Source organism: Xiphophorus maculatus, chromosome 21 (genome assembly GCF_002775205.1).
Source record: "Xiphophorus maculatus strain JP 163 A chromosome 21, X_maculatus-5.0-male, whole genome shotgun sequence".
Classification (NCBI taxonomy): Eukaryota; Metazoa; Chordata; class Actinopteri; order Cyprinodontiformes; family Poeciliidae; genus Xiphophorus; species Xiphophorus maculatus.
The window spans coordinates 3,418,553-3,706,910 of record NC_036463.1 but is presented as its reverse complement, the minus strand read 5'-3'; the positions used below and the strand labels follow the sequence as shown (position 1 = coordinate 3,706,910).

The following is a 288,358-nucleotide window of genomic DNA, read 5'->3' as shown; positions in this document are numbered from 1 at the left end:
TCTCACAGCCAAATGGTTTGTAACCCAGAGAACAGCTTGTACTTCTCTGTTCCAGCAGGTTTTTACGTCCTGCTGGGTGTTTCCTTCAGGTGCTTGTGCTTTCTCACATTCTCCAAAGATTCAAAATTGGCTACAACAACGCACGCTTTAAGGTGTGTGAGTCTCGCTGATGATTTTTCCTGCGTGCGACCTGCCTTTCACCCCACATCAGAGGAACGTAGCGATCATTAAAAACAATTAAGCCTGCAGCAAAGAGATAAGATCAACATTTAATTTTCCTCTAATTATTTCATCCAATAATTACTGGATTTTTATTCAAATTTAGTTTGTGAATGCTGTGAAATAAATTATTTTAGTGATCCAAGTCCCTTGTGGTAATTATATTTCCATTCACATGAGGCTGGATCCCCATTACTATGGCACAGGATTTCATTTTGCAAAAATACTGAACTTTTTCATGATATTCACATTTTTTGAGACGCAGCTGTATACACCTGCTTTACATTTTTGCCACCATTGTTAATTCGATGGCTGGATAAACACAAATTAATTAGCTCCATGTTGTGTACATGTTGTGATTTTGCTTGGATTATAAACCACTCACTGAGCTCGTAGTGGTACTGTCAATAAAGAAATTATATTCAAAATTTAGCTATAAAAAAACCCCCAAGAAAAATCTCGCTAATTGGTATTATTTACAGCTTTCATGAAGCTTTGGGGACTGGAGAGAGCCCTTTATAGCTGGAGCTTTATTATGACTTGATGGTGGCCTGTCACATGATATGTAAATTATACTTTTTCTGGTGACAGAGAACTGTGGGTGCTCCTGTGTGGGAGGAGTAGTAACAATGGCAAAGACAAGAGATCTGTCATCTTTTTAGCAGGATATTTAAAAAAGTCAAATTTTCTTTTGTTCAGAGGTGGAAAAACAAAACAAAACAAAAAAGGAACTTGAATTTCCAATTATTGTCTTTCTTTTTCAATATGCTGGCTAAGTTTAGTCCCGAATCCTAAAAAGACATGCTTTGTCAGTTTTTAGAGCACATCTCCAAACAGGAACATCCTTTTGACTCATAGCACCTTTGGTTTGAGCTTTGTAAATCATCCACTGCTAGACAATTTGTGTAGGTGGACAGCTTTGTCTGTGTATTTGTCTGGACTTCTAAGCGGAGGCATACTCACTCGCAAGAAATAAAAGAAGAGAATGCAGTTTAGGGGAACCTGGGTAATCACACTGATAGAAAGCTGTACTTCATAGCAATTAAAAACTTTTTGTTGTTGAAAAGTGACTGCTTTCTCTATGCATGCATGGGGGAATTTTTCTACCATAATTTAAGGGAATCTGCTGAATCTTCAAGGGAATTTCTTCTGCAGAAAAATTCCCCCATATGCATGTTCTTCTCTGACTGTATGTAATACCATGGGGTTCTGCATGCTATAACAGACCTACACCTATTTGTGGTTCAGTATTTGCAACAAGCAACAAGCTAGGGCATAATGCTAATGCTTATGCCAGTGCAGTCTGCTCTTACTGTAGCCCATCTATTTGGCTGGAATAAGTGGGTATTTGAGCTACTGTGACTTTTCTTTCTACTTTGGTATCATCTCAAACCAGCCAGCCCATTTCCCTCTGACAATAGAAAGGTACTTTTATCTGCACAGCAACTGCTCACTGTATATTTTATGCATGAAATTATCAGTGGATCTGCCGTTTTTGTAATATTCAGACCAACCCGTCTGGTACCAACAACCATACCTGGTGCAAAATCACTTAAATCGCCAAGCTAGATTCACCCAATGCTGGAATGTGACTTGCCATTTGTGTTAAACAATTTAACAGGTTTACATAATCAGTGGCTTTATGATTTGACTGGATCGTATTTGAGTGATTTGATTGGAATTTGAATCTGAACTGGATGTTTGTCTTGGAAAATGGCTTAAAACTGAAATTGACTTAAATTTATTTTAAGCAAAAAAAAAATTAAGAATGGAGAGTTTGCTATGGAGGAGTTAGATATGATGATTGTTGCATACTGGTGGGTCATAGCTTGATCAGGAGAGGGATTTATGGGTCCAACACCAACAGACATTAAAGTTGGACACAGATGGTCATGGCAGTGTCATAGAGGAAATGCAGCACAGGGCTGCTGTTAGTTTGAAAGCACTCACACTGGAAGATGCCAATTCAGTCTCAATAAAAATGTTCTGAAAACCCTTCTCCACAGACCTGCGCTGATTCAAAGGCTTATGGATGCAAGATTTCGATTCTAACAAAGCAATAAAACTGTGATCCCACGTGCTCTGCAAGCCTAACAAGCAGAACTAAACTCAAAGGGAAAGCAAAATGTCACCAAGCTGCAGTCAAAGCCGCGTGGATAAAAGTCTGGGAGGTAAAGGCGAGCTCAGCTGTATGGGTGGGATTTGGGTGCATGCTTATTATTAGCCTGCTTAGCTTCATAATAAGGATGCACAAGACCATTTTCATTGGGGCCCTTTTGCTCTTTGTTGATTAAAACAGCAAATTCTTCCTATCGTCACAACCCACGCTGACATTCGAGAGTGCTTTGAAATCTGCCCGGATATCTTTCCAGTGGGAGACAAGGCATCGGGATCATTATCATATTTCAGAAATATTAAATTATGCATTGCCGCTGTGGTTCTCTGTCACCGAGACAACATTGTGGAGGCCTGCCTTGGGAAATGAATGACCTTTTGTGCTTCCATCTTTTTCTAAATAAAATATTACTGACATTGCACTAGATCGATGTGGCAACAGATTGAAAAAAAACAAAAAACAACTTGATATGGAGGCTGGGGCACATCACAATAACATATCAGTGTCAAATCGCTACATGTTCTTTTCATTATTATAGCTAAAGTCTAGAAGAAATGAGTATAATGTAGTTACTTATTTTGTAATTACTTATATAATTAAGAACAGTGGAGGCAACATCAATACCACTCAAGGAGGTGGGGCAGACGAGAATAAAAGAGTGAATTCAGTAAAGGCATGCAAAAAACTTCTCTCCTTTTTCATTCAACCCTGCAAAGACCTGACTCTTTAGGGAGGTCTCGCTCTCTATTTTAATCCTGAAATGCATTCCTCCCGCCCCATTTTTTGTCTCTTGCAGAGTAATGACAACTAATCAAGCATGAAATTGACAATCGCAAGAGTGTTGCCGGTGAGATGAATTCAAAGAAGCAGGGACTTGCCTATTCTTTCAGATTACTGACTGGAAAGGAGCTTGTGTGCAAGCGTAGCGCAGGGTGTGGAGCTGACAGCCAAAACGACTCATGAAGAAGAAAAAAAGAACCCTCTTGCTCAAACTTTCTTCTCGTTCTGCTGTTATTTCACACCTGAGAGGTAAGGCAGAGTGACAGTGTTTGATTGAGCTCCCACTACGACTAACAAGTTGTACTTTCCTCTTCATTTGGCTCCGGTGGTGATTCAGTGAGAGTCCTTGTTTCCGTGGCATGAAAAGCACATTTGATTGCCATTGTGGCTAGCAGATGCCTTTTGTCCTTGATCTTGAGTGATGGGAACAGAAATGTTTTAGTGCAGTGAAGATTTCGTTTTGATGCAAGAACTCTAAAGTTTCCACTCTGTCTCTAATAAGGTGAAGATACAATCAAGTTGCTTCAACAGAGTTGGACCACCATCCAAGTGTTTATTTTTTCAACATGTTTATAAGCCACAACAGCACTACTAACTGTTACAAGAAATTTAAACATTGAAAATTCAATGAGTTGTTACTTCTTAGGTAAAGCATTGACTCGAGATTTAGTACAAAACATACATATGTAATACAAGGACTCCCCAATTCTTGCCTCTGTAGCATTGCTAGCTGCTACAAGAAGTTTAAAATATTGCAGTTTTAAACTTCTATGAACGATTGCTTCAAAAGCTAAGGGATTTCTTTACCATATTATTAGTTAGAGGACAAGGAAAACAAATATAAAAAAGTAAAACCAAATCTGTACTTCTTCCTGTTAGCTAGTGTCAGCACAAGCAACAATAGCTAGTGCTGACACTAGCTAGTGTTAGCTTCCTGTTGGCTACTGTCAGCACTAGCTAACAGGAAGATTAGCTAACATTTGGATATGCATTGTTATTTTGTAATGATGCGATTCATTTCTACTTTTTTATTCTTATTTTTCCAGAACTTGCATATATAACTTCATATTTTGGGTTTCATATTACATAATTTTCACAAATTAAATCAGATTAAACTTAAGTAGCCTTTTTTAGCCTGAGCATTTTTTTTTTGGTGCAGTTCTTTTCTGAGTTCAGTTTTTATCTATTCTACTCATCTCTGCTTGTTAGTTTAGAAATGAAGCAACAACTCCATGAGATTGTTGATAATTAAGAGGACTATCAGGAGAATAACACAAATAAAGCCAAATCCAAGTGTTACTTCCAAGTACTTTAGAAGTATCACCTCTTCATTTTCAAGTGCAAGCTAGTATTAGCGTATGCCTAGATAGTTGTACAAAGTTAGAAAAGAAAAAGTTCAAAATTCCCATGAGTGATCATTTTAAACATAAATTTCTGTTCATTCACAATATATTGTTAAATAGATTTAATAGCAGCTGTGGTAGAGGCTTTTTATTCTTGAACATGACTGAAGGGAACAGATGGTTTTTAAAGCAGAGAAGGTTTATCTTTGATGCTACAGTCAAACAGCCAAAAACTCTCAAGTTTTCATTTCTTCTCTAAGAGAATGAAGCTGTTGCTGATCTGCCTCACTGGACCTGAGCCACCGACAGAAAGTTGATCTTTTTCCTCTATTTTGAACATTCTTCATGTCAAAATACACAAAGGCTTCATCGTGCTTGGAGAAAAAGACACAGGAGCTGGTGTCATACATCACTGTTGAGCATTGAGGTAGCCAAAGGAAACAGAAAGCAGAGGAGGAAGCAGAGAGGGAGGGGCTGGAAATGGAGAAGGCTACAGGGCTCGCCTTATTGAGCAACATCTTGTTAAGGTGAAAGAGAGGCTCCTCTGACTGTGTTTGTGCCTTGGTACATCTCTACCTGACAAAGCCATAATTGCAACAAATGAAGACAATGCCAGGGGGTTGGATCAGGCTAATGTAATCACAAGGATAATGCACTTTTGATTAATGAACTCCTCCACCCTACAATCTAAAGGCTGTCTCAGATGTGACTCACCTGGCAACAGTTCCTGAGCAACAAAGTTAACACATGCCTCATCCAAATTGCTAAAGTGGCCTGTTGCTAATGCAGGTTAAAGGTAAAGCGATCAAACTGTCTATAGTCAGATACATGATGTCTTTGGCTGTTGTGAACAATACACTTAAAAGTTCAGGATAGGTTATTTCTCAGGGTGCTCACTAGGGGGCAGACAGAGATAACCATTTACTTACTCTGTTGCAGAGAGATGTAGATGTTTAAGGCTGAGTGTAGTTTCAGCAATACTACACCAGAATACAGAGGAGGTTACCAGGGTATCTGGACTGAGCTAATGAAGGGAGGTGTGCAGTGCATACAAAATGCACATGTGAATGCATGCAGCTGCACACAGCAGCACACAAATGCTCTTTTACATTTACAAGCAGATGAGATGTTCTGATTACATGCGAGGAAATGATCTCTCCTACATGCAGAGAAGGGGACTGAGCGATAAGGTGTGAAAAGCCCTTGAAGCCACTGTCGTTCTTCTTCTGCGCTGGCTGTCCTCTGTCACGTCCTGCCCACCGACCTCCTCCACCCTGCCATCAATCCCCAACTCCCCTCCGACTCCCTCCCACTGTCGAGTAAACAGATCAGTGTGACTGCAATACACGGCTTCAGACAAGAGGGGGAACGCACCCGTGGAGCTGAATGCTTAAAGGTGTGTGCATGTATTCTTTATACATGCCACAAAAACAAAGGTCTGGTTCATTGAAATGTGTCGTCAGTCACTTGCAGCCTCACCTTCAGCTTACGGCTAAAAACCAGAGGAGTGCATCTTCATTTTCCATAGTCAAGTTTATTTGCATGGGACATTTCAGCAACAAGGTATCTCAAAGTGCTTTTTGTCATGAACACATCATACAATAAGCAATTATGAAACAAGCAATAAACACTGTGTTTTACAAAAAAAAATTGATTTAAAGGAACTCTCTGTGTTTCAGCAATTTTGCAGTTTTCTGGATGTTTGTTCCAGATTTGTGGTGCATAGAAGCTGAATGCTGCTTCTCCATGTTTAGTTCTGGTTCTGGGGATGCAGAGCAAAACCAGAAGACCTGAGAGGTCTTGAAGGTTGATACAACCACAGTGGATCTTTAAGCCGTTCAGGGATTTATAAAGTAGCAGTATTTTAAAATCTTTTCCCTGAGCTACAGGGAGCCAGTGGAAGGACTTTAGTGCTCTATCTTTCTGGTTTTAGTCAAAACACCAACAACAGCACCTGGAGGATTTTTAAACAAATCTGTGAAGACACTGTTGCAGTAATCAATGTAACTAAAGATAAAGCATGGATGAGTTTCTCTAAATCTTTAAGCCTGGAAATGTTTGCAGGTGAGAGAAGACCAACTTTGTAATTGTCTTTATGTGACTCTCAAGGTTTGGGTCTGAGTAAATCACTATCATAAACACTACATGGATTTATTTCCACATTGTAGATATGAGGTAAAATCTGTAAGCAAGGTTCACCCAGGACAGGTCACTGAGAGACAAATTAAAGACCATGCACGGGGATTCACACCCTGGAGCTTATTACTGTAAGGCAACAGTAGTACTAGTTGCACCACTGTGTAGCAACAAATCATGAATTTATATATTCAATGAAAAACTACCACATCAAGAAACAACCCAAGATAATTTGGGGCGATGGGGCTAACGGTGGTAGGAGTTTGTTCTGCAATTGGTGGGTTGTTGGTTCTAGCCGTGCTCCATGTGTTTCTGTCTTTGTGTCCTTGGGCAAGACACGCCACCCACCTTGCCTGCTCGTCAAGGTTAAAGGCCCCATTGGCACCATGCGCCATTGGCAGGCTACCCCAGGACAGTGGTGGGTACGATGTAGTAGCTTGCCACCATCAGTGTGTGAATGTGCGAATGACTGATTGTAATGTGAACAGCTTTTAAGCACTACACATGTACAAGTTATTTACAATTTTTGTCACAATTCCATGTAATCATTTTGATATGAATTACAATTTACTTCTTGAACTTCTGATTAATCCATGGCGTCAAGTATCCCTGTAAGGCGTGGTAGCTGGCAAATGATAAGGCGACTCCGCACTTATGTTTGCTTTGGAGAGGCTGGTGACCCTAAGCTGAGTCTACTTCCAGTAATGTAAACTAGATAACAGATAGGTTGGTGTTAGCACTCGACAGGCTAATGTTTGCTTAGGGTAGGCTAACAACTAGCATGTATTTTTTCTTTAAAAAAAAAACTTTGTCAAGAAAAATGGCTAGCAGACCATATCTGTGAGCGACATAAATTAGATGCATTGATATGTGGTATTTTGACAGATTAGGTACATTTGGCCATTAGCCATTTGCTAATGCAACTAAAACAATGTGTAACAATGTTTACATACTTTATGCACTGCTTTTAAAAGTTTTCTCAGTTGTTAAATGAGGCTTGAGTCTTGGTGTTTCACTCTGTTCCTTCCCAACATTTATGTTTTGCTTCTCTACTTGGCATCATTATCAGCTGCACATCAGCTGCATGATTCAGTTATGTCTACATATCATTTGATGAAATTATGCATAATTACTTTAATTTCATAAGAAAAGAGCTGAGTTGCACCAGATTGAGCCACAGGCCAATTTCCACCCTTGGTCCCAGAGCAGGTATGCACAGAATTGCAATTAACACATACATCAAACAGCTGGTCTCCAAAAGCAACAGAAAATATGCACAAACAAACACTACTTCCATATTCAAATAACATACACAGAGCATAAAATTAACCATGTAGTCATACTTCCTCATTCTGTCTAAGAACATCGCTGCAGTGAATAAAACATTAAAAACCATCTGGCATTAGCCATAGCCTCCTCATTAATGTTGGTTCCTTAAACTCAAATTTTTTACCTCAAAAGAAAAATAAAACTTGAAAGCCTTTACAAGTCTTCAACCCTTCAGTAAGTCTACTCTATTCCATCCCTTAATGGCCATAAATGAGAAAGCAGATTGTTAAAAAAGCAGACTTTCGACCCTGAAAATCCTTTCATCTTTTCCACATCTAATTTTTTCAGTTTTGGAAGAACCACAATATGAACTTGGAGAAGTTTAATTATACACCTTGAAATGAGCAACTCAACATGTTGAGGCAGGAAAGATTTGCAGTTTATCTTCTATGTCGTATGTTAATGTGTTTTATTGAATTTCCCCATTTAATTTAAATTATTTGCCATCTCTTGCTTTCTTTGCTGCTTGTGTTTCCTCTGTCCTTATGTTGATCAGTCTCTTGAATAAGCACCTCATGCTTAGACATGTGAAATATATAGCTAATGTCTCTTTCAGAATTACCTTGGTGGTGGAAAGATGCTGTTATGTTTGCCACATTTCACATTTGCAGCTAAAGTAATGGACACAAATATGCTTCTCAGTGGGTGACGGTCAGAAACAAGGTCACCAAGGTTGCACTCAAAATTTTTCATTTACTATGTTTTCTGCTATGTGTCAGAAAACATATTTGTTCCTTTAGTGTAGATTTATTTTTACAATATATACCTAAAAACAATTTGTATTATCATTATGCAATATTGTTATAGGAAAGATCTGTTTGTTTCTCTGATGTTATTTTTCAAGGTACATGCATTTATTTTTCTGTATATCAGTCATCTCCAGAGGTAACAGCTTCAAGAGGGAAATCTGGGCAGCCCCTCTCCGGGCTATTTTGATTTTAAAAGCCTGCCTGAACAACAATGAGAGCCAGCAATATTGTCACAAGATCATAACAAGTCAGAAGCTAAGAAAACAGGAAGCACGAGTATCATCAATGGCCTTTTGTGGAGGGATTACGATGTGACACGCTTTGCTGACAAACTTTTTTTTTTCTGAATTAGGAGTTTCAGGTTGTGTTGATGTCGGGATTTATTCCACCCAGCTTCTTTTGGTGCAGAATTATGATATATGTTTCATGTCAATTATGTAAAAGTTGGATAAATAGGACGCTGGGTGGATCAGTTGGTAAAGCATATGTACCATCTGCAGAAGCTGTAGTCCTCAACGTAGTTGTCCTGAGTTAGATTTGTGATCTCAGACCATTAGTTGCATGTCTCTCCACCCTCTTTTCTATTTAATAAAGGCCACTAGTGCCTAAAATAACTAAAATCTGACCATTTATACAGCAGGATCCAATTAAAAATGTTTAACAACTTTAATCCACCTTAAGAGCTAGGAAAATATCTATAATTGAAGCTGGGATGGTAAGTTCATTAAATTTGAGAATGACTTTGCATAAGGATTATTCAGATGTTTGAGGTTAACCACAGGCCTTTAATCTTAACTATAAAGTCAGACCTGCAAAGATGAGAAATAATTACCTGCTTGAACTTAAGATTCAGAATAAAATCAATCTGAATTAATATTTCTTTCTTGTTTTATTATTTTTAATGTTTTTTTAGTCAAAATGCTCCCTCAAACTATTTTCAAGAATGACTCATATTAATTTCAATATTCTAATGAGAAGGTAAAAAAAAGTTAGAAGCAAACAAAAATATTACAGGTAGAGAAGCAGCAGTAGCAGTCAGTCTTGTAACAGATCTGATCAGGCCTCTAACTGAAGATTGGTGCTGTGTGACAGTCACGTGGGCGGCACAGATGATATGTTAGCTTTAGCTGCTTCCAGTTGCGAAAGCAATACCGTGTTGCCACGGTAACGTATCATTACAACTTTCCGAAAGCAAAAATCCTCCCAGCAGCACAGCATCCGAAGCCAGAGGGAGTAATCGTTAAAACATGCAACGCCTCAACCAAAAAGATTATGGAAAAAAAAGTCTACAAAAAGAAGAAATCTGAAATAACATAACAGAGCTACTACAACAATGAGAGGCACAAATAATTAAGACATTTGTTATGCTTATGTTCAACATCCTGTGAAGGGGCCATTGTGAACAGCAAAAACTTTGAGATGATGTGTCTGTGATTTTGACTTTGACCCCAATAAAAAGGATGAAAGATTAAAAAAGATCCTTGACATCCCATAAGAAGTTTTTAAGTTTTACAAAATGAATAAGGCTTAGGAAAAGATGATTTTTATATAGTCAGACACCACTTCAACCAAAATAAAAAAAAGTGTATTCTTAGATGTCTGTGATCGTGCAATAAAGTGGTTTCAACTCCAAAAAATATAATTCAGCTGTCAAAGCAGCTGAGTACAGACTATTTAAACAACAAGCAGAAATCCATTAGTAGATTCCAACAGAGAACAAGAGGAAAATACGCCAGCTTCAATAGAGCTTCACTGAGGCAAATACACGGTGAGTGTTCTGCTGGAAAGAAATATTGTAAGATTATTTATTACATCGAAGAGAGCTGTGGGGATGCCTGCTGGAGACTCTGTGTGACCAATGGAGCCGCTCAAAGGCATGTCATCTGGAGATGCCAAGTAATTAGAGCAAACTGGGAGGAATTTCACAAACACATTGAAAATATTTTGGTGTCAAGATTCCCTGTGCCACTATGTATCTGCGTGATATTTCAGAAATATGGAATACATATGGTTGCAAAGTTTTTGTTTTGTGGAAAAATGGTTAGAAAAAGGAGCCACTGCAGAGAAATGACGATCCAGGTGTAGCTTTAATTAACTTATTTTTTGTTGTTAGTGTTATTGTACAAAAAAGTCAAATCCATGTTGTATAACATTTATCACTCCACCTCACTGCATCACATTCGAGTCGTCTCTGTCTCCCTCACAGCACACCATCAGAATTATCTGAAAACCTGCCTGGGTATATCAACTGCATGCATAATTACTGATATTACCACATCTTAAGCACTGATCTCTTTTTGACATGCAGGAGCAGTTATTGCATTGATGTAAACAATGAAATCGTGGCTCAATACTAATAACCTACTCTGGTGTGTAGTGGTTTTACTGCAATGTATTGTTTTTAAGTTATTTACAACCTATTTTACATATTTTTCTCAGAAAATGAGATAATTTTAACTCTAATTGGTATTCATTGAAATTCATTGGGCATGTTTTTTTTTCTTCCCATCCCTCTTGAGCAGAGGTGGGCATTTATTGCATTATTTTTATTTACATTTCTGATAAGAATTTTGATTTATTGTTTTCATGATAAATTCCGGTTATTGATGGTGAACAAAATAAACAACACTGACAGCTTAATCAGAAATGAAATGTTATTTTTTCCCACTGTTCGTTCCACAAGAACATCAATAAATGGCAGTAAATTTGAAAACATGGTTAAATGAAGTTACTATGTGCAGGTTAGTGATATAAATTACAAGTAAGTGGCACCATAAAGAAGCTTATTTCAAATGGGAAAGTTTGTCAAGGACATTGTGGGGCAATGGATTATATGTCATGCAGTCACAGCCATACAGGTACCTAAAAAAGTAGTAATAAATGCTTTTTAAAAAAAAATCAAACAGTAATCCCTCATTATCACAATAGTACCACAAAATATTGCAATAAAAGTCTAAGTTCATATCGCCCACTTCTACTCTTGAATGATATTTCGAACACCTTTAGACGACATTCCACATATCCTGGATACTTGTAAGCCCTCATCACATATTTCGTCTCCTTATTATTGGAGCATGTGTGTGTCTTTAGCTATGTTGTCAGTCTGTTAGAGAGGATAGATACTCCCATGACAGAGAGCAAGCACCTTGTCAGCTTGGAAATTTGATTGATGGTTGATCTACTAAGCTCTGAGCTGCTAGTCAGCCATCAATGATGTCTTCATAGTGTAGCCGCATGAATTTACAGGCTGATCACTCTGCTGCATTCCAATTGGATGTAGGATAGTATACACAGGGAATTATTTCAGTAGTGTCAGTGTGGCCTACATATGAGCTGCTTCTAAAGCCTCCATGAAAAATTACAAAAAAATAAGGGATGAGTCTGTGCATAAACTCCAGATGGATTCTGCACTATTGTTTGGTTGGTGGTCAGTGCAGCGGTAAACACAGAGATAATAGTCCAGGGGCCTATGTAAGGCAGCCTAGTGCATGCCAGCCTAAATGTCAAAGCGCATCCCTGAGCACTGGGCCAGGCTTAAATCCTAGTAAATAATCCTGCCTTGGGTGTAATCAGCGTGAAAGAACAAACCCAAACTCACCACTGCCTGACAGAAAATGCTGTAAAAAATACCCACTTCAGATGTTTGACAGTGGAAAGTGGGGAGAAAAATATCATGCGAGGCTCCCTTACCCCACATTTTCAAGTACTCTCAAAGAGCCAAACTGAGTCAAACTCAACACACCAAATTTCTCGCATCCATTCATGTGCCTTACCGGCTCTCAAAGAAAAAGAAAAGAGAAGCGAGGAAAGAAATCCCATCGTCATGTTTGGCTGATATTTTTCCTCCTACGGAAAAAATTGCGGGAATGTTAAAGTCTTTCCTGTGAGTGCTCATGGTATCATTTCTTAACAGCAAGTAGCAGTTGTGGTTTTATGTGAATAAATGTATTTATAGGTATAAGGTCATTTCATGTTGTAGGGCTGGAATCAAAAAGGCACATGGGGGATTTATTCTCAAGCTCGTTTATGCCGCTGTTAGAGCAACACTCTTTCATTGAGTTAAATCTCAGGTGGCCAATGAATCGCAACTAAGCAACAGCCTCCAGAGGGCTGAAAAATCAGTTCATCGACCCTTTAAACAAAATGCTAAATGCACAACCACTCTTTAAACGACAAGTGAGGGCCGTGGCCTCTAAACAGTCTCCACTGGTTTTTAGTGGCATTTATCTCCAAAACACATTTTCAAACTTGTAGAAACCTAAAAATGGAAATAAACCACCAACCAAACATCGAAGTTAAGGTGAGTTCCTCTGTTCATTAAGTATTTACTTTGCCTTGCCAAGATTTTTCACAACCCTTGAACTTTTTTCACATTTTGTCATCTTTCAACCACAAATGTCTGTGGATTGGGATTTAATGTAAAGACCAAAACATCCTGAAGTCGGTTCAATGTCTCTACCAGCTTATCTTCTCTACAGACTCACATTGTTGCTCATTCTTTATGCAGAACAGCTTAGGCCCAGTTCAACTGAATAGAGATTATCTATGAACATGTTTTTAAGTATTTCCACAGATTCTTTATTATATTCAGGTCCGGTTCATTCTAACTAATGAATACATTTAATCTAAACCATTCTACTGTAATTCTGGTTGTGTGTCTACAGTAGCTGTCCTTCTAGAACGTGAAAATGCCACCCGGTCTCAACTCTTTCATAGCCTCTAAAATGCTTTCTTGCCCTGCATTTACCTCCAACTCTGACCACTTGCATCCCTAAAAAACATCCACACAACATAATATTATCACTACCATGCGAGAGGAGTGTGTTTATGTTGTTGATTCAACATTTTCAATGCAACCCAAACTGTTTGAATCTACTCTAACCAGAGTATCTTCTTCAAAAATACACTGTCTCGTCCAATTTCAAACTGGATTTGCTTCCAACAACAGCTTTCTTCTTGTTGAGACTCAAATGAAGGACATCTCTAAATGTAAGAAGATTAACTACAAAACAGTATAAACAATGTCCAACACACAAAATTTGGTTCAGTACAAATGTAAGCAAAAACAGAAAAATGTAAACAATCAAAGACTTAGAAAGACTCACATTTTCATCTCAGTACTGTTAATCTCTTATGATGTAGTTGTGTAGCTGGTCATGACAGTCATCTGTAAATAGTTTGGAGTCATGTAGCACATTAATAATAATAATCTTTATTGTCCACAGATGTGGAAATTTGACTTGTGCTTTAAATAGTGGCTAAAACATGCACAATAAACACAAAAGGTCACAACAAAGTCACAAACTTTTAAATCAACATCGAGTTAGACCTGAATTATGCTCAGCAGCTGAATAACATTATAGCCAATCAACCACAAATCCCTAAAGAAATCTCCCTAGGAACCTCCCCAAACCTTAATCAGCCATGTACTCTGCAGTCATTTGAGGGATTCTTCATCAGTATGACCGTTTTATCCAGGCTAACTCTTTCTACTGCTTGAGTAGGCTTTAGAACATGAAATCCTGATGGTGTACTTCTACAAGTGGCCAATCCAAAGTCTATCACCAACAAACTGGAGAATGCTCCAGGGCTGTGCTGCAGGAGATCGTTAGACTTCAAGTATCATTGGCTGTGCAGGTATGTCACACCGGCAATTAAATTCTAGAGGACCTGGTTTGGCATTTCTCACTTTGAAGAGTCCCCAGCCGACCATGCAGTCCAGTAGTTTACCAGTTCCACCATTATGTACACCCACTGTGAAAACTGAAACACTTTAATTAGCCAAATCGCATTAGAGTCACACACTTCAGGGCACTCTGGCAGCTCTATCCCCATCATTTTTATGGAGAAGACCTGGTGACTTGCTCCATTTTGTGCATCCACAACTTGACTGAAGCTTCCAGAACCAATTAGCTTCTTGATGTTGCATCTGGCAGAGCAGAAAGGGAAATATGACTTAGAGCATCGGTCTTGTAGTGTTACAAAGCTCTCAGTGTGTCTAACTGCAGCTGCAGCAGTGCTGTGTTAGAAGATATCTGATGTAGGCCTATTTAGCATGCAAGCTTGATCAAAGAATTTTTTTATGACTGTAATTTACATAATTAATTAATGAAGTTGATCAGTTATGCAAGCTGTGACTCATTATGGAAAGAGAAACGTATTAGAAGGTTGCACTTCCTTCGAAAAAAGAGCAGTTTTCTCATGCTTTCTTTTATATTTAATTCTTTATTTGACAAGTACATGATGGCCGTTTTCAAGCATTAGAAATAAATGTGCAATTTGACTGCAGGAAAGTTAGTAATGCTGACCTGAGAGAAGTAGAAAGTTTAGTAGAGCAAAGGTTTCAATCAGCAAATCTTGTTTCCTGTTATATTGCACTGTAAAATTTGCAAGATATTGCTGGCCATATACTGGTTCTTGATAAAAATATATAACAATTAAATCCTCAAATCAAATGCGATAAAGACTGACAATCAAAAAGATTGTTGTCCTTCGTAAGTGCAAATCAATGAAGCAACATTTTTTATCTATTTCAAAACCTAAAACATGTTAAAATTGCAGTGACCTTTCTATAAGGTTCTTCTTACAAATATATGTTAATGCAATTTTAATGTAAATAGTGTATAGTATATATAATATAGCAGATGTCAGTATTTTCTTTTTGACCTAGATCATTTTTTTCAACATTGGAACAGAAAGTGCTGTTCACAGCAGCGTTTGAATTATGTTACATGGTGTCCCTGTCAAATCCCTCAATGGCTCCAAGCTTCTTTGTTGTTTTTTTCCCCCCTGCATATCTGTCTTGTCATAATGTGTCCATTGTCAGAAAGCAACAGAAGGAAGAAGAAGAAAAAAAGAGTGAAACAGAAAGGAAGATATGGGCCTTCCTTTGCCTGGCTCCCCGCTGTTCAGTATATTGATTAAATGAGAAAAACCTTACAGGAAGACGGAGCTGCGAGAAGACCAGAGCAAATGTATTCATGTATGGCAACTAACTGGAAGGATAGATAAGAAAAAAAAGGGGCAAAGTATTTTTTTTAACCAAAAGTTTGCTGCACGCTGAGTTTAAATTACTCTCTTTCACTCGAGCAGAACAGGAATCATGTGTTGGTGTTTGTGTAATAAGTTTATGCCCATAAATTATTTAGTAGCATGGTTGTGCAGCAACTTACACTCTTTAGCACACACACTTCCAAAGCAAGGTACATATACAATTGAAGAAAAAAACCCATAATAAATCATGCAGACTTATGATATGTAACTGTGACAAGAGTCTTATAAAGATATTTTTAACAAACCATACTTGTATTTGAACAGTGATGCTGTTCCATCACTTTCTGTTCCAATGTTGAACTGACTAATAAGTTTGCCTAACCTTGTGGGATTGACAAATATCAAGAACTAATTTAAAATGCTACTGTTGCTCACTTGATGAACCCTGATGTCTGATTGGCTAATCTGACCAGCAACTTCAGTCCATAATAATAAAAACAAGTTATGTAAAAAAATATTTCTATACTTATTTAAGATGAAGACTGCCTAATTTATCTGACGCATACAGCTCCAGTCATATTACAAATTTTCACATTTGGAAATATACATTTTGGGTCTTTTTAATGTTGTGAATGGTGGCACTTTTGGTTTTCCATACACTCAGTTGAACCAGGGATAACTTTTGAATACTCAGTGGTCCAAAGTCTTCCTTTTAGGTCAAAGAAAAAGTTAAATTTAATCCAGAAATCAGGGAGGAAGTGATGAGGGGAACAGAATACTTTTAATTTTATTTGATGTTATGTTTGATTTGCTTTTCATACATGTTTTGTGAAGCATTTTGTGATTTTATCTGTAATTTCTTTACAAATAAAACTTATTTACTTGGCATCCAAATCGCTTTTGGTTCAGTGTGAGGTTTCCACACCTGATAATTGTTTGGGAAGTGATGTCATCAGCTGGTGTTGGTCCTCTGTGTTTCATCAAGTCCAAAATCAGCCATGAAATTTTCAAGCACTTCATTTTTTTCAACTGATAAGCTTTATGGATGTTTTAATTTCATTTTCAAGCAAGATGTGGCACCTGCTCAGGCTACCAAAATGACCACTTTCTGTTTTTATCACCACGGTATTGATGTTCTATAATGGCCAGCTGAATGGCCTGACCTAAATCTCATAATCTATTTTATGTGGGCAAGATGAGGACTAGAATGCAGATGGAATCATATTCTAGCAACCTGGACCTTCGTATTGCCTCAGCAGAGTCTGTTGACATAAATATGTACATCAAATGTCCAGTCAAGGACGTATTATCACCACACAGAGAACTCAATCACATCAACACTTTCTTGCAAGCTGGAGCTTTTTGCTTGGGAAAAGGGAATTCTGAACGCGATCTGTCTGTTCTGCTGTTACACTCAGCCCAGTCCTTCTCCAAGGAGCATAGCAAACACACAGACAGAAACAGCAGCAAACTACCAACAGAGGATAGACATCACATCACCACTGAGGTGGTAAATCGCCCTTCAGAAGCCTTCCTCAAGGGAGTCAGCAGTTCAGCGTCTATTGAACCACTATCTGATTACTAAAAGGCTGTCCTTGGTTATAAATGAATCCGCCACATGCGTGTGGTACAGGTGACACAGAGGCCCTGGCTGACACAAGCCACTATACACAGGTGTGAATCAGTTTAGGCTAGAGGAGTGGAGTGCAGCTGCCACTTGCCAACATTACTGAGGTTATTGTAGTTGCAGGATGTGATGCTTGCATATAAAAGGATGGGAATGGATCGAGTAAACTAAACGCGATGGGCTGAAGGGCAAAGAGCTTCTGTTTAGAGTTTCAAACTGTAATGAAAGAGTTATATCAACCTTTTGAGGATCAATAGCTGCGTTTATTTGATCCTCATAAGATTGTGTGATAATTGTGTGCACAACTTTGCCAATATTCTGCTAATGATGAATAAGATTGTTCACGTGATGTGTCATTAGAAAACATGTCGTGCCATGATGCTCAAACTACTTCCTGTTGTCTTTTTCTTTGTGGTTTGTGCCAGTGGCAACAGCTGTTCATTGATTTATGTGATGCAAAAAAAGTGTTAAAACTGTTTCCATTGCAGTTTTAACAGATAAACCAATTTCAATACGGCCAAAAAGCCTCTTCATGTCAGAGCCAAAACTTTTCATTGACAAAAGAAAATGTTTTTCAAAATTGGCATTTTTTTTATCAAGCAAATTTATTTTCAAAATGTCAAATTGTGCAAATATATGGCCATATGAAATGCAGCAATGATATTTTTGATACTGTCATAATCTTTAAACCTTTATTGTTATATATAGCTTTTTTCCCTCTTCTGTAGTATTTTATTTATTTATTGTTCATTGATTTTAGTTTCTGATTTGTTTTTGAAATCTATTTTCATGTTTTCCTTTTTTCTCCAGCTTCAGTTTCTTTATGACCTGTGGTTGATTTTTATGTTGGTTTGTGTTCTGTGATATTGTGGCTTTGTGTTGTCGTGCTGTGTCTTTTGCAGTTGCATTGTAGTTTTTTTCAGTTGTGTGGTGGCCTTTGCTGTTGCGCTCTAGCTTTAGCATTTTGCTTATCCTTCTGGGCCACCATAGTTCAAGCTCTGTCGAGCATAAATCCAGATTAGTTAAACTAGGAGACTGAAACTATTAGCTACTCCAAGAGGGAGCCAAGACCAAAGTAGATTCAATCTCCAAAACATTTTTGGAGATTGAATGGTTTATGAGAACACCACCAATGTATCTTCCTGTGTAAAACATGTCTTGTCCAGTAAATGAATTAAAGCAGATGATTTATGGGCTACAATTGCTCTGATTCCAACAGGAGCCAGCTTTACACAAAACAACGTCTGAGATTTACTGCCAACATGTAACTTTAAACTATTTACACTGGTTTTATATTCCAATATATTGCTAAGCTTTGAGATACCCTTAGAGACCGATTTTCCTTTTGGTCTGATCCCACATGCAGTGATATTTTGTTGATTAATTAAAGCCATCCTTGATTTATCAATGGAACACTGGGCTGTAATTGTTATTCTGTGGAGTGTTGGGCACAAAACGCATGTTCAGATATTGCATGCTGTTAAGAGAGGGAGAAATCAATGCTTGCTTTTTCATGTTGGGAGGTCTTCTAAACAAAGCCAGCCTTTATGCAACACTGCAGAATGAGTCCTGACCGCACGCAGCAATAAAGTAGGACTGCTGAGCACAATTGTAGCAAAACAAAACTAATTACAATGATGAGTGAGCCAGGCCCTGGGTCTGTCGACAAGGACGGAGGATGCCACATTTCCCAAAGGCGAGGTCCTTCAGGGACAGGTGACGAATACTCTAATTTTTCCTCCATGAGAGGAGCTCAGGATGTGGCCGAGGGACGGAGAGCGCCAGACAAATTGCCTCTGATGTCTTGATTGGACAAATTATGAATGTCGTGCAAGCTGGCAAAATTGGATTCAGTTGACTGATACAGTCACCTGCTCAGGAAACACTCTGATGTCTGGCTGTGGACTCATGCGTAATTAATGAACAGCTCTGCTAATTACTTTTCAGCAGACACGGGGATAAAGAAAACAACTCAGGGGGGTCAGCTGGTGTAATAACACTGATTCCTGAGATGAAAAGAAAGGCAGTGAGTCAGATCTTCTGTGCTCCTTGCAGAAGTGCTTCACTCACCCACTTAATTAAATACATGAACAACAGAAATATTAAATTATGTGAACAATTATGTTTGGAACTCATCATGTATTCAGAACATGCATTAATGGGACAATCACATTTTCTTCAGGAAATTATCAAGATATCAGATTTATGAAAAGAACTCGATGTAGTAATTAAAATCAGGTTTCCAGCACATTTTTAGAAAATTATGATTACATTTCCAGAGTTGCCTCACAGCCTGCTTTTAAACTATCCATCATTCATCCACCAGCTGATGAACAGATGAATGCATGAAACAAGAGATCAACAGATAAATTAGGACTTCCTCTGCTCTAATGCTTAGTATAAACACTGAAAGAAAGTTGTAACCACAGCTAAGTCATGTCTGCTTACAAAGAGTTCTGAATCTGCGCAAAGACTTTTCTTCTCCTTTGAAAAATTAATAAATTGGAGGAAGCAACATTTTTACTCAAGCAGATATATTGGAGTCCTTTTTTCCCCGAGTGAAGTCTTCAATTATTTAGTCACCTAATGGCAGAAACTTGAGCGTCTGAACTGATGAAAATGTAATATCTTTATCGCATCCATCAAGCCTTGGGGTGAAGTTATTCAAACGGAGAATTTGCTAACAGCACATACACTCAGAGAAAATGGCCAAATTTAATTTGAAAATAGGCTGCTGGATATTTCCTATTATCGCTCTCTTTGACTCTAAATTTTAACAGGCGGATAGAAATGTGTAAGTTGCTGTAATTATGTATGTTCCAAGCACAAAAAGGCCTTTCATTTTCCTTTTTTTTGTTCTCATAATTTTCTGCTGATATTATAATACAGATTCATGTCTAGTCTTACAGGGTATTGTTGAGGCTTGGGGTGTATATTGCGGTAACCCAGTATTTTCAGATGTTACAAGCTGGCTAGTATCCTAAACATAGTGTAAATATGAGAAATTACAGCCTGCTTTCCAGGATTTACAGCTTCACACTTTAAATGTGCAGTATATAACTTTTATAAAGAATGTTTTTTAAAAAATATTTGTTAAAACTGTCACCATGTCATGACAGTATAGTATAGAATCAGATAATCTGTGAACAGATAGATTTCCTCCATCTCCTCAAATACATAACTAGATATGTTTCTCATTTAAAGTGTGTTGAAATAAAACTGAATTGAAATAATTTTGAAGTCTCAGATGTTCATAGCTTTGCTCATTTGCTTCACTGCAGTTTGAATCCAGTAAGAAAACCACCATTATTTGATTTTTTACTAAAAAGCAGCAGCATTTTTGTTTTCCATTGAAGTTCCATCAGATGACAAGAAAAACATTGAATATTTGTCTCAGAAGTCACAATGCAAACAAGGAAACAACAAGTAGCAACAACAACACATTAGATTGGAGTCATTTTCTATTTCCTCCCTTTTCATCCTACTCAAGTGGCTGTTTTTTGTTGTGTTGAGGCATTGTGTCATCTTTGAGAAGAAACATACATATAAGTCCTAATAATAGGACTTGGCTACCTCTGACAATAGCTTGCTTTCCCTCTCTGCACTAAGCCTTGCTGTCAAAGCAGGAAAAAGCCTCTTAGGTGCGATACCAACAGCCATTATCCCTCAACTGTCTTATCATTTTCTTGCAGCGCTGCCGTGGAATACATGCCTACGGGAGCCAGAAAAAAAATGGATTCCTGCAGTCAGGTAACTTATTATCAAGTAAAATCACTACGGCCCAAACGGTGAGCTGTAGATGTCAACATGGAGTCTGCAGGTGACATCGATCTTTCAGGAGAAACATTGCATTGCTTCACTAGTCATGTGGATGGGGCCACTGCGAGATGTGAAGGGGGAAAGCATTGATGCAGCTTACAAAAAAAAAGTTTTTCAAGCATCAATCTGGTTTTAGAAAGGGAAGTTGCTGCTGCTGCTAAAGTGGTAACTGACAATATTTCATATTTTGGTAAACAAACTACATTGTCTTAGCTTGTCACCCATCCATGCTTTGCACTGACCCAATATCAGGCCATTCCTCCCAGTTCCTCACACCAACTCATTCTGGGTGATTCTGAGACATTCATTTGCTTCACTGCAGTTTGAAGGAGGGATGAACGGTTTTATCATCCCTCCTGCATCCAGCATGTTGCCAACCCTGCCGCTGCCTTCCTGCGCAGTTTGGCTTGATTGTCATCTCCCTTGATTTCTCCGTCTCGGCTTTCACCAATTGAAGTGGATTTCTCTGATAGAACTTCAAGCGAGCCAATCACCGAACAAAATGAAAAGTTGTGAATGATGACGCTGATTTTCTGCACTGTTTAGTCTGCCTTTAGTTTTAGAAATGGCAGTGGAGGAAGTGAACGAAACTGTTCAGTTCATGTTCAGTCCAAATATTGAATTAACATCAACAGCCAGTTCAGTTTGACACTTTTCTCTTAGCAGTAAGGAATTGTTCACATTTCAGGCAATTCCAGGTAATCGTCATAATGTCACGGCCAAACTTTAGTGATAGGGCAACATTTAAAACTTTAACAGAGCCTATACCTCCAGGAAGCAATCGTTTTCCTCTGTACAAAGCAAAGTGAGGAAAAAGGGTCTGGTTTTATCCAGGGCCACGTTTTTTGAGTTTCCACTGCAGTTCCTCAGGGGTCCATATTGAGCTCCCTTCCCTTGACTCTTTATGTATTGATGACCAGTATATGTATCTGTTACTTCAAGGCTGGGAGAGTCAAAACTTGATATGTATTTTTATAAACCAACTCCATTTTAAATGCCATAGATTCATCACAGACCTCTCTGCTGTGGTTCTTGGTCTTCGTGATGCTGTCTGTTCTCAACAAAGATCTGTTTATAATGACAGTAAATTAGTTTTATGAGTGTAGTTTAAAGCAGCCTAGATATAAATGATTCATAGTTTATCAGTTTCATTTAAAAAACCTGTTGCAGGACTGATATGTCACCATTTATCATTCAAGCAGTAACAAAGTCTCAAAAACGAACAAAGCTTCAAACAGAAAAAAGACAGATTTTAAATATGCAGAGTTGGAGACAAAGAGATTGTTTCCCTCTGCTTTGCGGTGCGTCTTTTTATCCGTCTTCAGGAAACAATCTTGCCATATTGACAACAGAACTTGGCCCTTATCATGCCGTCTCTCCAAACAGAAGCAGCATAATGCCTCCCCAGTGTGTGCTTTCAAGCACTATGCCGTCATTGTGAAATAAATGACAACAATGTCGGTGCCTCGAGTGTCTTGTTCTGCTGTAACAGCCCAGCCCCACACACACACCCTCGCACACACACGCGCCCACTAAAGCATTCACAGAAACACATCAATTTAGCTCAGTGACTGCCACTGCTGGTGGCTCAGGGGAACATCAACTCTGACCCACTACATGCAATAAATGAGCAACGGTTCCGCCTTCGACAAGCTCTGGAAACCAGGATTTCCCTGTTTGGACCTCATCAGCATTCAAAAATTCAGTTTTAAAAACTGTATGTGCTTTGTGGCATAAAGTGGATTCTGATTTGATGTGATTAATTTATTAGAGTGTCATGCATTCTAATAAATGAGACAAAACAATTTGTGCCCAGTCTACATAGATTTAAATGTAAAGGATGTTAAGCTGAATGTAAGTTCTAAGTTTGAGTTTCCTGCAAATGTCCTGCCAACGCTCATCTTTAAGTAGACATACAATAATTTTGCAACTGCCACCAGAAATCTGATGCATCCTGGGAAATTAGTTCTAACATGAACGAGCTTCAGCTGCTCAGCTGTATCCAGGGCCACAACCTTTCTGAAGCCAGAGCGGCGTTCATTTGATCCACGGCTTAGTGAGTCACAGGCTAAACACCAACGTTTGACAACGGCAGCACTGCAGGGAGGACTGTGACACAAACACAGGGTCAGCATCTGCAGCAGCTCCTGGATAAAGACACTAATCAATGACACGACATCCTCAGTTCATCCATAACCCTGACAAACTCTCCAGGCTGATTTCCTTTAAAACATTTTTTTAAATAAAATCAGCACACACTGATGCAACTCTCTAAGAGACTCCAATGATTACATCTCATTTAATAAAGAACTGAAATGAAGACTTGATATAAATTACTTTTGATGAAATGAGTTTGGTCTTTTATAAAACTGCAGCTTCAGTTTTGAAAAACCTTCAACTTATCATTTGAATTGTCCCGCTGTTCTTGTTTGCAGCGGGATCAAGTCTGTTCCAAATGTTTAATCCAAGAATTTCACACTAATCACTACCTGAGATGATGTCAAATAAACTGTGTGTACAAAGTAACAATGGAGAACTGCCAAAATGTTTCAGATAAACTTAGTTTGTCAGCTGTGAAGGTAATGAAATCTGGCGATTAAATACACAACACAGCCAATTTGAAGACAATTATCCATTTTATTTCAATTGAGGATATATTTAACAACAAACACTTATAATTTGTCAAATAATGTGTTAATATATGCATAAACTCTTGAAAGAAGTACAGATATTATTTTTGTCTTAGTCAAGTCAAAGAGAGACATGCAGTGCCAAGAAAAATTAATTGCTCCCTTACAGTTTTTATATCTTTCTGCTTTTTTGTCTCACTTAAATGTTTCAGATCATCAAACACGTTCCAATATCCAAAAAAGATCATCTGACAAAATGTAAAATGCAGTTTTTATTAAGAGAAAGAAGCCATTCAAACAACTTGCCCCCATGAAAAAGTTTATTTCTCCCCTAAACCTCTTAACTGGCTGTTCTACCCATGACAGCAAAAACTGTCAAATGTTTGTGATAACTGGGAATTAAAAACAGCCCATGTCAATGGCCACTGCATCTAAATTTGATTAAAGTGAGGACTTTAAATAGGCCACTCTAAAATCTTAATTTTGTTCCTTTTAACCAATCAAAGGTGAAAATACTGGTGAGCTTTGGATCATTTGCCCCTGAGACCAGGACAGCTTTAGATTAATACAAAGTACTTTGTTATACTGGATTTTATGTATTAATATCAGATTGAATGGAAATACTTGTCACAGCTTTCAGATTGGTGTTAAGGTGGAAAAGCTTATGCTGGGTGCAAATACTGCCTGGGTACTTTTCAGAGAGTCCGGAGTGAACGACCGCGTTTTGATACTGAAGAACCACAAGGTTATTCGCTGAGGAGAAGTAAGCATCCTGCTTATCACACACACACACCCCCCCACACGCCTAGGCCCGGCTTATGTGGGTGGAACGCTCACACTTCCTGCTCTCAGAATATTTCTCGGAAAACTGGTGCCTCATGTGTCAGTAATTGTCTGTATTTATAATAGAGCTGTATCGATGCCTACCTAACAGGGGCAGAGGCGGATTACCTCACCATATGTTCCTACCAGTTGTAGTTTGTTTACACACCTTTAGTGGTGTATAAAACATGTTTTCAGTGTATGATAATTGCCTTTTCTCTGCCCACGGCTGTGTGTGAAGCAGGGGGCTGGAGGGTATTGTGTTGCTAAGACTAAATCTAGTTCTGAGTGCTTGAATTTGTGAACGAATGCACAGAGTTTCTTTTTCTATTTTTACATCTTAATGTTGTCATTCAGCAGAAAGCTGGAAAACAGATTCTGCACTGCTTTGTGTTTGTCTAAAAAAGTCCAATCTTTGATTGGTCAGCTTCTGTATCCTGATCTGACAGCACCCAATATAGATGTATAGAATTTAATTTCATAAGCATTTTAATTACAGTGTTGCCTCAGTAAAAAAAAGATTTTAAAACTCAACAAGCCAATAACAAGCAGAAGGATTAATTAAGCCACACTCAATAAGCCATGGGGATAATTCCCATGTAGCGCTTTACTGGTCTCCACATGAACTCTGCCAAGCAAGATGTATTGGAGAGGAGTTAGTCAACTTTTAATGCCCATGCTCTTCTATTCTCTATCTTGTATTATAGTTTGGCGCAGGCAAAAGCAATGAATACTAAAATAAAACTGAAAAAATAAATAAATAAAAATGCTTGCATGTTTCCTTCGTCTTAGTAAATCAGTCATGCATTTTCCAATTACAGTTCTGCAGTCAGCAGCTCATTCACAATCACCAGAGCAGGGAAAACAGGAAGATTACAACAAAATGATACGACACACAATCACATCTCTAACCAGACCATGACAGAACTAACCAATACACTCAGACTGTTAATACAAAACGGAGGAAAATGCATATTGTTTTATTTTCTTTCAAAAAAGCTTCGAAGACAAAGTCGGAAAATCAGTCGAACCTCTGGTGACGATAGTAGCCGTTGCAACTGATTACAGGCAATGTGGAGCAATTAGAAGAAATTAACAATTTGCATTTTAATAACATTATTATCATCAGTTAAATGAATTCATTAGTCTTGATTAGTTTGGTATCGGTATGACAAGTGCAGCTCAGTAGAGCGTGATGACACTAATAGGAGCCTGAGGATTGTAGCAGAGCAGAGGAAGATGGAGAGATAAGGTGGAAAGGTGCATGTTTGATCCGCACGTACAAGAGACGGTAAAGTAAACACACTAAGCACAAAGGCTGGAGGTGCAGCACCAAGGCGATTAAGAGGTCATGCGTTCAAGATGGTTTCAAAGATCATCAGAATAAAATATAACCTCACAATTATTTTTGCTGAAAGTTATATTTTCGCTCTATAAATAACGTAACGTATTTCAAAAAACATAACTGAGCATTTAAACAAAGATGACCGCACCTCAAAAAGCATTGATTTATGAAACAATTGTACTATGTTGTGCCACAGGAACGGAGTCAAGACCCATTCCTCAGAGACCAAGATCAGATACTTCAACAAATATTTCAGGACATTGCTTTGTCTACGCCACAAAATGCAAACATTTATGGAAAAGTGGTTAATTACTCAACCAAGAATACTTCTTGGTATTAAATAAGGCCAACCCAAAGACCAGGAAAGAGCAGATCTAGACCGGTCTCAAGTCCTCCATGCCTGCTGTACAGTGATGTGGAAAGTAAAAGATACATTTTTGTCAGACCATCAAAGATAACCAATAAGAATAGGTAAATAAAAATGAGTAAAAATGTAGATATTTGGAAAACATTTGGAGATTTGAACCACATCATGTCTGACATTTCAAGTAGGCAATAAGAGCTCAAAAAGAAAGACATTAACCTGAGTACAAGAAATTCAAGGATGGATGAGAAGCAAAGTGATTAAAATATGTATGCTACCACTAAACCAACCACATTGAGAACTTATCCACAACTTAAGAAAACATGAGACAATGGTGAACTTTTCCAGGAGTGGCTGGCTAGCCAAAATTACAGCAAGAGTTCACCAATGACTCAAAGGCCACAAAATTAGCCAGTGCAACATCTAAGAGTGCATTCACACCATCCCTGTTTAGTCTGCTTTAATTGAACTCTAGTTCGTTTGCCTTGAAACTCCGGTTCATTTGGGGAAATGGGAACATTTAATCATACTTTGATGCAGACCAACAGAGCAAACTTTGGTCCGCCGGCGAACCTCTGCCTCGTTTCGATTGAAATGAACTCTGACGCGGTTTGAATGTATATGTGGATGCTCCAAAACCAGTAAGCAAAATATAATGCAGGGCATTCTGGGTAAATTCAACCTTAACAAACTTGTTAGTCTAACAGTGGAGGGAGAAATCACTCATGGTCTTTTACCAAAGTTAAAAGAGAAATCCTGCAACCACTATAATCTGACACCACTTCAAAAATGCATAAAAAATGATGGTTAGAGAATTTCAAATACAGTCCTGGTTGCTTTTATGTCATTAAGGCAGTTTTTAAAATGATTTATTCATTCATTTTACCAGTATGGGTGCTCTATTGATATCAAATCAGTGCTTAGGTTAACTCCTATTCCCAATTATCAGCAATTAATTAAAGGTTGCATGCTGAGATAAGGCAGCAGTGGCCGTCTTATGGAATAATAACTGTGGGACTCTTTGGCCAGACGCTGAACCAACCACAAACACTCTTCCTACTCCTGGGAACTCCATCAACAGTCCAATCTGTCTTGGCTGCAGAAAAGTGTGTGGTGTCTGCGAGAGCAATTACGAGTGTGCAGGCCAACTATGTGTGTAACACTGCAAGACAGCGTTGGAGGAGACACTCCAGTTGATAAAGTGCAGCAATATATGAATGGCTTTCATTCAATTAGGCTTAAAATGAAATTATTTCATACTTAACAAAGAAGTATGTGATGTTATTATGAATCCAAATGATACCTGCATTGTAGCGGGAGTTTAAGTGGGATTTGATATGTGGGGCTTCTGTGATTCAAGGCTGCATTGAGTGTTTGCGCGTATACTACACAATATTCTGCACATCGTTTGGCAGACTGTTACTAAAGCAAGGTTACTCATCCTTTTTATTCGATCTTAACAGATGGCAGCATCTAAAGGTTGTACCAATAAAATGTTTCTGTAGTACTCTCTTCTTTATCTGTATCACTTAAGAAGACAGAAATAATTTTATTAAAATATATGACTAAATCAGTTTATAGTTACTTTGATGACATCCAGAAAACATTCTCAAAATGTTCTATTATTTTCCCTTCATTTGTTTACAAATTTACAATTATTGAACAAGGAATGGTTCAGTAAATGATTAAAAAAAGTGTAAAGGTGCCAGATTGAATATCATGTGTAACCCTGGCAAGTTGCTGGATTAATACTAAAAGAGAAATAAAGTAAAAGATAAATTAAACATTCTTAACAGTCATATACTGAAGCTAGTAAATCATACAAGACAAAGGTGAAGGATAAAATGTTTTTTTCAAGTTCAGCATTACAGATAAAATCTTTTTCAGATGTTCAAAAACAAACTTCAAACTTTCATTTCTGGTATTCAGTAACTGATGGGAAAATCAGAAATGTTTCTTTGGCATTTTGTAGAAACAAATCACTTTGTCATCCGCATACATCTTGATATTAACATTTGAGGAGACATCTGTTATAAAAAAGTGTAAACAAGACCAGGCCAAGACTGGAGCCTTTTGGGATCCCATGACTTATTAAATCCCTGACTTATACCAGTTTAAAGGAAAAGTGATTATAAAACACGATTCATCCAAAAATGTAATACTTGGATCAATCATTTTATTTTATTGGTTCTGTTGCTATTTTTATGTTTTTACTGTTTTATATATTAGTTTTCATGATAAGTAGGTTAGTTTTCATAATTTTTTTTAAACCTAAAAGACGGAGCAATTATTTGTAGATATTTAAAGCCAAATCAGACCTTTGCTGCATGACAGATGCTGGGCTGGGATCTGAACCAAGGACTTTAATGCTGCAAGGAGTGCAACCAACTATAAGCATTTATTAATGCATGACAAAATATTGAATGTGGTATCCTATTGTTTCACTTGACTACGTATCAGACCATCTTACAAGTTCAGTGATGAAGATTTAATTAGATCTATTCAGTTCACCTAATGTTAACTGTGTATGGAGGCAGATTTATATTAATCATCAAGATTTTCTTATTGTAGAACTAAGATGCTGTTTCTAATTGTGTCACATTGGACATGATTAATGGAAACATTTACCTTTAAAGCACATTTTAGATAAAAGACATTTTGATCGTCTTTTATCTACGTAGCTTAGATGATCATCTACCATCTAAAATTTAATTTTTTTTAACCCCACCCCTGAAAACATTTCTGTATGAATAAATGTCCAAGCAGTCAGAAATATTATATGCAAAAAAGTAAAAAAGTTTTCCATCCAATATGAATTAAGCACCAGCACATCCTCCCTGTGGCTCTGGGTAAAAGCTGAATGTCACTGCTGGGAGGGAGTCGACTCAAACAGTTATCTGATTATGATAGTCTCTAAGATCCATTTCTTTGCACTGAACCTTTTAAGGTGAAGTGTGTGTGTCTAAATGTTCTTTATGTCTCTCCTTCAATTTCCAGCTGCAAACTGCGGTAGACGGCGTGGGTGGATGGGTGGGTGACGTGTATCGGTAGTGACTGACTGCACTGAGAGGTCTTCCTCTTAAAAGTCTGCCTGTACAAGGCTGGGAATGCCTCTCTTCCAAGATCAATAAACAGCTTAACCAAGTATTTCACAGGGCGCTCCAGGGGGAGCCGTAGCCACTGCTCTCATTCAGGGAACCACAACAGCGGATGTTGAATCCTCTTCTTAAAAAAAATAAATTCTATTCAGTAGGAGAATTGATACACAGCAGCAACATTTCCATTTATTTGTGGGGCCATTTATAACATCATTGCCTTTGTGTGGCTCTTGGAAAGGGCTCCTATAAAGTAAATGGATTTACCAGAAAAAAGGAAATTAAATGGATGCATTTAGTGTGTGGAGGAAAAAAATGAAGATGAAAGTCTCCACAGGCTTTTTTGTGGCAAACAGCTGCAGGACAAAATCCAACAAGCAGCACAGGCAATAATGCAGGCAGGTCAGCTAATCCTGTGCAAGCATAAAACCATGCAAGCTCTCGCTTTTAACTAGCAGGCTCTAATTTGGATGAGGGAATTACACTCAAGAGCCGACAGGTGCTACTTAATACACCGCTAATGATAAGGCACATTGCCCCCCCCCACACACCTTATTCGAGTTTCCTCAGGTAGCTTAAGTGATGATTCATATTCACATGTGTATATTTTTAGGTGTGGGAGTAATAGGGCTAAGCTTCTGTCAAGATGCTTGCTTTAATCCTCCGTGTCTAAATGCAGCTCTAATGAGATGCAGTCCCCTTTGTCACCTGTAATGATCAGGTTATTTCAAACAGACCCCCAGCAAAATAGAGGCTTTCTGTAGACTCTGCTGTTTCCATCTAACACATGCATGTGTGTATGGTAGCCCAGTGTTAAAGTTTCTGTGATTAGAGTCAAGTAGAACACGTAAGATTTTTGAAGCGAGCCGGTTTTAATTGTCACAGTTTGGAGTGTTTGTCTCCAAATTTCCACATGGGATATTTTTACTAAAGTGATTCCATCTTGCAGAATCCTTGAAAAGGTTTTATGTCGTCAACTAGATATGTATTTATTCCTAAACAGTTTACGAGGGATTCCTGACTATCTACAATTTTCTTCCCATAAAGAATATCTGATGTATTTGAAAGAAAATAAGCTTAGGAAGCTGAAATACTTAGGCACAATTCTGCTTGATACACTATTGGCTGGAGTTTGCAAAGCAGCCAATCCAGGAGTGTCATTCATTTCCCTCGGAGCTCTTTGGCTGAACCCCAAGAGTGGAAATAGGGAAAACCGTTATGTTAGCTCTAGCGGTACTGCTAAGATGGCAATGCACATTGCAGTAGATTTTATATTTGAACTATAAAAATAGTCAGTTTTATGAGTTTTTAGAGGGGGTCTTATATATTCGGTAGTGGTCCCTAACCTCTAGAAGTTACTGTACTTCATACCTTTCAGTTTTAGAAGTAACCACAGCCCAGAAACAGCACAATAAAATGTCCATTTTTGTTTTCCTTGACCTCAGTTCAGCTTAGATATGTTGATCACTCTGTATGCCTTCAGGGCCTTGAGCTTCATCTAGGTCCAAATGGTTCTGCTCTCATTTGGCTGTGTCATTATTTTACTGGCAGAACTTTTTCTGTGTTTATTAGTAACTTTAAAGGGCGACCTATTATGCTTCCTTCAACAGGATAAGTACAAAACATGTTCGTTACATTTCTTGCACAAAATAATTCCTAGATAATGAAATGTTATTCTGCTCAGTTTTGCCCATTTTGAGCTCCTTTCAGAATGAGCTGTTTATGAGCTACATAAGCTGCTTCTGGCCACGCCCCCACAACTCAACATTTATATTTGCACATGAAAATGGCTGCAAACAGATGAGCAATTATACAACCGTACATTTTTGAAAAGCAGAAGTGGAGCCTCCTGCACAACCAACAAGAATGCAGCAAGTGGTTTGTGGCTGATAAGACAACAGCTAACCACTTGTATTTTCCAGCAGCCATTGTTCAATGCATACAGTAGTTAAACCAACTGGGGTTGCTACGTGATGGGTAGCGGTTGCTAATTTGTGACGTTATATTTGAGGCTTTTGGAAGGTTAAATTATTGCCAAAAATAGCTGGGTGATTTGTTAAGGGCTATGATTGAAAAAATTCCACTCAGGAATCCCTTTTGCAGTTTGCTATAAGCCATGTAGGCGACACAGCAGACATGAAAACATGGAGAAGAAAGTGCTCTGGTCAGATGAGACCCAAAGAGCTATTTCTGGCCTGAATGCAGAAATGCTGTGTGGCAGAAAACTAATACCCTGAACACACCATCCCAATGATGAAACATGGGGGTGACAAAAGGAACAAGGACAGATTTGAAGGGCAGATGGGAGATAAATAAAGAACTGTTCTAGTGGCTGGTCCAGTCAAAGTTAAGACTTAAATCCAACTGAGAATCAGTGGCAGGACTTGAAGTTTGCTGTTCACAGAGTCTTTCCAAATCTGACTCAGCTCAGGCTTTAGGAAAAGATAGAAAAGATATTTCAGTCTCAAGATACACATAAATATCTACACTACTGCGCTATTTGAAACCCTACACATTGATATTGGAAGTATTTCTCTCTGTTCCAACATTTTACATATATACAAATTACTTACTCTAAGTATTTGTTTCACAAGTCTTGTATTGCAGACAATTGATTTTGAAAGTGTTTCTTCAACCTAGATCTGATATTTTGTTATGTGACTTACTTGTACTATTTCTATTATTTGTCTTAGCCTTTGATATACCAGAATTTGCATTTTATTATATTTTTGACATAATTTTAGCCTTTTTACAAAATACTTTTTCACTCAAGTAATTTCTTGGATAGCAACTTTTTACTTTCACTTGTGTAAAATATGCTGGCATAGTGCTGCTCTTAATTTAGTTCAATTTTTGGTTACTCTACTAGCCACTTGTGGTAGAGTCAGACCCCAGAGGAGCTGCATTTTGATTCAATATTGATTCAATTGGCTGAATATAAATGCAAACCGCAGGTGCTTTGTAAAAATTGAAAACCATGCATTTAAATCTTTAGCACGAGGCTAGCATACCAGAGCAGATGCAGAGAGAGTGCAGACAATGTCAAACGACTTGAAGAAGTAGAAGTTGATGAAGGAGGAACTTGAGAAGTTGTGAAAGTACAAAGCCAGTTCTTATTCTCAATCTATAAATGACCAGGTTGGCCAATTAGTGGGTGATTTAAAGTGGAGTCCTCTTGACCCTGAAGCCGTTCATAATCACTGTAAAAATCTCTTAAGGGTGTGTGAAGCAAAGGAACAGCAACCAACTCTGATTCCTCTCCCATTAGGCTGAGTCTAATCTCCAGCATGCGGCTCGCTTCACAGGCTTTGGAGGCCGAAAGCGACTTTGAGTGAATGCTCAACAAAACCATTGCCTTTACATGCAGGGAAGCCCGCATTCGGTTGTATGCCAAAAACACAATTTGTAATCTATCTGACAACTCCCCCCCAAGCCGCTACAAAAAAAAAAAAAAGTATCACTCATAGCAGCCTTGCTTTGCATTCTGCAAGTCAAAAGCGTTTAATGGTGAGATGTAACTTTCCTCTCTTCCCATTGATCATGTGGCAGGCGGCGACTCCCATGAGCTGTGTGCATTAAGGCCAGTGACAAGCGGAAAACATTACAAATGAGCTTTAGCAAATTTGCAAGGCAGTGTCGCCACTTTGATGTATAGATAAGTGAAGGGCGTTTTTTTTTTCATCTTTGCGATGGTCCGATTCGCGCTCTCCAGTCAGTGCTCCACATTCCCATTTATTTCCACCTCCCTGTCTGCCTCCCCTCCTCTTCTTCTGTTCTCCCGCTCTCGGATTAAACAAAACTGATGCCTAGGAAAAGTCGCCTTGATGAACGCATCGCTGTTCTGATGAGGCTGGGGGGAGAGCGCGTCGTAAATCACGCCCTTGAGAGCGAGACGCGGGGGGGGGGGGGGGGGGGGGGGGGGCGGAATTGTACTATGATAAATATTGAGAGGTGGAATGAACAATAGTTTTGTCACACCCACATTCTCCCCCACAACCTTTTTCAATGAAATGTGGCTTTGAGATTAAGCCCTGCTGGGGAAAGAGCACAGAGCTGTAATTCAGGCAGCCAGGCCCAGGACACTTTTTGAAGCAAAAGCACATCCATGATACCAGAAGTGAGTGACAAATCATTATTCACGCTATGCACATTCCCCTCTTTTTTCACCGCTCTGTCAGACTTGGGAGACACGTAATTGAGAGAGAACATGCAAACAAAAGCTAATGATTTTCCTCCCACTTTGCATTCCTCTCCCTCAGGCTTCTTGTCTGCCAAACTGTACTCATGCATCTTTCACTATGAGCACAGCTTAGCGTCTCCTGACCCCTCTCACACACTCTGAAGCGCGTAGAATTAGTTCTCTCCTTCCCCACCAGCAAGAACAGATGTCACTGCTTGCCCGCGGTGATAACTTCATACTGTTGGAGTATGAAGTTATCATACTGAAGTTATTTAATAACTTCACAAAAAGGTTCATCAAGAGGTGAGCTTTCCTACACCCTGTAAACATACGTCTACATGCGTCAGTAAAAGGGCAACTAACATCTCTGCAGAACCCACACATCCTGGACACATTCTTTTGACTTTTACATTCAAGTCGGCACAGTGTTTTCTATTGTAAATTAACAAATTAACTACCGTTATACACATTTGCAAAAATAAATGTGTGTGTATACAGCTCTAGAAAAAAATTAAGAGCCCATTGCAATAAACCCCACTGAAAACCTCATTGCTATTCCACCAAATATTGATGTCTGAACTCTTCCTGTGTTAAACCATTAGTAATGTTGTTTCTAAATGAATATGTACTTGTTTTCTTTTCATTACTTGAGGTCTGGAAGCACTGCAATGTTTTCTTTATTTTCACCATTTCTCATTTTCTGCAAATAAATACGTAAGTTTTACTTGGAATTTCCCAGACATGTTCTCTGTTGTTCATAGAATAAAATAACAATGTTGACTTTACTCAAACATGCAGCTATTAAAGTAAAATCAAAGACAGTGATCATTATATGTGGTCTTATTTTTTTTTCCAGATCTGTATATTTCCTTTTGTATATATTTGCATTATTAAATGTCTTTATTGATATTGTAGTGGATCCAGGTCAAGCTTATTTGTATAGCACATTTCAACAACAAACCAGTTGTTGTTACAACAACTTTCAAAAAGATATTGATTGATAACGACCTGGTCCATGTCTAAGAGTTTAAGATGTAACCAGGTCCTGAGTGTGATTTTCATCTATGAGGATAAGATTTACATTTGGGTGTATTTTACAAACCTACATTTTTTCGTCCAGTAAACTGGGGAGGATTTTGAGTTAATAATAATCAACAACATTTTGGAACATTGCATAAAAATAACATCATACTGATAGGAAAACACGGTGGTGGCAGTGTAATGGTCTGTGGGTTCTTGGCAACATCATTACCTGGATGATTTCTTCACGCAGTGTCAGGTTGGTTTGGATATTTTTCCCTAAAAGGTTGATTCATGTAACCTGGTTATGTTTTTCTGATATTAAAATTTGACAAAAATAATAAAATAATGGGGCAAATCTGTAAGGAAGCCAATACTTTTTTGCAACTCTGTACCAAGAATGAAAATATACCGAGTGCCGAATGCAGCAACACATAGTCACACTCTCACATTTAGTCTTTCCTCCAGCTTACCAAACAGAAATGGACTCTACAATTCAGACTTTTTCATCACATTTCCGACTCACATGTCCATTAGACTCTCCGCCTGTTCATTAAGTCAGAGCTACAGGCTGTGGGTTTTCACACTGGCTTTTTTGTGAACAAGCAGTTTTGTCAGCAGGATTCGCCCAGCCTCTTGCAGAAGAAGTCAAAAGTGAGAGTTTCAGCTGACGCAACATTAAATGAGAGGCAAAATGTAAAAGGTAAAGTCAGCTCTTGAAGTGGAATAGAAGTGAGAATGAGATTTGGGATGAAATGGCAGAAAATATAACCCTACCTTTTCCTTATTACTATGTCATATAGAAATGGAAAGGTCATCCCCTGTCAGCTTGTGGTAACAAGTCTTCTAACTCACAGGTACAAGCTGGCCATTTTGTTATATTATCAATACCAGCAGGCATTGCAGAATCATTATTATTTTCTTTGGCACTGATTGGCTGTATTCCCAAAAGCAGAGATAAGGACACTAGATGTTACCTGCTGTGGTAGACAGTTTCTGCTCTGATTTAATGCTTACTAACAACTATTTTCTGTTTGAATTATTGGAATAAACAGCTAGAAGCCTTTTAGAGAGATTTTCACATTTTTGTAAATTTCATCCATTCGCTGGAGGCTGTGGTCCCTAAAACCTGTGGATATCGGGGGTTCCACTATACTGTACAATGAATGAGGATGAACTTAGTTTTTAATGGTTTTAATTTTTAATTCAAAGCTTTCCTTAGCAGTAGCAGCATCAATAACATAATCTACATAACTGAGATTGGAAATGTGTTTGCTTTCTATTATGCCTAGTGTTGCTAATTTGCATCATACTTAATACAACTCTGGTAAAACGTAAGACCACATAAAATGATCAGTTTCTCTGATTTTACTTTTTATAGGTACATGTTTGAGTAAAATGAGCAATGTTCTTTTATTCTATGAACTACTGACAGCATGTCTCTGAAATTCCAAGCAAAAGTTTAGTATTTCTTTGCAGAAAATGAGAAATGGTGAAAATAAGAAAAAAGATGCAGTGCTTTCAGACCTCAAATAATGCAAAAAAAAGAAAAAAAAGAAAAACAAGTTCATTGTCATTTAGAAACAACAACACTAATGTTTTAACTCAGGAAGAGTTCAGAAATCAATATTTGGTGGAATAACCAGCAGGTTTTCAATGGGGTTCAGTGCAATGGGCTCTTCATTTTTCCAGAACTGCATATTTCTAGTCTACTATATTCTTTGTTCAAATTAATTCTCAAGTCAGTTTAAACTTTCCCTGTCAGAAAATATATTTTTTATAGAACTGGAAATAAATTTCAGGATTTAAGGGTTTAGATTGCTCTGTAGTTATGTTGAAAAGTCTGGAACAAGGTGTGACTGTTCAATCTATAGCAAAATAAAAAAGACAAAATATATTAAATTAAATAAACAAAATATTTTAGCAATGAAATTATTCCATTAGTGTCCTTGTATGATTATGCCAGAAACTTATCAATATCAATAAGCGCCACTCCTCAGATACGAGCCAAGAATGTTACAATATGATATAAAAATAGTCATGGATTTTAATTAAGTAATAGTTTTTCTGTTTTTTTATATTATACTTGTACAGGTTGAGTTGTTTATCTGCAGATAATAAAGAATTCATAAAGAGGTTAAGCAGCAGCCACACTGAGTCAGATCTAATCAGAACAGTTTCATCTCTGATGCTGGCAACTGGGAATCTGGGATTTCGGATCTCATGCTGGTAAAATGAAACAAATTGCTGCTGGGTGAGTTCAAACTAAGGCAACTTTTCTTGAATAAGATTTTCATATTTCATTTGATTCCCCAAACAGGAAGCAAACACAAACCCTAAGACTTAAGGTACATACATCTTCTTAGCAAACTGCAGCTTCTCCGCATATCCGTTTAAGTTATCTTATTTAAGTACAGGTTGTTCAGACGTCTCACCACTTTGGCAAAGTCTGAAAGTGGAGGAGCTTTAGACAAAAGTTGTGTGGTGATAATGTCCAGGAAGGTTAAAACCTGAAGTGTTACTGTTAAATCTGAAGACAAACACAAAGGCCTGGAAATATGCTGACCAAGAAAGAAGCCCCTGATCAGAAACTGGTGCCCTCAAGCACAATTTACAGCTACCATTACAAACAAGTCGAGTGGCATCCGGAGAGACACTTTATGGTTAGACAAGATGAACTTTGAACTGTTTGTCCACAATAAGAATAAGGATTGGTTGACTCTATTATTGTTCAATAACCACCTGTCAAGTATGTTAGTGGTAGTAGTATGTTGTGGGGCTGTTTCAATGCTGGACATTGATTAGGATATTGATGAAAACCCCAAAGGCTCAAACCTGTTCAAGTGGAAACTATGCACCAGCTGTGGAATGGGTTGGTACTGATCCAGAACCAAAAAGGAGTCTGCCTTTAAGGTTGACTAAGACTTGCTGCAGTCAAACCTTTATGGTCAGAGAAGAATATTGTGGTACTTTCCCCTATCAGCAACAGCTGTCATTGGAGGAGTCCACTTATTACCCATCATGCATGTTGGTGGAAGCATCAAGCTATTGGTTTGTTTCACTTTCAGTAGTTCAGGAGCAATGCAATAGGAGATTGAAATCTGTACATTGAAAAAAAACCCTCATTGAATATGTTTTTACAGTTTGGCACATTTTTATTGTCTTTAAAAAGAAACACGTTTTCCAGTCGCTTGATAAATTCTTTAGCCCAACAAAGTAGAAAAAGGCTAACGACTGGCATAAGGCTGTACAGATCATTCAAAACTTTTACGTTTTTTTTTAAATTTCCATTAATTAGAAATAAAAAAAGAGGAGAGTAACACTACAAGCTGTTTGTAGAATACATCAAAAACCTCCAAAGTAATAATCTAAAATATATTCCAGGGCGTCTGTACATTTTGGGTCAGGAAGGTGCCATTACCCAACAAATAAACAGCTGCATGGTTGTTTTTCAAGCTCTGCTATTTGAGCAGCATTCCATTCCTGGGTCATAAATTCCACTGTTCTATATGTTTCTATGTTTTTCTGCAATTTTTCCAGATGTCATCGAGGTCGGCAGAAGACTGCTAATGATTCATTAGTGTGTTGATGCAAGATATCAGACTCCTGGACGATTCTCTGTTTGCTTCTGCCTTCTCTCTCTTCCTTTTCTACCTCGGCTCTCATGAGAAGTACAGCACATACAATATCTTACTTTGCATTTCTGATTTATCTGTTTACCGTTTTCAGGTCCTCTGAAGTGCAGCGACTTGACAAGTAACGAGGTGGAGAAGCTCACATTCCCAATTAAAAGCAGTTTTTCAGGTCCGCTTCTCCTTCGTTTTCCCAAAGCGTCTCCGCTCATTTTGGTCCATCTGCTACGATCCGAGTTTCTTCCCAACAAAAACATCTTAATGATAATGTGGACCTCCAGTATTCGAATGTTAGGGACCACAACCTACTAGAAAAACTCAACGCTATCCTTCAGTAACAACCACTGTAGAACTAAACAATAAGATATCCAGAGCAACTCAATCTCAGGTCAGTTCTGTCAAATCCAGACTTCTTTGTAGTGATTTCCTGAAACTGAAGTAATATTGTATAAAAGTGCCACAATATATCTGTTTTTTGACTTTGAAGACCAAAATGTTGAAAATATGAATGCTTTAGGCTGTAGTTCAGAAAAAAACACCTAGTAACTACAACCTGTTGTATAAATAATGCATACATTGCCTAACTGTTTCACAGGAGGTCGATTTCATAGCTGTAAACAGGTAATAGGTTCAAATGTTAGCAGTCTTAAGTCACCGTTTTGCGGGTATAGGAAGTGACAGGTTTATGAAATGTCACAGCTGTATCCTTTAATTCACGTGTTTTGTTTCAACAGATGTGGTTCATTCACTTCCAAACTGCCGCTCGTTATATCTGCTCCGGCTCGTTCTTGCAAAGCCTCATAAATGCGGGCTTGTGCAACGTGCCTACTCTCCTTGCATCAGTGCACGGACCAAAGCGCAGCAGCTGTGGGCATCCAACTACCGAGCCTCCACACGTGCCCACAAAACGTGTCTTTCCATCAATAACTGAATGTATGTGAAATGTTGTGGTATTCTGCATGTGGTTCAGGCTGTAAAGTTAGCGAAGGGTGTGCAAAACACAATCTCACTGTAAATATTTAAGCCTCTATTAAACAACATGGAAAATAATTACAGCAAAGGCCGAATTGAGCTGTAATGAGCAGAGAGATAAACGAGGGTGTTTCATGTAAATACCTAACGGCTCGTTTTAACTGCAACAAGCACATTTTGTCCACTAGAATGACTTTGTGTTTGTGCTAAGAAGCAGAGATAGGTGGACAATTCCTCCAAGTGACACCACGTCTCCTGAGCAAAGCACTTGGGCTGGTATTTTACTCACCACCGGAGCAATCATACAGCTCGACGTAGGGGTTGTTTTGTTCCTGACAAAGGGGTCTTATTACCCTTGTGTAATTGGAAAGCTTTGCAAGGCGGGTGTGCCACATCATGATTCCATTTACAATATTTACAGCTCAATAAAGAGTTTGTTTCATCCTCCGTCCTTCATGCCTGCAAATTTCAGATAACGCAGAGGTCAGAGAGAACACTACATCTAAATTGGCTCAAAGCAGAGCATATGTATGGCAAAGGAAGGAAGCGTCCTCTTGAGACTGGCACTACTTTACCTTCATGTTATTGCCCACATGATATTGGGTGTGAGGGTTGAATTAGCGCAGAAATCAGGCGTGGGATCCAATCACGTTTTCGAGGGTCTGCACTGGGAGCTGCAGCGGAGTTCTTGAAACATCTGGGAATTGCTGACTTTGCTGACACAGGACGTGGGCTTAATGGATTTTATCCTACAAGGACCAGCGCCACCGACTCGTCTCTGATGCATCTGAAGCATGCTGCGCCGTGGGGGCTGAGAAAATGTGCAAGTGGGGGGGGAGGGTGTAGTTGAAACATTCCCGGCCTCAACAGCGACAGGACATTCTCGGGAGATTGTGGTTGTCGTTTATTAGGCTGTGCTCAGGCCATATAAAACTGGTTCAGCGTAGTCATAATAAAATAAATATTAGATTTTAACAAGCAATCATTCTGCTGGTTTATTTATCCATGCTTTTGTCATTGTCAAATATTTATCAATAGCTAGTAGAGAACTTTCTATCAAATACAAAGCAGGAAGCTCTGTGTGTACAAGTGACCTTCTGTTGCTTCCCCTGAGGGCGGGGCCTTTTCACAGGTGAGGAGCTTTTTCCACCTCAACACCGGCAGACTCCAAACTTAGTCAACCATAACTTTTAAGAGCGCAATCTTGCATTAGTGACAATTTTTTTTATGGTTTTCATTCTCACCTGTCAGAGCTTTGAATTCATTTATTTAAATTACTAATTTTGAAAGCTTCACCTGTGAGACCACATGCATAATTTATGCAACTTTAATTTACAACTTTTCTCTCAATGAAGATGCACTTTACAAAATATGGGTGCATCAGAAGAGATGTGTGTACTGACTAGACTGGAAGATACAAAACCTTCTTTTTCTCATGTTTAATGTCATGTAAGTTGAAGTTTTACATATGTAACAAGAAGAGAAACAGGTTTAAAACAATATGCCCAACACTCTAAAACATTGGTTTATCATGCTGTCATTTTTTAATTCGGTGAGAAATGGGAACTTGTAGTTAGAACTCCTCCATACTGATTGTAACTGAAAATGTTTAGCACAATCTTTTTTAAGTTACAAGTGACTTCTGGCCAACAGAAAACAGAAACGTCCGAGTAAAATCTAATGATTCCTTGCAGCCCTGGACTTGCCTTGATCCCGAACTTTGACTCTTTACTCTCTGCAGTTGACCCGGTTGGACTATCAGCATGAGCTAGCTGCTGGTATGAGTTATAAGCTGTATGTGTGCTGTGGTGCATTGATTAAATGAGGAAAATCAATGGGGCTTCCCCATGAAAAACCACTTAGAGTGGATCGCTGTCAGGCTGAGGCTGGAAACGGGCCGTAACGAGCTGCAGGTTCTGTCTGATATGAATCCACTTCTTGGAACTCTTCAGTCAGGTTTTACAGTTTGAACTCTCTGTTGATGAATTCAGACAAAAAGAAGAAAAAAAACAACAACACTGTGCATAATAAGATGACTGAGTTGCTCTAAAGCTTATAAAAAGAACCATCTGCTACCGAGGCTCAGCCAGATAAGCCAGCGCTCACACACACGCACACTGCGCTCTCGTTGTAATCCTGGCTCTATAGTGAACTCCCATCAAGGGCTTTGCAGGGATGCAAACAGAACTGCTGCTTGGATCTACAGCATATTAGCCTTGATGAGGAGGCAGCGGTGTGTGGAGACAAGAGGCTTTTGCCGTGGAGGTTGTTCACTGCATCAGCATCTGCCATGCCATACGATTGGAGATAAATCTGGAAAAGGCGCAATGCATCTTCATTAAAGGCCCCACTTAACCACCTCGCAGAAAAACTGCCAAACTGTCTCTGGCCAGATGCTACGTTAAAACTTAGTTTGTCGACTGCGATGCTTATTCAAGATGAAAAACCGGTGGTCTGACACGGAAGATTGAGAAAGGAGGAGAGTCGTGTAAATGCAGACATCAATTTTAGTTAAACAATTATGTTGTAAAAAGATGATTTACATAGAGTTTAATGGTAAGGGTGAAAAGAACAGGAAGCGACATCCTACTCTGCAGCTGTGAGACATTAGCAACAAGTTTGAACAATTCCTTTTCTACTTTATGCTGTCAAACCATATTTATTTACTTTGGAGGAGAACTTGTTTGTCTGTTAGGTAAAATATTGTTTTATGGACAGGTTGTACTTGTCAAACATAACTTTTTAAATTAAAGGTTATGTCTAAGCTTCGTATATAAATCACTGTCAAAACAAGAAGTTGAAGCACCATATTTATTTTTTGTTACAATCCATTCCATAAAAAAAATTGATCATTAAAATAATCGTTAGTTGCAGCCACACTCATAATTAAATAAGACTGTTAAATGAAGTTAAAAGTAAAGGAGTGCAGTTAAGTCTTCAGATGGGGAAAGTGTCAGTCGAGAGGGCAGATTTAATTGACTGCTGAAGGCGTTTGAAGAGCTTTGAAGCTAAAATGGCAGATGACTGACTGTAGCACAGCTGGGGCAGTTTTCAGAAGAGCCAACATGTCTGAAGAAGAAGGGCATAATTTGGTTCATTTTAACAGCTGCCTGTTAATACAGAACAGAATTTTAAAATATATTCTTTATGCATATTGACTAATGAGAAAGCTTCATCTTATGTTCAAGAACTAATTTCCCTTCATGTTCCCAACAGACCACTTTACTCTCAGACTGCAGATTTTTTTGTGCTTCTGCAATGATCCAACCGAAATGGAGAGCAGGACTTTCAGGATCAGATCCCAGGAAGCATTCAGTGTGATGGATTCAGCTCCAGCCTGAACTCAAGATGTCAGAATTGATTTCATTAAATTTATTTCGAGCGGTTCTTAAAAACAGGCAACAAGGTTCTATTAAACAGTGTCACTGATTTTAAATTGTTTTCTATTTTTTTACACTTGTGCATATGTATGAATTTGTTTTATTTTGTAACCAGGTTGATGTGTATTGCAGACTTTTGCCCAGGTCCCTCTTGAAAATGAGATCTAGATCTCAACGGGGTTTAGCTGGTTAAATAAAGGAAATAAACAAAATTTTAAAAAGTGTTTCCAGTAGGTGCTGCTCAGGTCTATGCTGAAGGAAGAGTTGAGTCAATAAGCAAAGCTCTTGATTTCAGTTCTTTTGTTTATTATTTATTTATATATACATATACAGTATGTCAGATCTGTTTTAAGATGACTGAGCAAGGTTTTACTGGAGGCTTCTTCCTGTTGAAGGAGTTTTTCTTCTCCACTGTCACTACATGCATATTCAGTGTGAGAGACTGTTGTAAAGTCAGTGACAATACAATTGATTGTCTACTGTCGGTACATTCTTGTCCAGGAGGAGTGAAAGCTATGAAGTCAGTGACTTTATCTGGTGGATTTTCTTAGAATTTAGTTAAACTCATTAACTTGCCAATTCAAACAAGTAGATACCCATGGCGGCCCGCAAATAAAAGATCCTACTTCTGGTAATTCAAAGTGTTAGAGGCCTTACTCTCACAATTTACAACATAAATTAATAAAACTGTGAAAACTAGAGATTTTGTTATTATTAGTGCAACTTTGAATGCTGAGTGCAGTGACCACTGGCACATATTTGTACTCTTTACAGTGACGACAGAGATCTGACTAGTGACCTTTCATGACTGAACTCTCATTCCTAATCATCCACTGTCTCATTCACCCAGCTGCTGCATATTTCCTCACCATATTTGTTTTAGGAACCAGAGAGTGGGTGTGGGGATAAAAGTTAATGTAACGGATCAAAGGAAACCTTACTGACTATCTTACACAGATTACAGACAGAGAACTCGTCTGGTGAGACTGGCAGGGAGTTGGACTGATTGAGGAACGATCCCTTTCATCAAATTATGTGCCTGTATCTCATGGTTTCCATCTCGCCTGTTGAAGGACTGATACATGTTGGCATTCATCTCATGCAGACGTGAAGGTCACTGGTATTTGATTGTGGGCCCAAAGATTAGCCTGGAACTTTGCAAAAATAGAAAGCAAGTAACATTTGCAGCATAAACATCCCGAAATAGTGACCTATGTTGTGTCTTCAGCTGAGAGTATAACACATACTCTGTTATAGAGAAGAGTATTTACTTATAAGATGATTTTCATAGAAATGAAAGAGTTCCTAGAAAGAATGTTTGAGAACCTTCTTACTGGTGTTAACCTGATCTAACCCTTCTTACTTGTATATACTACAGGAATTATTTCTATTTTACATTTTTCAACTTAAAATAAAGAAATTAAAATAAAATATTCTAATACTTTTACACACATTTATTCAAGTTATGTTTATGTTTTTTTTTTCCAAGTTTCAAATCATGAAGCTTCCAAAACAAATTACAGTGAAACGACTGGAATAGTTCCAATTTAGATCTGTTTTGTTTATCAGTTCAGACTTTTTAATTGGTACAATTTTAACACAGTGAACATACTGCATTACCTCTTATCTACACTATTGGCAGAAAACAGAAAAAAAATCCTCATAAATATTTGCTTTAGGCTTTTTTACATGCAGTCAATCCAGTCATCAGTCACATCGATGAGAGTCTGTCTCTGACTCACCTTCTCTATTCTTGCACTCTGAAAATCACCTTCCACTTGTGACTAACATTGACTACTTTACAATACGATGTTATTATTGTATTCAAAAAAGTCAATAAAAATTGAAGAAGGATTGAAGGTCACGGCATTCCTCATCAGGTTGTATAAAAACACAAATATGTGAGACTCAGCAAATGTACAAACCATGAGAACAAGGACACAAACTTCCTCTGACGAGCTTGAATGCACTTCAGACCCATCAAAACAAATTTGATAAAAGGCTTCGCAATTTAGGCATTATTCTCAGATGAAGATCTGAGGGATCGGGGGAGAGGGCAAGTACAGTTCAAGTGCAAAGCCACAGGCTCGTCTTTCATTTCGGGGCACCGGGGGACACGTTGGTCTGCTGCTGCTACAACTATCTGTCACCGCTAATGACTGATGAGTGGTGATTCATTTCTGCTGCAGTGCTGTGTGGAAAAAAAAAATCACTTTATATCTGATTCATATGATATTCTCTGTTATGAAAAATCAAGTTTTTACAAGCTAGAATGAATATTTTGTCTGATTCATGGACTCCTTTCAATATTCTGTTGAATAATATATTGTGTTTCATTCAGATCATGACAATTTTTTTAAGTCCAGACAATGTTGGACTTAATATTAAACAAATATTTAATTTGTTGGGAGGCATCAAATAAGTTGATGGTTATTTTTTGTCAATGTTACTTTTGTGCTCCTTAAAAGTTTTGTCCATATAAAAAAAAATCCCCAAAGTTTCTTCTAAATTCTAGATTTTTCTCTTTCTTTTAGTGTGATGAACACCAACAAAGCACCTCACAGATCTCAGCTGAGTGATGAACCCCTCAGATCTGTTCTGAGACTTGTCCTAACAAAACTAACACCAGACTTCGATGCACTGGCAAAAAATACTGTTCCACTAAAAGTGAATATAAGTATTAACACCTCAATGTCGTTTTTATGTTTATGTTTGCATCTGGTGTTAACCCGGCCCATCTGTTGAATTTTAAAAGTCAAAGTCTTGCACGAGTCCATTGCTGGTTTAGCTGGAGCGTTGGTCTAGGTGATCCAGGTATTAATCTTTTTAAATTAGGATTACCAATTTAAAATGTTTATGAAAAAGAAAACAAAGGTTCAGACTGGGACTTTAAAAAAACAAAAACCCCAGCAAAAATAGAAAGAAAAAAAATGATTTACTCCTTGAGATAAGTTACTTATTTCACCAGTACTGATAACTATGAAGTGCTTCATAGTGCGATAGCCTAAACACAAGTCCTAATAACAGTGATTGTACCAGCAGTAAGGGTGATTAATGGAACGATATCTTGATAAGATGAAAGCGGAACCATGTTCTTGAACACCTTTGTCTGCAGCTCGATAGGTTAAAGTGTCAACCTTCCAGTTGGATCTCGTGCTTTGAATAAACAGCAAGACTCTTAAACTCCAGTCAGGCCTTTGTCCCTTATCTCGACTCCCATACTGTCCTCACTCAATGAAATCCAGGGTTTACAGCTTCATAAAGCCAGAGGACCTTTTAAAGATAACTATCCGTGCAAATGTACCTTTTTTTTCTTCTTAAACTACGCTCAGGATATAACTGTGGGGCATCAGCGGATATCTTCCTCTGAGAGGAATACCTTGCGTTTCTTATCTTCTGATGCAGACATTAAGGTCTTCAAGGTGTGTATACCTGTGTTAGTGTCTTTTATTTGTCTGTGCATATATCAGCACTCGACAACATGCTTCTGCATGGAAGCACAATACAGTGCTCTGTATGCCAGAGGACAGGATACGGACACAACGAAGGACTGCCAGGCGAGCGTAAATTTGTAAATAACTGCAACCGATCATCTTTGTCTGTTCATTCTCTGGATGCCGGTCTGAAAATGTGTGACATGCTTGTGCTTTGATGGATGTGAGCCAGTCTCAGTTAAACCAGATGATGTAATGAAGCCTGATGGGAAAGGAACAATACCACTTCCTGGGAGAGGAAAAGCAAAAAAACAAACAAAAAAAAAACAAACAAAAATGCGAATGTCAGGCAAAGTCACAAGAGAACACTCCATTTCAGTCAATAGTGTCCTCAGTCCCACAAAGAAAAAAAAGAAAAGAAGAGGGAGAAGTTACACTCCAATGGCCACAAAACTATTGATTTCATAGAGAAAGCCTGCCGGAAAAGCAACTGAAGCTTCTCCAGGTCTTGACAAATTGGAGGTCAGGCCTTCCGCTCAATTCTTCCAATTGTTTTCATATTTCTGTGACACTTTCTGCTCTTGTGTGTGGAAATACAATCACTAGTCTCTCTATTAGGTACACCTTACACTACCAAGTAGACCTCCGCTTTCAGAACTGCCTTAATTCTCTAACGTAGATTCAACAACGTAAATCTATATTAGCTGCATTTCTGTTATGTAAATCTCCCATTCCTCTGTTGATTTGAGATCTGGTGTCTCTGGAGGACACTTCCATGGTATTGAATGCCTTATTGTTAGTAATGTTTTGACAGAAAAATAAGTTAGTTTCTTGCAGAGCAAGCTTTGTCAAACAGTTGTGTGTTTGCTTATGTGAGTGGGCACAATTCTTACAAATTATATTGCTGATGCCATGCTCAAAGTATCCGAAATCCTTTTTTTCCCCCCATTCTGATGCTCAGTTTGAGCTTCACAGTGTAGATATACCTACATACTGTCATAGAATTGCATGAGGGACTACTTATGTTAACAAGTGATTGAGTACGTGTACCTAGTGAAGTGTATATCTCCGCATCATGCTCTGCTGGAACCTGTGACAGCTTGTGAAGCAGAGAAGGATTACACCAAAGTTAATTTTATTAACTGAATGCCACTTTGTTACAAAGCCCTGCTGAGATTGATCAATTGCATCGGCTACCAGGGGTCACCTCAGCCTTGTGTGCGCTGAGATTGATATGTAGATTGACTGGGAAGCGCTACTCAACCGCCTTTATCTGATTTTGATTGATGGAATTAGTCAATCAAGGTTGGGATGGCAATAGTTGACCTCCGCTGTGAATGTGCCACCGGGGGAGATTAATGCACGTTAATAAACCAGTCAAAGCAACACTGTTATCGAGTCTGACACAAAAATGGCCGGGGTTAACAGTCCTCTTTGCAAAGCTCTGGCCTGTGTCGTTCTTCAAACGGCGCAGACAGAGCCAGGCATGATTGTAAAACTATCCAGTGATGGAAATTCATGAACATGCAAGGACATGCTCATTTGAAAGCCCTGCCCTCTAGTATTTTAAACGCCATTAAAATAAGTCACTGATTCCCCCGTGATTCACAATGTCGCCGGTGTCTCCTTAGCATGGAGAATATTGCCCTTTCCCAATGTGGTGTGGCACTCAGCGCCGCTCTACAAACTCTGAAATCAAGGAGGGATACATAAAGGTCACCCGCTGACAGGCACAAGACATATTGCGCCCTGAGGAGGTCCTCTGAGGAGTGATCAACTTGCTGATTTCACCCTCTCCGGTTTGCACATTCTGGAAAATCACCGTCAGCATTCAAGGACAACAGTTATGCTCCAGGAGACCTTTATGTTGGATAAGATTTCTTTGTCTTTCAGGCATCATTAATGAAAATTGCCTCAGGCAATAGCATATTATGAGTTTATTGCAATATAGCATAAAACTGCAGGCTGTGGGGCATTGTTGTTGGTTCATTGATTGTGCTACAGGACACAAAAATCAATATGACAGTGTGGAAAAGGGGATCAGTCACCTTTCTCAAGGAAATGCAGTGATTTACAATCAGAGGCAGTCACAAAGCTTTCCACAGTGGAAAATTGGCAATTTCATATAATTTATTTAAACTATATATATACCAAAAGACAGTATAACTGATGACCTACAAACCCACTAACTCCACTTTCATGTGAAGTTCCCTGTGGAACTCCACATGAAAGAGTAGAAGTAGAAGAGTTATGTTAAAATACCTTATAGTGTTGCAGTGAAATTCAGAGAACAACATCATGAATTAAAAAAGTGGATAAACATATCTCCATAAAGGTCTCTTATTATTGTCCAAAAACGTTTTGGAGCTCTGAAGAATCTCTGCACCTTTTAAATGTTACGCTGAAGGAAACCCAACGCTGCCTGCAGGGGAAGATAAAGCAAGTCCACAGATCAAGTGCAAAACTTTTTCTGCACATTCTACATGTAATGTTTTAAAATCTGATGCAAATTTCTATATAGTCACTGCACCATAGTATTTGAATGAATCAGTTAAAAGGATTAATCATGCCAAGGTCGTTAACAATCTGCAGTGGTGCATAAAATAACTTTTGGATTTGAAAAGGCCAGACAGAATTTGATTCCTCTCTAAAGTTTGTCCTTAAATCTGTGAAGAGAGCCTCAATTTTTGCTATTGCTGACCTGCCAGTTTCTATGTTCTTTCATGGTTAGCAGTTAGTGTGTATTTGTTTGGTTGTATTGCTTGTAGAGGTCGTGCAGTTTTGCTGCAGGCACTGGGAAGTATTACTGAATACCGATTTCCTCTGTGAAATATCAGATAGTTTTCTATACATTAAAGAGGAGTTCTGTGTATTTGACTTGAGGATTGTTGAGAAATCTCAGTCAATCCTTTGGTTCAGAGAAGAGATTCACATCAAGGGTGGAACTGGTTGTTACCCTGGAGTATCTAGGAGAGAAAATGGATGTTTTAAAAGCATTTCTCCACCCGATGTGGGTGTAACCTATTATGATGCGGCCAAAGGAAGTGGCAGCAGAAAAGTGGAAAACATTTCTGGACGTCTCTCAAAGACTCAAAGAGGTAGTGAAGTATTTGACACCATAATATAAGAATGATTTGCTCCTTTTGTGCTCTGTAAAATACTCAAACTCTGAAGGTTCAACCCCGGATCAGTGCAGGAGGCAGGAAATAAATTGTACCACCAAAGGCGGTATAACTGATGACCTACAAACCCACTAACTCAGGACTTGTTGCTTAATCTGAATCAGGTCATTGTCCTGATCAAATTTAGGTCATCACACAAGATTCAGTTCAAATTAGGCTAAACGTGGGTGTAGGGTGTCGATGCTGGCTTGGATATATACAAATTAAAACCTAACCAAACAAATGAACAAACCAGAATCTGATGAAATCTTACAATTATTCCTCAAAGGTATTGATTTTACCTACAGCCAATAAAAAATACAGAAAACTGACTACTCAATTAACATAAGTTAAAAGAAATTAAAACTGGATATACAAATTACTTGAAATTGTCAGAAAAAATATATAAAAAACACATAATTTCTGGTGAAGAACAAACATTTATACCCGCTAGTATTTTACTGATAAAAGAGCTGAACAGAGATCTGTCTGAGGCATTCAGAAAGATCAATCCTGTTAAAAATCTAAAGGAGTTTAAAATCAATTTGAAATTTTCCATTCCACTGCACAGAAAAGTCTACAAGTAGAAGAAAATTAAAACAACTCCCAGCACGTTTAGGTTTAATCCTCTAGCCAAGTTCACCCTGAAAGCAGACCAGAAGATGCTGAAGGAAGACACCAAAAACCTTCAAATGTCATCGTGGGACCTACAGAAAGCTTTTACTATTGTTTATATGAAAGTGTACAATTAGAAAGAGATTGAACAAGTTCAAATATCAAGAAAAACAAGAAGGCCAGACCGATGTTTACCGTAGGCAACATAGACAAAAACCAGGACTTCTGCATTACAGTGGACCCCCATCTATTCCCAGATTTTGTAGATATCATGGGAAAATGTGGATATTTGCTGATTTTTTCATAGAACATATTTAAAATATTCTTTATAAAATGTTGCTTTGGAAGCTGAAGTATGTAAGCTTAATGCACCATAGCCGATAAAATGTTTGGTAAAAATCACATTGCAGGAAAAATACATGTACCAAATGTTGCACTGCATTTTCTTCAGGGATCAGAGTAAAGAGGGTGTTTCTGACTTTAATTTATTATTATTAATAGTAATAATAATAATAATAATAATAATAATTGAAAACCATATATAATCAGATTTCATTCCATGTCACAATTATTTACTGCAACTTGGCAAAATGTGACAAAGCTCAAGAGGAGCAAATATCTTTGTAAGAACTTGTGGATGTAATTTTGTGTGTAAACAAATTTTAAATCAGGTCAAGTGTCAATAGTGAGACCCATTCATCCATAGATTGTTTTATAGGATGAGGATGGAAACATATAGAGTGCATGGTGCTGGAACATTACACAGTATATCCTAAGGATTAATAACAAAGTCAGACTCAAAGAGATAAAAACACATGCTTCACCGCTTACAGAGAAAATACTCAGAGGAATTCCCATAGATTCTCACACTGTGTAATGTTACAGTGATTCATGAAGCGCAATGCTGGCTGACGAGAGAGAACAAAAAGAGGTTTGTGAGACTCATCAGCTCCCCGACTCCTCTGGTGTGTGGATGCTGTGTCCTACAAAACCTGAGGGGGGAGCAAATGAGACGAGACGCAGACGGTCGGCTGCATGTGGGGTGGGCTGAGGAAGACAGAGGCATGGGGGGGAACAAAGGTAAAGCATAGAAAATGAAAAGGATGAGAGCAGACAGAAAGTGGAGAGAGAGAAACGGCGAGAGGGAGATGAGAGACGGCACAGGAAAATGGGGTAAAAAGGAAAAAAGGAGATGTGGAGATGGGTGTGGGACATTGCTGTTCACAGATAAATTGCTGCTAAGTGACAGAGCAATGTGTGCACTATCCTGCAGCAGACATGACATTTAGAGTTTAAATGAGGAGCAGCGGTGTGCTCAGCCAAACAGGTTTTACAGAGAGTCTAATTTCAGGTTTGCCTTTGTTGAATGGCAAAGGATGATGGTGGTTTGTAGCTTTTAAGGAAGGAGTCTGATCATGAGGTTAGAGTACTCTGTGACAGAAAATAATACTAAAAGGTACAGAAAAGGGCCAATGGAAGTGTGTTACGCAAAAATCTAAGTTTGTTCTGGCATCTACAACATAGTCTGTACTTATCTGGACTCCTAGTAAAGATGCATTAAAAGCTTTACAATAAATTAGTCTCTTACTGTGTTAATCTGTCCAAATGTATTCAGAGGTTAGTAAATTATCACCTTTGCATCAAGCAAGCTTAACAGGATAAATGCATCTATAAGTTTTATTAATCTTTTTCCTTATTGCTCTCTTACTTTATTTGCCTTGACCAACGATCCTACAGCAACTTGAGTGAGAGAACTTGACTTAATAGGTTTCAGAATTAAATCCATATTTTCTGTATGCATAGGAATAAATAATAAGTGTGGACAGCATATGTGCACATACACTCACCAGCCACTTTATTAGATCGTGTAGCACAACAAGGATCCAAAGCATGTGACCATGTTCACCTCTGAAAGATTCCAAAAAATTTGACTGAAGGTATTGGTGTGGCCTAGTTAAAGTCTGACATTTTAATTCTGACTTAGATGCTGTGTCATGACCTTAACCAAACCGTTCAAGCTCAGATACTCTCCCATTGGGTAAAATCAAATATTATTTTTGGCAAAAAAAAGGCAAAAAAAAAAAAAAAGTCCCACAGCATTTGAACACTATAGGAAGTCAGTGCAAATCCTAATATACGATTATATTATAATAATTGTACAGTATATTATCCTATTACATTCTGTACAATGTTACAGAACGTAACATTTAACTGCTTGTTCTCAGTATAGTTATAATTTTTTTTTTTTACTCATGCCATCAAGGCAGCAAAAAGAAAAATGCTGCAGAAGGTTTTGGAATAAAGTTTATTTACTGAAATATCTATAATTATCTGCCTCAGGGGTTTGCATCCTTTGCAATACAAAGAGCCATTTTTGCCCTCAATCCTGCTAAAAACAACTCATTTAGAGCCACTAAGGTTTCATGTTGTTTTAGAAAAAGATTATTTGTAATTTTTGATAAATATAGACTGTGTGTCATTTGGACAGTACCATCTTTTTATTTCTATTTCTAGGTTTTAAAAAGGGAAAAAAAAAGCTATTTAGATGTATCCATCTCCTTTTTCCAAACATCTACAAAAGCAGTGTCCAACCTAATGACAAGAAAAATAGACCTAATAAATACTACTGGTGAATTTAGTCTCATTTTGTTGTTTAAGGTCCACAGAGTCACAGGTTGCAGACCCCTGATCTACTCTAATATGTCTAATGGCTTCACAGTTTTTCTCCTTTTCACCAACAGCACCTTTAGCCTGGATTGTTATTTAGCCCCCTTTTGTTTTGACTTGTCTTGTGACGGGTATATGGAGATGTTCTGAGCGTTGCATCCCTGGCTGTGCAACAAAGCTGTGATGGATGTCGTGTTTCCTCTGGAGGTTTTTTGTTTATGACAGTCACTATCCATTTCGGTGCATATCGGCGTTGCACAGTGTGCTGTTATGCAATGGGCATGTTGTCTTGCACAGAATTGATTTATGCACCTTCCTGTAATGGAATTTTTTTTCGTGTGTTTTGTTTTGTTCGGGGCCCTTGCTCGTTCTCTGCTCTGACCCCAGGTTCTAATGTAGAATGAGATGCTATCCCAGAACATAATGAAGTGCCTGTAACAGCTTGCCAGCCTGAAACGTGTCTGTGCTGACATTTGTTGCGGGTTTTTACTCCCTCTGGCTCAGAAAGCCGCTGTGAGAAAAGGCTCATGTATGCCGGTGTTTGAGAGCAACATTAAACACTGAAGTTGCATTACATTTTTCTTAAAGGAACCTAAAACATTTATGAATAAAAAAAAGAAAACCCTTCTAGCTTACAGACCTCAGCAACAGGCATCACAAATTGTAAATTAGGCTCAATTGAAGCCACTGATTATAGCAACTGGTGGTATTTTCACAGAAAACCTCAGAATGACATGTTCATCTGTAACTCCTCAATGAGTTCTTTAAAGGAGTAATATACCTGCAATCAAGCAAAATATCTTAAAATAATTTCTCTGGTAATTATAATGGTGTTATAAAGGTGTTTAATTTGACGCATTAAATTAAAATCAATGGCATTCAGACCACTGCGCTGAACCCCATTGAAAACCTCACGGTTAGTCCACCAAAAATTTATTTCTGAACTCTTCCTGAGTTAAATCATTCGTATTATTGTTTTAAATTAACATAAACTTGTTTTCGTTCCATTATTTGAGGTCTGAAAGCACTGCATTGTTTTCTTTATTTTGACCATTTCACATTTCCTGCTAATAAATCCTAAATTTTTGCTTGGAATATCTGGGACAAGTTGTCAATAGTTCATAGGCTAAAAGAACAATGTTAATTTTACTCAAACGTGTACCTATAAAAAGTAAAATCAGAGAAACGGATCATTTTAAGTCTTAATTTTTTCTAGAGCTATATATAGCATTTTTATATCAAGTGAAGGTAACAGCTACTTGAATGAGCTATAGCTGATGCCTGATTATGCCCCTTTAAAAACAAAACCCCCAGTATGTCCACCGTTTACTAACCAAATTACACTTCTACCACACATACTTAGCTTATGGATCTCTTGTATTTCACCCGAAGCCGGACAGTCGACGGTTCGTGGTTGCGGGACATTTGTATTCACACATGACGCAGACCACCTGGGGACACAACTCCTGCTTCAGTTTACATCATTCCCTAAGCATGATGGGTAATAAAACGATCATGGAGAGAGCGCCACATCGTTCTACAGACAGCCTCACCCGGGGTCAATGACTTTGCAACTTACAACCAGGAGTTTTTAGCCATTTAACAATTTTTATTTGTATTTTGTGAAGAGTTGTTCAGTTCTACATAATTCCTCACTCCAGCTTGTAGTGCAGGTTGGTTGCACTGGCCACTTTTCAAACGGAAAAAGACAAAATAATGTACTGGACCACACTGACCTGTGCTGCACTGTTAAAAAGAAATGAGAAACTGCAACTCCATGTTGGAGATTGTATATAAACACGGTTTTAATCTATCCTCAAATTTAACAAATTAAAATTTCAAACAAAAATTTCAAAAATGCCAGACCAGCACTGTGTTCTCAGAGTTCTTTGTTTTAACATACTCTGGCTGCCAGCACACACACACAACTAATAATATCCAGAGCCGGCTGCCACAACAGAAACAGCGTGGGAAGATGTCACTTGAGTATCATTACTCGTTGGAATTAGTTCAAGAGCGCAGCAGTGATGAATCTTTCCAGCTTTATTCCCTGCATCTCAATCCTTGAAGCCCAAAATGCAACACTGTTTCATTAGTTTGCCCTGTGCAGCCATCAGCCTTGTTGTAGCATGAGAAACAGGAAACCCTCTATTCTCTCTGAACACAAACACCCAAAACAAAACGACGCGAGCTCTTGGAGAATCGGCTGATAGAGATGTCAATCTGTTCAGCTCTACACTTGATATGGACTGAATGCAGATGAGCCAATGACAAATTGCTTTTTGTAAGAAGGTCCAGCTGGAGATAAAAGCCTCCAGTTCACTCCAAAGCAGCAAGAAGGGTCTGATTTATTAAGAGGTTAGGGTACGTCTTTGCATCGACAGGCACTTCATCAGGGTCCAGACTGGCTTTCACGGTCGACCAAAAGGCAGAGGTGATTGGCAGCCTCTCTGTTCAAGGTCTTTGAATTGTCTGTGGTTGCAAGGTTGTGTTATTGACATTTAAAACAGAGCAAGTCATCTGCGTGAAAAGGGTGATCTGGTAATAGCCAATCTTACACAGGTAAAAGGATTAAAGGAACTCAAACTTAATGTGCCAATGTTTTGCGGAAAAAGGATTAATGTTCACCCGTCATCACTCTCATCACTTTGAATAATATGCCCTACAAGGCTTTGTAGTAAGTAGGGTTCCAGTAAACCTTAAGGTCCAGATTATTTAGTTTTGCAGTCCAGAATGACCAAGAATTCCCTGTTCACTTTAATAATAATAAATAAAAGGTTTTTTTGGTTGATATTTCTAACAAGATAAAACCTGAGTTAATGGAGGTGGACAGACGGATGAATGATTGATAATTGGCTGGATGGCCAGGTATTTATCTTTATGTCATTAAGATAATCGCTTAGTTTTATTTTTAAATTTTTTTACCTTGCCAATGAATCCTAGTCCACCAAGTCAACATGCTGCCCTTACCTGAAGGTGGCAGCAGTTTTAAAAGCAGCTTAGGTCCAATGTTCCCTCTCTATGAGATTTCCTTTCAAGAACTTAAATGGCCTCTACATCTTCATTTGCAGAGTTTGGTGCTTTTATTGCCTATTGCATCTGTGCATTGCACTATTACTCAAAACATGTTAGAGGTTCAAACAGAACATCAGCACCTACAGTGTGAAAAGGGACAATATTTATTATGACTAAAATAATCCTTTGATGGAGGCTTGGCTGAGTGATGAAGGAAACGATTACAGTAATTATTCACTTTTGTTAAATAATTGGTGAATAAATGTAATGACCTTTTCAGTGAGTAGTTTTTGATGAGTAATTCATTAATATTCATCAGTATTTCCCCCAAAGCATGGTTTTATGATGAAAAAATATTAGTGATACTTAAGCAAACAAATCATTTAAGTTCCTGATATGATGTCATTTCATCAGTTTGAAGAAATAATGAATAAAATAAACCAAGAACCCTTAATCTTTCATTTCTAGGTACTTTAAATGTGACCCATTAGGGTTCTTTGAACAGGTTAGGCTAGGTCTATGAGCTTTACAAAACATGTTCATTACAGTTTTTTTGCTTTAAATACTTCTTAGGTGATGAGCTTTTATTCTCATCAATTCCACCTATTTTAAGTTTCTTTCAGAATTGGCTGTTTTAGGATGTCTTGCCACTTTAACTCCAAATAAGCTGCTGCTGGCCTTTTACACATTTACGTAAAAATGGCTGCAAACAGATGCACAGTTATCATCTTTGAACAGCAGAAGTGGAGCCTCCTGCACATCCAACAAGAATGCAGCAAGTAGTTTGTGGATGGTAAGTCAACAACAAAACACTTGTCTTTTCCTTTCTGAATTGTGGTGCTACACTGAGAAGGTTTTTGAAACGTGAACCTATCACTAAAAACAGCTGAGTGGTTTTATTTAAGCGCTTGGATGGATTTTAGAAGCAGTAGAAACTAAAATGGAAGTAAAATAAACTTACAAAATGTAAATTTAGCGAAATATGTCTTCTTCAAACTGGCTTTTATGTAATTTACATGTTACTTTCCTGAACTTACTAAGTATTTCCATCTTAGAACTTAATGTGTAGTTTCTGAAACTTCCTTCCTTACTTATTAAAATGTTTAGAACCTGAGGAGTAAACTCCATATTTTATGTGTTAGAAAAGCAACTTTAAAGTAAAGCAAAGAGAAGAGTCCATTCAATGTCTGGGACAGAACCTTCTTCTTCCTGATAAGTTTTGGAAAGTGGCTTCTTAGGCAGGAACTGAGTCGTCAGTTAAGGAAAAGTCAAAAAAGTCAAAAAAGAATTAAAGCCGGCTGAGTGACACTTGGTGTCTGCAGGGCAATTTTGGCTGACAAACTAAAAAAGAAGCACGGACGAGGTAAAAGAAAATAAAAAGTCTCATTCTTTTAGATTTGTAAATCCATATTTCCCTGCTGAAAATTTCCAGCTAAATGATTGACTGGGATTTGAAGAAAAGGTGGTTTTGTGAAGAAGTGACGACAGAGACGAGGCATCAAAACCGAGTTTTCTTCCCACCTTTAATAAGTCTCCCTCCTGCTGTGAGTCTTGGGGTAACACTGTGGGGAAAAAAAGCATTTTGAAACCTGCACAAAACTTACATCTTTGCACACAGAAAGAGGATATTAGTGCTCTGTTGTTAATGGAAGAATGTGGATGATGACGAACAAAGGGGAAATAACGATCATCATTAATGTGCTTTGGGGAGGGGGCCGAGTCGATGAGAATGCTTGTCAGTCCCCTCTTTAGAGTCACTGAAGAGTGATGCGTCTCTCAGTAGACTGTTATTAATGTTCCATCAGGGGCCTCTGCAAAGCTACTGCAACGAATAATAAGTTTAATGATGTTTGTTCTCTGTGATGACAGAGATTACACGTCTACAGTCTGAAGAACCACTTAGTATTAAACCAGAACTCTGCTGCAGCCACCAAACCACTTATACTGCATACCCCATCATTTTGTTATTCACAGTAGTCATTGGGAATATATCTCATGTTATAATATTTCTGTCAAAAATAGATTTTTCCACCTTGAATAATTATAGATAATTGTGGCAGTTTCTTCACTGTTTTAAATAACAAGAGAATGAAATTAGGTTTTTCTTATTCCTTCCAATGCCTCGAATTTTAAGCAACATGACCTTTTTAATATGCTCTGCCACTCCACAGCCTAATGGTGGTCCAGTAGGCTATGGAAAGGTACAATTGACAGATTGTCACAATACACCTCAGTGTTACAGGAAACTTTTATTGGAAGTGCTTTTTGAATGGTAATGAGTCTGAACCCCAACCGCCTGCTTGAATCTACATCCCAGAGATGCTGATAAAACGATAATAGCTTTTGATTATCAAGTCTTCCTTTTACTCTTGTAAAGTATTCCTATTGCTTGAACTTTTTTTTAAACACATTACAACAGTATACATCAAAAACAATACAAGGTTTTCTTCTCTTTTTTGGTGTCTACCTTGGGTTGGTCTGTTATAAGTCCCAAATAAAATATGTTGGAGGGTTGCTTCGGGTGGAGTGTTGCTCATTCCCGACACTGTGATGTTGGGAATATTTTTCAGATGTCTTACATAAGCACCGCTCCTGGTTAAGGGTTCAGCAGTACTAACTTCCATGCCAGAGCAGTTATCTGGGGTAAATTTCTAGCAGAGTGCTCTCTTATGCCACAGGCAGAAAATTTGTTAGGGTTACTGGAAAAGGATCCTGAAAAGTAAATCCGTCTTGCGCTTTATCCTACTTTTGGAACGTGAATCCAGCTCATCATCAGTAGAAATAGGTTAAATCTGAAGCAAAGCAGCGTCCACATGTCTGATTTTATGCTAAATGCCCCACTTAGTCACAATTTCTGAAACAACTGAATATCCCAGCTGTAGCTTATTCATTTACATCACTTCTACTTCCTTAGTCAGCATCTCTGCTGCTGATTTGTTATCTACTTCCACATTAGCAGCAAGTGGTAATTTGAAAACTAATGAGCTGTCTGTTTTTAGTGGGAACAATGAAAACATTACTCTTAGGCAGCCTCCAGTGGTGCCACTGAATGATGATAGCCACATTATAATTATTTTCTCTATTGTCCTGGAGCCTGATCACGTGTGGGTTTTGTGCTTTTAAGGGAAAAAAAATGACAAAAAACAGGCAGGGAAAAAAAACCATCAGTGCAACTTTATGTGCATTTGTTACACTGTATTTTCCATGGAGGCCACAATGATGGCTGCATCAATTGTTTGATCTGAATAATTGTAGTTTCAGCTTCTCAACGGCTGTTTTTTGATTATTTTTGCACAAGATACATAAGCTATTCATACTTTGATGGAAGACATTTTGAGATAAACAAGAAGTTTTATCAAATATCTGAACTTTCTGTTATTAAATGTACCAATATGCGTCTAATGCATCCGTTCATGATTGATTACGGCTATATTAATTATAAAAATCATCATTCATTGAATGCACAGGTGATTTATGATGCGGAGCTCCCATTGGTAAATGTGTGAGACTTTTGGTTTGTAAATTTCAACAGATGGTGAGGGAGATGTTGTGTTGCAAGACCAGAGCTATTCAAGTGAATACTGCATCAAATTCATATTCTAAAGGTATTCTGTTGAGTATTTCAACAATCAAGTGCTATGTACTTCAGCTGACAATGGCTCTTCACTCACTGCTAATCTTGTATGCCTGCTGGTACTCTGCGGTTCACATTTTAGAAAGTGTGTGACCTTTGTCTTGCCCCGTTTTGCACAATATTGTGCTGGATAGTTGGGTTCCAGTTTTTTTCTAAGCTCCCAGCTGAGAAAGCTGCAGTCATAGTCAGTAAAACGCTGTGGGAGGTCTTTGGACAGAGACAGAACCAACCAATCTCTTCCTCTTATTCAACATCAGATTGTGGGGGTCTTCTTTGGCTCACCCTCCAGGTCATTCTGGGAGATTTTAAGGCATGCATAACAAAAGGAATAAAGTGTACCCTGACTACTATTTTTACCCTGACTACTATTTTTCTGCCTTTTCACAGATTTTTCTTTTTTTTGTGTGTGTGGAGCATATCTAAAATACACTTTTTAAAAAAAAGCAGCTTGGGAAGGTGAAATACCCAGGCATAATGCTACTTGACATGCTATTGGCTGGCGTTTGCGAAACAGTCACCCCAGGAGCACCTTTAATTTCCCTTGGCGCTAACCAGCTGTACTCCCAAGGCTGAAGATGATGGCTTCTGCAGTAGTGCTAGTGTGGTTTCTATTAATACACATTAAGGTATATTTATTATTAGAATTTTTACCACACGCAATTAGAGTTTTTTGTAACGTTTTAGAGAAAAACAAATTGCATTCCTGGAATGGCTGCTTTGCCAATGCCAACCAACAGCGAGTCAAATAGCGTTGCTCTGATTTCAGCTTCCCAAACTGCATTTTTTAAAATATGCTCTTAGAAAAGGAAAGCCATGAATGAGCAGACTTTTGACAAATAATCTGAAGTTATGTTCCACAGAAAAGTCAGAGAATAGATGAATTGGCCACAACATGAATTTTCTGCAACACTTTGCGTAGGAAATTCATATAAGAATGTCCATCGTATTCCTCCGGTGTAAACACAGTCATCTTCACTTCATTAACAGCAGCTGAGGGTCACCAATGAGCTAATATCTCTTGAAAGATATTGGCATTAAATTCCTGTGGATATGGACACATTTCCAGGGCCAGTTCTGTATTGTTACATGTAAACTCTTGCATGGGAGTGGAAATATGTCATGCTTCATCAGTACAGACCCTTTGCACAACAGGCCTCTAATTAGGGGCTACTGGGCAAAGTTTACTCAGGGAATGGTTTGTTTGATATGAAAACGAGTCCTGTCAAATTTTCGTTAGAGTTTTTTAAATAAAAGGACTAGTATCTCAATATTTAAAAGCATGAGTGCTGTACACACAAATATATTTTTCAAAAATGAGGCAAGGTGAAGCTGCATAGTTGTAGGCACTCATTTTTTTTTGCAAAACTGTGGAAAATAAGACATATGTCAAAGTGTGTGAAGCATTGTTCTGAAAGTGAGTTACAATCCATGTTTGTTGATCATTTGTTTGGGTAGTGAGTGTGGATGTGTGCATACCTGCAGGAAGAATAAAGTGAAGTCCTTGAATGCTGCACTTTATTCATATTAGATATTCATTAGGTTTGATGGGCAGCTACAACTCTTCAGGTTAGGCCACATTTCTAAAAATCAACTGCAAATGTGAGATTGAATAACTAGGAAGAAAAACAATGAAAAGAAAATAAACTGTCTTTCATAATGAATTACAAAGATACACTTGTATAGTTGTACAACTACATTAAAATGTCATTGCAGTTGTATGTAGTGGCTGCAGGCAAGTAACATATATTGTAATGGAGGACATGTTAAAGAAATATTTTTCATCTGAGAACATAAAGGACTCAGATTCAACCGAGAACCATTTTTAACTCAAACTTCAGATGAGATGTCAAAATGAGAAATGTCCTCCATCAGCTTTAGAGATGAGTTTCAGAAAGATTATTCTGCTCACAAAGGCAAGTTTGAATTTCATTTTTATCTAATTGAACAGTGGAATATCACACAGAGTACTTAATCATGTGAAATTGAATGTGTTCATGATCGTCAGTCCAGTTTTGGTGAGAAGCTTCCTTGCTTATTCCGTTGGATTTAGGAGGAAAAGATTCAGCCAGAATCAAATGCACCTTATTAACTAATCAGGAACTTTTTTGGTTAGTAGGAAACGAGAACATATTTATGCCAACTTGTTTAACCAGTTGTGGATCCCTTTAAGGAATTTACTTAAAACTGTAACTGTAATCATCATCACATGAGAATTTATACTGATTTGCACATAGCAGCATTTACATACGCTTTCTGATTACTGGCATGTTTTAGGTAGTTTCTAGGAATTCAGTGTCTTTTGCAAATCTTTTGTATTCAATACTTAATCACTGTTATGTTTTACTTTGGGTTGATGCCGAGTGAATCAAATATGTGTTCAGTGTTTATTTTATGCACCGTTTGTCCCATGAGTGTTAACAGGAAAATTATTCTATAGTAATTATGGCAATGAACAACAAATCTGAAACAGGGGTGGACATTTAATGCATCATTTATGGTTATAATTTTTTTTAAATTAGTGTTTAAAAACCCACAAAATGGTCCATATAGTTGAGATTGTTAGTTTTACTCTTTTCTCCACTATTTGTTCAATGATTAAATCTGATTAAATGCCGTTGTGTGCAGTTTAATGATGCAAATCACATTTCTTTATACAAATGGTGTCAAATATTACTAATGGATATGATTTTCAAGATCAGTATCTATGTTTGTAGGACTCTGACTGTCATGCAGTTACAGTAATACAGTTACCTACAAGCAAAAGTAAACAATTCTCATCACTTTTACTGTTGGCACAATGTCACCACAAAATATTGTGATAAAATGACATTTCCATATTCCCCACCAGAAACACAAACATGTAATGGTTTTTGTAAGCTGTTCATTTCAGTCCCTGAGCAAATTTTATTAAAAAAAAAATCTTTTTACAAATCTCCCAGTGGTTTATTTAAATCCAATCAGCCGGAATATGGCTTTGTGTGTGCCTGACAAACAGACGGCTTTTATAAACCGAGTAAAAACAAGATACATTCATACAAATGGGGAAACAAGTTTAAATTATTATCCCTGAATTATTCATGATTTACAACACCTCGCCGATCTCTCCCTACCAGCGGGGAAACATGGAGCTTGAATCAAGCAGAGCCGCCGCCGTTGTTTCAGCTCTTAGTTTAAAGGTTGAGCGCCTGGCAGCTCAGACATCACCGTTCGTCCTCTGAATCTCTGCCTCGCCATTAGGAGTCAAACTTTTCTCAAAACTTTTATCATTTGCAGCTTAATGTGAAGCAGTGTTTACTTTTGGGTAATTTGTTGCGCAAAGAATGCCACTGACTTGCAAAGCAAACATGTACAATACACAGAGCCTGTTTGTTGACTTTTTATTTAAATAGAAGTGATCAAAGTGTGGCACAGCCATATGAAGCTAAAGGATGCAGATGGAATATGGATGATGGCCTGGCAGATGGGTTTTAACTTGTGATATAGTGAAGGAAAGACACAAAAAAATAAAGAAAAATATGCATCCAGACAGCCAAACTGAAACAAACTATAATCTCCATCTCTGCGCCTGCTGTTGCTTTTCTCTTCATTTCGTTTAGGGGTCTAAATGCTTTGGTCGAGCAGATTGGGGGCCACAGCTGGTGCTCCCCTGCACTACACATAGGGCCATTGGAGACGGACGTTTAAGCCTAATATATGCGGGCACACAGAAAGGAATCAGGAGTCACACTGGGGATAAAGACAGGGAGGGACGCGGCTGAATGAATTTCCTCTGCTTCATTCAGGAATCGTATTTCAGCAAGCAGGCGGTGAAACCGCATGATTGCCTGCTTCTCGAAACGCTCCAGATAGAATGCAATATAGTTTCATAGTTTCAGCAAAACTACATTGAAATTCTACTATTTTCTGACTAAATATACATTTGATTTGAGATTTTCCACTGAATTTTTTCCCACCTTTTTGAGGCCATTTAAACTTCAACCTCTCATTAATTAAGAGAGTTCTGTTAATACACAAGATTTGAACAAGCATCTAGTCTTATAAAGAGTTTTCAGGAATGCTCACATTAGCATAATATGTAGTTTGCCATTATTATTTTTTGCACAAGGAAGAGAATATGCAAATAAACTAATTTGTGTTTTTTTTAAAGCAGAAAACCATCACATTAACGCTCAGTTTGTGCATCATTTGTGCCAAACCAAGCAGGGGAAACACATGCTATTAATTCATTGCATGACTAAACATCAACTAATAAATCAGAACCTTCATCCCTTCAGAAGTATCAGGGATAATATATCACATCAACATAAGGCAATGTAAAATGACAAAAAAGAGGAAAATCATACCTGGATTTCAAATTCTACTAACTTAAAACTTTCCACATTCTTCTTTGCAAAATAGCTCATGCTCATATTAGATTTAGAGTCAGATTTTTACCCAGATTTCACTCTGGACATTGACTAAGCTGTTCCAACACAGTTTAATTCAAACTGTTCCAGTGTAGCTTTAGCTGAATGTTCATGGTTGATGTTCCAAATCTTTAAATATTCCAGGTTGTGTGCAAAACAAGGAATTTGACTTTGGTTTCAGGAGTTCACTAGCAAACCAGCCAATCCAAGCATGCTATTTATTTTCTTGCTGATAATTAGGTGTACTCCCAGACGTGACCATCTGCTGTTGCGCTACAGTAGTTTAAACTATGTGAACTAATGTATATTAAGGCATATTTGGTGTCTAAGCAAGTTCCGGTCAAAGTGGAGGAGTTTTGTACAAAAATGAGAAAAAATGGAAGGAAGGATCAATAGGTGGATTGGTGCAGCATCTGCAACAATAAAGAGAAAACTGAGTTAAAAGGTGGAGATTTAACTGCTGCTCTACATTCCTTCCCTCTATGGCAGCATGTTTTGGGTACAAGATTTCAGATACAAGTGGATGAAATATAGATTCTCCACAGGCTGTTAAATCATTACAAGCCTGACGTGACAGAGGGTGTAATTTTCTTTAATCATGGCTGTCTACAAGGATGTAAATTTACCAAGTAACAGATACACAAAAGCATAGAAATATCAATATTCCAAGAAAACAAAAAAATAATTCTGTGAATGTTATTAAATTGAATTTATCCAGTTAGTATGAGACCACCATATTCCGTCTACATTTTGTTTTTCAAGGTGCTCTTGGCATGCTTATCAGAAGTGAAGAAGCAACACCTTTCTAATGAGCAAAGTCCCAGAGTGAGCCGGCCTTTGCAGATGAAATGCCTATGCTAAGTGTTCAAGTGAAATCACACCTTTTATGGTGTGTGTGACCAGCTGGCATCCTCCTGCTATGCTGCAATTTCTCCAAAGCCTTCTAGACCTGAATCAGGTGAACACTCACGCGCACACGCCCGCTTTCTGTCCATTGCAGCTAATGAAGTAAAGCACCTTTTCCTTCTTTTATCCAGTCAAAGCCCAGCTGACTCTCCATCTGGTAAAGGGGCCAGTAAATGTTAATCAGGTAATCAATGCTGTAAAGCTGATGGATGTGGGAGGAAACAACAGGTTAAACTGAACACAGCAGGAAGTTTTAGTGAGAAAAAGTAGCTTGAAGCCTGGGATTTACCCAGGATGCCCTACCAAAAAAAGAGCCTCTTCAATGCTTCAACACACCTGGTTTAAGTTACTGAGCATTTACCAGGGCGTTGCAGAAAACAAGAAGATGCTTTTGTCAAGCCAAGGAGATTTTTCAACTATTTTAAACATGTTTGTTTGGAAACCACACATGTAAAAGTAGATTAGATCAAACCATACCAGATGAGTTGACTGTTTCAAATGTAATTATCAGTAGAAGAAGAGCTGCTTTGGTCAAAACCAAGAGAAATGTTACAAAAATTTGAGTTTATAAGAAAGTGAGGTTCATTAAGTTTTAATTACGGTGAAAAACACTTGTCTATGTTGACAATAAACCTCCATGACTCAAGAAAAAGAAAATACAATACTTGGTGTCAGCATATGTGAGTTTTTGGTGTCTGATTGATTTGTAATCTACACAGTTTCCTCTTTAGTTCATAGACCAAGTGTTACATTTCATTTAAACTCAGAAGTCAGGATTTCCTACTTCTGTTTCTTAAGCAATATAAAGTAATTGTTTAGTTGTGATCTGTGTTCACTGCCCAGCTGTGCTGTTCTTTCTGCCATGTGTAGCTCATAGATGATCTGATCTGGTTTTCCAGTTTGCACCTAAATCACAACTAAGTTGAGTACGAAATCATTCCCAGATCTGGCTTTTAGCTTCACATATAAATCGATTACAGAATGGCTTTGTTGTACAGTTGACCATCACCTAATCAAGGTTGAGCATTGGCAGATATTTGTGGAATGTGATTCCAAATTTTTCATAAAAAATCCACCTTGTTTGGGAAGCTGAAATGCGTAAGCCCAATGCTTCTTGAGTTTCTATTTGCAGCCAATCCAGGAGCTCCTTTAATTTTCCTTGCTTCTGATTGGATTCTGTGGTTGTGCCAAGATGGTTTGTACGGTCCATAATCATGCATATTAAGGTATATTTGGTGTTTGAACTTTTAAAATAGTAATAATGATTATGTCACACTGAGTTTTATAAGTTTTCATTTAATCTTCATTGTATCTTACTGTTTTTTAATTTCTTTTTCTATTTTTTGTGCATCTTCCTGTTATGCTTTTGATTTTAGGTTTATATCATCTTTTTTTGGTAGCCTTTGTACCCTGGGGCACATTTAGGTATTAAAATGATCTGTCAATTCAACATGTCTGTTTCTTCCACCAAGAAAAACCTTCTGAGTTTTAAAATGTTTTTTATTATTACTGCTTTAATGTTTTAATTACAAAGTTTAAAGACAAACACCTGACATTTCAGCAAAATTTCTGTTATGAATCTAAAACATTGACAAAAATGTCACTTTCCAATAAAATTCTTATTGAAGTCACTAACAAATAGCCAGTGATGAAAAGATCGATTTTAAATTACAGTTTTCTCTCTCTTAGACAAATTGACACAACATGCAGTTCACCTGCCAATTTATTTTGGTATTGTAAATTGTGAATTATGTCTTCAAGGAACAAGAGAAGAAGAACCGTTGCCTTTTACTTTATCACTCAGGATTGCCATGTCTGATGACCAGAAATCTACACCAGGATGCCATTAAGTTTCTGGATAAATTGGAGATTACAAAACAAAATCAAAATCAAAACAGGAAGCGACACAAAAGGACCAGAGTGAACGGGAAGGGGCACAGTTTATGTTCAAGTGGCAGCTGTATATCAGACTGGCAGCATCTTTTGCTGCAACTCCGAACAATAAGATAGGAATATAAATATATTCACACCAGTTTATGTTGTGCTGTCGTTTTTGTTATTGCTAGTTTCAGCCTCTGCATCAGCACCATGGCCTTCTGGATCATCAGAGTCAGATCCGGGCTCAAACATCTGGGACATCTTCTGACAAAGCTGTAAGCTCAAGTGAAAATTGCTTTTGACTAAATGAAAATGTTCATGAATCCAAGTCATATTCTGTAAAAATGTTGCTCATCCACCCAACAAATCACTCTGGAACCCTGATAATCATGTCAGCCTTCTTTATTTTACAATCTGTGCTTTGTTGTCTGCACCCTAACTGAAATCTGAAGACTAAACTTCACTACACAAAAATGCTTTTTTAAAAAACATATTTTGCTGAAAAGCTGCACTGAACTTTTATATTTTTATTATCATCCTTTTTCATTAATTATTGAACCATTGTTAGAGTTGAAATACACCCTTGGCCATTTATATAAAACCTAAGGTTAGATGCCCAGAGCTCATTCTCATAATGTGATTTGCTTTGCTCATCTAGAAATTGTAATGTTATCTTTGATGTTTTTGTATTTGTGCCTCAGGAAAAAACAAGAGTTAGGCTGTTTGTACCACAAGAGCACAGGGAAGTCTTTAGGAGTATTTCTGCTCTACACCACGCAAACTAATAAAAGCTTGAAAGTGTCAAGTTATTATACTAGTGATATTCCCCCCCGCCTAAGCTTACTTTGAAGTCGGCTGTAAAAATTGCTTTAATCTGCTCAGATTTGGGCAAAATATGTTTTTCTTTGAGAAATAGCTATCAAAAGGGGGGTATAGGAACCTTTGAAGCTCCACAGACTGATATGTTATATGTAAAAAGGATTTTTTTTAACGCTCTTTTTAATCTTTTGTTTTCAGTTTGCAAAAGCTTCAAAAGGAGATTTTTCTTTTACTAATAGGCATTCAGATCAATGAGAGTTCAGAAGACCCAGCTGCACAGAAATGGCAGGTTTGACAGGCAGAAGAAGACGAGAAGAAGGCGGCGATTGTAGTTTTGAACATTTGACAGAATGAACTTACAGATTCATCAAAACATCTGAGTATTAAGAGACATCATTATCCTCATACTTTTAAGAAATGTTATTTTTTTTCTTTACATTTGAAGAAAGAAAAGATAATAATGGCACAAGAAGATCTTTGGGTCACCAAGGAGTGACTACACAGCATAGTAATTGGGCCAGAAACTGGATCAGCATGAAGTTTATCTGTCATGCATCTTGTATATGAATGCCTAATGAAATATTCAAAAGCAGAGATGTTGCAAAATGACGATGCCATAATACTTTAAGAGCACGTTTAATGTTTATTAGGGGAAATGTAGCAAAAAACTGCTTTGAGCTACAGAATCTTGTCAGTCACAAAATTCAAGCAGAATCTCTGGACCGTTTGAATAGAAAAATTGGTTTCCGAATCAAAATGTGACCCTAAAAACCAGGATGGATTGGCTAGACACTGAAAGATTTGCATCTCTACAAGATAAACAATAATTTCATCTTTTATGGAAATTTAGAATACGCCACAGGTCTAATTTGACTTTTAATAACATTTAAATTATTTTTTTTGACACTGTTTAATTTGAAAACCCTACATGTATAGTTACAAAAAGTAGAATATAGTATTGTGCCATGGTATGGTTTTACATTTTCATTGTGTACCCAAACTATGATGAAATGACACACAACATTAAGGTAATAAGAAAAACGATTGTCAGGAGAACTCAGATTTAAGTAACAGCCGAAGACACTTTCCCTGATTGAAGCTGCCACCAACACCTATTAGTAGAAAAACTCACACACTAATTTAAGGTGACAGCAGCTTTCTCAGGGGAAGAAGGTGAAAGAGGTTTCTACATATAAGTAACAGTGGGAATAAGCAGTCTCTCGTGGGCTGTTGAACTTGGTATATTTAGTTTGTTCAAAAAATAAGCAATAACATCTACAGTGTCACCTAAAATTATACTAATATGTGTTTAAGTACAATTTCTTTCTGTGAGGCTTCAGTTTTAAACTCTTGTAATTCATACTCTTATATTATTATCAAGAAACAGGACTAAAAACACTTTGTCCAATATAGTTACACATACAGTTTGTCCCAAAGTATTCAGACCTTTTATACATTTTGTCAAGTTTGCACAAACCACAATGTATTTGGGGTATTAAGTGAAAAACAATAAAGTGATTCACACTTGTAAAGTAAAAAAAAAACAAAAAAACATTTCATAAGACAAATAAGTATTAGACTTATTGCCCTTCACAGTTATCAACTAGTTTGTGTTACATAGCAATAGATACACAGAAGTTTGAGGTTATAACATGACAAAGACCTAAATCGTTCAGTGGATAAGACAACTTTTTCAGAGGTGTTAACATCAAAGTAAGAGTATCTATAAAATTTGATAGAAACTCGATACATCTACAGAATGCTGGTTTGAAAACTTGTTTGACAGTTTCATTAGGGGGTTGTGCTTGGATTCATTAACAACACTAGCTCAGCATCCAGACACGAGGCAGATGACAAACGCTGAGTAAGACAGACAAAAAGAAAATTAATGATTAATAGATGTGATGTCAAGGCCAAGAATGAGGAAAAGTTGTTTACCACACTTCATCCTCTTTGGATGTAACTCGCCAGCACTTATTTAAGGCTCTCTCAGGTTGGGGATGCAGTGCGAAGAAATTTGCATTTTAACCAGTAATTTAATCTTGCATTGAGTCTTAAAATCCGAGCGGAGGACTTTGTTTGATGAAGTGGAAGTGGCCTCGCAGTCTGACAGTCGGCAGCATCCCGCACACAGAGGCCCGTTCTTATGACAGGCTCCATTTTTCATAATTCCACCATTTGATTACAAGCGCATCATGATTGATGAAGCACAGGTTGGCTTTAACGCATCACGTCAGGTCTTAAGATGGCGTAGCAGGTTGACATGAAGAAGTGTAGGATGGAGAAACTTAGGAATCGGTACTGCTCTGCAAATTGTACTCGATTTAACGCTTTTTTACACACTGTACATTTGCAAAGGCATCTTTCATTTCTTTTGTCTCAACGACGCCTTGGAGCAAAAACTAGTTCTTGATTAAAACTTGATACTCATTCAATTCAATTCAGTTTATTTATATATCGCACTTTACAAAAGATCGTTTCAGTTTCAGCTGGTCCTAATTATCAAACATTGCTTTAAGCTCAGTTTACGATTCAACGTAAATTAATAAGTTTGTATACAAATAAACCCAGCAAAATTGCATTCAGTCATTGACTTGCAGCATTCCCTCCTTTTCCTCTTACTGAGCGTGCATTTAGCGACAGTGGAGAGGACAAACTTCCCTTTAACAGGAAGAAACCTCCAGCAGAACCAGAGCCTGGCTCAGTAAAGCAGCCATCTGCCATGACTGGCTGAGGATTCAGGAAGACAGAGCAGATACACAGAAAGAAATGGATGACGTAGGATTATTTTCAATGTTTATGAAATTAAAAGGTTAATAGCAGGAGAAGGAGAATGATTAGTTCATGGCAGCATTATGTTAGCTGATGCCCTCCTCCACAAAAGAACCACATCCAAAATACAACACCAGAAGAGGGTTAGCTTCTATAAAAACATCAAATTATGCAAATTAGTTATCACCTCATTAAGCCATTTTATTCTTAATGTTCTAGACTTTAGTAGGACCTGAAGACTGGACTCTCTAATATCAAAGATCTTGCTTTTTTATGTTTTGAGGTACAGCCAATCAGCAACAAGGAATATTAATTGCACTTCTGGATTGGCTGATTTGCAAAGACCAGCCAATAGTGTGTCAAGTACGTATCTCAACTTCCCAAGTTGCATTTTTCCAAAAAAATTCAGAAACACTATGAAAAAAAAAGATATGAATAGGCAGGAAAACCAGAAGATAAACAGCCTTTTGGCTAATTCTGGCAATTACAAAAATGTCAATTAGTGTGCATTGTACCAAATAAATAAGATTTAAAATAGGCGGTGTTCTTTTATGTGCTGGGAAAAACATATGAAAATCAGCTTGTTGAATAAATCTGGTGAGTGTTATCATGGTATTTAATATGCACTTTTCACTTTTAAAATAAATAGCTTTCAAGTCTGAAGCCAGTTATTCTTTCCTCTTCCCCATCAACTGGTGGCAAACTTGGTTGCAATTCATGCTCCGCCATCTATTTTTCAGATAAAACCATAGTTAGCTCTTCTTTTGTAAAATGACCCTTACTCAAATGATTTTGGCAGATTCTTAATGGCCTTCCAGAATCTGTTTTCAAAGACATGCCTCTCATGTGTGAGTGGGTGGTTTTTAGCTTTTTTTTTTTTCTTCCTAATACAACCAAGGCTGTAGAGTCAAAAGCCTGCTCTAACCATGACTAAGGGGGAAAAAAGGATGCTGAAAGCTTGAGTTTTTAAATATTTTTTAACCTCATCCAACAGCGGAGACAGCGTTTCTGACAGGCAGGAGGAAAAAGGAGAACCGGGAATAAATTACCTTGTATGTGCAGAGACAAAGGGTGAGGTATTATTTATTTAAAATACGTGCAGTCACAAAGTCTGACTTCTTCCACAGTTATTTCCTAGTGTTGTGGCCAGTTGGCACAAAGACACAAAGAAAAGTTGGCCTTGCTGTCTAGAAAAAGTCATTTTGACAGAAAAACTCTGGAGTTGTCGCCAATAATGGGTCAAAAAGCAGTTATTTGATCCAGGTGCATTTCAGAATGTCATCATGAGTCAGAGCTTTGGTGCTGGATCAAGCAAAAATTATACCCCACTGCCAAAATTATTGTTACTTCTGACAGTTAAAATATCACTTTATTACCTCCTGTGCCAACTTGTAGGTAAAAGACTAGAACAACCATTCAGTTTTGGTCTTATGCAATAGACAAACCCATTTTACAAGTGTGGTGTGTATTTGTATTCTCCCCTCTTTGCTCTGATTCCACTGAATGAAATCCAGTTGTAATTGGAAGTCACCAAATTAGTAACATTTAATTTGATCTCAGAAAAAAAATGAGCTGTTGTGTGAAGGGATTAGAAGTTTGTTAGAGAACAAATTCAAGAATCAAGAATGAACATAGCAGACAGGTTAGGAGAGCATGGTTAGGGTTATAAAACAAACCACAAGCTTAACAATTCAATCCATCATCTGAAAATGGAAGGAAAATGGAACTATAGCCAAAAGGAAAAATTTAGCCTTTTGGCTAAAGTTAGCATTAGCTACTTTAGCTACTTTTGGAGGATTTACAGAGATCCAAAGAGAAAGTGACAGAATATAGCTATTACACTGGAAACCCACTGGCTTTTTGCTGGTTTTTCAATGGGATGTGACTCCAGATTATTTGGAAAAAATCTGCCTATTGGTGGATTTTTTCATAGCATATGTCTCAGATACTTCAAAGAAAATGTAGCTTAAAAGGGTAGTAGAAGCTCATAAAATGAGCTCAGCAGATGCACAGTTCCATCAGTTGTTTGCTAATTGCTTCTGGCTAGTCTGAAGGAGCTGCTTGTGGAGTCACTAGGGAGGAGTGCTCTGTGAGGCGGACTCTTGGAAACTGCAGCTCTGAGGAGGAGCTGCATCTCGAAGGCGGAGCTCGGTGCCACCCAGGCGTTTTGTACTGCTGAATGGTTGCCATGGGAGACACGACAACGCCAGTGGACTCCAGCTAATTCCTGGGGTCCACTGTGATCATACACACCATAAATGTGACGTGGAGAAAGCAATTGCTTAGAAACATAGCAAACATGTGGAAGAAAGTGCTCTGGTCAGATGCGACCAAAATTTGACTTTCAGGCATTTAGCTATTTGTCACACTTGAGCTTTCCTTCCATATCAAACTTATCACATTTCTCTTGTCTATCACAGAAAACACTAGAAATAAAACATCGGAACTTATGAATGATTTCTGATAGGGGTAAAGGTCAAGGTAGGACTACATTGTGCCTAAAAAGATCCCTTTATGGTCAAATTAGTTATTTGAACTGTGGCAAACAGGTCCTTCCAAATACATGGTATTTTAATGCACCATGGCAGGAAAGTAAATTATATTGTTCAAATATAAATATTTACACCTTTTTTCAGATGTACAGATGTCTTCTATCAAGAGCAGTTCTTCTTTTTCTCTCAACAAGCTGAACGCTGTTTAAAAGTAGTCAATGTACCCTGAAAACCACATTCACCTCCTTCAGGTTACAACCTCTTTGGCTGTTAGCACTTATTCCTTTTTCTGTCTGTCAGCTCTTTTTATTCCTGTCTAACATCTTCCTTTACCCCAACTTTCAGATATTAATGACACCGGGATAATCGTAGCTTTCATGTCTCGGCCTTTGACCCTTCTGGGCGTACTCAGGCTGCAAATTTAATCTTCTGTCTCGTCACTTTCATGTCTCATAGAAAATAAATGGAAAATATTTCCGACTCTTGCAAAACATTGAGAGTTTATCTTGCAATAATTCAGAATATTGCAGGTTTTAGAAGCAAAGTGTTTGCAGCAGTTTTAACTTTTTCCCCACAAAAATACGTTAAGTCTTGAACCATGCAAGGGTATATCAGTGTCAACAGCATTCAGTCACCCTTGCTGCTCCCGTCAACACACGCTTCTCCTACTGCCATCTTATCATGCATGTTTATCTCCAGTCACAAGGTCTCTCACACGCTCTTTTAAAAAATAAATAAATAAAATGGTGCTCCTATAACCCGTTATCTAATGTCAACTGGCATGAAGAATTTCTGTCCTTTATCACCCCATGCAACAAAATATAGTTTATTTCTCAATCTCTCCAGTCACTCATGATTCCGGTTTGTTATTGAGCCGCCTGGCATCCCTGAAGATACAACAGGAGGGTTTCTGTGGCTTCGGCTAAAGGCTGAGACATCAAAGACTGTCTTGTGGGCATTGCTCGACCTGCTTTTCCATGGGAATAAGAAAGGCCACAGCCTGCCCTTTTAATTCAGTAAAACCTTCAGATGGTTAGCTTCTTACTGTCACTATATTTCCCTTTTCACCTTCTTCCCTTACCTTTTGCAGATGGAATTAAGCTGAATCGGAGTGTAGAAATGTTGAATATTTTGTCATTCCAGGAATAATAAGAGACATGCTGACCAAAGAATGCAGGGGTAATTTTTGTTTAAAGAGGCAATGTTATGTGTTTTCCAAACACATAGTTCCACTTTACAGCACAAACAAGCAACTATGTTTCTGTTAGTTATCAGAAAAATTGCATAAATCAAATATGACTTAAAAGAAATTTGACGTCATACATTAGCGCCTTGAAATTGGGCCTCTGTCTCTTTAAAATCTCCTGCACTTTCTGAAACTCCGCCTTCAGGAAGTCATCACAACAAGGCTCCTCTATTAACCCTTTAACAATGTTTTTACCAGGTTTGAACTGAGGCTCTTTGGCCTTCACATATGCATTTGAACCACACCGAAGCTCACTTAAACCAAACAGAGAACGAGGTTCGAAGGTGGACCGGAGTTTTGGTCAGCATCAGTTCGACTGCACATTCACACCTCCCCAAACAAACTGGTCTTTCTAAAAAAAAAAAATTTTTTAAAAATGGAAAGAGTTTGACTAAAGTGGACTAAGCCAAGTTGATGTGAACACACCTTTGCTTGCACCCTTTTTTCTGAAAAAATGTTTAAAAATCAATTATATTTACCTTTATCACAGTAACGGTACAAACATTTCAGTATACAGTGACATCTCTTATCTCTGCATGAAAAGCTTAGTCTGTAAAATTCAAAACATAAAATTCATGTAACAGATTACAAATGCAAAAATGCACTAATAGTCTTTACCTCCTCCCCATGTTGTGCAGATAGAGCACAGTTTGACACATAGCCTCCATTCACGCCTGAATAAAACCTGTCTAGGAGGCACACTATTACTGATGTCGAATTGGGACTGCAGTTTATAGCTCAATAATATAGTCATCACTCATACTGTCACTGACCATCACATGTTCCACATTAGCTCTGCGTTTGACACTGATTTATTCCACCACTCTCTCACCAGAGGGGGCAAAAATAAACATCCAGTCAGCATTTGCTGAGCCATATGCCTATTCTTTTACCTGCATTGTATTTTCATCTCGGTTTCATATTTGATGTCACAAGCTTCAACTGTTTTTTCTTCCCTTGTGTTTTTGCTCCTCTCTAAATATTTCCCATCATACATTTCTCGTCTCCCAGGACTCGTTCCTGTTCTGACCTGTGCCGGAACGCCATGCGACAGAGAGCTAACTGCACTGTATCCCTTTATCAACCGCATAGCCCAGGCTCTGGCTGCACATATCTCCTGTCGAATTCCCATAAATAAACTGTGACAAAGGTCTTCGCAGGACAGTCTTCGCCCTGCTACTTTGACCTTTCTGCGAAGAGAAACTATACAGAAAAACAAGTCCCCTTGACACAAGGACGCAATCTAATTTGGTCCAGGGAGGCTGAAACAAGGCTTTCCATTTCAGAGTGCTTTGGAGAAAGTGATTCCAGCTCAACACACCCACGTCAGGTCTGGCACAAACAAGCCCAAAAAGAAATCAATGGCAAAGAGTTTAACAGCTGGACTACAATTGGTCTTATAGTCTGGACTCACTGAGGTCTCTGGGAGTTTTATAAACACAGGCAGAAAACAACAGTAGAAGGAAAAACTTTTAATAAGCTAGAGCTAGATTTACCGTCATTTTTTTCCTTGGATGCATACAAAATAAGACTCAGTCCTACCTTTAAATGAGCTGAAACGAGTCATTTTAGCATATCAAAAAATGTAGTTAGCCTACAATTGTAAACATTGTAAGAAGTGGGGAAAAAAAACTGTTTATCTTGACATTGTAAGATGGACCTGAATCCTATTTCCTCTCCAGTTAAAAGTTTGGAGGTTTCACCAAAAGGACACAATGCAGAACAAAGACTTCGTGAAAACCCACCTTAACGGTAGCGAGTGCAGGTTGGCGAGTGGTGTTTGGGTTTTAATGAAAACTATGTTTAATACTAGTGCTTTTAATCTGACAAATGTAAGAACAGTGAACCGTGAACAGTTGGAGGTGCATTGTGTTTGGTTTATCCTCAACTTTGTTTTAGCATCTTACAGTCTGCTTTCAGCCAGACCATGTTAGCATGACACCAGTTGTTTTAAATGTCCTCACCAACATCTACTACATAGACTGTGTCCATGTAGTAGAATGATAAAATTAGGTTTATTTAGTGATCTCTAATGCATGATTAAATATTCATATTTAAAATATGTCACAAAAACACAGGCCATTTTGCAATTATTAGACATGACTGTACTTCTATACCTAATGATAACATTATGTCTGCACTTCTTAAACAATTTCACAATTTAATGACCTTCTGTAACCCTTCTGCTACAGATTATACCTTAGTTTTTAAGTATATGAAATAATGTTTGAAAAATCATTGAGCAGCAATAAATGGGCTTGTTACAAACAATCGTTCTTTAAATGCATCGTAAGTTTAGACTGTTTTATTCGCTTCATTCTAATATTGCTTACAAAGACAAATAAAAAAGAAAAGAAAATCTTCAAAGCTGGAGCAAAATTTAATCCAGCAGTGTGAGAGATCCCTGGTGTTTTGTCACAAGCTGCAAAGTCTGTTTATCAGAAGTTGGAGACAAAACCCTGGAGGATAATGTTCTTAGCTCGAACATGAGTAATATTGGCCAACAGAGACACTAACATGAGAAGAGGCCAAGGAGTCATTTGATGACTAATCTTCTTACAGCTTCATGCTGACAGAGTAGCAGGCTGACACGTGGTTTCTTTTAGTATCGAGGCCCTGCAACTCATCACTTTCTGTAGAGCACACTGAGAGGAAAATTAGAGCACTGGGAGTGATCAATGCAAATTACCCACAAGGCCTTACGAGAGCAGGGTCCACAGGTGGGTGTCGGAGCTGCAGGGGTGGAGGAGGCAGAGGAAAACGCATCCAGGGGAATAATTAAGTTGCTGCACACAGATCCAATGGTGGAAAATGTTTTTTTTTTTTTTTTTTTTTAAAAAGCTGGGAAATCTCTTTGGAAGCTTGAGAGGGCGCCACTAGAGGGTGCCATCAGATATGGAAGCAATTAGATGGCAATTAGAAGGTTTGCATAATCCTAGCATAATCTACTAAGTTATATATTTTTATGTTTAAAGAGTGATGTGAGCATTTATATTCTCTGACCTTTACCTGGAAATATGGTAAAAGAAGTTCGACATAAACATCTCAAATCTTGTAGGAAAGTATATTGCTGCAAACTCCAAATATTGCCTGGTCAATATAGCGAGTTCAACATATGCAGGATAGTTTTTATCTGATCTAACTCTTTGTATGTGCAGAGATCAGTGACCAAAGCCGATTACGAATAGTGGAAATCTTCGAATACTCAAGACTCCCTCTATAAATGCCTCAAGCTCCTATTTTAATTTTTCCAACAGCAAATGTATCTTAATATTCATTAATAGACAAAGGGAAACAATCTTAGCACTACCACTGAAGCCAACAGCAGCAGTTGTATTTCCACTCTTGGTGGTACAGATAATCATTGGCAAGAAAAATGAATGTCACTCCTGGATTGGCCAATGTTTCCACATAGCAAACAACACAGACATATATTACCCACAAAACAGAACAGCACAAGTCTTAGCATTCAGCATCAAGTTACAAAGAGTAAAAGCTGAAGGTGTAAAGGAAACTCGGCCTATTGGTCTTCACTGCAGGAGCTTTATACCAACAACCTGAAGGAAGCAGCTGAAAATCTCCAAAGAAAGGATTCATTGCAGATGCCTAGGTATTTCAGCTTTCCACGCCGCAGTTTGTTTCTTATATTTTAGACACGCTTTGCAGAAATGTTGAAGAATATGCAGATTGTCTGCAATGTTTTGGGAGCTTTGAAAAATCTCAGCTATGGAGATTAGCCTCCATAGCTGAGTAGTAAGGCTGGCTGAGTGGTGGGAAGTTGAGTGTGTTCAATTGATTATTTCAGTGCCATTCACAGTTTTTATTCCTTAGGTGGTGTAACGATGGCGCGTGGACATGCAGGTTGAATTTGGTTGTAGGTTCTTAGAAGGAATTTTCTCGACAGACAAATATTATTTACTGAGTAAGACGATGGAGGGATGAATTTTCCTCTGTAGTAGGAAATCATCAAGGAGATTATCAGCGTATCTGTTGGTGACATTATGTTTAAGCGCATTTGGGTTATTTAGAAAGCCCTTTTAACAGGACGAAGTAAAGGTTTCAGAGGGCTCAGTCAAAACCCAAATTAAAAACAACTCAGGAAAAAAGAAAAAACAATTTATTAACAAACCAAACACCAAACCGCAGTGCCAGCTCGTGTTACAATAAGTGACACTACCAGGGTTGGGTTATCTTTCTGCGATTGGTTTATTTGTGTAATAAAAGTGAATGATCAGAGAAAAACAGAATAAAAGTGCAAATGGCATATATATATTTTCTATGACTATGTGTGACAGAATATGGAGATTATAAAATACATTTTCAGCTCCTTTTACTAAAATACCCCCCCTGTAGGTTCAGATTATTACCTGGCTACAATCTAAGCTACTTCCTGTCTGAAAAGAGTTAAACACAAAGAGAAAGTATAGGTGACTCGTTTGATCTGAATGCGCTCTGGGGCTGGGAATTTTGCACACCATTATCAGTAGCTATCATGTGCCAGAGAGGGGGAGACGTCACGGCTCTGATTCATTCTGGGAAACATGACATTTAGGATATAATCGCTCTGTCTCTGTGCAATTGTTAAAGTTTTCAGCAACATAAAATTGCTTTACTCTTCCAGTCAGTCTGATCTTCATAGCAGGCCTTTGTTCTGTGTTCTGGTAAGGTTGTGCAGATAAAGAGAACAGAAGAAACAGTGGAATATTTGTGTGCGATAGAAAATCACATAAAAATGGTTTAAATTGTGAGGCACCTCAGTCAGGCTCCGTTTATGTCACCACTGCTGTGTTGGAAATTCCATCCGTTTTATGTTCAATAGACTGTACAAAGAGACTTATCAAAGGTATTGACCATCTTTCCTCAAAGTCTAAAAAAGAATTGCGAAAGGAACCAAACAATAAAAAGATGACAACCATCCAGGATGAGAAATCAGAATTGCTGTTACCTTATAGTTTGTTTTTTTGGGGTAAAATTATTCTGATGAACTGTTGTACTTAGCAGAACGTTAACACCGATCCTCAGGCCTTTTTTCCAAACTGTCTCGATAGTGTCAAGTCTTTTTCGTTAATCAGAATGAAATCTTCTTAAAATATCATTACACCGTCTTCCAAATTATCATGCAAGTGATATTTTCTCAGATTTTCTTAAACGGTCAAAGCAAATGATGGTCAGTATAATTTTCAAGTCATGAACTATTACAGTATAAATCAAATTTTACTGAACAAAGCTCCCCATGAGAACAGTATTTTTAAAATAAAAAACTCAAAATGCACTGTTCCAAATTATTATGAACAGCAGATTTTCTAAACATGTTATGGATTATAAAGAATTGCATTCAGTCATTCTTTGAATGTGCAGCATTAAGTGGTCACATGTACTAAAATCAAAAGCTATTTCAATCAAAAACATCTTAACAGACCGAGTTCCATGTTAACATAGGACCTTCTTTGATATCACAGCACAATTCTTGCATCCATTGAACTTGTGAGTTTGTGGAAAGTTTCTTCTTGAATTTCTTTGCAGGATGTCAGAATATCTTCCCAGAGCTGCTGTTTTGATATGAACTGCATTCCACCCTCAGCTTTTCTGCTTGAGGAAACTCCAAAGGTTCTCAATAGGGTTGAGGTCAGAGGTCAGAGGAGGATGGTGACCACACCATGAGTTTCTCCCCTTTAATGCCCATAGCAGCCAGTGACACAGTGGTATTCCTTGCAGCACGAGATGGTGCATTGTCATGCATGAAGATGATTTTTCCTACGGCAAAAAAAAAGTTACGGCTCTTCTTTCTGAACCATGAAAGAAAGTGATCAGTCAGAAAGTCCAGATACTTTGCTGAGGTCATTTTCACACATTCGGGGTCTGAAGGAGTCGACCAATGATTTTCTCTCTCTCTCTCTCGCCATGATTTCGGTCCAAAAAACGACTCCACCACCTCCTTGCATCACAGCCGTTTTGGGATGTGGTGGCCACCCACCACCAATCCATTACTGCATCCATCTGGACCATCCAGGGTTGCACAGCAGTCATCATTGAACAAGTCTGTTTGAAAATTAATCTTCATGTACGGCTGGGCCCACTGCGACCGTTTCTGCTTGTGAGCTCTGGTTAGGGGTGGCTGAATAGTAGCTTCATGCACCTCAAGCCTCTGGAGGATCCTCCACCTTCAGGTTCCAGAGGCACCAGCAGCTTCAAATAATTGTTTGCTGCTTTGTAAGGGCATTTTAACAGCTGCTGTCTTAATCCAATGAATTTGTCTAACAGAAACCTTCCTCATTATGCCTTCATCTGTACAAACCCACCTTTGTTCTGAATCAGCCACAAATCTCTTCACAGTACCATAACGCTTCAGTTTTCGTTAAATATCTAATGTTTTCATACCTTGTCATACGGCACTACACTATCTGATGATTTTCGTCAGCAGAAATCCTTTCTCTTTCCCATATTGCTTGAAACCTGTGGCCTGCTTAATAATGTGGAACATCCTTCTTAAGTAGATTTTCTTTAATTGAGCTCACCACACAAACTAATCAACCAGCTCTCTGACATTAATTATAGTGATTTAAAGAGCCCTGACACACAATACCATCTACTGTATAAATTTAATAGCACAACAAAAAATTTCATCTTTATGACACTTAAATCCAATTTGCATAATAATTTGGAACACGGTGTAGTTTCCCAAAAAGAGCTTCTCTAATCATCAACTTGACTGTAGATCCACAACCAGGACTTCCAATTCAGTGAAAGCACTCTACTGGTAATGAGAGGACAGTTAAAATGCAGCTCACGTTTCAAATAGAGTAGACTGTCAACCTAGACAAGGTAATAATGAACTTATAAATTTTTTATCATGTTGTATGTTAAACTTAGTTCTTGTCAAACACTTAATAATAATAAAAAAATGATGGTCCAGCTGCAAAGAGAGATCTTCCCTCACACAGGTTAACAGGATGGAAAGAGAAAATAGCTCCACACACCATCCACCTCCGCCACCACACTCAGAGCGTCATTTCCAGACAGTTTGTGCTGCATAATTTAACTCCATCTGTGAAGAAATGTGGAGCTTGCTGGGAAGAAATGCATAAGGAATGTGTTCGCCCGTGTTCACAAAGTCACTTCTCAGCCTCAAGCTGGCTCGTATACCTGCCTTTGTTTCACCACAAAAAGGCATTTAGTGTAATGATACTTACGGGTCGCTGTGGTTTGCAGCTCTCCAGGTCATGGTAATCCTAAAAGCTCCAGGAGGAATCCAAACCTCCCTTTTTCATACATTGTACTTCTCACTTAAGAGGTTTCTTTTGTCAAAGTGACTCTTAAAGTGCTTTCACACTTGAAAGTCCGGCAGACTGTTCGATTGGGGAACAAAATTGCAACATCTGTTAAATTCTCACCTGGTGTGCTTCACTTTCAAACAGCACTGTCAAAGCGCAGAATAAAACCAAAGGATTTGGTTTAATTTGAACCAAACTCTGAAAAACCTTCTCACCCTTCGCTTGTGGTGGCACTGTGCCAAGAACCACAGAAGGAAACAAAACAAAATCCTCTGAGGAAGACACTGAGCGCAACTTCCTTCTTCACAAAATGTAAACAAAAATGGAGTAGCATCCGATTTTAGCAGTTGTAGGATTTCCCTTTAGTAAAAGACTTTGGTAAAAGACTATGAGCCGTTTCACCAGCATGTTGTATTTACCCAGAATGCCCTGCGCTACAGTCTGCGGTCTCCGGTCCACTTGGCATTCACATAAGCATTTGGACTATGCCAGGGTACGCTTCAACCGAACAGATACTGAGGTTATTAGATGGAGCAGAGTTCTCTTTTTGGTCCTCATTAGTTTGATCACATATTCTCACTTTCTCAAATACACAGGACCTTCTAGGCAAATGAATTACAGTTTGATTAAAGTGGACTAAACAGAGCGGGTGTGAAAGCAATGACAAAAATATTTAACCTTATAAATCAATCAATGAAGTTTATTTATATAGCACATTTCAGCAACAAGGCAGTTCAAAGTGCTTTCTGTCGTAAAAACACAAAAATAAAAGTCATATAACACAATCAACAATTGTCAAGTGCCATCATTACACATCAGAATGTAGATTAATGTTTCATTTAAAGCAACTAAACGGTGAGTTTTTAGCCTTGATTTATAGGAACTCTGTGTTTCAGCTGTTTTGCAGTTTTCTGGGAGTTTGTTCCAGAGTTTTGGTGCATAGATGCTGAATGCCGCTGGTTCTGGTTCATGTCTGGTTCTGGGGATGCAGAGCAGAACCAGAACAAGGCTGTATTAGTCATTCAATGATTAGAACCGGAAGAGTACTGAAAGAAGTGGAAACCAGAACAACAAACAAGGAAACCAATGGTTTATGACTGAAAGACTTTAGTTATTTTTTACCTTATTGCTGCAAAGCAACAGTGCAACCAGCTGCACAGCTTTTTTTTTTCCATGAGAGGTGAAAACACCAGGAATGATCTCATCTTTTTGTCGTCATGATTCAGGTTCAGGTGATAATGAGCCTGAAGCTCTTCGTTTATGTCACCGTGAAATAAATAGATCACACAGGCCTGAAGGACAGTATGGTAAAATATTTAAAGTGAGATAAGTCCTCCTCACCTTCGGCTGTGCATGTGTACAGTACAAAAGCCCGTCTGTAGCTGGGTCGGGGCTCGGTTAATGAGGTTTGCCTGGGAGTGGCAGCTCTGCAGCGTAAAGTTGTTTTTACCCGCTTTTTCTCAGGGTCTCCTCTCCAATCCCCTCGGTTCATTACCGAGTGCCAAGAAGAAGTGTCATTGGCGGAATGACCCCACTGGCCCGATTCATTACCCTGCATCCTGCACCACCACCCCCCAGAACCAACCTTGTCTACAGATTTAAGGCAACAGTAGCAGAGGGGAAAAATGATAAAATGAGAGGTCAGACATATTAGGACTGCTTGCCCTCAGAGAGAAGTCTAACTTGGTGAACTGTTTTATGAGCAGATGTGTTTCTTTCTTTGATACTTTTTAAGTTTCTTTTAGGAGTGTTTTAGGTAAAAAAAAAAAAAAAAATCAATATACAATACAACCTCAAAATATTTACAGGAAAACATTTAAAAGGGATGAAAACCACAAACTGAATAAGAGATCTCTAAGATGGCCAGAAAATAAACGGACAATTCCAAGATCCTTAAAAAGAAGAAACATTTTCAATGACTGTCAGCTGGACAACTGTCAAATTAGGATTTTTTTTTTATTTTTGCATATTTTATATAATATTCAAGTTGTTCAAGAAAATTATTTTGATTGTTTCATTAGCCATAAAACAATCAAAATGGTCAGATTGCTCTGGATGTACTAAGTTATCTGTTTAGTCAATCTATTTTGATAAGAATTACTAAAATATATAAAATATATTTTCACTGAATATAGATAATTACAGAACACGTTTATTATGAATTATTACAAATTTCATATCAATTCATAATTGGAAACTTCTTTACTGAGAGATTATGTTTCAATATAATGCTTTTTAATGTGGATAATAACATGTATGAGACAATGGGACATTTCAATTGTTAAGACTGGAACCAACGGACCTCACTGTAAGAAATCAAACTTGCAGGACAAGTACGAGAACAGCTGCACTGGATGCAAAGTCTTCTCATTATGTTCTTGCCACAGTAAAATCAAGTGTGAAATTCAGCATTGACAAGGCAGTGTTAGAAAACCTTTCAACACAAAGGGTTGCTGAGATGTTGAAGTAAAAAAAAAACTGCTGCAGGCTTAACGCTGTCCTGGGTGGAAGTGTAATTACATCAATGTCTCCATATGAAGCAGCCCAGCGAGGTGCAGAAAGCCCTACACATCTCTCAGCGGCGCTAAATTAGCTTTGGGATGTGTCATGTCAAAGTTGTTGGACTTATCCTCAGCAGGAATGCTTTCTTGCCCCTTTTTTTATGGTCTTCTCCCCCTCGACCTGTCAGCTCCCATATCGCCGTCGCGGTGTCAGACGAGTCCTCTCACCCCACAGAGCAGCACCAAAACACTGCTCTTCTTTCCCTGTGGCAGCTTGTCACCTGTGTACACCCCATTCTATCACCTCCTCCCTCTCCTGTCTCTTTTATTTCCCATTTCCCTCTCATTTTCTCAGCTGTTTTTTTCCTCACAAGCTAAAAGAGCAAGCCGATGACCTACATGCGTTGGCCTATGACTCGCTCTCACAGCTCTCAATTCCTTGTCTCTCTGCCCGCTCTTAACTATTTCCTCTTGTTCTCTCGCTTCACTCTCTCTCTTCCTGTCGGTTTCATTTGATCCTTTACTATTTCCTTGTCCACACTGTGAGGTTGTGCTCACTTTGAGGTTGCAGAGTGAAATGCCAACGAACTCTGTGAGGACGCTTTGGAGCATCTCCCCTCTGATCCATCTGAAACCTGTAATGAGACCTAAGGAATATCTCAGGATGATGCTCTAAAGAGGACATACGTTTTTTTCCTTTCTGACATGACATTAGCAAGTTAAAGAACAGATTCATTTTCCTTAAAACAGTTATGTTTTCAGGCTTAATAAATGCTTCTCCCGGTAAGAAATCCCTTAATCTGGGACAATTTCCTGGGTAACCAAGGTGGATTTTCCTGAAACTTACTGAAAATTTCTTCCATTCATCTATTCATTGGGTTCTCTCATCTGACATTTGGTTGCAGAGGTAATCTGACCAGAAGGTAAACCTCTCTCCAGCAAAACTGGAAGCTTAGTTCTGGGGATTCTTAATCTGTTCCCACAGCAGAATAGGCATGAAGTCTTTTCTGTTTGACAGTCTCTGTGCGAAATATTTATTTTCTCCATAATTCTGAAATAATATTGGATGTTACGTAAAGGAAGGCACAACGCTGTGATGAAGACACAATAAAGTTGATTGGAGTGCTGTAATAGATATTTTGTAGACTCTCAATGTGACCAAGGGTGTTGTTTGTGAGCATAAAGTTTCCATAATAAATGTGGTGTTTTAGCAGAGTTTTTGTTTTTCCTGCTGTATTACACTGTTGCAAAATGTCTGCTTTCATTTAAGGATTTTAAAATGGAATTAGGATACATCTACAACTACTACATCTACATTGTCCTTCACGTTTCCCCCTCCCCCAATTTTTAACTGTGGTAGCAATAAATTTTTCAAGGAGTGGTTCTCACCAGCAGTCTGTGACTACCTTGTCATAGATGCATTGCAAAACTTTGTTTTATTAAATTACTCAATTTCAATCAAAGAACTCAGAAATAGAGATGGCAGGCCGTGAAACATGGAAGCGACCAAACATGGCAACAGATGTAGCAAGTGAACAATGAAAATGCGGGAGCTTAAACACAAAAGCAGGAGTGGGAAATAAACTGAAAGGAGACTCAATAACGCAGGAAAGCCGAGTCAAGACAAGTATATTACAAACTGAAGGAAAAATAATAATACTGATCATAAAGAACTAAGGAAAAATATACAAACAGATTGAATGTTTACATTTTTATAAAAGTTGCAATCTTGGATAGAAAAATAAAAGTTGGAAAAGTTATAAAGTATATAGTCTGAGATTTTTCTTACCAAGTCAAAACACTCATATTGCCTTCATGATAACAACCTAAAGCAATGTGTTATGATATTTAGCTCTGCTTTGGTTGGCATTTTAAACATTAAAGTTGATCACAATACCTATTATGAGACCAAATTTGACTTATTTTTAAAATATTATTCTAATAACTGATTATTGCTTATAAAAGCTAATGATCTGCATCTTCTATCAGCTAAATCCTTTACTACCAAAGATTCAGCAGTGCAGTGTCAGCCTTTGGTCTTAGCTCTCAACTTTTTCCAGTGCATGTTAAAGTGGGCAAAATGCCTTTTTTTTAAATTCCCATGCACTGCGATCCAGTGCCAATAATGATAGAAAAGAAAATCATAAGCAAGAAAGAACACCAAAGGCAACCCTCCATGACCTTTATGACAGGAGGAGCCCTATGGGCTGCTGAGGGGCTTTGGGTTTCATTTTCATTCTGTCTGATTTGGATTATAACATTTCTGCACAGGTACAATTACTGTTTCTTTCTATTCTTTGACTTTTTACTGTATTAACAAGGGACAGCTTTAGGTCAAATCTAATTTCTTTGCCTTGGTCTTCTGTCCTTTCATTGGCTCTCCTTCTGAAGCAGCAAAACATTGTAGATGTAATCTTCAGTAGTGTAATGTGTTACACCACCAGACAGTTGTTACTGAGGCTGTTTATGATGCAACATCACTACATCTATCATGCACAACTAGTTATCCAGTAACCAGCAGGATTTGGCACACAAAGTAAATTATCATAATGCAACCAAACTAGACATAAAATAAGTTATTTTACAGCTAAAATCACAAAGACCAGTGACAGGGATGGTTGCAGAGAGTTTAAAAAACTGAATAGGGCAAGGCTTGATGTAGCTCTGGAGGAGCTGCAGAGAGCCAGAGCTCAAGTGGCAAAAGAAAGCAGTTGTAAAATTAAAAACAAAAATAAAAACCTTTTCGTAGTTTGACGCAATCTACAAAGAAACATGGGGGAAGAGGTACAGATCAGATGAGAGAATGATCAACAAGTCTTTGGTACACGTATTAAAGGTTTTGATGAATGAATGAATGAATGAATGAATGAATGAATCCTGCACATCACCGTCCCTATTACGAATCATAAGCTCCATCTCTATTACAAATATCCATCAAATCTTTGTCTATATTCTGCTAATGTTGGAAAAACATTAGCAACTGTATTTCAATTAAATACGATGTAAAATTAAAAACACATTTTTAATTTTATAATTAAAATAAAAAATGCAATAGGTCATTAAAAAAATCATGGCAGCAATGAATGGAAACAGTTTAATAAGCTGTATTCATTATCTATCAGATGCTGGCCTCTTATTGGAGAGGCCCCGCTCCGAGCTGCATCCATGCGGCATTTTGGAGAAATTGTAGTCGATTTTACAAAAGAGCGATGAATTCAACACGTTTGAATGACACACAACTTCTTTTGGACTGTACGAGGCTGTGAGAGCTCTGGTGGAGCCAGCTGCACATTGAAAAAAACCCAAACATCTTCCTCCTACCACTTCCTGTTGTCTTCCTCATCATTTTTGCCAGTGGTAACATCCAGCTGTTGATCATGTCAGTCGTGTGACACGATAAAAGCCTAGAGAAGAGAAACACCGGTGTTCCTTCCCTCTCCCCAAAGAGGAAACTTGTGGGAGAGGACCAGAGGGTCAGAAGGTCAGAGGCCGAAGTTGTGGACGTTTGACGGTCTGATCCTTGGCTACAGAAGCTGGCAGAAATATAAGTCTAACCGTTGCAATATGAAAACATATGTGTTGTATGCCACACTTTTCAGATTTGTATTTGCATAAAAAATCTCATACTTGAAGGGACCTGTATTCCTATTCACAACTATGCAAAGTTACTTTTCCTTTGTCCATCGCTTAAAATCCCAATAAAATAGAGTAAACATACTGGTTGTAATGTGACAAATCTTTAATGTTTCAGAAGGAAGAAGGCCAGTTTTTGAATGGCTTTCTTTTCATAGCATGTTTTTCGCAATAGAAGGCTTTTTGTTAAATGTTATATAACTATGACTTCATTACTGCCTCATGGAAAGCAAGACCAACAAAGTGTTGGCTCTTTACAAAGTGGCTTTATCTTGGCTCTTGGTTTGATCTATTGTGCTCAAGTGGATCCACTGCTGAGTTGAGTGAAAAGAAAAAAACAGTTTGACTTCTCTCTATCTTCAGTCCATCCTTGCCTCCCTTTCCTCTGTTCTCCCCAGTTTCTTTCTTGTTAGTAGCTCCGATAACATCTCTTGATCACGACCGACGAAAGAGGCAGTAGGAGCAGCGGGGAGTGCTAAACAAGACTTCTGCGGTGGGTCTCTCTAATGGCTATGGCAGTATGTTCGGAAATGCTGCAGAGAGAGAAGTAATATTTGACAGTGGCTTTCTTTCTTTTCGTCTAATGGGCTCATGAATGCCAGGGAAATGAGCATCCCTGACTAGCCAAGGTGTAGTTTCAATCCCCGCAACTCGGATCGCGAGGCTCATTATCTTATGTCAACAACAAAAAGGACATCTAATCTGTGGCTTTAGTTTTTGCGCCTTAATCCTCCGTTTTTTATTTTCTCTGGGAATTTGGTGCCATCTGGTTTCCTCGGTGCAGTGAGACAGGGCGGGAGTGGATGTATCAAAGAGAGCTGTCCGCCGATTGATCAAGGGAGAAGTCCCACAGGAGGAGCATAACCAGAGGCGAGGTGTCCACCCAGAAAGGAAGCTCCACTCATTACTGCTGGGTGGAGTCCTGTATAATATATGGACTTCCTTTCACTCAATGTGAGTAATGTCATTAATGTGTTGAGAGGGAAGTAGAAGACGCATGGCAGAGGGACCTTTGTATTGGGTTTTTGATGTAGGGGATATTTCCCCTGTGACGACTTTCATATCTATTACCTGGAGTGCCTCGCTGTCGGGGCCACAAATGGAGATCCCACTTCCTCTTTATCATCACTCTGACAGTCAATATTAAAAATACATTCAAGCTTGATTGAATGTTTGATGGCGTTATTCAATGACTATATCTGCCAGCTGCATATCATTTGGTGTATTTGCAGAGGCGAAAATAAAATATTACTTCTCCCCAGCAGCGGTAGCAGCTCCTCCAGAAGTCTTTTTTTTTTTTTTTTTTTTTTTTTTTGCTTCCTGGTAATCATCACTGCTGCATTCTGGGAAACACGGCAGTAGGCTTGTGCGTCATGTTAATGGGCATTATAAAAACGTGTGAGATGAGTATAAACACCAGCTGAACATTAATCACGTTTGTTCCCTCATTATCTTTACATCGAGGTTTCTCATCATAGATTCTCGAGGCAGAGCTGCGTTCCTCTTTATCAACAAAGATAATCGTACAGAGAACGTCACAATATGAAAGGCCGACGGTCAGCGGCACAGAACAAGACGGAAGCCATCACTCATCTGACACTCAGTCCCTTTTGTGGTTTGCAGTATGAATAACCATCCATCCCACTGAGGTGAGATGGAGGTTTTCAAAGTTACTGGCATCAGCCATATTAGAGGTTTAATTCTTTATCCAAAATGAATATTTAAACATAAATAATCTTATAGGTACATGAACATGTCATACAACAAGAATGGGTGATGAAACTAACATTAGAGAGGTAGTTCTGTAACTGTATACCTTTTAGCTTTTGACTAGGATGTGATTAATCTAAAACGTTTAACTAGTTAATATTACATAGAGCAGATTAATCGCATGACCTACTTTGACCTAAAAGCCTCTCTCCCGCGGAGGGTTTCTTGGTTCAAAGCAGAAAGTTACATGGTCTAGTGCTGCGTTCTGCAATGCAGAGGTGAAACAAGTGAAAAGATGAGCGAGGAGAATCAGAGTGGTGTCCTCAGCGGCAAATTTCACTATAGAAAACATGGCGGTTAGAGAGAGCACCTCGATCCGGCCTCCCAAGTTCAAATCCTGTCTTCTGTTCTTTATCCGCACGTCTTTTCGACTGTCTCCTTTTGTCTCCCCTTTGTATTACTGTCAAAATCCACTAGTGCCAAAAAAATTCAATAAACGTTCGGATAAAAGCAAGGTGGTATGTGGCCTATTTATTGCAACGGTGAATCATCCTTCCACCAACGCACAACCAGTTTATAGCTAACATTGTTAAAATACTTTGGAAATGAAATGACTTCGAAACATTGCATTTTGTTTATAATGCTCCTAACATCTTGAGATCTCTTTTAAAACTTCCTGATCATGAAAAACTGGAAAACTGAGATTTTTGGTTTTAAGACAATAAGCCATTTCCTTTAAAAAAAATTTAAATGTGCATTTTTACATTTCAAACTTACAAAGTTAAGCATTAGGGTGCGATTAATCTGACTAAATTATTTGACACAATAAAACCACAAACTTCCATATATTTTGGCAGTTATGCAAAGTTGAACTCCTCAGTATTTGCAGCATCCTCGAATAACTGACACCCCTAAAAACCTTCTAAAACACTTATAACTTCCTATTTTAATAATTAAAAACCCAAAGTATATGTTAAGATGCATTAATATGCACAATGGAAACTGTTTTAAAACTCCAGCAGAATCCAATATTTACAGTCTTCCTTATTGCTGTTCTTGGGGATATAACCAATCAGCGCTAACAAATATCGCTCATGGATTGGCTGCCTTGCAAACGCCAGTCAATACCATGTTAAGAAGTATTGTATTCATGTATTTCAGCTTTCTAAGCTGCATTTCCTTTTGGACGTTTTAGACATGCTCTAAGAAATAAATTGTGAATGAAAGAGTTTTCCTCAAATAATTTGGAGATAGATTCCACAGAAACATCAGCAAATACTTAACTGCAAGAGTGCACTGTGCCCTGATACCTTAAATGTAATCCTTTGCAACCATTGTACTTCATCGCCGTCATCTAATTCTAGATAATCTGCTTTGATATACGATGTTTCTGCACTAGTACATTTGATGTTTTTGTGTCTGTAGCGAGGGATTGCTCCGGGTCAGAACTTACTTCATAGTCTTAGCCCTCCATCCATCCACCCTCTGGCTCTGGCCTGTCAACAGGAAATCTATTAGTTATCCACTCCACAACTCTGGCCTTTATGGAAGAGAACACACTAGAAAGTAATTAAGAGAATGAATAAGTCCACTTTTAAGCATTACATGGCGTTAAGGTGTATGAATATTTTTGAAGGGGTTATACATGAATGAAAATAGTGAATGTAATGTAAGTTCTACTATAATGCTTGTTTTATTTTATGTTCTGATCCTTTTATGTTAAAAATGATACTTTATCAACTCGTAACCTGAATTCTCGGTCATTTTGTATCTGTTTTTTTTTTCTTTTGTGAGATAGAAACTTGATGTTAACCCTTCTTTTTACGAGCTTTTATATCAAATTTATTTGATTACCCAGATGAGACACTACAACATATTCCTGAATTGTATTGTATTTAACATTTGATTAGGCCCAATATTGCTAACATTATTTTGCAACTGTTTAAAATCCGTCAAACCCTGAATTTTATGTCCGAGTTGCAGCTCTCACAGAAGGCAACAAAAAAAGGCTTGCTCAACTCCCCAGAATATTAATTCAAAAGAACCTGGATAGTTTGAGTTTTTTGATAAATATTTAAGGAATGCACAAGTACATCATTCATGACACGAGTGTCTTTCTTTTGGACAGGATCTGGGAATGTTTTCAGATGCACGACAGTCGACTCTTGGTTCAGCGGAGTTATAATGACCACACTTGACTGCTGCTGATGTTGTTGCCATCGCTGCAGTAATGAGGCGCTGATAAGTCAAACTGTGATAGAAGCACAACTCAATTACCTGGCGACAACAAACAAGGATGTGAAGAGGTGCCGATTCGTGATCCTTAGAAGGAACGAAGCATCATGTTGCTCAGTCGAGATTTGTTGGAACACACTGATCAGACTGCTTTATTTCATTTATAAATAAATGAAATAGAAATATAAATATAAATAAATGCCCTCCAGATTTACAGGCACCTCTGGTGAAAATGTGTAAATGTCTTAAAATAAATCGGTGTTTTATTGCAAAAACAGTGTTTCACTGAAAAATCAATTCTATAATTTTAGTACATGTATTTTGAAGGGAATACTCCAGGTGGCATTATAATTAATATATTATTGAACCACCAAGGCTACAATTATTGGCACTCACATCCGTTCTCTATAATTTAAGTGTAAAAGATGCCCTTTATTCAAAGCAGACCTTACACTGTGAATATAGTAGAAGTGTCTAGGAACTACTAATTAGCAATGGTACATGAAAATTATCATTTCAGGTCATTTAAGGGAAACAAAAAATGATCACTATAGAAGTGACTGGAGATTTGGTTTTGATATTTTTGACACGAACCAATTGAAAATGGTCAATGTTTAAATATGTGTGTTTTAAAATAAGACTCTAAAGTCATTTGACAATAAAAAAAAAAAGTTAAATCACTTACACACGAGTACCAATGAGCCGCCACATCTCATATTGTTTGCGCCATTTTGGTCTGGTTGAAAACTCCAGGCAACTGGATTTAGACTTCAGTCAATTTCTTTGTTTCAAAAGTGATGCTAACATTCAGATTTATGTCATTTTAGGTGCCTAGATCAAGTAAGTGCAAGAAAACAATAAAATAGAATAAAATTGCTTTGTACCACAGCATAAAATTTTGATTCAGTCCAAGCTTATTTCCTCAAATCCCAAGCAGCAGAGTTGGGAGACAGCTGGGGTTTCTGTCTGTCTTAGTGTCACTTCTTACAGAACATCGTATTGTGCTGCACACTTAGTTCTGCACAGATCTGGCCAGACTCATGATATTTTCAGTAAATGTTACAGTTTAAGAACCTCATACCAGCCTGTCCCACTCTATACAATTATTTTAGCAAAATTAAATGTCATTTTATTCAAACTATGCCTAAAGTAAGGTTTCAAACCCCTATGTGATGCATCTCAGCATTTCTTTAAACCATCAGAATAACAATGAGAGGTGACTGCGTTTCCAAGACAATTCTGAATAGAAGCAGAGTTAATAAAGTGCCATCTCTAAATCTTTGCCTGCAGGGCTTTTCAAACCCTTCAAGTTTAAAATCACTTGCTCCCACCTGTCTCTGACAAACAGGTCAATATGAAGAAACCCTCTTCTTTCAGTTATTTGCCGGTGAAGTAGGCGTCCATTTTTATGATAAACAGAAAGAGCAATGGCTGTTGATTAACACAGGGCATCATATTCAAGTTGGCAGCACAAGAAAAACAAACAGTCCACACTTTAATTAACTCTGCAGAAGAAGGAGTATGACTGAGTCAATATTTATCACGTCTAGCGATGGAGGCCCACGCTGGTATTCCCCCCACAAGGCCCGGCGCTAATTACCTGAGGGCCAAAAGGAGTGCTGCTCAAAAAAAGATGATGCATGGCAGATTGTTGCTCAAACTCCTTCCAAGTGTCATGGGTAACAAAACAGATCACATCAAGGAAAACAAACAATTTTTTAAAAATGGCCCAGGAAATGGATCAGATGAAGAGATCTTCAGAGATTAAAATTAAAACTGTTTTTGCTAAGCTAAATGCTGGTTTCATGCTACTGTGTTCATCTGATGGGAAAGGTCATGCTAACCCTAGAAGTGACAACATTAATTGATTGCTTGAAAGACAAAGATATGAGAAGGTCTTTGATATTACAGTTATACTACTGCTAATCTCCAGAAATATTAACACTTAAAAGGCCAGGGTCTTATTTAAAAGCTGTGGAAACAAAAAATAAAGAAAACAAAGTAGATTGTGGTTCAACGCAGCTAAACATACAAAAGTCTCTATTTTGTTGTTAAAATGTAGTCATTTTAAAAAGTCATGCCTCTTCTAAAACAGGAAGTAAGGGACACAAAGTTATCTAAAAAAGTAGTAAATAATTCTTACTGTCACTTTTATTGTCATCACAAGAGTACCACAGAATATCACAATGCAACTTTGAGTCCATATTGTCTGCTCCTAGCTACAACCAGTTTTTGTTACTGTTATAAGTTACAGGCAGAAAAAGCTTTCAGTTCCCTCCTGCCTGTTTGTTGGATCTCTAGAGAAAACTTTACTTTCTCCTCCTCTCTGGGTACATTATCATGTGTTTTCACTTCATAAACTTAAAATCATCACTCTGGATATTTTTGTTATATTCTCAGCTGTCGCATGCCCCGCCCCCACCACCTTTTTTTTTCTTTTACATATTTCTCTATTTAGGACATGGAAATGAATTTAGCCTTAATGAGCAACTAGTGCACAGGTCTCAAACTCCAGTCCTCGAGGGCCGCTGTCCTGCAGTTTTTAGATGTGCCACAGGTACAAAACACTGGAATGAAATGGCTTAATTACCTCCTCCTTGTGTAGATCAGTTCTCCAGAGCCTTGCTAATGACCTAATTATTCTACTCAGGTGTGGTGTAGCAGAGGCACATCTAAAAGTTGCAGGACACCAGCCCTCGAGGACTGGAGTTTAACACCCCTGAACTAGTGTGAACACAGCTGAAAAGGAAAAGTTGTAAAAATGATAAGACAGGCTTTGTTGCACATTAGGAACACAAAGATTTTAAATGTCTGAAAGTGGGTAGAAGAAGAGTCTTTCTGAAGCAATCATCTAAGAATACTTGAAGTTTGCAGGATGACAGGGAGCCTGCTGTTAGGCCACTGAACCAAAGAGATAACATACTGCAGCTGCTCAGCATGGGGACAACTTCTTATCGAGCAAAAAAGTATGTCTTTGAAGGAACTATTTTAATTAGACACTCAGACATTTTGTCTCTTTGTATCTTTTGCTTTCCCTTAATGCTCCTCAGTCTCGCTCTCTTTCTCCCTCCGATATGAAACGGTTTCAGGCACAACTTGCTTGCTGTAATTGTCTCCAAAGTAGAGCTATGAAGGTCGAAGCCGAGTAAGGGTCATTTGAATAATTTGATTATGCCACATATTTTAACCTGCAAAGCTCTTAATCCTGAGATGGCGAAGGAATGCTAATGAGTCACCTGCCTTGTTGCGCTTGCTGATAAGCAGGAAAAAAAGAGGGAGGATCCGGTTCCGGATCCGGAGGATCTTTTATTTTGTTTGTCAGAGAAAGAACTAAAATACACCCATGTGCTGTGTTGTAAGACTTTGTCTAACTCTTCATAGTATCTTTTGCGACCAAATGGTAATAGCCCCCAGCTGTTTCACTTATGCACAGCGGTAACTCATAAGGAATTAATGAGACAATGTGACCCCAGAACAGAGTTTCACTTTCTTCACTTAACACTGTTAGAACCAAACAGAGAAAGTGGTAGGTGATCCCAATTATCTCTAATATACAATGTCTTCCACACTTACTGGCACAACTGATAAAGAAATGCAAAATGCCTTAAAGTAATCTACTTTACTGTATTGAACTGTTGAATGTTTGTTTTATTTGTCTGTCAATTTATCTTTTTTGTTGGCATTTAATTTGTAGTTACAGTATTTTGTTGGCTTTCTGCACAGCACTGACTCATGGTTTTGTTTGTGAAAGGTTGGTTAACAACTGAACTTTACTTACTTGTTAGTGCAGTGGACCCCCATTTATCCTTAGTTAAGTATTCACAGGTTGTTGTTTTTTTATGTGGAGCATAACTGCAATTTATTTGTGGAAAATTAACCTATTGCACATTTTTGAGGAGTTTTTCTAAGATATTACAAACAAAATGCAGCTTGGGAAGCTGAAATACCTAGAGGCAATAATAATAAGACATACTATTGGGCAACAGAACCAACTGAATCCTTATAGATTGGATATTTATGTTTCATAAGCAAACAGATCTACACTGAGTTGAAGATATCAAATTTATTAGATATAAAATCTTGATTTTTGCTATGCAAATTAGCCAAATTAGGCATAACTCCAACCAGATATGTCAGAAAACCTTTCAATACAAACCTAGGAAGCATTTTGATTTGAGGCAATTAATTCCCTTGTAGACAACAAGGAGTCTAGATGAAGTCGGTTTCTTCTGATGTATTGGAACATCCTACACATGCATAAGTAAGAGTATGAGTTCTTTATTTAGCTTAATTTAAAGCCACAAAATTCATTTGTAACACGATGTTACCTACTATATTGTATTGTATTTTGCAGTGTTGCAGAGAGTAAAAAAAAATTGCTCCTTATTTGCTAATGATTCACATATGGGCAATCAAACGTTGTCATGAAAGAACTGGTTAAAAGGTTGATATTATACTGGTTCCAGGAAGGCATTTCCTATTTCAGTTTGGTGTAGGTTGGCGGCCACTTTGACTTGCACATTAAAAAAATTTTTTGCTCATATATTTTTTTGTATAGGTTTCTGAAGATTCGTTGTTGTATCCGACTCGGCTATCTTTTATTTAAACAATTTACAAAAGATATCTCAAGACATCAAAAATAAAAAGGGAGAAGATCACCCAAAATTCCCCTGAAATGACCTCGCATTAACATAAACGTAGCTTCCTGCTCATCTGGATGTACAGCACACCGTCCGCTGGGAGTCATTATTTAATGCATAAACCAGAAATTTCATACTTTATTAGTCTGTATTCATTGTGGAGCAAAGAGACAGACCAGCAAGGGAGTTTCTTGCTGAAATATTCATAAGAGTCCCGCAGGGCTCGTCCCATTAAGACACTGGAAAAACAGAAAGAGCAAATAACATTCCAACTAAATTCATTTGGGGGTAAACATGTTACCTTCCAAACAAGTCGCAGTTACAGAGATTTTATGCTGATTTGCCTCAGTAAAGACAGAGGACAGATATCATCTCTTTTCAATTTCTAGTCGGTCTTTATGACAGGCCGGCTCGGTGAAATGCATACTAATACCTGCTGCTAATCCTAATGCATACTAATAGTCTGAGTCGTGTTTGAACATTCAAGAATTATTGCCTTTTCATCTCAGAATATATAGTGTGCTTAAGACATGAGATATTACAACACCACAGCAAACAACAACACTATAGTGGAAATCATTTTTATGATTTTGCATTAAATCAAAGAGAAGCTTATTGCTGCTGTGAAGTTGAAAGAAAACAATGTCAGGTTTTCAAAAGTTTTACAAATATCTGAAAAGGTTGGTGTGGCTTTATATTCAGCTTCTCTGAGGTCTTGACAAAGATTTCCAATTAGCTTGGAAACACACAAATATGCTTTGATCTAAACAATAAAAAATTGATCTGGATGCAAGTTTTGGGTCATTGTTCAGTTAAGTTGCCTCAGTTTCAACATGTTTTCTCAAAGAATTGCCCTCTCTCCAGCTTCAAAGACTTATGTATCCAACCTTATGCCTCCAAAATTTATGCTTCAGTCATAAAAACAATTCTATTATATATTAGTTAGCTTTCTCTGAATATTTTGAAGTTACAGTGACATTGCATGGGTAATATGCAATGTTTAGGTTGTTAATAACTATATTTTTTTTAGTCTCCTCTTTCCAGATCATCTCCTTCCAAATGTTTCTTTTTTTTTTGCATCTCCTGCAGGGTCTTCTTACCACATTTTGTATGGTTGGTTATGTCTGGACACCGTTGTACCAAAACGGATCTTTCTTAACTGTGAATGTGTTAGTTCAGCACATAATCTCATTAAACTTTTACACAAACTTCACTGGCTTTTCATAATTGACATAATACAGTTTAAAGGAAAATTAAAGTTTATATAAAAGCATAAGCAGGCAAATTTTGAAAACATTTCACCAAAGTGGGCGGAGCCACGAGACAATGAGGGGCGTGGCAAAGTCTGGGAGATGAGCAGGGAAAGCACTGTTGACAAAATGTAATGTGTTTGGCTCGTTTCATAATTTATGTTTTTATGATGTAAAGCACTTTGAACTGCCCTGTCGATGAAATGTGTTATACGGATAAACTTAACTTGACTGCTGAAAATAAGAAAATCTGACTGCAGTAGCCAGCCTTCAACCTAAGGGGGCAGCATGAGTTGCTTTTAGGTCAAATATTGTACAAATAAACAAGTTTACACAAACTTAAAGCATAATTTACACCAGCTTATCTGCAAGATAATTTTAATTTGAGGTTTAGTTACTCTTTAAAGTAGGTCTTCTTCCTCTCTGCCTCAAGAAGCTGCTCATATTCAACTAACTCCCTTTGCTCTCAAGCTTCCTCATGTTATGTGGGAATAAATTACAAAATAATAACTGAATTTACTAATTCAGTGACTTTTGAAGGCATTTGGTTGCCCTATATTTTAACAGTGTATTATATTAAGGCAGGCTGGGCTGTATCTGAACAGTATTTTTTAATGTTGGCTAAAATCTTAAATTTCATAGAAGGTTTTGAGTAGACAATGTAAAAAGAGCTTTCAAGGGAAATTAATACTGTTTCATGAAACTGTGGGTTGTAGCTGTATACGGCAAGCAGTTGGTCCTCATTATTTTACAGCACGATGGAGGTTCACTGAGGCACTCCTCAAGAGCCTGTGAAACACGAGTGTTTGAGCCGTTTGTGGCTTTCCTTCCAAGCACATATTGACAGACTGAAGTGTGTTCATCACAGTTCCTTTGGACGTTTGCCTTCACTGGAAGCTGAAATCCAAACGGCGCCGAGCCTCTTCATCGCTGATTGCCTGCAGGCTGAACCGAGTGAGATTCAGCCTGAAACTAATGAATTCCCAAGTTTGCTCTCGGTTGTTTCTGACAACTCGTGGAACAATGACTAAGCAGCTGTTTTTTTCAAATCTAGAGTCTGATTTCCGATGTGTAACCTCAGCTGCAGTGCTGATCTGAGGAAGGAGAAAAGCGTAAGCATGCATGGAGACATTTTTTCCCCCTCCCCATGAACACTCTAATCTGCATGTGTGGTGAAAAATTGGATCCTCAGGCTTGCAGATCCACCAGTATGTCTATGACGGTACATAAATCATCCATAATTAACTGAAGATGGAAAAAATAAAAAAAGTCTGGATTTCTTTGCACCCATGGCAGTTTGACTGCCATAGTGTCGGCGTGGACAACCAGAAAAACAAACCGTGGAAGGAAAACTAAAAACAGCAGAAATGACTACAACATGGGATTATGGCCGGATTAGAAAAACACAGACAGAACAAGACAAATGCACTTTATACAACATCAGTATCTCAGGAAGATTTTCAATAAACTAACATGTTCTCACATTTGGGTTACTATACAAAGCAACTTTTGTGTTGCGTTACATAACACCGAAAAGACTCTCAACAATAAAGTTTGTTGGGCTCCAGAGTTAGCATAGGTTTATGTGCAGTTTTGAAATGTCCTTATGGAGACACAATAAAATTCCTAAATTAAGTTAAAAACAGAATATCTGAGTTTTCTTCAATTAAATAAAGGGAAAAAAGGAAACAGAAAAAAAACAACTGTAAAGCTGAAAGTACACCCTTAGATTTCTTGGCATTTTGGGAAATACATTTTTAGAAACTTTGGGATAACCTTCGACTCAGATTTTACGTTTACGTCTGCTTCAGTTCTGTTATATGAGAAATACAGCCAAACTTTACTGTATTTTCTTTCATCATAAAAATCTTCAATTATGCTTTTGTTACACCTGTCCAACCAAAACGTCTCTGCACCAGTTATAGTTGGTACTAAATGCTGCGGTTGGGTTCTTGAATAAATCTTTCATGCTGAAGGCAAAGTGTCGGGAAGAGCAGGAGCTTCTTAAAGAGACCAGGACCAATTCCCTCACGGCTATTTGTGGTTCAGTATTTGCAGATTCTCCTATTTACACATACTTCTGTGGAAAATCCAATCATTTGTAGATACTTTCATAGAGCAAACAGTTTTCAGAAAAAGATACAGCTTGGGAACCTGACATACCTCAGCAAAATTTGATGACACTCTACTGGCTGCAGTTTGCAAAGAACGCAATTCAGGAGCAAAATGTATTTTTATTGGGCCTGATTGGCTGTTTCCTCAAGATGTTAGCTTCTGCAGGAGTGCAAAGATGGTTTTGACTGTGCATTTTAATGCATATTTAGATATATTTGGTGTTTGAACTATTAAAACAGCCAGCCATAAGCATATTTGGTGAGCGTTTTTAGCCATCACTAGTAAGGGATCACAACGTCTTACTCCTGTGAATACCAGGCGTCTGCTGTATGTAATAAAGCTATAATTCTTGCTTCTGTGTTTCTTGCTTTTAATGATGCTGTTTGTTCATTAACGTTTTTTAAGAAACCCTCTAAGGCCTTCACAGATCATTTGGTTTTGCACAGATTAAATTAAGCACGGCTGGACTCTGTTGACTAATTAGATGACATGCAATGCCAATTGGCTGGACTGGATTTCACCCAGGTGCGTCATAGTAAAGGAGGGCAAATACAAAACACTTTCCAGCAGCACATTTTCCACATTTTTATTTGATGCATAAAATCATAGTAAAAATCCCAGTAGAAAGCATTAAAACTTGTGACCATCATGTGGGAAAATGTTTTCAGCTTATAATGCGTGACTGTAATCAATGACTAGCCTCTGTGAGAGTGGGTGACAGAGCCCTGAAGCCCTATAGTGTTGAAAAATGATTCCAGATATGACAGTACATCTCCATATGGAATCTCATTTGTTTACTGCTCTAATAATGTGGGCAAAGCGGCTGTGTTGTGATAAGATCTCCCTAAACTAATGCATAATTTGTAGAGGTGAAATGTGCTCAGTATTCAGTTCAGTAGACTGCTCAGCAGGTTCCTGGCACTGTGTGTGAGGATGCTGCTGCTTAGCATTAGCTCCAGCTGGCAAGATTTCCCACAGTCATGCTGTTTAATCTCATCTGTGCTTCCTGGCCAGCAGAAGAAGAAGAAAAAAAGCCAAGCATAGATTCAAATATTAGCTTTTCTTTTCACATTTAAAATAAATATTTTCCAGCAAATATTAAATAAATCTTGTTTTAGTGTTTGCTGAAGTATTTGCTGATGTGTGGGCTTTGTCTGACTGAGCAGAGAGAGACTGTTTCTGGCTACAAATAGATTCTGCTGCTGACACGTCAGCCCTGCCAGATAAAAGACCATAAAAGTGAGTGAGTACAGAAGTTATTGATCCAATTTGAAGAAAAAAAAATACTATTCAATGATTTTTCATTCAGACATAGGAGGGGCATAAAGAAGTGTAGTGGCATGAAAATAAACCTGAAAAGGAAACCAGTAGTTTTGGTAAGTTAAGATATTTTCCTAAAATGTTGTTTTTCCACTGAATGACTGTTTTCATTCAGTTATTGGTGTCTGGCCTGAGGATACTTCATAATGAAGCAGAGCTCCCAAACCTTTCCAAAGTATTAATCCCCAGTGGGACAAGGAACTCTGAGTGTCATAGTGAGATGGAAAGAGGAAGAGAAATGTACACAAACCTCATAGTTCAGTAAACTCTGATTGTGGACTAAAATTACAACATTTGATACATTTTCAGCTTCTGTGGTTCACTTTCACACTGCCCTTTGTCAAACAAGTCAAATCCTTCGAAAAGCCTGTTCCTGCCCTCACCTGTGGTGGCGCTGCACCAGGAACTACTGAAGGAAATAACACAAAAACCCCCGAAGAAGAGATGAACTTCTTCACAAAATGTCAGATTGTAACGGTTGGAGAATTTCTCTTTTGTCTTTGGTACCGCAAACAACGTTTATGCGCATCGCGATGTTGAAATTCCAACTTCCTAACCAAAATGCTATCACCATATTTTTTGGACTATAAGCCGCTACTTGTTTTCCACGCTTTGAACCATGCGGCTTTTCTGTGGATTTTTTTTCAACCACCAGGGGGCTCTTTAGCAGGAAGTGAATCATTGGAAGTCAAAATTGGAAATCAAAGAAGTGCTGATTTTCATTTAGAATAAGCACATGCTAGCAGCAGGCACGACGGTACCTCCGATCTGACATCACACCTAGCTCCAACGTATGACTTCCTAGGTAACTGGAACGCAGCATAAGGCTTGGATCCAGCTGATCACTTATGGAATCCCATTTGAAACCATCTTGTTAAGCTACGGGAAGTGTTGCATAATGTTGGTGACCTCTACACACACACTGCACCTCAGCATCTGTTGATCCTCCCCTGAGATTTATTTGTAAAAAGACCCCAGCATGAAAGTAAACTAGTTCCTGCAGGGAATAAGAATTTAGGTCAAAACGTTCATCTGGAGAACTATGAACATGAATTAATTTGGTTAAAGAAATGTGGGAGCAGATCTTAAGACTGGTTCTTTTAAATAAGTATTTTGACAGATGAAAATGTCTTCACAATGAAAGTACAAGGAAACAAAACACTAATAATTGTTACACTGAGAATTGCCATAGATGGTTGCTCTCTTAGTCTCCACAGACTGTAAGTCAGTGAGCCACGGAAGAACAAGAGGCTGCTTGTTGTCTACACCAAACTGTTGCTTCAGACGGAGCGTACTGCACCTTTGAAGAAGCCAGAGCTGTAATTGCTTGCTTCAATCACCAGAGCCTATTATCTGCCCCTGAATCAAGACTTCAGTGTCATCCTCTTTTAATTAGCGTGACAAATAGCACGATGGGTTTCAGCTGTTTTTAATCCTTGGTGGCACTGTGGGGTGGGGAGCTGTTATTGTGTTTAGCATCAGGAAGGTTTTCCTGTTTATTAAAAACAAAATCACTTCCTGCATGCTTCCAAGGTACTATAGTCCAACAATCACAGCAGCACTTTCACTTTTCTCACTACTTAGCTTTTGTCACCTACAATACCTGAGACTCAGCACCTGGGGTTAGCAAGTTCATCTTGAAGAGGAACCTGTGCTCAGTTTTTAGATTTGTCCTGTGTGTGTAGTTCTGTTCAACCATGAATGTCTTCTTAGTAAAAGCAGCTGCTATTGTGTCAGATATTTTTAAGCTGAAGCAGAAATACCAGGGTGCAATTCTACTTGATATATTATTGACTGGCATTAGCAAAGCAACCCGTCTAGGAGTGGCATTAATTTTCTTGCCACCGATTGACTGTGTCCCCGAGAGCGAAGACGAGGAAGACTGTAGATATTACCTTTTGCTGTAGTGCAAGACGGTTTCCACTGTGAATATTAATGCATGTTAAGGTATATTTGGTGTCTGAACCACTGCAGTTAGAAGAATTTATAAAGAGGGTCTGAGGCATTCACACATTTCACCTGGTTGTGGTACCTGATCCCATGAATAACAGGGATCCACTGTAAACAAGAAGTCAAAAACTTAAGTATCAGCTTAATCTCTGCTGTTTTTGTCTTCTCACAGGTTGTTTTCTGAACAATCATTCAACTTTTAAATCAATGGCTTAAAGCTGGAGTGTGTAGCTTTTATGAAACATGCTTGCTGAAACTCATTATGTCGCCTTCTTCCAGTGCTAAATTGAAACAACCAATCAGAAGCAGGATGTGGATCTTAACACTGCGTATAGCTACACTACAGCTAGCATAGCCTGTCAGGAGTACTCAGGCTAGTTAGCAAAGCCACCAATGCTGGAGGATAAACAATTTTCCTGTAATGGTAAGTTGTTTCTTCACCATTAGCACATTTAGCAACACACACAAGAGGATGATTGACAGCACTAAGACCCTCCTCCTGGCTCTTATTGGTTGTTTGTGGTCAGGAGTGATGCATTAATTCAGACAGACATAGCAGCTCAGAGAGGAGGTGCAGGAGCTTGATATTTTCACAGATTATATGTCTCATAATATACTAATACTAATACTCATAACATGTTGATAGTTAATACACTGTCATTAAGTTTAAGATTTTTTTATCATCATTTATGCTTGCTGCCATGTCCTCCTCTATGCAATGAAAGCATCATACAGGACCTCGAAGACAGACTTTAACGTTTCCGTAGTGCAGAAGAGCTGTATGTACAGTGAGTCCTCTGGGCTTCCTTTAAACACACCTCTGCAGGAACATGAACAGCAGACCTAAATTGGTAGTGGATGTAATCTGCAGTCTGTCACCAGTGAGCCAACCATCCATTATGAACACCTTACTTTTGTCCACATTGATGTTAAGGTTGTAAAACTGGGAACAGTGGATGATGCAATAGAACATTTCTGTAGCCATTACTCTATAGAATCCCCACCTTTACATTTGAAAACTCTCGGGTTGCTTGGCCCCTGGTAGGGTCTCCCGTGGCAATTTGTCCCTACAGGAATAGTTGGACAAATGGAGACATCTTGACAGACAACTACATGCATTGTTTTAACTCTTTCTGACCAGATCTACAGCTATTATTGCAGTAACCCTTCTATTGTGTTAATCTTTAAAACTGACTGCTAATTGAATTGCAGTTTCCTTTATTTATAATATTAAAAATATTCAACCACATTTGCTAAAAGCTTTTTAAAAATCACCAAATATTCTCTGGCATTTTGTTAATGGTCTGTGGTGATTAGAGCCTTGACGAATCCGCTACAGCAGCTGAAGAATTACCATATTACCTGCAGCCAGCTCCAGGTTTCAGCTCCATCAGCATGGACAGATATTTGCTGAGCTGCATTACTGGCCCTGGCTTCTAGTGTCAACAAGTCATTTACTTGGATAAGCAAGAGAATTTTCCACAGCAGGCAGCTAAAAGGGCTGGGATAAAATGAGAAATTTCTTCACTGGAGCATGATCTGTGACTCATCTCTGCAACAAGCCAAATGCACATATAAACAGGACCAAGTGAACATTTTAACTAGTTTTCTATTCATTTCCTTTGGAAAGAGATATCTAGTAAAGATAGATTATGTCACCTGGTGATTATGAAGAAAAATTAGACTCAGTATGACATGAATCTCATGAACAACCACAAAGGTATCTTCATTTCCTGGTTTCTACTAGAAATTATATCTGGCTGAATTGAATAAAAGCTAAGTGATTTCACAAGAGCCTTTTATTTCTTTCATATGCTCAAAGACTTGTGAAGAAGAATGTTCATCAGACAAACTCATCCATTGAAGAGCAACATCTACCAGTGTGGCATAGACTCTGGAGTTTCTAAAATTGATTTAGACTGTGGTGAAACACATCACAGAGCCTATACTTTGCAATGTCCAAACCAAAGCCAATAAGAATGGCTGCCCTGTCCAACTTGTTAGGCACAGCACTGGATCAGAGAGACAGTTGCTGGCAGAGCTGCTGTCAGAGATAGAGGAGAAACCTCCTTCCTTCCTCTGTAAGCGCCTCATATTGTAGAATCCATGTTTTTAATCCAGGCATCTGACATTTTCCGGAGGAATTTCTGTTGAGAAATGTCCAATGACGGATTAACCTGCTCGCTTTACCCTTGGTATATGGTTTCATGGCAATTAATTACTGTGTTTTTTCTGTTTTCCACAGCCACTAATCCTTACCAACCTTGGAACCTTCTATGATTGGGGGATTTAATCAAAATGCTTGGGAAGTCTGCATACGAATGAATAGCACTTGCAATTATTGCAATCCTAATGGTTGTTGTTGTACTGAATTTTTCACAAGTTTCTGTTTAAAAGTCGTATCATTTGTCATAACTTAAATTCCGTAAACGTTTTGGTACGTCAAACAGGGTTAATGTTTCAGGCGAAATGAAAATTATTTACTGCGCCGAATCATCTTGTGTTAAATTCAGACCTTTGTGCTATTTGGAGATTTTTATTTTTTTATCTTATTTTAATTTTTTTTTACAGCAGTAAACAAGAGAAAAAGCTTACAGAGATGCAAATCTTTCACCATTTTTCAATTCAATTCTAATTTTTAGGTAATAAGTTGATTCAGAATTTTTTTTTCATCCATCTACTCTGCAAATTAAATTACTATTATGTTAGCTTGAATACCTGACTTTCTTACATAAAGTATTTGTAAAAATATTCTTGGTGAGCAAGACGGCTTTGTATGGTGGCCATGTGGAGACAAAATTTTACAAAGTATTTTTTATTCAAGCGGAAATATATTAGTACACTTGAAATAAGAAAACTAACTTACAGGTAACTTTCCAGCAAGATATAGGAGCTTGTTTTAAATCAATAATTGCTAAATACTAGTTCAACTGGCAGATTATTTCTCCTGTAAGACATTTTTCCATGATAAAAGTGAAATAGTCATCAATGTTAAGGCATGACTGCACTAGGAACAAGACAAAAATATTTGGTAAGATTTTGTATTTTTGCAGTGTAAATGTGTGTGTTAGAAGGGAAATGTCCCACACGAGACTAGTGTTTTCTATTACCAGGGTTCAGGCTGGACACACACAGTGGAAAGGTTATCTCCAACACTTTAATCTTTGCTGGTTTTATAATGACTCCTTTCATTAATGCTACAGGGTTCTGGACATTTCTGCAACGTATGAAAGAGAGGAAATCAATTTTGAGCCCAGCTGATAAAAGTCTTGTGCAGGGACTGTCATTAGCACACACCACTTCTTCTACGAATCCTGCTGGTAATTACTTTCTCTATTCACACATTGGCTCAGTCATGGTTAGACTGACAGAGTACCACCTGGATTTTATCTAATCTGTCTAATTAACACCCAACTCCCTTTGTTCACTGGTGTCACAGAACTGCCTTCATGGTTAATAAATTCACAGTTTTGATACATTTAGTGTGATTTCCCAAAGATTTGCAGTAACGTGCAAAAATATTGAAATGGCCTGAACGTTTTCATTAATTAATGTGAGAAATCAACACAGGGGTGCAGAACTCCATGATGATAGCTGGTATTTGTACTCAGGGCACTAAAGCTATACTTTATAGATTTAGTCATTTTGCGCATGTACCTAGCTTTGCAAATCTAGAGACAGAAGTTATTTCACCTCTTCTTTACCAAATAGCAGAAGTGTAGTCAAATTTGATGGAGAGCATTCCTGGACCTTAAATTGAGGTTTGCCATAGATTCAACAGGAATTAGCCCTGGACTTTGACTAGGTTGTTCTAACATATGAATATGCTTTTGTATCTAAACCATTCCAATATATATTTCAAGCTTGATTTCACAATAGAGAGAGTAAAACACAAGAGCATGTAAATTTGAATTTAGTTTATTTCATTCTTAAAATTCCATCTTTAATTTTGCAGCCATCTATGCACTGGTTTGTGTCAATTTAAATAATAAAATTAAAATAAAATACATTAAAATATGTGGTTGAAGGACATAAATATTTGTGCAAGAGAACTTACTAAACATATAGCAGTAAAACCAGCTGACTAAATGTACTGGAGCTCAGCATGGGTTGCTAGGTGACGGGCTGGGCTTTACTAGGGTTGCTAGGTAACAGGCTGGGGTTACTAGGTGAGGGGCAGCACCTGGAGATTTGTGATGTCACATTCCGGAGGTTCATGAAACTGATAATTTTCCAGGCACTAAAAAACATGACCTTATTGTCAAAAACTGGTTTTAAAAAAACAAACCAAAAAAAACAACAACACATAAGCTGTTTTTGGAGCAGCAGAATCCCAAATAAATATATAAAAATTTGCAAAATGTGAATTTTGCATTGTATGCTCCCTATAACCAAGCAAAAAAGATGGAAAAAAAAATCGGAAAGACGTTTACCAGAAAAATTGCATTTTTCTGACTTCAAATGAATTTCATGTTGCTTAGTTGAGCATTAAACCAACTCCATCCACAAACACTGTGCAGGTGAAAACCTGTTGTCTTGAACCCGCCAAATTTCATAAAACCTATTGAAGCCAACTTATAAAAACCTATTTTTCCCCTTTTCTTGGCTCCTTACTGAGAACTTTCACGCTTCTCACACCCCGTACCAAGACGGAGTGAGATCTTGTTGCTGTCAGCAATCTCAACACCCTCTCTTATTCAGCTCCTGGCAGCTGTCATTTTAAAGTGCAATCGATGCATCCAACATCCCCTCAGTTCACCTTCACTTTTCTTCACATTCAGCCCAGTAAGTCACTCCGTTTCACTCATTAATGACCCTCTTCGGGTTTTCATCTGTCCGCATCCGTTGCTCCATGTGTTTGTCATTTGCCATCAACAAAACTATCCATTGAGACCTGACTCTCTCTCGCTCTCTTCTGCTTGAAGACATGATTACCTCCACTAGAAATTTGCAGGAAGCTCACATCCCTCTGATTTTCTCCCTGTTGTGCAGACTGCATCAAATCATTTGTTCAATAAATCCCTGTGGCCCGCTCTCTGATCGCGTTTCCAGAGTGAAAATCAAGAAAGTGTACAGTTGAAAGTCATGGATGCTTCATTTGCCAAACCAATTCGCAGAGCCCTGACTCTGCAGATATTCAAACTCGTTCATATTTTCTTCTTCCGAATGCAGCAGTCAGCACATTGTGCTTGCAGAGAGAAGGAAAACACAACAAAAGCAGACAGACAGCGGTATGTAGCCGCAGCGTGGCTCCGTCGAGGAGGGGAACTGATTTAAGCGTGTTGCCCTGATTCTGTTGCAGCGAGCGGTGCATGCTGTTAAAGTGTGTGTTAGAATCAGAGGAGCATGAATCTCTCCCACATCGCTGCACCGAGCCACACGTTGATGGTAATCTTTTGCATTTCTGAACATGTGAATACATTTTTTATTGTGTCTTTGTAGTGTGTTGAAAAAGTATTAATAGAACTTGAACTTTTTTCACAATTAACCACATTCAAATTAAAAAATACATATATTCTTACAGTTATCCGCCAATCGAACACTCGTGTTGGAATGGCTCAAACTTTGACCTAAACTCCACTGAGAATCCTTGACAAGAAATAATATTTACAAATGATCACTGCTCAATTTCAGTTTGAGGTATTTAATAAAGAGGGATAGACATAAATTTCAATCTATATTCAAATGTGAAATCCACAGAAAAAACAGGAATGAGTTGATCAAGCAGTAAAATATTTCTGAGAAAATAGTGATTTTTCTTTTCTTTCAAAATATACCAGTTGAAGTCATGAAGAAGCCATTCTGTGCTTTAAATAGTTTAAGAGGTTGTAAAATGGTACATTTTGTGTTTGAATTCAGCTTCTTTACCGAATAAATCTGACTGGCAGGAATTTGAGTTTCAGAGTGGGGAAATACACAACTGAATAACGTACCAGCTTTGTTTGGATATCCACACTGCTGTTATTGGTTTCGTCCAGTAAGCTGCAAGTGGCAAATGGCAACGTATCAGAATCTGTTGGCACCACAACATTCCAGTAAGATAACCAATGTCCTCTTTTCTCTGGACATGTCCACTTTCACACTCCGTCTGAGGCATTAAGCAGAGGGGCTTAATTCAAGTCTGGGTTTTCATGGTTTTTCAGGGCGTCCGATAGTCATACTTAAATTGCCTGGTGTGGTGCTTTGACTACGACAGCCTTTCAACAGATCCATTCATTAGACGGAACAGAAAGTGTATTTCTCTCTGCTTTTTGCATCCATTTCAGCTCCTTTTTAACTCCTCAAGGTATGTGTGGTTGTAGCTCCACTGTCATTGTAAAACCAGTAACCGTTGCTATGATGAAACAGCATAACTGAAAGTAAAAAAAAAAAAAACAACCCTAAGGCAATAATGTTCAACCAAAAAATTAACAAAAAGATTAAATCAGGACTAAATACGCTGCTTTTACATGCTGCCAACATGAATGGTGCAATTCCAGAAGACACTATGTACTACTTGTTGCTGTGTACTCAACAACTGACTTTCCAATTGTCTGATTGCGCCAAACCAACTGCCGGCTGCAGTCGTCATACATGACAACTTAGACAAACGACGTCATCCATCAAATGAGAATAGAGATGGAAGGATCGGAGCCATTTAAATGCTGCTCTATCAGCGAGTTACCAATCAGCGATGATCGTAATGTTCTTGTCTTTGCCCGCTTTCCGAGTCGAGATGACAAAAAGATCACGTTAATGAATTCCTCCTACGTGCTGCTATAATGTGGTGTCATCTGTTTCTGCGATATTGCCTTTCTGACAACGGCCCCCATCAAGCCGTGGACAAATCTCCCTGACATACCGCGAGGAACTAATGATGTTCTTCTTCCTCAGCAGCTGTCGCAGTACATTCTCTCGCTCAACCCGTGACTGATTGTATCTTTTCTCACAGGTTCAATTGAGTATTTAAAGGTCAAATCGTGTTCTCCGGAGACCACAAATTGCATAAATGATTGCTAAATGCCAAAGCCAACTGATCAGACTTTCTAATCAGCCAATATGAATCTCGATAGTACAGTCCATCTTTTGGGGCTTAATAAAATATTTTCACTAAGTCCTAATCTGCATTGTGCCCTGACTATTTGTTCATCTTAGGTACTATAACCATTTATATTTCATTAAAATAAGTCAAATGCAAAGAGTGAATTAATTAAGATTTGTCATGCGCACTTCTTCACTTGTTCACTGAGGTGAAATTGCATAATTTATACCCAAAAAGCTGTTATGGAGTGTTATGTTCTGTGCTGTGTTTGGAGCAGAGACTGTCAAACATCAATCTCCAGGAACCGACTTAGTTCTACAATTAAAAACTCAAATAAATGAATGTCTAGCCCTCTGCAATAAGCATGTATAATATAAGCTACTTGCTGCTTTAAATTTTGTTTCATTTTAGATCAAACAAATTAATTGAGTAAATTTTAATTATTTTTGTTTTCAAATGATTAAATGATCCCTAATTTGATCAAGTAGATGCCACTTTAAACACATCTAGGTTCAGCCACCCATGGCAGCAAAACCTACCATCAAGTGTTTCCATTATTTGGCAGCAATCTCCCATGTCACTGTTGTGAACTTTTGGCCACTCCTCTTTGTCACTCATTTTAATTTAGAAATGTAACCATCAGTGGTGACATGGCAACAAAAAGTTAGTTGTGCCAATCCAATCATATCACAATCATATAGATAAGTTCTGCTAATGATAATATGTGCTACACCAACATAATATTTAGTACTAACGTCCACTAGGCCAGGGCAAAAATAAAATCAAATTTTTTATTTTATTTTTTTTTTACACCAGGTCCAATTTCTGATGTTTTTTTTGTTGTTGCTTGCTTTCTTTTCTAAAAAAAAAATTAAAAAAAAAAAAAAAGGCGTCAGACAGAGTGGGGGATTGAACCGGCAACTGATTATGGTCTGAATTTCTACCACCATGCGACATATCCACATCTTCTGATTTGAATCCTTCAATTGTATCTCTAGCTTTATGCTGAACATTGTTCCCCTGCTGGCAGGTGAGCCTCAGTCAAATCTTTTGCAACCTTTAGCAAGTTTTCTTGCATCTGTTGAGTGCGATAGTTCATACTAACTTTAAATCACGACGAGAAGGATTTAATAAACTTTATTACTACAACAGAATTCCAAATTGAAATGCCACACAGGACTCTTGTACCTGGAAAAAGTCTGCAATGTACACCTTTTTTTATCCACATCTTTCATTCGAAAAAGTACAAACAAAAATGGGAAAGACAGAAAGCTGCTCTCATAAATGCAGATGACAGCCAGGCAGCAGACAAGTGTTGCCGCTGGCCTGTGGAAAACCCTGAGAACAAAAGCACGAGCATCCATCCGGCTGCCACTGAACAGAGCTTCCCCTGGGGAGCCATGGCAAACAGGGCTCTCTCCTCTCCGTCTCTGCCGCAGAGCTTGCTGCAGAATAAGGATTGCTCCTTGCTATTCGACTGTGCACGCAGAGGAAACAATCGCATCTCTTTCTTCTTGGAAGAATATAGCGGAGAAAGAGCCGGCTGGTTTCCGGCTGCCACCTGATTTCACTGTGTTAAGAGAGACAAAGTACCGGAATGCAACTCTGACCTTGCTGCCAGTGATCTCTAGAGCTCTGTCATGTTTTGTGACAGTGAGATACGCTACATCCATTGCACAATGTCGCAGGCTAATTGTAGATTTGGATCTTGAACCTGACCAAATGACACTTGGAGCTAGGAATACCAATTAAGCCAGTGAGTGGGGTTTGTGCAGGAAGCGTTTGAGCAGCATTCACCGAGCAGCTGCTTGGAAGTGTGTTTGTTTATGCAATGAATAAGTCATGAATGGTGAATTATCTGGGCAGTTACGCTGCAAAAGCAGTGTTGGGACTATGGGATGGTGGTTGAGGGAGTAGGGGACCTTTTAACTTCTTATTCCAATAACTAATGAGCATTTGGTCAGTTCCTACTCTGTTCATACAACTTTGACATACTTAAGGGACACATTTACTCTAAAAGTAGCAGGATCATATTTTTTTTTACAATGTTTTACCTCTTTTTGACAGTATCCAGTCATACTTGCATTGATTTCCCAGTCAAATGTTGATAGAGATGTAAATCAGAAATCTCAAGAAAATAAAAATGAATCTTCTATGTTGACGATTTATAGTGGAACCCAAATATTTATCTAAACTGCATTAAAAAAAACAAAAAACAAAAAAAACCCTCTTTTGCTTTAAATGGCCGACAGTAAACCAGAACAGACTTTTCCTGTTTTGGGTCAGTTAAGGTCACCACAGACATTTGCTAAATGCTGGTTAATGAAGGAGAGAAGCAGAAACTTCTAATAGCTTTTTACAAATTAAGATGTATACAAACTTTAAGATTACTATGCATTTTAACAACTTGGGACAGTCTGGATAACTATGCATGACGAGTAGCTCATCCTCATGTTTAATGTTTCATCATGAGGTCTTTTAATGTTTTCTCTTTGCAGGTAAATGCCAGATTGAGACTGAAGTTTTGGGACACAAACTTTAAGCATTTTAAAATATTTGCTGAATAATGGGGTGCAGTATTTTCCCCTCCATTTAAGAACTGACTAAGTTTGACTAGTGCACCCACCTGCACAAATCCTAGGTTAACACACATGAAGACTATACCCTGCATCAGTCCTCACTTCAAACCCAACATTCTGCCTTCAGCTTAAACTGAAAATTATTTATGCTCTAGTTTTTAACTTATGAGCAACGTAGCCCAAATAAAAATTATTTTAATAAGTTTTAATATATATACAGTATATAGACCATCTGTTTGGTCTCCTAAATATAAATATATATATGTACTTAAATATATATGTACTTAAATATCTTTTACAGCCTTTGCAATTAACTCAATGGTTTCCAAAAGTTTGATTTGCACCATAAAAAAGTATTTTTTGATTTCTTACAAGCTTTGAAAAAACTATAGAAATGCAGATTTTTCTTCATGGTAAGTGTTCTACAAATAAATTTGGACTGATTGTTTTATTCAGTTTTTTGGGGGCCATGCTGCTCTTTAATGTCTCAAAAATATATTTCCTCTTTAAATCAGATAGTTTAGCTTCCACTCTGTGGGGTGTTTCCATTTTTAAAGAAAGACTGTAGCTTATGGAAAGGTTACAAGTTCAAGTTGAAAGTTTAAGACAGAACATCAGTCAATCATCCAGTGAGTGCGGAAGAAAGACCATTAAAAAAAAAAAATCACCTTTTGTGCAATGGTAATTCACTCTGGATAACAAATACTTCAAGGTTCTTCAAATCAAATCCATCTTGTGCATCACTACACAGTTGGAGAGGGCTTAGTGAAAGTTCAGTCAGACAGAGGGCATCATGAAATAATCATCCCTCTTCTCCTTTAATTTTAAAAAGCACAGCCTATCGTTAGCTTGCATCAGACAGTTAGCCAGGCTACAGTCCTCCCACACCTACTAAGGAATTAATCAAAAATCAATAAGACTTTTTATTACTTTAAAACAGCCTTTGCCAATTAGCGGATTTCCTCGAGGTGGTGTTGAAAACATCAAAAATTTAATTTTAAAGATCTTTAATCTTTAAACTGGAAAATATCCTTTATAAATAATTTAGAGATGTTTCACAGAAGATGGTGTCAATTACCTTTTAGACCTAAATTTGGCTCGTCGCCAGTGGGATTCACAGATCTAAACAAACTGAGCAAACTACATATAAACATCGTCCAACAGCTGCTGCCTCAGTTGTCCTCAGTTAATTAGCGATTTAAAAATATCACCTGTGTCAACTTTGATGCCTCCAAAGATAATTTCTCGTGCCATCTGTGCTTCTGTTCCCCGGCTTTGAGAGTGGAACACGCTGCCCTTTTCACAACTTCCTGCTGTCACAGATCAGTGAATATGAGACCTTAAAGATCACCATGCATTTCCACATCATTATCCAACAAATGCAACTAGACTTAAACTTGGTCATTATTTTTTCCTTAAACATTTTTTAAAAAAAATAGTAAAAACACGGAAGAGGCAGCTGACCGTCCCATTGCACTAATTTAGGGACACATACCTGAGTTCCTGCTGCTACAAAAGAGCACCACAGTTGTTCACAAATGATCACATGAACATTTCCTGTAAACTTTCAATTTGTCAGATTGTTGTGGCAACAGGTCCAGCAACTAAACTCAGACACTTCATTTCCCAGTGTCATTCTCCACCTCATTCTAGGCCACAGGTGTCAAACTCCAGTCCTCGAGGGCCGCAGTCCTGCAGTTTTTAGATGTGCCACAGCTACAAAACACTGAAATGAAACGTCTTAATTACCTCCTCCTTGTGTAGATCAGTTCTCCCAGCCTTGCTAATGACCTAATTATTCTATTCAGGTGTGGTGCAGCAGAGGCACATCTAAAGGTTGCAGGACAGTGGCCCTCGAGGACTGGAGTTTGACACCCCTGTTCTAGGCGATCCTAAGGTACTAGGTTGAAAAAGTAATAATGGAGAAGCTTACTAGGCTGGCTGAATAGAGGGCTAAGTAGAGTCACTGGAAAAGGGGCGCTGGATCTAAGATTAGAGGAATAAAAGAGAAGCTAAGATATAAAGCTGCAAAGAAAAAATACAGCTTTGTTCCTGGTCATTGTGTGTGTAAGTACAGCTGAAATAATAGCACAAAAGTTGTCTTATTTACATGGGGAGATGTTTTGTTAGCTACCATTGTGCTTACATAAAACACAGACTACAATTTATTTTTTTTAAAAACACAGAAACACATTTTCTGTGTGATAAAATGTATGGTACACAACAAAAATGTTGTTTTTGATACGTGTTGTCATTCACAAAAAGTTTTTAGACCATATTGTGAAAAATGCTCAGATTATTTACAGACATGGTCAGTCGAGTCTTTGGCTTAGACACAAGTCACACTCAATTTGTGGCAGCAAATGCTCGACTTGGTATGTATTCCTTTGTTTTGTCCAGACCAAAGGCAGATTTTACTGTTTCCGTTTGGCCGTAAGGCAAACAGTTCGCAATCTTTGCTTCCATTTGACAGAAACGACAGGGGTGGGACATGTAATCAGGATTTAAGGCAATATGGTGACTGAAGATCAAAAAACTGGTTGTCATGGTAATTATATGCAAAGTGTAAATATGTTCTCCGTATCGTTTTATCCGTCTGGTTTTTAATACCTTCATCCATCAATCATGTCCGTCAATCTGTCCGATCAATTCAGCCATCCACCCATCCTTCAAGCCACATTCCAACCCACAAGACTAAGGATGAAGACCTAAAAAATTTAACTAATTTAGCTAATAACATTAATAAAGATGTTAAGAATAAAATTTAACAACCATAGGATACTTGCACCAAAATAAGGTGGCGTGTATGTAGGACTGCTGTACTCAGTTGATGCCAAATTTGACTTTTTTTGGAGCACATCTTTTTTCTGTTCCTTGCTTTGAGCAGCAGAGGGGCCCAATTTAAAGATGCGAGACCAATTTATACATGTAGACTCACAGTGAAGGCAGATTTGTGGCGCACACCACCGTCTCCTGTGTTCAGTGGGACTCCTGTGGGTTTCCCATCATCTTCCACAGGAATGATGATTTCAAACGCCATCAGTCCTCCAACTCTAACTAGGAAGTTGAAAGGAAGACAGGAAACCACATTGCGGGGAGACTGAACATGCGAAATGCGCTACTTTCAAGAATATTTTTTTCCAGCAGGTAATGAAAGGACTTGCCACTTTAACCTTGTTGGAGATCTTTTGCTTAAAATATTCCTAGCAGGAGCTTTCAGTGCTTTGAGGACGGATTTTATTTTAGAGGAGTGATGCTGAGAGGAAGAATAATATGCTGCAGCAGGTCTCTGTGTGCATGGAAAAAATGACTGATGTCTGTTTTTTTGAAAGTCATTTTGCAGACTCACATGGGCAAAGCTGGTTTAGCTCTGTCAAAATAACAAGGCCACAGGCCTCAGGCTTCGTGTTCCGCTGGTTAAAAAAGGCAAAGTGCATGTAGGTACCATTTCTGCTCTGCTCTTACTTCAATATCAGTTGTCGGTTGTTGAAGCTTAAACCAAGACAGGCAGAACTTTTCTGTTGGCAGCTGCAGCAACAGGATTTGATGGAAAATACCAAAAGGCCATCAGGAAAAAGGGTTTTACAGGTGTTACCTAAGATCAAGCCAAGCATTCACAGTTCATCTGGGTGGAATGACACCTGGATAACCTGGCTCAGTGGGATTTTTTTTTTTTTAATTCATAAGTGGATAAAATGCTTCCCCATGCCCACTTGTAAAACTTGGCAAAGCTAATCTAGTTTAACTGGAGAGGCTGACAATCCACATCTTGCCAGTACAAATTATACTGGTGACACTGTAAATGCTGTATGGCCATTTCAACCATCTTTGCTCTGAAGATTTCTATCTTCATCACTCCGAACTCTCCTGATCTTGTCAATTCTCCATTAAGCCAGTTTGGAGCGGGTTCATCTTGACAGTTTAAACTTGCATGAACTTTTGCGATTTAGGAAAGTGGACAAAAACATTCAAGTTCATATTCCACCCCCTGTCGTTTTTGGGCCCATTATCATCATTTCTTGTATTAATGCACTACCATGTCTGAAGTGTTGAAAAGCTACCCAGTTATCATTATAATTACTCTGCCAGAGAGATAATATATGTGTCCTTTGCCCTTTCACTTTGGAGGAAGATAATATCATGCTTGATGCCCTGACTTTATTAGGTCATGAATTTTGAGCTCTAATTGTGCATGCTACATTTTAATTAGAAACTTTTTATGGGGAGTTGCACTGCACATGTGTGGCGCTGTTTGCAGAGAACATGACACCTTGTTCCTCTGCTTGAATTTTTATTTAGGTGTAATAACGATGACGATCCATCCAGCTTTTGTGGAGCTGTTGTGAAAAGTGTTAAGGGTGGACCTAGTGAGTTCAGGTATGATCTAATTTTCATTTTAACTCAAATAAAAATATATACAGCTTTTTTTAAAACTATTGGTAATCCTATTTTAACAGCTCATTCAAAAAATATATGTATATTAAAGTAGTAACACTCCTGAAACAACTCGTGCTTGGGTGAAAGATATAAAAGTTGAAAAACTACAAATACATTTAGGCAAAAGAGGTTCTGCATCTGACAGCAATAGTTAGTTAATGAGGAATATTCTTATCTGGCCATTAACGGTCAGCAGAATGTAACATTAAAAACGGCTATTTGTAATGTACATAGTTCAAACAAGATTGTTTGATTTATGTTTAATTGAAAAGTTAATGTCCTATTGATCCACTTGACTTGATGCCAAAGCTAGATTACAAGGCAAACCTCCAACAAACAAACAGCTATAAGGTGAAGGTAGTGAAGCTCACGTGTTACCTGAGATATCAGGAGAAGCATTTTTGCCTCAACAGCCAGCGTGGAGGCGAAGACGATAGGCAGAGTAGTCAATCATCAGGTCCATGAAGTTATTTGCGAAAAACCACAGAGAAATTCACATTAAAGCCCAAGGATCCGAGCTTAAAAGATAGAAGGAACGCTAAACTGCTTTGCAAAAACCGAATGCGGTTCATACCGGCCAACAAATTGGACAGATGTCATAGTGACAAGTTCTTGAGGTGTTTTTCCAGTTCTTTTTTTTTTTTTTCAATCAAAATTTTCAAATGTTTTTGGAGTTAGTAAAAAACCAAAATGGGATTTGGTTACCTTCTTGGGCTCGAGAGTAACCGTTTTAGAATTAGACACTGATTGCTGTCAAATTAATTTATTTTTTTTTTCAGTTTTGTTTATATAGCAAAATTACGGCCAGTTTCATCTCGTGGCACTTTATAATGCTAACATGTGCAATTCATATTTGGTTGTAAATCATCTGAATTCACCTGGGAACATTAAACTCAAAAATAAGAATAGATGTTCCATAACTGTAATAACTTTGGACACAGTGATCCCAGTTTTGTGGCCTTTCTTCAACAAACCAGTTTAGATCGAATGTTTATTTCTTAGTTATCCTGTAATTATTTATATAAGAGAATTACATGATAGGCTGTCTTCTGCTCCTTAATTTTCCAATTAGAGCAATAACAATGCTATGCACTCCAAAGCCTGCCTATAGCTCTAATCAGTGGATACTTGTAATCCCCTCTAAAAACACCTATAACTGCAGATTATAATAGCTCAGACACCAAATATACCTTAATATTTACAATGGAAATTATTTTTTTCACTACCACAGAAGCTAACATCCACAGTCCTCCTAACTCTGCTCATGGGTGTTCAGCCAATTAGCATCAAGGAAAATCAATGGCACTTGTGTATTGGCTGCTTTGTAAACACATCCGAGTAGCATGTTAAGTAGCTCTGTGCTGAGATATTTTAGCTTCCCAAACTGCATTTTCTTCCTTACATTTGTGGATTTGCCTATTCATAGATTTTTCTGTCAAGTGTATCTCAAAGACTGTAGTATCAGTGAACCTGTATTTACCTGCCACTGATGTAAAATACACTGTAACAAAGATTCACAATATACAACTCCTTTTTCAAGACCTTTAGGAAAAGATCATGCTTGATAAAAGAAGAAAAACATTTACTTGGTCTCCATTTTCTGGTATCAGTGCAGGAGCCTCTGAATATTTATTACACGTTTTATGTTTGATTTTCTTTTTTTTAAAATTCCTTAAACATGACAGTGTGTCATTGGATTCTGTGACATTAGGTCTCAGAAAATCTGGTGTGACAAGCCTTCAGTCATCACAACCCGGCTGACACATCTACGCTGACGTTACCGTGGCGTCTCAGGGTCTCTCTACGGTGACTCCTGTCTGAAAAACTTGTGACACTCAAGAACTGTGTTTACAGTTAAATGAATTACGTTTTTTTAGGGAGCTGAACTTTTCAGCTTTTATCTTTGATTTCCATTTTGCTGTCTGTTTTCTTTGCGTTCAATTCTGAAATAACTAAACAAGTGTCACCTCTTTTTATGGAGCGTCACAGCTTGCCAGATGATGAAGGGCGAACAGCTGAGGAAAGTGCTAAAGGTTCTGTTAACAAAGCCGCAAGGATTCGGAGCAAAGACGATCCTGTTTGCGCAACAACAAAAGCTTAAACTTCCATGGAAACTTTACTCTGTATTTCTCTATAGACAATCTATGGGGGAGCTAGTGGTAGGTGAACATACTGTTGTGTGATGGTGGTGCTTTATAGAGTTAGAGAATGTCAACAGCAAGACATACTCTTTTAATATCTAAGGAAATGTTCCAGTGCTGTACTGAGACTCAGACATCCTACTGATCTTTTGAAAGCACTTTCTAAAAGCCCAGTAGGGTGACTCCTGTTTACGAACATGCAGACTACATAAGTGTCAAGAAGCTGTTGCAGTTCAATTTATGTCCGTTTCACTGCCGTGTTGTGTGGTTCTACGCTGTTGAGAAGAAAGTCACTGCTTCACTGCTGTTACTCGTTTGGACAACTGACAGATCCCATTGACGGCGGAGCGGCTTACACCACGATTGTTTGACCTAGTCGTCAAGTCATCACAATTTGGCTCTTGCTGAAAAGCTAATCCTTACAATTGACAGTCACTGGTTTATTCAATTCCCAGAACCTAAATTGAGTCTGGAAAAATGAATAAGAGGGATAAATGCTTGTGACCGACCTCATGAGCAGCTGAATACTACAGTGACTGTTGATAAAACTGCCACTTATTCACCTGTATGAAGGTTTTTGTTACCATTACATCGTAGTGGTTAGATCAAGATCAATGCATCAAAACTGGTCCAATACAATAAAAGTGCGCATTGGCTACAAATGGCTGGTTTCTACTTACTTTACGTTTATTAAGTAATTAGTCATCTATGTTTTGCAAGCGCAAAATGTGTCACAACTATGACGAGAACAATACACAAACATAATAACGGAAAATATGACTGGTCAAATATTTGGAAGATAAAAAAAATACTTAATAGTGATAAGGCGGATTGCATATATCCAATGTGTGGAGAATGTATCCGTTCTCCATGCTAAGTTCTTGATATATGAGGTTGAAGAAGAGTAAATGAGTTTAATTCATGAATTCCATTTATTAATACCAAAATACAGCTGGTCCATAGCAGGACAAAATGGCACCCAAGAACAGTTTGTGATCTCCTTTGTTAGCCTCTGTCTAAGCTACGCCCCAAAGAGAGCGTTTCCTTGAGTGTCATTTCCTTTAGTCTTAGCTTTGCAACTAGCTAAAAGAGATGGAAGGAAAACAGAATTATTTATTCTCAACAACCGCCTATTTTGAGCAGCAAGAAAACATAAATAAACCCAGCAAACCTCGTATTATGTCACGTCTGAAGCCCAGAAATGGTGCTGCATGGCCCACAAATTTTCGGGTTACATATGGGAAAACTGTCATTTGATAAGTGTTTAAGTTTTGCACTCAAATGTGAAATAGATTTAGCTTATTTAATTGAGTGGGGCAGTTTTACATAGTAAGTCACATGTAGGATGGTTTACAAGGAAACCCTCGGTCTACTTATCAGCTTTACGTTTTGCCTCATGTCTGTCACAGAACAAAACTTGATCAGAGAATGGCATGACCCTGTTAACTTCAGCTTATTGAGCCTTTTCATTGCTCCTTGAAACCTGTCAGATGTGGAAGTAGACTGATCAGGCTGATGGATGAATTAATCCCAACAAAATGTTCTTTATTGGCCAGAAAGCTGGCTCTCTGATGGAGAAAGCACGTAGCTCACATAAAAGCCTGGGTGATTCGTGTAAAGTAATAAAGCAAAGAAACACACAGCATTAATTATTAACACATGGTTAATTGGTTAATTACAATGTCAGACAGACACATCTCCCTTAACAACCTCATATACTGCACTCAAGTGTGTTTGTAGGAAATATATTTAGCAGATCCTTGATTAAACCCCCCCTAAAAGACTCTCACTACTCCTATTTTTCTGCCCATGATTTTAAAATATTACCATTTCCTCTTGAATTAGCCTCCCTGCATCTGCCTGTGCCCTCAGCGTGGAGCAGCATGTCAAACACTGCAAGGCTGGATGCGTCCAAACTGTAAGTTACATTCAAGCCCAGGGGATGACCAGGCTCCACTTAACGGCGATGAACAAACCGAGATTAAACATAATGATCTGCAGACCATCTTTGCTCGTTTACCAAGCTTTTAACACAAATATATCCTGTAATAAACTGGATGCTGTTGTTCCAGGCAATGTTCCAAGTCATTACATGTAAGTGTGTAAACAAACTGAATTGGAAAGGCAGCACATGTTAAATTGTCCTGAAGCATTGTTTTGGGGGGGCGGGAGGGGTTGTCACAGCTATACAGGTGTGGATTTGCTGTTTATACTTAAACCATCTCAGATTCACAAGAAAATCTTAGTTATGACTATTCTCATAAGCTGAAACGGTTTTCCAATTCAGGATGGAAAGCAATTGCAATGAAAGTTTTGTTTGTGTTGGAGACAGAGCATTTATTGCAAAGGTCTTTATTACAGAAAAAAGAGCCTTACTTTATAACAGAAAACTAATTTAGGGATCATCACAAATGTCAAGATTAAGGGTTTGGCTTCATCGTTGTGCCGTCACTGGTCCCCGTTTGGTAGGTTGGTGAATCTCTGGGGATCCTGATTTAATCAAGTAAATCATGCAATTAGGGAGCCCCTTCAGTCCAAGAAAAACCACCAAAGACTGAAATCCAGCAGCAAAAATAACAATGAGGAACAGAAGACTAATTGCCTCCCGTAAATCCTGATTGTTTGGGACATCTGGACTTTTGTGCAGAAATTAAGTTGAGCACCCACACGAGTCCTGTAGTGCCAACAGTGAAGCATCCTGACATATTTCACATGTGGAGTTGCTTTTCATCCCAGAGAGTCAAAGCATTCTCTAGGAGTGAATTATTTTAACAACTGAGGCACAGTTTGGTGGTAATCAGTGTGTTATCTGGCATGACTCAGTACAAATGGTTCAAAAATCACAACATTTAAATGTTGAAGCCATGGTTTAGAAACTCCCTAGGTCTTGACTGCATCGACCGTAAGACGTTCTAATTAGACAAGATTTGGTCACCATCAGTCAAATTGTGGTCCAGTTATATCCAGAAATTAATGAGTTAAAAAGGAGGGTCAGAACTATACAATAATAATATATATAATTGAAATTTCCCTGAAACTGTAAAATGATTTATTTTTATTATTTAGAATAAAAGAAGGCTATTTTGGACTTGATAGCCCTAGGATGCTAAATATGAAAAATCAATTTTAAATAGATACATACTGTATATTATATATAGATAAAGATAGATAGATCCAGATAGACGGTGTTCATTAAGACACTAGAATCGTGTTTTGACTTAAACAGAATTTCAATTAAGAGAAAAAAAAACAGCTGTCATACATTTTAAAATACTAAGACCTATTGAACAAAGTGTTCAATCTAAGGTCATATGACAATAAACTGTTTTAAAGTTTAAGCATGTGGACAGAAAACTTAAAGGTGGCGACACAACGACCTCTTCTTCTTCCCCCAAACCCTCCACTCCGAATCAAAAGGAGCGAGCTGAACGGGCCACTGCTTCCCTGCACCTCTGTGACTTACAGTTAGCCTCTCTGGCTTTTTACTCGATCTCTGCCTCGGCTTCATTACCCATTGACTACAAAGGCTTTCTTTCTCTCTGGTGACTCACTGCATGATCACCAGCTCCTGGCAGTCACCATTTGTGTGTCTGGGTGTGTGTGTGTGCGTGTGTCTGGGCTTTATTGTTCTCACTGCTCATTTAAGTTCTCCTCTGAGGGATGCAATGGCAATATACGCAACTGTATTAGAACACAAAATGTTTCCTTCTCTCTCCTGACCACTGAAACGGTCACTAGGATCGATGGTCCTGGCAGTGGGGGTGACAACCGCAGGGTCACTCACCACATCAGGCAGCTGATAGCAGGGGAGGATGCAATTGTGGCTGCCTCAATGGGTTTTTAATTAAAGCATTTATTGGAAGGAGAACTGAAGCATTGCCCTCCAGAAAGTAGCTCTCATTCTCTTCAAGGCTGACCTTGGAACAGAAGGAGGAAATGTTTATCAGTGAAACATCTTCCTGCATCCACAGCATAGAATGTTGGATAATAATTTGCTTCAAATGTTGTGAAAAAATGTCAAAGAGTTACATTTCAGCAGCTGATTTTACAAGTACGGTTGGGTCTTATGATTGAGTATTGGTCACAGATATAAGAAATAAAATAATGGGACTTATGTGTTGTAGGCCAAACAACTTATCTCCAGTCCCAGATATTTTAGATTTCACGGGACAAAAACGAGCCCTGAAAGAATGTGTTGGCATTTTACCGACCTTGACATTTAGTCCTCTCTTTGCGTACCTGTCTTACTGTTAAAACTGCAGGTAACTTTTATAAATGTTTTTTTTTACATATTTGTTGTTAGAACTGTCACCATGTCCGGTGTAGTTGCCACTAATAGGCTGCCATCTCCTGGTTCCCACGCCCAATGTTGACAGTCTCACAGTACCAAAAATACAATTCTTACTTTTTTAGGTGAAAAAAAACAAACAAACCCTTTTTCCACTGAGGAAAAAATGTGTATGTGTCTTTTTATTCAGTGTATGTAAATATCGGCTTTCAGCTGTAATTACATTTCACTTTAGTAGTGCCTCTATGCATTATGGGAGGCATAGAAATGCTAAGCTGGAGTACTGCTTATTTAAAATGTACATGCAAGAAATCTGATCAATAACATGAAGGGGGGATTCCCAGTGTTCATCAAAATTACATAATGTTAGTTCTCTCTTCAGGTAACATCAAGAACAAAACGATCTAAATTTGATTTTTCTCATGACCCAAAAAAATGAATGTCTGTAATTCCAGTCAAGAAAATTCAGTGAAGCTTTTAGAGAAGTGTATTGTTCATCTTGTGTGTCTAGCATTGACCAGCAACTTTTCCACAACACCTCGTATCCCACCAGAAGAGGGTCAGAAAAAAAAACAAACAAACATTTAATATACTGATACGTTATTTGGCATCATTAAATCTGAGTTTGTTTTTTAAGAAGTAGACAATAAAGCTAGCAACAACCAGCGCTCTCTTCACAACTTCTATTCAACGTAACTAGCTGTGCTCTGCATACTGTTTCCCCTGATAGTCCTTCCTTTGGTTTGATCATTGATTCCAACCATGTCAGCTGAAAATACCAACCAGCATTAAAAACTTTACAATCCAGTCATTAAACCCAACTGAACACTTTTGAAACAGCAAAGTCTGAAAACACTGTCGTCAAATGTCACTGCTGCCCACAAGCGAAAGGACTTTCTTTATCCTGTAAGGACAAGTTTAACTCTAGGGTACTTACACTGTCACCTGCGAACCCAGTTTAAGATGAATATGCACAAAATATGGCAAGCTAATCAAATCTATAGTGAAAATTCAAGTCTTTGATGCTGGCAGGCTCTCATATCAGCAGAGCAAGTGACAAAATAATTAGCAGTGCCGACACCAGCAAGAACAAGCACCCACTTAATTTTGAACTTCCCTCTAGTTTAGAAACGAGTTTGGAGGAATCTGAAACTTTCTTCTGATTTCTAGTGACTGCTATGCTTTATGAGGACTGTGGATTGTGTATGCAGAGGAAAGCAGTAATGTTGGCTGCAATTCATCAACTGTCAAAACAAGAGAGGCAAGAATAGCTATGCACAACCACTATTGGTGATGACTCAGAGTTTCTACACATTGTAAATGCCAAACTAGAAAAACAAAATAGACCAGAAAACATTCTGGATCACGCATTTTGACATAAAGTTGCATTTAGGAATTTACGTTCACTCATCATGAGCATGAATATTGAGTTAAGTGAGCTTTTCTCAGGATGGGATGTTTATACAATACACAGTTTCAACCATATGTTTATTAATAAATATATGGGTTTTGTGTTCCAGTTTGAATGCACAGTGGATTTTCTCCAATCCAAAAGATTTAAATACATATTCTTACCCACTAATATTTGTTTCCCATGTCCCTTGTCAAGCTGCTTTAGCCGTCGACAAGCTTCTGGCATAATTTCTGCTCGACACTTGACTCATCTTGGCAAAATTAGTGGATTTCATTTAAATTGACTGGTCACTGCCACAAAGTAGGCTTTTGGCATCATTCATACAGGGTTGAGGTCAGGCTTTTCTACAAGCCCAATGTTAGTCTGCCTACTCCATTCCAAAGCCAGCTTGGATTTGTGTTTGGGAACATCGTCCTGTAGGATCACCCAGTTTTAGCTCTGCAAACGGCAGCCAGTAGCATGTGAAGTAACATTCTGTCTACGCATTTCAGCTTCCCAAGCTGCATTTTGTTTTCAATATTAGATGTCCTCTACTAATCCGGAAAGGCTAATTTCCCATTAATAGTTTGGAGTCGCAATCTACCAAAAAAAAAGAAAAGGTGTTTTAGGTTTCAAGTCTTCATTTTGACCCCTTCACACATTTCATTCTGAAAGTGTTCGCCTTGAAGAAGGGGTTTGCGCTCAGTCAATGCAGATGTAAAACTTTCTTCAGTTGAACTGTAATTCCCAAAAGACATTGGTTAAAGTGTCAAAAAACAGTCCTAAAACCAGAACGTCTCAAGGCTATCAGACTAGAAATAAATGTTAGTGTCCAAAGGGCAGCTGGTTTTTGATCAGAGTGGATATTGTTGGAGTCAACCAAAATAAAAGTCTCTGGTTTGACACCTTCAGACTTAAATGAATTTTTGAAAAGCCACATTTTTACGGTGAGCCAAGACAGATATGTTTATTTTATAATATATGCTTTACATGACTAAATCTAGCATGTATTTTAGATAGATATGAATAGACTACTGCAAATTTATTTTCCTAAAGATTGTACTGATATACATTATAATTAATCGGGCATACTGGGTAATTTTACCAAACATTTGGATAGATTACTAAACAAATGTATGTAGCTGGTGAAAGGGAAACTTTAAGAACACTCTACCAATTGCCAAGCATGGTGGAGCCAGCACTGATATAATAAAGAATCATTACCTCCAAATGCCGCAAATTCTTCTCAAATCAGCAACGAGATCATTGAAACTCAGCGTGCCAAAGGGCAACGATGCAAGAAATATAAATGGTTGGAATGGGCAAAACAGAATAACATTAGGTTAGTCAATGTCAACCAAAGTCGCACTGAAAATTTGTCGACCATGATTAAAAGTCTTGGAAAGCGGCTGATTCACATGAATCCTTCCAATTCTGCCCTGAGGAGCGGTGAGTTTTCCAGCCAGGATTACTCCAGGACCTGGTTGACAACTATATAAGGATGTGTTTCCTGTGCAACTTGCTATTTAACCAAACATTAGTGGGGATGTGAGTATAATCATAATTGCAGATGTATGCTGTATAATTCCTGTTTTGTTGAAAATGATGTATCATTATGCAAAACACACAAAAAAAATTCAAAAGCTGACAAAAAAAAAAAACAATTAAGCAGGCAATACACACCTGATGAGCCCCATTATAAAGACATCTAAAAGGTAACAGTTATTATTTTCAATGAATGTGGATCTCTAATGTGTTGCCTGCCACCAGACAAATGTCTGTACATTTCCAGAGTTTAGTCTTAATTATCCAAAGTGATTAAGCACTGTGAAAGGCTTTCCAATCGCAGTCATTATGGCACATTGAAATTCAATCTACCAGCAGGCAAAGGCTATTACAGCCAGCATAGATTTTGATTACCGATTATATGCTTGGATAGCTTCAAACCTCTTCCTCACATCACTTCACACATCTAAGGGGGGGAACAAAGCCACCTTTCATCGGCATAAATTTGTCACTTCTCTCTTTTTCACCAGCTCCCATTGACCTTACACCTGAGAATAATGGACAACACAGGATTTCCGATTTATTTATTTATTTTTTTTGTTTTTGTGCATGTATGCACTGTGCATCAGTAGAGCTGCCGTGATGCAGGGGAGCCATCCTTAAATTGCACCTGCGTAGCCGCCGGAAATACAAGAGAACCCAGGTGAGGCCAGGCAATATCCGCCAGCCAGAGTACGTGACAGTGAAAGAGAAGAAATGTGACAGAAAACACAGGAGGAATGCAACTCAGCCAGACAGACAGTTTCTATTTGCCGATAATGACCGCTGACTCCTTCTTGATGCGGCTGCAACACGGCAGGCTGGAAACCAAGAGTCACGGTCAGCCAGAGCCAGACCGTGTGCTGCAATATTCAAAGGACGAGTGGGTTTTCATGGCGTCCAATTTTATAACTCTCCAAAAGGTTGTTTTTTTTTTTTTAAATCAGTATACCTCATCTAAGCTGAGGCACATTTTGTATCTCACCATTTATAGACTTTCAATCCGCTGTGTAATACATTCTTTCTGTATTAATAGATAAGACTTTTACAATAGTATGAATTAAAATCTGCTCTAATCAAGAGAGGAGTTGGAGGCTCGATAACCTTTTAAGACGAATGTATAAAAAGCGGCAGCCTTTATCAGCCCCACACTTCCAGGGACCTGCTTGTCTTTGATATATTACAAGAAATAGGTTTGTAATAAAGGACTTTCATGCTAATTTAAAATCGCTCTTGTCTTCATCTTCAGGATGTGAGGGTGATTAGGGGCAATTGTAATAGACTGTGTTCTATAAATCTCCCTACATCTGCAGCACATACACTTTCTCAAACGTCTATAATTTAAAAAGAAAAAGAGTTCAGATCCTTTAAAAGTAAAACAATTTCACACCTTGTTACAACTGGAAACCTTATTGTATTTCATTAACATTTTATGTGACAGACCTGCACAGGATATAGCATTTTTCTCTGTTGAAATTAAAAATAGGCATAGTTCAAAACTTCTCTACCAATAAAGATCTGGGAAGTCTGACTGTATTCATATTCACCCCCCTGTTCACTGATACCCCTCAATGAAATTCAGTGCAAAAAAACCTCCCCTTGGTGTTTGCCTAATCAGTAACGAGCAACCACATTTGCCTAATTTAACCTCACTGTAAGTTCTCAAACAAACAGTGAACAAACAGAAAAGGCCCATGACTCGCAAACCATTACAATCATCAAATACTTCAAACCCCTCTAAAGATGCCATCTTAATAGTTCAAAGCATTAGATGGACCCTTAGGGGAGTTAATTAGGAAAAGAAAAATCGCTCCTTGATTGGCTGATTTGGAAATGCCGGCCAATAGTGTCAAGTAGAATTGTGCAGAGGTATTTCAGTTTATATTTTAGATATGCTCCAGAGGAAAATACTTGCAGTTACAGTCCACAGAAAAATTCACAAATGGGCGAGTCTGCAAATACTGACGCAGAAATAGGCTAGTGTTCTCTGTATGTGCATTTAGTTTGAACACATTTCAGATTTTTTTGAGAAATATTTTGGAACTAATGAATAATTTTCTTTTTACTTGACACATGTCTAATATTTTACATGGTTTATCATGTAAAAACCCAATAAAACACAAAATATTTTGTTTTTCATGTAGAAAATATTAAACTTTAAGTGATCTAAATACTTTTGCATGAACCCTACAGTTAGTCCAAGTATAAAAATTATTTATTCCTTGATGTCACTTTAAAAAATATATATCAAAAAATGTTTGGTAACTGTAGAAATTGTCATGAGTTTTAAATATGTGCAAAAATATTCATGTTTACTAATCTTCACTGCTGCACCACACACCCATTTTTTGTATCCCTGGCTTTAGCCATAATCTGGGAATTGGGTATTCTGCGCTAATCCCGTTTTTGCATTTAATTAATCAACACTTCAGAATGCTTAGTGCGTCTTGGCTGTTTTCAAAATAAATATATATTAAAAAAAATATAGCAGGAAGTTGAGCAGCTCTCCACAGCAGAGCATAGCGCCCAGGGGAGCAGGGCTTGGCTGAACAATTGCTCATACTCCTCACATCCAAGCCTCATTAGCATATCAGCCTGCCTGCACAGACATTAAATGCAGGTGAAGCACAACCAGGGTATTATCACTTTGTTTAGAACACAAAGGCAGCGCCTGTGCACCCTCCTCCCCCCAACTTCATTTGCCACAGACAACAGGAGGCATCATGCTTTGCATTCTTATGTTACTAATTGCCGGCTTGGATCCTGAATCCTGACCCATAATCTCTGTTTTCAGCCTCTTGTAAAGCACTTTTCCCTTTGTACTCTTCTTTTATTTAGACGTGTTGTTTCATTGTAGCTCATCAAAGCGTTAACCCAACACCATCTGTACAATGAATGCAGATGTTTACGTGCCAGAGTATCATGTTAATTTTGCTGCCAAGTCCATGAAACTGAATGGGATGAATGAGCGTTTACAATGCAAAGCCTGTTCCTTCTCCAGACTGTATTTAATGTCATCTTCTACTGTTTGTGCAGAGACCCAAGTGGTCACGCCAACATGTCAATTTTAAGGCTTCTTTGTTAGACATTGCATGACTGTTCACAAACCAAAAACCCTGTGAAATTACAGCTGAATAGCCTAAACGTGACTTGTACATCCAGACTACACTTAGCTTTCATTCAAATTAAATCAATGCATAGCCGATTCAAACGAACGTATTAAAATTTTTTAGACTTCTGTGTTTTTGTTCTTTTGCATTCTTTTTCAGAATACAAACAAAAATGCAAAAAAAAGTACAACTGACCGAAATTCAAAAATAACAGACATTTTACCACCAGAATACAAACAAAAGCTCCTACAGTCTGTTGTGGCCCATCAGGTCAAATTATGAAAGGTTTACGCCAACAGGGGGAAATTATTTTTACTTGTTTGTATAGAACTTTATTACCATGTATCTGGCAGTCTATAGCACTTCTGTAGTGTTGATTGAGTTCTACAAAACTTTTTATTTTCAAAGTTTAGCTTCTGACAGAGCCCAATACTACTCTGGAATTGACTACAAATAAACAAGGTTTGAGTGGCAAATTTTATTAAAATCATCAATAACTAATAAATCTGCATTAAAAAAATGTTTTAAAGCAAATATCTCAAGCAAGAGTCCATGCCAGTTAAGAAGCCACAGTTTCTATCAACTCAGTAGGCATGTAGGCAATTCTTCATTACAGGTTCTTATGGCTTCAGTGTGGCTCACCATTACAGATTTCACGGCAGTATGAAAACATGAAATATTATGCAGCCATTTTGTTGCACAATATATTAAAATTCCCAAACAAAATGATAATTTTTTTCCCTTTGGTTGTAGTTTCAGTTTTCTTTTTTTTTTTGTAAATATATCAATAAACATCATGAAACAGCATTTTCTCCCCATTATAATTCCAAAGCACACAAAATGACTGAACTGTACAAACTTCAGTTTTTAAAATGTTAATGGATCCAAAGCTTTTTGAATAGCTTCTGATATGGATTGTAGCACTAAGATATCACATTTAACTTTATATCTTGCAGCAAAAGAAACTTAATCTGTGAAATTGCTTTAAATTGTAAAAATCAATGAGATGCTAATGACTAATGAACACAATTACCTTCCTGAGGATTAGAACGTTTTTCTTCTCAAGCAAGTCTGTACAAGACTAACAGAAGTAGTAAGAAAACAGAAAGTCCCATAAAGTTGCAGTGACTCTTTATGCACTACAGGAAGGTAGAAAATAACACATTTCAGGGACGAGGTACAGGTACTGAAACCTGGATTAAATATCCTTCACTGTATCTGCTTATTTTTCTGCATGAAGGACTCAAACCAACAAATAGCAGCTTTATTTAGAACACGCAGTTTTAACCAGTAACCTCACAGACACTATAAAAAACAACATATAAAATGTTTCATTTTAATAAGAGTTATTATTTATGACAACATTTATTGGGAGTCTATGTTTTCCTGATTTGCTAGAGATCGAAAAATATTTTTTAACAAACACACATTCTCCATGTTAACAATCTAATTAGACTATTTACAGTTCACAGTGGTAGCAGACAGAATATACCAACAAGCGAAGCTGGGAACATCTAATTAGTTCTGACACTCCTAAACACACTGACTCTGTGATAGCATGCTGATTATCAGCAACATGGAAATGCAGCAGGCAGGTTTCCTTCTGCCTGTTATGTTCCCTCAGTTTCACACTCACCTGATAATACGATGAGTCAGTCATTCAGCTGCTTGCCCCCAAAACGCATGTAAACTCATCCGCTGTTACAAAACCCTTCCTTCTTGGTTATTCACAAATCAGTCAGGTAGGTTAATCCACCAAAGATTTGTCCTGAAAAGCCACAAGCTTGTAATAGGATGAGGATAAACAACTCCATGTGTGGGAACACTGTGCAGCCTTTAACTTCTATGAAACGAGAATTTTAGACAATACTAATCTGCACTCTACCAGGATCTAATGAATTTGATAACCTTTAATATGGATAGGATTTGAAAAATTAGAGGACTAATTTACACATCAGCCAATTTAGTACCAATGCTAAAAGAAATTGCTCAATTCTACCAACTCAACCTTAGAAAAAAAAAAACTATAAAATTATACAATTAAGCTCCTCCTGTTGTCTCAATATCTGACCTTTTTCCTTAAGAAAGATATAAAGACAGTTGCAAAGTCGGCCTATCACCTGAAGAACATTTCCAGGATTGCATGCTTTTATCTGTAGTCATATTGATTACTGCAACAGTGTCTTCATAGGTCTGCCTAAAAAAATAAAAACTTTAGGCAGACCTAAAAAAAAACTTCTGCCTTCTAACTGAAACCAGGAAGGAAGAGCACATCACCCAGTTCTAAAGTCCTTACACTGGCTCCCTGTCTTTAGTCATTAATTTCTTAGGTATTGCAGACGATTCCTAATTATATTGAGTGCTCTGGACGTTTTGATATAAACCATCTCACTGTAGTCCTGGCTGTATGTTTAGGATCATTTTCATGCTGGATGGTGATCCTACACCCCAGTCCCAAGGCTTTCAGCCTCAAACATGTTTTCTTCCAGGATTGTCCTGCATTTAACCTCATAAACCTTATCCAGCTTCCCTGTTGCTGCTGAAGGAAAGCATCCCCACACCATGCTGCTGCTCACCATTTTCCACTGAGTTCAGGGTGCTGTGTGTAGCACTAGGTTTTCACCATACTTTGTAAAGTAGTAAAATAAATAGTTGCATTTTTGTTTCACTTATTTGCCGGGTGCCATATTTGCTGATATTTTAAAAGCATCCAATGTTGATGAGAAAAAAAAATCTGCAAATGTGGCTCAACCAATTACATTTAGACCACTTTTATCCCAGATAGAGTGAGAATTGTTTGGATAGCTGCATCCCCCTGCATAAAAAAAAAAAAATCATTGAAAAACAACTTTTTGTATTTGCTCAGAATATCTTTGTTTAAGTTAAAGAATATGTATGCATGAGAAAAACAAACAAAGAAACCTGTAAGGGGGCAAATACTTTCCCCACAACACTGTAATTGCCCATTTGCAAACCCAAGTCATCAGTGGGGTCACATTCACTCCACATAAAGCAGTTTACTCTGTTAGACCCTCAGAGCTGCTTATTCATACAAATGGTGGAGCTCATTAATATGTGGATGCTCTCTGCATGACACACAGAGGCCATTACCAGCAGACACTGGGTGCCATTATCAGACAGGAGGAAGTGAGACACAGCTTCTTTTCACTCTAGCCATGGCTGATGTTAATTTAAACCCTTGCCACTGGGAGTGGTATGTTTTCCTAACAATACTGTCCTAGCTGGTAATTAGTTGGGACATCTACTGCAGACAGGTTCTTCTGTTGGATTGTTTGAACTGTGCAAAGACGGGCGAATAGCGGGCAGTGTGTGTGTGACGGAGTGCTGGGAGGACGAGCATACATACACACACACGGTTCGGTGTCGTTGACACGAGCCGAGATGTCCCCTCCCGGACTTAATGAGTCATTAATCATGGAGCGTACCGAGAGTGGGACGACAGGAAGCCAAGAGTTTACACATACAGAATCAACATCATAATGACACGGTCCGCAGGAGAGCGTCGCCAATATGTACTCTGTTTGATGAGGTTGTTGCAGAGATGGAAACAAACTCACGTCCAGGTGATGACATCCGTCAGCAAGAATTGACAAATATGTCAGAACATACCAAAGAAAACGCCTCAGCATTAGTTAGACAATTCAACTTTGTTGTTGTGCAACATTAGGAAATAATAGTCAAACTGCTTTCAGTTATAAATATTATTTACTACAGATGACCTGATCCACATTTATCACTTTGTGATACAGATATCTATGTTTCAGTAAAAGCCAATACAATACAGAAAAACATACTGAATTGACTTAAAATATTTAATAAATGCACTGAATTACAAATTTATTTGGCAACTCTTCACCAGTACAGCTCACTTAAATACACCATAGCTTCACAAACTTGGCCAAACATGTAAAAAGTAAACTGCAACAAAACTTCTGTCAAATTGTTCAGAAAGTGGAATTAGGAATACTAAATATAATGTAAAAAAATTAATAAAGCATTGCATCATTCAAAGCAGAAGGCACAGAATTAGACTGAATAGATCTACCGTTATGGATAAGACACATTGTCACTGATACCCAATCTAGAATTCTTTGTCCATATCAGGTCCAATACAGATATTAATATTAAATCGGCACATCACTATTAATTATCTGCTTGATAAGCCCTAGATATTAAATATCAATACGTGAAGGATTTAAGTTCGGCATGGACATTCTCTAACAGCATAGATCTGCACATATGGATGTATGTAAAAAACAAACTGCTTATTTCTCATTTGTATGGGCTTAACAAAATTAATTCAAATTTTATACTTTCCGATAAAATGCTCAAACTGGCTGTCATAGTGTTACTCGGCCAAACTACTAAGTAAAAGGGAAAGAATAATGAAACTAATTACCTAAAAGTTAAACAACAAGAAGAACAGAAAAAAAATAACCAATAAAATGATGCACTGATGTCACAGTTCAGTATGAAATTAGTAAGAAGATGCATGTTGAGCCAGCAGTGGGTGTGCACGACGAACTGCCTGCATCACTCAGTGTGTGACGGGGTGCGCCTGAGGTGAGGCACAGCTCATCATAACCTCACCTCACCCTTCTTCCATGTATTTGAAGAGGCCATAAAAATAACCATTGACCATAAAAATGCTGAAGTCATACATAAAAAAACTCTCTACATCAAGAGGATAAATGTATTTTCTCTTATCTTTTTTAGTACCTATTAACTTTCCTTAAGGATTGCTTCACCTGCCTCAATCGACTGCATATAACATTAGCCACCGATCTTAGTACTGTACGAGCTCTGGTAGTTAATTTGTTGTTAATGTGTTTCATGTATAAAATGCTAAAGAAAAACATAATCAAACATAATTAAAGTCACTAGCTCGATCTCATTGGTTGTAGTAGTACAGCAGTAGTTCATACCAGATACAAATGTAGAAATTAATACAAAAAATGCAATTTGATGAACTTTAGAGTGTAGGACAATTAAAAAAAATAAAGAGCTGTGTTGTATGAATTAAATATTATGCAACAATAGGAGGAGAAGAAGCAGACAGAATGAGGTTACGCAGCAGTACTGTTTCTTAAATTGTCATCATTACTTACAGTTTGGACACACCTTTCTAATTCAATGGGTTTTCTTTATTTTCATGACTATTTATAAGGCAAGAAATCCCACTTATTAACCTGACAGGGCAGGTTGACCTATGAAGTGAAAACCATTTCAGGTGACAACCTGTTGAAGCTCATCAAGAAAATGCAGAGTGTGTGCAAAGCAGTAATCACAGCAAAAGGTTGCTACTTTGAAGAAACTAGAATATAAGGGGTATTTTCAGTTGTTTTACACTTTTTGTTTAGTGCATATTTCCACATGTGTTATTCATAGTTTTGATGCCTTCAGTGTGAATCTACAATGTCAATAGTCATGAAAATAAAGGAAACTCATTGAATTAAAAGGTGTGTCCAAACTTTTGGTCTGTACTGCATGTCCATCCACAGGTCTCAGACTTTACCTGTGGGTCCAACTAACCAAAACAGTGAACACAGTGTGCACTCAATTAAAACACATTCTTTAGCTTGTTCTTTCCGAAATGAGACAAGGCGAGTGAGTTTGAAGTTGAAAAAATAAATTATTATAAATAGGTCAGAAAGACCCCACTACCCACATGGGGGTGGAATTATGGTAAGTTGATGGTTTACTGTAAAATTATTTAAATAAGTAATTGCTTTCATTGAGTTGTCTCCAAATCAACATTCGTGCCGACATGGAAACAAAGCATTTTATGCAATGAGACATAACTGGCTTCAGTCATCAACATGAAAAAGGTTCAAAGGAACAGTATTACATATCCTCCAGGCATATAGCTATTTTATAGCACAATCAGGTAACTTTGTTATCGTCAATTATACAAATGAAGAATATATCAAACATGACTTAAAGAAAATATGACATCTTGAAATTGGGCCTCTGTCTCTTTAAGAAGCTCCCTCTCGTTCCAGACACTCCTCCTTCAGCACGTCATCACAATTTTCTCATTTAGCAATTAACAATTACGCTTTGGAGCGTTGGACTGAGAAATAAGTAGTTTGTCTGATAAGCTCAGCAGTGCCACCAGGTGTTTGCTAATTGCTGCTGCCGCTAGTCTGGAGGAGCCGAGTGGGGGAGGCACAGAAAGAGAGGTGCTTTGTGAAGTAGAAGCTCCGCTATTTACTGTTAAAAGATAATTTTAGATTTCATAGTAAAGGGGCTTTTTTTATTCCATTTTTCTTACACATTACAAAATTCTAATAATATGCATTGGAGATTATGATGGCAACAAGTGGTATGATTACTTTTGAAAGGTTATATATGATGCTATGCAGTTTTAATACCGTCTACATGATATTTATGTTACTAATATTTTCTGTTGCCACCTGAATGTAAAGCAGGGCCAACCAGCATCACAAACTTCTACAAGTTGCTTGTTTATCACACGCAGTGGCTGTAATCCGTCATGTTGCCACAAGCTCTGTCAGCAGAGGTGTGTCACAACAAATCGGAGTTCAGCCCAACATGATGGAGTGTCTGACTTCTTTGCTGTGATTTACTTTCTCCTGTGCTCAAACCAATTAGGACTACATTAATCAAGCCCATGTTTGACCTTGATAGATTTTGTTATGTGGTTTTGAGTTTGATTTCGTGAGTCAACATCTGCACAATAAACCCAAAAGTTTTAAGGTTACATTTTTTTTTCCTACAAGAGACTGAATCTAATTTTTTTTTACCCTAGTTGACATGGGTGTGAAATCTCTTGAACCAAGTGTTAAAACATTGATGGCCTGGACCTACATAGTCCATACATGCCAATCTTACTTGTTTCATCACTTCAACCTCTCATATATATAATAACTTCAACATAGTCACCAACCCTTCACAGTTCTGTAAGAAAGTATGTCTCCTGAGTGAAGAATCCAGAACACGAGGTACTTCAAGTCGAAATCTTTCAAGGAACATCCAGGTGAGGAGCCAGACAGTTTTCGCACTGGAGGTAGAGGAAGCGAGAGCAGACAAAAGATGTGCGGGTGTGTGTGGTTAGTGAAGATGCTTATATGTACAGACAAGAACACAGAAATGCTTGTGGTGAAGGAGAAAAACAGAAAAAAAAGTAGAACCCCAGAGAGTAAGAAGGAAGAGAAAATATTCTTTGATTCTTGGTATTTCTGGTGATTTACAGGGAACCCCCCCACAAATATTTAATTTCACATGTGTTCTAATTCAGGTGAATTTTGGATTGTAGTGAAATATTATGTCAAGCCTTTGTAAACCATTGTGCACACAAAAAACATGTTTGGAACACTTTGATGGTAAAATGTGGGAAACTCATGTAAATTACAATGAGAAAATGTTGGGATTAGATGTAAAGTGGAAAACAGACCGACTTTATTTAACGCTTTTCTAGTCATGTCAATCAGTCATAGCAAAGAGTACAGAGTACACAGAATGCCTGAGCATGTGGCAGCCTCAAGTGTTTTCCACCGCAAAAAAGTGAGAAGTTGGTTGTACAGGACACTTAATAGGAATGTTATGTATTTTTACTGCACACGCTCTTTGCAGTTCTAATTTAGTCACAGCATTATGCAAAAGCAAACTACAAATTTATTTACAACCAGTGATAAACTCCCTAATGATATGAGTGAAAGTTCAGGTTCATCTGAGAGAAACTATTAAATCTGGGAGGCATTTTCTGGAAAGGATAAATAAATGCATACAATTTACATGACATATTTTGATGACTAGTTCAACATTTTTTCATACAAAGAATTGAGGACTATTGGTTTTACTTCAGATACTTCTGAACACACAATTCTGCTTTAGAAACCTTCTAATTAAATGGTCAGTCGTAAGATTTCCTGAAAACATATTTAAACTGCAATTGCAGTTTGCTAGCCAGTAAGAATTTCTCTTAAAACAATAATAAAAAAAAGTTATTTAGCATGCATGTTGTCACAGCTGCTCCATCTTTCCATATGTTTTTAAACAGATAAAAGCAGAATCATATCGGAAAGGTCAAAAACCTCCATGCGCAAATTACATTGTGTCATAACATGCCAAGCACATTTTGCACCCAAGTTTCAACATATGGTAACATATGAAAGATGTGGGAAAACTTCCACAAGGTCTAACACATTTTTATCGCGTTCCTCCCTTGTGAATTTGTGCTTTTTCGTCTGTAACGTTAAGCTTCAGTCATGCAGCGTTAGGCTTTAAGGGAAAAGAGGACTTTAAAAAAAGAAAAGGGCTGTAAAAATTCTCTAAGGAGATCACAGCACCTGACATCCAAGGCAGCCAATCTGCAGATGTTACAAAGCACAGAAGGTCCTGGTCACTTATGAACTGGAACAGCTTGACTGCGGCTACCGGGCCTTTTACTGGAGCGGTCAGGTGGCTAAGAGACGGATATAATAAGAAGGGCCATTGTGTCTGTATGGGTATGTGGCAAGTCAGGGCACCGAAGGTCTAATGAGGCATCATGTTCCTACAATCACACATGCAGGATGGCCACCTGATCGCTGCGGCAACGCATCCGGCAGAAATTGAACAGCTTGTTGGAAATAATAGAGTGTGAAAACCTCTGCCCTCAGATGTAAACTGCAGTGGGATAAAAAGCAACTGGAAGTAATAAACTCAAATGTAAATACACTTGTATTAAAAAGGTGCAACAGAAGCTTATTGGATTCTAAGTCTTGGAGACGTTGGTGCAATGGGAGTAGCTTTGTCAAAATTAATCTAAAAATTAGTTTGTCGTTATTTTATTGTACACATAATAGCATACGGGAGAATGAGACAGATAATCTCTTGAATCTTTAAATTAAAAAGTGTCAATTTGCAACACAGATTTTCTCAGAGAGGTGGGTAAAATATATTAACGTACTAGTCTTAGCCTCCATTTCACCAGCATTTAGTCAGCAAAGCCAAATATTTAGCAAAACATTCATATTTATCCATTCCCTTTCACTGTACCTTCATTGTACCTTTCACTACATTGAACAGATGAGTCAGAGTCAGCAGCAGCCATAACTTCCCACACAAGCATAAAAAAGTTGAGCAAAGCTGTGTTCAATAACATGCTAGTTAGCATCATTGGAAGTAATCTGTGGGGTTTCTCTTTGCTCCATCAGAACAACACTGAAATATTTATGACCGACAGAAATTCAAACAATCATGAAATAATAATTTAAAACAAAACAGCCTCCTGTCTGGGCAGCTACAGATATTTGCTGCCACTTTCAATCATAACTTAACCTCCTGTAGTCCCCTAAATGCAGTTAACAAAATGCAACTACAAAACAATTATGGAGAAGTCTGTGTTGCTTCACATACAGTCTGTACATTGCCTGCGACTGCTGCAGGTGGGGAAAGAGCTTTCAGTAAGCTAAAACAGAAACTATTTGAGGTTCACTGCATCTCAAAGGCTTTACAGTTTTGCCAAGTTGTCCACTGAAAGTCAGTTGGATAGAAAGACTTGATCAATCACTTCGCTAGCAGAAGGCTCAGCTTTGGACTCTTGTTGAGTCAGGCTGAGCAAGGGTCAAACCGCATATCTGAGTAAAACGTTTGGGTTTCAGGAGTTATTTGTTCTTGTCTTGTTCAAAAATATTCCGTTTTCACTACTTTGAAAACAGCAAGCAGTGAAAACCCTTGCTGTAATCTTGATATTAATACATTTTAATTTTATTGTGAAGCTATACATCTTAGAAGTTGTAATTTTATTTTTATATGTTACAAATGAATAGGTGTCTTTGTCATTAGCTTTCAAGAATGTTAGAATAATTGTTTCATTTTGGTAATTAATGTAGACTTAAATGTGACCTTTAGCACATTATTTACGTCTGCTTTTAATAGTAAATTAAAAGTTATATAAAAAGTTTTATATTTTGTCATGGGACCCAAAATTCCTGGTGGGGCCCCTGCTTTTGATGCTGTAGCCAAACTGGTTCAATGGGTTGGGTAGCATAAGTTTTAAGATTAAATCTTTGTACTTTTAAAAACTGTTCTTTGAACACAATCTATTTAAAAAAAAAAAAAAAGTTTTGAATATTATTTCCTGAAAGTGATTTGGGTGCGTGTCCTTGGAGCACATGGCGCCATACAGGCCACGATAGCTACTATTCTAACTTCCTGTCTTACCCAGCTGTGCTGCTGCTCTATTCCCTCTTCTATATGCAACAGAAAATGGTGGTGATGCCATTATGATTTGGAGGTTTGTTTTCTGCTTTTTTATTTCAAAAGTTTTATTCATTTGCATATGAGGCACTGAGGTGTTTGTTATTCCTCTAGAAAGAATCCACAAAACCTCATTAAAAAAAAAAGAAACATTACGAGTCAGCGCTTTACCTGGTGGTCAGAGTGAGCAACACTGATCATTTTTATCCCACTTTGATGAGAACTGCAGAAGCAAAAGAGTTTCACCTTAAGTGCTACATTAAGACTGCTCACTCATTTCTTTCTGATTCAGGTGGAATTTGAGGGTTTTTTCAGTCAAGCCTATTTTGTTGCAATTTGTCAGTCTTTGATCTGTGAACAGCGCTGAATGTCCTGCCTTGGTGAATTTGACGGTTCTCAATGGAGGATTATTTTCTCAGATGTGTGAAATTGTCAAGGATCCTGAGTGGGAGGCCTGTGTGCGTCTGAGGAAGTGGTGTATCATGCAGCAGCAACAGGAACGCCTTAGTGTCTAATGCAGTAATCAGACCAGAGAAGATGTTTATAAAGTCCTGCAATCACATGGCTTGAGATCCAACCAAAGACAGCTCGGTGATTTACAATAAACAACCGAGGGCAATCAACGGCAATTTTCCTGCCAGCAGCTTTTCATCATTTAATTTGATCACACTTCATGTTTTTCCTCATATCTACTTTGAATATGCTTAAAGAACAGAAAAAAAATTGGTTTGAGATTATCAACTTTTTGAGGCATAAATTCAAAGCATGTCTGATTTCTTACTGCAAGACATTTTCGATTTATTTTATAGAGGGAAGGCCTTTTTATTGAAAAATCTTAAACATATGTTATAGCCAAAATTTACAAGGCACCTGGCAGATATATCAGTACTTATTAAACACTGCTGTGCAACCAATGGTGTAATAGGAATTTTACATCTGTACCACCCAGTCAAGTGAAAAATGTCCTTAGTGGGACTATGTACGTTGACAAAATATGGTAAAATAAATCTCAATGAAATTCTACATTGCCAGATTTATGTCCTGGTACATTAGTCCATCTTTCCACTGGTGAACACTGTTGTGGATGATGGAAAACATTTCAAATTTTGTTATTGATGTGACGTTTAACAATAAAGTCAGAGGAACAGAGATGCAAGATGCTGTGTAAAATAAAATTAAAACCGGTTGCAAGAGAGCAAGACTATGGATGGATAACAGGAAGACTGACCTAAACTCAAAATGACTCAAGCCCATGGCAGGTTGAGGTTTTAAGTCATTTAATACTACCAACATGTATACAGCCATTATATACACCTGTGAATGGCTATACTTGCAGCCCCCTCTAATAATGCTTAGAATTGCTTACTTTAATCATTCAAACACCAAATATACCTTCATATTAATTAATTTGAACAGCAGAAACAGCCTTAGCACCATTTCAGAAGCCAACATCCACTGTCTTCTCCATCTCTAATCAGCAGCAAGGAAACTGATTGGTGCTCCTGGATTGGCTGCTTTGCAAATATCAGCCAATAGTGTGTCAGGAAGCTTTGTGCCAAAACATAAAAATATTGTTCAGCATTAGTCAACTAATTTACCAGTGTTTGGATAATAATGGTTTTTCTCCCCCTCTGTTATACTTTTATGACAGGACATGTGTAACTAAAAAAAGTTAGACTAACTTGCACGAGACTGACCAGACTGGAGGCCACACTACAAAATGTTAAATTGGTGAGATTTAAACATGTTTGCATTGCCACAAAAAAGTTACAAAAAGTTTGAGTACCATTTTACTAAATGAGAAAAACTGAAGAATTTCTTTGCAAAGCACAAAATCAGGATCTCTCTTTTTTTTTTTTAAAAACTTCTACTTTCTGTTTAGTCTAAGGGGAAATCATAACACCTGCACTCAATTTTGCAAGAAGAGTTTTCCGTAGCAAGATTTATAGCTGATTTCTAAAACAGCTGATGTAGTAAAACCTAAGTTTATGGACAAAAGTTATTTTCTGAGAAGATTCTAAAAGGGATGCAATTTTACACCGTGGGCCAGAAAAATCCTTTTTTATTTTATTTGTTGTGTTTGATATTGGATGTTTCATAAGGAATTAGTCACTTGTATTTACATCTTCTTTCTTAATTACCATCATCCAGCGAATACAGTGGGAAGGATAATAAAAAGAGTTGCAAAGCGAATTGTTTATTCATCCTTTAGCTTTATATTAAACCAACCTTCTTTGTAATTTTGTCCCATCTGCAAGGGCATAGCTGTGCTATCACACAGCCATACTAGAGGCCACATGTATAATCTGCTAAGCAACCAGGACATAAGTCTATGTTTCTGTATGAATTCAGCATGTAACTCACACACGTGCTCTGAAAATTTCCCAGGAGCTTTGGCTGCAGCGTTCATGGAGCTGGCAGTTTTCCCTACATGATTTACTCTTGATAAATTGATTTAGCCTTATTCTGTGCAAACACAAAACAGTCTGACCTTGAATTATTTTTTCCCCCCATATCTACTACCGTTCATCCCCCACCCCACCCTTCTGGTACCGATGCAGCAAACTCTCAATACTACAACATTTTCACTCTTCAGCAAGTCAATCCAAGCAACAATGCCTTCCAACAGAATACACACTTCTTGAACCTTTTCACACTGATATGTTTCACCCATAAACAGGATATTTCACAGAATTTTTTTTTTTTGTGAGAATCTAAGGTAATGCAGAATTGTGAAGTAGAAGAATAAAATATTCTTGGTTTTCATATTTCTTTTACAAACAATCTGATTAATGTCCCATGCATTTGTTTTTAGCCACTTTGACTCTGGTAGATGCAGTTCAAACAGCTGCATTCAGAAGTAAGTTGTGTCACCTGTGTAGTATAAACAGAGATCCACAGCTTAGGGAAGGAGAAACTGTTGATAAGAAAACTGCTTTTGGATTGTATTAAATTAGCATGATGAACCATGACAGTGTTTACACAAGCATTTTACTTTTAGGTTTTGTTTGTGTGTTGCAACACCAGGTCTCCTAACCTCCTCTGGCTTTTTATTAGTTTTTAAAATAATATTCTATTGATTTGGTCTAAAACAAATTACACCAGCATCATGCTAATGAAGGTCATATTCTTGGCTGCCATGGTGAAACATTCAACTGCGTTCCATATCAACAAGATTTATTTTCTTTCATAATATGTGTTTATGTAATAGTGTTTTCCTTCTATTCTTCAAGGTTCTGGCTGATTTTGGAAGCAATGAGAATATATTTAGTGTAATGAAAAGCTCGTATGCTAATCAGATCAACATTGAAACGCGGCATGAGACCGGGCAGGATCAGCAGCAGTACGTCCCCTGAGGCTGGTCTCAGTTTGTCTTTTTATCCACAGATCAAGAATAATACAGCATCATCTCAAGACCCATATAAATATGCATAATCATAAAACTGCAAACAGGAATGAACACTAGGAATCTGCATTAGCTTTGACTTGCTGTTTTGCTCAGCAGGTTTTCACAGATCCCGGTATATCTACTGCTTCTCAGCTCTATAAATAACACCACCACAGTGCAAACATTGCTGAGGGGGACCCGTTACCCAAAGGAATACTTCATGTTTTTTTATTTAAACTGCTGCTATGAATTCTGTTTTTTTTATTATGGCTGTCAACCAATTGACAATATTACACAGGGGTTTCTTTCATACCAACAAACTCAGAAAATTTGAACTGTCTGCAAGCCCATTTTACTTCTTCTAAGAGTGACAATGAATAAGGCTAACCGGGTCGGAAAAAAACAAACAAAAAAAAAACAAATAAAAAAACCAGCAAAGCTTCACTTGACTTCCTGAGATAGTCTGTGTTGCAGATAACATTACAGTTGCTCCTTTTAAAAGTGTTACAAATAAGTTTTAATAAAACAAGGCTTTTCAACACCAAAATTAACCTTCATAACATCTTGTAGAAGCAAATTATTTGTTTCATATTTGTTTAATTAAAATCTAGCAATTAAAGCCCAGTTAAACAATAAATTAATGGTCTTGAAGCACATCTGGGTTAATGCCAGACTTATAGAGTCAAGAGATCACTTAAATGCAACATGTCTGACAACATAAAATAGGCTGGAAGAGCTCAAAGAGTAACATACAGTATATGGCACTAGTCGAACAAAACTCAAGAATGGATGAGTAACAAAGTCATTGACATCCATCAGTCTCACATTTAAAGCTCACATATTAATCTTTATTTTGATACCCATTTTGTGTGGTTTATTTTTTATAATTCATTCGCTAATTGAGGTTTTGATACTTTTATGATTTACAAAAAAACTAAAACAATAACCTTTGACAAACCGGGTATGTCTAGAAAGCATATAGTTTAAGGTTTAATATGATATCACTGGTGGCTCATTTGGTCATTTGTTCGCGACGCCCGAACCGGTTTTCTTGGACAATGTTTCAGCGCGGTGTCAGGAGAGGTGTTCGAATTAGCATAAATAATGCGTTCCAAGCAGAACTTTTCAAAAATATTTATGAAAACTGTTGGGAAAATTCAAGTGTTTTATTTGCTTCGATATACATATACATGGGCATCATTGGAAAGGAAAATTAATAAACTTTAACACAGTCATTTTGATTTTGGAAAAAAAAAAACTTTTGATGATGGGAAGTTAGGCTATTTTCCGTGATCAGCATTCCTCCTATTCCTGAGTGGAAAAAGCGTTGCTGCCGGTACCTAGTATTAGCAGCCCTAATGATAACAATGGCAGCAGCAATAACAGTAGCAATGATAGCAGTAGCAGGACTAGCAGCAGGAGAAGTACCTTAATAGGAGTAGCAATGATAGTAGCAACATCAGTAGCAATAAAACTAGTTGTGTTGGTATAGAAGAAGCAGCATCAGTAGCACTTGTACCAATACTGATAGCATTAGGAATTTAACAGTTTCAGTACTAGACAAATTAGTAGCAATAGCAACAATGAAGAAAGTGACAGAAAATGGTAGCAATATTAGTACTAGAACTGCAGGGAAAGCAATAAAAGTAGAACTGGTATCAGTAGCCACTGTAGTACTATCAGTACTAGTGGCAGAAGTAGTAGGAGTGGCAGTAAAATCTGAAGTAGCACTAGGAATGTCAACAGCAGTCATAGCAAGCAAAGAAGCAGTGCAACTAGTAGCAGTTGCTAAAACAACAATAGCAGCAGTACTACTAGCAACAGTAGTCATAGCATCAGCATTTAGTGGCAGTAGCAATAACAACAGCATGATCTAAGAAACTGTATCATTAGTAACAACAGAAGCCGTCATAATAGTAGCAGCAGAACCAGTGGCTAATGGCAGCAGTAGCAAAAACAGCAGCAGTGTTAGCATTACTAAAAGATGAAGCACAACCTTTAGTAGCAGTAGTGTAGTAAAACTAAAAGTAGGACTTGCAATAGCTATATAGCAGCAATAGCAATAACTTCAATAATATTAAAAGTAGCAGTTATGCCAGTAACTGCAGCAATACTAGCAACCAAAGCAGTAACTATACCAATAGCACCAGGATCAAAAACAATTAGCAGTAAAAGTACCAGCTGTAAATGCAGTAGGACTTTAGGTTGTTGTAGAAATGCTTATAGAAAAAGAAGCAATACCAGCAGCACTAGTGACAGTAGCTTTAGCAGTACAAACAACAGAAGTATTACCTTAATAGCAGCAGGAGGCAATAATCCCAGTAGCCGCAGCAATAACAGGAGAAGCCCAGAAGAGTAGCAGCATTAATGCTTGGCAGCAAAAGTTTGCTTTGTGTTTTTTACTCTCACCTGATTCTAATTTGTTCCTGAAAACACCTGCCATTTTTGTGATTACCTCAATCTGGATATACAACTATTATTGCCCACTGTCCTGACTTCATATTTACCTGCTAATGCTAAAAGTTTCAAAAGATCTAATTTAAACTGGTTATTTACAAGATGTAAAACACTCATTTATCCCTTTACTGTGGGAGCTTTTTAATACCTAAAAAACTCAATTGTCAAATATTGTTAATCACAAAAGCAACACTTTAAAAATTGCCCAAAAAACGTTCTGAAAATGAGTGAAAATTAACAAATGTCCAAAGAAATGTTTTAAAGGGATTCCTGACAAACATTTGCACAGCAGTACATTGATCCTTTCTTGTGAATTAAAAATACTCTTATAAAGTTCTTAATGTAAAAACATAATAGAAAGATAGTTTTAGTCAGCTTAAAATTAGCTACTTTTGCTGACAGTAATGAGATGTGATGTCGCTTAATAATTTATTTAATAGTCTGCCCACTGTTGTGGGCTGTGGGCTGTATCAGGCCAAATGCAAGTTAGTGCTGCCTTCTTAGTTGCTGTGGTTTAATCTCATTATAAAAAGGAACAGCATAATTTTCATGAAGGGTTTTTTTCAGTTTTATTTTTAATTGTACTGAACTCATTTGAGTTTATTTATTCCTTTCTTTAACAGTGAAATATTCTAAGATCCCAGAGAAAATGATCAGTTTCTACAGACGGTTTCTACCACCTCACTGTCTGGACGGCACAGGTGTCCAGATTTGTTCACATTAACAGACAACCAGCTGGCAAAAAAGAGGAGCTTCATAATGTGCTACACTGAAAATCATTGTCACTATTGTTGGTTAACGAGCACCAGGTTTCACACCTTTCAACAATAACATTTTTAACAATGGCTTTTTTAAAATGCAAGACAAAACCACCCCACTAGATTTCATCAGAAGACCTCATCCTTTCAACAAGGGTAACTTATTGAACAAGGCTCCTTTGTTATGTTTTTCCTTTTTATGTGTTATTAGAAGTGAAATTCTGCAGTGGCCTCCTTTCAGAAGCATCAGCTTGAGAAATCTTGGGTTTTGGAAGAAAATCAGACACCGTTTTAAAATTCTTCCGTCCCTCTGACAGCTGAATGTCAGAAGCACTCATCAATGTCTCCCTAAAGACCTCATTATCCTCTTAATTTCCAATTATTTCAAAGACAAATGAGGAGACCTGGCATCCTAAGCAACCCTGTCAATGATGAACATGGAACACCGAGCCATCCTCACCTCCCTCGCTGTAGATAAATGGGACGGTGATCAAGACTCTTTCTTTTACTCCAACTAGACTGCAATTCATGTAGTATTTCCCTCTTTTGAATTAATCCTTTGTTTTGCATTCACAGGTTCATTTATTTCTCGTTAATTTACTGATGCCTTGTTTTTATGATGCAGCCTGATTTGATCAGCTTGGGTCAGTTTTGAAACAAGGTCAAACTGTTGTTATCAAATATCTGCAGTAAAGATACGAATAAATTATTTGAGACAGGAGTATTTAGTTCAATACCACCAGGGTATCAGATGGCTGGTACATGTGGCCACAGCTGGGATTGTGTTCTTTCCAATCAGCTAACATTTAAGGAACTGCTCTGTTTAGGCCAGAATTTATGTTGGTATTTCTTTAAGTTCTTCTCTGGACCTCACTCTTCTTGGCTACCATGGCAATGATTATGGTTGTTCCCCATTGAATCAAGCACCCTGGATGGATTTTGTCTCTTAGCAGTTTGTTTATCTGTACTGCTGGGCATTCGTGGACGTATTTTTTCTTAACCAGTATGTCTAGTGCAATTCAACTTTTCATTCTTCATACTCTTTTGGATATGTAACAATGGGATGTATACTGTTTTTTGGTCTAGGGGACTGCCAGACCATGAAAATTGGGTATTATCCCCATTCCAAATTGTTCTTCAATGTTGTTCAGTCTTGTTTCTAAGTAAGTCTTTTTTCAAGTTCATTGCCTTGTCTGTCTTTAAGGATCTACTGTGCTACTATCCATATTTTAGTAGATTCTCAGAAGTAATACTTGCCATTTGCCCAAACTTCTTCACTAAGCTAGGGCAAAGGGCAGCTCAACATGACTTTTGGCAGCAGTAGATAGTTGGGACGGTGATTTATCCTTCCAAACTCCTCGGCTTGTCATTCTTGTTCCACTTTGCTGTAGTATCCTTGCACCCTGTCAACTTCAACATGCTAAAGCAAATTTTTCTTGTAAATATTGGAACACAGGGTCAGAAGGTGTTTCTCAGTCAGTTTGTATGCTCAATTTTTAAGTTTCTATAGGTCTCACATCCTATTCCTACAGCCTCTTTCACTGGACTTCACTGTGTATTACCACATCCTGTTCAAAATGAGGCAAAAGAATGAGTTAAGCCTTTATCTGCAACTCTGCTCTGGTCTGTCATAGTGCAACCCCTGACATTCTGACCCACAACAATGGTCATGAGATATGAATGTTGACTGAAAGAAACAAGGTCTTGGATATAAGTACCTGAAATATACAAACTGCAGGATGCCTGGACTCAACCTTTGAGCTGTGGTGAGGAGCTCATATATCCTACATCCAGTCAGCTGAGATTCTTCTGCCATTCACTCTGGATGTCCACTAGGCGCCTTTGGAGGTTTTTATCATGTCCCACTGGAGGAAGACCTCATGGTCGACCCAAAGCCCTTTGGTAGGACGACATAAATCTGCCCCTGTGAATGTCTGAAGGTTTACTGGGCAGATGGGTTTTTGGACAGGCAAAAAAACAAACAAAACCAAACAATGGATGAATAGAGTGATGGTTCATATCGCTCAATCCACCTTAGAAAAGGACACTTTTTGTGTCCTTTTCTAAGGTGGTTTCTAAGGTTTTGTATAATATTTTACTTTATTGCTCCAGTGCATCTTTGCCCTGGGCTTATTTGTACTTTTCATTCTCCTGTGTTTTTTTGTAGATTAACGATGATGTTTCCTCCAGTGGAGCTCTGTAACTGGGCTCGTGTTGACATCTCAAACACTTTAACCATCACTATAGATGTGGGGGTGTAATTAGGATTTCTTGAGGGAATAAATGGAATCTTGCACTAATCCCACAAAGCACTTTGGTATAAGTAATTTGAATTTGCTTTGCAGTGTTTGACCTATTTTGCAAACTATAAAACACACGTATGTTAAACATTTTAAGATGGATCCGGCTTCCTTTAGGTATCTCAGATAAGAATCCTCGCTTACAGTTTACTGACCTACATTAAACCCACAAGCAGCCAAAGATATCAACTCATTTCAATTCAGTGCAGTAAACCACAGTGTACCAACTGAGCACTAGGAATAAATAAGTCATTTCATGTGTGGTACATGTGGCTTATTTCACATTTTATAATTTATACTGTTGATCCTTTCAACAACTTGAAACAGTTGGGGGTACTGCAGCAGCTAGATGAATTGTTAATGTCTGCAAAGCACCTTCAGTAATCTTTTGTTTTGTTTATGTGGATAAAGTATCAGAAGAACTGTACACATTGGTTGCACAAAACTCAAGTTTTGAATGATTAAATAGGTGATTCAATTCAATCATCTAACACGTTATCTTCTTTGATTTCGCAGGATTTGTCACTTGAGCTATAACTGCGAACATCAAAAGGAGGGCAACTCTTTCCAAACTTCTTCAATAGCAAACAAAAAGAACAATGCTGGTGTCTGTAGGGAGTGCTATCAGTGGATGAATCAGTGTTTTCACACTTCAGCTGAAGCGTACCAGACTCATCCAGATAGCGAATGCTGTAACACATTCACATTAGGGGGCTTTAAAACCTTAATGTAGAAGGAAAGATTCAACTGAGAGCATGTTTTGTAATTCATAAGCACCACAGTAGTTCTCTGTTTCTCGGAGGAAAAAATCAGCTGTGTTCTCTTGTGGTCTTTCTTTCCTCATACTTTCCTTCATAGTCCAGAGAGACTGTAACTGTGTCACTTAGAGAGTCTGCAGATGAACAGGGACAACTAACTTGCAAATCTTTACTGGAATTTTGAGAGCCTTTCCGAAGGGACCACCGACACGAGTACCTGAACTCATTTTTTCCTGAATCTTTTGTTGTAGTCTCACAGGATCTCTGACATAACACAAATGTGTAGTTGGCTTCACACCACTTTCAAAACAAAAGCACAATTGCAATAACTGACATTCAGATCTTTGTAATTTTGTTTTAGTCTGGAGGGCACAGGGGCCACTGCTGCCATAAAGTACAACCAATCCCTCACTCTGCTTATTTACATTTACAGTTATTTCAGTTGTACATACAGTAAAAGAAGTATATAAGTCAAGGTTGCCCAATAATCATAATTCAGCATTCTTGGGAAGAAGTAGATGTAAACATCTGACCAGAACTGTTTTACAGTGAGTTTATGGATGCTAAGTCGATGCCTGTTGAGTGCTGAATGTGTGACATTGATGTACCCAGCATTGTACTGATTGTATTTCCCCTGTATGCATATGTTATCTGTTGTAGTCCACTTTGAAATTAACCTTTTGGGCCACTAAGGCCCAATTGTAAACACTTTATCTTTGTTTACAATTATTCCCACCTGTTATTTCCACTTACCCAAAAGGAAGTTTTAGTTTTGCAGCTTAGTTTGAGACCTTATGAGGACTTGTGCATATTTAAGGAGAAACAGGCAACACAAAATTAAATTTATACTAAAATGACTCAGAAGGACAAATAACCTTCAAATTTGGGTGCAAAAATGTAAGCTATTTTTGTGATAGCTTTGTGATTTGTCTGCCAACCTCCATAAAAGGCTTTCTTTCATATGCATTTAGCACATGATCTGTCTCAAATTCATAAAGAGGTTTCAGTAACATCATGTAGCTCTAACTTAATCACACAAAAAGCAAGTCACTTGCAGCCTGTTTCCTCTCCCCTCCCTGCATAACTTTTCATGTCTATGTAGGTCAGTTGTCTCAGTGATGCTGCTGCTCTGAATCATGGTTCTTTTAGTCCTTTACTGTTCATTTAGTCATTTTACTAGAATATGCATGCTCCAGTAGTGGAAAAGTATGAAAAATTTAACTTCTAATTAAGAAACTAGTTTATTTATGGCAGTGAAAAGGCACAAAATTCAGCATTAGTGTGTTTATTTAGGGAACCAATTTTCTTTTCAAATGGTATACAGCCTCCTGCTGCTCAGACTTTCAGGTGAAACAGCATTAATGATCACACATCATTTTTAGCTCCTTTGATCTCATTTATTTCCAGTTCACCTTCTCATACTGCAGAGTCATGAACATTTATAATATGCAAAACCTTCCTCTGAAGCTTTCATGTTGGGTGTGATTTAACAAACCTTCTCGGAGGCCGATGACGTCAAGCGCTATAAAAAGCGTCTTGCCCCTGCCTGGATGTGCTGGGCCTGAGGTCTCGCTTCCAAAATAAACAAACGAAAACAAATAAAGACAAAAATACTCACCACACCTCTCAGATATGCAAACGCAAACACATATTCATCCTTGACCTGATATGCAAACTGCAATTAAAGCTGTTTTGGTATGCGAACATGCGCCCTGTAAACAAACTCCACTGATATGCCACACGCTGCAATTCCAGCAGATAAGAGGGAGTTAGGGGTGAAGGAGGCAGTAAAACATCATGGAATCCATTAGCACTTGCATTGGGACTGTTACTCTCTCAAATAATCCATTGTGCTTCTTTTGTCGACAGATAAAACCTGGGGAGCTGTTTCCACAACAAATATTCTCATTCAGCATGTGAGACATTACCCTTGTCTTATCTCAGAAACATATGGGAAAAGCTTTGATAGATTGTGTCTCTATAAAAAGCAATCTTTATTCAGAAAGTGATGCTTTAATCCACCTAAACCTCTTATAGTGTCTAGCCTTCATCTCTCAATGCACTTTGTTTTTGTGAAGAAGCACAATTTAGCTTTCAGGAAACTTTACACCACTTTTTAATTAATTAACATTTGATTACATTTCTCAGCTTGAGCTGTGAGTCTAAGTGTCATGTACGCAAGTAATTGCCTGGAGATTAGTTTTGCCCGTCACAGATGGAAAAATCTCCGCTCACCAGTCTGTGCTTTTAAAAAGCTTTCTTGTCCACCAGATTTATCCTCCACACAGATTGCATGCTTATGGATTAGTTGAGTGCTGCACTAAGGAACGATACAGAACCAGATGAGGGAATTATGTTGATCAACATCATTAGCTCAGCAAAGAAAGATGGCAGTGTTGCGCAGAGAACACACCATCCATAAAGGGTCAAATGTATTTCTCTCAAATTAAATGAGATCTTTAATTACACATAATAAAATCAGTTGATTGTGCTCTGAAATAATTTAGTAGAAATGAATGATTTACTGCCTGAAGGCTGATTGTTAATGAGGGACTCATGTAGTGCAAAAGCTGCTTATTTATTGGATAATTTCATCCAAAATCCTGAGATTCTATCCGAACACAAAGTTTAAAGTCTAGCAAGTTTTAGAACCATTATCCAGAATAAACCAGTAAAGATCCTGGAATTACAAAAGATAGCCCCCACTACTGGCTTGCTAACTAAATGTATGAGGCAGCAGAAATCCAAGAGAAGAATCAGGAGGAAACATCATAGTAAGACATGCCACTGACAGACTGAAGATGTGATTCATATCGTAAACTCTTATCAAGTCTAGACCGAGCTGAAGCACTAATCATTCCAGAACCGGAACAGAAACCAAGCAGTGGGGCGATAGAGGCAGGTGTCTGTCACACTCCAGCCCTCAAGGGACGCTGTCCTGCAACTTTTACATGTCTCTCTACTTTAGCACACCTGACTCCAATATTTACTCATTAGCCTCACTAGCACAGCAGTTTTAATTAAAGTGTGTAGGACATCAGCATGTGTGTAATTAATCTGTATGTGTGAGTTACTCAAATTATAAACTGTTCACTTCTATTGGAATTAATTGAGATTCACCTGTAGAGACAGACAGACAGTCAGAAGTACTTCCAGTTCTTGTCTGTGTACGAACCCAGTTCTCTGGGGCAGTTACAGGAACATCTGCTGCCTAAAGAAATATATTTCGACCTGGATGACATCAGTAAACCGTGGTGTTGCAGATTTTACTATCCTTGGTAACCACACCAGGAAAGGGTGAAAGTAAAAGAAGAAAACATGACGGACATTAACTAATGCATTAGCCTGATAATTGAGTCATATTGGCTTTAAGTCAAACACAGTTATTGCAGTTTAAGCTGCTTCCTGTGTTTCAGTAAGATATGATGAAGTAAACAAACAAACACTAATTGTGCGGTCTGGGAACTTCCATTCTTGCCATTGGCTAACTTAAATGACCTTTGCCGCGGGCCAGCCTGGGGCACAAAGCAAATGCTGGTGAGATTTCTCAGCCTGTCTCTCTATTTCAGTGAAACTTTTGCTCCGGAAATTAATGAATAAAAAGACAGAGGACTGTCACAGCAATAATTACAAACTGAATAAGTGGGTGACCTTAAATATTCATCATCATAGTTCTAAACACTGTCATAAAGATTTCAGTGAAAAAAAAATCTAACTGAATTAGTGCATGAAAGGAAAAGACACTGGGTGTTTTAAGACATGATAGTTCGATTGTGGACCAAAATTGTCACATTTGTTACATTTTCATCTGGTGCAGTTTGCTTTCCCACTGCTCTGTGCCAAACAAACCAAACCCAAAGAGCAACCTGTTCCCCCCTTCTCCCGTGGGGGCGCTGCAGCACGAAGCACTGAAGGAAACAACACAAAAATCTCTGAATGCCCTGTGCTATAATCCACTTCCGTGTTTTGGAGCGGTCTCTGCTCCTCTTGGCACTCATGCATTCAAACTGCGCCAGAGTTCACTTCAACTCAGCCAGCAATTTTGAGACAGACCAAAGTTCACCGTTTTGGTCCGCATCAGAGTTCAATTGCATATTCACACCTCCCCAAACAAGATGGACCTCATAGGCATACAAGCTAATGTTTGATGAAAGCTGTATAAATAGGGCTGGTGTGAATGCAGCCATACAGATGGTAAGTCAACATAACATACATTTCCTTTTAGTTCTTCTAATTCTGAAACGTGTGGTTGAGATGGAACTTGGTAAGTTATTTCTATCAATGTTAGTGGATGTAGGGGAAGACATTTGAGCATGTAAGCATAATTTTGAGGCCATGTGAATAAAAAAAAAGATTACAGATGTTTATTGCACAGTCATTCCACTCTGGGAAAAAAAAAAAACTGGTTAAAATAAATAAGCCAAACGGCCCAAAGTAAAGTTTTCTCTCCGCATTGATGATCCATGATGCTCAACATGTCATCTTACAGGAATAAGACAAATGCACAAATTTTTCACATATCCACTCAAATGGATTTCAGGACTTTATTGAGCAATAAAAAATATACACCAAGGAAAATATCATTTCCTCTTTTCCTCATATTTTATCTTCTCTCAATTTTTAAAATCTGACAATTCCAGACGAATAATCCATGATCCAATGTGACAAAATAAAAAAACAAACAAACAAAAAAAATATAGAGCAGTCAATTTAGTTCACCAGTAAAAGTTGAGGACCACTGAGACTGTCTGTGTCCGTGCTATTCATTGAAAATCTGAAAAAAGAACAGGTTTGGAACGGATTTGGTTTGAACGGGAGTGAAATCACAGACTAAGTGGTCACATCCGACTCTGCCTCTTCGTAGAGTTCTGCTAGTTTCTGGAACTCGGGTCCCCAGTCGTCCAGGTAAGTGTACTCCTGCTCTGACTGCACGCCAGCAGAGTCCAACGGGCTTATGGACCCTGTAGATGAGCCCTGACCCTCGTAAGCGTAGGTCTGGAGTGAGTCGTAGGGCGGCACGCTGGTGTCCATGTCTGCCTCCACTAGTCTCTGTTTGATGAATTTATGCACGTCCACTTCGTCCAGCTCCACCGTCGGGCTCCTGCAGGGGGTCATGCCACAGTGATTCCTCGCGTCTGGGCGAATGTCTCGTCGGAACTTGAGTTCCTCGGCAGCAGCTGGATTTCGCAAAGCAATGATGTCAAATGCCTCTGTGTCCTCCTCTCCTCCGCCCTCGTCGTCGTAGGTCACCACGTTTTCTCTGATGTCCTCTTCAGCAATGATGAGGGGCTCCTTCTTGCTCCGCTTCAGTGTAACAAAGAGAACCACGATTGCTGCAAGACAGAGAAATACAATTTTACGTATTGACTGAAAGATAATGCTGCCTCATAGGTAAAAGAAAACATTTACTTTGGAGCAATCAGCAACAGGAATGCCTATTTTCTCCATTTAAGTGAGGAAATGCTGACCTTTGAGTTGTTTCACTAAAAAGAACCTGCTCTGAACTCCAATCACTTTAGGACTCTAAAATGGGTTGAGCTTTGAAGTCAATACCAAGCAGTGACTCTAAATCTAAGCTTTCTGTGATTAAAATGCAAACTTTTTAATAGTACATAATATGTACACTTTCAGGTCACACAAGGTGCCACTCAAGTAATGTGAAGGTTTAACATTTCAGGAACTAAAAACACTAACATGTACATCACCAGATTCTAGAATCCTTTACATCTGTCCTCAAATGTACATCCCTGTACAATTAAAGTAAAAAAAGTAGCAAAAGGTCAAACATTTTAGCTACTTAGCTCTGTGATTATGTCTGTCAAAGGACAGTGATGCCAAACACAGCAACAGACCTAGAAAACAAATGCTTAAGAAGAAAATAATCGAGGCATTGCAATGCCCTATTCAAAGACAAGACTTAAATTTGATAAAATGTCTATGCTGGAAGACTCAAATGTCTGCTGACCTAGAGAAGGTAATGTTAAAAAGAAGACAGGGCCAAAATTCACACAGAAATCTACTACTGAGGGTAAATCCTGCCAGCAGTGATTTTGGTGTGTAAGGTGAACCCCATCTAGACATTCAGTTATTTGACCATTTTGCAAAATCTTTCCTTTGAAGGTTGCTTTCACGCTATTTGAGAAAGAATTTGCCCGTTTTTATCAAACATAAGTAAAATATTCATAAAAAAGCATTGCTTGGGAAGCTAAAATACCATGGTGCAATAGTACTTGACACGCTAGCGGCTAGCATTTACAAAGCAGCCAATCCAGAAGCGGCATTTATTTTCCTTGGTGCTGATTGGGTATTCTGTGGTAGAGCTAAAATATACTGCTCAAAAAAATAAAGGGAACACTTTAAGTGTTAAACACCTGTTTAAGTGTTCCCTTTATTTTTTTTAGCAGTGTAGTTGGTACTGTGCAAATTTACGGATATTAAGGTATATTTGGTGTTTGAATAATTAAAATAAACAGTTATAAGCATTTTTAGAGGAGTTGCTGTTCCTAAGTCCCTCACACACAATTTGTCTTTTCCCTCAAAACTCTGGAAAAGAAAAGAGGTTGCATTTTCTTTCTTACCGAACTGTGTGTCTTATGCATCAATCTTTAAGGCTCAGAAAGAGTTGACTAATGACGAATAAAAACAAACTTTCCAAGTTTAAAGTTTTCCTTTCAAATGACATGTTCTAATTAGGATCTGGTTTGAGCAACTGAGAACCTGCTTCATCATGCTAATGATAACCTCTTTGAAAGAAATGGAAGCTCACATCAATTTACCAAAAAAGCAACAATGAAGAAGACACTTTTGTACAGATGAATTGTCTAGAAGGTGATAATTTGCAGCATTAGCTGAGAGAAGTGGGATATATCCGTCTTTTTTACGGAGGTAATGTTGCCTCACAGTTGCGTCGTAAAATGTGCAAGCAGAAGGGGAAAAAACCATAATGGTACAAAGTATCATAAAGAGAGATATAACTGATAAAACTGCTTGGAAGGTGACATAAACAGAAAACTGCACATGTGCCAGAGCATTCTGTCAGGGTGAGATATCTTTTAGTTCCTAAAAGGTGTGAGACTGGAAGGTGGAGGTGTTAGGAAGGACTTATAAGACTCTGTTCTCTTAACCTGAAACAACAAGGATGCTTTTGACTAATAAATGTACCCAAGCAGCACCTTTAGGATTCCTCTCATCTGGTTGTTATTGAAATCTATTAACAAACAAAAAAGCACTTTCACGTTTCCCAGATCACTTAAAGCCAAGTGAGAAAGAAAAGAGCAGGTAGAAGGAAAAAGTGGGCAAAAGAAGCTTTAGGCCTCGGTGAGAGATAAAAATCAGAAAATGTAGATTTTTCTGGACGGCTGAGTTGACCAGAGAGAAATGCTCTATTTGTGGTTTTTTGAGAACTGTAAACTAGATTACATTGTTAAGAAAAGGACTCGGCTTTCCTCTAAGGTTTGGTAAAGTAAAAACCAACATCACTACAAAACTTTCGATTTTATCATTCAGAATAACATATTACATACTGTATATTTACCATGGCTAATATTCAGATTTTTATGTTTTGTAGCTTAAACACCCCCAAAATTATGACAGATTTTTTTTAAACTTATTTTTTAAAGAACACCCATAGAATTATTTCCACAGATGCAATTAAAAGTTAAACACAAAGTTCAGCAAAGAAATGTTTCCTTTATAGCTTTAATTAAAAATAAATAAGTTGACTGCACCCCAAGAAAAAGAAATTAATCATTGACGTATGAAGTAATTTATTAATTGAAGTTCGAGGTTTGTGTTTTCGAGAAATATATCACAACCTGCATTTGTGGGGGGGAGGAAGAAATCATATCCAACTTTCTTCCTGCTGAATTGGCCCATCCAATGTGGGGTTAGAGAGGGTAAAAAAATGCAATTTGTCTCAGACAGCCCTTATCGCTCTGCTAGTTTAAAACACCCAATTACAAAATGCAGAAATGTAGGGCTGTGTGAGGTGAACTGGGTCATCACCGAGTAAAATGAAACTTTTGTTCCCTTATTTTCTTCATCAAGCAGATTTCAGAACCAACGCATTGTTGTTCTCCACCTCCTCGTTCTCCGATCTGCACTTTAGCACATAGAAGTAAATAACTTGACTATGACAGATTGTTCCTGGTAAAACCTCGTCTGAGTTTTCACAAAGTGTACTGCAGTTTTAACAGTTTACAGTCAGTTTGTTGGGTTTTTCTCTGCATTGTGTTGCAGGACATAAGATTCAGACGTTCATTGTGTGGTTGTTGAGGTTCTTACACATGTCAAGCTTAGTTGACTACAGGAAGCCAATGCACACTGTGAAAAGGTTTTCTGAAAAACATAAAAAAAAGAAAAGAAAAATTTATACGTTGTTAAATACTACTGAAACTTTCACAGGACATGGAAACAAAATGCCCCTTCTTCTTCACTGATGCTATTTTGATCTGATGAGAGCAAACCCAGCCGGGATTTTTGGGAAAGCTCATCATGCCCATTTTTAAGTACGGTGAACGATTAATGATGCTGTGGGCCTCTATCTCTCTTCCCCCAACCAGGGAACCTGTCCAGAACATGGCATCATGAACTCTCACTTTGTTTTTAGTCATTTGACAAAAATGATGCAGAAAGGCTTCGGGAGTCACAAAATTGGCTTTCTTCCATGGCCATCTCAGTTCACAGCCTTAAATACTGTAGAAAACCTGCAGAGTAAGCCCTGAGATTGTACAGAAGGGAATGATGAAGGGATTCTCTCTCTGTATGAAATGTTAACAGAAGAATAAGGGCCATCATTCCCTTAAGCGGGATGTAAATAGTTTTAACAGCAGGAAGGCCAATAATTACTGAAGTCGTTTTTTAGGCAGCATCCTCTGGATATGGAAAATTACACTGGAACAAAACAGGAATTAAATTGAAAAGCTTAAATAAAACCAGTTGTCTGGTGAATCCTAATGGATAAGACTTTAATTTATAGGGCATGTTCTTGTTTTCCTGTAACATTTGCCAATGGGATTCAATTGATATAACAAAGTGAAATCTATTTCCCCCTCAAGCAGTCGTGTGCTCGCTCTACTCAGGCCCTTTTTGACCGTTTTGGTGATATCAAGTTGTGGCGGGTTCTTAATTGGCTGATTTGAATGTAATGCCAAAATGTTTTATTTAGTCCAAATTGTTCCAACAGTGCTCCTTCTCTGTGTTTTGACCTTTTACTGAAGTTGGTGACAACTGAGTTGTCACCAACTTCTGTGTAAAGAGAAATGATGTGTAAAGAGAAATGATGCCTTTGGGTTTGATATGCAAATGAATGGATTAAACTTCTCCTTTCCAGATCCAACTTTGAATCAGTAATCCATACTTTGATAACCTCCCATTAAGAATTAGGTCACTCTGTCAGGCTTTCAATTGGTCAAAAATAAAAAATGCACAAAAAACCCCCACAGTTTTTTAACCAGTACAAAGAACAAAAGCACATCGCTGTGCCTCATTGTATTGGCTTCCTACTTATTTCAGTTCAGTTCAGTTAACATTTATTGTCCCTAAAGGGGAATGTGTTGCAGTGAGCAGGTACACACAAAAGACATACAACAACCTCAAACTGTCAGCACAAAAAAGGGCGATTGACAGAGTCCTCAAATTCCGGAATTTATCAAACAGCAGCGTTGATGAAAGATTTGGGTTTTGCAGGGTTTCATTCTGTACCTAACCAAAGTTAACTCGGACGTAATAATCTTAGCCTTCCATTCATTTCCTATATCCGTTTATTCTTATGGGGTCGCAAAAGGTGTTGGTTCCCGTCTCCAGCAGTCATTGGTCAGGAGGCAGGGTACGTTTTTAGCTTTTCTTGGGGTTAATCAAGTTCGTTTTATTTGTTTTCCAGTCCTTTAATGGACTTGCATTAGTATATAGGTCCAACCTTTTGCTCCATTTTGAAGGCATAAAAATGCCTCTGCACAAAGACAAGTTTTTTTAGATCATGTGTTTATGTCTCACTTGAAAACATTTACTCCATTGCTTTTAACTCAGTGTGAAAATAGCAGATTTTGCTTATTAAGATTTTAAATGATTGTTTTTCTGCCTTGTGTTGAATCTGTGCAACACTTTGGTCAAGGCAGTAAACATGGTACGCTGAAAAGATCGGAACAACTGTTATAAAGTCATAAAAAACTTAAAGAAATTTACAAAAAACACCTTAAATCCTCTTTAATGTAATTACACTAAACTGACAAATGAATATATACACAAATGTAAAGAAATGAAGGAATGTTGTTGCAGTTGTCATAACTACTCATTCTGTAATAAATTGTTGGAATTGAAAAAAAAAGTTTTTATTATGGTTAAATGTTTAATATATTTTCCAGCTGAAACCAATTAGCACTGGGATGCTGTACCATTTTCTCTGAGACAAAATTAGTATTTGTAATTGAATCTGCTTATTAAAATTATCTAAGTTGCGTGGAAATAAAAGCATTATCCGGCGAGTCGCAGCCATTCAGAGTGAGTATTCCTCTCTGGTCCGCCACAGACTTAATTAAGGCGGCTTATTAGTGAGCGCATAGGTAAAGCACGGACATTAATCAGACAAATGGAAAACAATCAGGCATAAACAAATAACAGAGACACTCAGACATGAGCGGGAATTGAATGTATGAGCTATGGAAATGTTATGCTCATGCTGTGACACTTTTGTTCTCAATATGATAAAAAATATCGATGTTTTCTGTCATTGAACGGCCATGCGGTATTTAGGTGGGTTGATTTGCTGTTTTAGTTCATTAAAATTGTTGTGTGATTTAATCTGGTGGGAAAACAAGGTGAGATATTCAAAAAGAATCAGAAAAAAAAAATTTAAAGGTGATTTTCATGACTAGTGGTCCTTACCAAACAGTTTTTCCTTTGTTAGGTAAATTTGTTAACCCAATGGTTCTATTCACTGCTACTTTAGTTCACTTTATGTCCCCAGTTAGGATTCAAGCTTCCCAGTGTTCACCAGTTAACCCACCTGCATCCAAATCCCCTCTAGCGCACAGAAACAGATGCTTACACTGCATAAAAATATGCATAACTTTTTTTTTTTTTTTTACAGTTCCACATTAAATGAGGGAAAACTTTTCCTGTTTTAGGTCAGTTAGACTACAGTTTACAAATTCACTCATGGACAAATACTTCCTTCTTCAGGAACCTGAGATCTGATGAAATCAAAACTGAATGAGGCAGCCACAATTACCCCCAGGAGAACCATCCAACTGTGAAGTAAGGAGGTGGTAGTATCATGGCGTTGGTATTCTACTGCAGGAAAGGCTCTCAAAATACATGGCATCACAAGGACAGAACTTTATGTGCAAATATTGAAGCAACATTTTAAGACATTGGGCAGAAAATAAAACCTTCTGGACAAATTGTTTTTTATTCATGACCCTGTGCATGAATAAAAACAGAATATGATGATTTGGAATTCCTTTCAACCCACATACTAGATATTTAGTGTACAAATTGATGAACTTTATTGTCTTTTTGCAAAGTTTCACTTATTTGGATTTTGATCACTGAGCTATGCTGCAGATTACTAGTCCAGGGCAGCAAAAATCTTCTCAATGCATTGTGTTCCCAAATGTTATTAAGCTCTGCATTCAGAGTAATCAGTGTGTTTAATCTGAGTCTGGGAAGAATGCAGCTGGAACACTGTGTTCACATTCTTAAAAGGAGACACACAAACAAACACACGCACACACACACACACACACGCACACACGCCAAATGCCCACCAATAAGCATAAGCAAACCCTGAAAAAGCTCCACTTTGTAAGTCAAGCTGCCAAGTCTTTTTCTGCAAAGAATCATTAAAAATAAACAATGGCTGTGCATGAAGAAAAATGAACCTTATTTTTTTGCATCTTAAGACACAGTTTTTTTTCTAACCCAAGAAAATATTTTTCTTGCAAATACCTTAAAGATGGGAAATAACAGCAACCCTACTGACAGTTACCTAATATGGAAGGACATTTATTTGGCTGACACTTACAGTCAGCCTCAGGTCTCTGGGGTTACGGTATGCTTAATGGCTGAGGACACATTGAATGCAAACTGCAACACAATTCAATCTTCCTCTACAAAAAATAAATAGGAAGCCAATATTATCACTTCCTCGGGCTCAACATGTCTGTTTGCCTTCCTCATATCTGCATTGTGCTGATGTTTAGGTATTCAGCAAGCATCCGTGACCACGACCGTTTCCTCCAAACAGCGGCGATGGCCTTTTGTTCTCCTCAGACAGAAGCTTCGGGTTGGAGGAGGAAGACCGTCGGTATGATTACGCATAACCTTCACGCGCTAATGTCCACAGACAATCAGTAATGAGAGGAGGGAAGAGGAGAGACTCAGTTATTAGACAGTTTTATCTAATCATGTCCAAATGCGGAGACGCTGTAACACCTAACAGAGCTGATGGCTGATTGTTTACTTGTGGAAATTTAATGAGCTGCCTTTGATCTTCTTACTTTTATTTTCGTCTTTCTATAGACATTTCATGGCGCTTTCATGGCTTTTTCTAATCTAACCCGTTACACCGACTGTCCACCCGTCAGACACGATCGTGTTTGCAAGTTCAAGTAAAAACCATTTGCTGTCACTGGAAATCTGGGTTGCCATAGGAACACAGTACAAATGCCCACTAAAGAAAAAGCTGTGTGGCTGCTAATACAAGCAATATTGAAAAAGTGTTTTCTGATTTCGCAGGATTTCTGACAGTCTTTTGTATTCGTGGTGGAATGTGAAACAGAATCAGCAGGAGTGGAGGACGTGTTGCTCCTCACATCGTTTGGTGATCAATTATCAACATGTGCTGCGCGAGTGACTGGATGCAGCGTCTCACACGCTCACAAGAGAGTAAAACTGAGGTTTTTACTGCATACACAATCAGCTGTTATACATTTTTAGCTTAACAATATTAGTCATAGTAAATAAATGCTTTTTTCTATAAGTCCTTTTGAATTTTAAATTAGTTTACAAAACTGCATCTACCATCTTTGACTGAAGATAATGCAGTCAAATGCAAAAAGTATATTTTCAAGCTATTTCTGTAAAACACAAGACACAAAAAACTGAGGAAAGTTTGGACTTCAGTTTAACTTCTTTCTGTGAAAACACGATCCTAAAAAAATGTGTTTATGAAACTACAAAACAAACTGATAAAGCATTAGTAAATAGTTGTCTTTGCATTGGACAGGTACATCTTTTCACATTGATGTAAAAGATAAAAACTGCTTTGACTTCAATAAAATAATATTCAACTGAGTTTGAACATTTCTGCCTGTGGAGAACTTGTCCTGCTGTTGTGTTGGCTTTTGCCAAAGGAAACTCACCAAACAGATAATTTCATTTCTGCTGCAATCCAGCAAAAGACTTTGGACTTTCATAGAGCTCTAGCTGACAGTGGGACGGTCTAATTTCTGAGTAGATGTGGAGTGAATGAAGCCATTAATAATCAGTTAATGCTGAAGAATATATTTATAAAATACAAAAACATAAACCTGAATTTTCATTCACACGTGAAACCCTTCCCCAACATGAAAAAAGTCACCACTAACTTGGGTCTTTTTTCAAATTTTCTTTAAATCACTTTTGAGTTAGTTTACCTTCAGACATGCTTGTAAAAAGTGGGATGTGTTATAGTGGGGTTAGGCTGCTTAATGGGACTACTGGGCTGAGAGTTAATGGGACTACTCTTAAAAGAGCAGAATTGATTTATTGATCAAAGTGTGTCGACCTCTGCTACAATAGTTGTCAATAAGCCCCCTTTCAGCATGTTAGTTTAGTTTTTTTCTTGCTGACATATTGCCTTGGAGATCAATACAATTGACAAGCAATTTGGCTGGCCTCAAAATACAAAAAAAAAATTAAATACCAAGTGCTTTTTGTATTAGAGTCTTGGTTCTTCACTCGGCTCTGGGCAAAAGACTTTCTTCTTGATTGGGTTAGCTTAAGTCCAGGTAAGTAGTTAAATTCAATGACTGTTGTTTTCGTTTGTCCATTGTTAGGAAATTCAGTTTAGGAAATTTTCTTGGTGATATTATAATGTAACTGTACTGTTAAAGAGGCAAAATAAGCCCCAGTGTCTTTAGGTTGTTCAAACAGAAACAACAATTTGTACAAAAAAATGTTGATTCATTTGAGAAAGAGCTTAAGTTATTAAATTAGGTATTAAATTGTTCAGAGTAAGTAAGGAGTTTCATCTGAAGGGGTTTGAATGGATTGTTATAATTAAAGACCTCGTCACCCTGTAACACTTATGGATTATACTTATACAATGCTTGGGGTGATGCAAGCAAAACATCTCAGATTTGTATTTATGAAGCAGTTTGAAAAACATGTATTTATTTTACATCTCAATTTCATCCCAGTTTATTTAAATAGACCTCAAACTTAGAAAAGAACCCAATAGAGAGCAGAACAACTGGGCTGTTTGTCTTCCACTTTTAAGATATCTCACTTTGACAGCTGTGTCTAGTTTTGGACACCATTTAGGAACAGAACCAGCCTTCAAAAGGTTCTGCTGAGTACAGATTGTGGATACTAGAAGTATGGGGGATGAAATGACGAAGCACATATTAGATAAATAAGACAATCCTCTGTGCATTTTGTGAAATCTTTAAAGTGGATTGTAAAGATTTTATATCAAATTCACACTCCTAATGTTTAATGTGTCCAGTGAGTTGGGGATAATTTAATATTATACTTTTTTGTGGGGATTCATGTGTGATTAGAGATGTACCCCCTAAGACTGTCATTTTTAGTTCACGAAAGATTTAATTTATTTCTTTGGCTTATATCAAAAACTTGCCCCTATTATGTCGCCGTTTTCTCTGAGGATTTCATGAATCAAGAATCATTTATTGTATTTATGTGATCACATATAATAAAATTCTGTTTGGTAACTCTCATTGTCATAAGAGGCAAACATAGGGAGAGACTTTTAAATAATACACACATATCCATTTGGTGTATACATAAACTCTATAGAACCTCACTTAAAATAATCCAAGCTATCCCTTTACACTCTTATAGACTATTGTTGATAGTTTGCATCCCACTAAACGCTGTTGCAGATTTGACACATACTAACAATATTAGAATTAGAAATTTTCTCACCAGTTAGATTTATGTCTAATTTAGCTAATTTAAGTTTATGAACCTGTGTATATAAGCCAGGTTAACACTGATCTCTTCCAAATTTAGCATCTGCTTGACAGCAAAACCACCAATTACTGTGGACCGTTGGTATTTACAGGGGATAGCTGCCGATAAATAGCTTTTAACTGCACATGTTAGTAGTTCAAATGCAAAATATACCCTGATATGCAATAATACATACAGTGAAAACTATCTTGGCATTACTGTAGAAGGTAATATCAACAGTCTTCCTCATCTCTGATCTTAGGGGGAAGAGTTAATCGATGACAAGGGTTGGCTGCTCAGCCAATAGTGATCCAAGTAACATTGTGTTCAGACATTTCAATCTCCCAAACTGCATTTATTGAAAATGTTTTAAATGTTGTCTATGGAAAACTGTGAATATTTGAATTTTCTGCAAACAATTTGGAGTCACGTTCTACAGAAAATATGTGAATACGCACCTAGTCGGGGGTGCAATGTAATTTATGTTTTATGTACTTCTGAATAAATTCAAAAAGCTCTGGTAGAGATATAGTTTTAGCTCTTTCTTTGTAATAATGTTTCCCATTTAAGTCTGGCAATGGCGTCATTGTCACCATGTTGTTCATGCGAGACAGAAATCAGTAGGATTTACTCATGATTGTGTTTATTGATCTGAAAATGATTCAAACCAAGAAGACTAAAGATGAGATGGTTGAAATAGGCATAAAAGAAAAAAGAAGATAAAAATCTTCACCTCTAGTTTTACCCAGAACTGGCAGGCAACCAAATGAATACATTTTCCACCCTATTTTTTATGTTTCAGGTGCACAGAATAGAAAATAGTGTCCCATTGCTGTAGGGTTGTTCCTAGGACCCATTCAGCCAGTGCTGACCGGTTCTGGTTTTTGATAGCCATTGTCCTGCATATTTTAGCCGTTTTCGTGGGTGAAACTTCAGAGAATGTTTTGGAAGGACTCGTTCAAAGCATGCAGGACACTGTTGCTGAGGACCAACACTGGACACCTCCTGTTTCAGCTGCATATATTTCCCTCCTGATTGCACCAACTCTGTAGCTGAACCTTCTCTCTCCACCAGCCTCCTCCCTCTGGACTCTCTTAAGTCCTCCACATACTTTCTGTTTGACCCTCCCTGAGTTGTACTTACTCATTTCAAATTCCACCAATATCTCTCCATATCTATTCAGCCCCCACCCCATCTCTGCCCTTGTCATACTCCTTCAACCTCCCACTCTCTTAACTCCTCCACGGTCCATCTCCTCCATCCATCGCCCCGGGATATTTCCCCCCAGAAGTCCCAGCCTTCCGCGGCTCCCCAGAGCGTCTGCCTACCAACTCACCCAGCAGGATGACGATGCACAGCAGGATGGCGATCAGAGCCCCTGTGCTGAGGCCCGCAGAGGAGAGAAACGCTTCCCCCTGGCAGATCCGGATCTTGCCGTGGCGCTGGCATGGGCACACCCGCAGGGTCAAGGTGCTGGTGCCACTGAGCGATGGCTCCCCGCCATCCCACACCACGATGGGAAGCTCATAGAGCTCCTGAGTCAGATGGTTAAACCGGCGCCGCCTGGCAATGATGTTAGCTGTGCTGTCTGCAAAGACAAAATGATAAAACAAAAAAACGGTCATACCCTTGGGCTGAAAGACTAATTGTGCACCTCTTTCAGAGAAATATGCAATTACTTCTATATTGGTGACAATACTATGCTAAACTTAGTCTCGGCACTGTTGCTTTCCTTCTGAAAGTATCCAAATATAGAATTATTTACTGTGTCTGTAGCTCCTCGGCTTGCCAAGGCTAATTAATTTTAAAGGTGTTTGTTTAAGTCGTCCAATGTGCAACTAAAGAGCAGTTTACCTTGATCTCTGCAGAAACACATCTGTTATCGCCACGTGAATAAGCAGAAATAATAGGGAGCGAAAAAAGAGCAAAACAGCCGCGGGAGATTTTCTGACAAGATCGACTATTTGTCCCAGACAAGCAAATGTATGAGAGCTGAAATTAATGCGAAAGGTTTGTTTTGGTGATTGTAGCAGGGAATTATTTCACACTTGAACAGCATTTCTTACTCCATAAAACGTCAGTAGTGACAAAGTTGACAAATTTCAAACTGAATGAACCCTGGCCATATATGATAATCTCAATTTGATCAGAAATAAACTAAATAATATTTAGGAGTTTCATAAGGTGGATAAGATATAATTTTTATTGTCCTTTTTTCAAATGAGACATTGTTTTTATCAGGAAAATTGCACCCAAGTTGTATTGTTACAAATGCAATGACAAAGCTTGACACAGCACTCTGTCAAAAGAAGGTTTGATCGGCACATTAAAAAGGTCATTTATAAATGTTAATTAAACATCAATAAGGTCACATGCCACATCTTTTCTTCACATCAGTGGAAATAAAATAAACATTGTAGGTGTATGACCTCAAGAGTCCTAAAAGACTCTTGAGGTCTTTTAGGACTCAAGAGTCCTAAAAGGACTCTTGAGTCCTTTTAGGAGTAAGAGTCCTAAAAGGACTCTTACTCACAGTTTTCACTGTGGGTAAGTGAAAACTTACCCACAGTAAGTTTTCACTGTGGGTGAAAACTTAAGATATCATTTATGGATGAATAACTTTGAGTTTGCATACTGGTGACACGCTGCACGCTGATCTCGATGTTCACACTATTTAAGTTCTGAAAATGCTGAATCGTGTAGCAGGGCGGCCGTTTTCCCTCCGCCCGGTGAAAACACCTCCGCCGTGCTGTACTATCGAGCTGCTGCCGCTCTGAGACCTCGCCTCCCACTCCAATCTCGACTCCATCTATGAATAATTATTATGATCGACAGTTGGAAAGACATCACGTACTTCAAGCTTTATTAAGCCAGGACTCGTGTACCGCCGCATCAGCACGCAGATGGACGGAGGCTTCAGAAGACGCAAACGACACAGAGGAGAGACGAGGATTCAGAGCCTGGATGTCTGAGCAGTAAGCAGAGAGCAGGCTGGGTGACACCAAGGCTCAACCAGAGGAGGCTCAACAACAAAAATAAATAATCAGTTTGGTGTGTATGCGCAGGTCCTTGTACTAACCACAGGGAGGAAGTTCAGATCCATTATGCTATGGTAATTCACATGAACCCATGTCTCGTCACAGGTGAGAGGAGGAGAGCGGTGTGATTGCAGAGTGACTGTGATTAATGCCTCAGCGAGACAGACCATCTGCAGCCAAACTGCATCCACCCTCCGCCCCCACTCGAGACACCATGCTGAATACAAAAGTTTGGCTGTAGCAACCACAAAAAATTACCAGCACTCAATAATTTGGAATCATTAGATTTATGTATTTTGCATAAACCAGGTAATACAATGGTCCAGCTTAGTAAACCGCCCAGCAGTTTCCCCTCCACACGACACAAACACGGTAATTAGTATGCACTGCATGTGAGGCTCTCCTCACACTCTGGGTTCCGTTCTTCACTGAGCAAGCGCTGGCAAACAGATTCTTTTTCCCAAAACCATCAACACAATGCAATGCAAGAGTCACTTGGATAGATGTCATATTCCCACGGTGCATTGCAAAATGTTTCAAAACTTTTCCCAGTTTTGTCTTCTTACAACAACTAAGTTTAGTTTTTATGAGGTTATTCTGAGATAGATGAAAGATGGCTTCCAAGATATTTTGCAAATAAACCTTTGAAAAGTGTGGTGTGTGTTTGTATTCAGACGCATTGATAACCTTAAAAAAATTTAGTACAACCAAGTACTTTTTTCAGTATAAATGCATCTTGCGTGGAGATCTGAGAAATAAGCTAAAAAAAATAAATAACTCACAACATGAATAAGCTTAAGACTATGGAACCCATCAGACAGGTTAAGGAGAACGTAGACAATTTGAAAACAATAACCCAAACTTTAAACATCCCAGAATCCAAAATGATTAATCTAAATATAGTTTTCCACCTAAACTGTGAGGGTGACCAGAAAAAACAAGCCCAGTGCCTCTCTGGAGAAGATGCACAGGTTCAGAGCTCAAGTGAGAAAATCTGTTGACATTCGTAGGAGAATGAATTGATTTGGTCTTAATGAAAGCACTGAGAGAAAACAAGACAATTGTTGGAAGAAGACAAGAAATACCACTCGCAGTTTGCCAAAGGTCATTCAGATGAGACAGGACGTGTAGAGGAAGTTGCTCCAGTCAGATCAGTCTTAAAATATTGTTTGTCTGACATGCAAAATGTTGAGCTTTCAGATCAGACTCTGCAAAGGAGACAGGTATGACAGGAGGAGTGATAAATAAGGAAATCAGGAAGTAATGCTGAAAAAGAAGGAAAAGATTTACCCAAAGTTAGAGAAAGTGAGAGAGAAAAGCCTTGGGGAGCAGAAGCTCCAGTAGCAAGGTAAGCTTGGTGATGCTGCCATCAACTAATCATTATCGCTCTCCTGCTGTTAACCTTTTACTTTCGTGAACATAAAAAATAATCCTACGTCAGCTCATCGTGTTGTAAATTGGGCTCAAACTCCCAGTCGATCTTGTCAGATGGAGTCTTGTACTAATCCAGGTTCTGGTTCTGCTGGAGGTTTCTTCTTGCTGCATTTCCTTAGACAGAGACTCTCCAAGTCGGCAACACAGATGGGTGACGCGGTAGACCTCGTCACCCATCAAAGGCTGTATCCGTCAGCCTTGAACGTAATCCAGAGATATGAAGCAGAGGTTGAAGGCAACATCAGACATACAATAAGAGCAATCAGGGAGCAGGTAAAGGTGATGTTCAGGATCAGGAACTCAAGATAGAATAAAGGTGTGGTAAGGATTGAGACAACAGGACAGGAGGGGCAGAGCAGACAAAATCATGACAAGTGGATGAAACTTGTAGACAAACCTCAACAGATCTTTAATGTTTTTGTTTATAAAAAGGATGAATAACGTTGCAAGGAATACATCTTAAGTATCTCCTTAGGGTTCAAGGTTTGAGATTAAATTTTGTATAAAAATAATTACTTTACTATAATGTTGAAACTGTTTTCTGCAAAGTTAACTTTCAGGCCATAAGTAACAAAAATAGTAAAATAAGTAAATCAATAGCACACAGACACGACACAACCACATCTCTACAGAATTCAGAGTTGCCTACACATGCACTTGGTTGCATTTCGTGCAAACGTTGGTGGGAGTGAGTAGGTGCCAATGACTGGAATCTGCAGCACTCCAGTTTGCACTTGATATAAGGAGCTGTGGAAATCCCTTTCTGGAAGAAATGTCTATGTTGTGTCCTAGTTTATAAGTTAAACTTTGGCTGTTTCTTCTCTAAGTTAAAGTTTAACCATCAAGAAAAAAACCCTGTAACATTTTTAGTCTTCATTTTTACAAATATTCTTCACATTTGCAGTAACACTTCATCTTCTCAGACAAATAGACTTTCTAAATTAGCTCTGCTTAATTAAATAGTACTTCTATCAACCACCCCACAAAATATCTATTTGAATTAGATTCATAATTAGGAGGTAGCACTATATAAAATCAGGAAACAAGTTCACACATTGGCTTGAAGTCATTACTGTCTTTTCTTAAAAAGAACTGATACTCATTATGGAAATGGAAATAACTGATGAAATGCTTCCAACCTGGTATAACTCCAGCTGTTTCCAGCCTGAACATCCTAACAGGCTTTATCCCAGAGAGGATCAATTATCTGGATACCTTCAGAGGCTAAAACAAATCTAAGAACAGAAACTTCCATTGTTTTCTACAGATGGATATCTGCAGTATTTTTTCTTTGGAGTAAAACAATTACTTGTGTTTCTTGAACTACAACTGTGAGCCAACACAAGTTTCAAACACCCTAATGAGAAAAGTCAGAAAACTTCACCATAACCCATAACTGTCTGTTTTTGTCTTTTTTGTTGCCAGTAATAAAGTCCAGTTTTCTCTGATACTTTAATTCAACTATTTTTACATTTATTTCATATTAATTTTGATGTTTGCACTTGGTTCCCTTAAGGACACTTTAATTCAGAAAATGAACATAGTTGCAGTGCTTGGATGCTCTAATTTTCCATTTGCATGTGTTATTATATTTTAGCTTACAGCTGCTATACAGTATAAATCTGTGTGTTGCTTTAGCTATCCCCTGTGGCAGATTAAAAATCCCACAAAGGAAGCAGATTTTAGTATTGATAATTTAATACTTTCATTCATACTTACTTGCATAACTTAAAATTCTGACTTTTTGTGCTTAAATTGTTTATGCATAATCAGGCAAGTCTTAAAACTCAAATCTAAGAACTCATTTTGGGACAGTGATTTGATTATTTTCATATACTATCAACATAATTCACATACGTACAGCTAAGAATGTTTTGTTATTTATTTGTATTTTGATATAAAAGGACACAGACTTGGAAGGTTAAAGTCAGAATCCTGAAAGGGGAAAAACGTCAGAATATTAAGTTTTCAGTCAGAAGAGAAGAGTCTAATATTGACTCATAGCATGTGTGTGCGCGCGTGTGTGTATGACTAAATTATAATTAAACAGAAAAAAATGAAAGCAATCATTCTGCAAACAATAATTACACTTTACAACACTGGCTTAGTTATTACTCACACAATTATTTTCTGAAATGGAGTCATAAATCTAAGTTAATAATCCTGACCTTTAAGCAGAAGGCAACTATTGTGTTCTATTTGCAACTATTTCCTGTGTGATGTTCATAAAACCAGAATGCTCCAGTTTGCACTGATGCTCCACTCAATCCAACTCATGCTCTTTCAATTGATCATTAAGTGTTGGCAAATCAACTGTGAGTAAAGTGTGCATGACATAAAAGCTAATTGACATCCCACGTATGGGCCTATTAACTATAATATTATAGGATCCTCTCTATGCGCATGGGAAGACGATGCTGTCAGAAATCAAGGGATCAGTTTAAACATGAGTCTTATTTATAAATCACAGCATCAGTGTAATTGGTTGTTAAGATGAAACGTGATAGAGTGAGACATATATCAAACAGATCAAGGAACCAGTCAAAATTTCAGCCACTGTAAATTAATCAGGGAGGTTGATGTATTTAAATTGACTTCACCAGAGCAGAATTTTGCCACAAAAGGATTTCCACCTTTATACCTAAATGTCATTTTAACAAAGATTACAGTTTCTTTGAAGCTAACATTTAGTACTAAACCACTACACTTATCTGATTCAGTGAACAAGAGCTGGCGCTGTTTGAGGTCTGTGTAGCAGAAAAATAACCTGTTGTAATAAGATAATAGCTTGAAAGAAATCTAATACGAATAAGTGATGAAAATTTTATGAAAAAAGAGCCACAACAGTTTAGTTAATAGGCTCTTTTTATACCCATTACTGTCAAATTACCAAAAAATGAGGGGAAAGGATGAATCCATTGCAGGTATAATTGACTATTTAGCTGCAGAGGTTTAAATGAGCAGTGCCTCAAATTAAAAACCTAATTGGAAATTTAGCACAAAAAAAGTCAAAAAGTCACTTTTAGAAAGATTCTTTTGTGAGCAAAGTGTAAATGAGATATAAAAGAGATGAGGAAGTGATTGGTCTGGATGAAAGGTAATTTTTTCAGCTGCCCAAAAACAGAAGGAGGTCAGACGTACAGACAGCTGTAGGTTGGATGGATGGTATATTTCCCAATATAAAAAGGTATCAATGATCAATACCTACAGATAATTACCTCTTTATTGGAAAATAAAAGTTCAAACAGCTGCAGTGAATCAAGTTTCAAGAAAACACTTTAGTGATCAAACTGCAACTGAGCAGAAAAGGAGGTCATGAGAGAGTTACTGGTGTGAGAGACTGAAAGGGATTTTCTTCAGTTGCACAACAACATAGGGAGGTATTAGGTCCTGGCACAGCGAAGCCACCAACTGTTAGTCTGCAACAACAGCAATGAAAGAAGCTGCTCTGAGTGTGAAGAGCTTACTTGAATTATCAAACACAGGAGTCAACAGAATGATGCTCCGTCTGGATTTTTTTTTTCTCCAAGTTCAAGTGCGAATGCAGCCTCTAATTGAGCACATTTGACTGATATCAGAAAAAGCCTGAGAGCAGCAGCTTAACTTTTCAGAGGGAGCTTTATGTAGATAAGGGAGCCGGAGAGAGTAAAAGGCAAGTGAATAAGTAACACTAATTCAACCAGAACAGGGATTAGTGAAAAAGTAAATAGGTAAGCAGTAAATACAACCATGTAAATATAATAAAAAAATCTATATTTTTGAGTTTCATATCATGTTATAATGTACTGTATATTCCCTTCATCAAAAACATACCTGGAGTGTTACCTTGACCCTTACATGCATGTGTAAGAAATCCTTTAACCTCCCTGGCAACCATTAAGTTGTTCAAAACGCCTGGGTGGACTGAGCCCCACCTTCGAGTTGCAGTTTCCACGCTTCAGAGTTTCTGTCTCATAGAGCAACCCTCCATCGCATCTCCTCACTCAGCTCCTTCAGACTAGAGGCAGGAAATAGCAAACATCTGGTGGAACTGCACATCTGCTGAGCTCATCATACAAGCTACTTCTCAGTGCGAAGCTGGTAAAAACATTGCTGAAGAGTTGGAAAAAGAATGATGTGATGACTTCCTGAAGGTGAGGTTTCAGAAAGAACAGGAGTTTTTAAAGAGACAGAGGCCCAATTTCAAGGCATTAAATTGTGATGTCAATTTTCTTTAAGTCACATTTGTTATATATAGCATATACTTTTTAACAACTGAAAGTAACACAGTCACTTGGTTGTGCTTTAAAATGGCTCTAAGTACATAAAAAAATAAACAATACCACCCCTTTAATAAGAGTGGTTCTCATGTTTCAGATTGTAACAAAAACAAAATTATCAAAGTAATCAAAGTAGAGAACATATTTTGATGGTAGGTTATAGGTTATGCATTCCGATAAGGTTCCGTTTTCTATAAGCAGGTATTAAATATTGCTTTCATTAAGCCCTTTTTTTTTATTTGAAGCAATATAATGTAATATAATTTTAAATGTCGGATTTTTATTAGTTATAAGCAGAAAATCCTCATAATGGCAAATGAACTAGAGTTTGATTAAAGTGGACAGAACAAGACTGGTGTGAATGTACTCAGAACAAAAATCCTACAGCAATGAGTCCTGAGGGGCCAATGTTTATAAAAAAACATTTATCAAGAGGAACAAAGATGGCAACTCATATCAAACGTCTTTTTTCTTTGTGTTTGCTTCTTGGGGATTTTCTTTTCCCTCCTTTCCGTAAATTTATAGTTTTCAATTAGTACCCTTTCATCATCAGCTTAAAGTGGAAATCTCTTTGAAATGGGAACATAAAATTCCTGAATATAACCCATTTAGGCTGCAAAGGCTTTAGGGCTGTGCTGAATTTATGGTCCTGTCTACTTTTCCCATTTATTGTTATCTCTGCTGAGTCAACACTCACACAGGTATGATTTACTCGTCTGTTACTTTTTTATGCCTTTTGTCCAGGGCAGTAGGTTTCTGCACTTACTGTCATTCCATTTCTAAAAGAGTTATGCATTTCTACACTGAATACCAGAACTCTGAGTATTTCAGTGGTCCGTTCAAAGACTATTCTACTCAGACTTGATGCATATTTAAATTCTGTAAGTGTGAAGTTCATTTCATACTTATAAATTATGTAGGTTTACATCATTCATATTTTCTATCAGTGAATGGCACCATTACAACCTTAAATACACTTCAAAGTAACATTTTAGGACCCGTATCTTAATTTTATGAATACTTGTTTTTTTTATATATGTATTAAGTCATAAAATTCAGGATAGTTGTATTTCCATGTAGTCGATCTCAGGGATCAGAGGATAATACCAAATTCATTAAAACAACAGTATATGTTTGACCCTAAATGTTTTATCAAATCAAAGCTACACATGTAATGGACAGAAAAAAAATTAAGTTGCTGAGATGCCGTCAAATAAGTTTTCCTTCATTTTGCTCAGACACTGAGAAAAACCTGTTGTAAGCAAAGCCGATTCTCATAACCAAACATTCAGAATCATTATTTATTTGTACAAATGAATATCGCATTTGTCCACTTGATAAGCTTTGCTCACAAACAACATATGACACCACTTTAGGTGGTCTGTTTTTTAAGTCCCTGCTCAAACTCTCTCCTAGCAATAGCATTAAGTGTTTGTGTTCTCCTCGCTCATATATGAACTGTTGCTTTAAATCCAATATTCATGTTATTTCATAGTCCTGTGGTAAGAAAAGCAGGAGAGTTGTGCTAAACAGAAACAATATCTGGAGGAAATATCCTAATTGTGTTACTGACCGTATTTATTTGAAAGTTAATGAGATATAAACAAACTAAATCTGTGCGTTTTGTAAACCAGTATACTATGGTCCTCTTTTTTATGAAATATGCCGACAACACAAGCTTCTACTATGTACATCAGTTTGGGCAAAATATCCTTTTGTTCTCTCATATCTACACTGAAAATTAATTAAACAGGAAAATCCTGCCCATCCCACATAGGATTGTATCAAATAACCTAATCAGAGAAAAACAAGAGCCTGTGGGCTAGCATGCAACAGGAGGTAAAGAACAAATTTAAAGACACTGTATCTCAAAACAGCACTAAATAAAAAAAAAATCTGTTATTAATCCCTCATAAGAGAAGAGCCCCTCTTTCAGTGGGCTTTGAACATACATTACAGCAGGGATTTAAATTCTTTTTTTTTTTAAAACATATTTTACAAAACAAAAGTATTAAAAAGTGGATAATTCACAATTCAGTGGATACAGCGTCCACAGAGGACGCTGTATCCACTGCACTTCATGCTGCCCTGACCCACTTAGAGAAGCAGGGGAGCTATGTCAGAATGCTCTTTGTGGACTTCAGCTCAGCATTTAATACCATACTTCCCCAACGTCTGGTGTCCAAGCTAGCAAACCTTGGGCTTCCATCAGCCACCTGCAGTTGGATCCTGGACTTCCTAACAGGTCGCTCTCAGAGGGTCAGACTGGGCCCCCACACCTCCACTGCTCTGAGCCTGAACACCGGATCGCCACAGGGTTGCGTGCTCAGCCCACTTCTCTACACCCTCTACACTCATGACTGTGTCTCCAACCACCTCAGCAACAAGATCATAAAGTTTGCAGATGACACGACTGTTGTTGGTCTCATCTCAGGCGGGAAGGGGGAGCTGGAGTACAGGGACGAGGTGAAGCGGCTGTCAGAGTGGTGCAAAGTCAATAACCTGCTCCTCAACACCTCCAAAACAAAGGAGCTGGTGATCGACTTCAGGAAGAACAAAACGGACATCCAGCCTCTCACCATCAGTGGGACCTGTGTGGAGAGGGTCCCAGTGTTCAGGTTTCTGGGCATGGAGTTGGAGGACAAGCTAACCTGGAGCACCAACACCAAGGAGCTGTTGAAGAAGGCACAGCAGAGACTGTACTTTCTGAGAATACTCAAGAAGAACCGTCTCCCCTCAGACCTGCTGCAGGCCTTCTATCACTGCTCCATAGAGAGTGTGCTCACGTATGGTCTGTGTGTCTGGTACGGCAGCAGCACATCTGTGGACAAGAAGGCACTCCAGAGGGTTGTTAGGGCAGCAGAGAGAACCATAGGCTGCCCCCTCCCCACTATGGAACAGATTTACACTTCCAGGCTCCACAAGAAAATTTTGGACATTTTAAATGACTCTTTACACCCTGACCATGGTCTCTTCCAGCTGCTGCCATCAGGCAAGAGATACAGAGCAATAAAAACCAGGACAAATCGTCTAAAAAACAGTTTTTACCCGATAGCAATCATGGCACTAAATTCAAAGGCATAAGAACTTCTGCTCTTGACACCACTTTGTTATAAATGTAAATTCTGTTGCGACACCTCCAGGCGCTGCAACCATCTTCTGATGTCTAAGTTTATTTCTCATTTTGTACTATTTATTTCTTTATCTTTGTATATTATGTATATACACATAACCTGCATCTTAACTCGTGTCGACCAAATCTCAATCTCGTTGTAATCTGTTGATGACAATGACAAATAAATCTTATCTTAATTTTATTTTACAGTATACACTTAAAGCAGATCTTGTCCATGTTTTAAATGTTTTCATTCGCTGTCCAGTCAGCTCATCCCAACAGAACAAAGATAATAAATTAAACCAAGTAAATGAACTGTAAACCAGCTCAGTTGATTTAAAAATTGATTCTTATTTTGCAATAGGTAAAACTTCAGGAAAGTTGTAAACATAAGTATTACCAAACCTTTGACAAAATAAACAATGCTAACCAAATATAAATGATCCTGGAAGAAGTTTTTATATTATTGCATTAAGTTTGTAGATATTCTTACTCTGAACAACTGTTAACATGTGATCAATTGTCTCATAGCTCTCTGTGAAAACTGTGAACCTATCTGCATAAAGAAATTTATAATAATTTGGTGACAAGAAATAAAAAAAATAGCATGTCACTTTCACAGCACAGTCATCATTATCACACCCATGGTGAAAAGACAAAATATCACTCTTTAAATATGTGTAACTTAAGTAGAGACAACTTCTGTTGCCTTTGATTTAGCTCATGATTGTTCATGTTTTTTCATGTTTCAACCAAAAGATTCAGATGGTTTTCAGATTTCACGTGATGCAAAGCAGTGCATAATTATGAAGTAAAAAGAAAAAAGATTTCAAATGGTTTTTATAACAAATACCAATCTGAAAAGTGATTAATACACATATATTAACATTCTTTCATATTAGTACTTCTAAATATCATCATACCAACATTTAAAAAGATTATAGATAAGATCTCAAAGTTTTACTCAATATTGTCTTCTACAAGTGTCCTTTGTTTACAAGAAGATAAAATAAGCTAATTGCAAAGTATTGGCATGAAAATTAGAGGAAAACTGCATCACTAAGGTGAGTTAGCATGGATGGTCAATACAATTAGCATGCTAGGGCTAGAGCAGCAGGTGTTAAGCATCGGACTGCAGGCTAGCTACCTACATCAATACCCAAACTAATTAACCAGAAAATAGCTCAATAAAATCCCACTGCTTATTCCCACTGATGTAGACTTTAATTCTTGATTTTTCTAAACCTCTTTAGCTGGAATTAATTGATGAATAAGTCATCTGTATATGACAATGATCATTGATTCATTCAAGTTCTGTCATTCGAGTGGATCTTTATGTAAAAATCTGTATGTTTTTAGTCAAGATATGTTAAAGCCATAGAGAACACTTTTGACTGTGATGTTTTATTTTAGCTGTAGATACAAAATTATTTCTTTTCCTTTTTAAATTAAAGCAGTTAAATTATGTTTTGTTGGAAAGTCTTTGTGTTCAAAGACGTTGTTCATTCTGTTAGATTGTGGCTCAGTTTTCCTTTTGTAATAGAAATGTCAAATCTGTACTCTTGCAAATTAGATTAACATTCATAATTTCCTTTGAGGAATTTGTTGACGTTATACAGATTGATAGGTCAGAATTAAAACCACATAACTAGAGAACTTTTCCCCTACTTTTCCCACTCATCCGTTCACTTCTGATGTTTCATTGAATTCAGTTTTTTTGGGGCTAATAAAAGTAAAACTAGAACTTAATGACCTTCTTGTACCATATGTTTGTTTAACACCAGTAGTTCTTTGTTCTCATGGAGTCTTTGCAGTCTTGGCTTTGCTTTTATTCTGTTCCACCTTGAGACTCGCTGATGGTCAAGAGGTGAGGAATGTCTGCAGAAAAGCCCTGCCTCAGAAACTCGAGGGAGGCAAAGAAAGGCATGTGATGGGAAGGAATTGGACAAAGAGATAAAACGACCTATCTTGTATGATCAGGGATTTTTTTTTCTTTATCTCGTACTGTGACCTTCATCTTTGTTTTTATGCTCCTCCATGGCATCCGGAGTGTCGTGAACTCCTCTTCTCTGTGGGTAACCGTGAGATCTTCTGGCTGAGAGCTTATAAAAGCCCTGTGATTGCCGACCACCCCGGGGCTAGGTACTCACCTGACACTGAAAATGGTTTCTATGGCAACGCCCGCTCGCTGGCCACAGGCAGGCAGGCTCGATATTATACACAGGAGGCGGCGACAGGGAGCGGCTGAGCGGGGTAATCCATTTGACAACACGATGCGCAAACACGGCACAGCTCTGTGACTCTGCTTAACGCAATCAGAGGGGATCCCACTGAGTCTGCAGCTTACCATGCTCACTTGTTATAAAGCGTGTGGTTTTACTGCACCACAAGGGTACGAGAGCAGCAGAACAACTTGGTGAATGCTTAAAACCCGAGCAGACGACCAAAAACCCGGGAACAAAACGGACAAACGTAACGGTCATTTTATTTACCTCCGTTGTCCTTTAGGGTGAAGTTGGGATTAACTGGCAGTTGGCTTGACAGAGCAAAAGAGAATCTCTGTCCATTGGCAAAGTCGTCCTTGTCCACTGCTGTGACGGTCTGGATCAACTGAGAAACAAAATGAACATACTTTTCAAATCATTACTACAACATTTTTACTTTTTTTTTGGTCATGCCTGGAGAGTAGAACAGCCAAAATCACATGAAACATTCTCCTTCAAAGCTTCAAGCACTTTGCTTGAAGCATCGCCATCTAGGATTTCAAAAAAAAGAGAAGCTTCGATTTAACAATCTAGAATGGCGCCACTCAAGGTGGCCGCAGATTGGAGAAAATCTCTCATGTTGGTTCTGATTTGTTTTTGCTTTTTTAGTTGAGAGCTTTGCTTGTTTTTTTACACAATTGTGATTTTGGATGCTGTGCAGCTGGAAGGATTTTTGCTCTTACTGTTTTTTTTTAACCTCTGTACAGTTGTTCAAATGTGAAACTGTGGCAACAAGGTGATTTTTTTTAACAACCTGGAGCAGTTGATGAACTGATTAGTTTCAAAAAGATGAAATAAAACCCCAAACCCAAAGGTGTTGGAAGGAGACTTCATTTGGATGTGATACATCATGCAGTTCTGTTCTTAGGTAGATAATTGGGCTTTATTAGTTTTATGACTCTATAAATTTACAGTGGTAATAATTAAATGACGATAATGACTGTAAAATCAACCAATAACTCCGCGCTTGTAAGTTGTGGACCTTTGTAATTGATACATTTACAACTGGATTCATTTTTCAATTGCTATAAATACTTGAACAGTAATTGTAAACAAATACAAATAAATGTATAGGAAATTATATAAATTATAGAGTACAAAGCACAGCCAGAAGAATAGGCGTGATACTCCTACATCGTTTTAAAATCAGTTTAACATAAAGGGCAGCATTGACTTCTTTCCCATTACAGAACAAGAACAAAGACTAAACATCATCAGCTGGGGTGTATTTATAGATTTTTTTTTGCAATAATTTGTGAATAAAAACAACCAAAGCTAAGCTTCATATGCTTGCCACATTTATTTTTTACATATTTTCTGTTAAATCTTCATGAAAAAGACTGTCTTAATTATTCCAAACGTTTATTCCATGACAAATGTACCATTTCCTCAGTTTATCCTTTAATTATTTCTTTTGTTTTATGTAATACCCCAAAGGTTTATATAATTTTTACTTTTTTAATGTGTTAAGTCACATCAATTAAAATGCTAAAATTAAGTTTTTAGTACAACTGAGAGTCAAATATCTGGCTTAACAATCTCTTACAATTAGAAAGAGACTGACCTCATCCTGAATTTGGTTATTCCTAAATATGACATTTTTCTTTAGAAACTGTTGGTAATTTTATAATAATTTCCTATGACAAACCATTTTTGTCCGACAGTCAGTTCCTTTTAGTTTATCTGCAGAACTTTTAAAAATTACATCTAATGTTTGTTTTGCAATTAAATCGAATGTTAGAGTATGCAACTCATAATGCATCTCATTTTTGTGCAGCATAAAAAGTTTAGGGATCCAATACACAACATTAACCCTTAATTAGTCAAATGTGAACTTTATCAGGCTAAAAGAGGTTCAGTTTCTTTACATCACATCTATGCTTGGTGAAGGATTCAGACTATGAAATACCTTGGTCTAATATGGAGGCAGTGTGTATAGATACATTGTTGTTCATATTTATCGAGTGACACACAGTTAGTCTAAAATCATGACACCTGAAACTCAGGTGGTTGGAGGAGTTTTGGAGTCTAGTAAGCCATATGCAGCTCCTTAAAATAGCATTTTATAGTTTGATTTAGTTTCTTCAGATTTGCAAAAACTATTTGATTCAGTTGCACTTTCTGATGTAAATGTAGATAATTTCCAAATAATTACCACAAAATGAATATAATGTTCCCCCATGCACATTTTCTGCTGAATGCAAAAGTTTCACTGCCTGCAAACCATTGTGATTCTTTCCATTTAATCCTTTGAGCCAGGAACCCTGAGCTTGCAAACCTTAATTTAAATTTAATCCAAAATTTCTTTTAGACTCGTCTTGAACCAGCTCCTAACTATTAAAAATGTATTTAGTTGCGTCTTTCGCTGCTTTACTCCATCATCCTTTGCAAAACCACACTTTCAGCCATTTCCGAGCTGCTGATTGCTCTATATCTCAACAACCTTCTTAATTTGAATGAATCAAAGACTACTGTGAGCAAATTGGAACAAGCTTCGATTTAGAGCTGTCATGGTTTGCTGCTGAGATACTCATTTTGTATAAGGGATGATTAAGCAGCCTCTCTGCAGCACCGTCTCTACAGCTCTGGTCTCGCTGAGCAACTCAAAAATTGCTGAGGGAAACAAGAGTTCAGCACAAAGAGGTGCGGTCAGGGAAATGGCTGCGGTTAATGTGCAGCTCTCCACACTTTCTTCTTTTGAGTTCAAGGAAGTTTTGAACATGTGAGGCCAGAGATAGGGAGAAAAACTGTAAAGGAGTGTTTAGCATTTTTTTCCTTCCCCAGATGGGTTCCAGACACTCACCTGGTCGAGCTTTGAGCTCTCGCACACAATGACTTCCTCGTTGGTTGCTATTTCTGGTGGATTGTCGTTCATGTCCAGCACCTGCACAGTAACAGGAATGTGCCTGAGCAGACTGGGGTTGTCTGTAAGCAGAGAGAGAGAAGCCAAATTTAGGCTTTCATTGCAAACATTTTAAAAACAGGTACAGTGACTGGGTATGGTCCAAATACTGGAAACAAAGGAATGTCAAAGCTTTAAAGGTGACCTAATATGCTTCCTTCAACATGTTAGGATAGATCCATGGGCAAACAAAGCATGTCCATAAAAGTTTTTTCTACAAAATCAGTGTTAGATAATCAGATTTCAGTCTGGTCAGTTCTGCCTATTTTGAGTTTAATTCAAATGGATTCTGTCTCTTTAAATCCAGATAAGCTGCTGCTGGTCACCACCCCCCGACTCAATGTTTATAATCACAGGTGAAAATGGCTGCAAACTTGAAAAGCAGAAATAAAGACTCCTGCACAGCCAACAGAAAGTGGTTTCTAAATAGTAAGCCAACAACAGAAAACTTGTCTTTTTCCAGCAGCCATTGTACAGTTCATACAAAAGTAAAACCGGCTGACCAAACAAACTGGATGCAGTCTCAATTGAGACTGCACATTTGTGAAACACCAAAAAGCAACAACTAATTGATCAACTTATTGCTGCATGTTTTTTAAGAGGCTGTTGAGCATAAAAATGTGAAAAATGACAATTTTTCATATTTTAAATATATTTTAATGTTTTTCATTATAGTTTAAGTTATTCAGCTACACCACTTGCTCATTTGTTCCTGAAACTGGCTAAAACAAAGCTTCTAAACTCATCTGAATGTTACTATTTTATGAAATGTATAAACACACAGTGAAACACTCAATTATTTGCTTATAAGCCAGTGACTTTTGGTTACTTAGAAATATCTACTGAATGTTTAAAGCATAAAAAACTACAGTGATTTTCCACCAATTGTCACAGTTTATCTGCCTTCAGAAAAGGCTCTTAAAGTAAACCTCTCACTTTCCAGACTGACAAATGTGACCTTGAATTTGAATATATTGGTGTGTAATGCATACAGTAATCGACTTGTTGCAGAGCACCAGAGGACAGACAGCAACTCAAAGGTTATGAAGCATATTCCTCACCTTTGGTCAAAGTTAGAAAGCTTAAAATTAACCTAGCAGTGCCCCTCCCCTACTTGTTGCTGGGTAGTGTTGTTCACCTGGCTTAAAAAAAGTCTCCTACAATTATCACTAATTTACAGTAACTGCCCACAAATTATGTAATAGTTTGTCAACTATTATCAGATAAACTGCATAGTTCACTTTTTAATACTGTGGTAGTCTTAAACAAACTGCTTAAACAACTCAGCATATGCAGGATTTTCTGTGGCCCTGTAGTAAGGGTCCTTGAGGAATGCAGCTGCCTGTCGACCCGTGAAGCACCTCTGTCCAGGATTGCAGAGTGCTTTTACTGGGTGGCTTCCAGGAGAGATAATGATTTACAGTATAAGTGTGCAGTAGAAGGGCTGAGGTGAAACACTGCGTTTGCTCAGCGAAAAATACTCCTAACAAGAAAAAAAAAACAATCTTCAGGTGCTCAAATCCTCAAGGGAAGTTCTACATATTTACTTTTTATTTTGTCTTTAGGAAGAGGTGTGTTTGTGTGTCTGTTTTCTTGTTTTGCAAAGTCTAATAAATGTTTAAAATGGGATCTGCTGTTTTCAGACAGTTCAGTGTCTGCAATGGGGATCGAGAAACATTGCACACAAATGTAACAAATAAAAGAGGAAAATAAATTAAATATTCTATATTTCCATTTTTATTTTAGATTGAAATAAATTCAATGTTCTTCAATATCAAAATTAAATGTGTCAATAATTTGTTCAAGGTAAAACTGAAAGCATTGTGAATCCCCCTCAAACTCAAAAAGGAGTTTTGCTTTGCAATTTTCTCCAACCCATGATTATTCCTGCTGCTTCTGCATCTTTTGTCACAATAGGATTTTCTGTGATTCAACTTTCCAATAACATGCCTGAATACAAGACTCTGTGAACCAGCATCTTCTTTAGCAATGACCTAAATTCAAACTCTCCAATTCCTTTTTCGCTTTTGGCTTTGTCTATGAACTTCTAACCTCTGCAAGACAGTTTGCAACATAAAGCAAACAGTCTTGCAGTTTGCTACATAAAGCTTTATGTAGCAATATTACTGTGTCTAGGCTTATATTGCTGAACACTAAAGAGAGATGAAGAGGTAAAGAAACATTAGCATGCATGACCATTGGCTGGAGATTTGCCTAATTGTGATTACAAATTATCCAACTCACCGGAGGTTAGGGGGCTTCATTGATTTAATTAGTTGCCAGACTAGGAAAGGACATTTTAACAATAGAGACTGGTTCAATTTTATACGCAATCCAAGAGAAAAGTACTCCAACATATTTAAATGCAATATAAACAATGTGCAAATTAAATCAATCCAATACTTTCTTATATCTTCATAAATATATGAACTATACAATGCGATTTCATTTACAACTGGACGTTTATGTAAACATATGTGATGCATCACGATGAAAGTAGGAATAAATCATCAAAGCAAAAAAGATAAAGACCAGCAATTACTGAGAGAATGATGAGTTTCTTGCTTTTTTGCAAAATATAAGACGGTCGTTTTCAGCTTCGTTGGAAAATGGAAGAAAACCTAAAAACCTCTAAAAATATACATTTCTCTCTAGATAAGACAAGTCACATCTGTTGAACTACATATTTGACATTTACATTTTAATATTACATATTTAATGAAAAGTCAGCCATTTTTGGAATAAATATTCATTTTGGTTAATATGGATGATTCTACTTTTTGTGAATTTCACTAATACAAACTATTTTAAGGGTAAAATGACTTGTTCTTAGAAAAATGTGTATTTTCAAAAATGGATGTTTTGAATCTTCTATTTCATTTTATTTTTATTTCTGTGTGTTTGACTTCATGAGAAGGTTTAAACCCGTCACTTTCAGAATCCGTAAATAACTCAATATGCTCCCGGGGAGACTTGTTCCTGGTTCTGTCATGGCCAGTCACAAATATTGAACCATCTTTCATCTTTACTGCACCACAGTTAGATTGTTTTTTAATCACTTCCACGAGAATCGCCTGTCCAGAGTGTCCACAAATCAAATCTGCCATGCTCCATTAACATGGGAAAACAGGTCACAACAGGTGTTCATGGGGAGCTGATTATGGTATGATTAAGTATGTTCTTTCCAAAGATGGTGGAAAGAATCTAACATGCAATCTAACTAGAGTGTCTTTAAATAACACAAACACTACCAAGTGCTCTGTACTTATACGATGTGCAACAGATTTGATTCTGTAGCTGAGGGGAGCATGTGTGCTGCTGATTCATGTACTCATTGCTTTTTATGGATCCCCTCTTTTATTGATATTGATTCTGACTCCTGTGTTACTCTCTATGAATTTGAACCCGCGCTGCCCTCTGACTATACGATCCCCTCAGGGTGTCCTGTTATCTAGAGGGAGAGAGAAAAAACAGGCAGAGCAATAGGCAGGGCCTTTTTCCACTTAATTGTTTCTATCTAAATCATGCTGCCATGGTAAAGAATTTCCCAACCATTTGAAAGCATCTCTGAAGAAAAAAAATCTAAACTGCATGGGAAATAGAAAAACGTGTAGTAATCACCTAGCCTAGTCATCCTTCAAAACTCATTTTCATCCCTACTCATTTTGCTTATTTTCATTTTCAGTTCTCAGGACAACCATCAGGATAAATGTAGGGTCTCCAGAAACAGTTGCTATTGTGAGATCATCAATCATTTGGGGGTATATTTGTGTGTATTTTTTTATCCTTACTCACCAAGCTAATCAAAGAAACTTAAGTAGCAGAAGCACCATTTCCTTCCTGCTATAGGTTTTTCTAAAACTGATGGCAGAGGTGCAGAAACCACCTCAAAATTCATGAGGAGATTCTCAAGAATTTCAGCAAAGATTCTTGGTAAAATCTGGCACCAATAGTAGAGATTCAATTTGAAAAGCAATAGGGGAAATCCAACATGAATATCCTAAAGATCACAGGGTATTTAATCCATTGTGAAGGAAGCTAAACAGGAGTTAAGGTGGTTAAGATGGTTAAAGGAAGAATAAAGCTGTTCTTAGGAAATATCAGTCAATTTCTAGCCCAGATGTTTATAAGTAAGTCAGTGCAATATGCTTTTCGTACACCTGGGTACCTACCAACCTCCGAGGCCATTACAGTGATGTTGTGCCAAGGTATGTCTTCTCTATCCAGCGGTTGTGTTGTACGTATGACTCCACTGCTTTCATCAATTCTGAAGTATCTTACTCCGTCCTCTTTGCTGTCCAAGTAATATCTGTCAAAAAGATAAATGCATTTTCAGGTACTGAATTAAAAAGCATTTAGGTGTACATAAGCATCAGGCAATCATTGTCCCAAAGATAAAAAAGGAGGCGCACACAGATTAATTTGAGTGTAAATATATGTACAAAAGTGCAAAATACATACACGTACATATCAGTGATGTGTGATCAGGGGAGGCAGGGGAGGCTGGAGGTCAAAGAATAGTCTTTTTGACCTCCAGCGTTGTCCACATGCGCAAAATTTCCTTATGTAAACAATAACATGCAGGGGGTCTGTATTTGAAAATCTGATTATGATGAAGTCAGTGCCTCACCAGCTATGAACCTCACCGCACGTCACTGATACATATATACAGTATAAATATATTAAAGGTTTTAGGTGGCATAGTTGTGCTTTCTTTGACTCATGGCAATTAGGTCCTTAGAGCTGTTGATGATATTAAATTATACACAGTGACTAATAATGCTCATTAAAACCAAACAAATCTCTCTGTTTGCTTTGTCTCAGAAGTATCTAGTTGAATGCCCGGGTCCCTTCCAGAGTTTACTACTCTCAGTCTCAGGTTGAAAGGTTTGACAAAGAGGCGAGCCCAGACAATATGACAACTGAATAAAATTACCATAAGTTCATAGTATGAAAGTATTTGCACAAACTAAAAATCTAATAAAGTTGTGTTTAATTAGAACCAAAATGTCTATGATTATTGCTATGATTGCTCTCTTCTGTGCTTTCATTAAACATTCAATTAAATTCCTAATGCTTCAACAATAATCTGTTAAGATAGTAACACAATCTCATTTATTATTACATATATAGTGTTATTAAAAATCTGAATCAAACACCTTTCTATAATTTGGAGTTTTATAGATATTTAGCGAAGCACAGTAATGTTAAGACACTCTGTTATGTCTTTGGTTTGATTAAAAACAAAAACAAAAACAAAAAACTCTCAAACACATGAATATCAGACACACCAGATACTCTTTGTAGTCAACCAAGTGACGTCACAAATTCAGACCATTAAAGAAAATGGCTATGGAAAAATAAAATCCAACTTTCTGAAAACACCAAATACATCTCATGATGTTATCCAAAAACTCACAGAAAAAAAATTAAATGATATATCTCACTTAATTTTCCATTATTCTCTCATGAACATGAGATACTATCTGGAACATATGAGAAACCAACTTTTTTCTTTTCTCTTTTGGTTATGTTTTTTCCATCTCATAAAAAAATAATTAATTTATAAGTAAGCATCAAAAATAACCTTGTTTCACTAATTATCAAAATACACGAACAAACATGAATATTCTAATTGAGGACCTACAATCATTTGATTAAAATATGGTCTTTTCAGCTTCTCTGATATTGGTCAGATGAGTGGGAAAGTTTTCCTGCATGAATATATCCACCTATCAAAGGCTGTTTGGGGGAAACGTTAAACTCTCTGCAGAGAAAGCAGAACTGGACCCTGAAACATTGCAAAGCAGCCAATCCAGGAGCGCCATTTATTTTTGTTGGTGCTGATTGGCTGTGCCTCCATAGAGATAAGGAAGACGGTAGATGTTAGCTTCTAATAGGGTTTCCTATGTGTGTATTTATGCATATTCAGGTGTATTTGGTGTTTAAACTCATAAAATAGACATATTTTAGTAGCTACATGCATTTTTAGAAGGGGGTTTTATGTATCCATAGATTCCAGATATAAAGGTGGTTTAATGTACTAAATCTTTTATTCATTGCTTGTGCTACATTAAAATGTAACATTTCTCCTTAATTTAGACTTTGGCAAGAAAAGTCCAAACAGTTATTTTATGTTATAGTTTATACATTTTAATACATACAATAAAAATATGCAGCCTACATTGAAGCAGTAAGAAGGTAAAGTTTTAAAAGTGAAATCAGAATTGGCTAAAATCAGTGTTGACTGGAAAAAGCTTTAACAAACAACATATAAAATACATGTTGAGCTGGGCAGCTCTACTGCCTGACAATGGTCTCACTCAACAAAACAAATATCTGTGGTCTCAGGCAATTATACTGTCCCATTGTCACACAGCGTTCACCATCAGCCTCCATCCGTTTTTAAAAGGCCACAATGACCACAGGGCATTTCACAGACGCAGTAAAAGTCAGGTGAAGTGAATGAGCTCAACAGCACAACCAGACGCGCAAATGATTTGATTTTAACTCAGAGAAATGGGCTTTGCTTTAAGACTGCAGGAAACCTAAACACGTGGAATATAAAAATGTTGTTTAAACACAAAGTGTGGAGTTGTCCAAGGCATGTGTGAATCTAGAGGAGCATTTGCTGCTCCACGTTATGAGCAAACATAGACATTATTAACATGTAAGGAAATTTTCAGCGGCCATATTTACAGAGACAAATGCTAACAGCTTCTGGAACATGAAACAAGAAAAGTTTGAGTTTTAATAACTGCTTCAGTTCAACCCTCCGACCTCTAAGACAGAACCTTGCAAAAACATTCACACCCCTTAAACATTTCACACCTAAAATCTTTATGTATTTTCTATAGATTTTATGTAATATATGAATACAAAAGAGTGTGCAGTTGATGTATAAAATAGATTCAGAAACTGCACAGCTCCACAACTGTGAAATTCTGGACAACAGTTTGTTTTTCTTTGTAACATCTCTTTTTTTTTTCTTCATTATTATACTGTGAAACTGTGTAAAAGTTCAATGGGTTTCACCAATTTCTCACTGAAGTCATGCTTACTTTGTATTCTCTGTTTTTGTTTTCAGGATTTTAAACAGGCCTAAAATAGTATCGGAAATGAAATACACCCTCCTTCCTTAGAGACAACGCGAAACTCAGCAGTGACTGATTGTACAAACGAGACATTGTCTGATAAAAATCACCAAACCGGCAGCTGAATTTGCGTATAAAATGATTTTCAGAAAGTTGGTTCATGTGCGCACTTCATAATCCACCTATCAGGACTCGGCTGCTCTGGAGAGCAAACTGAGATAAAGGAGAAAAAGCCAGTCAGTCCCTGCATTTTATGGACTTTGGTTTTACCCCTTATTCTCTGAGAGGGTTTTTATAGCTTGTCCTACACATTAATGGATTTCAAGTCAGATGCTGAAAACAGACAGACAAAGTAGATAAATTGCAAACAATGAGACGCTGTGATTCTGCAAGTCATTGTGTTTCTTTGAGGCACAGACAGAAAACAAAAGGAGGTCTGCAGTCTGAGTGAGAAGAGATATACACACGGCAAAGGTTTATCTGACAGCGAGCAGAACCATTTGAATTTATTCCTCCTCTGAAAGAAAATATCTTTATTAAAAAAAAGGGGAGATAAAGCAGAAAAAATATGTGTATGGACTTAAACCTTCCACATTCATGCATTTCATCCTCACAGGCACAGGTTAGGAGATTCATAAAGGACAGATACAAAGTAAATGTCCTAAAGGCCTAATACTAATCCAGCTTTTGACCCACAAACACATGGCACCGTTAGTCCTGTAGGGTTTTTTTTCTATCTCTTCAATAAAAAGAGGTCAAAGGTTAGGGTAGCAAAACAACAACAGAAATGATAAAACATTATATCTTTATTCAGAGCTGGGCCGAGGGTTTCACATGTCCTCTTACAGTCAACTCTTGCAAAAGAATTCTATATATTTTCTATTTGCTGCTTTTTTCTTTATTCACTTGCAAGTTTTCTCCCTCACTACATCTTGTGCTGCTGCCGCCCACTCAATAAAACAGACAGAAATGGCAGCTAATTTTACTACAACAGAGATAAAAAGTGAGACAGAAACAACAGTGGATATCAAATGCTGTGAGATTCAACCAAGCAGAAATGTTCTGTGGTGAAAGCTGCAAACCAAAACCAGCTTCATGTAATCATCAATTTGGGGCTTAATCTGTCATTGACCCCAAAAAACATGAACTTGTCGGCAAAAAACAGCTGGGTGGCGTTTTTAAGCGTTTGGGCTGTTTTTAGAAGTAGCAGAAACCCAAATGAAAGAACAAAAATGTACAAAATGTGAATTTTGCGTAATAACTAAGCCATGTTGCCATAGATTTTGGGGGATTAAAAAAAAAATTTGGCATTAGCACTGCAATTCAGAGACACAATATAAAATGTATATAGACCACATCTAAAATTTTGAGGAAAAAGGTCCATTGAAATGCCTCGGCAATGACCAGATATAAACGTTTCTCATTTCATGTTATGCAAATGTTTTAAGTGGATGACATCGAATGAAGTGGTACTTATTTTCTGAATATTTCAGTCAATATTTAGTAATAAATACAGTTTATTAATAGTAATTAATAAACTGCTTATTACAGTTTATTATAATAACAATAAACTGTGTTATTATTATTATACAGTTTATTGTACAATTCAGAGACACAACACTATTATATTGTTATAATAATAATAATAATAATAATAATAATAATAATAATAATAACTGTATTATTATTACTAATAATGCAGCTATTATTCTTATTTTTCATAATAATAATACACTGTGTTATTATTGATAACAATACAATTTATTATTACTGCTGTAATAATAAACCGTAGTGTATTAATACAGTTATATCTCAGACAACATGGGGAGATTTGACTTTGGTATCTACATAAATCTACAAATAAATGAATTTTTCACAAACAATTTAGTTATGGTCAACAGAAACATGCTGACGTGAAAGAGGCAGGGCTCACTGTACAGTTACTAATGCTAACCGACAGCACTACTTAATATGTCAAAAAGTCCAAATAATGTTGCCTTTGTTTACAAATACTGGTAAAATTGTTCATAACATAAACAGATTAATGTTCGTAAGAGGAATGATTGAAAATAATACTTTGAATATTATTTATGATCAATTTTAAAAAAAAAGAGAAATAAATTTGAATCAGCAAAAGTGCTAGTGGTAGATCAAAGCTTCACAGAACAGGACATTGAAAACTGGCCATAAACGACTGCTTAGTTCTCCAATTATTGTATCTTTGGACTATAAGCCGCTACTTTTTTCCTACACTTTGAACCATGCAGCTTGTAGCCCGGTGAGGCTTTTCTGTGGTTTTTTCTTCAACCGCCAGGGGGTTCTTTAGCAGGAAGTCAATCATTGGAAGTCAAAATTGGAAAACAAGGAACAAAGTGCTGATTTTTGTTTAGAACAAGCACATGCTAGCAGCAGACACGACGGAAAAATGTCTTCAAACTCATATGATGCAGCTTTTAAGTTCAGGACTATCGATCTGGCAGTACAGGACGGGAAAAGAGCCGCTGCACGTAAACTCGGCGTGAACGAAACCATGGTTCGGCTTTTCTGCTCTCTCTTTAGTTTTAACAACTCACTACACCTGAATAATAAATGTAATTTTTGTAATTGGTTGTACAATGTAACATAGTCACATATTCTTTCCTGATTAAACAGTTTTGTAGCTCCAGCACTCGCAGCAGCTGACCTGTGTGTCCCGACTCAGTGAGAAGCAGAGAGACAGAGAACACAAACAGCAGGGGGTTTTACAAAATAATCTGAAACCAAGACTGGTAAACTCTACCCATTTTGGTGGCAGACGAAATGTTTTTCTCAGCGTTGTTTTGCTTACTTTAATATGAAGTTCCTGAAAATAGTTTTTTTTTATCTGTACTTCTTCGACATTTTTGTTATATTGTTATATATTTGTTATATTTACTGCTGCTCCAAATCCAAAGGGAGGCAGCTCCGGGTAACACAAAAGCAAAAGCCAGGGGAGGTCAGGTAACTTTTCCCATAAGGAGCGACTTCAAATCAAACATTTAATGATTGATATGGTTCAGCGAACCAATGCTGAAGCCAAAGTCACTCTCCTTCCAGTCAAGACAGGAACTAAGTTGGCAGAACAACAAAGCAGATATTTAAGTGGTTCCAAATCAATAAACAGCCTTGTTTGACCCACAGTATTCCTGATCCTTCTCTGATGTTCCGGTTTAGTTTGATGAATGCCCAGGCGCTTTCTGAAACTTTCCTTTCTTTATTTTTTCCCCTCATGAACCCTGACATTACCGTCCAATATTATAACTCCGAATTAGACTGGAATTCTTTAAACTTCAGAGAAAACCAAGCCAAAGTTTTGAGAAACGTGAAACTTGTAGTCATCTTAGATAATATTTTTAAACGTGATAGTTATCTTTTTTTTTATTTGCTATGGAAATATCATCCCAACAAATGTCTACTGTATATGCAAAATAAATTTAAACTATGAATAAAAAAACACTAGTAGCAATTAGCACATTTTGGTACTGAAGAAACATGAAATTGTGACATTTTTGAGTGCTGCCAGAGCCTTAAACTAGACTATGCTGATCTCACGATCCCTGCCTTTTCCCTTTATGCCTCCATGACGTTTTCCTTTTATGTGTCCCAAGCTGCCTATCAGTTACAGAAGGAATGATCTGTCAAAAACACCCTCAAACATGTTTGAATTCAGCGTGATAAAATGCTCTTTGTTTAATGGAAGTGGGAGTTAACCGCCTGGTACAGAGGCTTCCACTTGTTGCTTCACATAGTTGTGATTTCTTAGTGTTACGACAGCTCATAAATGCCTGACTTGGCTGATGGTGCCACTAGCTGACTGTCATGCTACCTGTCATACACTTTCACTGCCCTCAGCATTTCAGAAACATCCTCTACCACAGCGTGTGCGACACAGACTACCAAACAGCTCCAGGAAGTTTTTTGGCCAACAACAGTGTCCCGCTGGACTCCTGTGGCTGCTAGGCTGTTTATATTTACAACATTTTGTCACAAGATACAAGCTTTACACCTGTGCTTGTTAATGTGTATTATTTAAAAAAATCTTGCATTATGGAGGGGCATGTTGTGGTGGGTACAACAGGTGCCACATATGCGGAGGTTACTATATGGGGTCAACTCCTGACCATAATACCTTCTTCCACCCTTCTGGTTTTCTGCGTTTCCCTTATGATTCCTGTATATAAAGGTCAAAGGTGCCACAAAAGTTGCATTAAAGTCAAGTTATTTCTTACTATAGAGCAAGAGTATCAATCTCAAAAGAACAGTGTGCCGAAATGAAGACAAATCGGAAAGCCTTCCTTGATATCTATTAAAAAAGATAGAATACATTTCAGTTACAGCTACATTAACTCCACACACAGGAAAAACAGGCCTCTCCTTTACTAGAGATGCACCAATCCAATATTAATGTCTGTATTAGTCCTGATATTTTAAAATATATTTATTTAGATTGGTATCATGACAATGTGCCCAGTCCATAAGGGCAGATCTATGCAGTCTGATTCTATACCTTGTGCTTTGAGCGACATCATGCTTTATTACTTATTTTACATTATATTTATAATTCCTTTATAGTTACTTTCTGAACAATTTAATAGTTTTTTTTGCAGTTTATTTCAGGCATATTTGACTAAAACTATTGTCTTTGTCAGTTTCAGTTTTTTTGTCTGAACAAATTAAAGTTGGATTGGTTTTGCATGTTTGACCAAGCTTCTGAAGCTATTGGTTTATTTGAGTGTGCTGTACTGCAGCACACTTCATTACAAATAAGTTTGTAATTCAGTACATTTATGTCCATGTTAAAAAAAGAAACATTTCAGGTTTTAAGTTATGCTAAACCCCAGCTATCGTGGTGGTATCTGAAGTGAAAGAGTGGATCGGTGCATCCTGTCTTTTACCTTAATGAACAGATCCAGTGAACCCTTGAATGTTCCCATTACAGTATTTCTGAATTCACCCAATGGCAGATTTTTCTGTGGAATCTTTCAATCAAATCTGCTTTTTATGGAGCAAATGTAATATCATGCTATTGGCTGGAATTTGATAAGCAGCCAATCCAACAAGAGCCATTTGTTTTCCATGCTGTTGACTTGACTGTGCCCCCAAGAGCTGTAAATAGCTCTGCTAAGACAGTCTCCACTGTGAGTATTAATACCAAATTTGGTGTTATTAACTATTCATTTTAATTATTGGTTTGTCTCTGTGGTTCCAAATTCCTGTAAATACTGGGTGTCCACTGTAGATGGCTTCCCACTGCTCCAGAAAGCTTCTGCTTTCCAACTTTTGCTCGACCATTTTTGGTAGACTCTACCCTGTACCGGCAGAGCTTTCTGAGATTTGCAATATTACTTTTAAGCTGTCCATTAGTAAACTAACTGTAATAGACTCTTAGAAATAATGTGAAGGTCAATTAGGATTACACTGCAGGCAGAATTTGACCCGCAGGCTTGACTTTGACAACACCAGGAGCAGGGAGGATGGCGAACACTTCTTGAAGCAAAGTTTTGACGTTGCTATTTTCTGCTGCAGCAATCGAATAATCAAGAGAATCCCATTGTGGAATGACAGTGGGTATATTTTCTTGCAAATAACCCAATGATACATCAACCACCAACTGGTTATGTCTTTCTGCTCATAAATCTTAAGTGCTTTTTATGGACCCTCTGGCCACTGCAGCACATGCCAAATATACTAAATAATATCCCATTACACGCTGCAACAACATGAGACTGTTTCTTACTGATATAAGACCAATGCATTACCTCTTAAGGAGTATCAGGTTCACAACTATTCCATCAATTTTGTCAAGAACATGGAGCAAATTCAAATCATTACATGCGCTGTAGCTGCTGTAGTGTAATGCCAAGGAACAAGGCACCTGTTCAGCACGCTGCCTAAGGCTAGTATGAATTTTTATTTTTTCCTCCCCCCATTTCCCACCAGCATACAAGCATCTGTTTAGAGTGCATATAAATGTGCAGAGTAATTGTCTTGCCTCAGGTTACTTCTCAAGCTTGCAGGAAAAATAAGCCGATACCTGGTGAAGTCAAAAAACTAACATGATTTACAGGGAACACTGCAAAACTCCCTGTGAACCCTCAGAATGTTCTGAAAGTTAAATAAAAAGGAATGTAACAGTAAAGAATATTTTTTATAACATTACAAGTTTTACTTCACTGAAAAACAATGACAAATTTAGAATCTGTCAAAAAGAACATCCTATGCTACGCCACAATGATGTCACAAGCTTGAATTTATCAAAAAATACAAAGAGTAGCACAGTTTTGAGGAGAAAGTACAATTTTAATGCCAAAGTCACTGAAAACATGGCGTACAGTAGTAGACTATCAAAGGACGATGAAACTGTCAGGTACTGTGTCACACCTATTTTCTTTAAATGATTTTCAGAAAATAGAAAAGTTTTTCCAAGATAGACAGTTGTTTTGTTCTCTACTCATTTACTTTTCTGAATTTTGCCAAATTCATCATCCGGAGAACAATTGATGCAGAACACCTTGCAAAACTGAAGAGAATAAAACGTCTATTGACATCTTAGATAAGCTACAAAAAAAAGCTATTAGGCTTATTAAAAAAGCAGCATATCAGGAACCAACTAATTAACTTTTAAATCAAAGTAATATTTTAAAATCTAAAGTCATTGAATATGTAAATAATTCTAATGCTTTATACTTTTATGTACAAGGCCTTAATGAATAATTCTGTATTCGGAAATTATTAACATAAAAGACAGTAAATTATAATTTATGAGGTTTGTTTAGTATCTGAACATGCTAAAGAGAAAAGTCAAGTAAAATCCGGATGTGTTTCAGTGTCAATATGTGGAATAAACCGAATGATGATCTCAAATGAAGTGCTTCTTAAAGTGAGCTTTCAAAGAGCCTTAACATGTTAAATTGTAAATGTTTACACTGTTATGATGTGCATATACGTATTGTGTGCCCATGTTTGTATTTGAGAATGTATACATATTCTGGCGAGCTGGGGTTTTTAAAAACTTTGTCCATGACTGAAAATGTAATGGACAAATATATATTTGAGCTTTGAAAAATATAAAGCTCACACAAATGTGAGCTTTGAAAATATAAAACAATTTTTGAGATAAAAAATAATCTGTTTGATTCACAGGTTCTCCAATCTCCAAATACAAAACACCTTTTGATTTAAGATAGAATCAAATCACCCAAATACTGTTTATCTGCTGCAAGTCAGCAGAAAAAGTGCTGAGCCTCAAAATAACCTAACTGCTTTATCAAGGCTGGGCTTTCTTTGCATTTGCAGTTTGCAAGTCTAAAGGAACAAACAATCAATTTTTCAGAACTTTTTTGCTCAGACTGTACATTCAGATTTAATGTGATTGAGTCTCCTACCTTACAGGACTGTTCCTGCTGTCTGGATCTCGAGCCGTAACCGATCCCACTTCAGTTCCACTCGGTGAGTTCTCGTAAACATCCAAGATATAATAATCCATAGAAAAGACAGGGGCTTCGTCCACATCGCCCACTGTGATTTTAAGGGTAGCCGTGTCTTTGAAAGCACCAAGGTAGGAAAACCGTGGATCCACATGTGTATTCATTCCTTCAATGTGTAACGTGTAGGTCTTCTTTCTCTCATAGTTCAGGGGCTGCAGGAAAAATAAAACAACACTAAACCTTTGTTTATGGCACAAAAGAAAGCTATGAGAATTCTATATAAAAATGAATGCAAGAGAACAAATTTATCTATGGTTTATTCAATCAAATGTCTTGAAACTAAGTGATTTGGCTAGTTTAAAAATCCTATTATGTTTAAAGATAGAAAGAGACTATTGGTAATTAATTTACAAAAGTTCAGCCTGAAGCTCAAGTGACAGAAATAACAGAAGGAAAACTGCGCATACTGCTTTAAAACAAATGTGCATTTCAGAGCATGGAGTAAAATTATGGATTTTTTGAACGATGAGTTGAAAAATTTTCTACCATGAATCAATTCAAAACACTTTATGAGAAAAAATGCTTAAGTCTTAAATACTTTTGAGTTAAAAATGAGAATGATCTGTTTGCACCTCATACTGTTAATTTAATTTATACGTCCACAAAAATTTTTTTGTAACTATTGAGGAAGAGGCAGGTTGATTCAAGATTTTTTTTTTCACTCATATAGCAAGTGTTGTAAGAGAATGTATTTGTAAATTAATTATGAAATTCGTTGTATTCAGGTGAATAAACTGATGTCTAAATAATTTTTTTGTACAATGGCTGCCACTTAGGGATGATATTTCATCAAAATAACATTTTCAAGAGTATTTCCTTCACTGTGTGAATATTGTAGGTGTCTTTTAAAGTATGTCAGATGCAAGGACATTTGATAAGCACAATACGAGGAGACAATTCTTAACAAGGCTGCTATAAATCACAACAAAATCCTTCCAGAATTAAAAAAAATAAATCTCACATACCAAGAACACCAGCTGGGAACATTAATTCCTAAGTCAAAATTGTTCAACATGTGGTCTGAAATTCTGAGAAATACTTTCTTCTTGAACATTACAAAACTGGTTTGGAAAACTGATGGACAGACAGATGGATTCAGAATACTGAGGACGGCCGATATTTACATGGCTTAGGGACAAAGCCACAGAATAATGGCTGAAATCTATGAATATTTGAAAGCCCCTCTTAAAACGCTTCTGGTTACTTTAATAGTTCAAACATCAAATATCCCCTAGTAAGCATTAATAATCTCTATGGAAACTATGTTAGTACTACTGCACAAGCTAAATTCTTGTTTTCCCAGGTCCACTTAATCAGCAATAAATGGTCCTATATTGTCAAGTAGCATTGAACCAAGGTATTCCAGCTGCATTTTCATTTGAAAATTTTAGATATCCTGAATACAAAAAATACAAATAGGTAACTCTGCAAATACTGAACCACAAATAAGCAGGGATCCAATGTACAGAATGAGCCAATTTAATTCAAATGTAAAAGTATACCTCCAAAACACTTGCAAAACAATTGCTACTTTCTTGTGGTCAAAAATCTTACACTACAGAGTATTTAAGCAACTTTTCATTTCAGAAATCTGATTTCAATTTAAAATTTCTTTTACCATCCAAGTACAAATAGCTACAGTACATTTTTATTAGATGTCAAACGCTGAAAAAAAAAAGCCAAACTGTACATAAAGCCTGTCCTAACATGATGGGCATGACTTTAAAGTCAGCTTCAAGAAACAAGATACTGAAGGCTAAGACTTTAAGCTTGTTATGGCAGATGAGGTTCTGGGTCAAATGATTCTTTCAGGTTTTGGCATCTCCATCCAAACTTCCTTTCATTTGGTACCTGTAAACAAACCATGTCCTACCGATGGATACCAGCCTTTTCCCTTTGTAGTTGCGCTCGCTTACCTTTTTCAGGCTGATGATTCCCTCCTTTGTGTCTCTGTCTGTGGATATGGAGTACATATTGGCGCCCTCCGAGTTGATGATGCTATACTTAATGTCCGCATTAACACCAAGGTCTTCATCGTTGGCTTTGATCTTTCCCACTGGTTTCCCAACTTGAGCGGATTCTGGGACATACAGCTGGTAATTTTCTGTGAATGAACATTGATTTGTATTCACTTAGAGAAAGAAAAAAATAAAATCTCCACTGCACCAAACAGCTGAATATCTGACTGTTTACCTAGAAGCTTCGCTAAGCAGTTTGACTCTGTCACTATTTGTTCCTGAGGGAATGTCATTAAAAATACTCTGCAGTGCTTCAATTGACATTAAGTGCTAAACTGTGGTTGATAGCGCTGCAATGAAGCAGATATTTATTCGGGGAAATGTTGATGGTTCTTTGCTGCAGAATAAATGGGAAACTCGTTGCTGAAGGGCAATATTCTTGACGAGGCTCTGTCGTTACTTACATTTTTCATTACAATCGAGAGAATTCAGCGTGGGAAACATAGTGGTTTGAGCAATATTCATCTGGTTTTGCAAATTATAGAAAACAAAAATAAATTTAGACTTCTGAGTTCAAAACATTTGATAAATGACAATAAGAATTACTGACTAATATAATTAATTTATGTTCATGTTCTTTAGCAAAAAGCTACTAGTCATTCTGTCCCTATTATTGAAGCTTGTTTCTTGCTTAAATTAATTTTAAAATTTTGCATTTCAGAGGCAATCCTTTCATCTTTTACAGATGAAAGGATTGCACAGTTTGTAAAAATACTTTTTAGGTTATAAAAAAGCATCAGGTAATTTTTGTTGAAAACTTCTTTCAGCTCAAGGCTGGGGATATGTCAGAGCAACGCCGTGCTCGGTTTTACAACAAGCATGGCTTTGAAAAATAATTTTAAGCAGGAAAGGAAAAGCAGAAATCACTTCAGCTCAACCATTAGCTTTACATATCCAACCTAAATGGGACAATTTGTTCAAGTTTGGTAAGAACTATATAGAGAAATCTGTTTTTCGATAATTCCATTATTATAGTACTTACTTTGGGGAAACTTGGGTGGGTTGTCATTGACGTCTGTCAGGGTGACGTTGATGGTGGTGGAGCCAGAGAGCCCTCCAACTTGGCCTGCCATGTCTTTGGCTTGAATCACAACGGTGTAGTGTTCTTTGGCTTCTCTGTCCATGTCTGCTAAGGCGGTTCTGATAATTCCTGCAAATTTAATGCAAAAAAAGCAATTTAAGATAATAAAGATAACATGTAGAACATCTAAACATTTATTTGTTGTTTTAAAATTGCAAGACCAATTACTTTTTTTTTATTATGCACCCCTATTCTGGTTCTTATGAAGAAGGTGTAGCTTAAACTCTGCTTATGTGATATAAATTTGTTCATTTATGTCAGGTCACAAAGATCCATCACGATGCTCCATGCACTACAGTATGACTCCCATATAAACTCCCATTCAAAAGAAGAGAAAGTCTGAGTCACTACAAGAGTCAAGGAAGAAAAAATAACTTTTTTGTAAATACTTTTTTTGAGATCGACTAAAACCTCGTTTCACACACTTCCCACAAAGGAAACAAAAAAACTTCTATTACAAAAGATTCTGTAATAGAACAGAGTGAATAAAAAACTGGGACACGCTTTAGAGAATCTAGGTAAAGTTCAAAGGTTCATTTTGGACTAATTACCATTCAGAATGAACACAAAATAAAATGGTTATATGACAGAGCTTTGTGTATTTTGTATGTATCTACAAGTTTTGGGATGTACATTTTCACAAACTTTGAATTTTTTAATAATCTTTATTGAATAAGTTACTATACAGTGATAAACACTGTGTTACTGCTCAGAACATGACCAACAAATAATCTGGAAAAGGTAAATAAAACTCATCCATAAACTGTATTCCATCTTTTCATCACTTCCCTTTATTTTGCCACTGCAATGTAATGTTTCTTGCTTGTTTGCTGTTTTATGTTTTCATCATGCAAATCACTTTAATTTGCTTTATTGAAATATGCAATTAAAAAAATACCTTGCCTTTTGTAGAATTAAAATGTAGTAAAATCTGGTGTCAGCGACAGAGTAGCCTACTGTATTTCAGAACATTTTTGGTATAAAAAAAAAATAAAAACAAAATTCAAACTTTACATTCAGGTTTTAACAGGATGCTAATGGATCACTCATATACTAAAACTATCAAATTTACAGTGGGTGTATATTCTTTTAATGATGAATGAAAATATATATATTTTTTTATACTTCACATTTTGTGAATAACAGTGTTACTAAGACAGATATTTCTTTTCTCCCAAATTTTCAGGTTTATTTTATAGTACTGAATGTAATAATGTGTCTTTTTCATCTTTAATTTTGTAGATCCTTGATCGCCTTGTCCTTCCGATTCTATTATATCTAAATATGCTTTGCAATTTTCAATCATATTATACTGTAACACCCTGAGGTACTTGCACTATCACATTTATTCATAATGCAGAAAACACAGGATGCTCAGCCATGAACCTTCATAATATGATATACGGTTGCATCTCTGACTAAAAAGAAACTGTTCCTGCGACACAGCAGGAGCCTAAAACAAAAGATGAGTTTGCTCCCTGTGTTGACTTTTTAAAAAGGTTTTTGTGGCACGAGTGGCCTCTATTTGCAGTAACCAGACAGGAAATGGGCAGAGATGCAGCAAGATTTTATAAGGTCAATGTGTGCTACTTTATGTCTTCCAACAAGACATAATTTACAGCTTTGGCTTCTGCACACACAAAAACACCACATAGGACAAGAATCCATATGTTCACACTTGTTTTGTTATATATTGTGTTTTTGACTGGCGCCAGGACGTTCTGGTCACCACTGACCTTGTGTTCTGCAATAGATTTAGAGATTATACAGAAACATTGAGACCTTGAGGTAAACAAAAAATGGATACAAAGGCTAAATGGATGTTAGCGCACCAAAACGTGTAAAAAAAACAACAACCCAGCATCATTCTTTTCTTATTGGTATGTTGATAATTATGTGAGAAAAATTATCACAACCTACCTTGGCCCTAAGAATCTTGAAATATTATGGTGACTGTACGATGTTTTTATGATTTTGTACTTTTGTGGTTTTATAAAATAAAACACTTTGAACTGCCTTGGTACTGGAATGTGCTGTACAAATAAACTTGATTGATTAATTGATTGGTTGATTGATTGATCTCTCCAGATAGAACAAAGATGAGGCATAATATTTAAAACTCAGAGAGCAGAAAATTGCAAAGAAATGTTATGACTGATTCCCCAAAAGTAATGGTCATTTGTTTTATATACAGTTTGAAATTTCTTGAACTTTGTTTCCCACATCTGCTGATGTTACAACCAAAAACCACACAGTTTAAAAAGGTTTTTACAAATAGTCTCTACATTTTGGTTTCACCTAACTCAACCACCTTTTCTCCTATATAAGCTGGCTCTCAGAATGGCTTCAAGGCAAAGTTTCAGCAAGATTTCTTAAGGATTTATGTGTCTAGTAGTAATAGTAGAGCTTACAACTAGTTGTTGTCTCTCCTGAGCTTTAGATTACTTCAGGTTCTCCATAGTTTTCATATTCAACTTGGCCTTTTTCTGATTAATGCTGGTCTTTTTCGAACCTGTCAGTTTCAGAGGGTAGCCATATCTTAGTAGATTTGTAGTTGTGCCACAATCCTTACCAGTTTTGACAATACGTTTGATATATGTGAGAAATCAAGTTGGTTATTCATACCATTATTCATACCTTACACAGTTCTGCACTTGTATAATAATATGGGTTAGTCAAAATAATAAAAAACTATTTTTTATGGCCTTGTTTAGGTCAGAAACATTTACAGCATTTGCAATTATTCTTTTTTCCAATAAAATGAAAGTGCATCAAATCTATTAAGATGTCTTTGAAACACTCTGTCAAACTAAAACTCAAACTATTTTATGGTACTCCGTTTCAAACCAAGCAGCTTGAATTTCACCAAACCCCATTTAGGAGTTAATGGATTCACTTTTTTTATTTCCTGTACTTCACAAAAGAGCTAGACATTGGCGTGTTACACAATAGATCATTTTCCTCTCTAGTGCTTTCAGGACTCTATAGACAGAAAGTAATCCTTTCGCCTCAGGCTGAATAATCATTAAAAGTGGGTCAAGAAGCCAAGCAGGCAGAAGTATTAAGATCTGGGGGATCTGAGGTTACACATCATCTGTCACAGTGAGCCTGGCTGACGTCCAGGCAACTGCTAGTAAACCTGGATTTACCAGGAGGTAATCAACAAAAAGGGCTAAATATAGGCTAAATAGCATGGTGGATGTAGGTCTATCAAAACAGAAAACATAGAAAGCTGTAATCAAGATTTCACCTGTCAGATGATTTTGCAATTTCAATGTAACCTTTCAAATATAAAACTGTCAAGTTGAAGACATTCCAGCAAGCGAGCAGTAAACAGAATGTTCTACTCTTGTATTAGTAGTGGTATGAATGAGGAACTCAGTAATTCATCCTCTTTATGATCGTTCCAGATGCAAAAAAAGGGGGACTAAAGCTTAGCAGATGAAAAAGACAAGATTTCAATATAAAATGAGACATAAAATTCTACCTCAAGGTCACAACTAAAACCAGAGGCTGTGTTGTGTAAAATAAAGAAATAATAGGTTGAACCACTTTCGCTCTTAATAAAGTTCATGGAACTATATGGTAGCAGTTCATTCTCAAGTACCACTCTCAATAGTAACAACTGCTTTCACTGTCATCCGGTGCATATTACCTCTGCTTGAGAAGATGTAGCTATAAGTAGGGCAGCAAAGGAAGCTGCTTTTATTTCTAGGCATATAACAGAATTTAATTTACTTTGGCTTACAAGGAGAATCCTCACTAACTATGGTTGATGTCTTGTATTGGCTCCATTTTTGTAGTTTAATTTTAATGCAGATCCATTTTACTTTCTGATTTACACTGCAAGACAAACACAAACTTACCAAGCATTTAGGTCAAGCTTACAAACAGAAAACAGAATACTAAGAATATTTAAAGAAAAAACCTTGAGATTTCCAAATCAGACCATCCTAATTTTTTACAGCTATACCCTAAAATTCTGTTAATGAATATCACATAAAGGATCCAAGACAAGAGGCAGCCATGGAAAAGTCAGAAATGCTCCATCCAGAGAGGAACCTTAAATCTGAGCTTAAACCTGAGATCAGGATAAAACATAAAACTTATTTTATGTTTCATTTTCGTTATGTTTCTAGAACACAATGAAAATGGCGTAGTACCTTGCATGATGTGGAGATATATTGCAAAAACATTACATTTTACCAACTAATTTCGGTCTAGTTTCCAGTGAAAATATCAGAGTACATTTGAAATAAAGCAAAACTAACTTACAAGTAACTTTTCATCAAGATATAGGAGCTTATTTTAGCTCAATAATTCCTTAATATTGATGAAAAATTATGACTCCATTGGCTTACAGAAGGAAAGTCTGAAGACACAACCCGTCCTACATGAAACTACATTTTCTAAACAGCAAATTATTACTGCTGGAGTTGGTAAAGTTCAATAATGTGAAAAGACATCATGAAATTCTCTCATACGTTTAAGACTTTGATAAGCTGAAGAGCATGGCAGACTGAAAGGGTAATGGGTTCTAAGAAAAAGAAAAGATGCAATGCTTTATATAATACAATGCAGTTTTTCCAACTCCCACAGGGAATGAAAATACACGTTCAACTAAACATTTTCAAGACTCACAACCTGAGTAGCTTATTGTCGTCAAAGTGTTCTGCTGAAATGCCAGGTCTCAGCAGGGATCTGCTGTTGTTCTTTGTTCCAAAAACTAATCAAAGTGCTGCTAACAACTTTCCTGTAATGATACAAGCCCTGCGAACTCCCTTGTTATTACCCTCAGCCTTAGCAACATTTGACCTTAAGTCCTTGAGACGCATTACTTGGAAAATGGTCAAAGTTTTTGAGTAAACTCCACACCAAGACAGACGACCTGACCTTTCAAATTTCATATTACCTCTTTGTTCATAAAGGTGTGACATTCCTGAACAATATTTCACAGCTGGAACCAAACCAATAAGCACATACAGAAAAAATTTATGAGATTTTCTTTCTGTGGCTACGAGAATTTTGCTTTTACCCACAGTGAGCAGTGAGAATGACCAACTGTGAGTCACACAAAGTAAAACAAATAGTCTTTTGCAAAGGTTTTCAAACCTTTAAACTCTTTCTGACTTTTTTCCATATTGAATCCCAAAATGTGCATTCAGGATATAGAAGATGAGCATCAAGAAGGTCGAGCAGCACAGCAGGTCAGGGAGAAAGATGTGGAGACGCTCAAATTAGAGATAGTTATTAAACCAATAACATCGCAGGTGGGAGAGTCTGTTGACGGGACGTCTAAGAGTTTTTGGTTCAGAGGAAAACATTGCGAGAAAAAACCCCACAAAACAATAAAACAATAAAAATGTGGAAGAAGTTTCTCTCATTAGATGAGACTCAAATCTACCTTTTTTGGTTTGCGAGGTGAATACGTTAAACTGCACATTTCCCAAAACAAGGGTTGCAACAAATAAAATAAAAAAATACTATGAGGTGGTCATATTATATTCTTGCACATCTATGATTATGAAATTGGCAACACTCTCTGTGACCTTTAATGTGTTTGGTAGTTTTATGTGTCAAGTATGAGAATCCACTGCAGTTAAATTAAATCCAACATACTGGATGTAATAAAGCATATCATGTTGTAATATTACTATTGTATTCAATGATTTTGCAAAACATCACAGTTGATTTAGTCTCACTGAACTCAAGGTGTTTCCAAAGATGAATAACACAAAATATTATGAAGTGTTTTCATCTGATTTCTAGTGCAAATATCTTAATACACTTGAAATAAGACAAACCTAACTTACAGGAAACTTTCCAGCTGGATATAGAAGCTCGTTTTAAATAATTTTCACTAAATATATTAAAACGTTTTCCCATTTTAGAAGTGAAATATTCTGCCAGTGGAGCTAATACTTTTCATCAATATGTAAGGAATATTGACTTGTAAGACAGTTTTGTCTTATTTCAAGTGAACCAAAAATATTTGATAAGATTTTGTGTTTTTGCAGTATAAGCAGATAATTCAGGCTTTAGCTGTGCAAAGCTGGTAGAGCCATACCTGAAAGGACTTGTAGCTGTAATTGCAGTAAGCAGTGGTTGTGTAAAGTATTGACTCAAGGGTCTGAATACAAAAGCACCTTTCACACTTTAAAAAAAAAGATTGATTGGTGTTGGTGTGCCACAGAAAATGAAAATGACACTGAAGTTCAAGGGGTTTGAATACTTTTTAACACAGTAAAAATGTCACCAAGATTTGGTTGCAAAGTTTTCACTGCAGCCCCTTCATTCCTAAATCAAATTATCTTCCAACACTGAAAAAGTCACTGGGGCATTCTTGGGAAGGAAGCAGGAAACACACATCACTGTTCTGACACAAAGATCAGACCTCTGATCTCTCTTCCCAGCTCAACTCTGAGCTGTATCGTCTCAGACCGTCTCTCCTAAATCTCTACGGTGCCCGTCCGTTAATTCAGAAAATAATTGAGAAAGAGCCGACTTCCATGAACCTGGCCTCATCTGACACGGTGAGGTGGTTAGCCTTTTCCTCAACCTCCTCAGTCTATTATAGTCGATACTATCGCACTATCCACCTCTTTGTCTGGCGGGAAACTTCTAAAGGAGAACAATCTCCCAAGTGAACAAAAAGGATTATAGGAGATTACTAAAGCACTCTTCAATCTCCAGCTCTAGGAATCTTGGTCTTTTGGCTCATCTAATACAGTCTTCATGTGAGTACAGTTGAAGTTTGAGGGGAAAAATGTTGGATGAAAGCAGCAGCTGAATTTAAGAAATCATGATAGCACTCTCCTCCTCTACAGGTACAATAAAGCAATTTTTTTTATACAGTTATATAAATATGACTACAAAGACAGAAGTATGAGTCTTTGAAGATTCATTCCTCTTTAGGTTTAGTTATTTGCAGCTAAAACCTCCAAGAAAGCATCACAGTTGAACAGAATGCTAGGAAATTACTGTGAGAAGTCTGTGGAAGAAAACCCAAAATGTTTGACATGCTGAAGGCAATTCTACCAAATACTGACTGACCAACAACAGGACAAGTTTGGTCTGATTAAATATCAGGCGGTGAGAAAAAAAGGTGTGTTGTTCTATTGGGTTTATGCAAACTTATGGTTTTAACTGTGGATGATGTGACATCTTAATACCTTTAAACCCTTTAAGCAATTCTAGAAAAAAATTCCTCCACAGCCATGTAAAAGACACATAGCTAGTTACTGTAAACACTTAAAGTTTTGCTACTGCTATCAAGATTGGTTTAAAGGACAATTCATTTTTCAATTCAAGCCAGGTTGATTATGATTACTTTTATTTCTTTTAAAATTTGAAAGTGCTGATGTGATTAAAATTTTAAAACCAAATAAACCTGTAAGGTTTTGGAAGGAACTGCTTGGACTACATCACCAATGATTGGTGTCGGGAAAGATTTTCCTTGATTTAACCAGAGCAAACGATTAATTCACTAAGTGCAGAAACATCCTGATCTGTGTCAGCTCCTTCAATAAACTCAAACACTCACAAATCCCAGATCAGCAGTGAAATTAGCCTATTTAGGATTCAAAAGGGACTCTGGGCTTTGGTAATGTGGAAAGTCTTTGCATGTGTGTGTGTGTGATGGAGTACAGATGTGAAGCGTGTTTAAGGGGTATTCGAGCGTGAGTCTTGAGAGGAACAGCCTTGATGTCTCGGCGGGTAAGTGACAGATGCACAGTAGTGAAGGGGAAGACAGGAGTTATGACCAAACTATAAAAAGGATGAATGCTGCACCACATCTCAGATGTGCTTTCAGCTGAGATATAGAAAGTGCTTTACCAAATTCTGCTGGCTTGCAGTTTTGAAATGTGCAAACCATGTAATCAAGTAAATCCTCTGCAGTGAATGTTGTTGAACACAGTTTGAATGTCACTAATCTTGCTACAACAGCCCGGTTGTATTTGCAAATACAATATTTCCTCTGTACTGGTTTGCATTCATTGCTCCTGACTGATTCACTGCTGTCCTTGTGCTTCACGGTGAGCTTCAACATGTACTGCAGGCGGCAGGTATAAGAATCTTCATCCAAAATTATGATTTTTAGCAGTTTTTCAAAACTACCTTGAATGAATATGCAAAGAAACCAAAACTTTACCACGTATTGGTCTAGTTTCTTGAGCAAATATCTTAGTGCAACTTAAAAATAACTTTTAAGCAAGAAATAGGAGTTTGTTTTCAGTCAGCAATTCCCTAATGTTATTGAAAAACTATTAGTTCTACTGACAGATTATTTCACCTGAACATGGAAAAATGCTGTGTTAAAAGTGAAATAATCTGCTAGAGGAACTAGCAATTTTTCTTCAATATTAAGGAAGTAATAATTTAAAACAAGTTCCTATATGTTGCTGAAAAGTTACATGTAAGTCAGTTTAGTTTTATTCCAAGTGCACTAAGATATTTGCACTGGACCAAATACTGAGTAATCTTTGGTGTTTTTTGCGCTGTTTAAAAGCTTAAGCAACAAATGACGTAAACAAAAAGATTAGATTTACTTTCCAATGAGGATTCCAAAGGAAAACAAACAGCAATCCCAGATTGGCTGCTTTGCAACGCCAGCCAATAGCATGTCAAGTAGCATTGCACCTTTTTATTCCACCTTCCCAAGCTGCATTTTCTTTTGGATATTCTATATATGCTCTAGAGCAGGGGTCTCAATCTCCAGTCCTCGAGGGCCGCTGTCCTGCAGTTTTTAGATGTGCCACAAATACAAAACACTGAAATGAAATAGCTTAATTACCTCCTCCTTGTGTAGATCAGTTCTCCAGACCTTTGCTAATGACCTAATTATTCTATTCAGGTGTGGTGCAGCAGAGGCACATCTAAAAGTTGCAGGACTGCGGCCCTCGAGGACTGGAGTTTGAGACCCCTGCTCTACAGAATGAAGAAAAAAAAAATTCAGTAAACAATTTGGCGTTATGTTCCACAGAGAAATCAAATTGTGAATAGGCAGGAGTTTGCTATATGACAAAACAATTCAACTTATGTTTTATTACACTTCAGAATTTTTTTTTCCAAAATTCAGGGGTTTCTCCATAAATGCTTTTGTTGTAGGAGTCTTTTTTATGGTGGTTTTTGAGCAATGGCCACATCTGTCTGGGACCCTCTTTCCAGCTCCAGGGTTTTCACACGAGTCTTGCTTTTGTTCTGAGGTTGAAATGCACAATTTGCACCAAAATATGTTGATCTCTGAAACATAAACCCAATCTGTTCCTGATTGTGTATTATCATACTCCCATTAGGCTTTTGGAAAATAACTGGAGGATCGGCTTGGTTGTCTTCCTGACATGTTGACAGATTTCTTTACTTCCATGATGTCACACAAGGAATGTTTATTTGGGACGTTTCCTTAAAGTATATCCAAAAATGTTTGTTTTTTTCATACAATGCAAGTTAACGTGGTTTCAATGTAGTACATAGAGTTCAGGCAGTAAAACAGAGAAACTGGTGAGGTCTAATGGTGATGTCTGGAACTGTTCATTAACACTGACTGAAGGAGTTGAGTTCCCTGCTCTGCTGTGACCTCTGCCTCGCCCACTTTTCTCTTCCCCAGTCGGGTTTTTGGGAGTCTTTCTCGAATGCAAATCAGCATGTGCAAACCAACGTTCAGGGCCACTGCCTTCGCTCGCACCACATCCTGCCTACCAGCATGACTGATTGGACCCGAGTCACAGTACCGGGCTCTAATCAGGCGCCAACAATCAGCTGCACCTGCTGCAGAGAAGTGCAGCTAATCTGTCCGTCAGGGTGGCTGTGGTTTCATGTGAGCAGCTTGCCATCACGGCTCCCGGTGTTTTTTTGTTGACTCGCTGGTGATTACATGTCACCAGTTTGGCCAGTTATCGTGATTGGTTTTTGTTTTTATTTTTCTGTGAATTTAGCTGCAGCCATTTGAAGCGCAGTGCTGACACACTGCATTTCCACGTTTGTGTAAATCAGTGTTTTTCCTGAGAGAGCTTTTTTTTTAGGTGTGGGGACACCTGATTTATGCTAGGACTGCAGAAAAGACCAAATCCTGTTCAGTCCCCTTTTCTAATACAGATGATGATGTTGGAGAAAGAAAATAGAAAGAAATTGACCTGAACTTTTTTTATGTACATTTTTAAAATCAGGAATAAAAAAGTGTGAGTAATTTTTCACACACATTGTTGAATTTATGTTATGAAGAATCATAACAGTTTTGAAAGGAAAAGTCCTGGGTTTGAATCCCGACCAATGACCTCAATGGAGGTTTCATGTCCTGAATGTGTGGGTGTATATATATATATATATATATATATATATATATATATATATATATATATATATATATATATAATGGACATCAGTGGAGTGCCTTACATATTGTGAATGCTTTCTGCAGTGAAGAGAGGCCAGCATAATTGTTTTTTAAAAGTCCACAGCCATATATGTTCTGACAGTGTCACAGCTTCTTTCAGTCATAGGACTATACTTTTCCCCCTCAGCTCTTCAATAATTTCCAATACAAGCAACACTGGCTACATGCCAGCTTAAGGTTTGTGCCACCTTCACTTAGGTCCATAACAAATTCAAACGTATCCCAAGTTTCCAGCTGTTTCTGCATTTTAGATGAAACCATCACAGTCCTGTCAGTTGTGATTCCATCATGGCTTCGGTTCTTTTTCTTGTAGGGATGAGAAAATGCCTCCATGTGATTTCAGTCATAATTATAAAGAAGTATGAACTCATTTCTTCTCACCCTTTAGCACATCTGTAAGTGACTTTGAGATGTCAAACGTCTAAAAGAATTAGCCTTTGATTTAGCAAATAGGCCTATTTAACTGTTACACAATTAATGTCTGCAAATCAAACTGAGGCACAAATTATTATTAGCTCAATGCTTTCTGAAAACAAATTTTTTATTTCAAACAATAGATAATGGGCACATCATTTGATTTCACAATTCACCGCTGCTACACAAAACTATGAACAAAAGTACCATTTTGGTCCAATTTCTTTCAAAGATTGTCTTTGTTTATTTCCTGAACTGAGCAGCCTTCTAAAAACACTGACTGAATGTGAAACCTTTTTGTTCCATGGGCTCTAATTTGCAGCAAGTGCAAGAAAATATATTCAGTATATACAGTGTTTTAAAATGGCATTGAGCAAGTTCTCTTACAATATTTTGTCATTTCATCCAGAAAGGAATGTGTGAATGAATATCTGGGTGCAGACAGGGGCTTTGTGCTTGAAATGAACATAAAAACATTGCAACCTTGACTGCAGCTGGTTTCTGGGATGCACTGGGAACAAAACAAAAAAAATCACCTTGAGCAGGTGATAGTGCAGCATTAATCCCAACCCTGTGCATGTCAGCATGCAGCAGGAGGAAAGAGAAAAAATAATTGTTTTTAATTATGCTTGCTGCCTCATACATATATGGGTTCAATTCCTTTAACAAAAAACAAACACCCAGTGTTTGCACTGTAAATGCATGCATTCGTATGGACAGCTAAGTCAACAGCCTTGACAGTCAACCTGGAGACACTGTATGCAAAGCAATGTGTACATGAGGCAAGGCGTAATTAAAAAGTATGCCTTGCCTGGGACACGCAGGGGGAAGAATGGCTCTACAGGGACGGGCCCCGTCCACACACACAAAATCAATTCTGATTAAAGAGTTCAATGTTTCTGCCAGGGATTAAGCTGTTTTGTATGTTAATTTCCTTTATAGTGTGACCATAACAGGTGTGGGTTGTGTAAGCTTCGGTAGAGATTCCACATTTCCACTGTTTTGCAGTAAAAAGGAAAAAAAGCTTTACAGTTTATAACTTCAGGGATGTTCACACTATAGTCTATCTGCCTTGTGCAATAATAATGTTGGATGACATGATGCCAGAAAATATGCTGCAGCATCGCCTTATCATGCAGCTTATACTGTAGCAAACAAAACCTGCCACAGATTTTTAGGACAAGTTGAAAAAGTCCACGACAACGCAATGACCCAACAATAACATGGATTATTCTCACACTATTCAGTGCTGTCTGGACTATCAAGATTCCTTCATACCTTCAACAAATCAGATGCTTGAAACTGAAAGTGAAGCTGACCTTATGGACAATGATGGAAAAATGTGAAAAAATAAATAAATGAAAAAAGTAACTTCATACAAAAAACTAATATATTTTGTCCAGATGATGAAGAACATTAAATTTAACACCCTTGATCCCAACACACACGGACTACTCAGAGCAGGAGAAAAAGTAAAAACTAAACACACTGGAACGAAATTCCGACTCGCAAAATGTTTGGGCTTATTTTGCTCTTGCAATCTTGAATTTCCAACTACTCCGAGTTATAAGCCTAAACAGTTGAAAAGCTAACATATGTAAACTGAAGAGTGAATGAGAGTTATCGTAGCATCTGCATCAGCTCTTAGTTGCAATAGCTTAACTTCATTAAGCAGCTGCAAGCCATTACGGATATTAAAGCCATATTTAGTGAGCATTTTCAGAGCTGTAATAAACATTCATGATTGCTTTGGAGATAACTTTATCTCTATTTGTGACATCTTCCCAGGTTGAAAAGATCTTTGCCATTTTATGCAATTTGTCAGCAGTCAGACACGTCTGTTTCTCCATTCATTCTCAGATCTGATGGGATGTTATCACACCAGCCAAGGCAGGAGAAACAAAACTGAGTGAGAGCGGTCACTTTGACTCCTGCTGAGGATTTGGGTCAAGTCCGAGGCGATCCCTTATGTCTTTCTTCAGCGCCATCTGTGTGTGCCAAATGCCATGATTACCTTCTGTGCTTAAATAATCTTCAGTCACTTCTATGTCAGGATGCCAACCTTTGCTCAGAGGGGAATATGCTGCATGTGTGAGCACTCATATAACGGCCCCTCAATAGTTTGTGAATTTCCCATGAAGGTGTCTTTGCAGGTTAAGCATAATGGGCACCGAGCAGAGGAGGATGTGAGGACGTGTAAGCATGCTAATGCACCGCGAGACATCTGCAGAAGTGGCTTCATCTCTCCGGCGGGAGGCTGGAATGTGGCGGTGCGCCAGCACAACTGCTTTAATACCCGAGCCGAGCGTGTAAACCATCAAATCAAAGTGCAGCTCGTTGCATGTGTGCGTCCTCCGCTGACCAACAGGAGTCCAGGTGCTAATTTTAGAGACAAGGCCGGTGTGCCAGTGACAAAAAAAAGGCAGCAGCCTACTTGTATAAAATAATATGTGTGGGTGGAATAGTGCTGTGTGGAGAGAGCAACTGGCTGAGGCCTTCCATCACATCCCTATCCTCTGCACGCCCCACGCTCAATTAGAACTCAGACAAGCTGCAGAGTCAGCTCAGGCAAAGTGAGGCATCCGATTCATCCAGAAGGACTCTGGATGGGCAAACGGAGGGAAAAACTGCACATATCATCCTTTTATCTCCATAAAGAATGATTAAAAAACATCAGGTTACAACTCAGCTTGTCACAATAACACATTTTGCTGGGTGATGAATTGTTATTGAAGTTATTGCAATAACTACAAGGACAATATTAATATTGTTGTTTTGAAACCATTTAGAAGTAATATAATAAAGGCATAACAGTGCAAGTACACATGAACGTTCAACACTGGACCTGGAGGACATTTTAAATCTCCAAAATGAATGAAAAAAGCAACAGAAACAACAAATAAATAAAGTGTCTGTAAACAAAAACAGGGATAGTTGAGACCAAAGCACCAGAGTGAAGACTTTGGTTATCCAGATTTTGGTAGAAAAAGTGATAGAAAAGAGAAAAATGATAAATTATGCAAATGGATATTATTGAGCTCATCTTAATTTATACAAATTATTAATTTATTTATTACTGATTGTGACAGGCTTAGTGACAACAATGTCCACAAAGCAAAAACAGTTTAGATTCTGATATGCTGTCCTATCTAAATGTTGACTCCATCCATCCATCCATCCATCCATCCATCCATCCATCCATCCATCCATCCATCCATCCATCCATCCATCCATCCATCCATCCATCCATCCATCCATCCATCCATCCATCCATCCATCCATCCATCCATCCATCCATCGTGATCTCTGCAAGTTTCATATTTTAGAAATATGTTACATCAAGTTACAAAAATGTTTAATTAATAACTTAGTATTAAGTCAAAAAGGAAAAGCGTGATACAATCAGCTGGGTTTCCTTAGAAACAAAACTTTTTAAAATTAATTTGAATAATGAACTGAACTAAATGTACTGTTTGAAATGTATGTGTGACTATATTGAAAAGTGCCTCAAGAGGACACAAAGCATGGGATTTTAAAGTGAACAATATGTAGAAGTGTGTGAAACCATTGGGTTTACACTGCAATAACAAAAAACAAGAGATGTATTCGCTCTAAAATCTGCCACTGTGGAATTGTTTCATTAATTCCCAATCGTCTTTTTTTCCTCATGGTGAAGTCAAAATGTACAGCTGTTCATTTGTATTGCTCATTCAGCATGAAAATCCCCGTTTCACGTGGGCGGTACAGTCTCTACGGAGGTGGCAGTGTGTCCCAGATGGCAATGAATCAACTCATACAAGAGACGAGTTGTTCAGGTTACCCAACAACAGCAGCAGAAGAGGCAAAGCAAAGCAAACTTTAGATGCAAGAGCAGCTGCAGGACAAAGGACAGTGTAAGGTTTAGAGAGATAAGAAATAAAAAAGACGTATACACGCTGAAAATGTTGCATTTTTTACATCGTATAAAAGTTATATGTCTTGTACCTTAGAAGGCTTATTAATGTTTAATGGATTATAGAAGAGGCCTCTCAAACAAAGGATGAACTTTAAAAGACTGAGCACCGCTGAACAGGAAACAATGGCTTTCTGGAGAGAGTTCTGCAAATGTCTGCGCAGTCCCAAGAGAACTTACTTATGGTCCACAGTGAGGTTCGCATGCTACACAATAAAGCGGTTCTATGACTCAGCCATAACTGCACTATGTAGCTTTAACGTTTATGATGTCAGATGTGGTGAAAATAGCACCGGAACGTCCACAGCAAAGATTTCTTACGTTTTAAGAGTTAAACAACAATAGTTGTACAATACCTTACAGGAGCATTTTTACCCAAGGCTTTTTCTCACTGGGTTACATTACAACAATCTATGTTGTATTTTACTACCATTTTAGATGATAGAACAATGCAATGTGCAGCAAACATTGTATTGTCAAGAGGGGGTCAACAGTCATCTTCCATCAGCTTAAATTACCATGAGACCTCCTCTAAAAACAACTAAAACTGCCTATTTTAAGTTAAAACGCTAAATATACACAATGTCCATGTTAGAAACCATATTGGCACTACCACCGAATCTAATATCTGCAGTTTACCTTATTTCTGCTCCTGCATTCAATCCACTAGATTGTCTGATTTGCCAATGCTAACCAGTAGCATGTCAAGTAGCTTTGCACTTAGCTAATCAGCTTGTCAGAATGCTTTTTCTTTTGAATATTTTATATACTGAAAAATCTCTGAAAAGGCAAATTTTCCAGATTTCTAGATAGCAAACTAATAATTATCTCGTCTGCATATTGTTCCACCTGAGCTATGAATGTAACACAACCTCTTAGCTGTTCATTGGATTTTATTAAGAATCATCAGAGTAACAGGAGCTGAATAAAAAATTTGCTTTTCAAGTCAGAAACATTTTTGAAAGTCACCTGTTGCTATTGTCAGTGAACCACAAACGTCCCAGTAAAAACATTCAGGTTTGTAGTTGCCAAGATGTAAAGAAATTCAATGGTGATAATACTTTTGGACATTGCTTTTAGTGCTTCTGTGCAAATAGGCGTTTACTTCAATATTTTATTCCCAGCAAGCAGGAATACGGCACCTGTTTTGGGGTCCACTGAGAAATATGGCTGTCCTTGTAAAATACTGTAGACTATCCTGGCGCTGTTTCCGTAGGTTGGGTCGTCAGCATCTGTCGCTGTGACTTGCAACACGGATGTACCTAAAAATAGAAGAAAAGAGAAGCAAAAGTGATTTCCTGCTTTCTCTGTAAAAGGTTTTCTAATGGCAATGTAGTAACACTCGTGTATAACTGTGCATTGGTTTGAAATCTCCTAGCAACCACATCTAGAACATTAAGATCCCAGAAGATTTAAGGTCACATGGCTGGAGAGAGAATAGTTTAAACACTAGTCAGACTTTAAACAAAGTCACCCTGTGTAATGTAAAGAAACAAGGAGCTACTCAGCAAACATGCTGATTTATTATTTTTCTACACTGGTTAACATATGGCTGGGAAAAATCCTCTGAGGTTCATTGATGCCTGCACTGAGACTGTGGTGGAGGTACAATGTGCAAAGAAAAACAATATCTTAAATAGTCGGAGCTTATGAAAAATCGTCAATCTTGTGGACCCAGATTTTGTTTTTGAAAAAATCATTGCAGATTTTTGTTGTATAATACTTTCATCTTGGAAAAAAACAGATGAAATTAAAAGCTCAAAATTAAAAAAAAAAAAAAAAAAAAAAGAAGCCCATAAGGAATGTATGTCAACAGCTCCAGCGCATCTGATCAGAAAATAAATCATTTAAAGAAAAAAAAGATTTTTGAATATGTAATGGGAACATTAAAAAAATTATTTTGTACAATGCATGACCTCCATCACATGCAAGTTGTTGAGAATGTTTTTAATAGCCTTTTTCAACTGAGAAAATATTATGGATGCAATTACGTTTAGAAATTTAAAAAGCACCATAAAACAAAGACAGGTGATTAAAAGGCTGAACTAATGCTGACCTTTTATTTAGCAGCTCATTGTAAAAGCAATTGAGGTTCAATTTTACACACCAAGTGTTGCTCACATGGTATTACAGGCTTCATTGACCCCTTTTAATCACATGATGAGTGCGCTGTAATTGCACAACTGGCTTATTTGATGCACTGCTGTATTTATATATGGAAGCACTACAGTGTGATTTGACGTAAGCTGCATGATGCGTCATGCAGCTCCCTGGACTCTCGCCTTGCTTTCCTGAGCTTCTTTGGAAATTACACAGTGAAACTCCTCTGAGTCCTACCAGATGTGATTTTTTTTCCCTTTTTTCAGTTACCCGGTGGAGCAGAGTGCAATGGCAGCCACCATAAATCATAAACAGTGCACAGCATGCTGGTTAGCTGTGAATGCAAGCAACCATGCAGGGATGGTTTTAGTGGAAATCATCAACTCCGTTATTGCTTTGCAATCTAAATTTGTTCTAAATGAATAAAAGTTAGAATCCAATATTTAACACAGACATCTTTACTCCTGCTTTTATGAATTCATCTTTAATGAACAGTATCTATGCAGGTTACATAACAGTGCATTCATTAGATATTCACACATACACTTAAAGCTGCAGTAAATAACCTTTATAGGCAATATGTTTTTTTTTACAAATTTGTTAATACTGTTGCTACGACTGTGAAAAAAAAAAATCAAGCTCCTCAGTTTTCTCCAAGTGGCCCTAATGCCGTCGACAGAATAACACGATGAGAAACAACCAGTCAGAGCCAGGAGGTGGGTCTTAGCACTGCTAATTACTCCTCTGTATGCGCTACTCACACCATCCTCCCCCTTACTCTGCTACGCTACAGCTAGTTAGCATGGTCACGATGACAGTGGATAAATGGTTTTCCTGGAACAGTAAGTTGTTTCTCTGCCATCAGTACAGGTGCAGCGTGTACATGAACATGATTGCCAGCACTAAGGCCTTCCTCCTGGCTCTGATTGGTTGTTTCTGACCAGGAGTGGTGCATTTCTTCAGACCACAGGGAGGAGGTAGATGAGCTTGATTTTATGACAGGTTATCTGTGAAAGTCTTATATATGTAAAAAAAAAAAAAAAAGAAGCATTTAAATGGCAATGTGCAATCAGCCATAGTGCTTTATATTTAGAGCCAACATGATGATAATAATAAAAGGTTTGTAGTCATTAAATTCAATGTTCTGTGTGCCTGTTTTTATAAACTATTACTCAAAAATAAAGCAAAATAACAAAAGAAGAAGGTATGAGAAAAACCCTGGTGCATCATAATCAAATACAATCAACTTTTCACCTCATTAAAACCTCCTTTTACAGTCTCTGGGAGAGACAGAAAACAAAAAACAACAAACATGTTTTTGTGTTTTTCAATAGAAGCACACTCAGCCCAAAGAGGAAAATTATGTTTATGTGAATAAAACGAATGTAGTATTTTCTGTGTTTATTTTTAGTTGCAGCAAATTAAATAGGCCTTCATTTGGGAATTTTCAAAATATTTTCCAACAACATCATTAACACTGACTCATTGTGAGGAGCCTGTTGTTTACTCTCTACTTTGGAGTTTGGATTGGATGGGATTAAAAATGGAAGCGTTTGTAGTTGCAGGTTTTACTCTGAGTAGTTTCAAGTGTAAGAAAACAACAGAAACACACAACGTTGTAGAATCTTAGCGTGTTTTCAGAGATAAAGATGCCACCACACTGTCTCTCATGTTGACGCGTAAGTTGGTGTTTCTAAAGAACACGTTTTAGCAGAACATGAAGAAATGAGGCTTATTTTATAACAAAGACAAATCCAAGTCCTGCTAGGTTTTTTAAGCATGTGTAATACTTTTCATGTTCCCATACATTGTATTTTGTGCCTTGTGTACTTGTCTTTTTTTCTCTGGATGTTCACATCTAATTCCATGACTACACCCAGATTTCAGGCTTGATCAGTAGTTTCTAGTAGTGATAGCTGAGGTTGCATGCCGACTATTGATCTTTAATCTTTTTGTACAAAAAAAATCAGTTTTGGTTTTTTTTTCAGCTGAAGATAGCCCATTCACACATTGACTTGTTCAATGCATCTACTCAGCCCTTGAACTGCTATATTGCAAAGCAAAAAACCAGAATGTGGTCAATAGCAGGTTTTAAAGCCAAACTGCTGTAAAAATCAGAATTAATTATCTTTTCTTAATTTCTTTCAAAACTGCATTTTAAATGTGTATTTAATTCAGCTCATACAGATTACTCCATTCACATTTTTACATCCACTTATCACACCTACTGACAAACATCAATTTATCCACTTCTTCGGCACTTACTAAAGTCAGCGATAGCACTGAGATGCATAACGGTCTTTTAAAATCAAAGCTGGTCTCTGAAAACGGATCGCAGGTTCTTATCATCCTCCTGCAACCAGAATCAAGCGTTAAGCTTAAATTTTAACATCAGGGTGAAAGAAAAAAAATCCACTACACTGACATGAACCCCCAGTGAGATGTTATTTGAGACTTTATAGGTCAAAACTAGGTGTCATTTAGATAAGATAAAACATACATTTATAAAGGAAACAGCTGTTCTTTTGGAGAGATCTGCTTTCAGTTATTTTTCAAGTACTGATTTGGGTTTTACGATGAGTACCAGCATGGAAATACTTCTAAATATTTTAACTTACTTCAGAAAATTGTATTGTGATACCAAAAACACCTTAAAGACTTTTGGTGGTTGGGCTCAGTGGAGAGTTTATGAGTCGTTAATATGTCCTGTCAATATCCTGTATCTTTAGATTTGTCGCTGCACCAACACATCTAATTCAAATTCAACTGACCCCCTCAGTATGTCACTAAGGTCTGCAGAGGCTTACTAATTAATCACTCATTAAGTTCAGTTTTGTTGAACCAGGAAATCACCTAAAACATGCAGGACAGTCGCCGTTGGACACCGCTGCTCTAGTCAACAGGATCTTCAACAACTTACACTTTAGAAAAAAATCTAATACTGCCAAGCTGACAGATATCCAGAGTGGGACCTAAGTAGATTATGTTTAATATGTTTTCTTTTAACACCATCAATATATAAGGATTCTGTTTCCAACAAACTTCAAATATATGCTAAAAAAGTTCATGCTTGAGGCAAGAGTACCAAATAACAGGCAATTGGTTAAGAGCAATATATTCAGGTGTTTAGCCTAGCACTCCTTTAGCCATTCTCAAGATCTTCCTTTGTGTTTTGATGTTTTCATTTCCACTCACAAGCTTAAATCCAATAAGTGCATCAATATTTCTGATTGAAATTCTTGACACTGCGTTGACGCAGATTACTCTCCCTCGATCTTATGATCCTACAATCGTCCTTCATCTTGTCACATATGATGAATGCATCTTTAAACCACTGTTGGAAAACAACTACTGCTGACTTGATCCCCTTTAAACCAGTACTCACTACAACACTATGGCCCTAGTGAATATAGAAAAGATCATGCAGCTGAACTACCTGACATGTGCCCAGCTAATCACTTAAGACAGGGGAAAAGGAACATCACAAGCAATTAGCTGCCACAGTCCAACGCAGCCCATTCCTACACTTAGGAGATTTAGTATTGACAAATGTGGTGGGGGGATTAGTGCTCTGGAGTGTGAGGACAGTTGATTGTTACAGCCGATTTGATGCTGAAGACACTCAGCTGAAGTCGATTTACTTTAACGAGCAAAAGTATAATGGGGCAGGCCAATAGGATAATTGTTTTACCCATTACTGATGCTGACTTATTTCTTTGGGATGTTAGTGGTGACTGAGTTGATCACATGCAACTGATGATTGAGTTTGTGTCAGAACCTTGGAATATGTAAGGATGAAAACTGAGAGGTTAACTCTTCAAGAAAACAGACATTCTGAAGTATTGACACCTACAATCTTAAACTTTAACATAGTTTGAAAGGGAATCCTGCACAGTGAAAGCAATGGTTGAGCCTTTACAGACATTTGTGTGTAGCTATCGTTTGCCACATTTACATGTTTTTCAGGACACAAAATGTTTGCATCAAAGAACCTGAATGCACAAACAAAAGTGTTTAAATGATAATTCTATTCATTTAGGGAAGCAAACTATCCACTCCATGTGAAAAGTAACTAACAAAGTAACTAATTGTGCAACATCACCTGCCATTAAGTGTTTCTTACATGACAGAAGAAATTTAGCCTCTCCTGTCTTTGCAGAATTGTTTCATTTCGGACATATTGGATGGTTTTGAAGCACACACGTCTTTTTTAAGGTAACGCCGCCATTAACTGCAATTGAGTCGTTGGTGTCACCTTCGCACAGATGTCACATCCATATTTAACACCCTTCACTTTTCCCAGTGACAGGATTAAACACCCTCACTTTTTATGCATTTAGTTAAAAGCTTTATGGTGTTACATTTGTGCCACTGTTCTGAGCGTGCTGTGAGACTGCTGTGACTGCATATTTCTATGTAAGCAAAGACTTTGGGAAGTGTGCATTTAAATCTCACACAAGGTCTCTCAGTATGTGTTCACACCAAGTGGCTGAAATTACAAAACCAAACTGTTGAGTTTAAGAAAAACTATTTAACCTTGTACTCTATGTAGTTTATTTTTCTCGCAGGACTTTTCTGTCAAGCAAACATTTGAGTCGCACAAAAACATCTTCACTGCATTGTGTGACTCAAGTCGGTTGCGGCTATCGCTAACTAGCAGCTAACAAACCCTTGTTAGCTAGCTAAATAGTTTAAATTGGCTGGATGACTTTCTTCTCCACCTCTGTTGTCAACCCATACAATTCTACATGCATTTCTTACTAAAACGCCAGGCACTAATGCAACATACAATTTTGCGGTTTTATTTTGTATATTTCTGTTGTGATACAAGTTTTAAGTTTCATTCACAGTGGTCTTAAAACCTCTTACATTCGAGTTTAAGTAAAAGCTGCAGAAACCCTGATTTAACTCAGTCTTGATTCAACAGGTCTGAGAATATGCAGTTCTTGGTGTTGCTTGACTTCTTAATTAAATGACATTTAATTAATTCACCTGGCGGTGAATTTATCCACTCAAGTTATCTGTTATTAAAATCTGTTTAATAATCTGAACTGTGACAAAAAAAGTAACCAACAAAGCTGAATAAATACTTAAATGGCCAAACTATTGTCTTCCAGCACTGCACTTGTAAATTTGTAGTTCCAACATCATCATGTATGTAATAAAGCAGAGGTGGTATAAATACTTTAGCAAACTAGAGGTCAGGATAGAAAAATTAAACTCTTTCACAGTTGGTTAAAAATGTATGATTCTCTCCCCTGGAGCCAACACATTATCCCTAAACCAACACCTAAATATTTATCACCTGCGATTATGAAACATTTATTTGACATGCTTTAGTCAGAAACCTACACAGTAACAAGCAGAGCTCTGTGCATCAGGCCTGGCTTCTTGCTCTCATGAATATTCATGAGAGCAACCATAGATATTGACCGTATATAAAGAGGGCTCTGACAGACCTGTCAAGCTCTGCATGTTTAATCGGATTCCTGCATCTCCTCTATGAGGGAATGAAGCCGTTCATTCCCTCATATATTTCTGTGGGTGATTTCATACAGGACAGAAATAAACGGGACGCTTCCACCTCACTGTCAGTTCCACAAACCTGCTTCTTTATGTTGCATTTGAAGCAAAATCACTCTGACAGCAGTTTGGCTGCAGTTCGGGCCAAGCAACATATCATTTTAAAGTATTAGACCGTCATACTTTAAAGCTGTTGCGCCGTGAGGCAAAATCCACTGGACTGAAAGAAAAAAAAAAAACAACAACAAAAAAAGCAGCAGCTTTTGTTCATCCAAGCTATAAACAGAAGCAGAGAAAAAAAGAAATAAAACATGGATGTTTTGCCACATGATGCTTGGGCATGCGAAGAGTGGCTGTCTTAGCAAAGGAGGCTAGAGGCTTTACATTCCTCTGTAGTGTGGGGGTACTCTACAGTGGTGATGGTGGAGGTACTATTGAGTGCTCATAAAGACCTGCCCACCCGAGAGGGAGAGAAAGAGAGAGAGATGAAAAAGCGGACTCGGGCTTAGAAAAGATCAAACATACTGGAGAAGATTGTCAAACCAAAATGCAGCACAGGGTAAATGTTTGATTGCACTTTTTCACATTAACACCATCTTTTCCACTGGGACATTTTACTCTGAGTAGTTTTAAATTATACACAGGGGTGAAAGCCAAGGGTCCTCCCTTGATATTTTCCCTTTTTACTGCAGAGCACAAATGTAATGATGGCATGAGTGTTACATAAAAAGTAGCAAATAAAACCACTCAAGTTCATTTCTGACCATCTTTTTCATTCTCTCTCTGACTTATTGCAATTGACAAGAGAGGGCAATCATGCTCTCTGTGGCTCCAGGTTATTAAGCTGCACTACTCACCCACTTCAGACATCTCGGGCACCGTAGCTACAAAGGGTCCATCTGGAAATTGAGGTGCATTGTCGTTGATGTCCTGGACTTTGATAATGAATTCCGACATCGGTTCCAGGGCCTCCTGCGTGTTGCGGTCCAAGGCTTGTGCATGCAGGACATAATGTCCTTTCCTCTCTCGATCCAGGCTCTTGGTGGCATGAATATCACCCGTCACCTCGTCGATGATAAATATAGACCCGGCTCCCTCTCCGCTCAGAATGTATCGGACGGATCCATCGCCTTTATCCGAGTTTGAGTGAAGCTGAATGGAAAGCAGACAAAGAAGAGGTTTTAGAATGCAGAGGACAAGATGTTCCTAAAACATTTAAATGTTCTTTTTTTTAAATCAATCACTCTCAACTGAAATGTTGCGACGGAAAATACAGCTTGTAAAAGTCTTCATACCCTTTTCACGTTTTAATGAGACAACCACAAGCCTCTATTTATTTCAGTAGGTTTTTAAACATAGACCAACAATATGTAGAGCATAATTGTAAAGTGGAAAAAAAATCACATGGGTTTCAAATCTTTCATAAATAAAATGTAAAAAGTATATCATGCATGTGCATTCAACGGTCCTGACTCATACCTTGTAGAATCAGGTTTTAGAGTAATTACAGAAGAACTCTTTATGCTGATGTCTCTACCAGCTTTGCACACGTCAAACCTTGAATTTATCTCCTTTCTTTCAAATCTCAGTCATATTCTATAGAAACCGTTTATTCACACACCTCTTTTAGTTCTATATCTGATTCCCAATGGATTTATGTCTGCATATTGAAAGGACCAACTTACAAGAGTTAGGTGTTTCCTTGAGCTTCAATCATTTGAACCAGGCATGATGGAGCATCTAAAACAAGAGGAACTCTGGGTAAAGAAACACTGATCTACAGTACACCATTATATTATAACTCTGGATGTACGTTTGGGGTTGTTGTTCAGCTGGAAGGTGAACTGTTACCCCAGACAATAGTTTTTTGCAGCCTCTACAGGTTTTCCATCCATCTTTCTATTGTTAGATAATGGATTGAAAAGAGCTCTAAACATTCAAGAAGTATAAACATTTTAGCCATGGACATTTAAAGCTACTTAGAATACAAAACATTTATAATTCTATTCACCACTTAGAAAAATTGGGAGAGCCATGGACATTTTCCTCCTCAGGAAAGAAACTAATGAAGAGAAAAAGGCTATGAGTTGCATCTCAATAAGTTGTACTTTATGTAGAAGCTCTGAACTCCATAGAGTAGGAGGCTTTACAGGATTAATTCACTGCATGGTGGTCTCTGGCCCACATTCCTCCCCTTTAAAAATCGGTCAAACATCAAACTCAGGCATCACATTATTCAATATACCTCTCTAAGGCGCTACTATGCCCAAGCATCCCTGTAGAACTGCATCTTTAGAGATTAAAGGTTTGAAGGAAATCCTTACAAGTGTTCCCTTTTTTCTCTAACCAGAACCCATAGGAATAAAGCAGAAGCTAAACCATTGGTTCAGCCATTATTGATACCAAGAGGATTAAGACTTTTATGCCAAAAGCTCAGCAGGGAAACAGTTTTACATTTTTCCAGTGAAGCTGAATTTCAAAATAAAGGTGGCATGCTCATACTATTAAATATAAGTACTTTATTAACTGAGTGAAATGGTGCAACAAAAAAATCACTGTTAATCAAACAACCTTTCGAACAATATATGAGTTAGACTGTCTATTGGTAAAATAAACAACCTACTGAAAGCTAGCTACAAATGCTAAATACCTGACAATCATCAGCTCCTGTGTTTTAATGGTACTTAGCAAAACCAATGGGGTAGAAAGCATAAACAATCAAACTTCTTACATTATTATAATCTATGTTAGGAACAGTTCAAGATGTGTGTTTTTTTTAGCAGTAATAATAATACAAGTTGCACTGATTCTTTTTTTTAATTGCACATTTTTGTTCAAAATATTACATTTTAACACTGCAATACCATGAAGTCTGTGTATTTCTTTCCTGTAACTGGGCCATCGCTAATGGTTACACAAACCCTTTAAGGGTAGCAAAAAAATAAACTCACTTAAAAGTTTAAGAGCTCCACATGCACAGAGAAAATCTGAAACTAAATCTAGATCTTGTTGATCTTCAGGTGATGGTGCTTACTATCTAGCCACTGTGCAGCCCCGCTGAGCAAGTGACTATTGTAAATTAGGACCAGTTAGACTAATTCCCTGAAATGCATAATGAAGCTGAACGGCTCTAAAAAAAGAAGACATTTCTGCATCAAACACGATTTTGTACAATGTTTTTATTATTTCATATAACCAGAAGACCAACTGTACAAATTAGCTATGTTGTTTTTAATTCTTATCCTAATATAGATGAATAAACAATATTGAAATTGAACTAGAGCCAACCTTTACATGTGATTGGTTTTATGACATTAGAGGAGCTAAAATGGCTGGAATACTATAACAAATGGAGACACACAAAGTTTGAACGTCTTTCATTTATCATGTCTCATATAATTTCATTCTGATAATTTCTTGATCTTTTTCAATAGTCGCTTCTGTAATCAGTACACTGTTCAAATTGGGACAATGTTTTAGAGTCCAGGATAGAAGGAAGGACAAGACAGTCTACTTTCACAGTAATCTAAATATAGAGGCTATCTATCATTATGAGGTACTGGTCCAGTGTGACAGTCTTAAAGAGACCACCCTGTTATAATGAAGCCTTGTGCAGGAGCTTTTCTGTTTAGCATTTCCTTAGCTTGACCTCTATCTGCTACTTTAGCTGCTAGTTTTATGACTACAAATATGGCTGCATAACATTAGAAAATTAGACAATGAAGATATTTTTTGAAATAAGTGTTATAACCATAAATTCAAAATTTCCCCACTGCTTTCTGTCCCATATTTTCCTTTTCAGGCATATCGGTAATCTATGTCCGGTTGGGAAATCTACTGCTGTGAAGCTCTATTTAACATTCCCTCATTGCAGCTGTATTATATTACTCAGCAATTACTCAATTTCAAGCAATCCTTTGCAATATTAATATTACACACATACAGCGATGTTGATATAGTTGCAACATATGGTGAGGCTCTCACACAGCAGCTTCACTCTTGCTACAGATGACTCATTATGCTTCTTTGAAGAAATACGTTTTCAATCGCACATGAAAATGGCTGCAATTATACAACCATGCATCTTTACAAAGCAGAAGTGGAGCCTCCTACACAACCAACACGATTGAAGTAAGTAGTTTCTGAATAGTAAGTCAACAATAAAACATGTCTTTTCCAGCAGCCATTGTACAATGAATACAGCAGTAGATTACATGTATCTAGATGTAATCTAGATGTAATCTAGATACATGGCCTGAGTCCATTTGGTGCACGTCAAGACCGGGAGCTGAACCCAGGAGTTTTCAATTCATTTTGTCCATTTCAAACAAAGAATGCAAATGTTCATTACGATAAAACCTGCAGCCGTGAGGTCCTGTCCAACTGGCTATCATAGCATCAGCATTAAAATGCAAGTTCATAACAATTACTAACAATTATTGCTCTGCAAATAGTACTCTGCTAAATTAATCTTGCAAACACTGATGATGTGATGATGTTATATTTATAATATATTGAGTGGCTTCAATGAATGCATGTAGTATAGATGGTTACAGAAAAAGGCAATGGATGGATGGATGGATTGATTAATGGATGGAATTGCAAATATAATTACAAACTATTTCCTTTTCTTTTTCTTACTTATCCAGACCTGTAAAAAACTTAAAATTCCTTCCTTTTCCATACATTCCCAAACTGTGTATAAAGACTGATAACTTCCTCTGCAGATCAATGTTGTGAAGGTTTCTCCTGGCTAATGAGTAAATTTAAAAAATACATATTAAAGTGCATCTAAGCGGATGTTTAATAACAGTCTAAATTCAATATCTATTTAAATGCTGACAGTGGGTATTTAACATGTCGAAAGGTCTGAGGGCCACTTCTAATCAAAACCTGAACTACTAAATAAATTTCCAATTAGAGAGCTGCTGTTTATTCTGGGCCTGACTCCTGATGAGCCGGCTGTCCTTTTCGTTGTAAATATCCAGCCTGTAATTAGATAAGGAGTCATAGATCCCAATGAATCAGGTATTTAATTAGAGGCTAGATATAACTAATAAAAAACACAACCTACAGAGTGTAAAGGAAAATGAATTGGACATTGTTTGCATACAGCAGCAGTGAGGGAGAATCCTATTACCCTCTTGCTTTGTTGGTGTACTCCAGCCTATGCATGCCTACTCTCTTTTGATTTATTGTCACTTTCGCAGAAAAATTCATGTTCCACTGCTAGCCTGAGTTGGATAATCAATTCCCAACTCTAAATTTATGATTTCAGGTCAAATAATTAGAGTTATTACTTAACAACAATCCAAATCCATATCTGCTAAAAGCATATATCCACTTCAGTTCAGCAGCAGCACTCCACCTCATAAATGTAATTTTGCCTTTAGACAGACTGCTAATTTAGCTATTGACTTCCTTTGCAAGAGTCAATAAATCATGAACCGCAAAATTCGAACCAATGATGCATTCACAGGCTATTGCCTTCCAAAATCTATTGGTGATAAAAGTGTCAACAGGTTGCATGCTATTACATAAATGTTACAGGCTTAACGTAAGGAAGTGCAGGCATTGTGAGGCATCTCCATGTGGCTTTGTTTACACTAGGAAAAGCTGGATTAGACTAAGATAAATAAATCAAGTTTAGAGGAGTCAAAGAAATTTATAGACAAATTCCATCAGGAATACAGTTTAGAGGAATTTTTCCAATCAACTTTTTTAAATGTACAAAGGCTTTGCATAACAACACACTCTGTCTAATTCAGAAATGCAAAGACGACATATCAACATAAACCTTAAAGAATTCCTACAAAGCACATCTAATCACTCAGCAGTGACAGGAGTAGAATTGTTATATTTTGAGGAATCTATGTTTTTATGTGCATTAATCAGAATTATGAAATAGTAAAACGTTTGGAGAAAAAACTAGCCGAAGCCCCTCTTTTCAGCATTTCTGTTGAGAAATTCTCTCAATCTTTGTTTCTCCTTTCACAGCAAATAAATCCTTACGTTTCAACAATAGCTAAGAGAATTTAGACATGTCCAATTTACTCAGAAAGCATTACATTTTATTAGGAATAGTGTGCTCTTGGAAATCTTAAAGCCAAAGGAAGCAGCATCCTATTATGAAAGACCAGCGCTGTTTACGACACCCTGTCAGCATGAAACACGTACTGCCTGCTGGAAGCTGCTGTGCTGCAGAACTGGTCATCAAACTGAGTGATCTGAGTCTAGTGGTTCTTCAAAATTACTTATTGCATGAAAAAAGTTATCAAAATTTGTTAAAATTCTGTTTCTGGTTTGTGTATTGGAGAAACTTGATCTAAATAAGTCACGTTTTTTCTGTTACTGAGTAAAATTAAGAGGCTGTAAAAAAACACAAGCATTTAAGTTGTTGACTAATTCAAATAATTGTTGAAGCATATTACTGCAATGTCTAAATGTAATAATTATATATTTCCTGGCATAAAGCTTTACCCCAATTAGAGTTCCTTTTGTTAAGCTACAAAGCTGAACTGATTCAAGTTTAACATACATCCGGACGAAATGCAGGACAGCGGGAGAGATGTGGAGTAAAAAACAATCTATGATAATGACGTTGAGAACCATACTGGTGAGAGCAGAGGCATCCCAGCTTTTATAATGAACTTGATATATAACCTCTGCCACCTTGTTGTGTTGTCATATCTCCACAAAGACTTTGAGAAATCCATTTCATCTATAGGGCATCAAAACAAGGGATTGTGTTTATCTCCCAGTCTCTATGGGCGACTTTATTAAAGACTAGTGGAATAGGTGACTGGTATGAGGCTGGCAGCTGGCAGGTGGAAATGCATTTCTGTGGAGATAAAAGTAATCAGCAGAGTCTGAGGTTCCAAGGCCACATGACAGAAAAAGAACACTCCAAGCTCAAACTAGCAGGCACAAAAGTTTTCATCGTCGCTTCTCTCCCACTCTCACAGTGAAGATTCAGCAAAGTCTTTGCCAACAACTAGACTTACATTGTTTGTATTCACAAGCTAATTGGTACTTACAGCCAAACCACTTACTGCCAGTGCCACTTGTCAGGTGCCTAAGTCAATTACAGGAAGGCAACAGATTTGAGGGAGAAATCAAACCCGACAGAAATCCGTGCGAATAATGTTACTTCTGCAAAACAAAGCGGTAATTCTGCTCATTTTGGTAATGAAAGTTAAGCTGGCTCTTAGGATCACAGCTGTACAGCCAATCAGTGGATGTCACATCTAATCACAACTGAGAGGTCAAAATGAAAAAATACAATTTCAGAGAGGAAGAATTAGAGTAATATATAATGACTGAATTGATTATTGTTGCTTGATATTGTTTCTAAACAAATCTAAACGTATATTACACTTTTTCCCTTTTTCAATCTTTTAAATATTTGTTGTCTTCATTAATCACATCTTTTATTATTAAAAAATAATAGGTCACACAAAAATATTCAATAGATGTTTTGCACAAAATTATTCTTAGATAATCAGATTTTATTCTGTCCAGTTCTGCCCTTTTTAATCTCCTTTCAGAATGACTTGAATCAACTTTAAATTCAGATAAACTGCTGCCGACCACGCCCCCAACTCAACATTTTCATTCACATTTGAAAATGGCTGCAAACTGATGTGCAACTATGCAGAAGTAGAGCCACCTGCACAACCAACAAGAAAGCAGCAAGTAGTTTCTGTAAGGTAAGTCACCAACTTTTCCAGCAGCCAATGAACAATGCATACAGCGATAAAACCAGCTGACCAAACATCCTGGAGCTCAGTTTGGGTTGCCAGGTGACGGGCAGGGGGGCTGAATTAATATTACCTGTTGATGATCCAGGTGTTTTAGTGACTTTCTGGATGAAATCAATAACAAAAGCGTGTGAATAGTCAAAAAAACAAAAGCTGTGACTGACCTCCACACACTGAGACAAATCAAATTTACTATATATAATCTATGGCTGGTATTATTGGAAAAGTGCAGAGATGAGAAACAAGCATGTCATGCTTCCTGTGTGAGCTCTCGCTCAAAAAGCACCAACACTAAAGCACATTTATTCTTATGCAGCACATTTAGACATGAACATGTAAATTTCCTCATACTTTGAAGGGCCTGGGTAATCCCCTCAAAGAACTCTTAGAGACAAGAGCCACAGCAGAGCCTGACGGTGCTGATATTTTCCTTTAAATCCTTAATTCAGAAATGTCAACGACTGTCTGATAAAGGGTATCCATATTTTATTGCATCTGAATACCAATAAATCAAATTCTAGTAATTGCTTGCCCTGTTAAGTGCGGTATTGCATATTAGATGTTCACACCAGGCCATTTTGGTTGTGTTGAATGTTTTACCAAAATGAAACATCTTTTTTCATTAGTCTTTCCAGTGTCTTCTTTGTATAATCTAAAACATTCCCATATGAGGCAACAGAAGAATGCATCTTTATTAGATTTCTACCTGACTGTAAAAGTTTAAGAAAAGCGATAACACACTTGATGTAAAGAGCCAGCCGCAAATTGTAGATATGAATTCTACCAACAGAATAATCACCGAGTCATTCAGTCTTTTCATCACTATAGGTTGAAATGGATTCCATTACAAAGAACCTCTGCAGTCCATCAATACCGTTATCTTGCTACCAGTAAATTCCAAAAACAGCACCACTTGTTATGAACATTCTCAGAAGGAAAAAAAAAAAAAACTGAGTGCAGCCGGTGCAGGCAGCGTCTACTCACAACCCTATTCAACAATAAAACATAACAGATAAAATTCTCTGTTTATGGACAAAGAGAGCCGGCTGCACATTTCCAGCATTTAATCTTACTTCAGACATAAGCACCATGCCAATTATGCTATTCCTGCCAATTTGTCTGCTGAACAAATATAAGGCTGAGTGGCCACCTGCCTCTGGAGCTATCAGCCAAAAGCTTTAGGAGTGGCAGCAATTCAAAGAGACACAGCAGCCATTTCAGGTGAAGTCAAGGAAATTACTTAGTCTGACTGAAAATTTTATTGGAATATGAAGAATAACTGTTTAAAAGAAACTCACTGCACATAATATAGTCTTTAGAATACAGCAGACTGGTGGAAAAATGCTCCATGGAGGATCATATAAATGTGTTTAGGTGCCATGCATACTGACTGTCATCTCTTTTATACTATTTCTGTTTTCAATCACCCTGGCTTTGTGCTTCCTATTGTACAGACCCTCATAATATACTGAATGTGAATTGTTGGACTGTTTTACTGGTGAATGTACTTTGTAATGACTTGGCTGAATTGTACAGATACTCATTGTGTGCGCCTGCCTTGGATTGTTTGCTTTGTGTTAATTTAAAGAGGCACTTCCTTTACTGTTGGAATATCCATGTCCAGTTGCTAGAAAATGTGATGGGGAAAAAAAGAGAGAACTAGAATATTATGCAGCAAAAAAATGCAGGTGAAAGCAGAATCTGAGATGAAAAAGAAGTCACATTACATTGGCCATGCTTTTCCTAATCAAACCTGTATTGATTTCCAATCGATTTTGCAACAGTTATACCCACAGAGATCCTCGACTTCATGTTTGTTTCATGATCCAATTAGGGTTACAATCCTGAGCAACATTTAAGGTGGATCAAGCCAATATTTCTAACTTGTTTAGAGTTAAACATTAATACGTTCCTCCCACATTAAGTCTACTTGGAAAAGGTGGGGATTTTGTCTCGTATATGGAGCATTTTAAAGGCTTCCAGTCAAATTTCACCTTAATTTACCACAATAAAGAAGAAACATGCATTTTTTATTTAGAATGACAGTCACAGTCTATTTATTATTTATAATTTTAGGCTTCTAGACACAAGAAAGACTTCCTGAAGTTCCAACGAAGCATCAGAATGGATTGGAAAAGATAATTAAATAATAGTGAAGTATTTCAGAAACTGATGATTTTTACTCAACCATCTCTCAGGTTTACAGAAGAGAGTCTAAAAATGCTCTGAGTGGTCAGAGGTCAGGGAGTAGACTAGCTTGAGGTTACAGAAGGGCTACATTAGCTCAATTACCTGCCCATCATAACAAAGGTATGCTTAGTACTATCTATGAATGCACAATACACAGTTCACATGTTCACAATACACAGGCTGAAACATTAACAAATCCATTATATGCACAATTTCTGCTCATGATTTCCATGAGTTATTGATTAAACATGTCAGATTTTCAAAGGAGATGCCCCAAACACTGATTAAAGTTGTCAGTGTTAAAAACTAGACATCACTACCAAGAGAATGATGCAATAGGATAACATGTAAGTACATTATCTTTGCACAACTACATAATTTCAACTTTGGTCTGAAAAATTTGCTGCAAGACTTTATTCAAAATAAACATTACTATTACCCACCTACCCTACAGGTTTGTTTATTGCAGTTTTGCAAATCTTTAGACACATAATCTGAACGTCTCTTTAAAACTGTTGTGTCTAGAATTGAAAAGTTAAGAGTGGAAATCTTGGTCTGAAGCATGTATTCCAGCAACATACGCTGGGGCAAGTAGCAGAAGAGAGGGAGAAATAAAAAGATGACTGAACATCCAACCTGATGTGATGATCCATTTCTTGGCTTCTCGTTTTAAAGGGGAGGGTTTGTTGTTGATTAAATCCAGGCTCCCATACTTAACTCAAGGGGACTTAATCTATTTCTTTCTTATGTGGGTGTGCTTGATTGACTGATTATCACCACCTTTTGGCCATACTCCCTTCCAATCAACTCCTGTGAGCTCCCCCTTCTCTTTGATTGATTTGCAACAGTCACAGCGAGCCCTGATGACGGAGCGCCTGCCTAATGACCATACATCAAGAGGTAGTGATGAGGGGCGTGCTGAAGACACGCCGTTAATGCACATCGCGCCGATCCGCCCTAACAGTTGTCCTCTATTTTGACATCTGAGAGGAAAAATTGAAATGAGTTGCTGTTTTCCTAACAGGGAGGATTGTTATATTTACTTATGCTAATGAGATGCTCTGAGTCCTGGGAGCAACTTGGTAACTGCTGCTGAAGTTTAGCATATTGTAAAAATCAAACTGTCAGATTTGCATCATACGTTGTTACCTCATGCGAAGTCATTGAGGCAAAGAGAAATTGTCTTAACTGCAAAACTGGAGCTTGTTTTTCTGTTGCACATAAAAAAACAGAGGAAATCACTTTTGAAGTTATACATTATAATTTGTAATGTGTAACACTCAGTGGAGTCTTACACTAAATCAAAGATATAGCCTAAATTAACATTATTTGGTTTTGAATCAAGCATGTCAAGCATTAACATAATTATTTTTGCGTTTCCTTTTCAGTATTTTTGTAAAAATCCTAGTATTTACAAAATACTAGGATTTAATTTTGTCTTGAAACAAGACAAAATTAACTTACAATGAACTTTTTTGCTTGTTTTAAATCATTGATATTGATGAAAAAGTACTTGATCCATTGACAGATTATTTTGTATATAATATGGGGAAAAGGTCTTGATATGAGTTAAAAATTCTGCCAGTGGAATTTCACCAATATTAACAATTTAAAACAAACTCCTATTTTAAGTCAATTTTGTCTTTTTTCAAGTATACTAAGATATTTACATTGGAAATTAAACCAAAATGAATTGGTAAGATTTGTGTTTTTGCGGTGCTGTGTTGCATTTATATCCTTTTTGTATTTCGATTTCCCTCTTTCTGTTTTAAGTCTGTGTCTAAGCCAAAGCCAGAAAAATTGAAACAAACAGTCCAACACCTCGGCTAAGCTCTCTGGAACCTGGAGGGGTTGGCAAACTTCATAATATTTAAGGCTTCAGAAAAATCACAGACTGAGATCAAGGAGCAAAATACAAGGAAAAATAGGCAGAGAAAAATAAAAGCATGCTTAAAAGTGCAGAAGCAGTGACCTCAAGCAATGAGAAATATCGACTCAAAAGAGAATACATGCACCAAAAGAATGACAGTTATGAGTCATCATTCTTCTGAAACCTTTAGCTGAAGTATTTTAGGCTAAATTACCACTTAGGAAACCCACACTTTTAGTTTGAATAGCAATGCTTGGTACCAGAGAAGACAAAAAGGTTGTTTGAAGACTTTTAGAAAAGACGTACAGCGACATGACACTGGCTAATGGCTAACAACTCAAGTACTGATGCTGAAGTTGGCATTTGATTTTCATACTTACAATTAAAAATAAAACTGAGCACAATGCATACAAATTCTTTCAAATTCATTCGTGATGACTTAAACCAATATTTTATTGCTGTAAATACAAAGAAGGACAATCCTGTTTTCTGGTTTAGCCTGTAGTCATAGCAAAAAAGTGTGCATGGAATAAGCAGCTTTTATTTCGCCAAAAGGATTTTCAGAAAAATAAATGCAGATGAAATCTGTGAAGTGAAAGAAATATGGGTGAGTAGACAAACGAATTCACGCATGGATGGAAAATTCAGACAATGTAACTGTAATACAGACTAGGAATGTATATTTTTCATACCCATGCAGACTTAGGAAAGAGCTTAAATCTTGTCATTGTTCAATTTTCTTGTTACAATTCAGCACATGAATAAAACGTGCTGATCAAAGCATATGGAGGTTTTTCTTTGCATGAACAGATTTTCTTATGGTAATTTCCATAAAAATGTGAAGAGTAATATTTAATTTTATCAGGGCGGGCTAATAATTCTGACCTTACATGTATACAGAGGACATCCACCTGTTCGTGGTTCAATATTCACAGATTTGCATATACACACATTTCTCTGTGGAATGGAAATCAAAAATGATTCAAAGAAACAAAGAAAATGCATCTTGGGAAGCTAAAATACCGAGGCAAAATACTACTTGACGTTTGCGAAGCAGTCCATCCAGAAGTGCCATTTATTTTCTCTGGTGTTGACTGGTGGTACCTCAAGGGGAGAAATAAGGAAGGCTATAGATATTAGTTTCTGCAGTAGTGCTAAGATGGTTTCCAATGTGTGTATTAATGCATATCAAAATATATTTGGTGTAAATTACATTTACACCAAATATACATTATTTACATGTGTTGTAAATAATTACACCAAATATTTACACATGTTGTTAATGATATTTGGAATAAAGTACTTCTATTCTATTCTATTCTATTCTATTCTATTCTATTCTAAAACTATTAAAATAGGAAGTGATGAGCATTCATTAGGGGGTCTCAAAGGTTTACAGATTATGGTTTACTGTAATCAGGTTATCTTTGCTTGATATGAAAATCTGTTTGATGACCTAAAGCACGAGTGTGATAAAAAAGCAAAAACAGAACAAATGTGTAAGGAAGCATATACTTGTTGCAGCAGCGTGTTGTTAATTTTAACTTTCTCGTTGCAACCTTTAAATTCCACTCTCAAGTCTTAAGGTCATTGAAAGTTTCTGTGTATGTTTTATATGTTTTCCTATTCCATCCATGTTGTTAATGTTAATGTTATTGTGGTGCAGGTTGTGAATTGTTCCTTGTTATTACATGTCACACTTCCAAACAGTCCAATTTGCAGGGACTTGTTGCATGCATTGCGAATTCTCACAGAGAAGCACATGACTTTTCCCTCCTATTGTTGAGATCTTACTACACACCCACACACCCCACACTGTTGCCTGATTCTGTCACAGAGCAACCCATTTTCAGATGCGTGAATAAAACATTTAGGCACCTTTCTTCAAAACTGTGGGTTTGTTATGCAAATGAACACAACATAAGACAAGGAGCATTACTCCATGTCCGAACTGAAGAACCCATTCTGTCATATATCATATAGCTTACTGTCTTGTTCAGTAGCAGAAAGATATCCAGTGATTTCTCAATGTTTTCTGCCCAACAGTCAAGTTCCTTTTCTCCAAACATTCAACCTCATCCTGCTGCCAGTTCACAGCAGACGCTTCGCTGCAGCACACCGTCTTCCAGGGTATGGGTATTTGCATCATCCAAAATTACCATCCAATCTGTTCTCTGACTACTTCAAAGCGGCATGCTGAGCTGATTGACACAGAGACATTCATACCTCCCATTGGGAGAATGGGTTGTCTGCTGTCTGGTATCTGGACAAGTCCTGTCCTTTACTGAGCATTTGCGTCTCACTCATGCACGAAGCTGTCATTTCCCCAATGCGTCAGCCCACCAGAAAGGTGTCACAAGGGATTAGGAGAAGCCTAAGGGGGATTAAAGTGTTCTTGACAGACTGGCCGCTTCACTTGTTCCAAAACTTTATTTGTATTTTTGTTTGTGGGAAAGTATTGGCAGAAAAGACCTTTTCTTGCAAGTAAATAGGATGTGACACAAAGGCCAGCTTTTATCCACTCTTCAAAACAGGAAAGAGAAGAGAGCATCACACACAAGGACAGCAAATGTTGTGATAGGCTGAAATGGTGACAAGAAAATAGATATTTGCTTAAATGTGACCATATCTACAGCAAAGATGATGAAATCAACTGGAACTGTCACAAAGAGGATCATAAATGACCAAAGACCAGATCTAATAAGGAGGATCTTAAGGGAGGGTAAAGAAAAACTGCTAATACCTTCTATTGACTCTAACAAAAAGCCAAATCGTGTGGTTACCAATTCTCTTAAACTGCTCTTAGTTATTATCGACATGCTCTGTTGTACCTAAAAGTATTGCAAGTAGTAAATTCTTCTCTTGACACAGATCAGTTCCCACTGAACTTCAAAAATGCAAAAATCAAACCTAAAGCTTCACTAATAAGTAATTATCATATCTTAAATAACATTTTTGCCAAAGATTATTGGAAAGGCAAATGATCTTTGGCTTTAACCCACAACAGCACTGAGGCTCCATTGGTAAAAGAAGTGAATGACATAAGTCACGACAGCAAAGGATCTGGTATGACTAGATCTTGGTTCAGATCTTTCCCAGAAGACTAAATAATCTGGGTGAACATTGACATGCGGGGTTCCTCATGGCTCCATTGTCGTGTTAATTTTATTCAATGTCTATATTCTTGCTCTTGTTCTGATTATGAAGTTTTACAGTATCTTTTGGTACATGGGTGCTGATGATGCAAAAGTTTATATTTCTGTGTCATCACATATCATGGCCGCTCATCCCACTCGCTGAGTCAAAACATTAAAATCAATATTTTCAACATCCATTGTAAGTCAAATACTAAACCATTAATTTTTTAAACATAAGATAGAACTGAACACAACAGAACTTAAAAACAAGTTGGTTTTTGTTAAGTAAATTATGTCCCTGCAATGATGTGTTTATTTATCAGGCAGCTCTATTTAATATACTACATTTAAACAAAAAGTGTGCCAATAAAGCTCGGGTATTTGATAAGACTGGCATTTTCCCCACTGGATAACTGTACTTAAAATAAATTAGGGTTTTTCTAAATGTTTCAGAGTGAGATTATGTTGCAAAAGAAGATTATTCCATATCTTTGGGCTTTTCACACAACTTTACATATAATTATCGATAGCGTTATGCCTCCTATTTCCAATTTCCATTTCATACATTATAATGTGATTGTTTTCACTTTATGCCTCGGCACCTCTTTAATTTGTTATCCACATTTTACCTCTTATCACCAAGTTTCTCCTATACTTTCCAACTTTTGATGAGCCAATTATCGTCAAAGGGGCAGTTTGCGATTTCCCTGCAGTCGAGCCGTTCATTTGCCTCTCGCTAATGTCCAGAGTTTTTAATCAAGCAAAGAGACGACGAAGAAAAAAAAAATACAGTGTGGGCCATGCAGAGTGTATTAATCCTCCTCCTCCTCCCTCTCTGCTATTTTCATCTAATTAAGGGTCATTCTGTCTCCTGGACACATTAGGACACTGCACACCCATCTCAACCCACATAATTAAATGTTTCTTTGTGCTTGCCATCTGGAGACCTCATCTCTTTAAACATGCATGTCAAATTGATTTCCTAATAATGTTTATATTTCTTTTCACCGCTTTGTTATCATCCAGGCTTAGCTGTTTATGTTTATTTTGCTTTCATCAGCAGCACGCACGCAGCCATACACACATAACACACTTGGAACAACAGAACCCTTGAGGTAGTTTGCAGCACCAGCACAAAACAACCAGCAAAGCTGACATAATGAAGTTCAAAGCAGCCCAACAATTTAATGTATAAATAATTGCATATTTATGCAGTCAGGGCATCGCTAAGCTGGCACTTTGAATATGCTGCGAACATCCTCGTTGTTGCTTTCACTGAGGACACAACGCCTGCTCAGTTGTTTTTTGACGTGGAAGATTTCATGGTTCATTTTTGCATCAAAGACTGGCAGATTATCCATGTTTCAACAGTAAACAACATTTCTCTGTCAGCCCAACGAGGCGATATGCGATTAAATCCCCAGGTTGATTCAATAAGCACACATCTGAGGCACAAAGTGATGTTTGCTGTTCTTTTCCAGGACCCATGTCCAAGCGTATCATCGTCTCCTTCTCCCCTTCTCTCTCTCTTTTTTGCTATCAAATGATAGTTAAAATACAGACATATGTGTAGCCAGAGAAGCGTTGAGCACTTCTCATTCTTTTTTCTGTGAGTGCAGTTGAGGATTACTCTGTGCCTGAGTGCCTAGAATAATGATCACTGCAGCAGAGAACCACATTTTCACATTCCAGGAGATAAGGGGTAGGCAATCTGCAAGCAGAGGATTTACCCGGCTCCCTGTGGCTTATTGTGAAGCTAACAGAAAAGTCACCACCAACAGCCAATAACTGGTCTTCAATGTACCATGCACCAGCAGGAAGCCGTCTCAGTACTCATATTTTTTGGACCCAAAGGAGTATAAGTCACTCTGAAAATGGCTCTGAAAGTATAAGCAGTGCCTTGCAAAAGTATTTTTATCCCTTGACCTTTTTTTCCACAATGCAGGTAAAAACATGATACATGGCTTCCAAAATGTTTCACAAATAAAGACCTAAAAAAGGTGTGGCCCATTTTCTTCTACTCTGATGCCCATAAACAAAATCGAGAAATCACCTAGTTTGTAGAGGTTTGCACAATATATTACACACAAGAGTGAAATTGCAAGGATAGCAGTGGATGCCTGCCTCTCACAGGAGCTGTGTTTCCATTACAAACGGGCAAAATGTTGGTGATATTCCGCTAATGTCAAAAATACACAATTTCACAATTGTGATGTTTCTGTTAAATTTAGAATCACAACTGAAATCACACATGAAAAGGTCTGCTCTAGCAACAAGTCAACAATCAGCTTGCTGTGCCGTCATCCTCCTACCACTTTATGTGATCTTTTTATTTTTTCTGTCAGTAGTAACATCTGGTTGTTGATCACGTGAATCAAAATGTGACGGAAAAACAGTGTTTCCTCTGCAGTTTTGCGAAATACACTAATTTTGATACAACTGAAAAACCAATGCAAAAACTTGATAAAAAATTTTCTAAATTGCTGTGATTCCATTAAGAATCACATTTAAAGCAACTGGAAATGCAGCTACTGATAGTTGACAAGATGTGTTGGCTGCACAAATTATAAATGCAGGGTGGAGGAAAATTTTGATTTGTTGTGATTGGTTATCAATCGCATCTTAACTCTGGATGTTATCAATCTTGTTTTTACTGAAAAACAGCAAAGTTGGCCAAGTCATAGCGGTTAACATACCTTCCACATCCTGTTAAGTCTAGAAGTCTCCACTGAATGTTTTTTTAAATACCAAAGCTGTGTGTAGGTTCATCCCTGGTTTACATATTGGATCTAAGTCTCAGATCAGACCTCGGTTCAATTTGGAGTCTAAGACAAGATTTTAAAGCTGATCTTTATCAAAACAAAATCTCTTCATCCAATCTGACTGAGTTTGAGGTAGTTTGCAAGGAGGAATGTGCAAAGAGGTTCAAACACACTCTAATGCCACTAATGTTTTTGCTTCTAATTCACAATTATGCTTCAGTTTGTTGGTCAGTCACATAAATTCATATACAGTATATTAAAGTTTGTGGTTTTAACAACAGAAAACATGGTGTGAGAAGCAGCTTTAGTTTCATGGTCTAATCTTAGTTTCTTTCCTTCAACAGAGCAAATGATTCAGTTACCTGAAAACTGGCTTGATAAGGAAAGCCATTTTCAGAATTAATGCATTTTGAATAGCTAGATTTGCAAAGTGACAGAGACACTAGGGTGTGCTTCTTAAGAACTCAGAATAAAACATTTTATGAACATTTTCAGAAAAGAACCATTAGACTACAAGAAATATCTTTCAAAAAAAAAAAAAAACGCTCATACCTAACACCCAAATCACAAGACAACAAAAGCTTGCATAATGCTGACATGATAATCTAAAACAACAGAACAGCTTGTTCTGGTTGTAACCCATTTCTCAATAAACAAGAGGAGCGAGAAAAATGCCAAATAAGCTGTTCCAAATGCAGGCTCCATGGGCTGGAAATAATTCATTTTTACACTCTGAATCTGTTCAGTGACACTCCTACCTTTCCCACATACTGCGCATCCGGTCCTATGTGTTCTTCTAAAACAAAGAATTGGTTCCAGATCCAGCCACGCTTGGGTCTGTGGTGCACCTCTGTCTCCCCGCTGGCCAATTTGGTCTGGTTCTTGGAGGGCACTTTGGTAGGGACGTGATGGCCCACCCCAGAGCACCTCTGGATGAAGTAGAGGCAAACCAAGAAGGGACAGAGGCAAGAGGTGGTGGGTATCCTCATGGTGGCGCTGCGCTGTGCAACTGTATTCCTTTACTCCCAGGCGGCGAGGTCCTCCCACCACTGCCGCAGCAGCCACCTCCAACAGCCACCGCTGCAGTGGTCCAGAGAAAACGACAGTTTAAATCCAAACTACAGAAACTATCTTCCAAGGGGATCCTCTAAGGTTCATGGTCCAAAGCCAAGGTACATTTACATTATGGAATTTCCCAGACTCTGATCGACTTTTCAAAGGAACGCCAACTTCTGGGTAGTTCTCCCTAAGAGAAGGGGTTATTCCAGGAGGCCATTCTGGATGTCCTGAAAGAGAAAACAGAGGAAACACAGATGAATTTGATGGATATTAGAGTCTAAATGTCCGCTAATTCCTCCAATTAAACTGCGGCTCATAAATCCTTCTAGACGAGGACACACACGTCAAGCTGTCTGACTGTGAGAACACACAAAGGGAACCAGAAATCCTGCTGCATTATCTCAGATGTTTCTTTCATTACACACATGATGGAAATATCTTCTGACATAAAGAGTAGCACTGTTATTAAGAAGGTTGTCTCAGCCTATACTGTCAGAGGTCTGCTTGGTCACTGATATCGCCTGATGAAATCGAGATCATGAATCACAACCATGAAGCATTGGGAATGTGCCTCAAAGCCTGACTTGACTTTATTAAAAGTAACTCCATGTGTTTTGATTTGGACATTTTAACAAGAAAAATTAGTGTGTATCTGATGCACAGTGAGTAATACATATGTAAGTTTTTACAAATTGGCTGTTAGTGTTTCATATTAAAACTGCAAACCTTTAAGTAGGATATTATATGAGTAGTGAGTGAAAGGAAAGTGCTGATCCGTTTTTAACTTTTTTTATGTTTTTACCAATAAGAATTCAAGAGTTGGCATTTATGTTCAACCGCTTTGAGTTAATATTCTGTAGCACCTTCATTCTCTGCAAATACTCTCTTCTTGGGTATGTCTGCCAACACTATGAGACTATAAACCTGACCCATAATTACATGCAAACATTTAAATCTCAAATACAATGGATGGAGAGTGTCTGGGAAAAAAATCTGTCTTCAGGTTTGCCAAAATTTTGCAGTAAATTTAAGTACAGACTTTAACTCGACCATTCTCACACATGAATATGCTTTGACTTAAACCAATCCATTATTATTCCATTATATAACATTTTATGGTCTAATTTTAAGCCTTTTTCAGCCTCTAACAGATGTTCTCCCAGCCCCACATGATGACACCGCCACCACTGTGGGGATAGTGTGTTAAAGACTAGCTAAAGTTACTGTGGGCCTCTTGATTGCTTCTTTCATTACTGCTTTACTTGCCCAGTCTATCAGTTTAAGTGGACAGCCATGTCTTGATTGGTTTGCAGAGGGGATGTAACAATTACTTAAATTATGATTAATGGTTTATTAGCTTAAAATTAGTTCCTTTTGATTAACTATAGTGACATTTAGACCTTCTGTCAGTGTGGTAGTGACCAACAGTGCCCTCTGTGGAGCACTGTTGGTCATCTTTAAGTGGAGCCAGTTGATATAGAAACAAAGACGGCAGCGTCATACCAGAACAGGAATGAGAAACGATCCCAACAGAGTCTGATGTGGGATAAAAATGCTCTTTTTGCTTCTGTTATTAAATATAAACATCTGACAAGCTCCTTCAGTTTCACATGAATACAGCTGACTCAAGAAATTACGATGTATTGATGTGGGGTTTTTTTATTCTGCATATTATGAAAAGTTTTACTCTTTGTGTTATCGAAACACAATCATAATAAAAGATAAAAGTCAGGTTTTCTCATTTAATCATTAGTCGATCGATAAGTTTAAGCAACTTTAGATTAAAAAATAATCCATAACTTGCATCCCTGATTGTAGTTGAGCCAGTGTATTTCTATTTTGGGATGACAGAATGGTGCTTTGGTCACTTCAGAAAGCAGTTAGTTGCATTTAATTTTATTTAGGGGTATCAGAATAAAAGGAGTCCAGTACTAGTGCTGGTCACATAAAATTTCTGTTAAAAGCATTTAAAAATCATCTTTACCTTCAACTTCACAATTATTCACTACGTTGTTTTAATATAAGAAACATTCTAGGAGTATAAAAAGTTTAGATAGTTAGTCCATGTATGATTGAAATTGACTCTATCGCTATGAAGACATGCATCGAATCTCTCAAATGTGATTGAAAAAAAGCTTATCTTCAAATGTCGACAGTAGCAAAAAAAAAGGAAATTTCTAAAGACTAATGAGAAGAATAATTGAAATTCCATCTTAGTGAGCATTTAGGACAAGTTCTGTCAGCCACTGCAAAGAATGTGGATAACAAGTCCACCAGAAAGCATCAGTGAGTAAATTGTCTGTTCTTGGATTGGATTTGAAAGGTAGATGTGCTATGGTGGTGTTGCTGATGCATAAAGTCAGTCTGTTTCTTGTAGAAAAGAATGAATCATTTGACATTGCTGTTCTGTAGTGTCATTCAACTCAAAGATTCAGCAGAAAAATAAGATTTTAGACAAAAAACTGCTCACTTTGAGTCAGGGAATCTGTAAGCTTTTTCCATTATCTCTTGGTATAAATAGAAGGTATAACACACTACAAATACCATCAATTTCATTATCTAAAGATTGATTCATAAAATATTAGCCTGAAAATTTCAATGACAAAACAGAAACTGAAATTTAACTTGAATATGAGGACATCATTAATAAAAGTTAAAACTTAAATCAAACCGTTTTCACAAATACCACTCTGCACTGAAATGTAACTTTTTTAACACTACTTTGTTAAATTTAGTTTAAGTCGAAACCTTCATAGTTTTAGTGTTGCATCATAATAACCTCTGCAGAAAAAAATGGCTCGTGTACAAAATATATATAATCAGCAGTATTAAAACCTCTCTAATCCTCACAGAAACACCTCTTAGTTCCCAGCCTGCTCCTTCCTGAGGTGCTAAAAAGATGGTTGATCAGAGCGTTTGAAGATTTACAGAAAAGAACCTAAACACAAAAGAGGAGGGCTGACTGAGACTTATCCAAAGGATTATGTGACAGCCATGGCAGAGGAACAGAGGAACTGCTCTACCTACAGTGATTCTTCTGCTAGGTAAAGCTTGTAGTTTGATGTAGAACTCATCTCAGCAAAATTTGGCATGAATACATTAGCATTAATAATAGCTTATGTTTGCATATAAACACCAGCAGAAAGCATTTGTTATCGCTGCATTTCAATACATCAGGTGTTCACAGACACCTGAACACAGGCAGGATATGACTCACTGTTAGAATAACTCATATCATGGTCACTGGTTAAAAGAACATCCTAAGCAACACTGCAGCTGAAAGCTACTCAATACTGTCACTTTATATATATATATATATACAGTATATATATACAGTGAACCCTCACTATAATGCGGTTCACCTTTCACGGCCTCGCTGCTTCGCTGAGTTTTTTGTGCATTTTCTTTTTTTTCACAGTTGATTGAGTTCTGCATCCTGATTGGCTAAACAGTCTCCGAGCTTCTTCTCTACCTGTGTCCCAATAACGTTACAATATTTAAATATGCGTAATACAGCTTGGCAAATTTTGGCAAATATTTTTGCCCAGAAGAAAAAAGAGTGACAACAACTACCGATAACTTCTTCTCTCAAAAAACACACCTGCACCACAGGCTTCAGGAGAAAAAGCCAGTAGAGAGCGGAGTCAGGCCGCAGCGTCACAGTCAGGAACAGTGAAATACACGAGTCACAATTTGTCCTACTGTACTCTGTATTGACGACTAAAATTATTATTTTACTGTAGTTATTTGTAAGAAAGTGTTCTATTTGTTAAAAAAAAATGCTTAGGCCTGAAAACAGTTTCTGTTTTTTTAGTTTCAATGTACAATATGTAATTATGCTATATAATAATGGTAAAAAATAAAGGTAACTACTTCACGGATTTCGCCTATCACGGGTTCTTTTCTGAACCTAACCCCCGCGAAAACTATATACATTGCTCTACACTAATATGTTTTTAAATTGGCAGTAATCCAATAATAGCACACACTCATACATTTTGTGGTCACACCAGTATTAGCACTAGAAAAACAGGATGAACTATTTGTAAATATGAACAAATTAATCAAAGTTAGCTGTATTCGTATTTGTTTTTGCACACAATAAATTTGACTCCAGTTATGCTCTTCTCTTCATGAAGGCATTTAGAAAATAGATGTATAAAAGGTTTGTTTTTGTTTGGTTTCTCTTTTTTTGCTAATCTACACAGTGAACTAGCAGCTATTTGCAGTTCAGTACAAATCACCTTTTGCCTTTCTGCGAAACACAATTCAAAGTTTTCATGGAAAATTGACCTACTCACATTTTTTGTTGATCACATCTAAAATGTTTTTTAAAAAATGACAGGTTGTAGAACTACTGCAGCTAACAACACTTAGCATCATGTTAAAAACCCGTTTCTATACTTTGACCTCTGAAGACCCCAATTTTCTCTGCTCACTGGCTTTGTTTAATTACTTTCAGTGTTTTGTAACAGTATTAGAGACAACATTTATTGATAGCTATAAAAGTCGCAACAGATTAACACGAATTCAAGAGTTTTGAAGAAATATCATGAGGGAATTTTAATTTTCAACTTTTCTCTCTTCCTGCAGAGGGATTTAACTGCAGCTTAGTTTGGTCAGATATGCTTCAAAGCAACACTTGATAACACTTTAGTACAACAAAACAGGGACAATGAAAGCACACTGCTTTCATTACAAAATAAAAATTAGAGTCAAAAAAAAGTACAAAGTGCTACAAAGGTGTTTATGTCCCACGTTATTAATAGGATGTAGCACAGTTTTAAATGGCCCTCTTGAAGCCGAGAGCACGGAGCAGCAGCTTTAAAGGGATTACGGAGGCATGTATTTGATATTTAACAGGATATTGGTGCTGAAAGACTTCAACATTTCTCCTGCTCGCTATCTCTTTTAATACACGCGACAAGATTAGAGGGGAAAAGCCGCAAAGTAGCAATAATGGAACTTTTGATTGTTACACACTTTGAAGAATAATTATTAAAATATTTTCAAAGAAAATAAATATGTTTTACAAAACCACATGGATTAGGATATGCTTAGAACCATTTGACTAATCCAAATGTTTCTAATACCTACAAGCTAATAAATGTAGCTGAGCAGGATGAACTCATGTTTGCTGGCCATGTTGACTAAAAGTGTTGGATAAAAGCCACACACTAAACGTGTAATCTGGGAGACGGTTCTCATCTGCATGCACTGTAACTCCCAAGTCTGGTTTTATTTCTTTCACTGAAAATATATATAAAACCCCAAAGAGAAGTTTTTTTTCCATCTGCTACGAATGTTTGTTGAAAAAGTGTTCTTCTGATTGTATCACAAAGACTTGAGACGTTTGTGGCACCTCAGTGAGTAACAACGAGAATAGCTTTTCCACTGGTTTCACTTCGGCCTCCTGGGGCTCTCTTCAATCAGTCTCCTAATTGTCTGATTATCATGCTGATTCGAAGCAAAATACATTTCAGGGAGCCGTGAAATCAACAGCATCTGGCTCTATCAACAAAAATAATTTCTCGCATTCCCGATGATGATGATATTGTTTCGAGCGGGGCCCGTCGCTCATGCCGTGTTTGTGCATAGTATATGCAGAGTCAAACAAGACAGGTCATGATGTGGGAGCTGAATCACAAATGTGGTACAGTTACGCGCTCATGTAATTTAGCTTGAAATTGGGTGTGCCAACTTCATTACAGGAGGTTAAAGTCACAATGTAATTTTGAAAAATTCTGTTATGACACAGTTTTTACTTTCCAGTATTAAACAAATGAGTCAGATTGATAAAATCATAACCGATTCTTATTACCTTATCAACACTTTTGCACAAGAGAAACTCAAAGCAACAGGATCTTTTTTCTTAAGTAGTGATTGGGTGAGAGAACGGAGGACAAGTCATAAGTCCATTTTAGGGAAACATAGAAACACACTACACACACACACACTCACACTCACACACATACTTAAGGACAAATTAGAGCAACCAAATGCCCTAAAAGTTATGTTTTTGGAGTGATTCTCGGTAGAAGGCTGCATTTCCTTATGGTTTATGAATGATTTTCTAACATCCTTAGCGAATATCTAATTCCTTTCCAATAATTTAATGCACAACCTCTAAAGTGGTAACAACACTCTTCAATGTGGAAGGTGTTACTGAAGTAAAAGTAATCAAAAGGTTAATTTATGAGGCCCTCTAGACTCAAACCAGAAGCCAAAAATAGATGACCGGATGTGCTGTGGACATTAGCTTCTGTGGTTGTGCTAAGATGGTTTCTACTGTGCATATTAAAGCATATTAAAGTATATTTGGGGTTCAAATAATTAAAATAGGCAGTTTTAAGTACTAGTGTCTATGGTCCTAACCTCCACTGTGGTCCGTCTCGGTCGAATCCATTTAGAATTAAAGTTTCAGGCCAACAAAGACAGCATAACATCATGACAGTATTAGTTTCTGTATTCTGAGTTTTCAGAAAACAACATTGCAAACATGGTGTTTTGTATCTCAGATTGGCTCTCAATGATTTTTTGTACCTAAACTAAAAACCTGACTATGCACTGAAAGCTAAGACTGTAATAAACTAATATTGTGATAAATATAGGAGCTTTACAAAGGTGAATAAATACGGAACATCTGTATAACATGCTGTCCTTTACCGTGATTATGATCTAAATCAGTAGTAACTACAAAAACATCACATTAATTCACTTTTTTTTTCTCAGGAACATTTCTTATTTCAAATATTTTCTCAGTATTGTTTCCCTATTTTCTCTTTCCTTGCTACTTGAGTTTTCTGTTCCTGGTCCAGTCCTCTTGTTTGTACTTACTTACTCAAGCTCTTACTGTACTCAAGCTCAGCAAAACATCTTCTGAGACTGCAGGCAACAAACGGCCCTTTGTAAACAGGCACAAAATGCTTTATTTCTTTCCTCCTGGTTAGGTGAAAAGTCAAGATGCTCTTTGGCTGCGGCCGCCTCTCTGCGGCTGACCCTCATTGTCCCGAGAACGGAGCAGAGGCCCAGTGATGCATGTTTTGATCCGGCTGGTAAGCTTGACATCAGCAGAAAGTCAGAGCCGTTAAAATCGAATGCGCTGGATGAGCTATTAGCAGAGGGGGCGAAACATTAGCTGTTTGCAGCAGGCGACAAGAACTCACACTTCCTCTCAGCCCGACTGGATCAGGAGCCTTTCTGTTGTTTCTTTAAACATCTCAACCTGTTTATTGAAGGGCTTTGTATCGTCAGTGACTGATTATCAGCAGGATCTATTCTCTCTACTTCTGGTCTCTGGGTACTCTTAAATCTGTTAACATGACCGTTGAAATCCCCAGTAAAATTTCTCAACAGATACACTGTCTTGGAAAGCATTGAAACCTCTTGAATATATTCTAGTATTCTTGTACCAAATTTATGCATGAGAAGGTTTTTTTTCCTGCAAATTTACAACTTCGACATCAGAGAATATCCAAGGTTCTCCTTGTAAATATGGCCATGTATTTATTTATTTACGCTACAATAACCCCAACACTCTCCTGTAAACTTGTGGGAGATCATCTAAGAACCACTTTATAAAAGTTTCATTCTCATAAGGTATTGTTTTTAGTGTTATGGAACTTTTTTGTGCCAGTCTTTTCTATGTTGGTCAAAACATTCAAATATCTATTTGGTGTTTGTGGAAACCTTCGCTTGATAAGACACTCTTTCAATTGACTTTCGCTGTTCCAATCCATATAGTACAGATTTAATGTGCATGACTTATTCCATTCTCCTGAATTGATTTGCACTGGATTTTCATTAGTGGCATCAAAAGTAAAAAGAACAGAATGCAAAAGCTGTCAACACGTTTGAATTTTTAGTTGATGTTTTAACTTTGAAGTTTCCCTTTCCTTTCACAACTATGCACTGCTTTCTATTGGCCTACCTGAAAAAAATCAAGTAAAATACACCTAAACTTGGAAATACAACATTACAAATTGTGCATCAAATAATTTTGTAATCGCTTAGTCATTAACTAAAGTTTACAGACTCAAAAAGTCCATGAAAAACCAACATATTCAGAAAAGTAATTAAGCCAAAACTGTACAAAAAATGTATACATTTTGCATTTAAATGAATAAAGAAAGATCCTTCATTCCTTCAAAATTTAGTAGAATATGCCAAATTCTAGATTCAATTAATTGATTAATTGGCAATAATTTATGACTAGAATAATTGTTAGTTGCATGCAGACATATCTATCTATATATGTTGAAGTATTTTATGAACCTAAAATACTTTTATTTAGTCTCCACAGTATCTGATGAGACAAACTCCAGTCTGTATCTGATGGCTCTGATTTGGGAAGAGAACATCTGTGGCCAGAACGAGGCAGCTGGCAGATATCAAAAGTTAGACCAACATAACAAGATTTTATGAACCTAAAATACTTTAATGAGGCTGAGCGTCTGTTTACTCCTCTCTGATAAAACATTTTATGGACATCTTTTTTATAGGAGAGTGACTCCAAACCGTGGTGAGGGCAGTCAGATTTTGAAGCGAAAGATATTGTCAATTTGTTTTGCAAATTTACAAAATAATAAAAGTCTACATTAATCTTTAATCGCCTCAAAATTTGCTGCGTTTCCATGTATGTAATTACGTTTTTGATTTATAGACATATTCATATGTCCCAAGTCGTCCCAATTTAAACTTCAAGTCCAAAAGCCTCTACAGGCTGAATAAAAAGGTTATGTTTGGAGTTAAAATATGGACACATATGAAAAAACGCACAAGTTTGCAACATGCTTAGAGGGGAACAAAGAACCATTTTACTGTTGTTTACATGCATTTTTAAAGGAATCCCAAGTGTTACGAGCCTCATCAGGTCGATTCAGAGGGAAAAGATTTTCCTACATGATGATGACAAGAAGTCCAGAACTGTCACAAGATGTTCAGTTTCAGATTAGTCCGTCATCCCTGAATGTCTGAATTCAGCTGCTTGTAAAAGCTTTAGACACTGAACCCCTGGACAGAGGTATGAAAGATGAAGGTTGCTGCTAGTTTTAATAGAAATATATATATATATATATATATATATATATATATATATACTGTATATACTGTATATGTATGGATTATATTTTGTCAGAGGACTGTTTTCTTATTCTGAAACCTTGGTCATGGAATAATCTTCAGAGCATACTGAAGCTGAATGTTTTCATGTCTGAGGATGTTTAATGTTTAAAGAGTTTATAAGAACTTCTGTGACAAAAGGAGAGCTACTGCTATTCTTTAGATAGACACTGCACTTCTATTCATTTGATTCTTTTTGAATTTTTACATTTTCTGTGTATTTTGACTTTACTTTAATCCTCTTTAGCTTGTAAGTGTGCATATGAAACTACAGTTAAGTTGTAGTATCTCTAAATGTGTTTTTTGTGCATTTAAATGTGAAGAAATCCTGTTACATGTATAAAGTATGTACATCACCTATTTTCACTTTGAATATTTTATCTATTTTTGTCGTTTTATAGCCAAATCAAGGAACTTTGTTACCTTCAGTTGTTAAAAATGCTGAGTGCCATGTATTACGATAATAATAGTGAGATTTGTTTTATTTATTCAACATTACATAATGAAAGTGAGTTTATGTATTATCTGAACAAACATGAAACCAATCAAGCCATCTGAACTGAAATAAGTGACCAAATTTATTTAACAGCTTGTAAACAGACTTAAACATCCATATCATTTATTTTATATCAATCTCTTTTTTCCCCAAAGACATTTCCAGCAAGACTGACCAAAGTGCTGAAATAAAAGGTTCAAACTCATAAAAGATATAATATACAACTTGGCAAATAAAATGACTTGGTGGGTGAAAAGCCAATGAACATGAGGTTTTATGGACTAAATTAGTTTCTGGTGTTACATTCATTTCTATTCTTTCATTTCTCACATTTTTCATGAAATTCAAATTGTTTTTCTCAATTTTCTTGATTATGCGTTCATTCAGCGCTAAAATATAAACCACTCCACTTTCCCCATTCCTCTCTACTTGGAATTAAATGTAGCAAAACGGCAGATCTTCTGATTCTCTGACAAACGACACCGTCGTCTTTTACCATAACTGTGGAAATACGTTTGATTGATCGGAAACGGCTCTATAAATAGGCGCTTCCTCCCGGCAGGTTTGTGGATGCTTTGACCTAGCTCTGTAGGTGAAAGAAAGCAGATTAGTGTGATCAGCTTCACAAGCGGGACAATCCTCTAACTGTGCAACACACCCTGGAGGCTCCGCAAAATTGAAGGAGACACATAGTTTGGAGAGCGGTTTAGAAGTTCAGCCAACCAGAGTACAATACTTCCACAATGTCATCTTACTGAAATAAAATGAGGGAACAAAGCAGAATAATGCCAGATAAATTATTCTGATAAACTAGATGAGCAGTTAAAACTCTTTTTTTTTCTCCTGGTCTCCTTCTAATATCTGGTAGATTCACTGCTTTGAAGGAACAATACTTCCGAATTTTTGAAATATATGAAGCCAACTCAGATACAGTAGAAGGGAAATTATTTGATTTTCAGCAAGATTTTTAAAGTTTTTAAGTTTTAAATAAAGATCTGTAAAATCTTTGATCTCTTTTGTAAAATGCTTTTTAAAAATAAAATCAGGTGCAACCAAATGCTATCAAAGACACTAGGGCTGCAACTAAAGATTGTTGAATCGATGATTCTGAGGATTAATCAATTAATCGGAAAAAGAAATTGGGACGTTTTGCATATTTTTTCATTTGACCACAAAAGCCTTTCTTTTGCAATATTAGAAAGACATTAAACAATGCAAATAGGCAATTCAATTCCTTTTCTAAATAAGAACATAAAATAAAATGTTGTGTGCATTTAATCATTGGTAGCAAAGGATAATACAAATACAGTATTGGGCTGATATGCAGATTGATCACCTATGAAGTGAAAACCATTTCAGGTGACGACCTCTTGAAGCTCATCAAGAAAATGCAGAGTGTGTGCGAAGCAGTAATCACAGCAAAAGGTTGCTACTTTGAAGAGACTAGAATATAAGGGGTATTTTCAGTTGTTTTACACTTTTTGTTTAGTGCATATTTCCACATGTGTTATTCATAGTTTTGATGCCTTCAGTGTGAATCTACAATGTCAATAGTCATGAAAATAAAGGAAACTCATTGAATTAAAAGGTGTGTCCAAACTTTTGGTCTGTACTGTATATACAAAGTTTTTTTATTATTATTTGAAAAGCTAAATCTATATAACTTTGTGCAATTTTGGCTAAATTACTGCTTTGAGTATGTTGTTCTTTCAGCAAATTAGCTTTTTTGACTCTGTACTGTCCAGTTAATGGTTAATCAACTACTCAGTTGACAAATGTTTGCATAATTGATACCTCATGCTTAATCAAATTGTTTCAAAATTCTAAGAAAAGTAAAAATTCAGAGATTAAAGTCAGAGTTATTTTTTGTCAGTGACTAATTTTTTTTAAAATACATATTTTAAAAATGTTTTTGCATTACAAAAACTTAAGCATGCCATTGTAGAAAATCTCACTTGGCTGATCCGTGCAGCTTCAATGCGCCAAAAGCTCGGTTCACAACTGACATTAAGATGCGCCGCGGGTCATCAGATCACGGAGCGGGCGGCTCTAAGTATGTCAGTTCACACTTGCCATTAGAATGTGTCTGCATCTGTCTCAAGTGACCACTTGTGATCAGATCTCATTTCCCCACTCTATATGCAAATAAACACATAACCTGACCGACACGCTGGAATATAAAGCAGCGCCAGCTGTGGGCAACAAACAGGACATTATTATGTCTTGTGCACAGTCCTAAATTACATTCATCGGCGTATTAATGGAGATTAAGATCTTTAAATGAACACATGTCAAATTACCAGTTGTAGTTTAATCACACATTAGCAAAAAGTTATTTAGTGGAGGCTGAAAAATAAAACTTCATTCTGAGAGGTCTTGTTGATGCTGGTTTCTTTTGTCTTTAGCAGATTGAAAAAGTCATAAAACCCCCAATGTTGATCATACAAGATAACTTTCCTGCCCATGATATGCCCACAGAATGTGTTTGCTTTTAATGTGTTTTTCTGTATTTGACAAGCTTTGAAGTTCTTCTCTGTATTGAAGTACTGAAGGGCAGAAATACAGATATATAGGGTATAATACAGACATGTAGGATTGATGCTGCAGGCATCGCTTCAATAATGACAAATTAAATTACAGAAAGGTGTCCATATAGAGAATGCAGCACCTCGTTTGACTCATGGTTAGCGTGGCTGGATCACAGCGGGGGTTTCATTGGTGGATTCTCAGAGGGGGGTTCTCTGTAAGAAGGTTGGAGTCGTGCCTGGGTGGGTTTTCTCCATCTACAGCCCCCCTGCCAATTTGAAGAGGATCATTTTTTTGTACTTCTAAGTTTTCTGAGGTTTTATTTTCATTTTTTGAACAACTTTAGTGGTTTCTCTAAACAAGAACTGGGCACACAAGCTTGAATTTATAGTATATTTTCAAATAGAAATAGAAGTATGCTTTGTTTTACAGTGGGTTCCAGCAGGGTTGGAAATAGACATACAGGCTGAAATATAATATACATTTATATATTTTCACCTCCCTTTACATTTAGTGAAATGTTTCTAACCGCGTTGCAACTCATCCACACACTTTGTGTAGCCATCACCGAGCTTCTGTTATAATCCTGGCTGCATATCCAACTTTTCATTCTGGCAGAATTGATAGAATTCATTTAAATCGTCTGGTTTCCGGTGAAAGGCCAGGATTTTCAACAGAGAAATGCACACCCACTCAAAAATCAACCGAGTTATGCTCAAAAGAAATTTGCAGTTGCCTACATGGGCAAGCTGAATTCCCTCAGCAAAAAAAGTTTTGTTTTAAGACAAAGATTGAGCTACTGGGTCCTTCATTTGGGAAGAAACCAATAAAAGATTTTGTGAACGTAGGAACAGAATAAGTTGTCAAAAATGGTGGTGTCAGCTGGACTACCTCCACATTATTCACCTGAGTAGAACAGCTAATTGTTTCACTTTTGGGTTATTCCACATAAACTAATAAATTACATTTCAGTTTGTGGTTTTAATGTGGAAAAATGTGGAAAATGTATGAAAACACCACAGTCCTAGTTTCTGAATATGACCATAATACAATCCTTCTCCATAATGTATTTTTATACCTAAAATTGGACCACAATCGAATAGATGTGAAGAGTATTCAGCAGAAACTGCACTTATTAAACAATATTGTCAAACCAATAACTTTAAATTAGTTTTGTCAAATGAAACTTCTGATCAAAACATAAAAATTCAGACTGATATACTGGCAGTGCTTCATTTTCCACATCTATGTGACTCTATCAAGTTTTTCCAAATACCTAACATCACTTCCATAGTTCCCCAATTTGATGTAAAAGTACTTAAAGATTTCTCCCATCAACTTTAGCTCACTTTCCAACACCTGCAAGGCTGGAATTTTGATCATATTATATAAGCACAGGATGGTGGGCGCAAAATTACTTGAAGATCATCTAATAATCATGAACTGGCTCTATGCATGTCACGGCCCAAGGCCTGTCTTCTTGTCAGATCTAGATCTGAGGATTTGAGACTCTCTCCTTGCCTAATATTAGGAAGGTGAAGCAGGATTATATTTCAGGGTACAGAAAGTAAGAAATAAATTAAAATAAAGTGTGGCTGTTGATAAAAAGTAAACTATCATCAAAGTTAGTTGTGTGAACAGTGAAAGACAACTATTTTTATAAGTTATGAGACAAGACATATACATATACAATAAAAAAATCTTTTTCTCATTAACATTAATTAAGACTATGAATTTCTTGTTTTATTTCAGTTAGGAATACCAATGACCAGCTTGTGTGATTTCTTTACTTCTGTTGAAACCAGACATTTAAAAGTTTACACTCAGGCCCTTGAAACATTTTGGGAGAGGGAAGACGATGATGCCATGGATTTTTTAAAAGAAACTTTAAGGTAATTTATAACAGCTCTAGATTCCTGAAGGTTTCACATCTGTACGAACAATTCAATGCAAGAAAACGCTATGGGAACAACCGGGCATTGCACCGTTCAGGAAGGAAATGGGTCCCGTTTTGGTCTGAAATGATCGTCCCCAAAACAAAATCCAAAGACCTTGCGAAAATGTTGGATAAAGCTGGCAAGAGAGAGTTATGACTCAGAGTGAAACAAGTCCTGTACGTACAGGGCGGAAGGAGTCATTACTTCAAAAGCAACACAAAAAGACCTATTACAATAGCAACTGCACTGCAAATGTCTTAATGTTGGAAGGCTGCCTTGTGGTCTGATGTAACTAAAAGTGAAGTGTTTGGCTGTAATGAAGAAGGAAGGATGAAGGAAGAAGGCAAGGGTTGGTTTCTAAGCTAGCTATTTCAAACTTTTGTAAAACACTGCTGACCAAGAGCCCCAACTATGTTTGGTACTTCCACAGATAAATTAGCTCGACTTAACAAGTGGAAGCCATGGCTATGCTGGCAAAAACAATTTGGGTAAACGATCTCAGTTGCTCCATGCAATACTCCCTTTCCCTCACTTCTGGCGTCCATCATGGCACCTTGCATGATGAAGTGACGTAGTTGCAAAGGGTCAATGGTTAATTTGTGGGCAGATCTGTGTGAGCGATGTGGCTTACACACCTGACTCAATTACACCGGTTCTGTTTGGAGAAATGAGGCAGAATTTCTCTAAGCTGTGGTGAGAAGCTTGACAACACATATCAAAACAGTTTGACCCAAGTCATACAATGTAAAGAGCAATTCTATCAAATATTAAGGAACTTTAGGTACATTTTTGACTTTAAGAAAAGTTAGAATTCTCAGTCTGATTTAATGTCAGATGGTTAGAAAGATGCCTTCCTGTTGTTTTAACAAAGTATGTAAATAACTGCTTTCAGCTGTACATATACAGAAATATAAATGAAAAAAGTTTGGGCCTTGCATTTCAGTCATTTTTCAACCCCTGTAGTGAATTACTTCCCAAAGTCAACAGTAACTCGTCCTTCCGCTACACTACTTTCCAAATACCATCTGTTCTAATACTCAGTTATGCTTACCTCAAACCGAAAAAGTCCTCACATGAACCAGCAAAACAAAGCTTGGCATAACTGGAGCCTTTGATGTTTTCATCTCCTTGTGTTCTACATGCCAATCTAAAAAAAAAAAAAAAAAAACAACTTATTTATATCAGGAAATGCGTTTTGTCGTTACTGTTTCTTTTTCTCCCTTCGTGTTTAATTAGAAAACATGCCTGTACTCCTCAACCCCCACTATATGTTGTTTGGCTGCCTAATGAGAACTGGGTAGAAGATGTAAAATATCCCATCTGCTGTGTGTTTAATGGCTGGATTCTTGAGCTCTCATCATACAGCAGGAGCGCTGGGATGGAGCAGACAGCACCCATCTGCTGGCCACAGCACAAAAAAGAAACAACAAATCACAGTTTTTCAGCTCTCATCACCGTCATCACTCTCCACGCTAAGTGCAGAGGTGCCACAAAACATTTAGATGAGGGTCCATCAACAGTAGACAGCATTGACATATGCCTGAACGCAAGTCTTCAAGCCAGCTGAGTATTGCAGTTGTCAGTCAGAGAGCTGATCATCTAATGAATCAGGCTTTTGTCAGACGAAAACAAAACGCTTCTCACAATCCAATGCGATGGACAGCCTTGGGTAATTCTTCAGCAGCAGTCGCTGTCTTCTTGATGTGATTCAAGGATGTAGAAAGAAGCTGAATTAGAATTTTATTTAAAATGAAAATCGTGAATATCATTGAAGTTATGTTGCAATTTGCATGTTTCCTTCAGGCTTCAGAATACATCAGAGAACTGACGCTACTGGCAAAATTAAGAGACTACTCCTTTAGAGTCCTAAACATTAAACTTCTATACACAAACCAAACCCATACGCTGATAGATCTCATATTCATTTAAACCTTTCCTTTTACAGTTCGAAACAGTCCTGGAGTTCCACCAGGCCAGTTGTTCGGACCAATTCGTTTTACTTCATGTTCAGTTGCTATGCAGATGGCGCTCAAATACACCCCTCAAAAGAATTATATAAAACCATTCAAGCAGTTATACTACAGCAATATGGAAATATATAAAACAGATGATTTGCCTGCTTCTAAGAGAAAACAAATATCTAATTCTCCTTCATGTGATTCAAAGATGTTTATTGAAAAGTAGGCTTCAAGAAGAATGATCGTTTCATCATTCTGAAAATAAATAATACATTTACCAAAAAGACAAAATCTAGAACCCTAAGATAAAACATCTGAAATCATGTGCAAAGTTAGCTGCTGCTTAGCATTAAAGAAAATGAAACAGTCAAATATTTAAAGAGTACAACAATTGTTTTTCTCTTGAGTCTCAGTAAGAATGGCTTCATAAACCAAAAAGGACAATTAAACAATCTTTATTTCTCTGTATTAAACTGGGATGTGAATCCTAATTTATCATGGGGATTCACAGGGTGTTGTGCTTGGCAACATCACTTTCCTATGAGCAGAATGACGTTCCATTGATTTGTAAATAATCCCCAGATATGCTAATATGAAAAGTGTCAGTTAATATATAAGAAGTTTGTTGAGGTAAACTAGCGAGTTTTTTTTCTTTCTAAGGTTTTATGGGTTCTAGTGGCCTTTATTTGAAAGTAGTTTGACAGGAAAGAGGGTAATGAGAGAGGGGAAAGACATGCAGCAAATGTCACCAGGCCAGGAATTGAACCTGTGACCACGAGAACTAATGCCTCAATATGTGGGTTGTGCTTTGCCCCTGCACCGCCACAGCACCCGAAACCAGCGAGGTTTGACCCAAATCATACAGTTTAAGACAATTATCCCTGCTGACAAATGTACAATATGTAAACTTCTGACTTAAAATATAGTTAGAAAAAATATATATATATTGCTACAATGTTTTCTGGCATTTATCTGGTAATTCTAACTAACCTAAAACATGAGACGTTTGCTCCAATTTAACCTCAAAAGGTGAGAAAAAAAGTAAATGTGTCTTTTTATTCAGTGTATGTAAACTTCTGGTTTTAACTGTAAAATCTATACATAGTTTGGCAAGTTTGACACTTCAGCTGCTCTCTATTTTCTATTTTCTGTCCATGTGTACACTGTTACTGCTGCTACATTTTGTAATACAAATGATGTAAATTGGACTTTGACTAAATTATCTAAATTGCTTTACAGACGTAATGTGGAACAGAAATAGCAAATGAATTCTCATACTAAAGCAAAAGCACAGTCACATTTGTGTAGGTGCAACAGCAGCTACTCATTACACAGAGGATTCATCCACTTTTAAAATCTGAACGAGCAGAGCATCATTTTACTGACGATCATTTTTTAAGTTTAAAGAAATGATACCAGACCTGATGATCACTGTCATTACTGTTTGATTTTTATTTAATATCTGATGTTAAAATGGACAAACAGCAAATACTTAAATCATTGTTGATAGTTAATTTCATTACAATTTTCCAGTGAATTATTTCATACACGCCTGTAACACACTGTGAAAACTCACGAACACACAAAATGTTCGCTCCTCTCTCCCACACAAACGTATAAAAAAGCTGCAGATGGCGAGGCGCCGGTGGAGGACAGACTGTATCCTTGAAACATTAGAGCACATTAATCAAAAAAATGGTGGGGACCACAGACCTGAACTCGTAAAAATGAAAATGCATGCATTGTTTTTGCACGGAAATATGCCAATTAATTTAGTTTACAAATTGTTTTGTTGCATTCAATAGGGAACATAAATTTATCATCTAAATGCTTCCCATGGAACCTCAATCTGTGGCATTTTGGAATCATTTTATAGGAAATTAATGGGACATCCTGAGAATTAACTGAGAATTGTGGGCAACTTAAACAGCCTCTACCACATCTAGACATAACAATAAACATGTTGGTTTGTCAAAGGCAGACAAGCAGCTAGGAGACTTTTTTGTTTTAAATTTCAACATCACCCAACGTACCACCAACACCATCAAAAGAAGTTACTCTACTTTTCATACGGCTACAATAGTTTTGCTAGAAGGTGAGGTTTCATGAAATTTTACTCTTCTATCCCATCTACTAACAGCTACCACAAGGAGACAATCAGTGTTATGCACTTCACTTGCCAGTTAATATGGCAAGTGATTACAGATTTGTGAAATTGGTTCCATCTAGCCTGGTAAAAACAAGCCCTTTGCTTCATACAGAGACCTGTATTGTTGGCTACTGAGAAACGATCGCTTAGTGTAGGATGGACTGTGTTAAAAGTTTTAAATTTGACCAAATCACTAATATTTATAAGTGTGACCAACATGAACTGAACCGCTTTGTTCACTTCCTCCTCTGCCAATGCTAGAACCACAGACATATTACAATTGTAAAATCAACGTTAACATTCACAGTTTCTTCTGTTCACTGATTGGTCTGGTAGAAAATCTACTGGAGGGAATCCAGTTCAATTGGAGAAAGCTCTGATGGAGCAGTGAAGAGTGGTACTGGTAAGATAGTTTCCACTGTGTGTATTAATGCGTATTTGGTGTTTGAACTATTAAAATAGGCAGTTATAAACTGTGTTTCATGTATTCACAAATCTCAGGTCTTCATGCATGGTTGTGGTCTGTAGCTCCTCACTGTAGACTGTATTATTACACCCCAGAAGTCCAGTGTTATAAGACTAACTATTCAGTTTCTGACAACCTTCATTTGTTTACAAAGTACAACCCACATATCAACTTTTGAATTCCTTTCTTCATGAAATCAACCTGGAATGAGCAAGATCATCATATTTAAGAAGCAGCAATTAAACACATGAATGCTGACTGATTAATCACTGTTAGGCAAGTTTTCCATCAATCCACTAATCAGCAAATTACAGATTTCAGAAATGCTTGCCTGAATGTCAAGCTCTTGGGATTAATGCCGTCCCTTGCCAAACAGAACAAAAGACAAAGACACAAGGTGGCTTCAGGATGGTAATATATTCATATCACCTCCAGCACTGGGCTTCTCCTCCTGTTTGAGAAGTCTAAATTCAGGTTGAGGCCACTGGGGTTTGGCAGAATTCACACTTTCAACAAATGCTAAAACACACGGAGCAGGTGGGTTTTACAATGAGGGAAAACCACCTGTGCTCTCATCCACGAAGTGGGGCCGCGGCTATTCGCATTTCATACACAGATAAGCTTTCCTTCTCCCTGCCAGGTAGGTTCCCACATGAGTGGATGAAGTGTGAGAGATCTGGGGGTTTCGCAGATGCTTGCTGCTTTGCTTTTCAACGGCCCACAGCAACTCGTGTAAGTGTGTGTGGGGGGTTGTTAGGAGCAGCAACAGACAAATATGCCTCATCGTCCAAATAAAGAAGAAGCTGGTGAGACAGACAACAGAGACAAAGCTGCAAGTGAATGGACAGTTTAGGTAGGGGGTTGTGTTGATACATTTCTTTCAACCTTTTAATCCAACTTTGAAAACTTTTAAAAGCGGAAATTCAAAGAGTTGCATTGCTTTCTCCTTCACTACAGTTTTCATTATTCTGAGTCTTCGAGTATTTTCTTGCATCTTCTTGCAGTTACTTTGAGTCTGATTGAAGTAAAATATATTCTACTTCTATTCATTATCTGTTTCTAGAGTTGCTCTTGGTGGCAGCATGTTGGAGTGGCTCTGTTAGATTTGAATTGTTCTTTTTGTAGACTTTAGTTTATCTTTTGTTTGACACACTGTTTGAACAATTATTCTCTGCATTCCATTATTGTTTTACAATGGGAGCAGCTGATTAGCATCTCAAAATCTCAAATAATACCTGAACTACAACACAAAATCCCAGTGGAGTTGAAGCATAGAGAGAAAGAGCTTCAAACCATCTTTTCAATTGGTCATAATGGGCAAGAATCATATCCCCTACTCCAACATCTCTACCTGACTTCTGGCTAGACAAAAATTTAATGATGTTATCCAATACATGCTATGGTGAAATATCGTCCGTGTCCGTGAACTGAGCTGTTAGCATCCCAGGAGACTCCTACTTTCTTCAGTCAGTGCGATTTTGCAGATTTGTTGCAAAACTAAGTGCTTTCGGAAATCCTTCCAACAACATCTCAATCCACAATAACGCTTTGAAGATATTTGAATGAAACGAGTTACGATAACATTTAATTTTCTTTTCAGGATAAAGTACTTTTGAATTGCACTGAATTGAATGTCAATGTCTTCACGTATTCCTCATTGACCAAATCTTCGCCTATTTTAAAATCTTTATAACAACCCTTCAAAAAGCCTTCAAAAGAATAGAAAGAAATGGCAAGCAACTAATTTTACCCACAACTGGCAAAGAAAAGAAGTGGCTGGTACACACCAAACTCCAGTGTTGTATAAAGTACTGAAATCTCAGAGTCAAGTAAAAGTATAAGTGCCTCTCCAAAATACGACTTTGGTAAAAGTCCAAGTCACTGACTGAAATGTTACTTGAGTTAAAGTCTTAAAGTATCTGAAACTTCTTGTACTTAAGTATGGAAATTACTGTAAAAATGGATGTACTCAAGTAATGTACTGAAAAGTACAAGTAAAAAGTAAAACAAAGCAAATGCAGTTTGAATGACATTTTTTATATTTTGGTAAACTTGTCAAATACACTTAAAATAATGTACACAACCAAGTGCAGGCAAAATTAAACCTGCTAATAAATTGTTCCAGTTTTAAAGAGTAGCACATGTTAATGGTTTTGAACTTGCATGCCTTTCCTATATTCGTTAAATTTAGTCTAAATTGCTATCGCTATGGCTTTTGTCCCCCCTTGAACAGAGGAGTCTAGGTAGCCTGCTACAGTCAACATTAGGCCTAAGCTAAATACACCACGTGTGGAACTGAAACAATGCCAAACAAAGTTCATCTATACAGGTAACGTTATGCTCAAGATTTCACAATAGTGCCTAGTGACTAAGCTATAGTTACTGAAACAGGAGGATTATAACCATTTCATAAGACGTTACCTCGATGTGTTTCTTCAAGTTGGACGGGGAGTTTTTGTAAGATAGAATTTCCACATCTTCGGGCAGGAATAACATAAACTGCATGCAGTACGAAGAATCTTTAACACCCACGAAAGAGTATATTGTGTTTAAATAAGGCCATGGGCTCTCATCACCAGCTGGTGGTTCCCCTGGAGCCGTGTCCGACGTAGTTGCAGTCGTTGTGGTCTCCATCTCCTCCTCCATGTGGCTGCTGCTGATTGCGAGACTTGCTTTGTGTTTAATGGGAGAAGCGAAACAGGTGTATCCTATTGGTGGTGATGAACAAGCCCAGGCAAGTAGGCTACCGACTTTGTTCGGTAGCCTGCTTGCTACTTGCTAATCAGTAGGTGGGATCAAAACACTTTCGTTTCTCTCTCTCGCTTTTTTGTAACGAGTAACTAAACCAAGCATTGAAAATGTATCGGAGTAAAAGTACGCAATTAAGTTCGGAAATATAGTGAAGTAAAAGTGAAAGTCATCAAAAATTTTCATACTCGAGGAAAGTATGAAGTACTCCAAAATATACTTAAGTAAAGTAGTGAAGTATTTTTACTTTGTTACTATACAACACTGCCAAACTCAACCTCTTTGTTGAATGAACAATCAACTCATTTGTGCTCTCAATGCACTTCTTGACCTTCAGCGTTCTGGACACTAATCTGCATCAGGTGTAGGTATCTACTGCAGTGAGTCACTGAGAATACATTAGACAAAAGTTATCACATTCCAAATGTCCTTTGCATATTAATATTGCACACATATTGTCAGCTCACTGTAAAACAAATGTGTATCTTGTTTATATATATATATATATATGTTTTCGACATTAGACTATAATGGAATGCTAATGAGTAATATTAATATTAATATTAAATAGCAAGCACATAATTTTAGTACAATAGCAGAAATTGGTAAGTCTGCGCACAGGTTTCAAGTGTCCAACACTGAATTAAATGACTGGTTAAGATGATAAGTAATCACTGAATATTTAAACATGAATTTATAATTACATTAAAAACACTCACTAATAGACGCAAAAAGGGGCTGGAAACCCCTAGGACTGGACACATTGTACACAAAAAAAGTGTCTTATATTTCAAACAGTTGTGTGGGAAAAAACAGAAGCATCAATAAAATAATCTGGTTCGGACTGGAATGTTGTTTTTAATCAAATATGCCCAATATTGCAAATTTGCATCATACCCAATTCAACACTTTTTAAAAAAAATGCAAATAGATGTCCCTCTAATTAAGAAAATTTGCAGCAAAGATAAAATATATTTTTGACTGGATATAAATTTAGGAGAAAAAAGTGATTTTTCAAGCATTGGACATGGTAATCAACATTTAGAGCTAAAAAATTTTAAATCAGCTTATTGCTGATAAAGTGCTTTACTGCATTGTGGTATCTGTATTTCTGTTCTTTGAAGAATTAAATTAGAATTTGTTAGATGATGATCTCTAATACAGTGAAACAATCAAGATCTCATACTAACCTATCTACACTAAAGACAAAAGTACTGACAATACTGCTAACATTGATTCCATCAGTTTGATCATTCATTTAAAAGAAAACGTGAAACTTGGAAATAAGGAAGATTTTCGGTCTGTACATGACCTTGGGGTGAAGAAAGAGATGTCAACCGCCTACAGATTTTTCAAGAAATTCGAAGTACATCTAAATTATTTTTCTGATTGTTAAATTAGATAATTGTGTTTACTTTACATTATTTCTCATTTTTCATTTAAGCGAAACCTTCTCTGACACTAGGGAGAAACATATGACATAAAACCATTTTAACATTGAAAATGATTTTATAGTGAGTTTAAAATCTGGCTGCCGGCACGAGGCTGTTGACTTGTTTCCCTCTAATTGCTTTCTGAGATTCATCCTGATACACAGAGAGCAATTTGACACTTTGGAACATGATCTGACAGCCTGGCAGCAGCTCCCGAGTACAGTAAAGCCCTTGGGGTGAGGAAGTGGGCAGATGTTGCAAAGTGAATGGTGCAGTCACAATTTTGGAAGCTGTTCCAATGAAATCTGATTATGTACTGCACATCTTTATGGAGCGTGAGCAGCAATAGTAATGCATTAAATTTTATTGTCGTTTTACACTATGGATGAAACAATGTGAATTATTATGGTGTAAAAAAATTATTAATATGTAAAGCTACAATGACATAACTTACAACTTGAAAGAATTTTAATTTGAGTAACCCCTAACAAACTTCAGTGTATTTTATGAGACAGAAAAAAAGATGAATAAGTCAGAAGTGAAAATGATGCATTACTTTAAAAAAATCTTGAAACAAAAATCTAATCAGTGTGAAATACTGTATATTTGTATTCAGGTAACTAAACATACCACAGAATGGTGCTTTGCTGACGTTTACAGCTCCAGATGTTTTGGGGTATGTTTCTACCAGAGTTGCACAACTTTCACTTTTGATGCACTTCCATTCTTAGTTGTGATTGTTTGGATTGGCATCAAGGGTGTGGAAATTTGCACTGCTGTATTGACACAATGTACATTACTTTAGTGTAACGTAATTTAACCATCTTGTTTTGTTTTGCTATATAGGGGATATATATACATATGATATTTTAAAGCTCTACAACTGAGTCAAAGTGGCTGGATAATTATTAGCTAACTTAATCAGCTAATGTATGCTTGTTTTTTTAAATATTATTTTGTCATACAGCAGTAACAGTGATAGCAGAAGGCGGGTTTACAGTTGATGCACTGAAGTGTGAAGAAGGACAGGTTTCACTCAGGATTTGGAAGGTGCTCTTGCAGAGTAGGTTCTCCTGTACTGGCATATTGTTTAGGTAAAATGGTTAAACTTCTGCCATGTGTTTGCCATGAGCACTGCATGTAAATGTACCTTTCTCTGCAATTACAGCGGCCAGTCTTTGGGGATCTGTCGCTACTAGCTTTTCACATGTAGTTCCTTCTTTGTAAAATAGGTGTGAAGAAAATGATCCCGTCAGCATGACGTTTCGAATTAAGGATTGTGTTTTCAGGATGATGTGTTATCTTTCCTCTAACACCTAGCATGTTAGAAATTATACAAAGCTGGAGTATATTTCCTAATTAGGTTACTTCAAAAGCAGCATGTTACACGTGGAGTGTAGATATTATTTTCAAGAAACATTTTAAAAGCCAGTTCATTCCAGTTCAACAGGATGTGTTACTTTTTAATGGCCAATCACATAAAATACCAAGTTTGTGTTAAAACTGCTGCCAAACGTTGTTTATTTTTCTTACCGTCTAAGACACATGAATCTACATAAGCCTTCTAGCTGGTGATTTGGAAATGGATCTAAATTCCAGTGCATTCTGGAAAACAACAGCTTCAGCACTGAATATATTCTTTGCTGCAAGTATTCAAGTTGCATTGAAATTCCGATGGCCGTCTTAACTGGAGCGGACAGCCCCCCACGGCTTGCCTCTCATCCACCGCAAATCTGCAAATCACTATGGATGCCATGTCCATCACCTCCTCACCTCCTCCTCTCCCTTCTTCTCTTTCTTATGAGGCACTGGCATGGTCCAATTAACATCCCAGCTATGCGTCGTGAAGGGTGAGCCGGCCTGGCAGGCGTGCAGCACACTAATGTTTTATCAGTGCCACGCATCTGGGTTTCTCTTTGCACTGCGACACTGACAACTACCTGACACGACTCCCCCTTCCACTCTGTCAGGACTCTACACAGCTTCTAAAATAGACTCTATAAAGTAATATATGCAGGGAATGCAAATTAAAAAGCCACTCTGCTGCTGTTCCACAGTGGAGAACGTGTGAAAACACATGTTTTGCACTGTTGTTTTATTCAATCCCTGTCATTTTATGTTCACTCCAATAATGTCCATCAGCATGCTTTCACTCCATTCTGCTAAGCTCTCCTCCAGCAAACTGCTGAATATCTGCCACCCCATTCTGTGTGATTTGCTGACTACAAATGTGTAAATGAAATGCCTGAAGCTTAAAATGTAAATCTGGCGGGGGGTAAGTGTGATACGAGACGCACCCAGGTGACTAGAACACAGCTCTTCCATAAAAAAAAAAAAAGGTGAGGCACCCAGAGTGAGACCAAAAGGCATTACCCATCAGCCCGACACTTTAAAGCAGAGAACAAAAATGAAGCACTTTGAGGCAGCCCCCAGGATGCCAGACACAAACGCACAGCGATTACATAATGACAGTTCATTCTTTACAGCTATTTAAAAAAAGTCAACGTCTCTGAGCAAACACTCACGAATGGGAGATGGAAATCCAAACCCTCTAATAGAGCATTAACTATTCATGCAGCATATTGGCAATCAAATGGCTCTGTTTTCATATTCCGCAAAGTCATTCTTCCACTAAAAAAGGGAACAAAAATGCAGAGGGAATAAGCTCATATCCATCAAACTGGAAAATATATTTTTTGTAGTTTTACAATATACAAAGCTATTCAAACTTTAACTCTCTAAGTGAAAAAAAGACTTTTAAAAAAATATTATCTTATGTTGACTCATATACAGATGAGCAATGGTTTCCTGATGCCATAAGGTCAAAGTCAAACCCAACACGACACCTCAAGATGGTGCTGAAGCATCTTCTGCTACAAGTGGTTCTTAAACTAAGAACCTCTCAGATTCCCAAGTACTACACTGACAGAAAGTCAAGCTTTCATGTTTCTTGTAGTATAAAATGTACGGTCCTGTGAATAAACAATTTTACTATGATGAACAAATTACCATTTCTGGAGACCAACATGTGAGGATAGTGACATTTATCCCATTTGAAATATCTAAAATAGCATCCATTTGTGGCTAAGTATATATAGATTTACCTATTTGTTTGATTTTTCTGTGGAACACAATGTTTTAATATTCACAGAATATTTGCCTATTTATGTTTTTCTTTGTTTGTAGAGACCATCTGTTGTAAAGAATATACATCTTGGGAAGCTGAACTACCTAAGCAAACCACTATTTAACGCAACATCGGGAGCGGTTTGCCATCCAGCCATCATCTTCCACCTCATCTGGGTTTTGGTCGTGAGAGCATTTATTTTTTGATTTATTTTTCTGATTGGAAGTGTGGAGTCAATTGCTTTTGTGCCAAAACAGTTTCCACTGTGTGCAGTTCTGGATCAGACTTCAGTGAAATTATTGACTATTCTATCACATTTATTTTCTGTTGATATTGATTTTTTGCAATATATATTGCTATTGATTTTACGCTCAGCAGTACCTATTGTCACATTCACCCATTTCACTCATTAATACACAATCTCACACATTCATCCACCAATAAGATGATCAGCAGGCAGCTTGTGGTTAAGTGTCTTGCCCAGGGGCAAGACGGAATCAAACAAACAACTTTTTTAAGGTAAGACGTCAACTGAGCCACAGTTACCACAACATATACAAGTAGATTCTTTCCACCATGGCAACATGAATAAGAGAATGGAGATAAGAGATAAGAGAATGGAGCAAAATCAATAACCTGATACAGTTGGTGGTGATTTCAAAGACAGACTTGTGATATATGATCACCTGAATTTGACAGTACTGCAATATGATTTGAAAGGTCTACCTGTAACTGGTTATGATCAAACACTACGAACACACGAAGGGGAGCACAAAAACAAACTTCATTTCATGATACTTGACTGCTTAAATTGTATTTTGAGTTCTCAAGTCTAAAAGTTTTAACATTTACCAATGAAAACATCCCTGGAAGGTGATCTGACAAATTATTAAGAATCAAGAAACCTCTAAAGCTGTTGGTTTTTGGTTTCCTTGAAGTCCATGCAGGAGAAGGTTGTCATTTATTGCATGCTCTTGAGATGAAAAGCATAAACACCATAATGCAGCAGCCCACTGTAGATGCTTGCCCACAATCAAACTTCCTTTTACAGTGCTGAGAGCTCTTAAAGGAAATGCTTTGTTGGTCATTCGTCACTGCCAGAGAGAGTAGGAGATGAATCATTCTAATGTTACTTTCACCCATACTGAAGAAACCCATAGTGCAATAATGTCAGAGTGATGCATACTGCTCAGTGTCCTACTGTAAAACTCGAACATCGAGATGAGAATATGACAAAAACATGGATTTCCAGCTAAAAGTCAAAAAACTTTCTCAATAATGGCTTTCTGATATCATTGGTGAGGCACATCAGAGATTGTATTGTGCTGTCAAACTTCGCATGCAATTAGAATAGGTCTCCTGTTGAGTTTATGTTATGGTAAAGTTTCAAGTTGGTGGAAATGCAGATTCTGAGAGTTTTGATCATCTGATGAGCAAACCTAGAGTGGATTTATAGAATAAAACAAGTTTTGTTTTATAGAGTAACTTTTTCTAAAATGCTTTTTCATAGTACACAAAGAGAGACTATCAATGCAAACTTTTAAATGAATAAAGTCATCACCAACAATGGAACCCATAATTGCAAAGATCCTGATACTCTGGTGTTTATGAACAGTAATCTTCAAATAATGTCTAACAGCAGCTGATATCATTGCTAACATAACTAAAGAAAGTTATGCATAGAAAATACAGAGGCAAGTCGTGTGACAAACCTACCATTCAAATAGCTGAGAACCAAAAAATACATATAAAAAGGTGGATTTTAAAACAGTAGCTGTACTATCAAGACATATCATTGGGTATATATATGTTTACTGACAAACTATTAATGGCATTTGATTTTTTTAGAAGCTCTTATAATTAGAAAAGCAGGGAGTAGTAGGGTTGGGCACATCGTTTATCATTTATCTTGATAAATTTTGGTTTTTTCACACCTCTTTATGCAGCTGGTGCCCACATGTATGATAATAATGTTTTTCAAGCGTAGTATTTGTGTTTGTGGGGCTGTGATTGCTGTGCTATGCAGTCACAGGCACACCTAAAAAAGGTGAAATACATAGTTCTTATTTTCACATTTATAAGCGTCTTGCATATTTAACTAGAATTTACATGTCTGATAATGAATCTTTCTCTGTATCTAATGGAGTCAAACAAGGTGGAGTTTTGTCTCCTGTTTTCTTTTATAATTTGTCTGTTGAATGACATGATTGTAAGTCTGGGTGAACTGAGTTTAAGCTTCTTATTAATGATTCAATACATGCAGATGTGGTGAGTAAAGTGAAATATTTAAGCCATATTCTAGGAAGTGATCTCTGTGATGTCGATACAAAGAGACACCTCTGCCAGCTCTACATGCCAGCTAATATGTTGGCACAGACGATGTTGTTGTTCTCCCTTTTCGAGCCTATTGTAATTCTCTTTATACGGCTCACTTGTGGTGCAACTATAGTAAAGCTGTAATGAAGAAACTGCAAGTGGCTTTTCAGGATGCATTTAGAATCCTCTTCAGGCTCCCAAGATGGACATCAGCAAGTCAAATGTCAGTCATTGAAGAACTACACTAATAAATTTGAGTGAGTCAAATAACCTAGTAATTAGCGCCTCTGTCACCTCTAACAAATAGCAACACAAGATATCCTGGAAGCTTTTGTAAACGTTTGTTCTGTGATGGTTGTTTGTTCTCTTTTGTTGGCTTTTATTATGATATTGACTCATTTTGTTTAAATTAAAGGCTTATATATATTTTTTATGTATATATATTGACAGTAATTACTAGACAGATTAAAACATCAGAGCCAAATCTGAACAAGGGTGTGTAAAATGAAAAAGCAGCACTGACCAATAATTTTTACCGACATCAACAGGAATATCAAAACAAAACCCATTGAGGGATAATCTAATTTTCACTAGGTGGTGCTCTGTTTTCCCCACTGTGAGCTGTTCTCACTCCTCGCTGCCTGTTTCCTCTTTAACTAATTTCAAATGAGCAGCTGCGTCTGCTGCCAGGAATCTAAAACGCAGTGTTTTGTGCACGTTTGATGCTCGATGTGAGCACTCATGTTTGTTTGAGCTCAGCACACGTCCCTGTCGGGGTAAGTATGTCTATGAAATGTAACACCAAAAATTCTATGTATCATTTAAATCTGCAAGCCACACCACCATGTGACATGGGTGCATTCGGAGCAGGGGGATTATATTCCTTTATCATCTTCTGGATTTAAAGAAACGATGGCATCATTGACAAGGCTCATCAACACTTGCCTTTTCAAAGCCACAATTCCCACAGGAATCAAAGCCCTGAGTGGCAGGATGAGCCAGTCACTTACCAGGTTTTGTTTGGCATGATGGGAAGAGAATGTCGGGGGGGGAAGGCGTGATTCATCTTTTAAAAAGCCTTGCGGCTGTGCTGTTGTTATAGTAATCCACTATTCTCCCTCCTGTCTCGCCTGCGAGTGATGTGACTGAAACTGTATTGGGCTCACTGTAGCCACCTGGAGTGAGCCAATTCTAACTTGGACCATGAATCCTGGGGGCAGATTGTTTGTTTGAGGTTGTTTGCACTCAGTGTAAAGGAAGCTCGGAGTTTGCAGTTATAGCTTTCTTTTTAAGAATATCTGACCTTCTATCCATAAGTAGAAGAAGCTGACCTTAAAAGTCAAGATGATTTTATAATGTTATGTTTTTACGCCAAATCTAGCATTCTAAAACTACGTGTGACATGAATTAATTGTTCAAAGTAGAAACCAGTATTCTGAATTTTATTACTAAAGCTGTCAAAATAATATTACATATGAACTAATATTCATGCCAGTGAACAAAGAGGATATGACATTTGAAAAAGCATTGATTTCTTTTGAACAAGTGCAAAATAAAAGTGAAAGACCAAGAAAAAACCCACCAAAATCAGCTAATTTCAGAAATGCATCTAGAGTAAGCCTGTTATACATTTTTAACAAGGTTCTCATGGGTTATTTTTGCTTGGCAGTAGAGCTGGACAATAAATTAATAACAATACATGTCGTGATAGACACGTCATAAACATCTTTAGATAATATGTCTGATCAAAGATTCAATAGTCAATATATAATATTCAATGAACGCTGATCCAAAACCGCAGTTGGTGGCATCAACTCGCTCACTCACACTTTGGTTACCTAGCAACAACCTGTTGAATAACTTAGGCAGCAGCAGCCATCATGCTTCATAACTGCTCAAAAATAACAGAGAGCCATGGATCAATAATTATTTATATTTATTGATGTGAAACGCTTGAATTTCACATTTTTCAGCCATATTGTCCAGCACTGAAAATTCTGTGTCCTCTATGATATGTTGACATAGTCTATTCCATAAATACTAAGAGAAAAAGGTGAAATGTCTGGGATAAAACTCTTCACTTAACATCTGACTGGCCAGTTGCAGCAACATGTTAGTGTAATGCTGCTATACTCTTTAGGTCAGGAAAAGTACCACACTTCCTAACATATAATTTGAAGGAGTTTTAAACTGCTACATCATTATGATGATGGTTTAAATAAACTTGTTCACCTTGTTACTTCCTGTCATCTTCTTCATCTTTTCTGGCAGTAGTAACGTTTGGTTGTTGATAACATGACTCGAGATGCAAAAAAAAGTTTCCATAGCCTTTTGTGAAATGCACAAATTTTGGTACAAAACCCCCCCCCAAAAAACACCTCATCCTAGTGCAAAAATGTTTTATTAAAAAATGTGTGTTTTCTGAAATTGGAATGTTTCCATTAAGTGAATTTATTTTCATAATTCCAATTTGTACATTTATTTAGTCCAGTGTTTCCCAACCCTGGTCCTCCAGACTCACTGCCCTGCATGTTTTAGGTATTTCCTTGCTTCAGTCCAGCTGATTTCAATTGAAGACTGATTAACAGGTGTTTGTTGAACTGCAATCAGTTGAACCAGGCACATTAAAGCAGGAAAACCTCTAAAACACGTAGGACAGTGTGCCTTGAGGACCAGGGTTGGGAAACACTGATATAGTCAAAGAAAAGGCAGCTGCTTCTGGGGTGCCTAAAGAATAACTTTAGTGTTCCTATTGACAAAATGTTCAATGACTAATGTTTTCTATTTTTATTTGGGATAAATACATCTGGAAGTTCCTTTTATTAGGCTCTCATGTACAGATGACTGCTCAAAGCAACATTGCATTTAAAATGGGGCTTAAAAGTGTAAGACCAATATGATGGAAAGTTTTGGAAAAACGAGTGGTATACCTGTGGAAATCTGCTCCATACCTTCACCTTATATGAAGGTAGCTTCCTTAATTAACAGTATAGTTCTGGTAAGTCTAATGTGTGATGTAAATTGCACTTTTTGAGGTGTCAAATGATTATTAGCAATACTGCAAATTGCTGCCATGCTGAGCAACAAACTCCATTAAAATGTATGCTGTGTTTTGAGTGTGACTGATACATAAACAAGCATTCACACTTCGGTTGACACAACACATCAGGGGTACTTGTCACAATGAGGATTAAGGCGATTAAAACTGTTCATTTTTATTGGGGTTATCACAATATCTGCATCACATGCCAGCTTGACTTGTAGCATTCAGGTGTGTGTTTAGAGGAAACAATGAATCATCTGAACCGCTGGGCACCAATGATGGCCCAATTAACCCAGAGACTCTTTCATCCACAAGGCCAGACAAACATGCACTATTATATAAACAAGCCGTGTCAGAGGGACCAGTTTTTCATTTCAGAACATCTGCAGTTCATCTCGGATTACTACTGGGCAGCTGATGGCCTGTGAACGCCGAGGGGTCCTCCATCATTTTTATAGGTGGCCACTGACGCTCAGAGCAACTGGTAATCTCAGCTTCCAAATGGTAAATGATTGTTCCGTCTGCTTATTACCACGATGGTTTTTGTGGGTGTGTTTCAGCAAACTTTTTTTTTTTTATCAAAGCACTGAACCACCCTAAAAATAATTCAAGTGTGTTTTTAGTCCAACTATTCCTGATCAAATAAATGTTGATAATCAGGAAATGTAACCTAAATAAGCACTAAATAGAGTTATCTTATAATTTGTAGTGATATGAAAACTGCAACGACTGCTTTAAAGCAAATGTGATACCTGGTATCTACCTGGTATCGAGTCGTTTACATCACTGCCTGGAACCCGAACCAATGAAGGAAACGACAAAATAAACTCCAAAGATGACATGAGCACAACTTCCTTTTCACAAAATGCAGACAAAAATTGAGTAACATTAGACTGTAGAGGTAGGATTTGCAAGAGTTCCCTTGTCTTTGGCAAAAGATCACAAGCCATTTCTCCCGCTAGCGTTAGACTACTGCATTTGTATGGGTTGCAGTTACCCATAATGCCCTGTGCTGGAGTCTACTTCCTGCTTTTGGAGCGCTCTCCGGCCTGCTTGCACCACATATGCATTCAAATCGTCCCAGACTTCACCTCAACCGAACCGAGACTGAGGCTTTTAGGCAGACCAGAGTTCACTTTTTTGTTCCGCGTCTAAACAAATGGCTTGGAGTTAAACTAAAACAGACTAAACAGGACTAGTGTGAATGCACCACTGATGGATGAAATAATTTGAAAATTCATTGCTCATTTTGATATTAAAAGGTGTTTTATGAGCTAAATGAGGTCTGTAAGGGGGGCAAATACTTTTGTTTTCTTTCAGATGTGAACGCATAATTGTGCATACTGGTGGAGATAAACACCTGAAACCCTGAAAGGATATAGAAGGTAGAACAGATGGATGGTAAGTCAAGAGATTTTTCTGACCATTGCCACTAAAAACATCAATGTAATGGTGTTCATTTAAACCCATCCAAAGTCTCAAAACACTGATATTTTTGTACATCTGGTGTGATTTATTCTGCTTATGTTAATATTCCAGAATGCTGCACTTGCCAGATTAAGCCGGGCATCTGACCAGAACATTTCAAACTCCAGCACTCGCTGTTTGAGCTTCTTCAGAATTAAGTGAGCTTCCTCATTTCCCTTCAACACCATCCATGAAAGTGTTGATGGCGAGAGCGTCTCTGAAAGAGACCACAAGCTGGTTTTCACTTCAAGCTAGCTGGAACTGTTAACTCATGTGCTACTGGAAGATCTATGGTCGGGTTTTGGGGAACATTATGAAAGAAATTTATAAATAAGGTAAGAAATCACATGTTTGACATATTAGTGAGGTGTTCAATGCGAGGCCTTTTACATTTCAGACAATACTTCTTGTTTTATAGAATGTCTGATACATAAAACTACTAGTATCATCCTAAAAGCAGGATGATACCACCTTTAAAGTTGCATCACCCTTGAAGAAAAGAAACTAACTCTGGACACAGTAAACAAGTAGACTGAGATTGCAGCATCATAATGTGGGAATATTTTTCTTAACAACAATAGGGAGACTTGTCATGTGCAAAACTAGAGTAAAATAGTTCAAACAAGGTACTCCTCCAATTTGACTGAGCTGAAGCTATTTTACAAAGATGTTTGAGCAAAATCTCTTCAGGTATGAAAAGCCTTCCAAGACTATTGCCTCTGAAGAGGTTAATATAAATGTGCAGCACATATTTTTTTAAATCAAGTATCATTTTGCTTCCATATGTTTTGACGTATCACTTAAAATCCTACTGAAATACATTAAGTATGTGGTTTTAATGTGGAAATATTTGCTTTGCATTGTAAATAGATGCTGCCTTTACTGATAATTTAGTTGTTAATTTGTTGTTGAGATCTAGTCTACACTAAATATAGCAATAACTGCAATACCCAGAAAGTAAAAATCTCCAGGGCCCCAGTCAAGAGAAGGGAAAAGCCATCTAAATCAACCCTCACCACTTCTTCTGCTTTCTAGTGATAGAAGTAAAACAGACTTGAATTTGTTGGATTCAGACAGCAGCAGGCAAGTCCTTCCCACAGATAACGTTTCCTTCACCCACTGCAGCCCGAACACTCACGATGAGAGGTGAGCACCTTTAAAGGATGCCATGCAAACTGGCAGCCAAACGGCTCTCCCTGCGCACAGCCGAACCCCGTCAATGCAACATGAAGAGGACACTTGCGCCGCATCTTTCCACGCACATCTGCACAGAAATCCAAACACAAGACACACATTTCTTTCTTTCTTTTTTGCCCCCCCTTCTAGAGGGAAGTGGACGGAGACTGTAGTCGGATAGACTTCAAATAGAGGCTGCAGTCTCTGAGAGTGGACTCCTGTTTCCTGCAGTGCGCGTAAATCCCAGTCTGGCCACACATTAAAGATGGTGTTGATGGAGGGGATCGGGCACCCCCTTAGACTCTTACTCTGTTATTCGGCCTGTCAATCATTCTTAACTCCACTGAGGCGTTGTGTGCACTCATTACAGGAGAATAAAAAAACAAGAAACGACTGGTGCGCACAGTCCGCGCCGTTCTGTACGCTGGCACAGTCAAAACTCGCCTCGCCAAACGCACTTCATTTCATTTAGCCCGACTCCAATCTAATTGACCTGCTGAAGCCAATTTGCGGGGATGCACACGCCCGTCTAAAGCCGCGCGCACAGGCGCAAATGTCAACTTCCAATCGCTCCCATGCACAGACAGTACAAAAAAAAACTTGTTCATCTCCTTACCTGTCCGCGCGCACCCTCCTTAACACACGCGACAGCTTCCGAACGCAGAAAAGCGAAGCACGAGTTAAGAGTTTGTCCCGTATTTATCCGCCCTCCTTCGGTTTCCCGCCTCGGTCAGCCCGCTGCCATCCTCACCGGGGCAAAGCTTCAGTGCGCGGCTTGCAGAGAGCCCACTCTCTGCTCTCCTCTTCTCTCCTGTCCGCGTGTGCGCGCGCGAACGACTGCGCGAGCGCAGGCACCGGCTGTGCGCACGTTCTCCAATAGAGCGCGGATACTGCGGCGGCTCAGGCCGACAGACGGCGCCCCATTGGTCGCTTTGCAGCTCAATCCGCAACTGCAACACACGGATCCTCTTCCTCTCCTACCTCCCCTTCTCTCCATTATCTATCTCTCATCCTCAGCTCCTTTCTTTCTCTGTTAACACGTGATTATATAAGATAGTGATCAGGAAGTGATACCTTAGCTTCCCCCCCCCTCTTGTCCCTCCATTCCTATTTCCTCACACACTCGCACGCATATGCGCACACACACAGCCCACCTTCCAAGGGTGTCCCAACTGAATGCAGAGCATCACAAGCCTGAATGTTTCTTAGATTTACAAACACACCTTGTTTGTTTTTTCTCCTCTGAGGTTAAATCAGATCAAACTTCTCTTGATTAAAGCTGGAATTACCTAAATTATTTCTATTTTCTAAAAGCCAAAATAATGAAGGAAATAATATGTCCGAAATTTTTATTAATGACCTCAATGACTGACATTTACATACAGTGATTACTATGTCTTTAAATAATGAGGGGAATCCCAGACCTGATGTCAGGGCTTTGGAAACAAATGTACCAGGTTGACTGGCACTTTTGACTTAATTGGAGGCTCACCTGTAGATGTATTTCAACACCTGGAACAAACTGCTTTCTGGTTTGACACAATGAGAAAGTCACAAGAAATCAGCTAACATATTAAGAAGAGTGTGTGGAGAAAAATGGTGATGCTGGTAACTCGGGTAATATCATCCCAACTGTGAAGTGTGGGGGTGGCAGCATCATGTTGTGGGGCTACGGTGCACTTCATAACATAAATGGAACCATGAGCAAAAAATAATAAGTAGAAATATCGAAGCAACATCTAATATCAACAATATCCCCAAACATACAGCCAAAATGGTTACAAAATGGCTTAAGGACAACAAAGTCAATCTTTAAGTGATGGCCATAATCCAACAGGGAATTTATGAGCAGATCTGGAAATGCATGTGACTCAGACAGCATACAAACCTTCTCAGGAGGAATGGGCCAGGAGTCCAACAACTATGAGAGGTTTGTGGGAGGAAACCCAAAATGTTTGACCCAAGTCATACAGTTACAGGAAATGTATGTAAGAAGTATTTTTACTCAAACATGGAGAGTTGTCCCAATTTGCTGAGGAATAGAGAGGAAAGTCTACTTTATCTTTCTAAGTGAAAGAATGTTTGTGCTCCAGTTACTTTAAGTCCAAATTGGAAATAATGACTGTTTCTGAGGATCAAAATAATAAGGGAAGACAGCCACTCTTTGAACCTGGGGGTGGCCAGTGTCCTTCCACTTCTTCCACCTGAGAGCTTGTGGCCGTGGAAGCTGGCAGCTGCGTTTGTGATGTTTAATGATCAGTGTTCTATTTCAGGACCTTTAAAAATAGTAGCAAGATGTATGCAGTCTAAGAATAAAACAGTTCTGAAAAAAAAAAAAGTGTTGAAGAAGCGCTGGGGATTCAGTTTTCATTTTTATTGTCCAGAACCTCAACAGTGCCATTAGCAAAGCACAGCTTCCAATTATTTGTGTGAGTTCAGAAGAACTCAGGGACCTGTGGGTCTACATCTGAGCTGCAAAAGTCTAAATGTTCATGAAGTTTAATTTGCTTTGCTCTAGAGGGAAATATGTGCTTTAAATTCAAGGACATTTTTCACAACATTAAAGTTATGTACTTAACAAAACCTTAAAATGGCAGGGAGATAATCAAAATGTGGAAAGAGGAAAAAAGAAGCACCACTCTGGCAGTTTGCACCCTTCATCCCAATACACATGCAATAAATTTAACTAATTATACAGTGGGACCTTGTCGCAGGTTTAGGGACAACAGTTGTTTGCTAGTAACTAAAATCCACAAATACTTGAAACTCCCTCTAAAAACACTTAGAGCTGCCTTTTAAATAGTTCAAACATCAAACATAGCTTATTATTTACACTGTGGAAACCATCTTGACACTATAACCACACAGGCTAACACCTAGAGTCTTTCTTATCTCTTTACTTATACAGACAGTCAATGTATTTTGAGAAAAGTTACTCATTTCAACCTTTAGAAATGGAGCAAAACCAAAGCATTTAAGAAAACTCTATGGTTTTCTTAAAAACCAAAGAGTTTTTTATTTATTTTGGCCTTTCAAAATAAAGCTCATAGCAGTTCTGAAAAGCAAAAGAAGAAATCTTTCATGTTTAAATTTAGCAAAATTAGGTTTCAGAGTTTTAAATCAAACAATATCTAAACAAAAATTGGAATATCACTTGCATGGTATCTTTGACTTTGTTGACTACTTCTTGTCTAGTTACGACTGCAACTATTTTTTATTACACTTAAAATAACACAAAGCTAATTTACAAGTAACTTTTGAGCCAGATATAGGAGATTGTTTTAAGGCAATAAAAAAAAATAAATAAAAATCCTAGTTCCGCCAGCAGATTATTTCATTATAACAAGACATTTTTCCCATAAATTAAATAATCTGCCAGTAGAACTTTTACTATTTCATCAGTATTAAGGAAAAGCTCCAGTATCTTGCTCAAAAGTTACTTAGATTTTTGCACTAAAAATTAGACCAAAAATACTTTGTGATTTTGTGGTTCTGCAGTGTGGTAGAGAAACACAGCTAAACAAAGAAGCCTTCAGACAGTTTTCTATAGGATGAAAGAGAGCACATACAGCCAGCCGCAGCAAAAGCAAAAATATCTTGAGAACGAATGAGTCCATATATTCATTCTTGATGAAAATAAAGTCAAGCAACTGATGAAATTATTATTCCTATGCTAAGTATTCTTTTTCTTTTCACACATCATTCGTTATTTTGGCAACCGTTCCTCCACGCTCTGCAGCCATCACTTTTCAGTTTAATTGTTCACACTCTCCTGCTTTCCAGTGCTAATAGCACTGTTTTAGACACTTTTTTACAATCACGCTGGGCAATTTTTTTGACTTTCATTCTTTCCTATTCTCTGTCTGTCAGTCAGTCACTCTCCCACCCACACTTTGAAACACTCAGTCACGTCACACAGGTACCCCTGGGCCAGCTGTTGAGTCTGCTTATGAATTCAGCTATGCTTTTGCTCTCTCTGGTTCCAAAGGGAAACTAAATGAATAATGAAGACAGCAGCGAAATGGGCAAGTGGAGGTGGAGGATAAGCACAAGAGTGAGGGAGAGGGGCCACTTGGGATGAGAACACGATGGAGAGATGAAAGGAGGGAGGGGGTGACTTGTTAGTATTCACCCATCAATTAAACGGTGGTGGAGGCATGAAGAGAATGGAGGCCGCTGCGTCGTGGACAGAGACACGAGGAGAGGGACTGCAGGCCTATAAACCACAGAGAGCGCTGGCTGAGGAGACAGCTTAGGCACCAGAGATGAGGAGGCGAGAAGTGCGATGAGGATCTGGAGGAAAGTGGACGTGGGGAGACGGCGAGAGACAGGGAGAGACAGGGAGAGACAGGGAAAGACAGGAAGAGACGGGGGTCTCCGAGGCGTCAGCAGCTCCTCAGCACACTGCCTCCAGCCTCATCTATCATCCAAGCCCAGTTCCTTCTGCCAACACAAGTTCGTCTCTGGTCCACATCCAGAGCTGGCATGCTGCTTCAAGAACTCCACAAAGTGGATGTGTTCCACATGTTAAGCCAAAGTAATGACTGTCCTTGAAATAGGCAGACAGGTGTTTTGATTCGGAGCAAAAAAACAAGAAAAGGGGATCAGATTGTTGGAAATGGACATTTTTTTTATAAACATGGCAGATATTTGGGTTGTACTTTACAGCTTGACCTAAATTTGGAGGATTAGTCTGTCTACAGATCTCAATTAATCTAGCATATAAATATCAGGATAAAGACAGCATATGGGGACAAAAATGTCACGATATGAGCAACTACATCATGGTGTCCAAAGTGCGGCCTGGGGACCTTTAGTGGCCTTTGCACTGATTTCTTTCTGGTCCCCAGTTGCATTTCAAGAATGATGCAAATTTGTTTCTTAAACTTTTAGTTTTAAATTAGGAAAACATTATTACCAAAACATTGAGTACAAAATAAAATATTCATCTTTTTACAACCAAGCTTTTAAAATAAGTAGAACCACATTTATCCAAAGTAATTTATTAAACTCGGCATAGCAAGCATTTTGACAGAAAATGACCCAAATCCTGGTTTTACAACATAATTAATTAGTTACATTAAACCTCAGAAACAGAACAGAATAAGGTAGAGACACAATCTACCTTATTCCATGGACGATTTAGTCTTCTGACCTAAATCCTGTTCAACATCTGTGGAGTGAGTGGAAAAAGAGAGCAAAAGAAAGGATGCAGGACTCCAGACGGAACATGAAATGAAGAAAGGTGTCTTTCTCTGCTGCTCCATACTCATGAAATCCAGTGAGAGAAAACTGAGTCCTGCCTTATTGACAAAGGAGAGCTGTAGAAAGCACATACAGCAGGGGGCCCAACAATTATGAACAGCAGTTGTTTTGTAAAGAGATGTTTATCTGTATTTTTTGCTAACATTTTAAGGGCGAGATCCTGCAGAAAGAAAATTATTTTTCATTTTTCATGTCTCTTTATCCAGCTTTATGCAGCTCCATTCTTTGTGGGGCACTATTTGTGCCAATCATGCCTGACACATGCAGCATATACCGCGAGTGATAAAACAAAGCTTTATTTATTTCCTAAATTACACAAAAGCTTGAGTCAACAGCTCCTTCGTTCTTCCGTTCACAGCGTGTCAATTTGATCAAAGCTTCAGCAGATATCATTCAGAGGCGGTGAATAAAAAAAGCAGCATGTGTCAAAGTGGGAGCATCCCGTATAAACAGAAGACACGACCTTGCACAAACAGCTGACAACCTTTTATGCTGCATCACAGCAAGATTCCTGCCAAAGTGCCTGACAATGTTGGAGAAAAGTTCCTCTGCCTCTTTATCAGCAGGAACAGATTCTAATTTCAGTCTGGGTTTGAAACTATATGAGTGGGCTTGAGTATGACATTGGAGACAAGAGGGGAATATAGTTTCTGAACACATCAACGTTTTTCTCAGTAAACATTTCTGAAGGAGGTCCACTGACATCATTTTTACTTCAGCTGACTGGCACAATCCAAGTAACCCTAGCAAAACTGAAACAAGTTATTCCATAAACTAAGTTTAGTCAGACAATTTATCTGTCAACCCTTAAATATGTTTCAATTTGGCTCTTAAAGGGGCAGTATTTTTTAAAGGGGCAGGAGTTTTTTAAAGCAACAGAAGCCCAATTTCAAGACATCAAAAGAAATTTGAACTTGTAATTTAAGTCATATTCAATGTATGCAACATTTCTATAACTGAACTTGACATAGCTGCTGTATTGTGCAATAAAGTGGCAGTACAGTACCACAGGATGTCTTACAGCTTAAACAGACCACCCAGATTGTTAGGGTATGTTTTTAGATATTGAGCAGAGTGTGAAACATCACATGTGAAGCAGCAGCACAGCTCAAGCTGAGTGTCTGAACTAGTGAGCAGACAGCTCCTAATTTATGTGTAATGGAATAGAATGGCACACTGGATAAGGACTGAGCACATGATGAACAAAGGAAGACAAACTTGCTCTTCTTTGATTGGCAATTCACATCAGCTGGTCTGGTCTTTCCTGCTGGCCTATGAAAAGCTTTCTTATTACGCAGTATTGCACAAGAAGTAACTAATGATGGATTAAAAGCCAAGAGCTTGACACCTTTGCAGTCTTACTGCTGCATGTCGTATCAATGTACATTGGACCCCCAACTATTTGTGATGCAGTATTAGCAGATTTTTCTGTGGAAAGTGGCTAGCTGCAAACTATTTGTGGAAAATTTTCCTATTTGTGGATTTTCCCATAGACCATATTTAAAATATTCAACAGAAAATGCAGCTAAAGTACCAGAAATACCTTGGAGCAATGCTACTTGACATGCTATTAACTTGTGATTGCAACTCAGGCAATCCAGGATTATTCTCCCTTGGTTTTGATTGGCTGTATCTCCAAGAAGAGAAATAGTGCTGTTGTGCCAAGATGGTTTCTCTGCATTCTAACAAACATTATGGTGTATTTGGTGTTCGAACTAATAAATAAAGGAACTATGATCATTTTTTTGAGAGTTCGAGTATTGAATACCAGGGATTCACTGTTTCTAAACTCTGAATGTCTGAGTACGATTGAGGATTTAAATGAATTATACAAATACTTTTCTGGGAGCCAAAGACCATTTGATGGGGGGTTTTCCACCAAACCGTGATTAATTGGTACTCATGCTTACTAAGCACCAGTTTTTTGTTTTTCCACTGATACAAACACACAAAAAGCGATGCTAACATAGAAACAGTTTACTGCTGGAAATAATTCTTTCTTTTCTTTTCTTTTCTTTTCTTGGTGAACAGCAGCCAAACAAATAGTTATTTGCACCCGAGGTAGTTTTGATAAATCTAGTTCTAAAATTTGTGTTTTACTCCAGCTTTTTAATGTGTGGATGAGATATTAGCTGAATATAATTGTGAATCAGTCACAATCATAATCCATTGATTAGACATACAGTGAATCTGTCATTACTTTAAAAAATCGTTTTCTACTTTGATTTTCAGTAAGCATGTCCAATAAATACTTCTTGTATCATTCCAGTTTGTGACATGTTGCCTTATTAACACCAATATCCTCATCAGAAATATATTTGCTGAGAAAAACTTAACACTTATTTTCCACTCTGTATGCAGAATGATTTTCACAGGTCTGTCATTAAAGGTAATCTGAAGCAAAACAAAGGCCTGTAAACCTCCATGACACTAATAAGAAGAGCGCGGCTTTACTAATGAGGAACTAGAGAAATTCCCCGAGAGCAAAACTCCGTATGTATGAATGCGTCAGCCTGACAACGAGCTGCACACCACTCCAGAGCTTATTTGGTTATTGATCCAAAGGGCCATTTCGATGCATGATGTGCATTTCCCTGACGGCTTTTTAATGACATGTCTGTAAATCATTTTGTCAGGGGAGTCTAATTGGTGACTATCCTCTAATGGTACATTGTGTTTACAATGTGTTCCTTGGACAAGTTTGCAAGCGATTGTCTTATAAGAACATAGTTGTGGTGAACTACATCATTTTTTTAAATTTTCTTCCATTTTTAATTATGAAAGCTGTGCCTGTGGACCCTTCATATGTGTGAGATATTTGGTCAATTAATCACAATGAAGCAGAACCGAGGGATTATGCACTTGAGTGAATCTCATTTCAAGCTACTGGTGTGGGTGGGTGTGGGCACAGGAACCGCTATGGACACAGACAAATGGCAGAGACAGAAGCTGGGAGACAAACATCGACAGAGTAGGACTGGGAATTCAGTCGTCTCTCACACTAAATCTAATTTATATGTGGCCAACGAGCATCAAGGTTACACAGCAGCCATTTGGGAGCCATCTACAACTCTCGCCTCTGTGGAATATTCCCACTCAGGAGCTCTTAGCCAGGCAAAACAAATCACTCCTCAGGAATCCAACAAATCTTCATCTTCGACGTCAGCTATGAAAATACATTGTTTCCTCACTACAATGCATTAAACGTTGCACTGACCAATACAGCAACTGCTGCAGTCTCTAATGTACAATTGTCTTGTTAGATATGAGCAGTCAGTTTACCCAAGGAAATTTCCTGTAGGTGGCAAAAGGAGTTGCAATTTTTCAAAATGACACAATGGGTCTGGTAAAAAGATTGGTTTTGAAGTCATTAGCGGAAAAAGAGAGTTTTGAACACATGAATAAAACAGTAGGTGCATATTATTTCAGTTCTTTTCAGTAATGGAAACCCTCAAAGCAGCTTTTTATGCTCTAGTTAATTATGTCATGTCTTGTTGACGCATCGAGGTATAGATTTACAAGGCAGGTTGTTTGCATGCAACTCAGGCAGACAATGAAACATCAAAGTAACTCCAAAGTAGGTCTGACATGAAATATTAGCTGTAATGAGGAAGCAACCGAAGCAACTGGGGCAACTGACACAAACGAACAGACAAACAGAAACCAACTGAGCAACAAATTGATCCTACGACAACGCAGACATTGACTGACAAACCTACGTAAATTTGCAATTGCGTGTCAAATGACACCATCTTTAGGGCTTCGAGTGCCAACTGAACACGGGAAATAGACAAATGAGGCTCTCAAGGGTGGTTGCATGGAGTTAGTGTTTTCTCTTTCTCTCTCCACTTCCTTTCTTGTGCTGCTGATCTTCTGATCTTGTCTGATCCTCTTATGGTATAAGAGCACCATTGGGACTCTCCAGTGCTGTCATATCGTACAAATAATCAAGTTGTCTTCAGAGATTACAAATGACTTAATCCTTGTTTTTCCGTTCAGGACTCTGGTTCAGACCACACCGACAATACATACCTGAATTATCTACCGTCAACCATAAGAACTCATTGCTGCTCCTTTTGTCTTGGTCAACCCAAATTCTCTTACATGCCTGTAACCTGTTGAGAATAAATGATTCTGTGTTTTCCGTCTATCTCTTTTAGCTAGTTGCTAAGCTAAAGCTAAAGTACATGTTAGGAAATGCAAATGAAAGCTATGGTTAAAGGATATGACACATTAGGGAACGCCCTCTTTAGGGCGTAGCTTCGACAGAGACTAACAAAGGGAGTTACCAAGTGTTGCTGGTTGCCATTTTGTCCTGCTAACTCCTAAAGGTAGCATGAGAAATGGACCAGCTGTATTTTGGTATTAATAAATGTAATTCATGAATTCAACTCACTGACTCTTCTTCAACCTCATACATCAAGAACTTAGCATGGAGAACGGATAATTCTCCACAAACCCACACCTGAAAACAGGTGAGGGTTCAAATCTAAACTTGAGGGGCATGCTGTGGTGGTGCAGGGGGTTAGCACGCCCCACGTTTGGAGGCCTTAGTCCTCGACGCGGACGTCGCGGGTTTGGCTCCCGGTCCCGACGACCTTTGCCGCATGTCTTCCCCCCATCATTTCACGTTACCTACAAAGCAAAGTATAGAAACATTATCCAAGCACAACATGTAGTAGCAGATGTATCTGTGGTTTATGTCTAAAAAATAAAATGTTTTTATTTCTTGCTTATATTGCGCTGATGTTCTCATTTTCAAGAGTTTAGGCAGCAACGTAGCTAAAGACGGATGGGATTGCTGTGGCGAACATTATATTAACTGACATCAGTTTATCATGACATCTCCAAAGAAAGCCTGTCATCTTTAGTCTAAACTCTGATGCCTCAGCTCCTCTTTTCTTGATTTACTTTGTCCTCCTCTGGTTGCAACTCAAGAAAGGGAGACATGACAAACAGAAGCAAAGAGAAAAGCAAAATGAAAGGCAGACTGTGAGTAAGATGTGGTTCTGCTCAATATTAGTTTAGAGAGACAAACAGAAGTGCTCCAAATTACAGGTGAATAAGAATTGAAAATTAGACTGAGTTATAGTTGCCACTGAGAGTAATATATTGCTTCTAAGGTACAGAATTGGAGAGACAGAAGCTGGGAGCCGTATGCAACGAAATTTCGTTCTGTATACACCCTGTGCATGCAAAATGACAATAAAGTCAGTCTAAGTCTAAGTCTAAGTCTAAGAATTTATTCTTAAACAGCAAAATATTTTAAAAGATATTAGTTTTGTTATATTGTAGACACAAACTGAACAGAACATGTAATTCAACACCGAATTACATAAAACTCATTGAACTGTAACATGCATTTTAACATCAAGTTCAGTGAAATAATATTTTTCTGTAATTAATTCATAACAGGCACTCTTAAAAATCAGTGTTCCCATCCAACTTGTTCTAGTAATGTTCTTCAATACTGTAAAGCCTAAATTTGTTGTTTACACCACTAATAGTTTCCCTGCTAACACATTCTCACACCTAAGCTGTTTCTCTCTGCAGCTTCTTCATGGTTATTTCGGATCTCTCGGCTGTTTCTTTAATTAGTGCGCTCCCTGCCTGACATGTCAGTTTTGCTATGCAGCCCTGTTTTCGTAGGTCTACACTTGTGCCATATTTATTTTATTCACGGATGATGGACTGAACAACTGAAAGTAACTAGCCAAACAGAAACGCACTGATCAGATTTCAGAGCTTCAGTTCAATTAGACAAAAATCTTAAAGAAAGTTTGACCAATCAAACAAACACAGATGACTTCTCTATCGCCTTGTAGTTGTAGAAGATGATGAGGAAAAGACTGAGAAACTCAGTCATGTGGTCTGACTCCAAGGATGTGCATAGAGCTATCTTTTTTTCTCAACAAATTTTAAAAGTAGTTGTGCATGTTCCTCCATGTGCGGCAAATTCTAATAATCCCCAACATCAGCCTTGAATTTTAAACATCTTGCCAGATGTTGCAGTCATGTACACAGGACTTTTATTGAAAATAGGATTAGTAATGCATATGTACTGGCACGCAAAGTTTACTTTGTGTAAATCTGTAGACGTAAACTTGACTTCTGCCACTGCTTGGTTTTAGAATGCTCTGAAATGTCATTTTGGCTTTATTAAGTATTTAACTGCCTAGACTCACATTAAAAGGTCACGTTCTTCGCCTCTGTAACCAGTTTGAAAACTTCTCTTTCCCACCTTACATCCGACCTGACTGAAATGTTGCCTTGAATCAATAATTCAGTCTTCCATCGGAAATGCATTGCTCTTTGAAACATGTTCATGTGAAGCTGCGAGTGGACGGAGGGCATTCTTGCCATCTGGAATGAATGATGTTACGTTGCAGCCATGATGAAATTATAACGTGTTGCCACAGCGTATACATGCTTGGCAGGTTAATGTTGAAAACTCTGCAGCGCTGAGCATTCTTGCCCCTGGCGCTGCCCCAAGGACTTCTGCCTCCTCATGCATATAGATCTTATTTGCAGGTCCTGACCAACCCAATCAGGGCGCACTTGGTGAATACTGAGCTTGAAACAAACGCTTAAAATATATGTGTACGACAATAAATAAACATCAAAATTGACAATATTATCTGTGTTCATAAATGTTACTGTAGTTAAAAATGTTTTCTGTACTTTCTAATTAAACAGATGAGTGCAAAACAAAAGAAAATCTGTATAGAAAACAATCGAGTACAGTTTATTGGTTCTCAGTAGAACCTCAAATCCAATTACTCAAATCTTAACTTTGGTTGATCTAGGCAAAGATGTTCCTTCTTCACTTACATGAACATGTTAGCCATGTTAATAGATAATTGTTTTTGCAATCCGCGGTGGGACAATTGTTGGTACCTACTTTGTACCTTCCCTTTTTGTCAGTATAATACTTAGTCTGACTATTGCCACTTCAGTTAACCATCTGGGATTTGTCCCATGAAGCTCAATTTCTCAGGAGGAATTTCATCTTAGCCAATCAGCATACAAAAGGAGTTGAGAATGTTTCTATGTTGAATTGTAGTCTGAATGTGGTTGTAGAGGAAGAAGTGAATAAAACCATTCAGTTCGTGTTTGCCACACTTATAAATACTGAGCAATTAAAGTTGGAGGAAGAGGAATGCTTAAGACATGTTATTGTTAGCAAAGACGCTGAAGTGTTTGGCAAAAGTCTAAGTTTCCAGTTGGTTCTGTTAATAGTGAATTGCCAAGCAATTTCCAGTTAGCTTCATAGCTTAGCTTCCTTCTCTATCGAGCTGGCGCATTACATGCGTCACAGCCAAAAGTTGTCTATTGGGTAAAATCAGATTCAATCATATACAACTTCAACAGAGTCCATTCCTCCAGTAAGAAATCCCTTCTCACGAACCCAGGGTCCACATCTTCTGTACGAACCAAAACATAAACAATTGGCTGGTTTACACCATTTTAAGACTTCCTAGCCTGGTGTATTATCCTGTGAACTTTTACAAGGTGGTGGCAAACGAAGAAATAAAGGGATCCCTGACTGTTCCCCTCTGCACTATTTCTCTAGATTAACAAAGACCTAGGTCCTCAGTTTCTTGCCCAGGCATTACTAAGAATTCATGATATGATACGATACACCCTGTAAGGTCCATTGTGTACTTTTTAAAATGTAAATCCTTTGTAATACACCTTTTAATAAACCCACCTGGACTAGTTGTTGACAAAAAGTTCAGTTCAGTACAATTTAGAAAACTCTGTTGCATTCGCTGTATTACGGCAGAAAATGCATTTTCTTGGCATTACATTCAAACCACTGGTTTCCATTTAGATTGCATCATGAAGTTGTCAATAAGCTTTACATTTTTTTTGTTATCTTACATGTTACATTTAAGATAACAGAAAACCAATCAAAATTCTTCAAAAGTCTAATTAAACCTCAACTTAAGTAATGAAGTTAACATTAAATGCTTCCATTCCCTTTATTTTTGAGAGATTTGATAGGCGCCACCAACTATTATATTTGTCCCTATCTGAATAAATTCACCTAAAAGTTCAACTTTTATACTTTTTTCAGTTTGAAATTGTGCTGCTGCATAATTTGTATTTTTTTTTTACACACAGTTTCTCATATTTTTTCGATTATTTTGAGATGTTAAACAGACATTGGTAAGAGAGTATAAATAAATTAACAGATTTAGTAAAAAAAGAAAGAAAAAAAAAACAAAGGAAAAAAATCCCAGAAAAAAGTCCAAAAGATATTATCACAGAATTATTACTTGAAAGTTATTAAAACCAATCCTGAAAAGCCTTTTCAGGCTTTATAATCCACTTTTTTCTCCATGTATTCTCTTTATACAAAAAAGACAGATTATTGACATTTTCTTGTTTCTGAGAGTGCCATCTATAAAATAAATGTCTCCCTAAATTCGACTGGTAGTAACAGTATTTCCTTATTATTATTGTCATTTGTTACTTGCTTGTGAGCCGCTTTGCCCTTTGAATCATTGATGTGATCGATAACGCATCCGACTACTGCACATGTGGATGAAATCCAAGTCGAAACTCTAACATCCGTGCAGGCTTGGTGACCACAAGGCATTGAATCATGTGTGATAAAAGTGGGATCAGAGACGGCATGGTGGATAATAGTTACCAACTGGTGCATTAAGAAGCCCGCTCTGGAAAAAGGTAGAGCTGAAAAACATGGATTCATTTCCTCTTTCGGGTCAACGACCTTGTAAGACAGCTCATAATACAGCAAATTTATGGCCAAGGGAGCAAGCATTGTCCCAGTGAAATGAGAGGCGATTCCACACAGAAATGACTTTGTAGATTTTGACTAAGGGGGAGCAAGCCAGAGAGCTAGAGAATATTGCAGTGAGTTGAAGAGTATTTAATTGGATATCTGATTTGTGCAAGAATGAGGAAGCTAGATGCTTTAGCATCTAAATTCTACAAAACGTTTAAAAAAAAAACTGGAAAAAACTGCCAATCAGCTTTCTCATAAGCTGATTGGTAAAATAATGTTAGCTTCAATGCTGATGTAGACAAAAAAAGACAACAACAAAAAAATCATTTTGTTCTTTCTTTACATACAAGCTAGATTTAGCACTGTAGCAGAGCTTGCTAGAACAGGAAGTTAGAAAAGTAGCTGCTCTGTACTTCTCTGAGCCATTTCATTACAGATTGTAGAACTACTAATGATTGTCTTTGTAGTTTTTTAAAAACATTTAGAGAGAAAGTTATATTCACTGGTAACAACCAATGAACACAACCAAACACGTAGGTGCAATGGCATTTGACACACTAATAGCAGCTGTTTGCAAAGCAGCCAATCCAGGAGCTTCATTCATTTCCATGGTGCTGATTGGTTAAATCCCTAAGAGATTAAAAAAGAAAGTATTTGTGGTTTTCACTGTGCTTATTAATGCATATCAGGTTATATTTAGCATTTGAAT

At 37.6% G+C, this 288,358-nt stretch overlaps 1 protein-coding gene across 2 annotated transcripts; it reads right to left on the bottom strand.

Moving 5' to 3' along the window:
* Positions 1-153,132: 153,132 nt before the first annotated feature.
* cdh18 (cadherin 18) lies at positions 153,133-274,475 on the bottom strand. Of its 2 annotated transcripts, XM_023326678.1 has the most exons (13): positions 274,246-274,475; positions 254,798-254,893; positions 239,367-239,894; positions 221,747-222,041; positions 214,409-214,528; positions 198,409-198,576; positions 197,325-197,512; positions 195,307-195,560; positions 184,982-185,118; positions 180,711-180,832; positions 178,136-178,253; positions 165,134-165,385; positions 153,133-153,956 (listed from the first exon to the last, which is right to left on the bottom strand). In XM_023326678.1, exons 3-13 carry the CDS (start codon positions 239,595-239,597, stop codon positions 153,454-153,456), a joined length of 2,388 nt encoding a protein of 795 aa, XP_023182446.1. In that variant the 5' UTR covers positions 239,598-239,894; positions 254,798-254,893; positions 274,246-274,475; the 3' UTR covers positions 153,133-153,453. The 2 variants fall into 2 exon arrangements, with proteins under 2 accessions (XP_023182446.1, XP_005803690.1); XM_005803633.2 differs by lacking the exon at positions 254,798-254,893.
* Positions 274,476-288,358: the final 13,883 nt, after the last annotated feature.

What these genes read in the sequence shown, in the direction of transcription:
- cdh18 (XM_023326678.1), bottom strand. Translation starts at nt 239,597, where the DNA reads ATGAGGATACCCACCACCTCTTGCCTCTGTCCCTTCTTGGTTTGCCTC. An exon ending in ATGCGCAGTATGTGGGAAAG is followed by an intron (nt 222,042 to 239,366) that starts GTAGGAGTGTCA and finishes CTTTCCATTCAG; the next exon opens with CTTCACTCAAACTCGGATAA. An exon ending in GAATCATCAGCCTGAAAAAG is followed by an intron (nt 195,561 to 197,324) that starts GTAAGCGAGCGC and finishes TTTTTCCTGCAG; the next exon opens with CCCCTGAACTATGAGAGAAA.